This window comes from Anomaloglossus baeobatrachus, chromosome 6 (genome assembly GCF_048569485.1).
Source record: "Anomaloglossus baeobatrachus isolate aAnoBae1 chromosome 6, aAnoBae1.hap1, whole genome shotgun sequence".
Taxonomy (NCBI): Eukaryota; Metazoa; Chordata; class Amphibia; order Anura; family Aromobatidae; genus Anomaloglossus; species Anomaloglossus baeobatrachus.
This window is the reverse complement of record NC_134358.1, coordinates 198,977,925-199,266,282: the sequence shown is the minus strand read 5'-3', so window position 1 is coordinate 199,266,282 and position 288,358 is coordinate 198,977,925. Positions and strand designations below refer to the sequence as shown.

General features: G+C 43.9%; 2 protein-coding genes across 6 annotated transcripts; one reads left to right on the top strand and one right to left on the bottom strand.

The window, feature by feature from the left end:
- Positions 1-66,939: 66,939 nt before the first annotated feature.
- Positions 66,940-81,140, bottom strand: TIMM21 (translocase of inner mitochondrial membrane 21). The gene is made up of 6 exons (XM_075314619.1): positions 80,777-81,140; positions 73,562-73,624; positions 73,368-73,465; positions 70,300-70,373; positions 67,581-67,686; positions 66,940-67,489 (listed from the first exon to the last, which is right to left on the bottom strand). The coding sequence occupies exons 1-6, from the start codon at positions 81,021-81,023 to the stop codon at positions 67,388-67,390; spliced, it is 690 nt and encodes a 229-aa protein (XP_075170734.1). The 5' UTR covers positions 81,024-81,140; the 3' UTR covers positions 66,940-67,387.
- On the top strand, positions 81,076-203,649 carry FBXO15 (F-box protein 15). 5 transcript variants are annotated; one of them, XM_075314615.1, is made up of 12 exons: positions 81,076-81,158; positions 91,973-92,114; positions 129,949-130,059; positions 137,223-137,327; positions 139,102-139,338; positions 143,443-143,652; positions 144,566-144,695; positions 150,156-150,238; positions 159,499-159,644; positions 198,502-198,626; positions 199,628-199,897; positions 203,170-203,649. In XM_075314615.1, exons 2-12 carry the CDS (start codon positions 91,993-91,995, stop codon positions 203,182-203,184), a joined length of 1,554 nt encoding a protein of 517 aa, XP_075170730.1. In that variant the 5' UTR covers positions 81,076-81,158; positions 91,973-91,992; the 3' UTR covers positions 203,185-203,649. The 5 variants fall into 5 exon arrangements, with proteins under 5 accessions (XP_075170730.1, XP_075170731.1, XP_075170733.1 ...); XM_075314616.1 differs by lacking the exon at positions 81,076-81,158 and adding an exon at positions 81,226-81,506 and having other exon boundaries at positions 91,973-92,111; XM_075314618.1 differs by lacking the exon at positions 81,076-81,158 and adding an exon at positions 81,226-81,506 and having other exon boundaries at positions 199,628-199,831.
- Positions 203,650-288,358: the final 84,709 nt, after the last annotated feature.

Genomic DNA, 288,358 nt, shown 5'->3' with positions numbered 1-288,358 from the left:
AGTTTTCATGCCCTGGTCAGAAGGCCATCTAGGCCGGGATATTGTTTGTTAAAAATTGCTGGACAACAAGGTTCAACACGTGAGCCATACAAGGCACGTGTGTCACCCTGCCCATGCGAAGGGCCGCACCCAGGTTTGCAGCATTGTCGCACACGGCCTTACCAGGCTGCAGGTTGAGTGGAGACAACCATTTATTAAACTCAGTCTCCTGAGCTGCCCACAACTCAGTCGCTATGTGACTCCTATTTCCAAGACATGTCAAGCTAAAGACCGCCTGATGCCGTTGCGCTCTGCTGCCAGCATAGTAATGAGGGGTGCGTGATTCCTTCTGTGCAGTGAGAACGCTGGTGGCCTGACCAGGCAGGCTTGGGGTGGAGGTGGACGACCCAGATGAGGTGGAGGAGGCAGAAGCAGTGGCGGAACTTGGACAGACAGAGTAATTAACACACAAGTCGTGGGGACGGCAAGACTTGTGCAGCAGACCCTTCACCATCTATCACCATAGTTACCCAGTGTCCAGTCAGCGACATGTAACGTCCATGTCCATGCTTACTGGTCCAAGTATCGGTGGTGAAATGCACCCGTTCACACACAGAGTTTCTCAAGGAAGCGGTGATGTTTTGTGCGACATGCTGGTGTAGCGCGGGCACACCTTTATTAGAGAAGTAGTGGCGACTGGGCATCTGGTACTGGGGCACAGCGACAGACATAAGGTCTCTAAAATCCTGTGTGTCCACCAGGCGGAAAGGCAGCATTTCGGTAGCCAAGAGCTTACAAAGGGATAAAGTCAACCTCTTAGCTTTGTCATGGGTCGCAGGAAATGGCCTTTTATTTGTCCACATCTGAGGGACAGAGATCTGGCTGCTGTGTGTAGACGGTGTTGAGTAGGGTGTCCCTGGAAAAATGCAGCTTTGTGAGGAAAGTGCAGGCATAGACTTGATGTTGCCTTCATCCAACGTTGGTGCTATCGATGTCTGAGAGAGCTGTACACATGTACTTGTTTCCCCTTCCAAACCAACTGACGACTTACCAAGCAAACTGCCTGTTGCGGTTACAGTGGTGGAAGTTGTGCGTGGAAAACCAGGTGTGACAGCTGTCCCCACAGTCCTAGAAGATGAAGAGCGCGCGGATGCACTGGAAGGGGCAGGCGGTGGATGGTTCGCTCCGCTAGGCCGCATTGCAGCACGGTGAGCTTCCCACTGGGACATATGATATTTATTCATGTGACGATTCATGGAAGAAGTTGTCAAACTGCTGAGGTTTTGCCCTCTACTAACAGAATCATGACAAATTTTACAGATCACATAATTTGGCTGATCTTTTGCTATGTCAAAAAAGGACCAGGCTAGGCAAGGCTTAGAGGGCATGCGACCTGCTGAGCCCCCCCGACTAGTGCTCAGAGGCAGAGTGGTGGCTGAGAATGCAGTTGTAGACGTGCTACCAGTGCTCCGACTCTGTCCAGGAAGGCGCAAGGTAACTTCGTCGTCGGTTGCATCCTCCTCCACCGCCTCTAGAACTTCCTCATCAATTGTTGTGTTTGCACTCCCCTCACCCTCAGACCGAGCCTCTTCTTGCCCTGACCGAATATTTAAGTTATCATCCCAATCTGGTATCTGCGTCTCATCGTCATCAGTATGTTCCTCATTGTCTATAACAACAGGTGTTACAGTTTGTGAAAAAGGGTCAACATTATGCTCAGAAACTTGGTCCTCACGGCCTGAATCAGAGTCACAAAGGTTCTGGGCATCACTGCAGACCATTTCCTGGTCTGTACTCACTGTAGCTTGGGATCAGACTTCTGATTCCCAGGCTATAGTGTGACTGAACAGCTCTGCAGACTCAGCCATCTCAGTTCCACCATACTGTGCAGGGCCGATGGAGACTTCAGAGCTGGAAGAATGCAAGTGTGATTGGGCTGACAACTCAGAGGACTGGTGTTTTTTGGATGCGGTAGTTGAGGTGGCGGAGAGGGCACTTGTTGAACCACTTGAGATCCATTCAAGCATTTTCCTTTTTTGGCCATCATCTACCTTTGTTCCAGTTGTTCGTGTCCGTAAAAAAGGGAGCACATCGGATAGTCCACGGTAAGTAGTAGACATCTTACTTTTGCTGGAAGATGGTCTATCTTCAGCAGATGTTAATGGAGCTTTGCCACCTTCCCCACGGACAAACCCTTTTTTTCCTTTTCCAACACGCCTCTTCCCCTTTCCACCAGCATCTGTCATTTTGCCACTCATTTTGATTGCGACAAGATTGTGCACTTAAAATGGGGTAGTAAAAATTGAGAGGTGGTGTAGATTTCAGCGGTGGTCTAGCTTTATTAACAGCAGAATAAACAACAATAATTATCCCTGACAATGCAACTACGACCCTTAAACTGGCAGCATAGTTTGCTAGTATAATGGCTTAGTAACAATGAGTTTGAGTGTGCAATGCAGGCAGACGTGCTGCAAATATCTTTGCACTAGTGGGACAATACAAAAGTCCAACAGCCACGTTTAGGATGCCACTAAGTTTCCTCTGTGTTTGCTAGTATAATGGCTTAGTAACAATGAGTTTGAGTGTGCAATGCAGGCAGACGTGCTGCAAATATCTTTGCACTAGTGGGACAATACAGAAGTCCAACAGCCACGTTTCGGATGCCACTAAGTTTCCTCAGTGTTTGCTAGTATAATGGCTTAGTAACAATGAGTTTGAGTGTGCAATGCAGGCAGACGTGCTGCAAATATCTTTGCACTAGTGGGACAATACAGAAGTCCAACAGCCACGTTTAGGATGCCACTAAGTTTCCTCAGTGTTTGCTAGTATAATGGCTTAGTAACAATGAGTTTGAGTGTGCAATGCAGGCAGACGTGCTGCAAATATCTTTGCACTAGTGGGACAATACAGAAGTCCAACAGCCACGTTTAGGATGCCACTAAATTTCCTCAGTGTTTGCTAGTATAATGGCTTAGTAACAATGAGTTTGAGTGTGCAATGCAGGCAGACGTGCTGCAAATATCTTTGCACTAGTGGGACAATACAGAAGTCCAACAGCCACGTTTAGGATGCCACTAAGTTTCCTCAGTGTTTGCTAGTATAATGGCTTAGTAACAATGAGTTTGAGTGTGCAATGCAGGCAGACGTGCTGCAATTATCTTTGCACTAGTGGGACAATACAGAAGTCCAACAGCCACTTTTAGGATGCCACTAAGTTTCCTCAGTGTTTGCTAGTATAATGGCTTAGTAACAATGAGTTTGAGTGTGCAAAGGGCAGGAGGGTACAGTGGCAGGGTTGTGGGTCTGGGTAGAGGAAAGGAAGCCTCCCTTTCTATCCCTCCTAATGGGGAAATGCAGCGAGGAAATCCCTGACCTTAGCTACACAGACGCTGTCATCTTGTGTAGCTGTTAAAATCTGTTTTCACGGCCCTGACTGTCACCTATGGCTCTGACCCTGCCGGTATTAGCCCTTAAAAGGACTAATAGAAACTTCTATCCCTATTCTGTATAGCGCTGTGTATAGAGCGTACACAGCAGTATCGGAGACAGGAGCTACGCCAGCGGTGACTGACACCAAGACGCAGAAGGCAGATAATGGCATGCTGGAGGAAAATGTCCGTTTTTATAATGCATGGACATGTGACATGGACATCCTATCACACATGCCGTTGCTTCTCTGGTTAAAAGTCCACTTAGCTGTGTGTGTGTCTGGGATTGGCTGACATTCTGGCCCGCCCCACTACACGCGCGCGCTTAGGGAAGGAAGACAAGGGAAAAAAAACAATGGCGATCGCCATTATCCAAACAGCAGTGATCTGAATGCGCTGTTCCCGCACACTATGCGCTGAAATTTCATAATAGTGTGAGTCACAGAGTGACTTACACTATTACAGCGGAAAGCCAGCTAGTAATTAGCTTGTCTTTTTGCTGCTAGAACCGTTCTCGAGCGTATCTAGAAATATCGAGCTTTAGCAAAAAGCTCGAGTTCTAGTTCGATCTAGAACAGCCCCCAAAATCACTCGAGCCGCGAACTGGAGAACCTCAAACCGCGAACCCGCATCAAATAACATGATATATCAGGGGCACATTTATAATATTATCTAGCACAGAACGCTTTTTTAATACATCCAATTGTGGAACTTATTTCCAAGATCTATTGATAAAAATATACTTTTGAGCAACCCCTTTAACAACTGAAGATATTATCTGTTGTAAAAAAAAATTGTACTTGCATTTACAAAGCTATGGTTATCACATGGACATTGTTTGTAGTCATCTGGTAGTTCTAAAGATGGCTACCACAAAAAGGCTTGATGTTAGCTACTCTGTTTCCCAGATCCCAGGGGTTTCTTACTTTTTAGGTTGAAGGTAGACAGAAATCCATCAAGTTCAAGCAATAGCCTAACATACTGATCCAGAGGAAGACAAACCCCCATAAAGCAGATGCTAATAGTACAAAAATAGGGGCAAAATTCCTTCCCAACTAGAGATAGAGGAAAAATTCCTTCTCAATTTCCCTGGCCTTCATCCTTTTCCTTGCTCCCAATCACTGACAGTAAATTAATGTCGGTGCTTGCTGGGCTTTGGGCAGTTTCTTTATGGTCGATGGTCTTGCTGGCCAATGTTGCTAGTTCTGATCAGTGACATCATCAGTACCTGATTGGCTCAGGTCCTGATTGCTTTATAATTGTGCTATCTTCTAGATGCTGTGATCAATTCCAATTGTGACATTTAGAAGTTTGTGAGAGGGAGTGGATGCCTTATCTCATCCCTCTGGCACTCCTGTGACATGATAACGGGGAGAGGAGGGGTCTCACACCAGCCGGAAGTCAAATGATGACCTCAGGGTCTGATAAATATGGTGGCCTGCTAGAGCCAACAAGAAGTAGGGTCTAACAGCAGATCTGTCAGTGTCACACTGACAGGTGTAATGGTTTTCCAATGTTTGTGCATTCCATTATACCAGTGATCAGAGTAATAAAAGCTAATGTCCCATATAGGGACTAAGTAAAAAAAAAAAAAATAAAAAAGGATAAATATTTAAAACAAAGTTGAAAAATAAAGAACAAACACAATTAAAAAAATTATCCTAATAAATATGTATATTTATGAAAAAACAAAAAGAAACAAAACAGTACACATTTTGCCGCATCCCAAATGGCCCGATCTATAAAACCCTCTTCAGTGAACAGCGTAAAAAAAATAATGTGGCAAAAAACTATGCTTGCTCATACTGCAGAAAAAAGTGGTATAAAAAGGATCAAAAAGTCAAATGTAAATAAAAATGGTATAGCTGATAACATCATCTAAAACACAAGCCACCTGACAGCTCCATCAGCAAAAAAAAATAAAAATATAGCTCTCAGAACATGATGATATAAAACAATCCTTTTATATAAAATTGTTTTTATAGTGTAAAAGCAGCAAAACATTAAAACGTTTTATAATATGTTATCACTGTAATCATACCGTCCAAATAAACAAAGCTATCTTATTACTTTTACCACAAAATGAATAACGTAAAAAAACAAAAAAAAAAAACAACACTTCCTGAATTGCTGGTGTTTGGTCATTCTCCAAAAATCGGAATAGAAAGCGATTAAAAAAAATTATATATGCCTGAAAATAGTACAAATAAATACTTTTGCACATCCCGCAAAAATAAAATCCCTCAGATGACTATCACAACAAAAATGTAAAATTACAAAGCTCATAATATGGAAATGCAAAAACTTTTTTAAAGTGTTTCTAGTGTGTGATACCGGTAGTAGCCAAACATAAGAATCCAATATAAACCTGGACTCGCTGAAATCACACTGACTCGAAGAATAAAGCCGTCAAATCACTTATACCAATGTTGGCATGCTCGCTGTCGCCTCATCCAGCTGCTTTGAACTGCTGGCGTAATTGTGCTAGCAGGTCATAGTTGTATCGCAGCAGAGGAGACACACTCGGCCTAGGAGCGCCAATAAGCTTGACACCATCACATAACATTATGCAGTGGCACTGGCATCATGATGTCTTCTAGTTGAGCGGGACGAGCTGTGAGCAGCGGTGGAGTGGGCAAAGATGTACTAGGGTGAAGATGAGTATGATTTTTATTTTTTTACTGTGTGCGGTGAAGGGGGCTCATATGTACCAGGATACAGCCAGGATGAGGGATATTTACCAGGATGGGGGACAATTTACCAGGATGTGGGAAAATTTACCAGGATGAGGGGTATTTACCAGGATGAGTGACATATACCAGGATTGGGGAGATATACCATGATGGGGATAATTTACCAGAATTGGGGACATTTTACCAGGATGGGGGACATTTTCCAGGATGAGGGAAATTTTACCAGGATGAGGGACAATTTACCAGGATGAAGGACATATACCAGGATGGGGGACATATTACCAGCGCAGTCTGCCACATTTTTTTGTACTTCTGAAAAGACAGACACCACCGAACATAGGCCTGAGTCCAAATTATCTCTGCTGCCTCATTATAGCTAATGGATCACATCATTTGAAGATTTAGATGGAAACCATGATATACAGATGTGCTCAAATGTTTACATACCCCAACAGATTTTTTGCTTTCTTGGCCATTTTTCAGAAAATATGAATAATAACACAAAAACATTTTTCCAATCATGGTCAGTGGTTGGTTGAAGTCAACTATTGTCAAACTACTGTGTTTTCTCTTTTTTAAATCATGACAACCAAACACATCCAAATTACCCTGATCAAAAGTTCACATACCCTGGTGATTTTGACCTGATAAAATGCACAAAAGTTGACACAAAAGGCTTTGAATAGCTAATAAAGGCAACATCCTCACTTTTGACCTGTTTGCTTGTAATCAGTGTGTGTGCATAAAAGCTGAGTGAGTTTCTGGGATCCAGACAAACTCTTGCATCTTTCATCAAGCCACTGACATTTCTGGATTATGAATCATGGGGAAAGCAAAAGAATTGTTAATGTATCTATGGGAAAAGATAGTTGAACGGTATAAAACAGTAGAGGGATACAAAAAGATAATCAAGGAATTGATAATCCCTGTCAGCAGTGTCCAATCTGTGATTAACAAATGGAAAATCAGGGGTTCTGTAAAATCAAATCACAATCAGGTAGATCTGCTGGGATATGTTAACTTTTGAGCACAATTGTAAGTGCTCAGTGTAAAGCACAGGATAATTGTGATAAAAAATGAAATATAAAATGTTCCCAATTAAAGCTTCAACTCATTCAACAAAAATAAAATAAGTCACCGGTCTGTCATATGTCATATGTTAATGGAAATAAACAGATTTCCATGGTACTGGTAGGACAAAGGTTCTGGAAGAGCGCCATGGCTCCTCTTCTGCTTCAAATTAAATACAGCCAAATCTGTGTTCCCAAATCCAAAGTATCCCCCTGCCTTCTGAGCCCCACAATGTGCCTAAAACCAAGTTAGCGTCAGCACGTTTCTCAGTACAGTAGTGAGTAGACACAACTTAATTAATTGGGCCTTTGTCTTTAGAGTTACAAAAAAAAAGGGGGAATTCAGCTCACCCATTCCAAGTCCATTAATAGTGGTCAGTGCATGGGTAAAACAAACAGGCTGGCTCCTGAGTAGAAGTTCCAATAGAATTCAATAGGGTTGTCCAGCACCATCCAAATTGACTTTTTATTCCACGTCGGACATCTTAATTTCATAGGAAATAACTTTTATTGTGCATATTTAAAATCAAGCTTAAAACCACATGTTTTACGCGTTTTCGAGCTCCTAGAGGCTCTTACTCATAGCATGAGTAGGAGCTCGAAACGCGTAAGACGTGGTTTAAAGCATGATTTTAAATATGCACAATAAAAGTTATTTCTTATGAAATTAAGAAGTCTGACGTGGATTAAAAAGTCAATTTGGATGGTGCTGGACAACCCTATTGATTTCCTTTGTCTTTAGAAGCAGAAGCTGAGCCCAATGTACAGCCACTACAATGTAAGGGCACTACAATTAAATATTTGTAATTTTCAGTTTGCAATATCACCTGCTTGTTTCTGGAGATCACTCACGGAGTCAAAATCATCACTACACCAAAAGAGGTAATAACAGGGTGGTGTAGTTTCTTAAATGGGGGTCACTTGAGGGGTATTTTTCTCTTCTGGCACTGAGAGACTCTGCAAATGCAGTCTGCAAACTATTCAGGGAAAAATCTGCACAACTAAAGTCAAATAGCGCTCCTTCCCTCCCGAGCCTTGTTGTTGAGCCAAACAGTATTTTAGAGTCATATATGAGGTATTACCACCTTCAGCAGAAATTGTCTAGCAAATTTTTGTGCCATTTTTACCTATGCCATCTTATGAATATGTATAATCTGGGGCTAAAATTTCATTTTAGTAGTAAAAATGTAATTACTATGTTTTCTTTACCCCCCAATGGTATAAAATTTTGTGAAGCACCTGTGATGTCAATATAGTATAAAATTATTTTCTCGCTGCACCCCAAGATGAATTCATTGAGTGGTGTTGTTTGTAAAATGGCATGACTTATGGGAATCTGCTGGTCTGACACCTCAGAGGCTCTGCCATTATGGCATGGCATCTGCTAACCATTCCAGCAAAATCTGCACTCCAATGTGTAGTTATAGAACAAAAATAGGGTATTGGTGTACTCAAGAGAAACTGATGACAAATTGTACAATTTATTTTCTTCTATCACCCCTTTTGCAAATTGAAAACTTGGTGCCAAAGCAACATTTTATTGGAAAGTCTAATAATCTTTCCTTTACTCAGCTCAATGTTATACAATTCTGTGAATCACCTGACGATTAAAAATACTTACTACACCCCAAGGTGTAGTTTTCAAAATGGGGCCCCTTGTGTGGGTTTCTGCTGTTTTAGTATGCCAGGAGCTTTTTAAATGTGAAATGGTGTTTGCTATTTATTCTAGCAAAAATGGCGCTCCAAAATTCAAATAGTGCTCCTTTCTTCCAAGCCCTGCTGTGTGCCCAAACACTAGTTTTCCCACACATATGGGGCATTGTCATACGTACAACAAATTTGTATGGTCCATTTTCTCCGATTACCCTTGCAAAAATGAAAGATTTGTGCCAAAAGCTCTTTTTTGGGGGAAAAATTCATTTTAGAATTTTCATGGTTCTACATTATAAAATTTTGTGAAGCACCATCTGTTCAAGGTGCTCATCACACCTTTAGATATTTTCTTTTCGGAGTGTAGTTTGCAAATCAGGGTCACTTGTGATTGTTTCTATTGTTTAGGCTCTCCAGGGGCTCTGTATATGCAACATAGCTATTCCAGCCAATTTTGCGCAAATGGTGCTACTTCCCATCTAAGCCCTGCTGTGCTCCCAAATAGAAGTTTTCCACTGTATATAGGGTATCAGTGTACTCAGGAAACATTTCCTATCAACTTGAATTGTCCATTTTCAACTGTTATCCTTGTGAAAATTAAAAATTTGGGGCTAAAGCAACATTTTTGTGGGATTTGTTCCCCATTATAGATTGCTTTAATTCCTGTGAAACACCTAAAGGGTTAATTTCTTGAATGTGGTTTTAAGCACTTTGAGGGCAGGGCACGTCACTGGTGGGGACACCTATCTGTAAGTGACAGCAGTCTGGACATGCACTAGTGATGTGCCATGCTCAATTGGTCCGATTCCAATCTCCAGACCACTAGGATCAAAGTTAAATATCAACATAGGAATGAATGCACATGCAGCAGAGAGATCAGCTTACAGGAGCAGAGTAGGATGCAGAAGGATAATAAGAAAGTGTTAGTTAGGACTAATTAGGACAAATGAAAGTGGGTACAATTAGTAGTGGGAAACCTTTTTAAACCAAATAGTTAAACTTTACATGTGGTTTGTCTTGAGGAAGGAGTCTGTTTGACATTAAACCACCCTTCATCTATCAGCTTTTGGATATCCCTTTTTTCGGCAGCACAGATTTATCTATTCCCATGGAAATGCTTTCACTTAAGTTTAGATGCTGCAGCACCCTGTAACAACACACTATATTTGTTGTGTTACACACGTCACCAGGTAAGCATACTCCCAGCTCTCCCTGCCACTGTTTTACCCTAATAAGACCCTATCTGCGCTTTACATATTTTTTTATTTACCACATAAAGTGATGCTGGTCAGAGTTGTCAAATGTGGTCAGGTCAGGAAGGTGAAAACAGCCTCTGGTGCGAAAGGGTCAGCCCCTGTACAGTGACCTGGACTTAAAGGGGTTGTCCGGTACTCAGACAACCCATTGACAAACAGAGTGTTTTTCCGAATTAAAATAAAAACACTTATAATCGTCTCCAGTGCCGTTCAAGTGGTGTCAGCCCTCGTTTTCCTGTGGCTCACGTGATGTTCTTACATAATGTGAGCCTTGCACCCATTCAGCACTGGTTTCCCTACCCAAATCTTTGGAAGTATCAAACATCAATAGGATGTGACAGGAAAGCCACAGCTCTGACTTCCTCTTGATGTTCAACTTGTCTAAAGGTGGTAAGAGGGAAACCAGCACTGATTGGGCACAGGACTAACATGACGTAACAATGTTACATGAGACCCGGGAAAAAGAGTGCCGACATTGCTGGATTGGCACCAGTACCAGGGAGGGACACTCTGAGAAGGGGTTGAGTAGTGGACAACGCCCTTACCAAGGACCTCTAGATTGGAGCAACAGAGTCACCTGCAGTAATATGGTGCAAACTGGCAAGAGGAACAGTCAGGTAGAATGGGTGAGAACCAGGTGGAACAGTATATACAAAATTATCAAGCAGATCAGGACTATCCACTAAGGTACAGGAAATGATGCACACAACAGAAGAGCTAGCTAGGTTATAACTAGCAGTGGGAACTGATCCTCAGGGATATAAATAATGAGCATTGACACCCATTGCTGAAGATGGAGATGTTGGACCCTCACAATCTCATATTGATGACACATACTGGATAGGTAATTTGTTAAGTACTAGATACCCCTTTAATATCTACGTTTTTCCTGATATCAAAAGTCATAAAGTTTGACCTGCATGAGACTTGGCAAGAAGTCAGGATGGTATTCTGTGTAATAAATGCCAGGCCACTTTGAGACTTGGGATTCTGAATCCATGACATATATAATTGGTTAAAGCAAGCAGAAGATTAGGCCCTGTGCACACACTGCGTTTTTACCCGTGGTTTTTTTTTGCGTTTTGCTGCAGAAATTTCTTGAGAAAATGGTTGTAACCTTTCTGCAGACATTCCCCAGCAAAAGCTGTGGAAAAAAAAATAGCTGTGCGCACACAATTCTGCAGAATTTCTTGAGAAAAAGAATGTGCATGTCACTTCTTTTCTGCAGGTACCTACGTTTTTTGCCATATATAATGGTAAAAAAACGCAGGGACCAACCTGCGGAAAGAAAACTGATAAAAAACACGGTAAAACTGCGGTAAAAACGCATGCGTTAATGGTGCGTTTTTTTTAACGCAACTGCGCTAATTTTTCAGGCTCTCAAGAAATTTCTTGAGAAAAATCCTTTTTCTAGTGCGCACAGACCTAAGGGCTATCTCATCTATGAGTAAATACTTAAGTGAGTGTTAAGGCCGCTTTACACGCTGCGACATCGCTCAAGCGATCTCGTTGGGGTCACGGAATTTGTGACGCACATCCGGTCGCTTTAGCGATGCCGTTGCATGTCACACCTTTGAGCGATTTTGCATTGTTGCAAAAACGTGCAAAATCGCTCATCGGTGACATGGGGGTCCATTCTCGAATATCGTTGCTGCAGCAGTAACGATGTTGTTCCTCGTTCCTGCGGCAGCACACATCGGTACGTGTGACACTGCAGGAACGAGGAACCTCTCCTTACCTGCCTCCCGCCCGCAATGCGGAAGGAAGGAGGTGGGCGGGATGTTCATCCCGCTCATCTCCGCCCCTCCGCTTCTATTGGGCGGCGGTTTAGTGACGCAGCTGTGACGTCGCTGTGACACTGAACTAACTGCCCCCTTAGAAAGGAGGCGGTTCGCCGGTCACAGCGACGTCACAGGGCAGGTAAGTAGTGTGACGGGTCTGGGCGATGTTGTGCACCACGGGCAGCGATTTGCCCATGTCGCACAACCGATGGGGGCAGGTACCCACGCTAGCGATATCGGTCACGATATCGCAGCATGTAAAGCGGCCTTAACAGTGTATAATAAGATTGTTGGTGAGGTTGGATATGTGTCAATCAATTCTCTCTACATTTCAGAAAGGGCAATATTTCCTCTTCAACTTTATTGTTAGGTTTTTCCATCCTCTTTTGGGGATGGGAGCGAGAAGGCATATTTCTGCATTTTGATGTAGAGCTATTCAGCAGCATTACACAGTTAGGTGTCCGACAGCATCGGATGCGATATGCTAATGACTCTCGGCTCAGGCCCTTAGGGTATGCTCACATGAGCGAGAAAATCGGACTAGTGCAATGCGAAAAAATCTCACATTGCACTCGGACCTATGTTAGTCAATGAGGGAGGATAGTTAGTCAGCTTTTCTCGCATCCAGATTCTGGATGCGAGAAAAGCGGCAGCATGCTGCGATTTTCTGCTATAGCCGTATCCTTCACACCCATTCAAGTGAATGGGTACGAGAGATACATCAAATAAAAAAAAATCAAATCAAATCTTTATTTTTATATAGCGCTAACATATTCCGCAGCGCGTTACATACATCAGGAACACTGTCCCCATTGGGGCTCACAATCTAGAGTCCCTATCTGTATGTCTTTGGAGTGTGGGAGGAAACCGGAGAACCCGGAGGAAACCCACGCAAACACGGGGAGAACATACAAACTCCTTGGAGATGGTGTCCTTGGTGGGATTTGAACCCAGGACTCCAGCGCTGCAAGACTGCAGTGCTAACCACTGAGCCACCGTGTCGCCCGGTTATCCCGCTGCAGTGCGATATACGCACAGGCTGACAATGGAGGAGATGGGGGGGATTAACCCCTACCTCTCCTCCGCAGCGCCCATCCTCGGCTTCACAGCTGTGACCTGATTGCAGGATCGGGTCACAGTCGCATGACACTCAGCTCACGCTCGCAGCAGAGCCTGAGCCGGGAGTCATTAGCATATCACATCCGATGCTGTCGCATCGGATGCCATATGCTCGTCTGAGTCCAGCCTTAAAGAGAAGGTGACACAATTTTTATTTACTCTTTTTTTATTCTATTTTTATTTAAACACTTGGGACTTCCATTTTGCATTTGCAGGAGTGTAACGACACGTACATACCGCAAATACAACAGACCCTGTACATATGAGATAATCATCGGCGTCCGACCCCATCTCCTACACTATAGCTGCTTCCTGCTGTGACCTGGGCTCGGCCCCATTGGCTGTCCAGATCACAGCTCTGGAAGAGATTGGCGCCATTTTTGTGAATCTTGCAGCTACTCTGCAAGTTTCACTTTTCCCCTCTAACAACACATAGTGTCCAGTGGGTCCGGTGATAGGTGGAGCCAGGAGTCCAGTGTGACAGGAAAAAGTGGCAGTGACAAGGCTCATAGGAGGAGATGTGAGTCGCCCACCACAGCGCTGCAGCGGTCGCCTGTGGGACACTGCGGGGGCTTCTCTGTAGGGACCCTTCTGGCAACAGGTAGGTCAGGTTCACTTTTATAGGAGTCGTGACGCCACTCTCGGTTTTGTGGTCAGGGTGATGGGGGAACGCCACTGCAGTTTAACGGGCGTCTGGGGCTGGTGGTGTCTGCAGTCAGGTGGTATGGCTTCCCAAGATTGAGGCTGGCCCCAGGGGCACGGATATATTTGTGTGGAACCACAGGTCGCAGAATAACTCAGTCGCAGCCCAGAAAGTCTTTCAACTTGTTTACTCACTATTAGTTGGTTGGTGAGTTACCCGGGCGATACTGAGATTATACCAGTTGGAACCAGGAATTCCTGCAGGCCGTTCTGAGGGTAGCTATTAACTCGCCTTCCTTGCACTTGTTTTGTTTCAGAAAATCCCTGACTTGCAGTATCGTGGGATTTCTGGCCCGGTTGCCGGCAGCATGGACTAGGTGAGATGGTGTCACACTTCCCGATTCCCTGGTCCCGTCCTCCGGTTTCCGTGGCCCGCTCCCCGCTCCCCGGCGGCGTCCCCTGCTTACCACTCCGGTCCCGGCCTCCTCTTCCCCGCCTGCGGCCTCCATGCGTCCAGCTCCCCGCTCCCGGCGCTCCTCTGCGACGTGGGACTCCCAGCCGGGCGCTCCTGCTTCCTCCTCACCGCTTCCTGGACTGGCTTCTGGCACACGGGCCTCGCGCATGCGCATTAGGGCGCGCGCGCGGTCATTGACCCTTTATTAAAGGGCCAACACCCAGAAACAGGATATTGCATAGACAGGTACAGGGTATATAAGGTTTCTCTTTCCTGGTGGGCGGGGCCTGTTCTACGTGTTTAGCAAGCTAGTGTTCAGGTCCCCGTATTGCTTTGCCCTGTGCTTTGCCTTGTATTAACCCTGTCCTGTCTCGTAGAGCCTATCCTGCCACGCCAGTCGCTCCGAACCAAGTCCATCCCTGGACCCTGACGGTGACTTCGGCGGATGTCCCACCACCTCTGCAGCTCCGCCAGTCTCCAGTCTCTGGCTCCGTTCGGTGACCCGTTCCATCGCTCAGCAGGTTCCGGATCCCGCCTGACCCTATAACCCGGCCTCGGACCCTGAGCCTCGTCACCCGGACTACCGTCCAGAACTCCGTGGGTTCAGCATCATCCACCTTTCCTGCTTCTCTACGGACTGTCCAGCTACCTATAGTGCTCCGGCTGCCGTGCATCAGGACCCTCTGGCGGGGTGACCAGCCTGGCTGCCTCCTCAGGGGAAATCGGTGTACGGTCCAGTGCTTCCACCACCCAGACGTAACAGATGGCTTCTGGCCCTATCTCCTTATGGGTCCCCCTATTGCTGCTGAGGCTTAAGCTCTGTATCTTTGGTGAGGGACCTCTAGTCCCCTCACCGGCAGGTTTAGCAGATCAGTAAAACGATGTCTGGCTCTAGGGACCTGTTCCCTGTGTGTGCTTAGTCACCAGCAATCCCCGTACTCTACTGCCTCTCTTCAGCTGTCTTTCAGGCTGACTTCCTGGTCACTGTACTCCCCGCTAACAGCTACCACACCTGCAGGGTCTGACTAGCGTGGCTGTACGTCTGCTTCCTTCAGCAACTCCTGTACACTCTGCTCTCAGACTGGCTTGCTACTCCTCTTTCCTGTCTGCCACTGCAATCTAGCTTCCAGCCCCTCCACTCCACCTCTTGACAAGAAATGAAAGCTAACCTCTTCAGAGGCTACCAAAGGGTCCCCGCTAAAGGTGTGGGAGACCTGGTTGCTATGTGTCTGTGTGTACACACCTTATTCTGGCCTTTTGGAATTACCTGGAAGCACTGTCCCAGCATGGGTGCAGTACTCTGTGGTGCCTGACCAGGTCAGGGGCGCCACAGATCCAGGCAGCAAAGGTCCAGGATGATCCTGGGATCAGTAGCGCAGTACTGGGCTGCTGATCACGACTCACCACTGCTATGTGGCGCATTACATTATATGGAGCACACTATGGAGCTCATTATACTATACTAGAAGGTGGCCCGATTCTACGCATCGGGTATTCTAGAATTTACGTATTGTGTAGTTAATGTATGATTTTTGTTATATATATATATAGATGTTGTTGTCTGTAGTTACCAAGTGTTTGTGTAGGGGCTGTACATGTTCTGGGTGTTGTCTGGGTGTGGCGGGGGATGAGAGCGGTGTTGTTTGTGTGTTGCATTGTGTGTCGTTATTTGTGGAGCCCTGTGTGTCTGTATCGTTGTGTATGTGTGTTGCGCGATTTGTGTGGGTGTGGGGTGTGTGTGTGTGTTTTGGGGGGAGGTATGTTTTGTGCAATGTGTGTGTTGTGCGGTATGTGCGTATATTTGTGTGTGCCGCGGTGTTTGTGTGTTGGGTGTTGTGTGTGTGCGGCGTTGTCTGTGTGTGTGGGTGTCTGTGTAGGGCAGTGTTTGTGGTTCCCAGTGTGTGTGGTGTGTTGTGCAGTGCGTGTGTGGCAGTGTGTGTGTGTGTGTGTTTTGGGGGGAGGTGTGCACCCCCATCGTGCTCCATCCCCCATGCTGCGCACCCCCCATCGTGCTCCATCTCCCATGCTGCGCACCCCCCATCGTGCTCCATCCCCACTCCCCATTGTGCTCCATCCCCCATGCTGCGTACTCCCCATCGTGCTCCATCCCCCATGCTGCGCATTCCCCATCGTGCTCCATCCCCCATGCGGTGCACTCCCCATCGTGCTCCATCCCCCATGCTGCGCACTCCCCATCGTGCTCCATCCCCCATGCTGCGCACCCCCCCATCGTGCTCCATCCCACATGCTGCGCACCCCCATCGTGCTCCACAGTCACACATCAGACAGTAAACACGCACACATCTGATCGCATACACTCACACACACACCCCACTTCTCCCTGTGCCCACCGGTGGGCGGTCCCAGCAGCTGTGCTGCACGCCGTGCTCCTCTGCCGACACTCACAGATCCGATCGCATACACTCACACACACTCACACATCAGAACACACTCACACACATCCGATCGCATACACTCACACACACACACTGACGATATCGCACATACGCGCTGACACAATCACAAGATCCGGAGATACCACATGCTTCCGGCCATGTGATCCTCCGGCAGGTCCTGGAAGGTCACTGCACGCACAGGATCACCGCCGAGAAGCAAGCGATATCACGGGATGTTGTGAGTATGTGGATGCGATCTGATGTGTGTGTGAGGTGTGTGTGAGAGTGAGTGTGATCTGATGTGTGTGTGTCTGTTCTTATGTGAGTGCGTGTGTGTGTTCCGCCGCTGCAGGACCTTGATGCGCTCACCTCGGGGCGAGAGGCCATTCTGTGTGGGGGCGGAGCCTGGGTGAGCGGCCAATCCGTGCGGGGGGGGAGCCGAGGCGAGCGGCCAATCCGTGAGGCCGAGCGGCCAATCCGTGCATGGGGGCGGGGCCATGGCGAATCCGTGAAGCCGAGCGGCCAATCCATGCGGGGGGCGGGGCCATGGCGAGCCCAGCGGCCAATCCGCTGTTTGTCACCGTAAGGACATGGCCAATCCGTGCGGGGGGGGGCGGACCCGAGGCGAGGCGAGCGGCCAATCCATGCGGGGGGAGGAGCCGAGGCGAGGCGAGCGGCCAATCCGTGCGGGGGGGCGGGGCCATGGCGAGCCCAGCGGCCAATCCGCTGTTTGTCACCGTAAGGACATGTCACGGTAAGGACACAATTTTGGAGCAAGACAGACAGACAGACAGACAGACAGAATAAGGCAATTATATATATAGATGGGCTATTATAAGGCGGCGCATTATACTATATTGAGAACACTATGGGGTACATTATACTATATGAAGCATTAAATGGGGCCATTATACCGTATGGAGTACTATATGGGGCACATTATACTGTATGGAGCACACTATGGGCCGCATTATACTATATAGAGTGTACTAGGGGGTACATTATACCATATGGAGCACAGTATGAGGTGCATTTTACTATATGGAGCATTAAATGGTCCATATTACACTGTATGGAGCACACTATGGGGCACATTATACTGTGTGGTGCACACTATGGGGCTCATTATACTGCATAGATATAGAGCACTATGGGGCCCACTGTACTATATTGAAGGCAAAGTAGGGGTTTAATAGAATGAAAAAAGGGCTATGAAGTTATGAGATATGCTCTTCTGTGACCCTGCTGATTTTTTTTTTTTGGGGGGGAGAATTTAGAACTTCTGCAATGGGGCCCCATGAGTTCTATAGTGTAATGTGTGAACTTTACACTCTCCGCGCTCTGTCCACTTCTGTGGGAGCATTAGTGAAATGTATGACCTTGCTCAGTCCACTTCTATGTAAGTAGTGTAAAGTGATACATCGTTACGTCCACTTCTATGGAAGCAGTAAGTGTAATGTGTGACCCCGCTGTGTCCACATCTTTGGGAAAACTACTGCAATGTATGGCCCCGCTCCGTTAACTTTTATGGAAGCAGTATGGTAGTGTGTGACCTCACTCTGCCCACTTCTATGTAAGCAGTAGTGTAATATGTGACAGCGCTCCGCCCACTTCTATGGAAGCAGTAAAGTGCATCCGTACTCCATCTACTTCTATGGACACAGTAGTGTAATGTGTAACCCCACTCTGTCCACTTCTATGGGGGTAGCAAAGTAGTGGATGGGGTCATACATTACATACATTAAATATTGCGTATCTAATCCCATCCTGTGTGATACACTTCTCTGTGCCCTATATCTAATCCCATCATGTGATGCACTACACTGAGCCCTGTATCTAATTCCAGCATATTACTCTAAAGGGGGCTTTACACGCTATGACATCGTTAATGTTTGGTCGTCGGGGTCAAGTTGTTAGTGACGCACATCCGGCGTCATTAACGATATCGCAGCGTGTGACACTGACCAGCGACCTTAAGCGACCTCAAAAATGGTGAAAATCGTTCACCATGGAGAGGTCGTCCCAAACTCAAAAATCGGTAAGGGTTGTTTATCCAGGTGGTTCATCGCTCATGCGGCAGCACACATCGCTATGTGTGACACCGCAGGAGCGAGGAACGTCTCCTTACCTGCCGCTGGCCACAATGCGGAAGGAAGGAGGTGGGCGGGATGTTACGTCCTGCTCATCTCCGCCCCTCCGCTTTGATTGGCCGGCCGCTTAGTGACGTTGCGGTGACGTCGCTGTGATGCCGAACGTCCCTCCCCCTTGAAGGAGGGATTGTTCGGCAGTCACAGCGACGCCGCCGACCAGGTATGTGTGACGCTGCCGTAGCGATAATGTTCGCTACGGCAGCGATCACAAACAATCGCATGCGCGACGGGGGCGGGTACTTACACGCTCGCTATCGCTACAAATTGCTAGCGATATCGCTACCGTGTAAAGCCCCCTTTAGTGTATCTACATGTCAGTATCACTTTGCAGTCCCCAAAAAAATGCCTCTACAGTGTGATCCTAAACTTCATCCTCTCTTGTCCTTTTGCAAATGCCTAAAAGGGAGGGGTAAGATCACACATGTGAGCAGATTCCGCACACATTTACTGCAATTGTAATGCAGGTAAGTTGTATAAGAGCTTTTGATGCCAAATTTCTGTAGCTGCTCCCCCTAGTGTTTAAAAGTGGAAATTATTTTTCATATTTTCCTCTAAAAATATTTAAAAAAAAACCCAAAAAAACCCATTAATACTTAATTGTTGAAAAAAATATTATTTTGATGGCACCTTCCCTTTAAGGCAGAAATATTTAGTTTTTATTTCCATACTGAGATGCAATTTTCTAACCCTATCTGAAGAGCAATGCTGTTTCCATTGAGGTTATCCGCAATTACACCAGAAGTTTCACATTTTTCATTTGCTATGGGTGTTTAATAAATGGACCCTGTGTGTGGCCTCTTTTATACTGAATACATCTGATTTTTTTTTTGTATATTCTTTCTTTAACTTCTTCCAAACTGGTCAATTGTCGGTTTTTGTGCTTTCATTTTTCCCTCCTCTTCTTCCAAGAGACAGCACTTTTTAATTCTTCCATCAATATAAGAGAAAATTCCAAGTGCAGTGAAATTGTGAAAGAAAACGTCTGTGATTGTTTTTTTTGTTTTCTTACAGCGTTCCTTATGTGGTAGAAATGACTTGGCAATACAATTCTCCTGATCAGCCTGATTACAGCAATACCAAACATGTAGTGCTTTTCTTCGTTTTATATGAAACTAGCTGTAGTACTCGGCGTTGCCCGGGATAGTAACTGTCTCTCTACTCTCACTCTCTGTCTGTCTCTCTGCTTCTCTCTGTCTGTCTCTCTGTTTTTTTCTGTATTTCTCTCTCTCTCTCCCTGTCTGCCTCTCTCTCTATCAGTCTCCCTTCCTGTCGGCCTCTCACTCTCTTTCTCTCTCTCTCTCCCTGTCTGCCTCTCTCTCTCTGCCTGTCTCTGTCGGTCTCTCTCTATCCGTCTCTCTATGTGTCTCTCTCTCTGTCACTCTTTCTATCCATCTCTCTCTATTTTTCTGTCTGTCTAATCCATCTCTGTCTGATTCTCTCTCTGTTTTTCTATTCATCTCTGTCTCTCTATCCATCTCTCTAACTCTATCGCTCTGTCTGACTATCACCCTGAAGGTACCTTCAGCTGCACCACAAGTAATGTGGTGTACTTAATGATATGTACCAAATGTCCAACTGGGGGGTCTGTATGTAGGGGAGACAGGACAACCACTGAGGACTCTCAGTTCTTTTAAACAATTGTTTTTTATTTTCTGGCTAACACGGTACAAAGATATATTTTACCTGTATCACCTCTCTGTATCTCTCTCTTTCCATCTCTCTCTGTCTCTGTCTTTCTCTCTCTCCCTGTCTGCCTCTCTCTCTGTCTATCTCTGGGTCTCTCTTTGTCTATCTCTCTCCCTGTCTGCTTCTCTCTGTCTCTCTCTATCCGTGTCTCCACTATAATCATATTATCTCACATGTAAGCTGTCTTATACTAAGAATGTCCTTTGTTGCCTATTGCAACCAATCACAGCTCCTATTAATGACCTGTAGCTCATGGCTCCATTAACTTTAATGTAAGCAGGTTTGTGGCGAATAACTAAAGTGCGAGGTTAAATTTTCCCCTCAAAACATAGTCTATGACTTTCCCTGAATCAAATTGGGTGGCTGTGCAAAATTTTATGATTGGAAATGTGACAGTGTGGATTTTTTTAGCGGACATACACAGATACACACACTTAGCTTTATATAATAGATTTTTTTTAAAAAAAAAATGTAAAGAAAAACTTTTATCACCCCGCTTTCTTTTACAGACCCAGACGTTTCTAACACAAAAGCCTGGTTTCTTGCAGAACTCACTGCATAAGATTTACACCGCATCCAATTAACTTCAAAATAAACTGATATTCAGTAAGTATTTATTAAAGTGCCGAGTGTATTAAAGTAATATCTTTACCTAGTAATTTGGTTTTAGTGAGTAATGTTAGAACTTTTGAGAACTGCAAGGAACATTTATTTTTGGGTTCTGGTACAAATACAGTTATTAAATGAGCACTTGCTCTGCTCTGTGTAATTTAAAATTCAAAGGAAATCAGATTTCCTATTTCTGGTCTCCTCGACATGATCATATATATACATACAATATGTATTTTTGACTTGGCACTGATTATTGACTTTGTTACCGGATTGCTTGTCACTTTATATCTTGCTTTTTAATATAATTTTTGTGGTCACTCTAATTATGTTTTTTGTATATGTTTATTCCTTTTATGTTGAAGGTTCCGTATGTTGTATAGGGACGGAATGAAGTTAGAACAGCATGAGAAGGTTTCCGTGGATTATGAAAATTATACTTTGAGGATGTATACATCTAGAAGCGGAAATCATTACCTCATTACATTTATATTGTGAATGTTTTTATATATGTCAATGCGGTGGGTGAATACCTACTAATATATGGGTTTTGGTATTTGTGCATCAAAACCCCCCTTTTACTTATCACTGGAAACATTTTTTGATGTTGTTTGGGGGTCTGCCCACTAGAGGTCAGATGTTTATAAACATGCCTGATTAAGCTTTTCCAAATAACTCATATTGAATTTGTAATGGTTTTTAAGCTTCTCCTTCTAACATGCGTTTAGATTGTATGTTATATACAATTGGTAATCAAAACCGCCGCCCTGAGAGTTACTACATACATGTGGATTTGGTTTGACTGTTGCCAGTACTTGTGCCCCCATCTAATATGGCCACTCGGCCACACTGACGTCAGAGCGCGCTCTGCGCATCGGAGACTGCCTCGCCCCCTCTGCCGGCGCCCAATTGTGGGTTGCTCTCTGCACATGCGCAGAGCACCTTCCGGGACGCCGGCGGAAGTGGGCGATGCGATCTCCGCTGTGCGGCGTGCGCCGCATTAAGACATCAGGTGGGCTTCTATTATATAAGAGTGACCCCACGGCTACCCCAGCACCTCCTGACGAAGCGAGAGGCGAAACGCGCGTCGAGGTGCTGGGCGTTGTGGTCCGTCACCTGGGTATATGAATATGGCTCTTTGAATTGTACCAAATCTCAATGGAGGTGTTTTTTCCTTTAAACTTAAGATCTTGTGGGAAATCTCCGGAGGTGTTTTCACCTATTTACAATTGTATCTAGCAACTCACAATTATATATGTGATATGGGAAGCACTATCATCGTGGTTGTTTCTTTATGTACCAGTGTACATTGAGGTGCTGGTTGTTGTGACTCACCTGCCGGGGATATCAACCTTGGCCCTCTGAATTATTTTCAACTCTGATGGGGGTAACTCATTTACAATCCAAGGCAAATATCTGATAAAATATGCAATATGTTTAAATGTTGGGAGATACTCTATGCAATAACACAATTTTGTCAACATTTGAAAAGGTCTTTTTCCCTTTAATAGGAGGGATTGCATCATATATATATATATTGGTTTTGAATGATGTCCCCTATAGATGATGTATATATCAACTCTGTCAACTAGGAAATAGCCTTATTTCACCCACATAGTTATAGATTTGGTCGCAATATGGAATGCAAATTGCAGGTTTAAGATCTAAAATATTTTGAGCCCCTTTTTTGGCACTTTAACACAGTAGTGGGCAATCACTGGATGTGCCCGTGCCCATTTATACCCAGGAACTCATATGTGTGCATGATGCATGAATTTTTTGATATTATGTCCTGTTCCTCAATGCACCAGTTGTTTTCATTGGTTGTTTTTATGGGGTAGGGTTTTTTAACTCTGTGTATACCAGCAATTAATAAAGTAATATAATGTTATACTTCAATTATGATGGAATAAAATTTGATATTTTTTCTAAAAACATGATGGTTATTGGATGAAATTTTTGTGTGCAGAAACACCCTTTTTGGTTTCATATATGAGTTACATGGTGGAATCTGCGTTGTTTAATGTGTAAACAGATATGGATCTTTGGTCCTTCTTTTTGGTTAATACACAGATACACACACTTAGCTTTATATAATAGATTTTTTTTAAAAAAAAAATGTAAAGAAAAACTTTTATCACCCCGCTTTCTTTTACAGACCCAGACGTTTCTAACACAAAAGCCTGGTTTCTTGCAGAACTCACTGCATAAGATTTACACCGCATCCAATTAACTTCAAAATAAACTGATATTCAGTAAGTATTTATTAAAGTGCCGAGTGTATTAAAGTAATATCTTTACCTAGTAATTTGGTTTTAGTGAGTAATGTTAGAACTTTTGAGAACTGCAAGGAACATTTATTTTTGGGTTCTGGTACAAATACAGTTATTAAATGAGCACTCGCTCTGCTCTGTGTAATTTAAAATTCAAAGGAAATCAGATTTCCTATTTCTGGCCAATGAAACGCCATATTAAATCTAAATTAGAAACAGCTTCTTGATGATAAAGAGAATTATATTTACAGTCTTCTAAGCATCCAACGTAATGTTCAACCTGTTTTTTACAAGAAATGACTTCACATTGGGCATTTGTTTAGTGCTAATAGTATCACAACAGGGAGGATACATATAAAGCATTTTATTTGTATACCACAGAGCAAGCAGAGTGGGAGCTTGTCATTATAGTATGGCAAACATAATTAGCTTTTTACTCCCTATTTTGTTAAGCATATATAGAATAGAAAAGGCCGATGAACTGTTAGTGGCGTTTGTCAAGATGTGTAAATGGAGAAGACTAAGTAATAGAAGAAAAATGATGAAAGAGGAAAAAAAAATGTTAAAACAGACAAAGTTGAGTTCTCAAAGCAAGAGCGACCCATAGCTGATGCGCAAGGTTAATTGACTAAAATGTAATTACATGGTTATACAAAATAATGCTCGATGAGCAGGAAATCATTAAAACACTGTGGTAAGAGGTCTAAACAAGCTCATGCTGACCTGAGTAAATTAAATTGCAATTAAATCATTATGATGTACTGGAGGTATATAATAAATTCATTTTTCACTTACTATTTCTTGACTCAGCCTTGTGCTGACCACGAGCTAGTTTAGGGAGTCCAACAAAACAGTTAATATGGGGAAAAAGATGCGCAAGATTAGAGTTGAGCGCGGTTCGCGGTTCTCCAGTTCGCGGTTCGAGTGATTTTGGGGGGTATTCTAGATCGAACTAGAACTCGAGCTTTTTGCTAAAGTTCGATAGTTCTAGTTACATTCGAGAACGGTTCTAGCAGCAAAAAGCAGGGCTTTTTACAGCTACAGTGTGCAGGAGCCATCGCTGGCAGCCTGCCAGAAGCTGGTAACCAAGATAAACATCGGGTATCCAAGCAAAGCGCTTTGGTTAGTAACCCGATATTTATCCTAGTTACGTGTGCAGGAAGCCGACACTTCCCCGCTCAGCTCGCTCCGCCCCCTCCTGCACGCGGCATGTACACATACAGTTAGGTCCAGAAATATTTGGACAGTGACACAAGTTTTGTTATTTTAGCTGTTTACAAAAACATGTTCAGAAATACAATTATATATAATATGGGCTGAAAGTACACACTCCCAGCTGCAATATGAGAGTTTTCACATCCAAATCGGAGAAAGGGTTTAGGAATCATAGCTCTGTAATGCATAGCCTCCTCTTTTTCAAGGGACCAAAAGTAATTGGACAAGGGACTCTAAGGGCTGCAATTAACTCTGAAGGCGTCTCCCTCTTTAACCTGTAATTAATGAAGTAGTTAAAAGGTCTGGGGTTGATTACAGGTGTGTGGTTTTGCATTTGGAAGCTGTTGCTGTGACCAGACAACATGCGGTCTAAGGAACTCTCAATTGAGGTGAAGCAGAACATCCTGAGGCTGAAAAAAAAGAAAAAATCCATCAGAGAGATAGCAGACATGCTTGGAGTAGCAAAATCAACAGTTGGGTACATTCTGAGAAAAAAGGAATTGACTGGTGAGCTTGGGAACTCAAAAAGGCCTGGGCGTCCACGGATGACAACAGTGGTGGATGATCGCCGCATACTTTCTTTGGTGAAGAAGAACCCGTTCACAACATCAACTGAAGTCCAGAACACTCTCAGTGAAGTAGGTGTATCTGTCTCTAAGTCAACAGTAAAGAGAAGACTCCATGAAAGTAAATACAAAGGGTTCACATCTAGATGCAAACCATTCATCAATTCCAAAAATAGGCAGGCCAGAGTTAAATTTGCTGAAAAACACCTCATGAAGCCAGCTCAGTTCTGGAAAAGTATTCTATGGACAGATGAGACCAAGATCAACCTGTACCAGAATGATGGGAAGAAAAAAGTTTGGAGAAGAAAGGGAACGGCACATGATCCAAGGCACACCACATCCTCTGTAAAACATGGTGGAGGCAACGTGATGGCATGGGCATGCATGGCTTTCAATGGCACTGGGTCACTTGTGTTTATTGATGACATAACAGCAGACAAGAGTAGCCGGATGAATTCTGAAGTGTACCGGGATATACTTTCAGCCAGATTCAGCCAAATGCCGCAAAGTTGATCGGACGGCGCTTCACAGTACAGATGGACAATGACCCCAAGCATACAGCCAAAGCTACCCAGGAGTTCATGAGTGCAAAAAAGTGAAACATTCTGCAATGGCCAAGTCAATCACCAGATCTTAACCCAATTGAACATGCATTTCACTTGCTCAAATCCAGACTTAAGACGGAAAGACCCACAAACAAGCAAGACCTGAAGGCTGCGGCTGTAAAGGCCTGGCAAAGCATTAAGAAGGAGGAAACCCAGCGTTTGGTGATGTCCATGGGTTCCAGACTTAAGGCAGTGATTGCCTCCAAAGGATTCGCAACAAAATATTGAAAATAAAAATTTTTTTTTGGGTTTGGTTTATTTGTCCAATTACATTTGACCTCCTAAAATGTGGAGTGTTTGTAAAGAAATGTGTACAATTCCTACAATTTCTATCAGATATTTTTGTTCAAACCTTCAAATGAAACGTTACAATCTGCACTTGAATTCTGTTGTAGAGGTTTCATTTCAAATCCAATGTGGTGGCATGCAGAGCCCAACTCGCGAAAATTGTGTCACTGTCCAAATTTTTCTGGACCTATCTGTACATACACACACACACACACTCACATTAACCTGTCCCCAGCCATGCAGTCCACGACACTGACGTCCTCAGCGCCACATGACCCCGATAGGCTCCACCCACTTCGCACTCCGCCAGCACACATGGCTCCGCCCACCTGGCACTCTGCACACATGGTCCCGCTAGGCTCCGCCCACCTGACACTCTGCACACATGGTCCCGCTAGGCTCCGCCCACCTGGAACTCTGCACACATTACCCCGCTAGGCTCCGCCCACCTGGCACTCTGCACACATGGCGCTGCTAGGCTCCGCCCACCTGGCACTCTGCACACATCGTCCCACTAGGCTCCACCCACCTTACACTCTGCACACATTACCCCGCTAGGCTCCGCCCACCTGTCACTCCGCACACATGGTCCCGCTAGGCTCCGCCCACCTGGCACTCTGCACACATTGCCCCGCTAGGCTCCGCCCACCTGGAACTCTGCACACATGGTCCCGCTAGGCTCCGCCCACCTGGAACTCTGCACACATTACCCCGCTAGGCTCCGCCCACCTGGCACTCTGCAGACATGGTCCCACTAGGCTCTGCCCACCTGGCACTCTGCACACATGGTCCCGCTAGGCTCCGCCCACCTGGCACTCTGCACACATTACCCCGCTAGGCTCTGCCCACCTGGCACTCTGCACACATTACCCCGCTAGGCTCCGCCCACCTGGCACTCTGCACACATGGTCCCGCTTGGCTTACCTGCGGTGATGAAGTCCCGACCTCAGCACTGTCACTGTCCTCCATGGCCGCCACTTGTCACATCACCTTCTCTCGCTTCCGACCCGAGACTGACTAGCGGTGACATCACGGGCCTCTCGCGATACTTGGCTGTGAAGGTCATTGAACTCAGTGACAGGTGCTGTCAGCAGTGCAGGAGATCAGCGCAGGTAATGTACCTCGCTGACAGCAGCACTTGTCATCCCCTGCAGTGACCTGGGCTGACCCACTGATGTTAGCTCAGGTCACTGCACTGCTCTCCCAGCCAATGGGGAACATCCTGCTCTTCATTGACTGGGACAGTGTGGATCGTCATGGGAGCCCCTTGGATTACACCAGACCTGGATTTGTTTTTCTTTCTAATAAATTGGTTAAAGAGGGAATGTTTTGGGGAGTGTTTTTTCAAATAAAAATGTGTTTGTCGTCTATTTTTTTTTATTACTGACTGGGTTGGTGATGTCGGGTATCTGATAGACGCCTGACCTCACCAACCCCAGGGCTTGGTGCCAGGTGACATTACACATCTGGTATTAACCCCATATATTACCCCGTTTGCCACCGCACCAGGGCACGGGATGAGCTGGGGTAAAGCACCAGGATTGGCGCATCTAATGGATGCGCCACTTCTGGGGCGGCTGCGGCCTGCTATTTTTAGGCTGGGGAGAGTCCAATAACCATGGACCTCCCTAGTCTGAGAATATCAGACCCCAGCTGTCTGCTTTACCTTGGCTGGTGATCCAATTTTGGAGGGACGCCTATGTGTTTTGTTTTTTTTTAATTATTTATTTAATTTAAAATAACAGCGTGGGGTGCCTCAGTTTTGGATTACCAGCCAAGGTGAAGCTGCCAGCTGTGGTCTGCAGGCTGCAGCCGTCTGCTTTACCCTAGCTTGCTACAAAAATAGGGGGAACCCTACGTCATTTTTTTTTTTTCATTTTTTTGGCTAAATACAAAGCTAAGCACCCCTTAGTGCCACATGAAAGGCACCAAAGGGTGCAAAATTACAAAATGCAGGAGAGTGGAACATTATGTGTCTTTCTGCCATTATAATGACAGTATGGAAACTAGAAAAGAGAAGCGCTGATAGGGTTTTACCAGATTACACATACGGTTTAGCATATATCAAAATACACTCACCGATTCAGGTTGTGAGAGGTCACAACCACCATAGATAGCATCAGATAATGGCGGCTGCAGCGGCCCCACGTGTTTGCAGATCAAAGTGGAGAAGGAGAAGGGGTTAAACCCGCGCAATCCGCCAGATAAATTCAGAGGAGATGTTGATAATTCAGAACATTCTTTTATTCCATGGTTCTACGCGTTTCAAGGTCTCTGACCTCTTCTTCAGGACCAGTAAATCAACACTACATGTACATACAAATGAAGCTCTTTTATACCTGTGGTAACCGCAAAGTACCGCCTCCCGGCACTTTGAAAAAAGTCAGAAGGGAAAGGAAAAAAAAAAAAAATCTGCATGCATGATACAGCGTTTTTCACAGATATCATATACTTTGTAGAATGCTATTATACTGGTCATAAAAACAATTTATATGAGAAATACACATTCATAAATTGGAAAATTATAAAATAAAAAGAAAAGGAAAGAAAAAAAGTCAAAAATCAGGACACGAACTCCAAGAAAGTTGCCCATAAAGTAGCCTTCGATTTTTGTGGTGTACGCCACCAGTAGTTCTCAAAAATCTGTGTATCCCTAAAGTTATGTTCACAAGGTTGTGATATATGCGTACAATTAAATAAAACATATGTTTAATAAATATATTAAAAACATTTCAATATAGAAAAAATGATAAAGGAAAGAGATGAAATAAAATGATAATAAAAATGCATAATTTTCTGTGAACTTTTTATACAGAATAAAAATTCTTTCACCCAGGAGTACAAAGCGATGTGTATATAAATATATGTGAATAAAAATTTATAATATAATGTGTGCTATATTCTTTGTTTGTGTGTTAAAGAGGATGTGATATTTACTTTTTCTTTTTCAAAGAGGATCATAGTATCAACGAGCTTAAGGTTATTAGCGGGCATAAGCGTGGGAAAAAATATATATATGTGTGCGCATGCTCTTGACCCTACCATGAGAACACATAGTACAGCGGTACGGAGTAGATGCCAGAACTGGGACCGTGGGAATAAAAGCTAAGGCGCCTGGGCCAGGGATATAGCTGGTTCAAGGTGGCTGTGTATGCAGTTATTTAAATTCTGAAGAGCAACATATAAATTAATAGATATAAAAACATAATATAAACAGTTGTTTCTCTAAAAAATATATATATACATAGAGCCTATAAAAAGGGGACAATAATAAAAGGAGTCAGACTGAATAAAAACTCCCAAATGGCACAACAGATCAGTAAAACAGGTCAGTTACTTCATTAAGTCCAGTTGGTTTCAATGTATCCAATCTATAAATCCAAAAAGTCTCTTTTTTATTTAAAACCTCTATTCTATTAGGAGTATCAATAGGGATTTGTTCAATTGGTGTTATAATGATGTCTGCCTTTTTTCCATGTACCAAAGTGCAATGTCGGGACAATCCATGTAAGAGGAACCCTTTCTTGATGTTATGTCTATGGGAATTTAATCTGTTATGTAGGGGCTGTCTAGTCCTTCCTACATATTTTTTACCGCATGCACAATCAATGAGATACACCACAAAATCAGAATGGCATGTGAGATGTCCCTTGATCGTATATTTATCTGGTTCCTCAGCTGTACCAAAAGTCTTTCTTTTGTGTGCAATGGATGTACAGCATAGACAATTTTTGCTGTAGCATTTTGAGACCCCAATAGAGCGTTCCTCTTCTTTAGAATTAATAGGAACTCTCAACCTACTGGGTGCCACAATATTCCTAATAGTCGGGGCTCTCCTGTAAGTGATGCCTGGATGGGATGGAAGAATCTTCTTAAGCACAGGATCACCCAAAAGGATCTCCCAGTGTTTATTAAGGGTCTTCTTAATTAATGCATTATCATGACTAAAAGTGGTAATAAAATTATAACTAAAATCAGAGGGTCCATCACGAGGAGACATTTTATTGGAGGTTATAATCAAATCCTCCTGTCTCAGGTTCTTGGTTTCTTTAAAAGCACGGGTTAAAAGTTTTTTGGGGTAGATCTTTTCATTAAAACGGTCATATAAAACTCCAGCTTGTATCTTAAAATCATCATCTAGTGTACAATTTTTCCTAATTCTCCGATACTGATTAATGGGAATGTTTAGCAGCCATTTATTATAGTGGCCGCTATTAAAATGTATGTACCCGTTTGTGTCTACTTTTTTAAAAAAGGTCTTAGTAAAAATCTTATTTTCCTTGTGTGCAATTGTGAGGTCAAGAAAATCTATTGTATCCTTATTAATAGTAGAGGAGAAAGATAAACCCCAATTATTCTTTTTTATATGAGAAATAAAATTAGACACGTTATCCTCCTTATTGTCCCAAATTATAAATAAGTCATCTATGTATCTTTTATAGAGTATAATGTTGTTCTGATATTCAGATTGTTCAATAAAAACAGATTCAAAAATTCCCATAAATAGATTTGCATAAGTTGGTGCGACTTTACTGCCCATCGCGGTCCCAAGGATCTGATGGTACAGTACATCTAGGAAGGTGAAATAGTTGTTTTTCAGTATAAAACTCATCCCTTCACGGACAAAATTTTTTTGCAAGGGGTGCAGCCTGGTATCTTTTTCCACAAAATGTGAGAAGCAAAGTAACCCCAGATCATGGTCTATATTTGAATAGAGAGCAGACACATCCATTGTAATAAAGTGATATGTATCTTTCCAAACAATATCCTTTAACATGGTTATTAAATTAGAAGAATCTCTCAGATAGCTATTTAGTTCTAATACATGAACATGCATAATTTCATCAATATATGCAGCCAAATTTGATGTCAAAGAATCAATTCCTGAAATAATCGGTCGTCCCGGGGGGTTTTCAAGATTCTTATGGATCTTGGGGAGGTGGTATAAAAAGGCCATTTTAGGATCCTTAATCATAAGAAATTTCTTTTCAGTGCTATTAAGAATATTATTTACAGTTGCTCTGGTAATTAGATCATTATATGCTATAACCGCAGTGTCATAATTCATTTTACTTGTCTTACAATATTGTGCAGCATTCGATAGGATATTGTGGGCTTCTTTTATATAATCCACCCTGTCCTGTATGACCACACCACCTCCTTTATCAGCTGATCTTATAACTATGTTCATGTTCATTTTTAGGGATTTTAGAGCTATTTTTTCACCCTTACTAAGATTAGATGCAATCCTGGTATTACCCGAATCAAGATGTTTAAAATCTTCTAAAACCATATCGCAAAAGGTTTTTATATGGTGCCCCTTGCTGGCTATAGGGTAAAATTTTGATTTCGCTTTTACATTTGTGTGCAAAAAAACATCTGTATGTATAGTAGTATTATTATCTTTCGAAAGTATATTATTAGGGAGACCGTCAGCAAGTAGGTTGTTCTCAGTTGTTTTGAGATCCTTTTTCTCTATAGCAAAATGTCTCTTTAGTGTCAATTTTCTTACAAAGTTTTGAAAGTCCAGGTATAAGTCAAAATCTTTAGAATGAAAGGTCGGACAAAAGGATAAACCCTTATTTAGGACTGCTGTTTCTTCCTTTGTGAGTATGTGTTTAGAGAGGTTAAAGATATTATTAGTATCCTTTTTTATGTTTTCTTTCCTTTTTTGTTTAGATTTGATTCCTGCCCGGGTTCCTCTAGTACATTTTTTCTTTTTGTTGCTTTTGGCGTTAAAAAATCCATTAAAGCCGTTCGGTTTGAATTTAGGGCTGGCGGTAAAAAAGGGACCAGGGAAGTACTTTTATTGGTGTTATCTATAATAACTGTGTTCATTTCTTGTGTGGTTTTATTTTTTGGGCTGGTTTCATTTTTGGCCACACTATCCATATCTAATTGGGAAGGGGGGAGTTGTAAGAAACTTCCCTCATGTGTAGTTAAATTGAGCAGATCTATGAAATCTCTATCATCCTCAGGTTCATCAAATACTGAAGGTGATTCAAGGTTAGATGGGGCAATCATTGATCTTTTCTTGCGGATCTTATCAATTTGGCTCTTGATCTGAGCAAGTTGCCTTTTGGTCTCTTCTATGTTAATTTTTGGTCTCTGTTTATCAGTGTTATTATTAACATTAACACTTCTGTCATTTTTCTCAGTGTTTTTATCATTTTTGTCACACAACACTCCTCTAGAGTCTAAAATAGGTGTTTTAGTAATGTTAATTGTTTCAGTAATAGTGGAGGGTGCAGAGCCATTTTCTTTGTTAAAGCCCTCACTAGTGCTTCTCCTAGGTTTGTTAAAACCAATATTAGTTTTGTGATACCTACTATTAAAAAAGTTTCTACTCGTACTATTTTTCCTCTTATATTTTTGCCTTTCTGGTGTTCTTGTCTCTCTCTCAGTGTTACAAATACCATTTTTTTCGTTTATTTTATCCTTACGGTCCCTTTGTAATTTTTTGGACTTTCTTATAACCGTATCATGTTCAAGTTGCAATAGTTTCGTATTAATATCTGAATTGATACGCCTATATTCAGGATGTGAATCATAACAGGAGAGATTATTATAAGCCTCTGAAATAGAGGCTGTAGCCTCCTGTGCAATTGTTGATCTTTTTTTATATAAACATTGAAGCATACCTTGCATGCATGTATGTAGGACACCTTCCCATTCCTGTGTGAAGTCCAGATCTTTTGGGAAAGGGGAAAGATGTTTTATCCTAAGTCCTCGGGGGCAAAGCTTCTCATCCATATAAATGGACAAAAATCTTGCATCAAGTCCATAATGTAACTCTTCTTTAAGCAGTTCCTCAAGGTGTAGAAAAAGTTTCTTCATATTGTCTGTCTCTTCCTCAGTAAAAGGAATGGAAATATCCAGATCGTGGTTCACATGGTCTTTTGCTCCAACAGTTTGGAGTATAAGTCTTTCCCTTGTAGTAAGTCTTTGGTTGAAATATTCCATCCTGGTAAAATATCCTCCGCAGCTCCAATAATCCCAGGGAGATGATCAATGTCAAATCCGTAAAATCAATATGGAAACTAGAAAAGAGAAGCGCTGATAGGGTTTTACCAGATTACACATACGGTTTAGCATATATCAAAATACACTCACCGATTCAGGTTGTGAGAGGTCACAACCACCATAGATAGCATCAGATAATGGCGGCTGCAGCGGCCCCACGTGTTTGCAGATCAAAGTGGAGAAGGAGAAGGGGTTAAACCCGCGCAATCCGCCAGATAAATTCAGAGGAGATGTTGATAATTCAGAACATTCTTTTATTCCATGGGTCTACGCGTTTCAAGGTCTGTGACCTCTTCTTCAGGACCAGTAAATCAACACTACATGTACATACAAATGAAGCTCTTTTATACCTGTGGTAACCACAAAGTACCGCCTCCCGGCACTTTGAAAAAAGTCAGAAGGGAAAGAAAAAAAAAAAAAAATCTGCATGCATGATACAGCATTTTTCACAGATATCATATACTTTGTAGAATGCTATTATACTGGTCATAAAAACAATTTATATGAGAAATACACATTCATAAATTGGAAAATTATAAAATAAAAAGAAAAGGAAAGAAAAAAAGTCAAAAATCAGGACACGAACTCCAAGAAAGTTGCCCATAAAGTAGCCTTTTTTCCCACGCTTATGCCCGCTAATAACCTTAAGCTCGTTGATGCTATGATCCTCTTTGAAAAAGAAAAAGTAAATATCACATCCTCTTTAACACACAAACAAAGAATATAGCACACATTATATTATAAATTTTTATTCACATATATTTATATACACATCACTTTGTACTCCTGGGTGAAAGAATTTTTATTCTGTATAAAAAGTTCACAGAAAATTATGCATTTTTATTATCATTTTATTTCATCTCTTTCCTTTATCATTTTTTCTATATTGAAATGTTTTTAATATATTTATTAAACATATGTTTTATTTAATTGTACGCATATATCACAACCTTGTGAACATAACTTTAGGGATACACAGATTTTTGAGAACTACTGGTGGCGTACACCACAAAAATCGAAGGCTACTTTATGGGCAACTTTCTTGGAGTTCGTGTCCTGATTTTTGACTTTTTTTCTTTCCTTTTCTTTTTATTTTATAATTTTCCAATTTATGAATGTGTATTTCTCATATAAATTGTTTTTATGACCAGTATAATAGCATTCTACAAAGTATATGATATCTGTGAAAAACGCTGTATCATGCATGCAGATTTTTTTTTTTTTTTTTTCTTTCCCTTCTGACTTTTTTCAAAGTGCCGGGAGGCGGTACTTTGTGGTTACCACAGGTATAAAAGAGCTTCATTTGTATGTACATGTAGTGTTGATTTACTGGTCCTGAAGAAGAGGTCACAGACCTTGAAACGCGTAGACCCATGGAATAAAAGAATGTTCTGAATTATCAACATCTCCTCTGAATTTATCTGGCGGATTGCGCGGGTTTAACCCCTTCTCCTTCTCCACTTTGATCTGCAAACACGTGGGGCCGCTGCAGCCGCCATTATCTGATGCTATCTATGGTGGTTGTGACCTCTCACAACCTGAATCGGTGAGTGTATTTTGATATATGCTAAACCGTATGTGTAATCTGGTAAAACCCTATCAGCGCTTCTCTTTTCTAGTTTCCATATTGATTTTACGGATTTGACATTGATCATCTCCCTGGGATTATTGGAGCTGCGGAGGATATTTTACCAGGATGGAATATTTCAACCAAAGACTTACTACAAGGGAAAGACTTATACTCCAAACTGTTGGAGCAAAAGACCATGTGAACCACGATCTGGATATTTCCATTCCTTTTACTGAGGAAGAGACAGACAATATGAAGAAACTTTTTCTACACCTTGAGGAACTGCTTAAAGAAGAGTTACATTATGGACTTGATGCAAGATTTTTGTCCATTTATATGGATGAGAAGCTTTGCCCCCGAGGACTTAGGATAAAACATCTTTCCCCTTTCCCAAAAGATCTGGACTTCACACAGGAATGGGAAGGTGTCCTACATACATGCATGCAAGGTATGCTTCAATGTTTATATAAAAAAAGATCAACAATTGCACAGGAGGCTACAGCCTCTATTTCAGAGGCTTATAATAATCTCTCCTGTTATGATTCACATCCTGAATATAGGCGTATCAATTCAGATATTAATACGAAACTATTGCAACTTGAACATGATACGGTTATAAGAAAGTCCAAAAAATTACAAAGGGACCGTAAGGATAAAATAAACGAAAAAAATGGTATTTGTAACACTGAGAGAGAGACAAGAACACCAGAAAGGCAAAAATATAAGAGGAAAAATAGTACGAGTAGAAACTTTTTTAATAGTAGGTATCACAAAACTAATATTGGTTTTAACAAACCTAGGAGAAGCACTAGTGAGGGCTTTAACAAAGAAAATGGCTCTGCACCCTCCACTATTACTGAAACAATTAACATTACTAAAACACCTATTTTAGACTCTAGAGGAGTGTTGTGTGACAAAAATGATAAAAACACTGAGAAAAATGACAGAAGTGTTAATGTTAATAATAACACTGATAAACAGAGACCAAAAATTAACATAGAAGAGACCAAAAGGCAACTTGCTCAGATCAAGAGCCAAATTGATAAGATCCGCAAGAAAAGATCAATGATTGCCCCATCTAACCTTGAATCACCTTCAGTATTTGATGAACCTGAGGATGATAGAGATTTCATAGATCTGCTCAATTTAACTACACATGAGGGAAGTTTCTTACAACTCCCCCCTTCCCAATTAGATATGGATAGTGTGGCCAAAAATGAAACCAGCCCAAAAAATAAAACCACACAAGAAATGAACACAGTTATTATAGATAACACCAATAAAAGTACTTCCCTGGTCCCTTTTTTACCGCCAGCCCTAAATTCAAACCGAACGGCTTTAATGGATTTTTTAACGCCAAAAGCAACAAAAAGAAAAAATGTACTAGAGGAACCCGGGCAGGAATCAAATCTAAACAAAAAAGGAAAGAAAACATAAAAAAGGATACTAATAATATCTTTAATCTCTCTAAACACATACTCACAAAGGAAGAAACAGCAGTCCTAAATAAGGGTTTATCCTTTTGTCCGACCTTTCATTCTAAAGATTTTGACTTATACCTGGACTTTCAAAACTTTGTAAGAAAATTGACACTAAAGAGACATTTTGCTATAGAGAAAAAGGATCTCAAAACAACTGAGAACAACCTACTTGCTGACGGTCTCCCTAATAATATACTTTCGAAAGATAATAATACTACTATACATACAGATGTTTTTTTGCACACAAATGTAAAAGCGAAATCAAAATTTTACCCTATAGCCAGCAAGGGGCACCATATAAAAACCTTTTGCGATATGGTTTTAGAAGATTTTAAACATCTTGATTCGGGTAATACCAGGATTGCATCTAATCTTAGTAAGGGTGAAAAAATAGCTCTAAAATCCCTAAAAATGAACATGAACATAGTTATAAGATCAGCTGATAAAGGAGGTGGTGTGGTCATACAGGACAGGGTGGATTATATAAAAGAAGCCCACAATATCCTATCGAATGCTGCACAATATTGTAAGACAAGTAAAATGAATTATGACACTGCGGTTATAGCATATAATGATCTAATTACCAGAGCAACTGTAAATAATATTCTTAATAGCACTGAAAAGAAATTTCTTATGATTAAGGATCCTAAAATGGCCTTTTTATACCACCTCCCCAAGATCCATAAGAATCTTGAAAACCCCCCGGGACGACCGATTATTTCAGGAATTGATTCTTTGACATCAAATTTGGCTGCATATATTGATGAAATTATGCATGTTCATGTATTAGAACTAAATAGCTATCTGAGAGATTCTTCTAATTTAATAACCATGTTAAAGGATATTGTTTGGAAAGATACATATCACTTTATTACAATGGATGTGTCTGCTCTCTATTCAAATATAGACCATGATCTGGGGTTACTTTGCTTCTCACATTTTGTGGAAAAAGATACCAGGCTGCACCCCTTACAAAAAAATTTTGTCCGTGAAGGGATGAGTTTTATACTGAAAAACAACTATTTCACCTTCCTAGATGTACTGTACCATCAGATCCTTGGGACCGCGATGGGCAGTAAAGTCGCACCAACTTATGCAAATCTATTTATGGGAATTTTTGAATCTGTTTTTATTGAACAATCTGAATATCAGAACAACATTATACTCTATAAAAGATACATAGATGACTTATTTATAATTTGGGACAATAAGGAGGATAACGTGTCTAATTTTATTTCTCATATAAAAAAGAATAATTGGGGTTTATCTTTCTCCTCTACTATTAATAAGGATACAATAGATTTTCTTGACCTCACAATTGCACACAAGGAAAATAAGATTTTTACTAAGACCTTTTTTAAAAAAGTAGACACAAACGGGTACATACATTTTAATAGCGGCCACTATAATAAATGGCTGCTAAACATTCCCATTAATCAGTATCGGAGAATTAGGAAAAATTGTACACTAGATGATGATTTTAAGATACAAGCTGGAGTTTTATATGACCGTTTTAATGAAAAGATCTACCCCAAAAAACTTTTAACCCGTGCTTTTAAAGAAACCAAGAACCTGAGACAGGAGGATTTGATTATAACCTCCAATAAAATGTCTCCTCGTGATGGACCCTCTGATTTTAGTTATAATTTTATTACCACTTTTAGTCATGATAATGCATTAATTAAGAAGACCCTTAATAAACACTGGGAGATCCTTTTGGGTGATCCTGTGCTTAAGAAGATTCTTCCATCCCATCCAGGCATCACTTACAGGAGAGCCCCGACTATTAGGAATATTGTGGCACCCAGTAGGTTGAGAGTTCCTATTAATTCTAAAGAAGAGGAACGCTCTATTGGGGTCTCAAAATGCTACAGCAAAAATTGTCTATGCTGTACATCCATTGCACACAAAAGAAAGACTTTTGGTACAGCTGAGGAACCAGATAAATATACGATCAAGGGACATCTCACATGCCATTCTGATTTCGTGGTGTATCTCATTGATTGTGCATGCGGTAAAAAATATGTAGGAAGGACTAGACAGCCCCTACATAACAGATTAAATTCCCATAGACATAACATCAAGAAAGGGTTCCTCTTACATGGATTGTCCCGACATTGCACTTTGGTACATGGAAAAAAGGCAGACATCATTATAACACCAATTGAACAAATCCCTATTGATACTCCTAATAGAATAGAGGTTTTAAATAAAAAAGAGACTTTTTGGATTTATAGATTGGATACATTGAAACCAACTGGACTTAATGAAGTAACTGACCTGTTTTACTGATCTGTTGTGCCATTTGGGAGTTTTTATTCAGTCTGACTCCTTTTATTATTGTCCCCTTTTTATAGGCTCTATGTATATATATATTTTTTAGAGAAACAACTGTTTATATTATGTTTTTATATCTATTAATTTATATGTTGCTCTTCAGAATTTAAATAACTGCATACACAGCCACCTTGAACCAGCTATATCCCTGGCCCAGGCGCCTTAGCTTTTATTCCCACGGTCCCAGTTCTGGCATCTACTCCGTACCGCTGTACTATGTGTTCTCATGGTAGGGTCAAGAGCATGCGCACACATATATATATTTTTTCCCACGCTTATGCCCGCTAATAACCTTAAGCTCGTTGATACTATGATCCTCTTTGAAAAAGAAAAAGTAAATATCACATCCTCTTTAACACACAAACAAAGAATATAGCACACATTATATTATAAATTTTTATTCACATATATTTATATACACATCACTTTGTACTCCTGGGTGAAAGAATTTTTATTCTGTATAAAAAGTTCACAGAAAATTATGCATTTTTATTATCATTTTATTTCATCTCTTTCCTTTATCATTTTTTCTATATTGAAATGTTTTTAATATATTTATTAAACATATGTTTTATTTAATTGTACGCATATATCACAACCTTGTGAACATAACTTTAGGGATACACAGATTTTTGAGAACTACTGGTGGCGTACACCACAAAAATCAAAGGCTACTTTATGGGCAACTTTCTTGGAGTTCGTGTCCTGATTTTTGACTTTTTTTCTTTCCTTTTCTTTTTATTTTATAATTTTCCAATTTATGAATGTGTATTTCTCATATAAATTGTTTTTATGACCAGTATAATAGCATTCTACAAAGTATATGATATCTGTGAAAAACGCTGTATCATGCATGCAGATTTTTTTTTTTTTTTTTTTTTTCTTTCCCTTCTGACTTTTTTCAAAGTGCCGGGAGGCGGTACTTTGTGGTTACCACAGGTATAAAAGAGCTTCATTTGTATGTACATGTAGTGTTGATTTACTGGTCCTGAAGAAGAGGTCACAGACCTTGAAACGCGTAGACCCATGGAATAAAAGAATGTTCTGAATTATCAACATCTCCTCTGAATTTATCTGGCGGATTGCGCGGGTTTAACCCCTTCTCCTTCTCCACTTTGATCATTATAATGACAGAAAAGACTGATATGAAGTGTACAAGCACTGTAAAATCACCAGAGTGCTCTACGCTGTGAAAAGCAGTAGAAAATGGCACTGGAGTGAACATGTGACCGCCTCATGTAGGATGAAGCTATGGATCCTGGGTAAATTTATGTATTTTCCCTCCTTCAGTTTTTTTGCAGTACGCAAAAAAAACAGAAGGCACATGGATGACAAACAGATGACATACGGACCGTCTACGGAACGGAAACGGATGCCACACGGATGCACCCGTGAAAAAAAACGGACTGTTTTTTGCAGACCGCAAAAATGGATCGGTCGTGTTAATGTAGCCTTATTCTGATCTGCTGTTTATAAACAGCAGGCAGAAATAAGTGAATAACGCCCCCCAGCATCAGAAAATCTCCGGGGTTTCAGGCGTAGCTGAGACCCTGGAGATCCTGATTCAGGACGGTTTTTCCGGTCCCCGCTCACGTGATCACAGGTATACACCGTACACCGATGATCACGTTACAGTAAATGACAGCGCCGGTAAAAAATTATTTATCTCCCATCTGGCATGAACAAACATGATAAATCTCCTACCTGGTCCCCTCCGGTCCCCCGGTGTCGCCAAAGTGCCCCCCCTGATGCCCTCCAAGAAATCCAAGATGGCCGCGCGCACAGCAGCGCGCCGGCCGCATTCACCCTACTCCTCTGATTTCTGTCGCATGTGCCATGACACATGCGACAGAAAACTCCTCCCCAGGCCCTGCCAGGTCACCCCCTATAACCCCACCGGTGTTCCCCGGTGTCCCACGGTACCTGTGCAGCGTTGATCCCCCGCGGCCCTCTCCTTCACAATAGACGCTGCCGCATGCACAGAGCGGCTGTCAGCTAAAGTTCCTGTGTTCAGACACAGTGAGTGGTGGTTATGCATCTGTAAGCTAAATGGGTGGCACGGTGGCTCAGTGGTTAGCACTGCAGTCTTGCAGTGCTGAAGTCCTGGGTTCAATTCCCACCAAGGACACCATCTGTAAGGAGTTTGTATGTTCTCCCCGTGTTTGCATGGGTTTCCTCCCACACTCCAAAGACATACAGATAGGGAAGTTAGATTGTGAGCCCCAATGGGGGCAGTGTTCGCAATCTATGCAAAGCGCTATGGAATTAATAGCGCTAAATAAATGAATAAATTATTATTATTACTGCAATGCCCTGCTCATGAGGTAAGGAACATAGTTGATCAGGAGAGCTATATACTACATTTACAAATGAAGGGATTTGCTTTTATAGTTTCCCTGCTGAACGACTACCAAACATGAGAGTCCGTTATACGCCACAAGAAAACACATCTAAATAGCAAGCTCTGTTGTTAAGTATTCATTCAGCTGGATAACTGGACTTAAAGGGGTATTCCATCTCCAAGATCCTATCCCCAATATATAGTAGGTGGAATAGCAATAATATCAGCAAATACCAATATTTGGAAATGTAGAATAGTTCTCCTGATTAGGCATGCCCTTACCTCATGAGCAGGGCATTGCAGCTTTGGTAGCAACCGTTACGACATGGACTCTGCTGCTGTGGACCCGGGGAGAGTGGATGCAGATTCATTGCACCCACACTCCTCACATGGAGGGTCTGCACTCCTAGAAAATGGGGGATACGTTCCCGTTTTTTCCTTACAATAAATTTGTGAAAGAGGGAATGTTTTGGGGAGTTTTCTTTCAAATAAATTTTTTTTGTCGATTTTTTTTGTTAGTACTTACAGTTTGTGATGTCGGGTATCTGATAGACACCATGACATCACAAACTGCTGGGCTTGATGTCAGGTGACTTTACAACTAGTATCAACCCCATTTATTACCCCGTTTGCCACTGCACCAGGGCACGGGATGAGCTGGGGTGAAGCGCCAGGATTGGCGCATCTAGTGGATGCGCCACGTCTGGGGTGCCTGCGGCCTGCTATTTTTAGGCTGTGAAGGCCCAATAACTATGGACCTTCCCACCCTGAGAATACCAGACCACAGCTGTCCGCTTTACCTTGGCTGGTGATCAAATTTGGAGGGGACCCTACTTTTTTTGTGTAATTATTATTATTTATAAAATAATTATAAAAAAGAGCCTGGGGTGACCTCCCCATTGGATCCCCAACCACGGTAAAGCTGCCAGCTGTGGTTTTCAGGCTACAGCCGTCTGCTTTACCCTAGCTGGCTATCAAAAATGGGGGGACCCAACATCATTTTTTTTTAACTATTTTTTAAATAAAAAAAAATTAATGGGCTTCCCTGTATTTTGATTGCCAGCCAAGGTAACGCCAGGCAGATGGGGGTGGTAACCCATAGCTGTCTGCTTTATCTGCACTGAGAATCAAGAATACCGCAGAGCGCTACGTCATTTTTTTTAAAGATTTATTTTTACAGCACTTTCATGTCAGGCAATCAAAATACAGGGAAGCCCTTTTTGTTTTTAGTTATTTAAATAAATAATTAAAAAAAATATATATGGGCTCCCGCTGCATTTTTTGTATTGCTAGCTAAGGGTAATCCAAGCAGCTACTGGCTGCTAACCCTCACTGCTTGGTGTTACCTTCACTGGCAATGGAAAATCCAGGGAAGCATTTTTTATTTTTTTTGCCAAAAAACTACAAAAAAAAATGACGTACGCTTCACCATATTTTTGTATGCTAGCCAGGTACAGCAGGCAGGTACGGGCTGCCCGTAACACCCAGCTGCCTATTTGTACCCGGCTGGGAACTAAAAATATAGGGAAGCCCTTTTTTTAATTAATTCATGAATTTTATGAAATAATTAAAAAAAAAAAAAAACGACGTAGGCTTCGCCCCACTTTTGTGTCCAGCCGGGTACAACTAGGCAGCTGGGGATTGGAATCCACAGCACAGGTTAGCCCGAGGTTTATGGGCCCCTCTGCTGCGAATTGCAGTCCGCAGCCGCCCCAGAAAATGGCGCTCTCATAGAAGCGCCATCATCTGGCGCTGTATCCAACTCTTCCAACAGGCCTGGAGCCGGGTGGCTTGTTGGGTAATCATGAGTTAATACTGGCTTTGTTTTACTAGCCAGTATTAAGCCAGAGATTCTTAATGTCAGGCACGTTTGACCCGGCCATTAAGAATCTCCAATAAAGGGTTAAAAAAAAACACCGCACAGAGAAAAAATACTTTAATAGAAATAAATACACAGACACATTAGAGACTCCATCTTTATTACCCCTTGTCAGCCCTCCACGATCCTGCTCTTCTGTCTTCTTTCCCCTTCAACACATGCAGCTCTGTCTGCTCCATCAGACAGCACAGCTGCATGGGGGAAGACGCTGTGCTCCATGCAGAAATCACTCTGTGACAGTGACCACAGGCTCCCGGCTGTAAGCGGTGGCACGGTTTGCCATAGCAATGCTGCTCCGATCACGTGATTCCGGTGCCGCTGCGTGCTGGTAGCGGGACGTCCCCGTCACCGCTACCAAGCGCGTTGCTATGGCAACGGTGATCTCCGTGATTGACCGGCTGTATCAGCCGGTCTGGAGCCGGCTTCTGCGGATGCTGGTAACTACGGTAAACATCGGGTAACCCAGAAGCCCTTTCCTTGGTTACCCGATGTTTACCTTAGTTACCAGCGTCCGCCGCTCTCACGCTGCCAGTGCCAGCCCCCTGCACACATAGCCAGACTACACATCGGGTTAAATTAACCCAATGTGTACTCTGGCTAGGAGTGCAGGGAGCCAGCGCTAAGCGGTGTGCACTGGTAACCAAGGTAAATATCGGGTTGGTTACCCGATATTTACCTTAGTTACCAAGCGCAGCATCGGTTCCACGCGTGCTGCTGGCTGGGGGCTGTGGTCACTGGTTGCTGGTGAGATCTGCCTGTGTGACAGCTCACCAGCAACCCGTGTAGCGACGCTCCAGCGATCCCTGCCAGGTCAGGTTGCTGGTGGGATCGCTGGAGCGTCGCTTAGTGTGACGGTACCTTATGGGAACGGGGAAGCAGAGCGGGGAGTCGAGCTAGAGCATGTCACCGGTACACAAACGTGCACCGTGTAACAGAGAGATGCAATGACAGGTCCTACATGACGCGTCATAGTCATGTGACCAGTCTGTAGCCAATGAGATAACAGGCACGTGACTGGTCACATGGCTATTTTTCACGTCACGATAGGTCCTGCATCACTTCTGGCAGTGCTGGTTACCAGGAGGATTCAGCGATCATCGGATGGAATAGCGTCAGGAGACAGAGTGCAGGAGGGATTGCGGGGACCGGTAAGTGTTATGGCAATGTTTATTAACTGTATGTGTACATTTATAATGTGTTTTTATGTGTTTGTGATTACCTCCTATTGTTTCCTATGCGGTTCGAGTGGTTTGCCAAACCGGTTCGCCGAACCGAACTCGAACGAGACCTCCGTTCGGCGAACCGAACTCGAGCCGAACCATGGCCGGTTCGCTCATCTCTACGCAAGATCCTTAGTTCTCCTTCAGAAAAAAACTTATCTATAATGTCAGCTACAGATAACTATCCTGTAAGTCAGTGACAGCACTCTCTGGTCTCTAAGATCCCTATGGTAGCTGATAGTGATGGGAAGACTCGCAGATTCCTGGGATTGGCGGGTCCAAGCTGGTTAAACATAAAACTCGGTTTGGGAATGATCCAAGATATCTGGCTGGATACCGGTCCCTATATAATTCTATGGGGACCCAAATCAGACACTTAAAAATGGTGGTAGAAAGAATAAGGGGAATGGAGCAAGCACCTTATACTTACCGGTCTCCGCATGGCTGTACACTGCTTCCAGGCTGCTGACTCTTTTTCTGAGGCCATTCATTATCCTTAATGCATATACACTATTTCACTCGCCCACCGGCAGTCCCGGCATCTCTGATTGGTTACAGTAAAACAGTGAACCCAGCCTGTGTCACAGTGTATCTGACTGCAACCAATCAGAGGTGCTATGTGTGTCTAGAATGATATAAAAATAAAAAATTTGAAATAAAAAATTGGCATGTTTTCCCCCCATATTATCAGACCCAGCACAGATAAAGCATGCAGCTACAGGCTGCAGCCCCCAGCTGTGTGCTTATCTTGGCTGTTTGTATAAATAAGAGAAACCGCATGCGGCTTTCTTTTAATTATTGCAATAGATAATTTAAAAAAAAAACAAAAAAAAACCCGCTGTGTGGATCCCCTCCCAATTTTGATACTCAGCCATGATAAAGCCAACACCAGAGAGCTGGTATTCTCAGGCTGAAGAGGCCCATGGTTATTGGGGCCCCACAGCCTAAAAACAGCAGCCTGCAGCCACCCAGGATTGTTGCATCCATTAGATGCAACACTCCCGGAACTTTACCTGCCTCATCCTGATTGCCCTGGTACGGTGGCAATCAGGGTAATAAGGGATTAATACCAGCTCACAGCTGCCACTAAGCCCTAAATTAGTAATGAGAGACATCTATGAGACCCGCCATCATTAATCTATAAGTGAAAACAAATAAATACAAACACCGAAAAAAATCCTTTATTTGAAAAAAAAAAATAAACACTCTCACCCCTTTATTAACCCCCAGTTCCAACGTAATCAACACGAAGTCCCACAACGATTCCAGCACTTCTATATCTGAAGTGACAGTGTGCGGGCATAGAACAGATGAAGGTTCCCAGGGTCCTCCATCTGTGACCGCAAATACCCTGAGTGATATCACCGCTCATCGCTGTGGCTCATTCTCTGCCTGAAGCTCACAGTGGGCGGTCATGTTCTCTAACTGCTAGAACAGGTTCTTGCTATTGTAACTGACAAATGTTTCAAACATGATAAGTAGCATTAAACTGATGAATGAGTATAATGAAGGTAAACAGCAGCTAGAAGAAAACTTCACATTCCGTATGTTTGAGATGGAAGGCCACAGTCCTGTTCCTGTAACTGAGGAACAAAGAGATATTAATACAGAAGAACAGCAAAATGGTACTTTAGAATTTAGTGGTTACCACTGCAGTCTTGCAGCGCTAGGGTTGTGGGTTCAAATTCTAACAAGGACAACATCTGCAAGGAGTTTGTATGTTGTCCCCGTGTTTGCATTGGTTTCCTCTGGATTCTCTAGATTGTGAGCCCCAATGGGGACAGTGATGATCACATTTATAAAGCGCTGTGGAATTACGAGTGCTATGTAAGTGAGTAAAATAGAATAAAATTAGATGATCTTGTTGAAGCTGCTTCAAATCTCTCTCCTTTTCATCACATGCACTGCGTTGTGCAAATGCAACATCTAGTAATAAGGGATAGTCTGCAAGAGGGACATGCTAGAACTCTGATTGGCAAAGCGAGGAAATTGATTATTGCTGTCAGAACCCCTAAACTTGATTCCATCTTGAAAATATGTGCTGGTTGAAAAGGGGCAATTGTCAATCAAGCCACTCAGCAGGGCAGCACTTATTTAATGATAGAGTGATTGCTTAAGCTGAAACTCAATCTTGTAGACATGGCCAACTATCTGGTAACACTAAATGAAGGTCAACGGACACAGGTGGCTAAATTGAAGGTTGTTTCATCACCCATTTACAGTGACTAAAATATTACAAGAGGAAAATTTAACTTCATAATGGAGTGAAAGAACTTGCTGTTTTGCCTGCCCAAGAGGAGGTTTAATTGCAGATGACATTTCTGATTCAATGAAATGGAGAGACACTGCTATTTGAAAATAAAATTCTTCTGCCAGCTGTTTATGTGGACCCAAGTTATCGTAAATTGCTGGATGATTAACAGCTTACAAAAGAAAAGAAGCTCTGACAGTGGTAGTAGTGAGGATGAGTGGGCTACAGGACGGTCAAGAGCAAGAGGAGTTGTGTCATCCAGTGCTACTGCTGCCATATCTTCAGCCTCATTAGCTGAGAAGTTTGATTTTAAAACGTATTTGGATGACATGGAGTAGCAAAACGCTGTAGTAGGGAAAAAGATTCCACCACCATAACAAACTGACCACATTTCCGTAAAATTTTGAGTTTGTTCTCAAAGTAGAAGAGTTCAACTATTCATCAAAATTGACTGTGCATGAGGCAATTCCTTTATACCCTGAGATTGTTACAAATGCTGCCCATGTGGTTACTGCTTTGCTACCAACCCAAGTTAGTGTAAAGAGGTTGTTGATTTGAGGTAATCTAATCTATTAATGATTATCTGATGGAGGTGATACTATTTCTCAGAACAAATTCATAGACTGCTCAAATATTTAGTAAGTTTTTGTGGAAAATGTTTTTTTTCCACTAACGGCATAATGTATTGCATATTTACAATTTATGAAAGTTTTTTGTTTTCTAAAGTTGTATTCCAATAAATATATTTTCTGTTCTCTCTAAATAGCTTGATTATTGTATCATAATAATGATTAAAAGTCTGATGTTACCATTTTACTACAGTAAATTTAATCACTTAAACATGAGCCATGTATGAAGGAGTCGGAGTTGGAGTCAGTGAAATTAAGGAGCTGGAGGTTTAGCTTACCAATTCCACAGCCCTGCTGGAAAGTCCCATGGTTCTTTGGCCCTTCCCAGCCTAAAAATAGCAGCCCGTAGCCACCCTAGAAGTGGCGCATCTACTAGATGCTCTGGAAAATTTTAGTGGCAAAAAATGTAATTATTTTTTTTTTCACCACCCAATGGTATAAAGTCTTGTGAAACATCTTTGGTATCAATATGCTAACTGCACCCCTAGATTATTTCATTGAGGCATGTAATTTGTAAAACAGGGTCACTTACACTATTCTACAGCCTAATTGTTTTACATACTAAAACAGCTGAACCCAACTAATTTTGTGGTGCTGAAAATGAATATAATGCTTAAATTTGTTGATTGGCTCTAATTTTCAAGATTCAGAGGAGGTTTCTTCCGACAACTTTCATGTAAGTTTAGAGAATAATTGCAATTTTATTATTTCTTCACTATTAGTAGCTACTCTAGACATCATCTAGACATCATCTATTTAGTCTATTCAGATTTCAGTATTTGATCATCTAAGGCTACTTTCACACTTCAGTCTTTTTGCATCAGTCACAATCCGTTACCTTGAGAAAATACGGTATCCTGTATAATATTTTGCAGGATTCAGTTTTTTCCCCATAGACTTGTATTAATGACGGATTGCGACTGATGGCCTTGCATTGCATCTGCCGCGCGACGGATCAGTCATGGAATGTTTTGGAGTGTGACAATCCGTCAAGAGGTATAATGGTTGTCTATGGTGCTGGATTCTGCTATAATCCGTCGCACGATGGAATCCAGTGCTGGATTTCGTTATTTGCTACTGAGCCTGCCCAGTATGTACACAATCACATTGCAAGGCTCCAGAAAGGCTTGATAGGATAATCCACACACAATTATAGCTATAACAACATTTAATCTGCCCCGTTCTCAACAAACTGTCACAGATGGCCTATGAAAACACAATAATAAGTCAGCAAAATGTCTGGCACTTCCATTGGGCTATCCCAAAAACAAACGGATCATAACGGATCTGTTGTAAAACGGACGCACAACGGATGTAATGGATGCAACGGATCAGTTATTTCAAAGGATTCCTGTGAACAGAATCCTGTGAAATAACACATCCGTTGCATCCGTTGACAGCTAAAAAATGACGGATCCGTCGTTCCGTCGCAACGACAGACGTGACGGATTTGAAACGACTGAAGTGTGAAAGTAGCCTTAGAGTCACCAATCAAAAAACACCAACTAAGCTCCCATTACATTATCCTAATTACAATTGTATTGTTTACTTTTAGAAATGCTCTCTGTATAAGGTATAGAGTTTTAGGATTTCTTTGCTTAGTTTCTTAGCATATTGACATGTTTCTATAAAAAAATTTTCAGATACGCCTTGTTCTTTTATTAAAGCAGATAGTTTTTGCTACATATGTGAATAAGTCACTTTTGTGTCACAAAGGTAAAACTTGCCTACCATTATAAGGAAAGCCTACCATCTGTATTTTGGCTGCAGAATAGGAGATCAGTACAAGAGTTGGTCTCCACACATATGCTGCAATAGATGTGTGTATCACCTCTTACCCGGTGGTTGCATGGGAAGAGGCTATCTATGCCTTTTTCAGTCCCAATGATCTGGAGAGATTTATACTAAAAGACTACCACTTCAACCATCTTTTAGTCAAACATGGCGACCTTCACTCTTTGGTGGCTGCTTCGATCGGATGCCTCTATTTTTATGACCACACGCTGATAACCTTAACACTTGCCCTTCGCAGCCCAACTGATAGGCAGAGTCAGTGGATTTTGAACAACTCGCTTTTGGGAGATCCGACGGTGATGGAAGAGGTTCGTGCAGATTTGGAAGAGTATCTATAGGACAATGCATCGGGGGAGGTGTCCCCTAACATAGTTTGGGAGGCACATAAGTGCGTTGTCCAGGGGCTATTCATTAAGCATGGCTTGTGCCTGAAGAGAGAGAATGCGGCCGAGACTGCTGCTCTTCTATCTGAAATATACCGATTGGAAATCCTGCATAAGGGGTCTCACAATTTGTCGGTAGGCCCTCTTCTGATGAGGAATTGTGAACTTTATTGGATCACAAAGCAAAGGGCGCCCTGGTAAAGTGCACGCGGCATTTCTATGAGTTCAGAAATAAGAGCAGCAGAACTTTGGCGAGACTGCTACGTGTACACGGGGCTATGTGCCACGGGTCCGGTCACCAGGAGGTAAAATGGCAGTGAGGCCGAGAAACATTGCCTCTGCTTTTAGGGACTTCTATGCCTCTCTTTACTCTATTGACAGCATTCGCCTTGGACAGGACACAACGGACCTCTACATCCGAATACAGAACTATATTCGCAGTTCGGGCATGAGGCAATTCAGGGCTGAGGATGTGGTGGTATTGGTGAGACCAATTACTGAAACGGAACTCCTTGAGGCCATTAAAAAGTCTCCGACCGGGAAAGCCCCGGACCCGGATGGACTTCCTTTAGTCCAGGGGTGGAGAACCTTTTTTCTGTCGGGGGCCATTTGGAAATTTCTACCAACCTTCGGGGGCCGCACAAAATTATCAATGTTTAAATGACCCTGCTATATTGGGTGAACTAATTAATTAACTGGGGGCATGGGGCTGGGGGCACAGACACCACACGCGGGGCTGGGGGCACAGACACCACACGCGGGGCTGGGGGCACAGACACCACACGCGGGGCTGGGGGCACAGACACCACACGCGGGGCTGGGGGCACAGACACCACACGCGGGGCTGGGGGCACAGACACCACACGCTGGGCTGGGGGCACAGACACCACACGCGGGGCTGGGGGCACAGACACCACACGCTGGGCTGGGGGCACAGACACCACTGGAGGGGCTGGAGGCACAGACACCACTGGAGGGGCTGGAGGCACAGACACCACTGGAGGGGCTGGGGGCACAGACATCACTGTGGGGAGGCACAGACATCACTGTGGGGAGGCGCAGACATCACTGGGGGAAGGCACAGACATCACTGGGGGGAGGCACAGACATCACTAGGGGGAGGCACAGACATCACTGGGGGGGGAGGCACAGACATCACTGGGGGGGAGGCACAGACATCACTGAGGGGGAAGCACAGAAATCACTGGGGGGGAGGCACAGACATCACTGGGGGGGGCTGCACACAGGACTGGGGGGGGCTGCACACAGGACTGGGGGGGCTGCACACAGGACTGGGGGGCTGCACACAGGACTGGGGGGGGCTGCACACAAGACTGGGGGGGCTGCACACAGGACTGGGGGGGCTGCACACAGGACTGGGGGGGCTGCACACAGGACTGGGGGGGGCTTCACACAGGACTGGGGGGGGCTGCACACAGGACTGGAGGGGGCTGCACACAGGACTGGGGGGGCTGCACACAGGACTGGGGGGGCTGCACACAGGACTGGGGGGGCTGCACACAGGACTGGGGGGTGCACACAGGACTATGGGGGTGCACACAGGACTGGGGGGGCGCACACAGGACTGGGGGGCGCACACAGGACTGGGGGGGTGCACACAGGACTGGGGGGGCGCACACAGGACTGGGAGGCGCACACAGGACTGGGGGGTGCACACAGGACTGGGGGGTGCACACAGGACTGGGGGGCGCACACAGGACTGGGGGGGCGCACACAGGACTGGGGGGGTGCACACAGGACTGGGGGGTGCACACAGGACTGGGGGGTGCACACAGGACTGGGGGGTGCACACAGGACTGGGTGATGGGCTGCACATAGGATTGTGTGGGGGTGCACACAGGACTGGGTGATGGGCTGCACATAGGATTGTGTGGGGGTGCACACAGGACATTGGGGGGCTGCACACAGGACTGGGGGAGGGGTGCACACAGGATTGGGGGGGTGCAAACAGGACTACTGGGTGATGGGCTGCACACAGGACTGGGGGAGGGGTGCACACAGGACATTGGGGAGCTGCACACAGGACTGGGGGAGGGGTGCACACAGGATTCGGGGGGTGCAAACAGGACTACTGGGTGATGGGCTGCACACAGTTCTGGGGGAGGGGTGCACACAGGACATTGGGGGGCACACTGCGCTGAGAGTTTCATGCAACTCTGGGGGAGAAGGTTTACAGAACTGGTGTGGGGAGGCACAAAGCATTGGGCAGGGCACATAGCAGCAGAGGGTCGGCGCTGGACTCACAGCAGCATTGCATTCACATCACCGGAGTGCAGGAGCCGGACACACTGCATCAGAAGGAGAAGGCAGGCACTGATCTCCGGAGGGCAGGGGGCGGACACACAAAACTGGAAGCTGTGAGGCTGCTGTGGACCCGCCCACAATTGGCACTGGCCGACGGGAGAACACATTGCAGCACAAACAGCAATGTGTGGATTTAAAGGGCCGGCGGCAGCAAGACCGCGGTGACAGCACCAGCACTGCCTCCCTCGGGAATCTGCCCGGGGGCCACATAAAAGGTCATGGGGGGCCGCATGCGGCCTGCGGGCCGGAGGTTCCCCACCCCTGCTTTAGTCTATTATAAAAAGAAGGGCTCTCTACTACTTGCCTCCTTCTTGCGGGCTTTTAACAATCTTGCCTTTTCTTCTATGTCCCAGATGCCTCGTGATTCGTTGGCGGCAAATACAGTGGTAATTCCCAAGGAGGGCAGGGACTTAACCCAGTGTGAAGAAGAAAATGAAGAATGGCAGCACTCTGCGGTGTAAGTTGATTTTTAATAATGCTTCATGCAGACAGGTGAGACAAACACAGGGATGCAGAGGGTGGAAAGCACGAGTCCTCGTGCTCTCCTCCCTCTGCAGCTCTGTGTTTGTCTCACTTGTCTGCATGAAGCATAATTAAAAATCAACTTACACCGCAGAATGCTGCCATTCTTCTTTTTCTTCTGATGGACTTTCTGCGCTATGGCATAAGCACCGCGGGTAAATTATCAGCTGTCTTCCTCTAACCGCATGGACCTGGTAAAGATTCAGAAGGCGCACAGCGCTCTGCTACATGCTGACTGACTGCAGGTGGCAGTTTAACATTGAACGGACCCGCTGAGAAAAGCATTGCCAGGATTTTTTTCATATGGTAAGCAGTGCTATGCACATTTCTCCTTCTACTTGCGCGACTTAACCCAGTGTGCTAGTTACCGCCCTATTTCTCTCCTCAATACAGACCTGAAACTTTTTACAAAAATTCTGGCAGATAGGTTGCCCCCATTATTGGGGGACATTATTCACCCTGACCAAGTTGGGTTTATGGGGGGCAGAGAAGCGATGGACAACATGACCAAGGCCCTGAATCTTATGCATAAGGCCCACCTGGAGAAGATGCCTATGATGCTCCTCTCCACAGATGCCAAAAAGGCCTTTGATAGGGTCAATTGGATGTACCTCACTACCTAACCATATTGCGGGAATTTGAAAAATATTCTGTCCTGTCTCATTTTAAAATAAATATGTCTAAATCTGAGGCCCTGAACGTGACCCTCCTCCCCGATATAGTCTCCTCACTCCAGTCTTCGGTCTTCCTTTAGTTTTAAAAGGGCCATGCAGTCTCTGAGGTACCTCGGGATTGACTTGGTGGTTGATGCCAATCTTCTCTATAAGCTGAATTTCCTCCCCCTTCTCCAGAACATTCGCGAGAATTGCGCAAGGTGGGCCAAAGGTCTGTTTACGTGGATTGGCAGATGTGACATCTTCAGGATGAGTGTCCTCCCTCACATTCTATATTTTCACTAGGCTCTTCCTATAAAGATTCCTAACTCCTTTTTAAGGACCTGGCATCTCTCCAAACCAAATTCATATGAGCCAACGTCCGGCTCGGCTCTCCCGGTCCTTACTGGGTAGGTCTAAGATGAGGAGAGGCTTGGGAATGCCAGATTTGAAGATTTACTACTGGTTTTCTCACATGGTTAGAGTTATTGATTGGTGTTGACATTCCCTTGTGAAGCCCTGGGTATTTCTGGAGCAAAGTTTCACTGAGGTCCCTCTCCAGGCCGTCCCTTGGATTTTGCATTTGCCCTTTCTAGTTTGAGGCACCAACAAACCCTAGGGGCTACACTGAAGAGCTGTTCCGTGTGCCTGGTCCGACAGCTGCAGCTTCCTTTGCTCTCTCCTGTCTCGCCTGTGATTGGTTCCTTGGACTTCCACCCTGGTCTGTCAGATCCAGCCTTTCAGCAGTGGATACAGGGGGGAGGGATTCTGTGCTTGGCATCTGGGTGTGAACAGAGGCTGGCCTTCTTTGAGGACCATAGAGGAAAGCTTGGTGCCGAGCCCTCTGGGAGGTGGGAGGTCAAGACAACTTAAGCACTTCTTTAGCTCCCTTCCTGACTATGCTCAAGTTATTGGCCGCTCCACTGAGTTTGAAAACCTGTGCTTGGGGGATGGGGTGCTGCGGCACTCCCTATCTCCGGTGCACTACAGTTCAAATGTTTGGGGTCACCCAGACAATTTTGTCTTTTCCATGAAAAATCATACTTTTATTTATCATATGAGTTGCATAATGAATAGAAAATATAGTCCAAACATTGACTAGTTTAGAAATAATGATTTTTACTTGAAATAATAATTTTCTCCTTCTAACTTTGCTCTCGTCAAAGAATACTCCCTTTGCAGCAATTACAGCTTTGCAGACCTTTGGCATTCTAGCTATTAATTTGATGAGGTAATCTGGAGATATTTCACCCCTTGCTTCCAGAAAGCCCTCCCACAAGTTGGATTGGCTTGATGGGCACTTTTTGCGTACCATACGGTCAAGCTGCTCCCACAACAGCTCAATAGGGTTCAGATCTTGTGACTGGGCTGGCCACTCCATTACAGATAGAATACCAGCTGCCTGCTTCTTCCCTAAATATTTCATGCATAATTTGGAGGTGTGCTTTGCGTCATTGTCCTGTTTTGGGATGAAATTGGCTTCAATCAAGCACTGTCCACAGGGAATGGCATGGCGTTACAAAATGGAGTGATAGCCTTCCTTATTCAAAATCTCTTTTACCTTTTACAAATCTCCCACTTTACCAGCACTAAAACAACCCCAGACCATCACATTACCTCCACCGTGCTTGACAGATGGCGTCAGGCACTCTTCCAGCATCTCTTCCGTTGTTCTGCGTCTCACAAATGTTATTCTGTGTGATCCAAACACCTCAAACTTTGATTCGTCTGACCAGAACACTTTTTTCCAATCTTCCTTTGTCCAATGTCTGTGTTCTTTTGTCCATATTAAAGGAAGCCAATCACCAGGATTTTCGTATATAAAGTAAAGCCAGTGCAGTACTGGCACTATCAGGAAGATCTACATACCATTAGTGGTCAGCTCAGATTTTTAGCCATTCAAATCCAAGAAAGTGAAGTTTAAAAATTCGGCATCTTTTTAACTGTACGGAGCAGATAATATCCGGGCGGGTAATGCACATTATTATTATAATTTTTCTTTTCAGTAAGATGGAGCTTATCTGCTTATCTGCGGCGCCATCTTTCTGAAGCCTGCCTTACCCCCTGCTATTCTATTCTTCCAACTGAGAGGTCGGCGCATGCACCCTTGCATCCTTTGCTCTCTTGTAACTGCGGGAGCGCGTGCGGTCACAACAGAAGAGAACAGCTGATCGGAGGAAACCATGCAGCCCCAAGAAACCATGCCAGCGCCAGGTTGAAGAAGATAGAAGACCAGGATCGTGGAGGGGTGAGAGGGAGTAATAAACATGGAGTATCTAAGTGTGTCGGTGTATTTATTTCTAATAAAGTATTTTTCCTCTGTGTGGTGTCTTTTATTAACCCTTTATTGGCGATTCTTAATAGCCGGGTCAAACTTGGCCTGACATTAAGAATCTCGGGCTTTATATCAGCTGGTAAGACAAAGCTGGTATTAACCCCTTATTACCCTGAGTGTCACCTGCGACCAGGGCCGCTGGAGGCGTTGGATACAGCGACAGAAGATGACGCTTCTATGAAAGTGCCATTTTCTGGGGTGGCTGCGGACTGCAATTCACAGTGGGGGGAGCCAGAAAGCTTGGGCCACCCTGCGCTGCGGTTTGCAGTCCCCAGCTGCCTAGTTGTACCTGGCTGGATACAAAAATTGTGCGAAGCCCACGTCATATTTTTTTTAATTATTTCATGAAATTCATGAAATAATTAAAATTGAGCTTCCCTATATTTTTGGTTCCCAGCTGGGTACAAATAGGCAGCTGGGGGTTAGGGGCAGACAGTACCTGTCTGCTGTACCTGGCTAACATACAAAAATATGGCGAAGCCCATGTCATTTTTTTTTTTAGTTTTTGGGCAAAAAAATAAAAAAAAGGGCTTCCCTGGATTTTCCATTGCTAGTGAAGGTAACACCAAGCAGTGGGGGTTAGCAGCCAGTAGCTGCTTGGGTTACCCTTAGCCAGCAATGGAAAACGCAGCAGGAGCCCACGCATTTTTTTAATGAATTTAAAAAAACAAAAAAATGACGTGGGCTTTGCCATATTTTTGTATGCTAGCCAGGTACATCAGGCAGGTATGTGCTGCCCCCAACCCCCAGCTGCCTATTTGTACTCGGCTGGGAACCAAAAATATAGGAATGCCCTTTAATTATTTCAAGAAATTAAAAAAAAAAATGACGTGGGCTTCGCCATATTTTGAATGCTATTCAGGTACAGCAGGCAGGTATGGGCTGCCCCCAACCCCCAGCTGCCTATTTGTACCCGTCTGGGAACCAAAAATATAAGGAAGTCCTTTTTTATTTTATGAATGTCATGAAATAGTTAAAAAAAAAAGAAAGAAAAAAAAAAAAAGACGTGGGCTTCGCCAAATTTTTGTATCCAGCCATGTACAACTAGGCAGCTGGGGACTGGAATCCGCAGCGCAGGGTGGCACAAACTTTCTGCCCCCCCCCCCACTGTGAATTGCAGTCTGCAGCCACCCCAGAAAATGGCACTTTCATAGAAGCACCATCTTCTGGAACTGTATCCAACTCTTTCAGTGGCCCCGGTGGTGGGTGGCACGCTGGGTACTAAGGGGTTAATACCAGCTTTGTTTTACCAGCTGATATAAAGCCCGAGATTCTTAATGTCATGCCAAATTTGACCCGGCCATTAAGAATCTCCAATAAAGGGTTAAAAAATAGACCCACACAGAGAAAAGATACTTTATTATATACAATAAATACAATAAATATACAGACACTTTATTAGAAATAAATACACCGACACACTTAGGTATTCCATGTTTATTACTCCCTCTCACCCCTCCACGATCCTGGTCTTCTGTCTTCTTTAACCTGGAGCTGGCATGGTCTCTTGGGGCTGCACAGTTTCCTCCGATCAGCTGTTCTCCTCTTCTGTTGTGACCGTGCGTGCTCCTGCGGTCACAAGAGAGCAGAGGATGTGAGGGCGCATGCGCCGCCCTCTCAATAGAAGAATAGAACAGCAGGGGGTAAGGCGGGCTTCAGAAAGAAGGCATCAGAGACAAGCGGTATGTGCAGGCGCCGACTCCATCTTACTGAAAAGAAAAATTAGCATACAGCCAGAAAGAGTGAGGAACAGGCGGTGGGAGGGGGCATCATGTGCATAACCTGTCCGGATATTATCTGTTCTGTGGAACTGTCAGTCAAAAAGCTGCCGAATTTTTAAACTTCACTTTCATGGATTTGTATGGCTAAATATCCGAGCTGACCACTAATGGTATTTAGATATTCTGCCTGATAGTGCCAGTATAGCACAGGCTTTACCTTATATACGAAAATCCTGATGATTGGTTCCCTTTAATCTCTTCCTTTTATTGGCCTGTCTCAACCTGGAGACGCTATTTCTCAACCTAGAGACACCAATGTACTTGTCTTGTTGCTCAGTTGTGCAGCGGGGCATCCCACTTCTCTTTCTACTCTATTTAGAGCCCGTTTGTGCTCTCCTCTGAATGGAGTAGTAAACAATGTTGTAGGAAATCTTCAATTTCTTGGCAATTTCTCATATGGAATATCCTTCATTTCTAAGAAAAAGAAAAGACTGTCGAGTTTCACATGAAAGTTCTCTATTTCTGGCCATTTTGAGAGTTTAATGGAACTAACAAATGTAATGCTCCAGATTCTCAACTAGCTCAAAGGAAGATCAGTTTTATAGCTTCTCTAATCAGCAAAACTGTTTTCAGCTGTGCTAACATACTTGCACAAGGGTTTTAAAGAGATTTCTAAACATCCATTAGCCTTCTAACACAATTAGCAAACACAATTTACCATTAAAACACTGGAGTGGTGGTTGTTGAACATGGGCCTCTACACCTATGTAGATATTGCATTAAAAACCAGACGTTTGCAGCTGCAATAGTCATTTACCACATTAACAATGTATGGAGTGTATTTCAGTTTAATTTTGTTAGGTTCATTGAAAAAAAAATGTGCTTTTCTTTCAAAAATAAGGAAATATCTTAGTAACCCTAAACTTTTGAACTGTAGTGTATATTGGATGCTGGCCAACCCGGCAGGTGCCCCCCATTCGGGATATCTTTTGCAGTTGGAAGGCGACTTGGGGCTCTTGCTATCGGATGCGCAGAGGAATTATGTCCTTATGCTGGTACACAAAACGTCGATAAGCTCTAGACTCCAGGAGTCTAACTTAACTTTTGGTGAGGTGGTATAAAGTTTCTTCCAGACTGCACAGGATGTTTCCTGGAGCGGAACCCACCTGCTGGAGATGTGGAGCGGAGGTGGGGGGACTGTGTACATATCTTCTGGGCCTGTCCGGCTTTGAGACGGTTTCTGGGACAAAATGGGTGTGGTGATCAGACATGTGAGTGGAACTAACCAGGTCATGGGCCTGAAGTTGTTCCTGCTACAGTTGTCGGGGACCCCGGCATTTTTGTACAAGATATCGTTGCTGCGTTTCTTGGTGATGGCGGCTAGATCGTGCATCCCCTTAAAATGGAAGTCGGACGCTCCCTCCAGTCTGGCCCTTTGGGCTTCAAGGGTTAATGATCTTTTACACATGGAGGATCTGACTGCCTCACTCTATGATAGATATGAGCTCTTCTACAGGACCTGGTTCCCTTTACTGGACTTTAAGTTTTCCAGCGAATATGCCCGGCTGTTGGATGACTCCTTGTGATCTTCTGGTACTGGATGGGTATCTTCCCCTGGAGGGGCTGGCCTTTCCCCCCCTCTATTTCCTCTCTGGCAAACTCCCCCCCCTTTCTTTTCCATCTTCCATTTGCTCTCCCTTAACCCCTCATTTTCTTTCTTGCACCTACCTTCTAGACTCCCCTCAGGGGTTTTCGCTCTCGGGGGTTGGGGGGGCTGTTTCTTTGGTGGTGTGCTCACCATCCTTCTTTAATCTCCTTACTAATATTAGAAAATGTACAGACCCACATGCTAGGGGGGAAAGGTTACTTGAATTTGTATCTGCACATGGAGTTTGTTAGCCTCCATAGTTATGTATAATGGGGTCAAGTTTTACATGTTTTTGTACTGTCTAGGTCTGTTTATAAATAAAGAATAAAAAAAAAAATCCAGAGGAAGTCTGTTCATCAATTTGACCAAAACAAGCCTAAAAAAAACGTCTTGCTGCATAATGGCAATGCGTTATCTTCATTTGAAGTTGGATATGCAGTCCACAATAACATAAAATTGACAACATAAAAGAGCTGTTGAGGTGCCTGAACTATGACCAACATTTGTGGACCTCTATGGTGACAAAGGTAGTTTGTTGTGAATGTCATCCGAGTGGGTGCTGGTGTGGAGCTCCCTCTGGTGGCCAGGAATGGTAATGAAGCAGAGTCTGAATCTGTGACTCAAAAAGGTGATAGAATTAATTAGGAATTCAGGAAGTCTTATTGCATATCATCCTGGTGTATATAGGAGAGCAGTTTTTGCCTGGCGGCCGCCAGTGATGAAGGTTTCCTGCTGCTTCTGAAGATGGCTGGGAGTTTTCCCTTCAGTTTCTCCCATTGATTCTGTACCTGAATCTACTCCAGATACGTTTATTAGTTTCTGTGCTTAATTGCTGCAATTGCACTTAAGGGTGTTTCTACTTATTCCATTTTGTTTTGGTTTCTTGTTTGTGAGGATCTGTCTCTCTGCTTTTTGTGAGAAGGGCAGTTCCTCTAGCAAGAAAAGGAGCTTGCTCCTTGTTTATGTTTGGATTATTTGCACTTTAAAATAATTATCTATTCTGTTATTTTGTTTCTTTCCATTATATCTGCAGTTCTGTTTAAAGTGTCTGGCAGAAGAGCACCTGATATAGTGGGGGAGAAATTGTGTGGTCTTAGGATTTTTATTTATTTGGTATTTTTTGCTGAGTTTTTTGCTGGCCGCAATCAGTTATCTTTCCTGTCCTGTTGGATCCAGTAAGTCAGGCCTGACCTTTGCTAATCTATATTTTCTGTGTATTGTGTTTTCTTTCATCACTGTCGTTGCATGTTGGGGCTTGCTATTTCTTTGGAGACTGCTCCGAGGAAAGTTAGGATTCCTTATTTCTATCTTTGAGGTGTAGCAAGTTTCTCCAGCAGTGACGAGATGTCTAGGTGTGTTAGCAGTGGGATGTTCCTACTTCTAGTGTTGTCCGATAGATAGGGGATTGTGGTCAGTACTGCCGCTTTCTGTGTGAGTGGTATAGTCGTGTAAGAGATTATCACTACAATAAGAGACTGGCCTCTCAAACATTCACTTCAGCAAGGGAATAAAAATGTCCTGCATCCAGCACTTGTTTACCCACATAAGATTTTGATACCATCATTGCATATCAATATGAAAGAAAAAAGATGTATATCCAGCGCCAGGAGGGAAAATTAAAAGTCCATTTTATTAGAGTAAATTAATCATTAAAAATCCAGCAAGAAGAGGCATAAGTCGGATGACCAACAGAACAACGCGTTTCGACGTTATGTCTTACTCATGTTCTAACATGAGTAAGACATAACGTCGAAACGCGTTGTTCTGTTGGTCATCCAACTTAGCCTCTTCTTGCTGGATTTTTTATGATTACATTATTCTAATAAAATGGACTTTTAATTTTCCCTCCTGGCGCTGGATATACATCTTTTTTCTTTCATATTGATTGGTTGTCAAACCATTTCCTTGCACAGGAGTTGGATTATCTCAGCAAGGCAGCACGGTGAGCTGGACTCTCTCTTTCTATTTGATCATTGCATATCAAGTTGGTTCTAATGAACGTTGCCAAAGGAATGGATAAAAATGCTAACGCATTCAAGTATCTCATTGATAAATTTAAAAGATTGATTGAAGAAAAGTTCAATTAAGGAGTTTTTATTTGACTTCAGATTTGTAAACTTCTTCAAAATCAGAAGTTTCTTTGTTTGTTGCTTGGGAATAAAAAGGCTGCATGGATAACATTTGCATTAGTGGTAACTATTTTTTTTGATAAATTCAAGAGCAGAAAATTATGAAGAGTTGATGGAAAATATCCTCAAAACATAAGGATTGTTGCTGTAACATGTCCTTAACAACTAAGGACGTACTGGTAAGCCTTGGTCACCTCCCTCTGGTTACTGCAGGCTCCGGTGGGAAGCCTGCGGTATTCCTTGCACATGTTAACAGAAATAAACACTTGACATACTTCACTGTTTGTAATGACTTTATATAATATATGCATTTCTTTTGTATTGAAATTACTGAAATAAATTTACTTTTTGATGATATTCAATTTATTGAGATGCACTTGTAAACAAGATCCTAGTGCCAGCTAAAAATTTTAATTGTCAGATTTTAAATTCATGGCTCATTTCATAACTGAACATGACAACTTTTGAAAATATGTAGACTGCTCAGTACACCCCTAGATAAATACATTTTTACCTTTGGTGCCATTTTCCAAGAACCGTAAAGTTTTTAATTTTTGAGATGTAGACCTAAGTGATGGTATATTTTTTGCGCCCTAAGCTGACGTTTTTACTTATGTAATTTTTGGGTACATGTGAAGTTTTAAACATCTCTTATTGCAATGCTACAACGGCCCAAAAAATACGTAACTCTGGAGTTTTTTTTCCCCATTACGCTGTTTACTCATCAGATTAGTTTGTTTTATATTTTGATAGTTAGGACATTTTTTATCTCATCGATACCAAATAGGTGTAATTTTTTTTAATTTTCTATGGGGCAAAAAGGAGGGAGATAATTTTTTTTTTTTTTTGCAAAAACTTATTGTATTTACTAGTCTACTTAGGGGACTTGAAGCTGCGATCATTTGATCGCTTTTGCTGTACAGAGCAAGGCATCAGCATTGCTCTGTGCAGCAGAAATAATGACTTCTTATGAAAGCTGGCTTGCAGCCGCTGTTCACAGGAAGTTCACCATGACAGACACAGGGGTCATCAGCTGACCCCTGGCTCCTATAACAATCCATTGGCGCTCCGCAAACATCCCGCTGTCAGAGATTGAAAGCGGGTTGTAATTGGTTAACAGCCGCGACTGGATCTCTGACCCCCCCGTGACTATTAAAGGCACATGTGAGCTGATCAGATCAAACCAAGGCACACAACCTATGTGCAAATATACAGTACATCATAGGTCATCAAGGAGTTAATAATCGCAAGTTATATGGATTTAAAGAAGGGAATTTTGTTTACTTACCGTAAATTCCTTTTCTTCTAGCTCCTATTGGGAGACCCAGACAATTGGGTGTATAGCTTCTGCCTCCGGAGGCCACACAAAGTATTACACTTTAAAAAGTGTAACCCCTCCCCTCTGCCTATACACCCTCCCGTGGCTCACGGGCTCCTCAGTTTTGGTGCAAAAGCAGGAAGGAGGAAACTTATAAATGGTCTAAGGTAAATTCAATCCGAAGGATGTTCGGAGAACTGAAACCATGAACCAAAGGAACAAATCAACATGAACAACATGTGTACACAAAAGAACAAACAGCCCGAAGGGAACAGGGGCGGGTGCTGGGTCTCCCAATAGGAGCTAGAAGAAAAGGAATTTACGGTAAACAAAATTCCCTTCTTTGTCGCTCCATTGGGAGACCCAGACAATTGGGACGTCCAAAAGCAGTCCCTGGGTGGGTAAAGAATACCCCGATAAAAAGAGCCGAAAATGGCCCCCTCTTACAGGTGGGCAACCGCCGCCTGAAGGACTCGCCTACCTAGACTGGCATCTGCCGAAGCATAGGTATGCACCGGATAGTGTTTTGTGAAAGTGTGCAGACTAGACCAGGTAGCCGCCTGACACACCTGCTGAGCCGTAGCCCGGTGCCGCAATGCCCAGGACGCACCCACGGCTCTAGTAGAATGGGCTTTCAGCCCTGAAGGAATCGGAAGCCCCGACGAACGGTAGGCTTCAAAAATCGGTTCCTTGATCCACCGAGCCAAGGTTGACCTGGAAGCCTGCGACCCCTTACGCTGGCCAGCGACAAGGACAAAGAGCGCATCAGAACGGCGCAGTGGCGCCGTGCGAGACACGTAGAGCCGGAGTGCTCTCACTAGATCTAACAAGTGCAAATCCTTTTCACATTGGTGAACTGGATGAGGGCAAAATGAAGGCAAGGAGATATCCTGATTGAGATGAAAAGGGGATACCACCTTAGGGAGGAATTCCGGGACCGGACGCAGAACCACCTTATCCTGGTGAAAAAACCAGGAAGGGGGCTTTGCATGACAGCGCTGCAAGCTCCGACACTCTACGGAGCGATGTAACTGCCACTAGAAAAGCCACCTTCTGCGAAAGACGTGATAGAGAGACATCCCGCAGCGGCTCGAAAGGTGGTTTCTGAAGAGCCCTTAGAACCCTGTTAAGATCCCAGGGTTCCAGCGGCCGCTTGTAAGGTGGGACTATGTGGCAAACTCCCTGCAGGAACGTGCGGACCTGCGGAAGCCTGGCTAGACGTTTTTGAAAAAACACGGAAAGCGCCGATACTTGTCCCTTGAGAGAGCCGAGAGACAAACCCTTGTCCATTTCAGATTGAAGGAAGGAAAGAAAAGTGGGTAAGGCAAACGGCCAGGGGGTAAAACCCTTATCAGAGCACCAGGATAAGAAGATCCTCCAAGCCCTGTGATAGATCTTGGCGGACGTTGGTTTCCTGGCCTGTCTCATAGTGGCAATGACATCTTGAGATAACCCTGAGGACGCTAGGAGCCAGGACTCAATGGCCACACAGTCAGGTTGAGGGCCGCAGAATTCAGATGGAAAAATGGCCCTTGAGACAGCAAGTCTGGTCGATCTGGGAGTGCCCACGGTTGACCCACCGTGAGGTGCCACAGATCCGGGTACCACGACCTCCTCGGCCAGTCTGGAGCGACGAGGATGGCGCGGCGGCAGTCGGACCTGATCTTGCGTAACACTCTGGGCAGCATTGCCAGAGGAGGAAATATATAAGGCAGTCGAAACTGCGACCAATCCTGAACTAATGCGTCCGCCGCCAGAGCTCTGTGATCCTGAGACCGTGCCATGAATGCCGGGACTTTGTTGTTGTGCCGAGACGCCATGAGATCGACGTCCGGCGTTCCCCAGCGGCAACAGATCTCTTGAAACACGTCCGGGTGAAGAGACCATTCCCCTGCGTCCATGCCCTGGCGACTGAGAAAGTCTGCTTCCCAGTTTTCTACGCCCGGGATGTGAACTGCGGAGATGGTGGAGGCTGTGGTCTCCGCCCACAGCAGAATCCGCCGAACTTCTTGGAAGGCTTGACGGCTGCGCGTGCCGCCCTGGTGGTTGATGTACGCGACCGCCGTGGCGTTGTCCGACTGTATGTGGATCTGCCTGCCCTCCAGCCACCGATGGAACGCCTTTAGGGCTAGATACACTGCCCTTATCTCCAGAACATTGATCTGAAGGGAGGACTCTGTCGGAGTCCAGGTTCCCTGAGCCCTGTGGTGGAGAAAAACCGCTCCCCACCCTGACAGACTCGCGTCCGTCGTGACCACAGCCCAGGATGGGGGCAGGAAGGATTTTCCCTTCGACAGAGAAGTGGGAAGAAGCCACCACTGAAGAGAGGTTTTGGCTGCCAGAGAAAGAGAGACGTTCCTGTCTAGGGACGTCGACCTCCTGTCCCATATGCGGAGAATGTCCCATTGGAGTGGACGCAGATGAAACTGCGCAAAAAGGACTGCCTCCATTGCTGCCACCATCTTCCCCAGGAAGTGCATAAGGCGTCTCAAAGGGTGTGACTGGGCCCGAAGAAGAGAGTGCACCCCTGTCTGCAGTGAACGCTGTTTGTCCAGCGGTAGCTTGACTATCGCTGAGAGAGTATGAAACTCCATCCCGAGGTAAGTCAGTGATTGGGTCGGAGTCAATTTTGACTTTGGGAAATTGATGATCCACCCGAACCTCTGGAGAGTCTCCAGAGCAACGGTCAGGCTGTGTTGACATGCCACCCGGGAGGGTGCCTTGACTAGGAGATCGTCTAAGTAAGGGATCACCGAGTGGCCCTGAGAGTTTAGGACTGCCACAACGGATGCCATGACCTTGGTGAAGACCCGTGGGGCTGTCGCCAGGCCGAAAGGCAGTGCCACAAACTGAAGGTGTTCGTCCCCGATGGCGAAACGCAGGAAGCGTTGATGCTCTGGTGCGATCGGCACATGGAGATAAGCATCCCTGATGTCGATTGATGCTAGGAAGTCTCCTTGGGACATCGAAGCGATGACAGAGCGGAGAGATTCCATGCGAAACCGTCTGGTTCTCACATGTCTGTTGAGTAGTTTGAGGTCCAAAACGGGACGGAATGATCCGTCCTTTTTTGGCACCACGAACAAGTTGGAGTAAAAACCGCGACCACGTTCCTGAAGGGGAACGGGGATCACTACTCCTTCTGTCTTCAGAGTGTTCACCGCCTGAAAAAGTGCATCGGTTTGTCTTGGCACCCTTGCTCCTTGTGAACGACATGCTGTTGTCTCCTAGGAGAGTGATCACTGAGGGTATATAGCCAAAAGCAAAACAATGCGGCCGAACAGAGAAAATGTATACAAATATATCTATATATATACACTTCGGCACCCTAGGGGGACCAGCACCGGGTGACCGGTGTGGCTTACCGACCGCCCAAAGTGGTGTGTGTCCACCAGATTCCCTGCCTTGGGTCTCCCAGAGCTGCAGCCAGAAGTCCTCCACCGGCAGAATGTGTTTAAAACATTCAAAGCAAGAAGGCCTGCGGAGACACCATCACATGTTTCTCAACGCTGGCAGGAAACTAGCCAGGTCTTTCACCGGGAAGGAACAACCACGGGAAGGGCAGTCTCCAGTCAAAGAGACCACCTATGCCAAACATGGTATCCATCCACAGACAGCCGTTTCGGGGTATTTGCCCCTCATCAGTGTGGCGTAGGAATCTGGCTAGTGGGACATTGCCTAGTAAAAGACTATGTGAGCAAGGATGGTTGACCTTAGGGAGATCAACATCCACCACTGCGGAGACACCATCACGTGTTTCTCAACGCAGTGATTCTAGAGCAATGCCCCCTGGGAAATATTCAAAGCAAGAAGGCCTGCGGAGACACCATCACATGTTTCTCAACGCTGGCAGGAAACTAGCCAGGTCTTTCACCGGGAAGGAACAACCACGGGAAGGGCAGTCTCCAGTCAAGGAGACCACCTATGCCAAACATGGTATCCATCCACAGACAGCCGTTTCGGGGTATTTGCCCCTCATCAGTGTGGAGTAGGATTCCTACTCCACACTGATGAGGGGCAAATACCCCGAAACGGCTGTCTGTGGATGGATACCATGTTTGGCATAGGTGGTCTCCTTGACAGGAGACTGCCCTTCCCGTGGTTGTTCCTTCCCGGTGAAAGACCTGGCTAGTTTCCTGCCAGCGTTGAGAAACATGTGATGGTGTCTCCGCAGGCCTTCTTGCTTTGAATATTTCCCAGGGGGCATTGCTCTAGAATCACTGCGTTGAGAAACACGTGATGGTGTCTCCGCAGTGGTGGATGTTGATCTCCCTAAGGTCAACCATCCTTGCTCACATGTGTTTAAAACATGGCTGCCGGAGCTCTCAGGGGAGGAGGGAGCCGTGGGCGGCGACTAATAAAGTGCGGGAATCTGGTGCCCCACAGTGATTAGTGAGGGGGGAGGAGGACACCTAAAGTGTGCTCCAGCCCTCACTGTCGACGTCAGGTCGACCGCCCCGCCCTTACCCCTGACTGGCAGGCCCGGGGGCGGGAGTTATGGCACTAGGCCGCATGAAGCCGGGGACTAAATTTAATACCGCGGCCGGCAAACAGGCGCGGTCGACGCGGTAGTCCCGGTCGTCATAAAAATACAGCAGCCGCTGCAGCGTCTGAGACCAAAGCGCTCCATGCACCGTCCCCAAGAGGACACAGAGTACCTTTAGATGCAGGGCCCTGTCCCTGATGATACCAAGTCTCCTGTCCGTCAGATTCCCACAGGGGCTGCGGAGGGAGCCCGGTCCCAGTGAATGGATGACCGGTTAGGATCCCACTTCTCCCAGAGCCTCTAAGGGATAGGGAAGGAAAACGGCATGTGGCTCCAGCCTTTGTACCTGCAATGGGTACCTCAACCTTAACAGCACCGCCGACTCAGTGGGGTGAGAAGGGAGCATGCCGGGAGCCCTGTGGGGGCCCTCTTTTCTTCCATCCGATACAATCAGCAGCTGCTGCTGACTAAAATGGGAGCTCGAGTGAATGTGTGCCTCCTTCAACACAAAGCATAAAAACTGAGGAGCCCGTGAGCCACGGGAGGGTGTATAGGCAGAGGGGAGGGGTTACACTTTTTAAAGTGTAATACTTTGTGTGGCCTCCGGAGGCAGAAGCTATACACCCAATTGTCTGGGTCTCCCAATGGAGCGACAAAGAAATTACCACTAACATGAAGTATATGGTCACAAAAAAAATCTCAACATTAGGATTTGTTAAACCATTTCAGAGTTATTAGCTCATAAAGGGACTCTGGTCAGAATTGAAAAATTTGGCCTGGTCAGGAAGGTGAAAACAGGCTTCAGTGGTGAGTTGTTAATGGTTATTCCTAAGCAACCAGCCATTTTCATTTCTTATATATAAATTAAAAAAGTACACATTATAATCTAGTTAGAAAAAATATTTTGCTATAAAAAACTGCTTTAAACAAAAATTTTAAATGCTGCTATACAACATGTTCAATAAAATCGTCCTCTAAAAAGGTATATTATTTCTAACAAGACAGTTAAACGCGAAAAGAATAATATGCAGAAATTAACAAAACCTTGTTTTTTCTTTATTCTTCAAATGTGTCATTGTGTCATTAACAATATAAGCGGTTATTAAAAGTACAATGAATTTCAGTGTATGCTGGAATTATTTGAATGCCCTGACATCAATAAAAGCACAAAAGGACATATTCATGTTAAGAAATAACATGGTATGGACAATGTTTTTATTTGGCATATGATGATTTTCTGTTGAAGGCAGAAATCCACGTATCACTTATAAAGGGTCAAGGAATCTTCATATGCCTTTAGAATAAAATACCGGCATGATTCATTCGAGTTCCTGTATCCAAACAGCAAGTCACGATTCATTTATAGCTCATACTGGGCACAGGATTTCTTGGCAGAATATTCTTTACTGGCTGAACACCCAAGAAAATCTTTTTCACAATAAAAAAAATAAAAAAAAAATTGTTCGACATAACAGTATTTTTCTAATTCATATACCGATTATCCTCCACAACAATAGACCTGCGAGGAATAGTGTCCAATTCAACAATTATATACTGAAATTCATACTTCTTGCTTTCTGGATTCTGAAAAGTGAAAGAGAGACAAGGTCTGTACTGAAAGAAAAAGCATTGACCTTATGGTGCTGGACATAAAGAACACAGAAATATACTATACCTCTTTCAAATCCACATGCACGACCCCTTGTATTCTTGGCTCTGAACCCGAAATGTAAAACTTCAATCGCATACACTTTACGCCATCTCTAAAGTACTCCGTGGAGCTTTAAAAGAAGAACAAAAAAAAAATAATTTTTTTTATAATGTTATATATTTATATAACCTTTCCCGTTTTAGGTCAATTAAGATTACCAAAATGATTTATATTTGCCAAATGCCAGAATAATGAGAGAGAGAATGTTTTAAGGCATTTTTAATACTTTCCACACAGTCAAAGGTTTATATACACAAAGCGTTCTATGCCTTTAAACAATATGGGACAGCCTATGTGATGATATCATGTCTTTGGAAGCTTCTGATAGGTTTATTGGCAGCATCTGAGTTAATTAGAAAGACACATATACAATTTGTATATATACGTCAGCAGTTTGATGTTGGATTCTATAGGCTATATGATGACACCAAATAGAGCGATATGAAGATTTGATTTTGATTGAATGGATTTTTGGCCACAAGTCACACTGAACATTTCTCTCACATACTTCAAAGCATGTAAAGAAGGACTTGTCACACAAATCCTTGTCAGAAGGACTGTGTAATCTTGAAATAAAAAAAATAAGCATTTTATGAGTCCAAAAAATGATCATATACTTAATAGGCGGCAGAATTTTCAAAAAGGATTATACATCCATTCCGACATAATTATATAGTTTTTCCCAACATAATGTAGACAAAACAATATAAGGCTATGTGCGCACTAGAAAAGTGATTTTTCTCAAGAACATTTCTTGAGAAACTTCTGGGAGTTGAAGATTACCGCACCTGCGGTAAAAACTGCATCGAAACTGCGGGACAAACACATGCTGTTTTGCCGCGATTTTTCTGCAGGTTGGTCCCTGCGTTTTTTTTATGCTGTAACTGCCATAATATATAAATAAAGCATGTTGAGGAAAAAAAAAAAAAAAAAAAAGAAAAAGGTCATTTCCTTCTGATATAGATAGATAGAGAGAGAAATAGATAGATAATGGATAGATATATAGATAGATAGAAGGATAGATAGATAGAGGGATAGATAGATAATAGACAATGGATAGATAGATAATAGATAAATAGATAATAGATAGATAGAAGGATAGATAGATATAAGGATAGATAGATATAAGGATAGATAGAGGACAGATCAATCAATAGATAGAGTCCCTGTGAGGACACACTGCATTTCTCACGAGCGATAATGTGTTCACATTACCGACCGTTAGAAATGACCTGTAATTACCTCTCTGTAGTCTCGTTACGAAGCTGCATTCAGTACAGTGTCAGTCGCGGCTGGATGCAAGCATCATGGGACCTGCATGGATTACGCCGCAACTGTGTGTTGGGGGGGTTAATAAAGGGGTGAAAGAGGGGGCTTTTTGTCTTTTATTTAAAATAAAGGATTTTTCGGTGTGTGTTTATTCACTTTACTTATGGGTTAATCATGTCAGCGGTCTCATAGACGCTGCCATGATTAAGCCTGGACTTAAATGGCAGCGATCCGCTGCCATTTAACTCGTTATTACCTGGATTGCCACCGCATCACGGCAATCTGGAAGAGCCGGGCACACTCCGTGACTGCCGCATAATGGATGCGACAGTCCCACGGCAGCTGCGGGCTGATATTCTTGGCTGCGGGAGGGGGAGGGCATTAACCCTGTCCCTCGCCCTCCCCAGCATGAGAATACCGGGCCGCCGCTGTGTGTTTACCTCGGCTGGACGGTAAAAATACGGCGGAGCACACGCTTTTTTTTTTATTTTTATATGTACGTTTGATTTGTATGTGTATTCTATATGTCTGTGTGTGAGTGTGATGTGTGTGTATTCTATGTCTGTGACGTGTGTGTGTGTTTACTCTCTGCTCCGCTTACTCTTCTTGGCATAATGACATCACTTCCCTGCAAAACGCAGGCAGTGATGAACATTACCGCAGGTAAACCGAGGTTATACCGCACATCATTTGCTACCTGTGGTATACCCGCGGTATTTTGCGATTACATTACAGTGAATGGAGTGAAATACTGCAGGTACCTGCGGAATAGAAGTGACATGCACATTTTCTCAAGAAATTTTCTCAAGAAATTCTGCAGAAAGAATTTTCTTGAGAAAAAAAACGCAGTGTGCGCACAGCTATATTTTTTCCCCATAGGTTTTGCTGGGACAGGTCTGCAGAAAGGTTAAACATTTCTAAAGAAATTTCTGCAGCAAAACCGTAAATAAAACCGCGGGTAAAAACGCAGTGTGCGCACAAGGCCTTACAGTACCATTTTGATGCTATAATTGGGGATGAGGTGAGCAGAAAAAACCCCTCAAAACAATTTAGTAGACTGTAAAGTAAATATGAAAAAATATGAAAAATATCAGACTTTAGAATGAAACTAAAATACAATCGATTAGCCTTGAACTTGAAAGAGTTACAATAACCAGAGTGAAATCCTTGAAATTTTGTCAGACGGCTCCGATAGATATTTCTAGGTATCCTTGTTTAGTAAAGTATGCAGAGTATTTTTCCAATTTTTTGTAAACCTTTATTTTGTAATCTAGCAATGCAGCTCGCAGTCTTGTTCTGCAGCTCCCCTTTTAATGGGCCATATGTTCGTCTATTTCAAGGGTTCAATCTCGTACTTTTGATTATCAATGTAAAGCGTAACATTATACATAATCCAATTGCCTCTAATACTTACGCAACATGTTGTCTTCTTCCACGCTTTGTGGTCTCTCCAAATGCCTTAATAGGCTCACCAAATGCTCCAATAACCTTTATGTGGAAAAATACAAAATTAAAAAAAAACCAACAAAATCATTAACAAACAAAATAAATGTAGAGTATTGTAATAAAAAAAAAAAAAAAAAAAAAAAAAAAAGTTACAGCACGGTAGCCTCACAGCGCTGAGGTCCAGAGTTAAAGGGAGGCGTCACCCACATCAATCATGAAAGAAAGACAGTGAACAGCGGCAGAGGGAGGGACAGGAGCCGTAGAAAAGGACACCCATCCGACCAGAACGGTTAATTTACATACATGGCGGCAGATTTTATAACAGTATTTCTGGGGTCTGCAAGGGGAGTCAGGGAACAAAGTGCACCTTCGTAGAATGCAGCCCAGGAGCTGCAGAAGATGATACTTTAGGTTCAATTCTGAAAAAAATGGTGACAGGTTCCCTTTAAAATCCCACCAATGACAACATCTGCGAGGAGTTTGCTTCTCCCCATGTTTGCGTGCGTTTCCACCCACACTCCAAGGACTTCGTGATAGGCTGCGCTCACAAGTAACTGATGTTTTATCAGATAAGTAGTTCAAGGTAAATTTATGAGGCTGTGCCGATCAGCAAAATTCTTCTCATGCCAATTTGGCATGAGAAAAAAATTGCAGCATGCTGCAAGTGGCAGAGCAAATCGGAGGGCATGCACCTATTCAACTCTATAGCTGGGTGGAAATCATCTGAGTGCACTTGGAAGATACAAGAGTGCAGTCAGATTTTGGGGACTTGTAGAATGGAGAAATTTTGTTCTCCATCTTCTCGTCACCTGTGCCACGATGCGAGAGAATCGGATCACACTAAGCTGACACTCTGACCAAACTGTAATCACAGCTTAATCAGTGCGATTGGCATAATAGGCCTAATTCTCTAGCATGAGAGAATCTACGGCCATCTGACTGCAGTCAATGGGAATTTAGATTGTAAAGGCCGCTTTACACGCTGCGACATCGCTCAAGCGATCTCGTTGGGGTCACGGAATTTCTGACGCACATCCAGTCGCTTTAGCGATGCCGTTGCGTGCGACACCTATGAGCGATTTTGCATCGTCGCAAAAACGTGCAAAATCGCTCATCGGTGACATGGGGGTCCATTCTCTAATATCGTTGCTGCTGCAGTAACGATGTAGTTTGTCGTTCCTGCGGCAGCACACATCGCTCCGTGTGACACCGCAGGAACGAGGAACCTCTCCTTACCTGCCTCCCGCCTGCAATGCGGAAGGAAGGAGGTGGGCGGGATGTTCGTCCCACTAATCTCCGCCCCTCCGCTTCTATTGGGCAGCGGTTCAGTGGCGCTGTTGTGACGTCGCTGTGACGCTGAACGAACCGCCCCCCTAGAAAGGAGGCGGTTCGCCGGTCACAGCGACGTTGCAGGGCAGGTAAGTAGTGTGACGGGTCCGCGCGATGTTCTGCGCCACGGGCAGCGATTTGCCAGTGTCGCAACAAACGATGGGGGCGGGTACCCACGCTAGCGATATCGGTCATAATATCGCAGCGTGTAAAGCGGCCTTAAGCCCTAACTGGGACTGTGACAATGATGTCTGTAAAACACTGCGGTATTTTATGGTGCTATACAAGTAACTTACAAATAAAAAAGGAATCTGTGGCCCTGACACTAGAAAATGCTAGCTCGGAAATACACTGAACAAAAATATAAAACACAACACTTGTTTTTGCTCTCAGTTTTCATGAGCCGAACTCAAAGATCTAAGACGTTTTCTATGTCCACAAAGGCCTTTTCCTCTCAAATATTGTTCACAAATTTGTCTAAATCTATGTTAGTGAGTTCTTCTTTACCAAGATAATTCGTCCACCTCACAGGTGTGGCATCTCAAGATGCTGATTAGACGGGTTCGGAGACGGCTTATGGTAGAGAAATGAATATTCAATTCATGGGCAACAGCTCTGGTGGACACTACTGCAGCCAGCCTGACAATTGTACGCTCCCGCCAAACCTGTGACATCTGTGACATTGTGCTGTGTGATAAAACTTGTATGAACATTAACCCTCAATTTGACCTACGAGGTGGATGGATTGTTATCTTGGCAAAGAAGAAGTGCTCACTAACACAGAATTAAAGGTAAGCAATCCCCAGATTTTTATACGAAATAAAGGCAGTGCCATAGTGAAAGTCTACCAGTTGAAGTGAATGGAAATGTCCAAGAACATGTTTGAGGACCGTTTTCAGTTAATCAAATGTAACCCCAAGAGTGTTCACTGAGGGGGGAGAATGTAAAGTGAACCATACGTGTTCCGTCATGTGTACCCAAAAATGGTACAGAAGAAAATAACTAACCCTGCTTAAAAAAAAAAAAAAAAAAAAAAAAAAAGCACTATACAGCTCCATACCAGTAAAAAAATCATGGCAACACAAACAATGGTGAACAGTGCAAAACTTTAAATAATGCAGGAGTTAGGTCTTTCCAAATGTGTCATTAAAAAAAATAAAATCAAAGTAAAAAATAAATGCTGGCTGCGCCACTACACAACTGAGGCCAGTGAGTGGCTGCAGCGGTCACGTAGGTAGTTCTGGAACATTATCGCTGCAGTACAGACTGGCAGTAGACTCAGAGTGGAGGTGGATTTATCAGGAAATTCATGTGGCTCAATATGTTTTGGTTCCTTGGTCAAATATTTAATAAGTCAGAAACCCCCCCAAAAGAAAACCTGTCAGCTGATACATGCTGCTCACGGTTTGGGTAGCATGTATCAGAGACTGTCTGTACAATCACTTCTCCCAGCATGCCGACAGGTGTGTACGGGCAGATAACGGTCAGCGGGTTGGGAGAGGCTGCCAGAGACCCATTTGTAGGTCTAGTCACATACGCAGCTCAGTCCCTCACAGCTATAAAAACTATGTTTTTCTATGAAACGCCACAGGTTTCCAATATTAAACATGCCTGGCTGTGAGGATACAGCCAGTGGCTGATACACGCTGCCTACTGTGTGGACAGCATGTAACAGCTGACGGGTTCCCTTTAAGGCAGTGTGCTTACCTCAGGGTGTATTCGGCATTTCTCAAAAGCATTTCCATATATTTTACTTGGACTTGAAGAAGAAAACAGTTCTGTGAACACCACATATAAAAGTCCTCCTGCAGAGTGAAAAGTAATGTTAATGAAAATACACACAGTTATTGCAACAGAGAGGAAGAAGAGAGGGGAAGAAAAAAAAAAAAGGGTCTTCTTACCTGTAATCCCAGCTCCGATAAGTGCCACAATCAAGTAGGTAAAGTCTGCTCCAGCCCGTTTCACTGTAAGAAATAACAGGACAGTAACCTTCAGAATCTCTCTATGTCAGAGCTAGGTAACGTGCGGCCCACGGACCACATCCGCCTCTATACTGTTCCGGTCTGGCCTGCACCATGCCCTCCCCTGCATTACGATATCCCAGCTATTTGCATCCTCAGGATGCAGATATCGGTGAATACATTGGTGAAGAAGGTGCCACTGGCTATGTTTTTCACCAATCAGCGTGTGGGATAGCAGACTATGTCATCACATCATCGCATGTGCTGTGTGGATTGTCCGTGCACCTAAACGGGATCAGAGCGCCAAGGGAGAGAGTATGTGGTGTTTTTTTTTTCATATGTGTATGGAAGTTTGCTTGTATTTAGGAGGCTATGTATAGGCTCATACTCTATGTAAGGGTTCATACTCTATGTAGGAGGCTATGTGGGGTCTCGCGCTGTATATAGGAGGGGGCACGTGGGGGCTCCCGCTGTATATAGGAGGGGGCACGTGGGGTCTCCCGCTGTATATAGGAGGGGGCACGTGGGGTCTCCCGCTGTATATAGGAGGAGGCTATGTGGGGTCTCCCGCTGTATATAGGAGGAGGCTATGTGGGGTCTCCCGCTGTATATAGGAGGAGGCTATGTGGGGGCTCCCGCTGTATATAGGAGGGGGCACGTGGGGTCTCCCGCTGTATATAGGAGGGGGCACGTGGGGTCTCCCGCTGTATATAGGAGGGGGCACGTGGGGTCTCCCGCTGTATATAGGAGGGGGCACGTGGGGTCTCCCGCTGTATATAGGAGGGGGCACGTGGGGTCTCCCGCTGTATATAGGAGGGGGCATGTGGGGTCTCCCGCTGTATATAGGAGGGGGCACGTGGGGTCTCCCGCTGTATATAGGAGGGGGCACGTGGGGTCTCCCGCTGTATATAGGAGGGGGCACGTGGGGTCTCCCGCTGTATATAGGAGGGGGCACGTGGGGTCTCCCGCTGTATATAGGAGGGGGCACGTGGGGTCTCCCGCTGTATATAGGAGGAGGCTATGTGGGGTCTCCCGCTGTATATAGGAGGGGGCACGTGGGGGCTCCCGCTGTATATAGGAGGAGGCACATGGGGGCTCCCGCTGTATATAGGAGGGGGCACGTGGGGGCTCCCGCTGTATATAGGAGGGGGCACGTGGGGGCTCCCGCTGTATATAGGAGGGGGCACGTGGGGGCTCCCGCTGTATATAGAGAGGACATGTGGGGGCTCCCGCAGTATATAGAGGGTACATGTGGGGGCTCACGCTGTATATAGAGGGGACATGTGGGGGCTCACGCAGTATATAGAGGGGACAGATGGGGGCTCCCGCTGTATATAGAGGGGACATGTGGGGGCTCACGCTGTATATAGAGGGGACATGTGGGGGCTCACGCTGTATATAGGGAGCTATGCAAGATATCATGCTGGATATAGGGGGGCTGCTTGTGGGCTCATACTGTATATAATGGGATATCAGCATACTTAAAAGGAATTTTACCACAAGCAAAGTTAATTTTAATCAATAGATCTTGGAATAAAAACAACATAGCAGGGACACATATATAAGATTATTTCAACACAGGAACTTTTTTTTTTTTTAAACATCCAATTGTGGAACTTATTATTATTCCAAGATCTATTAATTTTAACCCCTTAGTGACGGAGCTAATTTTCACCTTAATGACCAGAACAAATTTTGCAATTCTGACCAGTGTCACTTCATGAGGTTATAACTCTGGAACGCTTCAACCGATCCCAGTGATTCTGAGACTGTTTTTTTCATCACATATTGGACTTCATGTTAGTACCAAATTTAGGACAATATTTTTTGTGTTTATGAAAAAAAAAATAATTTTGGCAAAAATTTTGAAAATTTAGCAATTTTCAACTTTTGAATTTTTATACCGTTAAACCAGAGAGTTAGGTCACACAAAATAGTTAATAAATAACATTTCCCACTTGTCTACTTTACATCAGCGCGATTTTGGAACCAAATTTTTTTTTTGTTAGGAAGTTAGAAGAGTTTAAAGTTTATCAGCGATTTCTCATTTTTACATCAAAATTTACAAAACCATTTTTTAGGGACCACATCACATTTGAAGTGACTTTGAGAGGCCTAGATGAGAGAAAATACCCAAAAGTGACCCATTCTAAAAACTGCACCCCCCAAAGTACTCAAAATCACATTCAAGAAGTTTATTAACCCTTCAGGTGCTTCACATGAACAAAAGCAATGTGGAATGAAAAAAAGCAAAAATTAAATTTTACCTAAAAATGTTGCTCTAACCCAAATGTATTCACTTTTAGAAGAAATAACACAACAAAATGGACCCTAAAACTTGTCACCCACTTTCTTATGAACGTGCCGATACCCCACGTGGTCAAAAACCTCTGTTTGGATAAATGGGAGGGCTCAGAACAGAAGGAGCAATATTTGAATTTTGGAAACAAATTTGGCTGAAATAGATTTCGGGCACCATGTTGCATTTACAGGTCCGCTAAGGTACCTAAACAGAAGAAACTCCTCACAAGTGACGCCATTTTGGAAACTAGACCCCTCAAGGCCTCTATGTAGGGGTATAGTGAGCATTTTGGACCCACAAGCATTTCACAGATTTTGTTACCGTTACGTTGTCATATTGAAAATTAATAATTTTCTCAAAAATGTTGCTTTAGCATCAATTTTCTCACTTTTTCAAGAGGTAATTCCAAAAATTTGACCTCAACATTTGTTACCCACTTTCTTATGAGCGCGGTGATACCTCACATGTGGTCTGAAACTTTTGTTTGGACAAATGGGAGGGCTTGGAATGGAAGAAGCAGTATTTGAGTTTTCAAAAGGATTTTTGGCTGAAAAAGATTGCGGGCACCATGTCGCATTTGAAGGTCCCCTAAGGTACCTAAACAGCAGAAACCCCCGCACAAGTGACCCCATTTTGGAAACTAGGCCCCTCAAGGAATGTATCTAGATGTTTGGTGACTACCCTGAGCCCCCAGGTGCTTCACAGAATTTTGTAACGTTGAGCCATGAAAATAAAAAAATAACATTTTACCACAAAATCGTTACTTCAACCAGGTACCTTTTTTGTTTTTACAAGAATAAAAGGAAAAAATTCAGCATACAATTGTGCAATTTCTCCTGAGTTTGGAAATACCTTAAATATGGTGGAAATCAACTGTTTGGGCACATGGCAGGGCTCGGAAGGGAAGGAGTGCTATTTGACTGCAAAATTGGCTGGAATGAATAGCGGACGCCATGTTGCCTTTAGAGAGCCCCTGAGGTGCCTATACAGTGAAAGCTCCCCAACATGTGGCCCCATTTTTGAAAATAGACCCCTCAAGGAATTTATCTAGATGTTTAGTGAGTACCCTGAACACCCAGGTGCTTCACAGAATTTTATAATGTTAAGCCTTGAAAATAAAAAAAAAAACATTTTTACCACAAAGTTGTTATTTTAACCATTAACCAGGTAGCTTTTTTTCCACAAAGGTAACAGGAAAAAAAATGCACCATAAAATGTATTGTGCAATTTCTCCTGAGTTCGCTGATACATCATATGTGGTGGAAATCAACTGTTTGGGTGCACGGCAAGGCTCGGAAGGAAACGAGCACCATTTGACTGCAAAATTGGCAGGAATTATTAGCGAACGCCATGTTGCGTTTGGTGACCCCCTGAGGTGCCTAAACAGTGGAGCTCCCCCACAAGTGACCCCATTCTGGAAACTAGACCCCTCAAGGATTTTATCTAGGGGTATAGTGCATTTGAACCCACAGATACTTCATAGAATTTCATAACCTTAGGTAGTCATATTGAAAATCTTGATTTTTTTTTCAGAAAAATGTTGCTTTAGCACAAAATTCCTCCCTTTTTCAAGAGGAAATACCAAAAAATGGAGCACACAGTTTGTTATCCAATTTCTTATGAGCGCAGTGATACCCCATATGTGGTGAAAAAAGCTCTCTTTGGACAAACAGTAGGGCTCAGAACGGAAGGAGCATGATTTGAATTTTGTAAAAGTTGAAACAAATTGTGGGCACCATGTCGCATTTGCAGGGCCCCTAGGTCACCTTCCACAGAAACCCCCACAAGTGACCCCATTTTGGAAACTAGACCCTTCAAGCACTTTATTCAGGGGTAAAGTGAGAATTATAAATCTACAGGTACTTCACAAAAATGTTGCTGTTGCGCCAAATTTCTCACTTTTAGGCTATGTGTCCACAATCTGGCGACACGGTCTAGGATGCAGTGCCAGCCCTCCTGCAGAGATGTGAGTGTTGTCCACGGGAGAACGCAGCTACCTGTGTATACACTCCGGGTTCAAACCGCTGCAGACTTTATTCTTCCTCCGAAGAACACTTTATTCTCTGCAGCATAAATTGACATCCTGCTGCACAGGAAGCCGCACCGCAGGTCAGTTTATGCTGTAGAGAAAAGAAGTGATGTGGGCAGGAGATTTCTAAAAATCCTTCCACTGTGCTTGTACTGCACAACGCAGCGTTATGCCTCCAAAATGCTGCAAATCCTGTTTGTGGCACATAGCCTAAAGAGCTAGGATGGATGGATGGATAGATGTCTAACACATATATGAAGTGATCCAATTTGGAGGTCACCCCAAGCTGTTTTTATATAATTATTTATAAATGATTAAAAAAAAAAAAAAAAAAAGTGGGATCCCCCTCAAATTGGATTACCAGCCAAGGTAAAGCAGACAGCTGTGGCCTGGTATTATCAGGGTGGGAAGGGCCATAGTTATTTGGCCTTTCCCAACCTAATAGCAGGCCGCAGCCGCCCCAGAAGTGGCGCATCCATTAGATGCGCCAATTCTGGCGCTTCACCCCAGCTCATCCTGTTGCCCTGAAGCGGTGGCAAACGGGGTAATAAATGGGGTTGATGCTAGATGTGTAATGTCACATGGCAGCAAGCCCAGAGGTTAGAGATGTCACAGCATCTAAACAGATACCCAACATCACTAACCCAGTCAGTAATAGAAAAAAAATAAAGACAAAAAAAATTTGAAAAAAAACACTCCCCAAAACATTCCCTCTTTCACCAATTTATTAAAAATAAAAAAAATTCCGGTCTGCTGTAATCCATTTTGTAGGTTCTGGACCTTCTAGAATATGGGGGGGCACGCTCAGGGAACGTATCCCCCATTTTCTGGAAGAGCAAGCTCTTCCTGTGAGCAGTGTGGGTGCAGTAATTTGAGAATACTGCACTAACACTGCCCCGGTCCAACCTAGGGCAGAGTGACCTGCAGTAACCTCATTCCAGAATATGAGGGGCACGCTGAGAGAACGTATCCCCCATTTTCTGGAACAGCAGGCCCTCCATTTGAGGAGTGTGGCTGCAGATTACTGCACTCACGCTCCCCCAGTCCACAGTCCAGCAGTTTCAGCGGTAGTGAGCTCAGCGTCCCTCCTTGCAAGGAGCCAACTGACAAGCGCTGTCTGCGCATGCGCCCCCAGCTTTTCAGAGGGAGGCGGAGTGATCGCGAGGACAGGACTAGCAGCCAGGTACCGTGTAAGACCGGGGGCTGACCTGGCAGGACGACTTTTATGTCACATGTGACATGTCACATGCGACAGAAATGAGGGAAGGAGGATGAATGCGGCCAAGCGCTACTGTGCGCGTCGCCATCTTGCATGCTCCGGAGGGGAGGGGGGATTGCTCTGGAGAACCGGAGGGGGCTCTGGGGGACCAGAGGGCTCCGGTGTCCCGGAGGAGGGCTCAGGGGGAGGACATTTTCCTCCGATCTGAAATGTTTCATCATTTCAGATCAGAGGGAAATGACTGCAGAGCCGGCGGCGGCTGCAGTTTTCGGCGCGAGTCGGCGTCATTTTGGATGTTCCAGTGGTGGGGGGTTGATTTCTCCGGTACCGGGGGCTTTGGGGGCACTAGGGGCTTATATTTCTTTATCATCTGACATGTTTGATCATGTCAGATGAGAAAGAAATCAGTATTATTTGCCATTTTTTTTTTCATGTGATTGGCGGTATACGGTGTATACCGGCGAACACATTATCGGAGTCCAAAAAAAACACCCCGATTCATAATCTTAGGGGTCTCAGCTACCTCCGGTAGCTGAAACCCCTGAGATTTTCCGTCACTGGGGGGCGCTACAGGCTTTTTCCGGCCTGACGTCTCAAAGCGTCGGAACAGAATAAGTACCCTGTTTGTCCGACGTCTTGAGACGTTAGGCCGTCGCTATGGGGTTAAAATGAACTTTGTTTACTCCTTCATGATGTGGCCAATTTGCATTCTAATTTTTTCCTGTCATTCTTCCCAGAGCCATAACTTTTTTGTCCACATAGACATTTAAGGGCTTGTTTTTTGAAGGACAGGTTGTACTTTTGAATGACACTATTTTATCATATTGTGTACTGAAAACAGGGAAGAAATTATTTTAAAAAAACCAACAATTCTGGCATATTCTTTCGGGAATTGTTTATAGAGTGTACATTTTATGGTAAAAATTACCTTGGAGTAATATTCTCCTCAGCAGTACAATTACCATGATAAATATATATATATATATATATATATATACGGTAATTTAGTGGTGATAAAAAAAATAAATGTGACGTTTTCGATGCGCACTTAAAATAGATGTGCCCCCATAGCGGTGCGTGTTGAATACCGCTATCAGATTCTGACAGTGGGATTTCACAAGTTACAAATCATGGGCGAAGTTTCGCTTTACTCAGAATTGTTAGAGGTAGATCCTGTCTGATACTAGAGGAGCCGTGCAATGCAGGCCGCTAGGTGACCCCCCCTAGAGGAGCCGTGCAGTGCAGGCCGCCAGGTGACCCCCCCTAGAGGAGCCGTGCAGTGCAGGCCGCCAGGTGACACCCCCTAGAGGGGCCGTGCAGTGCAGGCCGCCAGGTGACACCCCCTAGAGGGGCCGTGCAGTGCAGGCCGCCAGGTGACACCCCCTAGAGGGGCCGTGCAGTGCAGGCCGCCAGGTGACACCCCCTAGAGGAGCCGTGCAGTGCAGGCCGCCAGGTGACACCCCCTAGAGGAGCCGTGCAGTGCAGGCCGCCAGGTGACACCCCCTAGAGGAGCCGTGCAGTGCAGGCCGCCAGGTGACACCCCCTAGAGGAGCCGTGCAGTGCAGGCCGCCAGGTGACTCCCCCCCCACAGAAGCCTGCAGGTACCTTTCTGGGCGGCGGTCAGTGGCTGGTTCTCGTCAGTCTTGGACTGCAGGGACGTGCGCTTCTGCTCCCGCACCTGGAACAAGCCGCTGCCTGTGAACAGGGGCTGCACCCAGCAGCTGCCAGTGGAGGGCGCTGTCCCGCGGTGGGGCAGTAAGAGGCTGACATGGGCGGCACTGTAACCGGGTGAGTAATAGAGGAGCGGCCGCCTCCTGACCGCAGTCCTCCACAGAATCTGGCACACGCTCATGACTGCCCGCCGTTACCGGAGCCGCATGCCTGTCACTGCATGAACTTCATGTGTCCTGTCTGCTGCTTCTGCAGGCCTCTCGGCGACCTCTGCACAGACTTCTGGGAGGTGTAGTTCTTAGAGGCTTGTCTCTGGGTTCGTATACTGAGAACTGGACTACATTTCCCGGCGTACACCGTATTGGGCGCGTGTTGCGAATCACAGGTCTACTTCTGTAGACAGCCAGTGTGCCATGTCCCCTGATGCCACCTCGATGCCAGCCTCACAGTAGTGTCACAGTAATGCTCCATAATAAGATACATTAATCGTTATTGGCTCATAAGAAATTATGGAAACTGCGCACAGCGAGATAGGAAAGTGCCACTAGCGGTCTATACCAGGCACGGTCTCCAGGGGCGCCGGAGAGCCCGCACATAAGCTCCTCCCACAGGAGTGTTTGCAGGTCGCCAGTGGTTACCGGCACACGGAAGAGAACACATCGAGGTGAGGGGACCGGCGTCCCGTGTGCTGCTCGGGATGTTCTAACAGTTCGTTCCCGTTGCAGTAATCATCTGATCTGGAAACAACACTTTTCAAAAGTGTAATCTAATGGGCCAATAACTGGCAAGAGATACTAGAAACGCATCCAAGTGTGAATGCAGCCTGAACGCTTCTTTCCTTTGGGCTACGTTACTTAAGGGCACCTTTTTTTATACATTCACCCTTGTCTGTTACCTTTTTCTGAAATGTACTTTACATTATGATTGTGTATCTTCTACTGGTCATGTCTATCTGCTGGATGAAATATGGCTGTGTGTCATTACAAACACCTGCAGCTGTTATCTCACAGCAGTCAGTGTGGAGGGCCGCAGATATGTGTGCCATTATATCACACATATATATATGTGGGGGGGGGGGGGGGGGGTCATTACAAACACCTGAAGCTCATCTCACAGCAGTCAGTGTGGGGGGAGGGGAGCAGAGCTGTGTGTAATTACAAACTGCAGCTCTCATCTCACAGCAGTCAGTGTGGGGGAAGGGGAGCAGAGGTATATCATTAAAAAAAAAGCAACTCTCCTCTCACAGCAGTTACTTGGGGGGGGGATGAGAAGAGCTGTGTCATTACAAATACATGCAGCTCTCATCTAGAGCAGTCAGTGTTTTGGAAGGGAGGCAGAACTGTGTCGTGTCTCATTACAAACATCTGCAGCTCTCATATCACAAAAGTATTTGGGAAGGAGAGCAGAGCTATGTCTTATTTCAAACACCTGCAGCTCTCATCTCCCAGCACTCAGTGAGGTGGAAGGGGAGCAGAGCTGTGTGTTATTACAAATAGCTACAGCTCTCATCTCCCAGTAGTCAGTATGGGGGGGAGGGGCATAGAGCAAAGCTGTGTGTCATTTCAAGCACCTTCAATGTTCTCATCTCAGTAGTTTTGGGAGAGAGTAGTAGAGCAGAGCTGTGTGTCATTACAAACACCTGGAACTCATATCATCATTGTAAATGGAGGGTAGCAGAGCTGCATGTCAATAAAAACATGCCCTGTGATCTCTTTTCACAGCAGTCAGTGTTGGGGAGTAGTGTTGAGAACAGAAAGCTGTAGGTGGTGTTTGTAATGAAACATAGCTCAGTCCCCCCCCTGCTTGTATTCACAATAAATTTGGGCAGTGAGATCAGTGAAGAGAGCAGAATCATATGTAATGCACATCTCACACGTTGACGACTGCCAAGTATCTCTGAGCGCTTGTTCTTATTTTTCCTTATGCACGGTGCTGCCTGCTTATGATTGGTCAACGACATGCAGGGGAAAAGTACCCCCCACCCTCCCCCGAGAAGAATCTCTGCTAACGCTGTATTAGTTGTTGTGAAAATCTCTCCCCTCCAATTTTTGCCCCGCGACGTCATCCCAAGGGTCTGATTGTTGCCATGGTGACCCGAGGTCGTCTTAACGACCTCCAGGTCACCCAGCTACGGAAAGCCTCTGGAATCATGGCAGGAGCATGGTCTCAGAAGCGTCTGTCAGTGCAGCACTGACAGCTATAATGTATTGCAATAAAGCCAATTCTTCAACTGCTGTTTCTACCTCAAAGATCGCAGTTAGGCTCGGCTCACATTTATCATGCGCTCTATGATGAGCATAACAGAAACGGCAAAAAGGGGGTTATATCAGTTCACCACTATGTATCTGAGTTGGAAGCTGGCAAATTCATCAGACCGATGCACGGATCCAGGTGGCCGTCATCCACAAGTTTTCTGGAGAAAAATAAATATATGGTCCCGCACCGTTTAAGATCCTTATTGTCTTGCTTCTTTATTTCATAATTTTATAAAAGTTGACACCATCTCAGCATACAAATGGTAACACCAGCTGGGTTTCGAGCAAACAATAAGGATTGTAAATGGTGCTGTACCATATATTTCTTTTTTCCACTCTATGCTGAGCGCTTAAGCGGGCTTTACACGCTACGATATCGTACGCAAAAGCACCCGCCCCCGTCGTGCATGCGATATCGTGTGATCGCTGCCGCAGTGAACATTATCGCTACGGCAGCGTCACACGCACTTACCTGGTCGTCGTCGTCGCTGTGACTGCCAAACAATCCCTCCTTCAAGGGGGAGGGACGTTCGGCATCACAGCGACGTCACCGCAACGTCACTAAGCGGCCCGGCCAATCAAAGCGGAGGGGCGGAGATGAGCGGGACGTAACATCCCGCCCACCTCCTTCCTTCCGCATTGCGGCCGGCGGCAGGTAAGGAGACGTTCCTCACTCCTGCGGTGTCACACACAGCGATGTGTGCTGCTGCAGGAGCAACGAACAACATCGATAATCAACCATTACCGATTTTTGGTTTTGGGACGACCTCTCCACGGTGAACGATTTTCACCATTTTTGAGGTCGCTTAAGGTCGCTGGTAAGTGTCACACGCTGCAATATCGTTAATGACGCCGGATGTGCGTCACTAACAACGTGACCCCGACAATAAAACATTAACTATATCGTAGGATGTAAAGTCCCCTTTACACTGGGTACTATGTGTAGATCTTTGAAAAACTTGAATCAGGTAAAATTCCCAACAGAAAATGTCACTATTTGGGCACCTCAGGGGCTCTCCAAATGTGACATGGCATTCTCCATCTCTTCCACACAATTTTGCGTTCCAAATGTCATATAGTGCTCCTTCCCTTCCAAGCTCTGCCGTGTGCCCAAACAGTAGTTTTCCACCACACATTGGGTATCCGTGCATTTCCCTTGCGACCCTTGTGAAGGTGCAAAATTTGGGGCTAAAGTAACCTTTTTTGTGGGAAAAAGTAAAAGTTTAACTATTTCATTCGACATTGCTTTAGTTCCTGTGAAGCACCTAAGGGTTAATAAACGTCTTAGCTATGGTTTTGAGCAGTTTGAGTGTGCAATTTTTAGAATGGTGTCACTTTTGGGTATTTTTTTGTCACTTAGACCTCTCAAAGTCACTTCAAATGTGATGTGATCGCTAAAAAAAAGATTTTGTATATTTTATTGGAAAACTGAGAAATTGGTGATTAAACATTTAACCCTTCTAACTTCCTATCTAGTGATGGGCAAATAGTAACTATTTATGTTCGGATAATTCATAATGAATCTCAAAGTACTATTCCGGTATCCGTCACGCATAACGAACTTAATGCAAGTCAATGTGGAACCTGAGCATTTTTTTTTGTAAAATCTTCAAGAAAAATGCTCGGATTTCCCATTGACTTGTATTAGGTTCATTATTCACGATAAATACTGGAATAGTACTTGGTATTTGGTAAAAATAATCCAAATATTTCACTATTCGCCCATCACTATTCCTAAGGCCTAAAACACACTTCTGCAAAAAAAACGTGCGTGTGACACGGTACGTCTTTCGAGTCCGTGTTCCGTTTTTTTGGGGCGTTTCTCCAGTACGTATGGCATCCGTGTGATGGTGTATGCGAGCCGTGTGTACGTGTAAAATGTCCTTGTTTGTGTGTAAAATGCCCGTGTACGTGGAATGTCCGTGTGGAATGTCAGTTTGTGTGTTGCACAATGTCGTTGATACTTGTCGGCTGACAGCAGACAGAGTTGCGCGATGAGAATGAACTCGGGTAAACTTCACCCGACTTCATTGTCATGCCGCGGCTCTGTCTGTGTGCCGCGTACTGATTAGCGGTCACCTGTGAAGGATTCACCAGTGACCGCTAATCCCCCCGAGTGACTGAAGTTAGCAGCCCTCTCTCATACTTACCGCTCCCCGATCACCAGCGCGGCGAGGAACAGCTGTGCAGAGAATACGCGGCAACAATTACTTTAAATATGCCGGCCGCTCATTAATCAATCTCGTATTCCCTGCTTTCCCCACCCACAGACGCCTGTGATTGGTTGCAGTCAGACACGCCCCCCACGCTGAGTGACAGCTGTCTCACTGCACCCAATCACAGCAGCCGGTGGGCGTGTCTATACTGTGCAGTAAAATAAATAAATAATTAAAGAAACCGGCGTGCGGTCCCCCCCATTTTAATACCAGCCAGATAAAGCCATACGGCTGAAGGCTGGTATTCTCAGGATGGGGAGCCCCATGTTATGGGGAGCCCCCCAGCCTAACAATATCAGTCAGCAGCCGAGCAGAATTGCCGCATACATTATATGCGACAGTTCTGGGACTGTACCCGGCTCTTCCTGATTTGCCCTGGTGCGTTGGCAAATCGGGGTAATAAGGAGTTATTTGCAGCCCATAGCTGACAATAAGTCCTAGATTAATCATGTCAGGCGTCTCCCCGAGATACCTTCCATGATTAATCTGTAAGTGACAGTAAATAAACACACACACACCCGAAAAAATCCTTTATTAGAAATAAAAAACACAAACATATACCCTGGTTCACCACTTTAATAAGCCCGAAAAAGCCCTCCATGTCCGGCGTAATCCAGGATGCTCCAGCGTCCCATCCAGCTCTGCTGCATGGAGGTGACCGGAGCTGCAGAAGACACCGCCGCTCCTGTCACTTCCATGCAGCTAATGAAGGCAATAGCGAGATCAGCTGTATTCAGCGTTGGCCGCGAGTAACCTCAGTAACAGCTCAGCTGATCGCGCTATTGCCTTCATTAGCTGCGTGGAGGTGACAGGAGCGGCGGTGTCTTCTGCAGCTCCGGTCACCTCCATGCAGCAGAGCTGGATGGGACGCTGGAGCATCCTGGATTACGCCGGACATGGAGGGCTTTTTCGGGCTTATTAAAGTGGTGAACCAGGGTATATGTTTGTGTTTTTTATTTCTAATAAAGGATTTTTTCGGGTGTGTGTGTGTTTATTTACTGTCACTTACAGATTAATCATGGAAGGTATCTCGGGGAGACGCCTGACATGATTAATCTAGGACTTATTGTCAGCTATGGGCTGCCAATAACTCCTTATTACCCTGATTTGCCAACGCACCAGGGCAAATCGGGAAGAGCCGGGTACAGTCCCAGAACTGTCGCATATAATGTATGCGGCAATTCTGGGCGGCTGCTGACTGATATTGTTAGGCTGGGGGGCTCCCCATAACGTGGGGCTCCCTATCCTGAGAATACCAGCCTTCAGCCGTATGGCTTTATCTGGCTGGTATTAAAATGGGGGGGGACCGCACGCCGTTTTTTTTTTAATTATTTATTTATTTATTTATTTTACTGCACAGTATAGACACGCCCACCGGCTGCTGTGATTGGGTGCAGTGAGACAGCTGTCACTCAGCGTGGGGGGCGTGTCTGACTGCAACCAATCACAGGCATCTGTGGGTGGGGAAAGCAGGGAATACGAGATTGTTTAATGAGCGGCCGGCATATTCAAAGTAATTGTTGCCGCTTATTCTCTGCACAGCTGTTCCTCGCCGCGCTGGTGATCGGGGAGCAGTATGAGCCGGGGGAAGAAAAAAACCGAGCGCCAATGTAAGTATGACTGAGAACAGCAGAAAAAAAGGTAAGTATACTGAATTTAATTAAAAAAAAAATAAAAATAAGATCGCTAGTGTAAAAACGCACACGCACGAAACGCGCTAAACACGGACATACTCCATGTGCGGTACGTGCAGACACGGACCCATAGACTAAAGCAGGTTCGTGCCTGCGTGCTGCCGGCCAAAAACGGACATGTCGTCCATGTAGAAAAGCGCACACACGTACTTACCACACGGTCACACGTTCCGTGTGATTTTACGTGTGTGTGCCATCTACCATAGAACAACATGGGTCTCCGTGTGTACGTGTCTCCGGTACGTGCAAATACGTACCGCACACGTACAAATTAAACGGATGTGTGTTGCGGGTCTAACAAACATATTTTTCAAAAATAATGCTGATGTAAAGCAGACATGTGGGAAATTAATTATTTTGTGTGACATAATTTTCTGGTTTAAGGGCATAAACATTCAAAATGTGAAAATTGCAAAATTTTAAAAAAAAATTGTCACATTTCTTATGTTTTCACAAATAAAGACAAAAAATGTACCACTATCATGAAGTTTAATATGTCACCATAAATAAAAGTCTCAGAATCACTGGGATCCATTAAAGCATTCCAGAGTTATAACCTCATAAAGTGACAGTAGTGAGAATTAAAAGAAACGGCCTGGTCATGAAGGTGAAAACATGCTTGGGAGTAATTGAGTTAGGCTGCTTTCACGTCTCCGGTTTCTGCAATGCGGCACACTCCGGCACTTTGCAGGAAAATCGCAACCGGTTTTTTTTGCTGCCGGTTGCGACTTTCCTGCATAGACTTTAATTAGTGCCGCATTGTGCCGCATGGCCTTGCGTTCCATCTGGTTTTTTTAGATATAGCCGATGCGGCGGCCGGATGGAACGTTGCCTGGCACGTTTTTTCGTGCGGCAAAAAAAACCGCATCGCGCCGCATTCGGCCGATGCGGCGCATTTTTCAATGCATGCCTATGGCGGCCGGATGCGGCAATAACCGCATCCGGCCGCCGCATGCGGTTTTTGCCACTGCGCATGCTCAGTAGCATGCCGCAAGTGGCAAAAACCGGACTGGCCGCAAAGGAAAAACTTATGCAAAGGATGCGGTGTTTTCACCGCATCCGTTGCATAGCTTGCACAGCCGGATTGAGCCGCAGAGCTCAAGCCGGATGTGTGAAAGCAGCCTTAAAGGAATTGTTCTGTCTTCAGGAGCACACTACTTGCTAGCCAGCTGACTTATTGATTGCTGGGAAACGTTTGCTTGTTGGACAGTTCAGACCCACAGCTTTGCTGCAGCGCTGGCCCGATCTGTGCTCTCCAGATGCTGCTGTATGACACAGGTTTTCCTCGGCAGCATTGGAGGCGGAGAAGCACTGCAGCGGTCCAGGATCGAAGCTAACATTGTGCTCCAGCAATCCCGGTTAGTTTCAGTGCATTTCTTACATGTTCAATACAGAAGAGCTTGAAAGCAATGTTCATGTTGTGGAACAGCTGCTGGACCACTGTGGTGGCCTGTCCCCTAGGCAATGAGAAGTAAACAGAAGTATTAGGGGTACTTTGCACACTGCGACATCGCTAGCCGATGCTAGCGATGCCGAGCGCGATAGTACCCGCCCCCGTCGTACATACGATATGTGGTGATTGCTGCCGTAGCGAACATTATCGCTACGGCAGCTTCACACGCACTTACCTGCCCTGCGATGTCGCTCTGGCCGGCGACCTGCCTCCTTCCTAAGGGTGCGGGTCGTGCAGCGTCACAGCGACGTCACACGGCAGGCGGCCAATAGAAGCGGAGGGGCGGAGAAGAGCGGGCCGTAAACTTCCCGCCCACATCCTTCCTTCCGCATTGGCAGGGGACTTGAGAGAATCTGTAGTCGGGAAAGAAAGGCGCAATAGGGTCTTACCCGGTATTTGGGTTTGAAGGGTAGAGAGAATGTATGCACTCACCTGGTCAGGTTGTGCCAGTCACAACCCCTGTACAGACGTATGGGAGTGCTAGGATGGTTCAGCAGCGGCCCCGTCAAAGTGAGGTTACTGCATAAAATCGGAAAAAAACGGAAAAAGAAAGACGGGTTTTTTGCCGCGCTATGAACCACAAAGCTGAAGATTTCTTAAAAGTATTCTTCTTCTTCTTCAGGGAAAAAGAAACATCAAATCAGATGTTTCTTTTTCCCTGAAGAAGAAGGCGGATATGCCTTTGAAACGCGTTGGAATGGCTCAATAAAAGAATACTTTTAAGAAATCTTCAGCTTTGTGGTTCATAGCGCGGCAAAAAACCCGTCTTTCTTTTTCCGGTTTTATGCATTGGCAGTGGAGGCAGGTAAGGAGATGTTCCTCGCTCCTGCGGCTTCACACACAGTGATGTGTGCTGCCGCAGGAACGAGGAACAACATCGTATCTCCTATTGGTGCGACATTATGAAAATGTCCAACGCTACACAGATCGCCGATTTACGACGCTTTTGCGATCGATTATCGGCGCATCTAGGCTTTACACGTTGCGACGTCGTTACCGGCGCCGGATGTGCATCACTTTCGATTTGACCCTGACGATATCGCAGTAGCGATGTTGCAACGTGCAAAGTACCCCTTAGGGATATCAGGAAAATCTTGTCAAGTTTTAATAGTAAATAGTGGTGGGCGGACCCGGACTGTAAAAGTCCGGATCTATGCGGTTTCATACGTGCCCAGGAGCCAGGCCCATGCCCGGGATTACAGATATTGATCCTGATCCGGCACTGGGGGAATTAAAAAAAAAATAATAATAAAGGGAAAAATAAAGAAAATAAGAATGAAGTGAGCGCTTCATACTTGCGAAGACTAATGCGCGGCTGTACACTGCTCCTGCGGCCTCTCCTTCACTTCCTGGGCAGCTTGTCATTGCTCATCCGTATGCACTGCTTTCCCCACCCACCGGCCATCCTGGTGTCTGTGATGGCTTACTGTCAGACACGTCCCAGCCTGTGTGACAGCATCTGACTGCAACCAATCACAGGCGCTGTCTGCGGGTCAGTATCATGGTGCAAAAATAAAGAAATAAATAAAACAATTAGGGCGTAAGGCCCCCCAACATTGATACCCAGCTCAGATAAAGCCCATGGCTACAGGCTGCAGCCTCCAGCCGCGCACTTATCTTGACTGTTTATCAAAATAAGAAAAAAAAGCATGCGGCTTTTTTAAAATTTTAATTAGTTAAATAAATAATTTTAAAAAACGGCGTGCGGTCCCACCCAATTTTGATGCCCAACAGCTGGGGGCTGGTATTCTCAGCCTAGGGCGTCCCATGATTATTGAGATAATCCCTCAGACTAAGAATAGCAGCCTGCAGCCTCCCCAAAATTGTTGCATGCATTAGATGCAACAAACCCAGCGCTTTACCAGACTCTTGCCGATCGCTCTGGTGTGGTGATAGGGGTTAATGACAGTGCACAGCTATCATCAAGCCCAGAATTAATGATGGATAGGTAGTCTATGAGACCCCCAATCATTAATCCAATAAGTAAAAAGAAATAAACACATAAACAGAAAAAAATCCTTTATTTAAAATAAAATAGAGCACCCTCTTTATTAACCCCGAAAAGACACTTGAAGTTCCGCCGTAATCCATACGACGTCCCATGACAGTCCTGGCTCTGTTACATCCAAGCCCAGAGAGATCAAAAACATGTCCGATCTCTCCAGGCTCCAGAAAACACTCACAAGCGGCACCCGGCTGCAAGCAGTGACATCACTCAGTTCACCGAAGGTCAAAACTGGGTTCCCATGGTATGACCTCTGGTGACTTGAAGTACTCTGGCTTAAAGTGCAGGTCCATGCCCCCCATCCCACCAGCCCTTTGTCACTGACAGTGCCGACCGACGGTCAGGGAGTGTGGGGGATGCCTCTCATGCCTTTGTCTCTGGCCAGCACGGTCACTGTTAAAGTGCGGGGCCGTGCCCCATACCTTGCCAGCTCTTTAACACTGACAGTGTCGGTTGGGGAAGCGTAGTGCGGTCACATGTGGAGGACTCTAGCTCCTACTGTGACTAACTTGAGTGACGTTTCACCGCTGATCGCTGCAGCTCATTCATTCTTTGGAGCTCACAGCGGGCAGTCATGTTCCATGATCGCATGCTGTGACGTTCAGATGTAGCAGAGTGAATCGTCGTGGGACCTCATGTGGACTACGTCTGACCTGCAGGGTTGTTTTTGTGGTTGATAAAGTTGTGGTCAGCCATGATGTCACCGCTGCAACCTGCCAACTCGGAGTGGGGCCTCTGCAGAATGCCATCCTGTGGACTTGGGGAAGGTGAGTATAACAGTTAACTTTTCACCTCTGCAAGCCTTCAAAGAAACCAAGTTTTAATTGCAGACAACCCCTTCAATTTGAAGGGTTTGTCTGGGGCTTTAACAATTATGACCTATCCTTAGCACATCAATGTCCTTAGTCATCAATGTCTGATTGGCGGTGGTGCCAGGTGTTGCCCCCACACCGATCAGCTGTTCCCAGGGACGCTGCTGGCTGGAACTACTCAGTTTCGGAGCTGCAAAGCAAAATTCAGTGGACAGAATAGTGTCTGCTGCTGAGTACTGCCCATCCGACCTCTGTTGATTCGAGTAGGAGGCGGATATACAGTACCCAGCTTTGGCCACTGGGCAGCTGACAGAGCTGGACTGTGCGGCTCTGCAACCAAGTAGTTCCATACGGCAGCAGCACTGGGAACAGCTGATTGTGGTGGAGCCAGGAGGTGTCCCCCCACCGATCAGAAAATGGCTTATCTTAAGGATAGATCATCAATGTTAAAGCCCTGGACAAGCCCTTTAAATGATCAGGCTCGCTTTACACTGGAGAAACTACATTTATATCGTTTTTTTTAAGACTTTCACTTAGTAAATGGCTATTGAGGCACCGCTCTTTTCCCAAAAACGATTGAAACTTAGTGTATAGCACAATAATAGCCTATTGTTTTAGTCTCTGCTGAATGTGATGTCAAGTACCATGCATGTGACTCTTACCATGTGGATGAATTACCTCCTTTTTTTTTGCAGGTGAGCGTTCAAATTTTACAATGGCAACAGGGCGTGGTTGGATTAAGCAACAGCACATTAATACGGTTCAGAAACCTGGACTAAGTGCACCGGCTCCATCACAACCTTCTGCAGGTCCAAGTTTAGTAGGACAACAAAGGTGGTAAGCATTTCCATAACATTGTTCAGTTTGAGTCCTTACCTCTATATAATTAGATGACGTAAGCAAACCTTAAAGGGAACCTGTCAGGTGCAATATGTACCCAGAACCATGAGCAGTTCTGGATGCATATTGCTAATCCCTGTCTAACCGTCCCTGTATACACTAGCATAGATAAGGAGATCTATAGAAAAAGTATTTCTAAAGATCTTTTACCGTATGCTAATGAGCGAGGGCACTAGTCCCCTGGGCGTTAGTTCCCCTGGCCAGTCGCCCCCATTAGCATGTTAGTACGCCCCTGTGGGCATGCTAACATGCTAAGGAATGCGCAGCATCAGAGGATGATCTCACTCACCTCTCGCTTTATATCTCTTTATATATGCTAGTGTATACAGGGACAGTTAGACAGGTATTAGCACTATGCACTCAGAAATGCTCATGGTTCTGGGTACATATTGGACCTGACAGGTTCCCTTTAAGATTTACCTGTTTTATCTTTCCTTGTGTTTTTTTTTTTTTAATTTTAGATCATTATCTGCAGTGTTTATATTTCAATTTTATGATATCTCTTGACTTAACTGGTTGAATTTCTGACATGTGGACATGAGCGAGATGCTATATCAAAATTTCATTGCAACAAAATGTATGACATACCACAGCTTTTTCTGCCTGGTCCACTGGAATTTTTAACGCCTTTTCACTAATTGTCTGGTCAACTTCAATTTAAAGAAATGTTTTCAAGATGGGAAGACCTCTTTAAAGAGCATTTTCAGACATCCTAAGCACTGAAGATATAAAAAGAGAAGATGTAGGCTCCGATTCATCTTTTTTATCCCACTTTTCTGTCGTAGTTTTCTTCTTTTTATTAGCTTAATTTTTTGCACCTTATTCTGTGTATGTTTAGTGCAATAATATAGGGCACAAGAGCCTGATTTCAGAGATGTGTCACTTATTAGTCTATGCGATGTAGTTTCAATACAATCGGTTTTATCAGCAGGAGATTCACTGCCGGACTACAGCTCACATGGACAGCAGTCAGGCTTATGTGTGTAAAGGGTGCTTTACACGCTTAGACATCGCTAGCGATTGCTAGTGATGTTGCTAGCGTTAGCACCCGCCCCTGTCGTTTGAGCGATATGTGGTGATCGCTACTGTAGCGAACATTATCGCTACGGCAGCGTCACACGCACATACCTGTCCAGTGACGTCGCTGTGACCGCCGAACAATCCCTCCCTCAAGGGGGAGGTGTGCTTGGCGTCATAGCGACGTCACTGCGGTGTCACTAAGCGGCCGGCCAATAGAAGCGGAGGGGCGGGACGTAACATCCCGCCCACCTCCTTCCTTCCTCATTGCCGGTGGACGCAGGTAAGGAGATGTTTGTCGTTCCTGCAGTGTCACACATAGCGATGTGTGGTGCCACAGGAACGACGAACAACATCGCTACTCACCAGACAATGATTTTTGGTTTTTGGACGACCTCTCCAAAACCAACGATTTTTGTCTCTCTTGCATTTGTTGTAGGTCGCTCATACGTGTCACACGCTGCAATGTTACTAACGACGCCGGATGTGCGTCACAAACACCGTGACCCCGACGATAAATCATTAGCGATATCGCAGCGTGTAAAGTACCCTTAACCCCCCACCACTGATTGGCAGCTTGCTGACAGTACATAGTATACTAAGTAAGCTGCCAGTCAGTAGTGTGGGCAGATATATACACATAGCTGAAAACTTTGCTCTGCTACATTTACATCAGACAAAATCGTAATTCTATCAAAACTGCACCAAACAGTCTAGTAAGTGACACATCCCTGGAATCAGGCTTTCTTGCCCTATATTATGCTGCTCTCAGATTATATAGCAAAAAACAGTTCATAGATTTATTTTTCCCTAGACAACTTTGCTTATTAGATGTTTTAGACATATTCATGAAATGGGACTTTTCTTAAATTTCACACTTTTTTGGTGCATTTAACCCCAATTCCTCCCTGGATTAAGAGTTTTCTGATTGGCATCTTTTTGGGACTCTTTAAAGGGAACATGTCACCAGATTTGGCGCCTATAAGCTGCGGCCACCACCAGTGACCCCTTATATGCAGCATTACAGAATACTGTATATAAGAGCCCAGGCTATGCTATAGAACGTAAAATTCACTTTTATAATACCCACATAGGGGCGGCCGGGCCGATAGGTGTCGCTGTTCTCCAGCCTGGCTCCTCCTCTCTGCGGCAATTGCCATCCGCCTTCTACCCAGCCGTGTATGGATGACGTGTCCTATCTCATCCACACACACATCCTACTCAGGGCAGATCAAAGTACTGTAATGCGCAGGCGCAAGGAAAGGTTAAAGACCGCCGGCGCATGCACACTACAATACTGTACTCTAATGTGACCTATGAATTGTGAGAAAAAAATGGCAGCCAAAATAACAAATAATGCACAAAAGTGTGTCAATACGGCAATACAAATCGGGTCAGAAATGCCCAGTTCTAGATCAGTTCTGCAGAACAGAACTCACGTACTAGTATAAGTTGGCAGTACTGGCTCATGTGCCAAGTATAATGCTTACTGCAAGATGCCAGCACAATTATGCCCAGCCCAGTGGCGCTCCAAGCAGCGGTACCGTCCCGCCCAATGTCCTTGGCCCAGCCCATTATGTAGTCCTATATACACATCCCAGGCCTTTGTGCTTCACCCACTACCTCTGTGCAGTGACTGGGATGGGAGGCAATGTATGACAAATCAAGTGGAGTCCACCTTCACGGGGTCTAAATTTGTTTAGGTCTCTTGTCAGGTGAATTAGGTGTCTGGTGTAAGGTCTACGTACATTTTGGGGTCTGAATTAATTTTGGAAATAAAAGAATCCAGAATTAATTTTCTGTTTGGCCCGTGGCCTTTGCGGCATGTCGGCCTCCGTTTTGTATTTACACCTCTGCTGTCTCGGTCTTAGTCTCAATTATATTAAGAAAAACCTACCAAGACTTGATGAAGAATTACTGCTGGTGCAGAAAGTACAAAATTATGTGTTTATTTATATAAGTTGGGATTAAAAAACCTCAGACACAAGTAAACACGATTCCCTGCTAGTATGTGCCTGCAGGCAGAGATCCAGTTATATGTACTGTATATTACATTCCTTGATTGTATGTAAAAGGGAAAAAATCTTGTCCTGTGTGGATCTCAGTTGAAACATTACTGTGTGCATGACTGACTCCAGACACCTGTGTAGAAATTATAAAGGGAACCTGTCTGAAACTGTAGCCCTGCAAATCATTTATATGACTGTGTAGCCCTTTAACCACTTACCGACATATACTGGTTCCCTGACTTTGAGGCGGGCTCACAATCTAAAGCCTGCTTTACACCTTACAATTAAGCATCCGATATCATATGCGATGTGACACGCCCCCATCGTATGTGCGGCACGTTCAATTTGTTGACCGTGTCGCACAAACGATTAATTGGCGTCACACGTACTTACCTACCATACAACCTCGATGTGGGCGGCGAACATCCACTTCCTGGAGTGGGAGGGACGTTTGGCGTCACAGCGACGTCACACGGCAGCCGGCCAATAGAAGCGGAGGGGCGGAGATGAGCGGTACATAAACATTCTGCCCACCTCCTTCCTTCGGCATAGCAGACGGGAGCCGCGGGACGCAGGTAAGCTGCAGTTAATCATTCCCGGGGTGTCACATACTGCGATATGTGCTGCCTCGGGAACATTGAACAACCCGACGTTCAATTTTTATGCGATCAACGTTTATTCGTTCAATCGCACGTAGGTTTTACACACTACAATATCACTAACGATGCCGGATGTGCGTCACTTACGACGTGACCCCGCCGACACATCATTAGATATATTGTAGCGTGTAAAACCCGCTTTAGCCCTCTTCTTACTTGCCGCCAGCAGATGATGGCTGTGATTGATTTATTTTTCTTTTTTTGTGTGCACGGCTGCATCTGATCACGCTGATTTTATTCCAAATGTGAGCTGTTCAAACACTGTAAGTGGCTTGCACAGGAATGAGCATCACTCATACCCAAGCACAGCGCTGCTCGCTTGAGTGGTTTGCAGTCGTAACTCACTCGAACTTCGAACCTGAACTTTATTGTTTTGGAATCTGTTTCCAAACCTCGAACATTGAACCTTAAGCCCACTTTACACGTTGCAATTAGTTGTACAATCGCATTTGCGATGTGACACGCCCAGGTTGCATACGGGATCTATGAGATTTCACGTTGGTCGTTCATTTGCTGTCACACGAGCGTTAGTAGTCTATGTTAAATTGGTCAATTTTGTGTGCGATCCTTTAGATCATGTGTTTTGTGACGTATGCATTGAGCACCTTTTTTTTTTTTTTATTTATTGACTTGCCAAGCGTGTGTAATGTGGGATGCGTTTTTACTATGTCATCTGCCATTCAGCTCTGCTACATGGCCGCTAACAGCAGACACAGACAGCCATGTAGCAGAGCTGAATGGCAGATGACAGCAGACACAGACAGAGCCGCACTGTCAGAATGAACTCGGGTGAACTTCACCCGACTTCATTGTGATGCTGCGGCTCTGTCTGTGTCGCGTCCTGATTAGCGGTCACCAGTGAAGACTCACCGGTGACCACTAATCCCCTGAGTAACTGAAGTTAGCAGCCCTCTCTCATATACTCACCGATCCCCGGCGCCGCGTTGCACGGCATTCACACTGCTCCGGCGGCTTTTACTGTTTTGAAAAAGCCGGCCGCCCATTAAACAATTTCGTATTCCCTGCTTTCCCCGCCCACCAGCGCCTATGATTGGTTACAGTGAGACACGCCCCCACTCTGAGTGACAGGTGTCACACTGCACCCAATCACAGCAGCCGGTGGGCGTGTCTATACTGTGTAGTGAAATAAATAATTAAATAATTAAAAAAAACGGCGTGCGGTTCCCCCCATTTTTAAAACCAGCCAGATAAAGCCATACGGCTGAAGGCTGGTATTCTCAGGATGGGGAGCTCCACGTTATGGGGAGCCCCCCACCCTAACAATATCAGCCAACAGCCGCCCAGAATTGCCGCATACATTAGATGCGACAGTTCTGGGACTGTACCCGGCTCTTCCCGATTTACCCTGGTGCGTTGGCAAATCGGGGTAATAAGGAGTTATTGGCAGCCCATAGCTGCCAATAAGTCCTAGATTAATCATGTCAGGCGTCTATGAGACACCCTCCATGATTAATCTGTAAGTTACAGTAAATAAACACACACACCAGAAAAAAATCCTTTATTAGAAATAAAAACACACACATATACCCTGGTTCACCACTTTAATCAGCCCCAAAAAGCCCTCCATGTCCGGCGTAATCCAGGATGATCCAGCGTCGCATCCAGCGCAGCTGCATGGAGGTGACCGGAGCCGCAGCAGACACAGCCGCTCCGGTCACCTCCACACAGCAAATGAACACAGCCGCGCGATCAGCTGCTGTCACTGAGGTTACCCGCGGCCACCGCTGCATCCACCGGTGGCCGCGGGTAACCTCAGTGACAGCAGCTGATCGCACGGCTGTCTTCATTTGCTGCATGGAGGTGACCGGAGCGGCTGTGTCTGCTGCGGCTCCGGTCACCTCCATGCAGCTGCGTTTGATGCGACGCTGGATCATCCTGGATTACGCCGGACAAGGAGGGCTTTTTGGGGCTGATTAAAGTGGTGAACCAGGGTATATGTGTGTGTTTTTATTTCTAATAAAGGATTTTTTCGGGTGTGTGTTTATTTACTGTAACTTACAGATTAATCATGGAGGGTGTCTCATAGACGCCTGACATGATTAATCTAGGACTTATTGGCAGCTATGGGCTGCCAATAACTCCTTATTACCCCGATTTGCCAACGCACCAGGGTAAATCGGGAAGAGCTGGGGACAGTCCCAGAACTGTCGCATCTAATGTATGCGGCAATTCTGGGCGGCTGTTGGCTGATATTGTTAGGGTGGGGGGCTCCCCATAACGTGGAGCTCCCCATCCTGAGAATACCAGCCTTCAGCCGTATGGCTTTATCTGGCTGGTTTTAAAAATGGGGGGAACCGCACGCCGTTTTTTTTAATTATTTAATTATTTATTTCACTACACAGTATAGACACGCCCACCGGCTGCTGTGATTGGGTGCAGTGTGACACCTGTCACTCAGAGTGGGGGCGTGTCTCACTGTAACCAATCATAGGCGCCGGTGGGCGGGGAAAGCAGGGAATACGAAATTGTTTAATGGGCGGCCGGCTTTTTCAAAACAGTAAAAGCCGCCGGAGCAGTGTGAATGCCGTGCAGCGCCAGGGATCGGGGATCGGTGAGTATATGAGAGAGGGGGATAGACTGACATGGACTGAGAGTGAGGGACAGAGATAGTGACGGACTGACAGAGATTAGTGCATGACAGACATTGTGAGGCGCTTCAGAACGCAGCTTTTTAGCTGCGCTCTGAAGCGGACCTTTTTTAAGCTGCGGTGCAGAGCGCACACCTGCGCACATAGCATCAGACAACAAAATCGTATGAGGGATGTCACACGTTACAATTGACTAGGTTCGTGCAACAAAACGCTCAATTCTAGAGAATGATACGATGTGTTTGCGATCAACGGTTTTGCGTTCAATCCTGATCGCATGTAGCTGTCACACGCAGATACCTCACAAACGATGCCGGATGTGCGTCACTTACAACTTGACCCCAACGACGGATTGTGAGATATATTGAAGCGTGTGTAGCGGGCTTTAGGCTCGCATATATCTAGTAAGGAGCTGAAAGGAATGGAAAGGGAGGTGAGCTAATGTGTAGAAATTACTAAGCTGAAGAGAGCAGACTGGTAAGTTAGGAGTTGACTCCTCTCCTGGAACGTAAGTACTGCAAGCTCTCCATGGAAACCAGCTGTACAATATGAAAAATAACTGATCATCGCAGGAGAATGACCAGAGATAGAAAAAGCAAGTCAATTTCAAACTTGCTTGATTTCATGCTGTCTGACTGATCAGAGCAATTTAATAACTTGAGAATATCCCATTAATAAAACATACAACTCGTACATGTTACAGCATGACATAGAGACAGACATTAATTGCTACAAAGTAAAAACCTTACTGTGAAAACTAATACATGAAGCATAATTTACCGTACCTCTTAAAAACAGCCTGTTTTACAAGAACATGAAAAAAGAAAAGTCCCGAGTTCTCCTTGCAGTGTGTAGAAACTCATTTAAGTTGCTGCATCGGTAAAGTAACCTTTTGTCCTTAGAAATTCAATTAATGTAATTGTTTGTATAAGTGCCTGTGTTTATGATCGCTTCAGGGTTTAGTACACACATGCCAAGACTGGAAGTGTCAGCATCCAATTTCAGTAATGGTCCTGTTTTTTCAGTGGTCAATGGGCCAATTCTGCAACTGTTTTATCCGCAGGTAGCACCTTTCTTTACTCTTCTTTCACAATTTTCAGTATTCCCTTCAGTTGTATTATCCACTGAGATACACTGTACATTTTTTACTTTGTTAGGTAATAAATTAAAAAAAAATGATGGTGACAGCAATGATCTCGTCTGTAAAGTGCAGTGGATTTAATAGTGCTATATAAGTGAGTAAAATCTAATATATAAAGCTGAATATGTGTGTGTGTGTGTGTGTGTGTATGTATGTATGTATGTATGTATGTATGTCCGGGATTGGCATCTGCACCGTCGCAGCTACAGCCACAAATATTTGCACACTCACACTTCTGGACCCCGAGAGCGTCATAGGCTATGTTGTGAGGCGAAATTTTAACCCCGCGCGTTCCAATTTACCAATCAATTTTGCCCCTATCTACATAATGGGGAAAAAGTGAAACGAAAAGTGTATCCGCACCGTCGCATTTACAATTACGAAATTTTTGCACAGACACCTCATGTGACCCAGGGAACGTCGTAGACTATGTTTTGACAGGAAAATGTAACCCCGCGCTTTACAGTTACTCTCCAAAAAACATGCCTCCATTAAAGTAAATAGAGCCTGGAACTACAGGTTATTAGTAGGAGCTGTGATTGGTTGCTATAGGAACAAAGACGGTGAAAGAGTCAGGCGGTGACAGAGTCAGGCGGTGACAGAGTCAGGCGGTGACAGAGTCAGGCGGTGACAGAGTCAGGCGGTGACAGAGTCAGGCGGTGACAGAGTCAGGCGGTGACAGAGTCAGGCGGTGACAGAGTCAGGCGGTGACAGAGTCAGGCGGTGACAGAGTCAGGCGGTGACAGAGTCAGACCTGGAAAGAGACAGGCAGACATGCAGACATGCAGACAGGGACAGAGACAGGCAGACATGCAGACATGCAGACAGGGACAGAGACAGGCAGACATGCAGACATGCAGACAGGGACAGAGACAGGCAGACATGCAGACATGCAGACAGGGACAGAGACAGGCAGACATGCAGACATGCAGACAGGGACAGAGACAGGCAGACATGCAGACAGGGACAGAGACAGGCAGACATGCAGACAGGGACAGAGACAGGCAGACATGCAGACAGGGACAGAGACAGGCAGACATGCAGACAGGGACAGAGACAGGCAGACATGCAGACAGGGACAGAGACAGGCAGACATGCAGACAGGGACAGAGACAGGCAGACATGCAGACAGGGACAGAGACAGGCAGACATGCAGACAGGGACAGAGACAGGCAGACATGCAGACAGGGACAGAGACAGGCAGACATGCAGACAGGGACAGAGACAGGCAGACATGCAGACAGGGACAGAGACAGGCAGACATGCAGACAGGGACAGAGACAGGCAGACATGCAGACAGGGACAGAGACAGGCAGACAGGGAAGGAGGAAACAGCCAGAGAGACAGACAAAGATAGATGGGGAAAGACAGAGACCTTGATAGAGACAGATGGGGAAAGAGACAGAGAAATAGAGACAGAGAAGGAAAAGGAATAGAAAGAGACAGGCAGACAGGGAAAGACACAGACAAAGAGACGGGGAGACAGACGGGGATAGAGACAGACCTGGGAAAGAGACAGACCTAGAAAGAGACAGATGGGGAAAGAAACAGAGATAGAGACAGACAAAAAAAGACACAGACAGAGACAGGCAGACTGGGAAAGAGACAGACGGAGCACATTACTTGGCCAATTTAGTTAAATCTGTGTGGAATATCTGTGGTGTTGAAATATATGTTGTGAAATGTTTCTATTAGCTTAGTTTTTGCCTTTTAATAATTACATTTCTCTCTATTTGTTTTGTGGTTTTTGTGTGCAGAATAATTTTTTGTTACTACATTCTATTTTGTTAACAACAGTTATTAACCCGGACGAAGCCGGGTAGTACAGCTAGTAAATAAATAAACCCCTTCACAACTTTTGACGTATATTTACATCCTATGTTGTGTCCCTGCCTTTGATGTGGGCTCACAGGCCGAGTCCACATCTTTCCCTGCACATGACAGCTGACTTAATCAGCTATCATGTGTCTCTAACAGCCACAGGTGGATCAGAGATTTGCCCGCTGCTGTTACCCAGTTAAATCTCTAACAACGGGATTTAACACGCAATGGCAGGGGGTGCATCATTCCCTGCTCCCATCAGCGCACCCAGAATGTGATTGCGGGGCGCCAATGGGTTGTCATGACATGCGAGGGTCAGCTGATGACCTCTGTGTGAATGCCGGTTGTGAGCAGAGCAGATGGTGCACTGCTCTGTATAGTACAAGCAAGCTCCTCCCAGTGATTCCTCTGCTTCATGTCAACAACGCAGCTCTTCTTCTTCCGGGCTTCGCTGTCAACAGGGTGTGATTGCTGACGTCATGCTGATTGACAGCCGGTTCTCCACAGTTAAGTAGCGGGGAGCTGACTATCAATCAGTATGATATCGGAAGTATCACCCAGTCCACAGAGGAGAGGAGAAAACGAGCTTCTGATCTGTCACCGTGACATCACCAGAATCCGCAGACTTGCCGCCAGGAAAGGTCGGTGACCGCTGTGTGCCAGCAGAGGTCAGTGCTGGCCAGAGTAGGCAGGTAGTTAGCAGCTTCCTGCATATTTGTTTTTAGACATGTAGTAAAAAAAATTGAAATAAAACAGTCCCGGCCAACCCCTTTAACAGTTTGTGCCTGTAGCAGGGGTGAGCTGTTGACCCAAACTGTACACTCTCTGATGCTGATAGTAGAGGCGGTGTTGGTTCTGCAGCCTCAGGAGAGCGCACTCACACTGCAGTTGATTGCGGCCAGCTTCATGCAAGTTCTATAGCCAAGAGCTGGCAAGTGCGCACTTCTTGCCTAGGAAACCAGCAACTCCTGACAGACTGTAGAGGTTCTGGGTAACCTTGACAATGAGCTGTAAACTATAAAACGAACAATACCTCTTATGAACAAAGAGGATTTTTAATAAGCTGGAAATTTCTAAATTGTTTATTTTTACAAGCACTTTACAATTTTACCCATTTATGAAGAAGAGCCCCCCCCCCCTTAAACATAGCACTACATAACATAGCTTGAGATGAGAATAACTGGATATGCATCCATTACGTCTCACTGTAAGATAAAATAACAGTCACATTGATGACAGTGGAGGGCAAAAGAATGAGAAGAGCTGACGGAGCAGATCCTTAGTTCCTAGAACAAAAGCGCCGTCAGCTATTGTGATATTATTCCATAATGAAGATTAATTAATGTTTTGGCTTCATTCCCCATTTCCTTTCCATAATTATGCAGGAGTGGTGTTATACTGTGTGTATGTAGAGTATATCACAAAAGTGAGTACACCCCTCACATTTCTGTGAATATTTTATTATATCTTTTCATTGGACAGCACTGACGATATGACACTTTGACACAATGCAGAGTAGTCAGTGTATAGCTTGTATAACAGTGTACATTTGGTGTGCCCTCTAAATAACTCAACACACAGCCATTAATGTCTAAAGCTCTGGAAATAAGTGAATACAAAATGGCCAAATTGTCATTATTTTGTCAATGTGGTGCCCAAAGTGTCATAATTGTCAATGTGGTGCCCAAAGTGTCAATAGCTTCACAGGAGCCACTGGAATGCTCTTCACTCCTCCATGACGACATCACGGAGCTGGTGGATATTAGAAACCTTGCACACCTCCTCCGTCAGTTTGAGGATTTCACACAGATGCTCAATATGGTTTAGGTCTGGAGACAAGCTTGGCCAGTCCAGCACCTTTACCCTTAATACCCTGTCACACACAGAGATAAATCTGCAGCAGATCTGTGGTTGCAGTGAAATTGTGGACAATCAGTGCCAGGTTTGTGGCTGTGTACAAATGGAACAATATGTCCTTGATTTCACTGCAACCACAGATCTGCCAAAGATTTATCTCTGTGTGTGACGGGGCCTTTAGTTTCTTTAGCAAGTCAGTGGTCATCTTGGAGGTGTTTGGGGTTGTAATTATGTTGGAATACTGCACCTATCACGCCCTGTTCATGTACAGACTAGAGGTCACAGCTCCGCACTCCCTAAAGGCCCCAGCGCAAACTGGAAGAACCGTAACTGGATGACTCAAATAACCACTCAGACCTTCGCTTCCTAAGCTGCTATTGAGGTTTTTGCGTACCTCCTTAAGAATTCGGAGGAAGGTGCAGAGAAAATAAGGTAAACTAAAAGTTATAATCTGCCAGGATAAACGCAAGAAAAACAGGCTGTAGTTGAAAGCAGGGTCCACTTCAGCAATATCACCAGTAGGAAATGGAAGCCTGGGGGGGACTTTAAATAGGTACACCCGTCATGTGATAGGGCAGACTATTTTTTTGCGACTTGTTGGCAAAAAGGCAATGAACACAACTAGCTACTAAGTGTTCAGAACCAGGACTCTGCACCAAGCTAACTGTGGCTCAGTGGAGAGAGAAATGGACCACAGCACAGGAGGCAGCTGGATCTAATCCAAGGGACAGTGGCGTATGGTCTGAGCACTGACAGGCGTACCTCCTCACCCCTTTAATCTCTGCAGTAATGTTGGCAGCACTCATACACCTATTTTGACAGTTGACACACACTCTCATATTGGTCACTGGAAGTTCAACATGGCACCTAATGGCAAAGAATTCTCTGAGGATCTAAAAAAGAAGGTTGTGTGAGACAACTTTTGGATATGACGCTGAGCACGTTCACTCAACTTCTTTGGTCGACCATGACAGGCCTGTTCTGAGTGGAACGTGTCTTGCTAAACCGCTGTATGGTTTTGGCCACTGTGCTGCAGCTTAGTTTCAGGGTTCTGGCAATCTTCTTATATTGGATTATCTTTATGTAGAGCAACAATTATTTTTTTCAGATCCTCAGAGAATTCTTTGCCTTTAGGTGCCATGTTGAACTTCCAGTGACCAATATGAGAGAGTGTGTGAGATATAACACCAAATTTACCACACCTGCTCCCCATTCACACCTGAGACCTTGTAACACTAATGAGTCACATGACATCGGGGAGGTAAAATTGCTATTTGGGCACAATTTGGCCATTTTCACTTAGGGGCGTACTTACCTTTGTTGCCAATGGTTTAGACATTACTGGCTGTGTGTTGATTTATTTAGAGGGCACACCAAATTTACACTGTTATACAAGCTGTACACTGACTACTTTACATTGTATCAAAGTTTCATATCTTCAATGTTGAAAGATATAACAAAATATTTTCAAAAATTTGAGGGGGGGGAAACTCAATTTTGTGATATACGGTGTGATGAATGTCTGTAGTTCAAAAGTCATCTGGGAGCTACATAAGAGTTGAACAAGTCCTGTTATTGACATTGGGGAGGGGAAGAATCGGTGATAGTTAAAATGCCCTTTATATGGGGAAAAATACAACTTTTACACTTCAGATGAACCGTAATGAAATATGTAGCAATCTTGGTATATTGTCTGGTCGCACTGTGTTGGTTTTCTGTATACGGTATTTTCCATTGTTTAGATAGCTCTGGGATTTTCCTACAGTATATGGCTTACAACCAGAAGTTTACATACACTATCTAAAAGACACATATGCATGTTTTTCTCACTATCCGACATGAAATTAGAATAAACCTTTCCCATTTTAGGTCAATTAGGAACCAAAATTATTTATATTTGCCAAATGACAGAATAATAAGGGAGAGAATGTTTTAAGGCATTTTTATTACTTGCATATGTGGAAACATGCATATGTGTCTTTTTAGATTGTATGTGTATATATACGGTACTCCTGGTTTCAACTGTACATGTATGATCAGTGCTAAGAGAGCACAGGGCTAAGGTCCGCTGTTCGAATAGAGCGGGAGTTCTCATGCACATGTGTCGCCCCCATGTCAGCAACCGGGCTGCTCGGATCCGGACCCGCTGTGGCTCGAGAGGCGTCCGGACCCGGGAGTCGTGCGGCCACTCAAATAAAGTGGGTATTTACAGGGGATTGTAGATTTAAAGTTCGTGACACCACCCGTGGTGTGTGGTAAGGTGGAGTACCACCGCTACCGTTGGGGAGTACCCCGGGTGATGACGGGGGCAGCCGGGTGTTGTGACCCTCCACGGGCAGGGGGTATGCCCCGGAACTTGGTGATGGAGTTGGAAAGTGCTGTTGGAGGTGAAAGGGTCAATTGCGTACTCACTTAGTCCATAAGGCTGACACCGACCACTTGGTAAACCAAAATTCTGGACACCGCTGCCTCCGAGGGGAGCTAGTTTGGGTCCCGTTCTCACTGGTGTTGCCTGATGATCTGTGACCTTTCCCTTGGCACTGAGTTCTCTTGCTAGTTGGCCCCTGTAGGGTAAAACTAGTCGGGTCCCACTCCCCAGTGTGGCTAACTGTGGGAGCTTGCTCTCAGGGTTCCAGCTTGGGATTTTCTGGACCGTTTTTGTGGAAAGTCTTATCCCCCTTGTTGCGCTAGTACCCCGATTTATGGAGTGGGTGGAGAGCGGATCTTGAAGGCTCCATTCTTGTTGGGTGAATTGTCAGGTTGCCTGAAGCTACTCCCTGACCTAGGGTCCACGTACCCCGTCGTGCCCTGGTCCTGGCCCGGTGATGGTACAAGGCCGCCGGCTATCCTCCTTGATAGTTCTGTACCCCTTGTCATGATCCCCTGCGACCGGGGGGCCAGCTCCTGCTAGGCCCAGACCACCATCTGCCACCTAGTTACTTCCAAGGAGCCCGGCTCCTGACCTTCTCTCTCCTTCAGTTCTCACGCTTCACTGACCTACTCCTGACACTCCTGACCTCCCCTTACCAACCCCCCCAAGTGGGCGACCCTATTCCACTCAGGCTGTCCACTGGTGTGTCTGGTGGGTGTGGTGCAGAGTGTTCCTAGGATTTTGATTGGCTGGTATTGGCAACACCATAAGTTGGGGACCCATAATCAAGAAGGAGGTCGATATTGCACAGAAGGGCAGATTGCACAATACCCTGTGACAATCTGATAGGCCAGGGCATCATACACTATCACCACTTCTATAGATACTGTATGTTTGCTCTGAGGAAGTAATTCCTAGCTTGCACTACACTGCAACTTTTTCATAGCACAGTATTTTCATATAGCATTTGGCGACCAATATTGCATAATAATGTCAATTAAAACCAGGAGGCAGACACCCAGACGTAGTCTACGACATCTGGGTGTCCACTTCCAGTAGGTGTATACGCCCTAAACTGGGACACGACAGGGCACATGGTGACTGTGTCTGCACCATTATGGTTAATGCCCCCTTCGGCGCACATGCTCAAATCCCGTTTTGCGGTGGGTTCGGACATAAGCCCCAATGGGACCACTGAACATGGAGACGAATGCAGTGTGTAAAGGCCCTTAACCCCTTCACCCCTCAGCCATTTTTCACCTTCCCAGGCCAATTTTTCAACTCTGCAACTCTTCAACGGATTCCAGTAATTTTAAGACTGTTTTTGTGACATATTGTACTTCATGCTAGTGATAAATTAAATTTAGGGCAACATTTTTTGCAGTTATTTTTGAAAATATCTTAAATTTGGTGAAAAGTTTTTTAAAATTTGTCAATTGTCAAACTTTGAATTTTTATGCCAATAAACCAGAGAGTTAAGTCACAGAAAATAGTCAATAAATAACATTTACCACATGTCCACTGAACATTCGCATCATTTTTGAAACATAATTTTTTTTTCCGGCAGTTAGAAGGGTTAAAACTTTATCAGCAATTTCTCATTTTTCCAACACTTGCAAAAGCAATTTTTAAAGGACCACATCATCATCTTTATTATTATTATTATTATTATTATTATTATTATTATTATTATTATTATTATACCATTTATTGCATGGCATTTTACATGTGAAAAGGGGTATACATAATATGGACAAGTACAATAATCAAACAATACAAGGCACAGATGGGTACAGGAGGAGAGAGGACCTGCCCACAATTTGAAGTGACTTTGAGAGGTTGTATTCCAATAAATATATTTTATGTCCTATCTAAACAGCTTGATTATTGCAGCATAATAATGATTAAAAGCCTGATGTTATCATATTATGACAGTAAATTTATCATAAACAGGAGTCTCGTATGAGGGAGTCGACGTCATGGATTCAGAGTTGGAGTCGGAGGTTTGGCTTACTGACTCCACAGACCTTGGTCTAAGTGACAGAAAATACCCAAAAGTGACACCATTGTAAAAACCGCACCCCCTAAACTGCTCAAAGCCAAATCCAAGAAATGTATTAACCCGTTAGATGATTCACAGGAACTAAAGCAATGTGGAAATAAAAAGTTAAAGTTTCACTTTTTCCCACAAAAATGTTCCTTTAGCCCCAAAAGTTACATTTTCACAAGGGTAACAGTAGAAAATACACCATACAGTTTCTCCTGAGTACACTGATACTCCATATGTGGTGGAAAACTACTGTTTTGGCTCATGGCAGGGCTCAGAAGGATGGAGCGCCATTTGACATTTGGAGCGTAAATTGGCTGGAATAATTAACAAACACAATTTCACATTTGCAGAGCCCCTGATGTGCTTAAATAGTAGAAACTCTCCAATAGTTATCCCATTTTGGAAGCTACACCCCTCAAGGAATTTATTTAGATGTAGGTGAGGGGGTGGAGCCATAGCGATTTCTTTATCGTTCCTTTGGGAGACCCAGACCTTGGGTGTTTAGCTTCTGCCTCCGGAGGACACACAAAGTACTACACCTAAAAGTGTAGCTCCTCCCTCTGAGCTTATACACCCCCTGGTGAGCCAGTCCCACCCAGTTTATCGCTTTGTGTTCAGGAGGCATACATCCACACATACATTCTCATATGATTTTTTGCTTTTTGGAAAGAGATTGAAGAAGTGCGGGTCCACGTCTGGACCCCCGGCATGTCCCTTCTCACCCCACTGTGTCGGTGGTGTTGTAAGCTTGATTTCCAAGGCTGGAGCCTTACATGCCGTGCTCCTTCACCATCCCTCCTGGGCTCTGGCTTGAAGTGGGAGCCAGCGCGGTCTCCATGCCTGGCAGGAGACCGGTCTCCGTCCACAGCCCTTTAGGACTCTGCTGGGCCGGAGCACTCATCCCCAGGGACCTGGCCCTGCGTCTCAGCAGCTAAGTACCTGAGACGTTCATATGTTGGGGGTCTATGTCCTTTATTGTATGGGGAGAGTGTGTTTGCTGTATTTATTTTGGCATTTCCGGCGGGTTCTCTGGATTTCGCCCGAGAACCGCGCCGATGGTGCCTGCGCGTCGGCCTCGCTGCTCAAATTTAGGCCCCGGCTTCGCCGGAGGCCTAGTTTCTGTTGCCGGCCCTCGCATGTCACTCATGACTCCTCCCCTGCAGGTCTCTATGGCCCTCCAGATCCCGCTTTCCTACAGGGACGCCCCCGTCCCGCCCCCTCTCTTCGCTCCGGCTGCCATTTTCTTGGACAGGGTTCACTCTGCGCTGGGCCATCCTGCACTCTGCATCCTTGCTGAGGTGCTGTGCATTGGGGGTCCGGGCTTCGGGATCTGGAGGGCACACAACACCGCTTCCAGCGGTCTGGTAAGCCACAGCCGGTCTCTGGTTGTGGACCTCTGTATATACTCCCTGGGGTTCATTCTCTTTGTAGAATCTGTCCCCACTCCAGCAGCATGTCTCACACGGTGAGCAAGGCTCCAAAGCTTTATACTGTATGCTCTACATGTAAGCTCCTGCTGCCTGAACCGAGCACCTATCCACATTGTGATGTCTGCTCTAACTTGGAGGTGCCACAGCCTGGAGCCTCACCCCCAGTGGTCTCTCAGGCTGCTTCTGCACCCCCGGCCTGGGTAGAGTCCTTCTCTAGGTCTATCTCCCAGTCCTTTGCTGAGTCCATGGGACTTCTGTCCAGGACTTTGATGAATATGCATCAGCCCCCTTCACAGGGTGCCTCTAATGTTCTTGCTAAGGGTCCTTTAGGATCCCTATCATCTGACCTCCGTCCACCGGAGCTCACAGAGGATTCATCATCAGGGCACAAACCCCGTCCTCCTAAGAGGAGCCACAGGGTTTCCTCTCCCTCCTCATCCCGCGGCTCTGATTCAAGAGCTGACTCGCAAGATGAGGAGGATGCCTTTACAGGGGGCTCGGAGGCTAACTCCATGTGCCCCATTGATCTTTCCGAGGGTGACTCAGATCTTAGTGACTTGATTGCTTCCATTAATTCTGTACTGGATCTCAATCCGCCAGTATCAGAGGAGCAACCCTCTCTGGCAGAAAAGCACCAGTTTACCTTGCCTAAGAGAGTAAAGAGTGTGTTCTTTAACCACTCCAGTTTTCAGACCGCTGTGACCAAACCCAGGGCCTGTCCTGACAAACGCTTCCCAAAGCGTGGTTCTGATGACCGTTTTCCCTTTCCACCTGAGGTGGTCAATGAGTGGGCTCACTCCCCAAAGGTAGACCCTCCGGTGTCTAGGCTCTCAGCCCGGACGGTTGTGTCGGTGGCTGATGGCACTTCCCTTAGGGATTCCACTGACCGTCAGATTGACCTTCTGGCCAAATCCGTGTATGAAGCGGCGGGGGCCGCGTTTTCCCCAACTTTTGCAGCAGTGTGGGCTCTCAAAGCCATCTCTGCTTCTCTAGAGGAGATGCATTCCCTCACCAGGGAATCTATGCCCGAGATGGTTGCCTTAACTTCTCAAGCTTCAGCTTTTTCATCTTATGCCATGTCTGCCATGCTAGAGGCTTCTCACCGCACTGCGGTGGCTTCGGCTAATTCCCTCGTTATCCGCAGGATCTTGTGGCTTCGAAAGTGGAAGGCAGATGCTTCTTCAAAGAAGTACCTTGCTGAGCTCCCTTTTGCTGGTTCCCGGCTGTTTGGTGAACAGCTGGATGAAATTATTAAAGAAGCTACTGGCGGGAACACTACTTCCATGCCACAAACCAAGACCAGGAAACCTGCCCAGGGTAGGAATCAGTCGAGGTTTCGCTCATTTCGTTCCTCCAACTGGTCGTCCTCTAAGCCCTCCGCCTCGTCCGCTAACTCAGCTAAGGACCAGAAATCCAACTGGCGCCCAAAAGCGCGTCCACAGAAGACCGCAGGAGGTCCTGCCACTAAGGCAGCCTCCTTGTGACTCTCTGCCCACTCCAGCAACGTCCTTAGTCGGTGGCAGGCTCTCCCACTTTGGCGACGCTTGGTTTCAACAAGTCTCCGATCAGTGGGTGAGAGATATCATCTCTCACGGCTACAGGATAGAATTCTCTTCCAGCCCGCCAACCAGATTTTTTTCTCTCAACTCCCCCCTGCTCCAAGGCCGCCGCCTTCTCACAGGCCGTGGCAGCCTTGCAGGCCAACGGAGTACTTGTACCAGTTCCCGCTCGGGAACGGTTCAGAGGTTTTTACTCAAACCTCTTCCTAGTTCCCAAAAAGGATGGTACCTTCCGGCCCATCCTGGATCTCAAGCTTCTCAACAAGCATGTTTGGGTGCGGCACTTTCGCATGGAGTCTCTGCGATCAGTCATTGCCTCAATGACCCAAGGGGATTTCCTGGCGTCCATCGACATCAGAGATGCCTATCTACATGTGCCAATTGCAGTTTCACACCAGCGTTGGCTACGCTTTGCAATAGGAGGAGATCATTTCCAATTCGTGGCTCTTCCCTTCAGGTTAGCCACGGCCCCTCGGGTATTCACCAAGGTCATGGCAGCAGTGATTGCGGTTCTGCACCTCCAGGGGTTGGCAGTGCTCCCTTACCTGGACGACCTTCTAGTCAAGGCTCCATCCAGCGCAGACTGTCAGCGGAGTGTCTCGCTCACTCGAGCCACTCGAGCCCAATTCGGGTGGCTTGTCAATCTTCCCAAATCCACTCTGACTCCGACCCAGAGTCTCACGTACCTACTCCAGTTGGCGGTGCGCTCTCTCCTGAGGCCCCGCCGTTATACCCTCAGGCGTCTGATGCAGGTGCTGGGTCAAATGGTGGCGTCCATGGAGGCTGTTCCCTTTGCCCAGTTCCATCTGCGCCCCCTGCAGCTGGACATTCTCCGCTGTTGGGACAAGCGGCCTTCCTCCTTACACAAGTTAGTGGCTCTGTCGCCACGGACCAGGAGCTCTCTTCAGTGGTGGCTTCGGCCCCTCTCCCTGTCCCAAGGGCGCTCCTTCCTGGCCCCGTCCTGGGTGATCTCACCACGGATGCCAGTCTATCCGGCTGGGGAGCGGTATGTCTCCACCACAGAGCACAGGGCACTTGGACTCCGTCCGAGTCAGCCCTTTCAATCAATGTGCTGGAAACCAGAGCCGTGTTTCTGGATCTCCTAGCATTTCACCACCTGCTGGCGGGCAGGCACATTCGAGTCCAGTCAGACAACGCAACAGCGGTTGCCTACATCAATCATCAAGGCGGGACACGCAGCCGCCTGGCAATGATGGAGGTACAACGCATTCTTCAATGGGCAGAAGACTCCAGGTCCACCATATCCGCAGTCCACATTCCAGGCGTGGACAACTGGGAGGCAGATTATCTCAGCCGTCAAAGTGTGGACGGTGGCAAGTGGTCCCTGCACCTGGCAGTATTTCAGTCGATCTGCCGCAAATGGGGCACTCCGGACGTGGACCTGATGGCATCCCGTCACAACAACAAAGTTCCTGTTTACGTGGCTCGCTCCCACGATCCTCAGGCCTTCGCCGCAGACGCTCTGGTTCAGGACTGGTCCCAGTTTCGTCTGTCCTACGTGTTTCCTCCTCTAGCTCTCTTGCCCAGAGTCCTGCGCAAGATCAGAATGGAGGGTCGTCGAGTCATCCTCATTGCGCCGGACTGGCCCAGGCGAGCTTGGTATCCGGACCTGCTCCAACTGTCCGTAGAGATGTCGTGGCATCTCCCGGACCGTCCAGATCTACTCTCGCAAGGTCCGTTTTCCACCCGAATTCTGCGGCCCTCAAATTGACGGCGTGACTCTTGAGTCCTGGATTTTGACGGCTTCTGGTATCCCCCCTGAAGTCATCTCCACTATGACTCGGGCGCGCAAGTCTTCCTCCGCTAAGATCTATCACAGGACTTTGAAAATTTTTCCTGTCCTGGTGTCGCTCTACCGGCCATCCTCCTTGGCCATTTTCCTTGCCGACTCTTCTGTCTTTTCTACAGTCCGTTCTGCAGCTAGGACTGTCCCTCAACTCTCTCAAGGGACAAGTTTCGGCTCTGTCAGTTCTGTTCCAGCGGCATCTCGCTCGGCTGGCTCAGGTCCGCACCTTCATGCACGGCGCGTCTCACATCATTCCGCCTTACCGGCGGCCCTTGGACCCCTGGGACCTTAACTTGGTTCTCACGGTCTTGCAGAAACCCCCCTTTGAGCCTCTTAGGGAGGTTTCTTTGTATCGTCTTTCACAGAAAGTGGCCTTTCTGGTTGCCATAACTTCTCTCAGGAGAGTCTCTGATTTGGCTGCGCTCTCCTCGGAGTCACCTTTTTTAGTCTTTCATCAAGACAAGGTGGTTCTCCGTCCGACTCCGGACTTTCTTCCTAAGGTGGTCTCTCCCTTCCACCTTAACCAGGACATTACCTTACCTTCCTTCTGTCCGGCCACTGTTCATCGCTTTGAAAAAGCTCTACATACTCTAGATCTGGTGCGTGCTCTCCGGATCTATGTGTCTCGCACCGCTGCGCTTAGGCGGTGCACCTCTCTTTTTGTGCTAACCACAGGTCGGCGCAAGGGCCTCCCCGCTTCTAAGCCGACCTTAGCCCGTTGGATTAGGTCGACCATTTCGGACGCCTACCAGAGAACGCAGGCGCCTCCCCCGCCGGGGATCAAAGCACACTCGACCAGAGCTGTCGGTGCCTCTTGGGCTTTTAGGCACAAGGCTACGGCTCAACAAGTCTGTCAGGCTGCCACTTGGGCTAGCCTGCATACCTTCTCGAAGCACTACCAAGTGCATGCTCATGCTTCGGCAGATGCGAGCTTGGGCAGACGCATCCTTCAGGCGGCGGTCGCCCATTTGTGAAGTTAGGTTCTGCCTACTTCTTAGTTTTTCTGTTTATTTCCCACCCAGGGACTGTTTTGGAACGTTCCAAGGTCTGGGTCTCCCAAAGGATCGATAAGGAAAAAGAGAATTTTGTTTACTTACCGTAAATTCTTTTTCTTATAGTTCCATCTTGGGAGACCCAGCACCCTCCCTGTTGCCTGTTGGCAATTTCCTTGTTCCGCGTGTTTTCACCGGCTGTTGTCGTGGACAGAGTCTCCGGTTGTTCCGGCTCTTGCTCTGTTCTACTTGTGGGTGGCTATTCTCCTTCAGCTTTTGCACTAAACTGGCTGGGACTGGCTCACCAGGGGGTGTATAAGCTCAGAGGGAGGAGCTACACTTTTAGATGTAGTACTTTGTGTGTCCTCCGGAGGCAGAAGCTAAACACCCAAGGTCTGGGTCTCCCAAGATGGAACTATAAGATAAAGAATTTACGGTAAGTAAACAAAATTCTCTTTTTTTCAGAGCCTTTGTGCTACCAGTATCATGGAAGCCCCCTATATTTCCATTAACAGATGACGGACCTTAGTGGGGACTTGTGTTTTAGTGGGTTGAGTTGAATGCTATTTTGTGGCAATTTGGGTACAGAATATGCTCAGCGTCTACATCAGGGTTTACATCTACATCTCAGAAATACATGAGTCAGGTGAAACCCTCGGACCCTTTCACTATAACGAGGCAGCAAAGTTAGGAGTACTTTGCACACTACGACATCGCAAGCCGATTGTAGCGATGCCGAGCGCGATAGTCCCCGCCCCCGTCACACATGCAATATCTTGTGATAGCTGCCGTAGCGAACATTATCGCTACGGCAGCTTCACATGCACTTACCTGCCCTGCGACATCGCTCTGGCTGGCGAACCGCCTCCTTCCTAAGGGGGCGGGTCGTGCGGCGTCACAGCGAAGTCACACGGCAGGCGGCCAATAGAAGCGGAGGGGCGGAGAAGAGCAGGACGTAAACATCCCGCCCACCTCCTTCCTTCCTCATTGCAGCTGGGACGCAGGTAAGGAGATGTTCCTCGCTCCTGCGGCTTCATACACAGCGATGTGTGCTGCCGCAGGAACGAGGAACAACATCGTACCGTCGCTGCAGCGAAATTATGGAAATACCCGACACTACACCGATCATACAATTTCAACACTTTTTTGCGCTCGTTAATCGTGGTAAAAACGATTCACATACTCCAATGTCGACAACGACGCCGGATGTGCGTCACTTTCGATTTGACCCTACTGACATAGCAGCTGCGATGTCGTAGTGTGCAAAGTACCCCTTACTCCAGACTCTGTTTGGCCTCTATTCAGTGGTGTCCGTCTTTTCAAAGGTGAAAAAAACTGTTGTGGACCACACTTTTGTGCACACATAAAAAGATGGACACCGCCGGACCACAGGCCAGATGGAAGTTCAAAGTGACTGCCTCGGCCTCTTTGCGGTGAAGTTTCCTTGGGGACATTTGTCTGAATCAGTTATTTCAGAGATTTACATGTTACTCCCGTTGTAAGTGCTCAGCGTAGAGCGCAGGATAAATTAATGTGAGCTCAAATCAACAGAAGTTGACTTTATTACTATTTTTTATGCTGGTCTCCTTGCGTTATAAGTGATACGGTAGGGTGGAGTTATTTCTCAGGTCATTGCAATTACAGCAATACAAGATTTATTTAGGCTTTTTTAGATGTGGCTACTATCGCACCTAAATATAAACGCCTTAACTAAATAAAGGTTGTGTGCATCACCTAATTTTGAAGGCTATAGTTTTTTATTTGTTTTTGCCAACAGTCACTTGAGGCTTGAGGGCTTGTTTATTGTGGTATATATTCAAGGTTTTTATTGGTACCATTTTGGGCCACATAATATTTTTTGATTGCTTTCTACGTTTTTTTTTTTTTTTGAGACAGCATCAAGAAGACACAGCAATTCAGTTTTGTTTTGTTTTTTTTACACCAGTCACCGTGTCATAAAAGTGATAGGACAGCTAATTCTTCTGGTCAGTACGATTTACAGTGATATCACATTTATGTTAATTTTTTTGTTTGGCTTTTTTACACTATATAATCAATTTTATAGAAAAAAGAAATAGTTTTTGCATTGCTGTATTCTGAGAGCTATGACTTTTTTGGTAACATTTTAATCTACTTTTTTGTCAGCTGGATAATGAAAAGACATAGTTAAAAAAACAACCAAAAAACCTGTGTTCTCTGAAGGAGTTAACTAGTGTGACCGTTTTATAGATCAGGTTTTTCCAGACGCGGCGATACCAATGTATGTGTGGTTTGTATTTTTTTTTTTTTTTTTATTGTTTCGGCTTTTACATAAATGTACAGATTTATGTGTATATTATAATTTTGTTTTATTTTGTTCTTTATTTTCCGTTTTTGTTTTTTTTTATTTGGTCCCTATGGGATGGAAACTTTTATTAGTCTGATCGCTGGTATAATGTTTTGCAATGCACCTGAACGACTGATAGAAGCTTCCTAAACCCTGCTCCTGGCATGGTCTAATAGGCAGCACAGTAGCTGGCTGACCCGGATGTTGACATCACGGTTGGCAACGATTGGGCCCTTGTGAAGACATCGCGGAGGCGTCGACTGGACGGGAGAGGGCGCTCCCTCCCTCTTCTTGCCTCCTAAATGTTGCGATCGATATTGATCGATGGGTCCGTGACAAAATTGGACACCAATGTTATGCAATTTGCGTGCCGTTTTTTACTGCTTGATAGATATAAGGTGGAGAAACTTTTTTTCTTATCAGTGAAAAAAAACAATTAAATTGTTTTTTCATAAGTCAAAAAACTGACATCTGAATGAGGCTTTACATGAAGTACAAAAGAAAAAAAAATGGGGAAAAAACCCATGCAGATTTCACTACATGTTGAAGATTTTTAATGTACCATGTTAAAAATGTCATTATACAGTTGATAGTTTTTTCTGCAGCTATTAAGGTAATTGCGCTTCTGACCAGAATTCACAAGCAGCAGTTTTTCCTAACCCAATAAATGCACTAATCCCTAATCCTGTAAAGGTTGCGCTTTGTCATTCAGAAGCTAATGATGTCTGGATGCTGGAGGCTGCGCTTGTAGAATACCCGTATCTCTGCTATCTTTAAAATGTATGATAAGCATGCATGGAAAACCTTTTACAAGTGCATCTATGAAGAATTGTTCATAATGTCACTATCAAATTCCCCAGCTCAGTGATTCAATAAACTTTTTACATCAAGTGATAAAGCCTGGAAATCGTCTTGATCTTGTCTTGATCTCCAGACTCAATTGTTCATATTACATTTTTGCAGCAGTGACAAGAGTGCATAGCCTGTAAGCCCTGCTGAATTAATGCACAAAAGTAAGAGTATGTGTAGAAAACTCGTAGATATAATGTATGAGTGCAGTACTACGGTTGGGAGGTGATGTGTACATTCAGTTTTGTCTCCTCCTAGTTTAATTATGTCTGCGGCATATTTATTAAAGGGATGGTACAAAGGCTAAACAAATTTTCAACCAAATCCCTATTTATTTAAATGGGTAATTTCAAACTAATTTCTAATAATTTTGCATTAAAAATTCCCTACTGTTCCCTATTTACACGAACTGCCATGTTTTTTCTTTCTACTATGTGACTAATAACTTTGCCTGCAGGGTGGCGCAGATCTCTGAACATCACTAGGTAGTCTGACACAGTGGCTTACTGTCTGCTCTGTTGCTGGCTCATTACATCTGATCTGAGCTAGCAACGCAGTGCACGTCATCATGCACATTGCACAAAGATCGATTGCAGGGATCAGCCCCTGAAACGAGCGTCACTGATGACTCTTCATTTCAGGGAGGAAGCAGGAGCTGTTGCAGTGACCTCAGCCTCTGTCCCCTAATGACACTTCATTTGATTATCCCAGCATGGACTGGTATTCTAAAACAAAGCATCATCAGACAGGAAGTAGAAAAAAATCGATAGCATATAGATAGTGTAGTTAGGGAACAGTAGGGAATTATTTATGCAACTATATTAAAAATTAGTTTAAAGATTTGGTTGAAAATTTGTTTAGTCTTCGGACCACCCCTTTAAGGCGTTGCAACTTTCATGGATGGTTTAAAGCATAAAGTTAATCTAAAGGTTTCTGCAGCTTTCCAATATAGTTCTAATACATGCCAGCTTTGCGGTGCATATTTCTCACTGTAAATCTGCTGCAGATTACAGAACATGAGGACGGAGTTTTGAATGCCCCATACACATGTAGCGGACAAGAGTTTCAATCTACATCGTGCATGTTATGTTGGGTAAAGGCCTCCAGGTACATTCTACAGTGAATTTGCAGAACAATCCAATGAACTGCACTGACTAACAGCTGCTCATCATTAGATCCTGGCTTTCAGTGCGGGGGTGGCTACAGGTGCTGCTCTCCATACACAGAGAGGTGACTGAAACCGCGCCGGAGCCTCCCCATGACTGAAACCAGAACTCTGCCGGAAGGATTTAAGTTCATTTCCTTCCGGCAGCAGAATTTAATGTGCAGGCACCAGGCATGTTCAGAATGCTATTAACCTGCAGATTAACCCCATAGCTGCAGGTTAATAGCATTTTTCCACGTGACAGGTTCCCTTGAAATGTAAGTCCCCTGCCCCTGTTCTTTTACTCACTTGCTGTCATCTTCTTTTCCAGCGTTGGTCTTGCTGGTTTCTGGTTTCATAGAGCACGCCAGAGTTCACAGATCAATGTAACTCTATGAGCCTTGTTCTGGCTCTCATAGAGTTACATGGAGAGCTTGTGACTAGTGATGAGTGTGCACTACCATGGTTGGGTGCTCTGCACTCGAAACGAGCAGGTTGGACGCTTAGACGGGCTCAACGCAAGTACCGAGTATAATGGCAAACACAAGCATTCTTCTGGAAGACCTTCTGGAAAAATGCTTGTTTTCCACATTAACTTCCATTATATTCTGCACACGATTCGAGCCTTTTCAAGCGTTCAACTTGCTCATTTCAACTATCAAGCACCTGAGCATGGTAGTGCTCGCTCATCACTATATGTAACATAACTTCTGATTTCTGGTCAGTCAGAAGTTATCAGCACAAGATGGTGCTGCGGTATCGGAGCAGCACCGAAAGAAGATGAAACCACTGACGGGTAAATATAATGCAGGGGGCTTAATGCTGCTTTACATGCTTCAATTAATTGTGCGATCGCACCCGCCCCCATAGTTTGTGCCCACGGGCAATTTTTTGCCCGTGTCGCACAATGCTGTAACCCCCCGTCACACGTACTTACCTTCCAAACGACCTCGCTATGGGCGGCGAACATCCACTTCTTGAAGGGGGAGGGACGTTCGGCGTCACAGCGACGTCACACAGCGGCCGGCCAATAGAAGCGTAGGGGTGGAGATGAGCGAGACTTAAACATCCCGCCCACCTCCTTCCTTCCGCATTGCCAGTGGGACGCAGGTAAGCTGGAGTTCATCGTTCCCGGGGTGTCACACGGAGCGATGTGTGCTGCCCCGGGAACAATGAACAACCGGACGTTCGATTTTAGAAAATGAGCGACGTGTCAACGATGAACGAGAAGGTGAGTATTTCTGCTCGTTCATAGCTGTCACACGCTACGATATCACTAACGATGCCGGATGTGCGTCACTTACGACTTGACCCCGCCAACATCTCGTTAGATGTATCGTAGCGTGTAAAGCCCGCTTTAGATATAAAGCACCACTCCAGCGCTGAAAAAAAAGATGGAGTGGTGTATTAAAAACACTTATTTCACAATTATCTTGCAGTGTAAACAGGCTGCCGATCAACAGAAAAAGTAAGCAAACTCGTGTGAAATGATCTTTTGTGCAGCAAATAAAGTGTTACTGATCGGTGGTCCTATCATGAAGCCGCTTGGTCCATACAGATGTTTATTCTGAGATTGCATTTTTTGTGTGTAATTGAGGATTGCTTCAGTGGCTTCCAAGATCCGTGCCTTTAACCAATTGTTCATCCATTCATTTATCTATCCTACTGTAGCTAATCTGAGTGGTACAAGTAGCTAACACACTTTTTAATTACCAACCTCAAAGCTTATTAAGGAAATGTGCTTTAATATATCAAAACAAAAGGGATAACAACACCAGGAGATAAAACACCTGACAAGGCTTTCTGTTTGTGGATTTTATTTGCAAATCAAACCTAATTAAGATCTCCAATGCAATGAAAATGGCATCATGCATCTTGCCAGAAAGAAGGGTAATTAGACGGAGCAGTCCAATAAAGAGCTGATGTCTATAATGTTACTCCATGGTTCCCAGGGAGGGGAAAGAGCCTTCACCTGGGGAGCCATGAATCAACATTATTTCACTTTAGCACTTTATTCCGCTGATCTCACTAATGAGCTCTCCTCCTAGAAAGATGCATGAGGCTGCGTTTGCCGTGCTTCAATGTGTCTACAAAGAAACTGAAATCAGCACCTGAATTTTGAAACTGTTTTGAAGTGTGGAAGTTGAGTTTTATTACACGTGAAGGACTGTTTGTGTTGTAAATGTGCTGAGCGATGGCCAGAATATATATTAGGCATTCTTCCCATGTACCGAACACTGTGAAGTTTGAGTTGTTTTCTTTCTATTGTTTTCCATTTAAATGTGTTTCATTTTTAGCCTTATATAAATTAATGATCAGTGATTGATCTCCTTGAAAATAACTCTCAGCCATGACTTACCTCCCGCAGGCGCTCTAGTGCTGCCTCGCTGCAGCTCCTGGCCAGTTTTCGGTCACATAGCTGCAGCATGAACCAGTCACTGCATTATACCAAGGTACTGTAGCTAGCACAAAGCCACTGAGCTCAGTGACTGGCAGAGGTCACTAATAATGTATGAGCTTGATATAGTATATAAGTTTTATGTTCGAACCACATGACAAGTCGCACAACCAAACACATCTGTGAAACTTGTCTGCAGCTTGAGGTTGCGCCACTATATTAGAGCTGTAATTTTGCTGCAACTATAGGGCCAAATTGCACATATGTTACATGGAAGTCTCAGTCACAAGTTACCTGCATGCAACTTGTAGCTGAAAAAACATCTCATTTGGAAGCATTTGCGACTGTGTCGCAGAAGTCACAATGTGATACCATAGGAAATCATTGGGGCGATGTCACAAGGTTACACTACTTGCCATATAACCGTAGCCTTAAGGCCGGGGCCACACGGGGCACTAGTGCGATCCTCGCTTGACAGTTGGCTCACGATGGCAGCACAGCAGAGCCGAGTGTCATGCGAGTGTCCCTGTGACTGAGATCCGATCATGCGATCAGACCTCAGCTGTGGAAGGGAGGGCCGGCTCTGAGGAGGGGCGGGCCAGCGCTGCGGAGGGGAGGGCCAGCGCTGAGAAGGAGAGGGAGGGATTAATCTCCCTCTCTCCTCCGTAGCTGGCTATTGACATTCTCGCACTGCACTCGCGGTACACTGGTGTACTGTGAGTGCAGTGCGATTTTCTCTCTCACCTTTATAGACTTGAATGGGTGCGAGAGAAAGAGTCTCGCATTACAGTCGCAGCATGCTGTGATTGTTTTCTCAGTCCGATAAGGGCTGAGAAAATAATCGCTTTTGGGCGCTGGGACATAGACTCATATTGGTCCGAGTGGAATGCAATGTTTTATCGCACTCCACTCGGTCGAATTTTCATGCCGTGTGGCTTAGGCCTTAATGGATGTTACTTTGCCACATAACACATAAACATTGGTACAGGCCAAGTACGATAGTCTTAGCAGAATAATGTCTCCTTCCAAAGTGCAAAAATTGTTTAGGATGAAGGCACTAGCGGACGCAGACAGAAACGGCCCTTGAGCAAGAACAATATATGGGCCCTTTGCAGCCCAAAAATTCATCTAAATGTACTATTTCACCTACTGTGTAGGTGTTAAGGGGTCCCCTGAGCTCTTGGGCCCCTGTGCGGCTGCACAGATTGCACCAATGATATGTCCTCCTCTGGATGAAGGTTTGCAGACTCTATAGGGTGCTTTACATGCTGCGATAGCTAGTGATGTCGTGCGCGATAGCACCCACCCACGTCGCTGTTTCGTCATGGGGGTGATCGCTGCCGTAGTGAACAATATCGCTACGGCAGCGTCACACGCACATACCTTAATAGCGACGTGGCTGGAGACACCGAACAATCTCTCCTTTAAGAGGGCGGGTCGTTTGGCGTCACAGCGACGTCACTAAGCGGCCGCCCAATAGCAGAGGAGGGGCGGAGATAAGCGACCGGAACATCCCGCTCACCTCCTTCCTTCCTCATTGCCGATGGACGCAGGTAAGGAGATGTTCGTCGTTCCTGCGGTATCACACGTAGCGATGTGTGATGCTACAGGAACGACGAACAACCAGCAGCATGCACCACCAACGATATTATGAAAAGGAGCGACGTGTCAACGATCAACGATTTTTGACGTTTTTCCGATCGTTGATCCTCGCTCCTTTTAGTCACACACAACGATATCGCTAATGGCGCTGGATGTGCATCACGAACACCGTGACCCCAACGATATATCGTTAGCGATGTCGTTGTGTGTAAAGTACCCTTTTGTGACTGCAGACTTTTGAATCCTCATAAGTGTGCACCGATTTGCATACATGTGGTCATGTGTCGACAAAGATGTGCTCGGCATCGCGCAATTCCTTATATTGACTGAAGTGGAATATGTCTAGTCAGAATGTGGCTGGAAGAGTAAGCAAATCACATACTTGCAGTGACTCAACCACCAGTACCAGAGAATCCCTTCAGCGTGCGGTGCACATGCGTGAGGATTCGGGAGTCTGCAGTCCTAGTTGCTGCAGATTTTCATTCCAAACCTGGAAAAGCCGTTTAAAGCACCGCTCAAGTATATATATATGTATATATGTGTGTATATATATATATATATATATATATATATATAAATATATATTTTTTACTTCACTTCTGGAGTGGAGCTTTAAATCTAAGTATCGTCATCTGTTTTCAGTTGGTCTCCAGTGTTTCATGGAGCGTGCTGGAGGTCACAACTCAATACAAGTCTTGTTCTGGCCTCATTCTGCCTCTTATAGACTTAGGCGGGCTTTGCACGTTGCGACATCGCAAGCCGATGCTGCGATGTCGCACGCGATAGTCCCCGCCCCCGTCGCAGGTGCGATATCGTGTGATAGTTGGCGTAGTGAAAATTATCGCTACGCCAGCTTCACATGCACTCACCCGCCCTGCGACCGTCGCTCTGGCCGGCGACCCGCCTCCTTCCTAAGGGGGCGGGTCGTGCGGCGTCATAGCGATGTTACACGGCAGGCGGCCAATAGCGGCGGAGGGGCGGAGATGAGCAGGATGTAAACATCCCGCCCACCTCCTTCCTTCTGCATATCATACGGAAGCCGCAGTGACGCCGGTAGGAGATGTTCCTCGCTCCTGCGGCTTCACACACAGCGATGTGTGCTGCCGCAAGAACGAGGAACAACATCGGACCGTCGCGTCAGCATAATTATGGATTACGCCGACGCTGCACCGATGATATGATTACGACGATTTTGCGCTCGTTAATCGTATCATCTAGGCTTTACACAGTACGATGTCGCATGCGATGCCGGATGTGCGTCATTTTCAATTTGACCCCACCGACATCGCACCTGCGATGTCGTAGTGTGCAAAGCCCGCCTTACTGTATGTTGAGAGCTAATGAAGTTAGTTCTGGCTTCTAGCCAGTCAGAAGTTACGATCACAAGATTGCGCCGGGGGCGGGAGGAACGACACCGAAAAAAAGATTGAAACCAAACCCCAGAGTGTGAGAATAAGAGTAGGGGCAGGGGATTTAGGTGTAAAGCACCACTCTAGTGGAGAAAAAAAAACATTAGAGTGGTGCTTGGAAAGGCTTGTCCAGGTTTGGAATGAAAATCTGCAGAGACTGCAGACTCCTGAATCCTCACAACATGTATACCGCATGCTGTTGGGGTTCTCTGGTGCCTGAAAGTGAGAGCGGGTGACTGCAAGTACAGGGAAGAAAGACAAAAAAACCAACCAACAGAGGTCAGACATTACAGCGTGGAGAGGAACTACAGTTACATGAATAGGATGTAATAGTTAACACCGCTCTATCTGCTGTCTACTCAATACAGTCCCACCACATAAGCCTGCAGCTGTTGTATACTACAACACCTCAGAGGTCGAGTCAGAGCAGCTTGGTTGCACACACACAATATTAGCCAGGTTGTTTTAATGTTATGGCTGGTTGGCATAGAGTCTCATACAGCGTAATTGTCTCCATTGCACTTTACTTACTGCTTTTTTATTTCTTTAGGTCACGTCGTTAGATCCCGTCATACCACTATTCTTTGTCTACTACAAAGCAGACAGAATAAATGGCTCTTACAGTTGAATATGTTCCTTTTCTCTGCCCTTACACTCTATCTTTATACTTCCTGGGAGACTGAGGTAGAAAGGTTAATCTAATTGCCTTCTCTGCCATAGTCACTAACATATGGTATTATCCTGCATTGTTAGGCTCAGACATGATGGCAGTGCCTTATTTGTAGATTTGTGAGAACAAATGCTCCTCACACGGTTCACGTGTATAGTCTGCCTCTATACAAATTAGAGGACTAAACATTTTGTGTGTATATACATATTGTACATGGGGTGTGTATGTTATGTATGTATTCGGGTATATACAGTATTATATATAATGTACAATAAGAATGTCCTTAAGACCAATGCTGCCAAATGTTATCTTTTCCTATTGCTCACCCTGGGAGATGTTATGTATATAAATTAGATATAGCTTATCCTATTAGTAAAGATCAGGGATTAGTGTGTGTAACGCCCATCGCTGACACCAAGCAACTCAAAGGATATAAGCATTTCAGGAGGAATCAGAGTTAGGCTATGTGCCCACGTAGCGTATTTTCATGCAGTTACGCTGCGTTCTGCTCCACAGCGTAACTGCATGCATCCTGCGTCCCCTGCACAATCTATGAAGATTGTGCATTATCCATGCTCACATGGCGTATTAGAACGCAGTGCTTCGACTGCTGCCGAAGCGCTGCATTCTAAAAAGCAACATGTCACTTCTTTCATGTGCTTTGGATGCAGGTTCCGCTCTGTCTATGGTGAGGCATCCAGAGTGCATAAAATCGGCTTTTCATTACGGACTGTTTCTGCAGCGATTTGAAGCGCACGTGTTCTGTTCAAATCGCTGCAGAAATTTCTGTGGGACAGAACACAACGTGGGCACATAGCCTTATTGCTTGAAAATTTTTTTTGTTTAATTACAAACATACATGAACGTGGCAAGTGCTAGCATCAAAACATCACATGCAACACGGCAGAGGAGAGGAATGGAGTAAAAGGTGTCAATTCGCTGGGGGACGCCTGGGATTGAAAATCACAACAATCATACGTGACAAATAAGATAAACCTCAGCATTGAAAAGTAACAACATTAAATCCACAGTGGCTTTGTCCACAACATCACTATACAAACTGCAGGAAGGAAAGTGCAAGCGAATAGAATGACTATGCAAACTTCAGGTGAGGGAGCGTGGACAATAGTGTCAATTATACACATTCTGACACATACCAATAAATAGAAGAAAATGCCCAGGGGTCCCGCAGGGAAAACTGTCCACAAAAGAGGGGGCCCCGACGTATGTTTCGCGAGCATGCACAAACCAGTCACCTGCTTCTTCAGGGTGGAATAGAGAGACCCTGTGTGGCTGGTTTTCCCTACGGGACTCCTGGGCATTTTCTTTTGTTTACTAGTATGTAACTCATTTATTTGTACACCCCCACCCCACACATTATGTCTAATTGACTCTTTTGTCCATGGTCTCTCACCTGCAGTTTGCATAGTCATTCTATTCGCTTGGACTTTGCTTCCTGCAGTTTGTGTAGTGATGTTGTGCTTTTAATGTTACTTCTCAAAGCTGGGTTTCTCTTATTTGTCACATACTGTATGATTGTTATGATATTCAATCCCAGGCGTCCCCCAGGGAATTGACACCTTTTACTCCATTCCTCTCCTCTGTCGTGTTGCATGTGATGTTTTGATGTTAGCACTTGGCACTTTCAAGTATGTTTGTAATTAATAAAAAAAAAAAATTTCAAGCAATAACTCTGATTCCTCCTGAAATGCATATGTATGTAAATTGGTGGCACTACAGAAACACCTCTCCCAAGACTTCCGCTCTTATTTCCTACTGTGCTTCTGTCCATCAATAACATTTTTGCCTGTGAGTGAGGTTTTGTACTAAAAGTTTAATGGATGTTGCAGTGATTGATACTGGGATGTCTGTTTTTAAAGGTGTTATCCAGAATTGTGATAACATGAAAACAGCCATGTTTCTGGACAGTCCCTTTAATAATATTTTATGTATATATTTATCATGAGCACAGGTCACTTTGTGCTCCATGGAGGGTAGTGTCGCACAGTGTAGTTTCCGTACCAATGTGATCGGCTGCAGAAGCACTACTGATGTGCTGGTGGTCTCCTGCTATAACTGTTGGTATCCATGTTTTTACCGATCTCAGCAGTTTAGCGCTTGATATACCACTTTCAATAGTGGCAGCGGTACATGAGGCGCTTGAGAGACGGAGAACGCTCTCTATCAGCCTACCGGCACCCCTACAGCATGGTCATGAGGTACTGATGGATGGCTGACAACGGACAACCTGTTTTTTTCATTATGTACTGATGCATTTTAATTAATGATGAGCAAGCACTACAATGTTCGGGTGTCGGTACTGGAAATTAGCAGTTGGATGCTCTGACCGGATCGACTCATGTACTGAGTATCATGAAAGTCAATGGGGGAACGTAAGCATTTTTCCAGACCTTTCAAAAAAATGCTAGCGTCCCTCATTGACTTCTATTATACTTTGTACACTAGTCAAGCCTATCAGTGTCCAACTGCTCATTTCCAGTACTGACACCTGAACATTGTAGTGCTCTCTCATCACTAATTTTAATATATTTTCAATAAACCATTGTTCCTCACTACAGATGTTGGCCGAGTCTTGGAACAACCTTTGGCCCCATGCGCACACTGCAGTTTTTGATGCTTTTTTGTGGTGATGTTTTAGCCACTCTTTTCCTTCCCCAGCAAAGTCTATGAGATTTCCTGTGCGCATGTTGCTTTTTTGGGGGGGCTGCATTTCGGCTGCATGCTGCGGTTACCACAAAGATGCAGCATGTTAATTATTTTTGCCTTTTACGCTGCTTTTTTTCACCTATTGATGCTAAAAAAAATCAAAAATGCATTGGTAAAAAAAACCATCAAAAACACAGGTGTTTTTGATGCGTTTTTTTTTTGTCACAGGGTGTGTTTTTTTTATTTGACCATAGGGTGCATTTTTGGTGCATTTTTGTGATCACCACAAGAAACGCAGCATGCGAACATTAATGTTGCGGCAAAAGGTCACCCTGCACCAAATAATCATAAGAATCCTCACGGATGCCTATTGGTAAAAAAAAACGTTTGTAGGGCTCTGGACTACCGATGTGGTCACTGGAGCAGGAGCCTGCCAATATTTTTGCCGAATTCCGCCATATTAACAGTGACTTGTGAACGTATTCAGCCCCCTTGCATTTTTCAACCTTTTCCCATATTTCAGGCTTCAAACATAAAGATTAAAAATTTAAATTTTATGATGAAGAATCAACAAGTGGGACACAATTGTGAAGGTGAACGATCTTTATTGCTTATTTTAAATTTTTGTAAAAAATAAAAAATTGAACAGTGGGGCATGCAATATTATTCGGCCCTATTACTTTCAGTGCAGCAAACTCACTCCAGAAGTTCATTGAGGATCTCTGAATGATCCAATGTTGTCCTAAATGACTGATGATGATAACTATAATCCACCTGTGTGTAATGAAGTCTCCGTATAAATGCACCTGCTCTGTGATAGTCTCAGTGTTCTGTTTAAATCACAGAGAGTATCATGAAGACCAAGGAACACAACAGGCAGGTCCGTGATACTGTTGTGGAGAAGTTTAAAGCCAGATTTGGTTGCAAAAAGATTTCCAAAACTTTAAACATCCCAAGGAGCTCTGTGCAGGCGATGATATTGAAATGGATCACTCTGGGAGGAACTGCAGAGATCTACAGCTGAGGTGGGAGAGTCTGTCCATAGGACAACAATCAGTCGTACACTGCACAAATCTGGCCTTTATGGAAGGGTGGCAAGGAGAAAGCCATTTCTCAAAGATATCCACAAAAAGTGGTGTTTAAAGTTTGCCACAAGCCACCTGGAGACACACCAAACATGTGGAAGAAGGTGCTCTGGTCAGAGGAAACTAAAATCGAACTATTTGGGCACAATGCCAAATGATATGTTTGGCGTAAAAGCAACACAGCTCATCACCCTGAACACACCATCCCCACTGTCAAACATGGTGGTGGCAGCATTATGGTTTGGGCCTGCTTTTCTTCAACAGGGAGAGGGAAGGTGGTTAAAATTGATGGGAAGATGGATGAAGCCAAATACAGAACTATTCTTGAAGAAAACCTGTTGGAGTCTGCAAAAGACCTGAGACTGGGACAGAGATTTGTCTTCCAACAAGACAATGATCCTAAACATAAAGCAAAATCTACAATGGAATGGTTCACAAATAAACGTATCCAGGTGTTAGAATGGCCAAGTCAAAGTCCAGCCCTGAACCCAATCGAGAATCTGTGGAAGGAGCTGAAAACTGCTGTTCACAAACGCTCTCCATCCAACCTCACTCAGCTCGAACTATTTGCAAAGGAAGAATGGGCAAGAATCTCAGTCTCTCGATGTGCAAAACTGATAGACACATAGTGTCTGATAGTGACTTGTGCTGTAATTGGAGCAAAAGGTGGCGCTACAAAGTATTAACTGAAAGGGGCCGAATAATATTGCACGCCCCAATTTTCAGTTGTTTATTTTTTACAAAAATTTAAAATAAGCAATAAATTTCGTTCAACTTCACAATTGTGTCCCACTTGTTGTTGATTCTTCACCAGAACATTAACATTTTTATCTTTATGTTTGAAGCCTGAAATGTGGGAAAGGTTGAAAAATTCATGGGGGCCGAATACTTTCGCAAGGCACTGTATAATTCTACATTTTACATCCACGAAATGTTATTCTGTGAATGCGTTGGAGCTATTTCAGGTATGATGACTAAAGCTATTGCCACATTATTGATATAAAATAGATTCCTGATCACAAATAAATGACTAATGTTGATTTTTCTTTCCATGATCATTAGCTTCAAAGATTCTGAATGAATAACGCACAATCCGATAGAGAACCGGTAGCTCTTTATCCTAATGCCTATGTCATAGTTACATAGTTACTTAGGTTGAAAAAAGACCTAGGTCCATCTAGTTCAACTTTCCTCCACCGGTTCCACATTTAGTCACTAAGTCATTTATAACCAACAATGTTGTGTGTACTGAGGAAATCATCCAGCCCTTTTTTAAAAGCTGTTATAGTATCTGCCATTACTACCTCTTGTGGTAGTGTATTCCACAGTCTGACCGCTCTAACTGTAAAGAACCCTTTCCTATTTAGCTGTCGGAATCGCTTTTCTTCCACTCACAGTGAATGCCCCCTGGTCCTTAGTACTGTCTTTGGAAGAAATAAGTCATGTGTCAGTCCTTTATATTGACCACACATGTATTTATACATATAAATGAGATCTCCTCTGAGACGTCTTTTTTCTAAGCTAAAAATATCTAACTTTTTCAACCTGTCATCATATGGGCAGCCTCCATTCCTTGTAATAGTCTAGTTGCCCGCCTTTGAACTGACTCTAACTTCTGAATGTCCTTTTTAAAATGTGGAGCCCAAAACTGGATCCTGTATTCCAGATGTGGCCTTACAAGTGATTTATAGAGGGGTAACAATACGTTGGGATCACGGGATCTAATCTCTCTTTTTATACACCCTAAAATCTTGTTTGCTTTAGCAGCTGCTGCTTGACATTGAGTGCTGCTGCTCAGCTTATTTGTAATGAGAATACCCAAGTCCTTCTCCTGTTCTGTAGTCCCGAGTTTACTTCCATTTAATGTATACGCAGCTATAGGATTACTCCGTCCTAGGTGCATTACTTTACATTTATAAACATTAAATCTCATTTGCCAAGTATCTGCCCATTCTGACATCTTATCCAGATCTTTTTGTAATATTGTAGTATCCAGGTCAGTTTTTAATATCCTACATAGTTTGGTGTCATCGGCAAAGACTGACACTGTACTATCAATCCCATCCACAAGGTCATTAATAAAGAGAGTAAAAAGAATCGGTCCAAGCACAGATCCCTGCGGCACCCCACTGCTGACTATGGCCCATTTAGAGAATGTACCATTTATGACTACTCTTTGTTTCCTATCTTTTAGCCAATTCCTTACCCAGTTGCATATTGTGTCCCCTAGTCCTTGCTTCTGGAGCTTTAGTATAAGTCACGACATAATTTTTCTCATGTTTTTTGTTTTATATTGTAGCACGTTTTCACAGGCAGCACAAGAAAATAAAGGTTCATGTGTAAGAAAACCCACGAAGAACAAACAGCTACTCAAGATTACCTGTCCCAGCAAAGCCTTTCACATAGAGAGGTACAGTATGTGATAATCTATGATAATACTGTGTGCCAGGCGTGCAGCCATCAGGCACGGCTATGATCATTATTTGCAAGGTAGCCCAAGAGTAGACGCTGCATCAAATTTGAGATGAATTAAATCCCGCAAACCATTTTGTGAGTCGTGAATGAACGCACCGCTAGGAATCTGCTCCTCTCTGATATACTTTAGGAGCCTAAGCGACGTGCTGGTTTATCAGAATGTGACTTTCGGTTTGTAAATGGATCATGTGGCGCCTTTCTTGCGTGGAAATCGAATAGCTTTTATTTTATTATGTAACCTTTAAAGGAACAGATTTAATTTCATGGTAATTCTTATCTTTTTGTATTTGTTTTTTTTACAATTGATTGTAAAAATGTAATAAGCCTTTTTAATAGATAATAATATTCTGAAACACTAAACCATTCAGTTCATGATGTGAATACCAGTATCACATTACTGTTCCCATGAAACTTCACTGGGGTCCAACAAGTTGTAACCAAGCTGAGATATGCCGGGTTCTCTGACCTAATGGGTGTGTGGATTGGGATGCACAAGAGTGATGGATGTCACTCCTCCGCTTGGGACTCTATTAGCCAGAGCAGAAGTCATTAACCAAGTCGTTCTTGCTCTGATCACTTGTTGTATGCCACAACCGCCCCCTAACCTAATTAGTAAGCAATTTGACTTTATACTTAGTGGTTGCTTACCCAGGGAATAACCGCTAGGAGCCTTGTAACTTCTTTAAGAAGAAAACTAATTATGCATAGTGAAAAGACCATTCCTAAGAGTGAGTATGTGCTGAAGACTGACTGCTATTAAAAGGAACGGAAAAAAAAAAAAAAAAAGTAAAGCCATTGCTATACTGGTGCTAGGATGCTGAATGTAAGCATACCTTTTGTACAGAGATTTGATGTTTTATTTCAGAACTATGTGCAAGTAAAGTTCCAGCAATGCACTGCTATTTGATTGACAGGTGCAACAGGAAGGGAGAGTGCGAGGTACTGAAGTAAAGGGAGGCGACTGAAGATAAGTGTGGCATAGTTTTAACACAATCTCATAGTGGTGATAACTGTAACTGTTTAATTTCATTAGGGATTTGTTGTCTGTGTTTGTCTGGGGTACTGTGAAAAAGCAAAAGAAAAAAAAAAAAAAAAAAGTGTGTCTAGTGATTTAGTCAGTAGTATTAGCCACACCTGTTTCTAGAAGCTTCTAGCAGCTTCTAGTAGTCCTTGTAGAACTATATAAACCAGCCAGAGCTAGCGAGGTGCTGAGAGTGCGAGGTACTGAAGTAAAGGTCCAGTCACACTAAGCAACTTACCAGCGATCCCAACAACGATAGGGATCGCTGGTAAGTTGCTAGGAGGTTGCTGGTGAGCTGTCACACTGCGACGCTCCAGCGATCCCACCAGCAACCTGACCTGGCAGGGATCGCTGGAGCGTGGCTACACGAGTTGCTGGTGAGCTCACCAGCAACCAGTGACCAGCCCCCAGTCTCCTAGTTACAGCACACATCAGGTTAATTAACCCGATGTGTGCTGCAGCTAAATGTGCACAGAGCAGGGAGCAGCGCACAATGCTTAGTGCTGGCTCCTTGCTCTCCTAGTTACAGCACACATCGGGTTAATTACCTGATGTGTCCTGCAGCTACATGTGCACAGAGCAGGAGCCGGCACTGACAGTGAGAGCGGCGGAGGCTGGTATCAAAGGTAAATATCGGGTAACCAAGGACAGGGCTTCTTGGTTACCCGATGTTTACATTGGTTACCAGCCTCTGCAGAAGCTGGCTCCCTGCTCACTGCACATTAGTTGTTGCTGTCTCGCTGTCACACACAGCGATCTGTGCTTCACAGCAGGACAGCAACAACTAAAAAATGGCCCAGGACATTCAGCAACAACCAACGACCTCACAGCAGGGGCCAGGTTGTTGCTGGATGTCACACACAGCAACATCGCTAGCAACGTCACAAAAGTTGATCGTTACCAGCGATGTTGCTAGCGATGTTGCTTAGTGTGACGGGGCCTTAAAGGGAGGCGACTGAAGATAAGTGTGGCATAGTTTTAACACAATCTCATAGTGGTGATAACTGTAGCTGTTTAAGAAGAGAAGAGTCGCCGTAAGCTGATCGATTGCTGGGACTTGCCGGGTCTCGCTGTTTGAGGACATCGCAAAACCGCGCGCCTGACGGCGCGCGACTTTCGCCTGTCATACTCTACATCAGCATTATGGAAGAGAAGAAAATCCACATGGTCACCTGCAACACATGCTACATGTTTACGGATCTGCCGCACAAAAAATTCAACTTCACCTGTCAAAAGTGCAAACTTGTTGCCCTCTTAGAGGAAAAGGTGCGGGGACTGGAAGAAAGAATAGCAACTTTGAAGCTAATTAAAGAACATGAGGACTTCTTGGACGAGGCAGAAGCAACAATTCAGGATATGGAAAGTGAGAAAAGCTTCAGAACACATACAGAGGCTGAAAAGTGGACACATGTGACCAAAAGAAGCCAGCGGATCAAGTGGTCGGCACCACCCACACAGCTTAGCAACCAATATGAAGCCCTCATGCTGGAGAACGAAAATGGCACAGTTCAGGATGATACCGTCTCTACAGGAGAAGACACAGTATCATCAAAAGAAGTTACTTTGTCAACAAAAGCAGAAACAAAAGACACTCAAAAGCACTCAGGAGCAACAAGCAGTGCGTCCAGAAAGAAAAGAAGAGTGGTAGTTATGGGCGACTCACTACTAAGAGGCACGGAGGCAACTATCTGCAGGCCGGACATAACCGCACGAGAAGTATGCTGCCTCCCTGGAGCAAAAATCAAGGATGTGGCCAACAGGATACCAACTATCCTCGGATCCAAGGACGAATACCCGTTCCTATTGATACATGTAGGAACAAACGACACGGCAAGAAATGATCTACCAACTATTTGTGAAGACTTTGAAATTCTGGGGAAGAAAATAAAGGAACGGAACGTACAGGTTATTTTCTCATCAATCCTCCCAGTCGATGGCCATGGTGTCAGAAGATGGAATAGGATACTAGATTTGAACAACTGGCTACGACGGTGGTGCAGGCAGCAAGGATTTGGATTCTTAGACCATGGAGTGAATTACCTCTACGATGGACTTCTCGCAAGAGACGGGATACACCTCACAAAACCTGGGAAACACACGTTCGCCAGAAGGCTTGCCACACTCATCAGGAGGGCTTTAAACTAGAAGAAGAGGGGATGGGAGAAAAAACAGCAGACAAGAACATGCAGCAGAAGGACAAACTAATCAAGGATACTAGATGCCGTAAAGAGGACCCAAGACAGGGTACTAAGAAGGAAGCTGAGAAAAGGGGAGCAAAACTTCTTTCCTGCATGCTGACCAATGCAAGAAGCCTGACCAATAAGATGGAGGAACTGGAGCTGGTAATGTATGAGGAGAAATACGACATAGTAGGAATAACTGAGACATGGTTAGATGATAGTTATGACTGGGCGGCTAACCTGCAAGGATATGAATTGTTTAGGAGGGATCGTAAAAAAAGGAAAGGGGGTGGAGTCTGTCTATATATAAAGTCCAGTTTAAAGCCCAGACTAAGAGAAGATATTCAAGAGGGAAATGAAGAGGTGGAGTCTCTATGGGTGGAGATACAAGGAGGGAAAACTAATAAAATCCTCATAGGGGTTTGTTATAAGCCACCAAATATAACAGAAACCACTGAAAATGTATTATTGAAACAAATAGACAAAGCAGCAAATCACAATGAGGTGATTATTATGGGGGACTTCAATTACCCCGATATAGACTGGGAAACTGAAACCTGCGTATCTCAGAAAGGAAACCGGTTTCTGTCAGTAACTAAGGATAATTATCTGTCCCAACTTGTGCCGGGCCCAACTAGAGGGGCAGCCCTTCTGGACTTAATTTTAAGCAACAGGCCAGATAGAATAACAGACGTACGAGTGGATGGGCACCTAGGGAATAGTGACCACAATATAATACAATTCCACTTGTCCTTTAGTAAGGTGCCTTGGAGGGGGGTTACAAAAACGCTGAATTTCAGGAAAGCAAAGTTTGATCAACCTAGAGAAGACCTTCGCCAAATTGATTGGGACAATGTCCTCAAAAATGGGAGCACAGAAAATAAGTGGGAAATTTTTAAATCGGTATTAAACACCCACTGCGAGCTAGCCATACCATACAGAAATAAAAGGGCTAGGAACAGGAGAAAACCAATGTGGCTAAATAAGGATGTAAAAGGGGCAATGAATAATAAGAAAAAGGCATTTAAAAAGCTAAAACAAGAAGGCAGCGAGGAAGCATTAAAAATATATAGAGAAAAAAATAAAATGTGTAAAAAACAAATATATTTAGCAAAAGTAGAAACTGAGAGACTCATTGCTAAGGAAAGCAAAACAAATCCCAAACTATTCTTTAATTATATAAACAGAAAAAAGATTAAAATTGATGGTGTTGGCCCTTTAAAGAATAATGAGGGTAAAATCATAGAAAGTGATGTGGGAAAAGCAAATGTTTTAAATACTTTTTTCTCAACTGTGTTCACACAGGAAAAGCATATGCCAGGGGAAATGCAGAGTGATCATGTAAATGCCCCATTAAGTATGACCTGCCTAACCCAGGAAGAAGTGCAGAACCGACTTAGTAACATTAAAATTGACAAATCACCAGGCCCTGATGGCATTCACCCTCGGGTATTAAGGGAGTTAAGTAATGTGATAGACAGGCCTCTATTCCTTTTATTTAAAGACTCTATAGAAACTGGGTCTGTTCCACTGGATTGGCGGCTAGCAAATGTGGTACCAATATTCAAAAAAGGGTGCAAAAGGGAACCTGGAAACTATAGGCCGGTAAGCTTAACATCTGTTGTGGGTAAAATGTTTGAAGGGTTTTTAAGGGATACTATTATGGAATGTCTCAATGTTAATAACTGTTTAACTCCATATCAACATGGATTTATGAAGGATCGCTCCTGTCAAACTAACCTGATCAGCTTCTATGAGGATGTAAGCTCTCACATGGACCGAGGAGAATCATTGGATGTCATTTATCTCGACTTCGGTAAAGCATTTGACACTGTCCCACATAAAAGACTGCTAAGTAAAATGAGAAAGCTTGGGCTAGGGGAAAATGTGTGTAGATGGGTAGGTAGCTGGCTTAGTGGTAGAAAACAAAGAGTGGTTATTAATGGTGCATACTCAGATTGGGCCAGGGTTACTAGTGGGGTGCCACAGGGGTCTGTATTGGGCCCCCTACTATTTAATATATTTATTAATGATCTGGTGGATGGTTTACAGAGTAAAATATCAGTATTTGCAGATGATACAAAACTATGTAAGGTAGTTAACACAAAGGAGGACAGTTTGCAACTACAGATGGACTTGAGTAAATTGGAGAATTGGGCTGAAAAATGGCAAATGAGGTTTAACACAGATAAGTGTAAGGTTATGCACATGGGAAGGAGAAACAGATGTTACGATTACTTACTAAATGGGAAACTGCTGGGGAAATCAGACATGGAAAAAGACTTAGGCATCTTAGTGAATAAGAATCTAAATTGGAGTGCCCAGTGTCAGGCAGCAGCCACCAAAGCAAATAGGGTGATGGGATGCATTAGAAGAGGTCTGGGGGCACGAGATGAAAACATCATTCTCCCTCTGTACAAATCACTAGTCAGACCACACTTGGAGTATTGTGTGCAATTTTGGGCGCCGGTGCTGAAGAAAGACATTACTGAACTTGAAAGGGTTCAGAGGCGGACTACTAAAATAATAAATGGAATGGGTGCATTACAATACACGGAAAGGTTATCAAAATTAGGTCTATTTACTCTAGAAAAGAGAAGACTTAGGGGAGACCTAATAAATATGTACAAATATATCAGAGGGCCATATAGAGATCTCTCCCATGATCTGTTTGTACCAAGGACTATGACAAGAACAAGGGGGCATTCTTTTCGATTGGAGGAAAGAAAATTCCTACATCAGCATAGAAGAGGGTTCTTCACGGTAAGAGCAGTGAGGCTCTGGAACTCTCTTCCTGAGGAAGTGGTGATGGGCAACTCACTGAATGAATTTAAGAGAGGAATGGATGCATTTCTTGTTAGCAAAAGTATAGAAGGTTATCAATAGCATAATCTTACAGGTAGATAGAAGAGCGACCAAGATTATTAGAGGAATGGGTGGGCTGCAATACCAAGACAGGTTATTAAACTTGGGGTTAGTTAGGAAAAACAAAGGCTTAGGGGGATCTAATCACAATGTATAAATATATGAGGGGACAGTACAGAGACCTTTCCAAAGATCTCTTTACACCTAGGCCTGCGACTGGAACACGGGGGCATCCGCTACGTCTTGAGGAAAGAATGTTTAATCATAATCACAGATGAGGATTCTTTACTGTACGAGCAGTGAGACTATGGAGCTCTCTGCCGTATGATGTTGTATTGAGGGATTCACAAGTAAAATTTAAGCAGAGCCTGATCGCATTAATTGAAAAATATAATATTACCAGTTATGTATATTGGATTTTATGACAGGGTGTTGATCCAGGGAACTAGTCTGATTGCCGTATGTGGAGTCAGGAAGGAATTTTTTTCCCCATTGGAGCTTATTTGACACATTGGGGTTTTTTTGCCTTCCTCTGGATCAACATGTTAGGCTACGGGTTGAACTAGATGGACTTAGAGTCTCCCTTCAACCTTAAAAACTATGAAACTATAAAACTATGAAACTATGAATAATATGTGGATTGGGTCTTGGTGTCTATTCCTGCTCCTTTTTGTCTGCCTGCACCAGAATTAACCTCTATGATGGCGACAGGGGGAGGAAGGACAGGCAGGCAGACAGGGGTGGGAATGGTAGCAAGACCCGACCCACATATTCTCTTCCTGTTGCACCTGTCAATCAAATAGCAGTGAATTGCTGGAATTTTACTTGTACATATTCTTGAAATAAAACATCCACTCTCTGAACAAAAGGTATGCTTACGTTCCGCATCCGATCGCCAGTATAGCACAGACTTTACTTTATATATGAAAATCCTGCTGGATGGTTCCCTTTAAGAGCAGCCAGGCTACATTGACATGTTTGCATTCATCGTTTTGCAGCAGTCTGGTAAATTGTTATTCTTGTGTTTTGCAGTTTGCCGTGTGAGAGCCTTCTGAAGATCTTTTCATATTTAGACCCGATATCGCTGATTATGCTTGGTAATGTGAATAAGAGGTTCTATGACCTATCCATGGACAAGTAAGTGTAGCAGAGTAGCTGCTCCAGCAAAGCTTTGTTTCTTCAAGGTGAAATCTATTTTAGGTATTTAATGATTCAGACACTCTTACTGTACAATCTGATATTGTTGCTGGTATTAAAGTGAGGTATAATGTTGCTCATCAGATAGACAGTTAGGAAAAAGAAGTAGACTTGGTGTAAATTTGTATTTTGGGCCTTGTTTCTGATGCATCACTGCTGATAGGTAGGATTCAAACACAGCGGATTTGCTACGCAGGTCCACACATCCATGCTAAATCCCTGCAGAATACAGCTGATAATAAAAACTGTGAAACCCCCCTATATACGAGGTCTAACCTGGTATTCCCATGGAAACATTAGACTTCTTCACGATTGAGCTCTATGCATATGGCCCCCAGCGATGACGGGTGATCACATGTAACCTTGTCAACCTGTGATTGGCTGTTGGCTGTAGTGGGTACTTTTGACAACATGTAACCACGGGAAGCTGAATATGCAGTGGCCAAGGGATATGAGTATAGTGGGGCATTGTTTTGCTAATTTAGCCTTTGTAGATCTTCCTGTGTATTTATGAATAATACACAACAAAGTCCGTATGGATGTGTTGTGAATTTAGGCTGCTCCCAACACTGTGGAGCTCATTGGGGTTAAAATGGTTGGACAACCCCTTATGATTGTCTCCAAGTTGCTGATAAGATATTTTTTTCTGACACGGTGCCATTTCTACACTCTAAAGGTCCAGTCACACACAACGACTTACCAGCGATCCCGAAAACGATACGACCTGATAAGGGTCGCTGGGAGGTCGCTGGTGAGATGTCACACAGTCAGACCTTACCAACGACGCAGTAACGATCAGTGACCTGTATAACGATCTCGGCAGGTGTTGGGACCGTGTTAGGAGGTCGTTGGTAGGTGTCAAACACAACGATGCGTCCTGCCCAGCAGGACATCGCCTTTGAAGAAAATGGTCCGGACCATTTGGGAACGACTAGCGATCTCACAGCAGGGAACTGATCGCTGGTAGGTGTCACACATAGCGAGATCGTTGCTGAGTCACAGAAACTGTGACTCCGCAACAATCTCGTTAGCTATCTTGCTGTGTGTGACGGGGCCTTAATTCGCACTAAGCTTCATGTTATGCGGTGATCTCGTGATAGTCTGCAGCAGTCCCATAGCACTATCGGTATTGATAACGCCAGGGAATGCAGGGTTCAGAGTGGAGGAGCAGTGCTATTTTCATACTTTGTGTTTCTTTTGGGGGTACTACTTTTTCCTTCCTAAAAATAGCATCTTATAAAAAAATAGCATTAAATGTTTTTTCCATTTATAATTTTAATATAGCAATTGGCTTGTTTATATTAAAAATAATTAATTTGCTGTTACTCACCTATCATTGTGGCTATGACGCCGCCCTCTGCTGTTCCTGGTCTGTGACAGGTTGTAGCCAATAACATCACGATCACAGTGCAGGTGATTGCTGCAGCCGTTTGCTGTGCTCCGCAGCTCTGCCATTGTAGATGTTAGAACCTTTGGATGATGTATGCCTGTCAGCGGCATCTGTTGCCCATTGGCTATAAAAAAAAAGCTCATGAGGACTTATCCGTTAAAAGAATACCATTGTTAGACATCCATCAGAGCTTACAAATTAGTGTATACATAGTAGAGTCAAAGAAGTGATGTGAACAGGGCCCAAGAGAACAGTTTGATTAGAACCTTATTGGCATAATAGCAGCCGTGCTATATTTGACCGAACCCTTTCATTTCTTCTCAGCGTAACATGGTATAAAATCTACCTTTCACGTCGGAACGTTAATCAGTGCTGGAAATGTAACTCACTGGAGAAGAAATTAAGTGAAACTACTCTTTCAGATGTAGATCCTGGTTACTGGAAGAAGACCTACATTCGGGAATTGCTAATGAGCAGAGAGAAGAAAATTACTCAGATAATAAAGTCTGTAAAGCCCTTCACTTGCAGTGAAAAACGAGTTAATATGGAAAAGGCAGTAAAGTAAGTAGCTTCAGCCGCCATGTGTAATGACTGTACAAGTAATAATTTAATATGCCTTTCATTGGGCCAGGGATATCCTGATTTCATCCTCCATGAATTAAGGAGGACCTTATTACTGTATACTGGGAGGAGAGTACCTCTGGTACCCTCAGTAATGCCGAAAAGCACAGCGGATTATGGTGTTCCGGGCGTCACTTAGTGCAGGGAAGGCCTCTCCATCCAAGTGTACAGCAACTGACTAGTATCATCGTTGTTCATAGAAAACTATTAGGGAAAATTCATGATAGACAACAGAAACTCTGTGGATTTTTCTGCAGATTGATGTATGAAAAATGTGCACACGGCAAGCAGATGATCATATCCAAATTTTGACCAAATTTTATGCATGGAAATTGACCTGGGAGGTAGAGTTTTAGATCTAGGGCTTGTCAATTTGTGTGAACAGATTACACTAGTCAACAGCAAAATTGGTTCAGACATGAAAACAGTTGGACTTAACTAATTTTGAGGTGCTGAAAACGAAAATGATGCTTACATTTTGAAATTGGCTCTAGTTTTTATAATACAGGGGTGCGTCAATATTTCTCACAGCCTTTGATACAACGCTAGGCAAGGAATACATCATCAGCCTTGCGTCATCAGTTTTGCACCATCCAATTGACTAAAGGATTGCTTAATCAATATTGCATCATCTCCAAATGACTAATGAATTGAGTCATCAGTATTTCATAATCTCTAAATGACTAATGATAGATGCCGAAGAAAGAAAGATGTTGCAATCCTAATTAAACTTGCATCACACAACTCTATAAAAGGCGCATGTTCTCCCTCTATCAGTCACACAGCATTTTCAGCGGTCATCTGATATCATTGTTCAGGTATTCAGTGATGCCTCAGACTTGCATTAATAAAGCAGATAATTTCTGCTATATCTGTGGTGAGGTGACTTTTGAGTCACAAAGACGAAACTTGACTCACATGGTTAAGAAAGCCTGCAACCTGTATTTTGGTTGCAAAATAGGAGAACAAGACAAGGATCAGAATCCGTGCCTCTGTGGTGACTTAAAGGTGGTTGCCTGTTTGGTAACCGTGGAAGATTACAAAAAAACGCCAAGAAAACAAGAGTAGTTAGAACCTGGGCTGACCGAAATCCCCTAACTATCAGACCACACTAGAAGTAGCCGTGGAGCGTTCCTAAAAACCTAGATGCCTCGTCACAGCCCGAGAAGCTATCTACGCCTCACAGAAAGAAAGGAGAATATATACCCTGCCTCAGAGAAGTCCCCAAAGGAGTAGATAGCCCCCCCACATACAAAGATTACGGTGATGTAGGAAAACACAATACATAGGAAAAATAGATTTGGCTAAGGCGAGGACCAACTAACTTGATACAAAGAAAAGGAAAGGAAACTGATTGTGGTCAGTACAAAATCCCTGAAGAAAAATACCAAACTCCTGATAGTAAAAATGTCCCTGGAGGTCGAACAACCTCACCCCCACTATATCAGGTACTTCTGTAAATAATTGGATAACAAAATACCAAAAAGAACACAAAATACAGAAGAGCAAATAATCAAATTAGACAGGGAAAAATCCCTTTTCCTGCAGGAGAGCTAGCAAAGGGGGAACCCCCATGCTCACAACAACAGAAACCAAAATTCACCTGCAAGGAAACAGATACAAAGCAAAACAAGGAAAAACAAAAACCCTAAGGTGTAAACCAGGAAGCAAGGAAAAAACTGAGAACTTATCTGCAGAAGTCTTGCTCAGGGAAACAGAGAAGGGCAAAACTCCAAGCCAGGAACAGAGACTGAGGAATATACAATTATAACCGGTGCCAGCATGGCTAAAAGTGCTCTCCTATAGACCAGACTTATCTGCAATAGGACTTCCCTAATTCCCAATTAACGCCGACACCTCTCTGAGTCACAGGCTCAGATTCAGCTCCACTACCATTCCTGGCCACTAGAGGGAGCTTCAAAACAGCACCCACACAGACGACATTCACAACAGTTGTCCTCGTGCTTGGTCTCCAGGTTGGTTACACAAAGTACTGTTGTTTCCTATGTGAATGGGACAGTCAAGCAAGGCAAGAATACTACAAGAAAAGAGACTGGCGCCTCAGAAATGCACTGCCGTAGGGAACTAAAAATGTTCTTCATCCAGCACTTGTCGAACCACAGAAAATTCTGTTACCTCCATTGCATATCAAGTTAGGTCTCATGAAGAACTTCGTAAAGGGAATGGACAAATATGCAGAAGCATTCAAGTATTTCATTTGTAAATTTCCAAGGTTGAGTAAAGCAAAGATAAAGGAAGGAGTGTTCATTGGTCCTCAGATTCGTGTGCTTCTACAAGATGAGGAGTTTCACCATTTACTATGTGGCAAGGAAAAGGCTGCATGGGTAGCATTACGGTTAGTGGTAACAAATTTCCTTAGAAACACCAAGTCAGGCAAGTATAAACAGCTGGTGGAAAATCTTCAGGCATATCATAATCTTGGCTGCAACATGTCATTAAAGATTCATCTTTTCCATTCGCATCTAGTCTTCTTTGCACCAAACTGCGAAGCAGTGAGTGATGAGCACGGTGAGCGATTTCACCCGGAAATTGCGACTATGGAAAAAAGATATCAGGGTAATTGGAACCCTTCGATGCTTGCAGACTAATGTTGGACAATCACCAGAGATATAATCCAATGCTTCAATACAAGAAAGAAGTAAAAAGGAGCCGAGTATCCAGTGACTAAGGACATATTTTGTACTATGCAATAACGTATATTAATAGTTAAAATTATAATTGTTCAAAGTGCTTAGACATGTGAATTAATTACCGCATTTTCCGGCGTATAAGACAACTTTTTAACCCCTGAAAATCTTCTCAAAAGTCGGGGGTCATCTTATACGCTGGATGCCATCTTATACGGCGATTTACGTAGCTGCTGTCTGCCATCATGGCTTGCATGCAGTTGAATGCTTTACGGCGGCGGTGGCGCAAAGCATTCAACTGCAGTAAATCGCTGACCGCAGCAGCGGCCCTGTATATTGGACGCGATCATGGAGGGGTCTATGTACCTGTCGTCCGCAAGAAGCACTCCTTCATGATTGCATCACAGGGCCACCACCGCTGCTGTCAGCGCTTTATGGTGCCGCAAAGCATTCAACTGCATTAAAGCCATGACGGCAGCCTGCAGCGTCTGCTCCGTGCACCGGACAAGATCACCAAGGAGCTCTATGTGCCTGCGGACTACAAGAAGCAGCTGAGGACACCGCAAGAACGGAGGAGAGGTGAGAATATTTTTTATTGTGTGTAAACAATGGCGTAATAGTGAACAAGAAGGGGACCAGTAGGAGGGCATTACTAAACAATAGGGATATTACTGCAGGGGACATTACTAAACAATGGGCACATTACTTGGGTCGGCTTATACTTGAGCATATACAATATATCCCAAACTCTATATTTTAACTGGAAAAGTTGGAGGTCGTCTTATACGCCCAGTTGTCTTATACACCGGAAAATATGGTAATTATATAGTAGATTTAAATACACTTAAGTTTCCTCTAAATACATCTAATAAAATTTGTTTGACAATACATGTGCAGTTTTATATTTGTAGAAGTAATAACTACATGTTATTATTTAGTAATTTACGTTACAGTAAAACGCAAACTCTTCAATTCCATGGAACTAGAGCCAAATAGCAGTTTTCTTGTCATATTTGAATTCAGCACTTCAAAATGATTAAAAAATGGCTAATTTGATTTCTGAACCAGACAACTTTTGAAACTTTGTTGCCTAGTGTTATCTGGGGATTTTTATTCCCGGTTGACTTCAATAAGAAAGTAAAATTCCATCCACAATGATATTTGTTGCTGAATTTGCTGCGGATTACCCAAATATCAACATCAACAATCTCAGATGCTAATTGTACAAAATATATGTAAATCTTAAGAAAAATGGTGACACACCCCCTATAAATGTATTATTTGAGGATTGAGTTGAATTTAGACTTGATTAGTCTGCATGACTGTGGAATTTATCCTTCCATGATATCCAGCAGTGCCGCACACCCATTCACTGTATTCTTTGCTCATTTTACAGGACGTCTGGACTGATTTGGACACTTACCTTTCTGGACAACCATAGGACGGCAGCTGTGATAGAACAGACCGATTTGCTTTTCAGGGATAGCTCGCTAACTGTGACATGGAATAGTTATCTTTGGCCGGCGTTTCACTCCCTGACGAAGCTTCAGCTCCACGGGATCACACCAGTGCTAACAGATAAATGTTTGCAGTCTATCAGGAATCGGTGTGTATGATACCAGCAGAAATCACTATAGCTTTCGTGAAGTTTAATTCAAATGTCATTAGTTTTATCACCTTGCGGGTTTATTTCTGTTCAAATATGGTATAATTTGTCACTCACTTCATTTTGTTTTTTTTTTAAAAAAAAAAACCAAATCGGTTGTACTCCCCTTCTCTGGGTTCACCAGCGAGTCTCTGCCACTGATCCTGGTATGTGGCATTCATTGGCTGTGGTGCTGATGTCAATTTGTCAGCACAGCAGCCAATTGGTGAGATCAGTGGCTCCAAGCAGGACATTTCAGTGTAGGCCGAAAACCCAGCTACGAGCTGTTCAGCTCATTGGTTGCCACACTGAAGCTAATGTAATACACCAAGAGCAGCATCGGAGACTCGGCGGTCAACCCGGGAAAGGTGAGTACAGTGTGGGTTTTTTTTTTGTTTTGTTTTTTATTTATTTATATATACACTATGTATCAAGGGATGAATATATTTTTGAAGGAGAACAACCCATTTCATATGCAATAAATAGTTGTGGGCCAACAGCTATCTCTCCTGTCTTCTCCTTACACGGGAACGCTCAGTTCAGCTGAGCGTTCTCTATAAGCGAGCTGCTCAGAGTTTCTTCTGGCAGCAGCTTATCTCCTGGGGAAAAAAAAAGCATCGAAAATCGAAAACTTTCTCTTTCTCAATATCATGCAACAGGGGAGGGTCAGGAGATCTCCATACACATTACACTGGCTGAACTTGCCACTAATGGTGGGATAGCCTGACAGCCTAGACTGGGGATCTGAGGTAATGGCTATGCATCGCTATCTACAATAACTTGTACAGTTTTTAGTGCATATTAGTATTATTTACAATGAAATTATTTACAATGAAACGTAGTATTTCATTTTTTTATGTGTCATTTTACGAAGGCTTCAAAGGCGTTCCCTCATTGCGGAATATGACTTGAGCAACAAAAAGAATTTCGGCAGATACATTGGCCAAGACATGCACATTAAACTCTTCCATCTTCATCCTGGTCTTATCATTGGATTGTGGAAGGTAAGCTTTTCTTCTGATGGAAAGTGATTGACTTAATACCAACTTGCTACAATGCATGTCAAATCATTATACATTTCATCCTATACATAAATGCCTTATAATACCAGCATTCTGGAGGAGACAATCAATTTACTATTTTTGTTGTTACTGTAAATCAATAGATTTGATATAAATGTCTGATTTGCAAATAACATTTTCAGAAGGAAGAGGACTTTATCTCTGGCACCACCTATTGGATTTAGCAAACCTAAAAATCAACATTGATCCTTCAACAAGGCTTGCCACATGACTAAAGCTGGGTTTACACACTGCAACATCGCAAACGACATCGCTGTAACGTCACCGGTTTTGTGACGTTACAGCGACCTCCCCAGCGACATTGCAGTGTGTGAAACCTATCAGCGACCTGGCCCCTGCTGTGAAGTTGTAATCGTTACAAATCGTTCAGGACCATTCCTAGGTCCTTTGTTTCCCGCTGTGCAGCATGCATCGCTAGAAAGTTTCAGTGTGTGAAAGACTTTGTAGCGACTTTGTTAGCAACTTCCCTTTCAAAAAGCTGCTTATCAACGTCCCCAACAACCAGCTAGGTCGCTCTGCAGGTCCGGATCGCTGTTGCGTTGTTGGCCAGGTTTGCCTGTTTGACAGCTCACCAGAGACTCAGCAGAGACTTAGGGAGGTCGCTGTTACGTCACAAAACCGGTGACGTTACAGCGATGTCCTTTGCGATGTTGCAGTGTGTAAACCCAGCTTTAGAATAAGAAGCCAAACCAGAAATTCCATTTCTAGACCCATGTTTCAGGATGTTGCCCCTCCTCAGAGCGAAGCAGCAGATCTGATTTGCCTGGGTGAGAGGCCTCTGACTGAAGGTCTTTTTTTTCCCAGTAAAATGGAAGATACTAGGAAGAAATCCCACGGAACCTCATTTTAGTCAATAGGATTGTTTAGATGCTGTGCTTTCAAAAAGTATTCATACACCTTGTACTCTTCCACATTTTGTTCACATTACACCCAGAATCTTAATTGTATTTTATTGGGATTTTTTGTGATATATCAACACTAAGTAGCAAGTATTTGTGACATGTAAAGGAAACAATATGTAGTTTTCTAAGTATTTTAATAATATAAATCCAAAATTTGTGCGTTTGTATTCAGCTCCCCTGAGTCAATACTCTATAAGGCCACCTTTCACCGCAACTACTGCTACAAGTCTTTTGGAGTATGTCTCTCCCAGCTTTGCACATCTAGAGGCTAAAGTTTTTCCCCATTCTTCACTTCACATGAATATGCTTTGATCTAAACCATTCCATTGTAGCTCTGGCAGTATGTTTAAGGTTGTTGTGCTGCTTGGAGGTGAACCTATGCCCCAGTCTCAAGTCTTTTGGAGTTTGTAACAGATTTACAAGGATTGCCCTGTATTTAGCTCCATAAATTTTCCCATCAACTCTGACCAGCTACCCTGTCCCTGGTGAAGAAAAGCATGCCCACAGCATTATGTTGCCACCAGCATGTTTGATGGTGGGGATGATGTTATCAGGGTGATGTGCCGTGTTAATTTTCTGCCTCATATAGCATTTGGCATTTAGCTGAAAATGTTCTACTTTGGTCTCATCTGACCAGAGCACCTTCTTCCACATAATAGCTGTGTCCCCTACATGGCTTTTTACAAACTGCCAACCGGACTTCCTATGCTTGCTTTAAAAAATGGCTTACTTCTTGCCACTCTTCTGTAAAGCCCAGAGTTGTGGAATATATGACTAATTGTTCTGTGGACCGATTGTCCCACCTGAGGACCTCTGCTTTTCCTCCAGAGTGACCATGGGCCTCTTGACTGCTTTTCTCATTAGTACTCTCCAAGCTTGGGATGTTTAGGAAGAACATATGCCTTTTGTAGTTTCGTAATTGTGCAATACTCCTTTCATTTTTGAATGATGGATTGAACAGTGCTCCGTGACATGTTCATATCTTGGGCTATTTTTTTCCACAACTTTATGCCTGACCTTTCTGGTGTGTTCCATGCTTTCATGATGATGTCTGATCCCTAAAATTTTCAAACAAACTTCTGAGGCCTTCACAGAACAGCTTTACTTGTACTGAGAAAACATTTACACACAAGTGACTTCTGGAGACAATTTGTCACTCAGCATTTTATTTACGGCTATCAGACTACAGGGGGCTGAATAAAAATGCATGTCACAATTTTCAGATTTATAGTTTAAAAATATTTGGAAAGCTATGTATAATTTCCTTTACATGCCACAAATAATTGACACTTTGTGTTGGTATATCACATAAATGGCCAATAAAATACATTTAAGTTTCTGGGTGTCGTGAAACAAAATTGTGGAAAAGTTCATGGGACATGAATACATTCTCAAGTCACTGTATGTGACAGATCACACTGTTATTTTCACATAATGGAACAATATGGCAATTCCATTGCATATGTAAACCCAGCCTTAAGGTGGTGCCACACACAGCGACGGTGACAACGACGTCGCTGCAAAGTCGCCATTTTCTGTGACATAGCAGCGACCTCAACAGCAACGTCGCTGTGTGTGACACATAACAACGATCAGACCCCTGCTGCGAGATCGCTGCTCGTTCTTGAATATCCCAGTTCATTTTTTGATCGCTGCCATCCCGCTGCGCCACATGCATCCTTGTGTTTGACACCGTAGCAGCGACGGTCGCGACGACGCTGAAGGCAGTGACATGGGACTGAAGGCAGGACAAGGGCGTGTTTTTGCGGTGTTTTTTACTATGCCCCCACGACTCCGATTGGTGGTCACAGCAACGTTCCGATTGGGTAACTTGCCGAAGGTGTTAGGCTATGTGCGCACGCGCTGAAAAGCTGCGTTCTGAAGCGCATGGTGCCGACAGAGAACGTGCGCTCTGCATGCTGCCTCTCCCTATAGACAGCATGCAAACCGCACGAAAGAAGTGACATGTCACTTCTTAGAACGCAGCGATTCGGGCAGCAGCCGAATCGCTGCGTTCTAATAGGCCACGTGCGCACGGCTCCTGCACAATCTCCATAGATTGTGCAGGGGACGCAGGACGCATGCAGTTACGCTGCGGTGCAGAACGCAGCGTAACTGCATGCAATACGCCCATGTGCGCACATCCCCTTACAGTGATTTCATTCTTAAAGTTCCATTCTTTGTTCCACGTAGTAGAGTCTCTGTCTGGTGTCGCTAGTGCGTTGTTCTTTGTGGATCTTTCATCAGACCTTGTGATTTAAAAGGTAGGTATGCTTTGTGTTCTCAAATTGTTGTATATAGGATAGTAGTCTTGTATATAGGAGTAGTATTATGGTAGTTGTATTCTTCCACCAATTGGAACAGAGGGGCGTGAAAAAGGCAACACAAAGTGGTAAACAACACGCCTCTATCAAGGTCTGAGCCGTCGCACAGCGACGCGTGTGACACGTCCCAATGACCGTCTAGGTCGTTATGATCGCTGCTCCGTCGTTGTTTAAAACTACATGTTTGACAGCTAAATAGCGATCATGTAACGACTTTCAGGGTCGCTGTTACGTCACAGAAAATGGTGACGTAACAGCGACGTCGTTGTCGCTGTCGTTGTGTGTGACTCCAGCTTTAGAAGTAACTGTTAGGAAGACAAACACTGATAGTCTGTGGTCAATGCAAGGAGAGTGGGAGCACATTGGCAGATCAAAGGGAGGCGTGTAGCCTGTGAAAAAAGGGAACGTCTTCTTAAGCCGGGCTATCCACAATCCCTAGGCACATGTCATCAAATTTGTTGGTACCCTTCTGTTAACGTAAGAAATCACACATTGGAAACTGAAATAACTTGTAACTGACCAAAGTAATTTTCAATTTAAATTTACTGAATATTATCTAATTAAGGCCCTGTGCACACACAACAGTTATGTTCCCTCAGCAAAAAACGCACCATCTAGCCGAAAAATACATCTAAAAAATGCATGCAGATTTACCGCGGTTTGGTGCATTTTTGGTGCGGTTTTTCCCTGCGTTATGTCCTGTGTTTTTTTAACATTGTCAATGGCAAAACAGGGAATATGTATTGTATTGTATTAACAAAATGTAACCTGTAAGGAAAATATGAAGCAACGTGTGCACAGCATTTTGGATTTCTTATAGACTTTGTTGGGTAAGAACTGCATGAAGCTTATGTACAAAAACTGCACCAATTCTGCAGTAAAACCCGCAGCAAAACCGCAGTGTGCGCACAGGGCCTAAAAGATATTGGTTTTGAATTGTGGCTCAATGGAAAAATAAAAAATAAAATCAACTAATGAAAATTGCCTAGACTACAACATCCTCCCAGATATTTCGCCTGCTTTCCCAGACTCCTAAGTAATGGCAAATCTGTAGTATTAGGCAACAAAGTGGAAACAGATTATATGTGTCACCCTAGAACTAGGCAGGTTTTCATTTCTCCTGTTTGCTTGAAGCTTCGCACAATTTAAAAGCTTTATTGGAAGGAGGTTGTTTAATTTTAGGTATTTAAAGCTATGGTTCCTCGGGTCGTCATCTGTCTACTTTCCTTAGTAGGGCATAATAACATGGTTATAGGTGGGTTACCCCGCTGCAGTCCATGCTCTGAGAATAGCAATTTTTATTCTGGAGAACTTGGTATATCCATGTATTACACAAGTGTTTCTCAGTTTCAGTCCTCAAGACCCACCAACAGATCATCATGTTTCCAGGATTTCCTTAGTATTGTATGCATGATAATTCCATACTCAGTGCAATAGTAAAGAAATCCTGGAAACATGTTCTGTTGGTAGGCCTTGAGGACTGGAGTTGAGGAACACTCTGTTACATAGATTCTACCCCAGCAAAATCACTTCCCTAGGGATTCCAGGGGTCATGGTGGAACCAGTGATACAAGATATTTAAATTCTTTTTCTTTATTTATCAACTATCCACAGTAGGGCTTTTCCGCTGGGACTCCTACCAATGACCAAAAACCCAGGGTGTTGATACCTAGTCATCCTTACTGTGATCAAAATTGAAGGGAGCATATTGGTTGTGCATAACCACTGCTGCTCCATCGTCAGTGGGACAAAGTTCAGCATATAAGCATCAGTCTTATAGACCTGAATGGAGAAGCAGTTTTTATACAACACCATAGAATTCTATTCAGCGCCTACGCGGTGAGGAGAAATGGGAGCTCAGGACCCTCATTGTCATGATAGGTCGTGGATTCTCCAACTCTGACACTTATCACTTGTCGAGTGAATGGGTCATAAGTCCCTTTTGAGGAAATACCCCTTTGAATATAGTGCGGACATGCAGGAAAAATACACTAATGTACATTTGCTAATTTGACGTCATAATGTTTGCTAAAAAGTGTTGATGGAGGGGTTAAAATATTTTCCTGTTATGACAGGGCAGTGTTCTTTCTGCTGCTCAGGTTTGCGTCCCATTTTGTCTGCCGTTTTTTGACATACCTCTTTTTTTTTTATTGTAGAAGAGTCCTGAAATAGCGTTTGTAATGGGCACACTACATTATCATCAGTTGCTTGAGAAGAGTTTGTTGGGCTCTGCTGGCAGGTAAGAGAATCTAAGGAGGAAGAAACTTTCTCCTGCAGGATCTGATTATTGTATTTTGTTAATACAATACAATACATTAAAGGGGTTGCTTCTACCCTATAATGAGTTTCCAACTTAGAACCACATTAGCCAGAGCACATGGTCCTAGGAAAAGTGAGTATGTTCTCCCCGTGTCTGCGTGGGTTTCCTCCGAGTGCTCCAGTTTCCTCCCACACTCAAAAAACATACTGATAGGGAATTTAGATTGTGAACCCCAATGGGGACAGTGATGATCATGTCTATAAAGCACTGTGGAATTAATTGTGCTATGCAAGTGAGTAAAACAAATAAATATATTTGTCTACTTTCAGCCCCGATACATGCTTGATAGCTGTAAACCGACAGCTAACTGTCCAAGCTCTGCTATGCACAGGATCACTCCTTTAAGCAGAGTGCTCCTGTGTTTTCTGAGAGAGCCACTGCCAGAATCGGCTGGCAGAGGCTCATCTACCGGAGGACTAAAGGATTGGCTACTAAAATTCAAGAGGGCCGATCCTTCTCTTAACCTGGCGTCATCTGTCGGAAGAGTCAGTAGGCCCGCATACACATTGTCTGATTTCCTTGAGTGGTGACGATGAGCTATTAATAAAACCAGAGGATGGTGCAGGTGGGAAAACAACCTTAGTAGGCAGTGGCTTTTTAACTGCTATGTGACACCCACAGCACTTAAAGGGTTATTCCCATCTCCCAGACACTTTCCCAATGTGGACTAAAAGTAATGGATTCCTAACCTGCAATGCCCTGCACATGAGGTCAGAGACATGGCTAAATCAGGTGAACTTTACTACATTTCTAATTGGAAGTATTTGATATTATTATTACACCTACTACATATTGGTATAGGATCTTGGAGCTGGAAATACCCCTTTAATGTCTCTTTTGAATACCGTGAATGAAAATACAAATTTCTCAGGAATGCAGATATAAAGGTGTCAACAAATTTACATTTTAAAGACCTGTATGCCCATTAATGACTTTTTAAGAAATGATTGGAAGACAGAGAAGCGCAAAATAGAGTCTTATCCGAGTGGGAAACCAAGGGTGATATAATAAGAAGGCTCACCTTGTCGGGTTGTGAGAGTCACAACTCCTTAGAAGCGCACATATTCAACGACTGCTGCAGCCCAACGAGGTGTAGCCCATAATGCAGAAAAAAAGCATTTAATGCTGTGCTCCCGTGAAAGGAGAGAAAAGTCTGATGTGTCTTAAAGGTGATTTATTGGGCAATGCGTTTATGAGAAAAAATCTCCTTCATCAGGTGTCAATCACAACTGATTGTGATTGTGATCTGATGAAGGAGATGGTTTCTCCGAAACGCATTGTCCAATAAATCACCTTTTAAGACACACCGGACTTGTCTCTCCTTTCACGGCAGCACGGCATTAACCCCTTTTCTTTCTGCATTATTGTCATTAATGACTTCTTTTAAAAATCGCCCTTGACCTGCTGTGTATAAGAGCCTATTTGGAACACTGACGGACAATTCTCAAATAGAAGCTAGTGGAAGCCAAGCAGGAAAAAAGGGGCACTTCGATTATATAGGCCCTTCTTCCCCTCATTTTAGCAATTATTGAAGGTCTCCATACCCTAACCTCCAGCTTTGCCAGTGAGAAGTGTAATTTTTAATTAAGGGCTAAATAAAACTTTTCTATATCTGACAGAGGACAACTCAAAGACATATTTAATATATTTTGTATTTATTTTTCAGAGGATGGGGGGGTTTTGCTTAATTTTATTAGCATGGCTGATAGTTTCTGAGGCTTCCTATCTTTCCCGTCAGGCTTTGTATGTTCATTATCTTCTTCCCACTTATTGTTTTTTTTTAAGGGATATAAAATATTGTTTTGGCGTTTCTCAAATATTTAACAAAGAGGCTCTAAGCCGGGATGTGTAAAATCCCAATACCCAATCTTAATTAGTGGTACATAATCTCCCTTATATCCCTAATTAGCACATTTTCATTCTATTTTGGAAAAAAATATATAGTAAATCACAAATGAACCGTAAAAAGAAAAGTAATCCTAGTAATATCTGCATCGCTCAGTAATTACAAATTTACTTGAAGATGAAAGGCGCCATAGACTAGATAGAAACAAGCGGATTGAAGTGCATCCATTTGGTGTTATTTATGATTATCTAAAGTTCAAGGTAACAATGAAATTTCATATTAAATGATGGCAAGCAGAGTGTTGCGAAACTGGGAATTATTGATACAGAGAATAATTGGAAAAATAAAATAAAATATATCCTGTGAAACAAACCTCCATCCTTGCTCATACCTGTTAAAATGTTAGTGAAATAGTGTCTGGAAAATCACAGGTTGTCATGTGCAGTATTCAAAGGGATTATTCAAGGTTAGCATTTACAGGGAGCCCGTGAGAATTGGATTTTTGAAGTGTAGCTGGATCCCCAGCCGCCTTCTGTACAATAGTACAATTGTACAGCCGCCTTCTGCCTTCTGTGCAATAGCATTTCTGACAATAAATTGCAGTTAGAATTGGGTGTCAAGCAGTGGCCTTGAGAACTTGTTATATTCGACTGTCTGAAGCGTTTCTCCACACGTAACATCTGATGGAACAAAGGAGAGCTGCACAAGGCTTTCAAAAATTGGATGACGCCAAGAGGATCTATTAAATTATCTACTAACAAGCTATCCCCTAAAAAATGAATGTTTATTGTTATTTAATTAAAACCCAAAACAAACAAAATAGGTCATCTATACACATGTAATTTCTTTGTACACTGACGAGCAAAAGGGTAACAATGTTTTGAACTTTTTTAACTTTCAGGCTCCATATCTCTCCATCCACTACAGCTTTGAACGTGAGACAAGATGATTGTCTATAAAATGAAGGTAGTCTCACACATAAATTTGACTTGCAACCTTTTAGCATATGAGTTAGATATGCAGATTCTTGTCATGTCATTGCATTGTTACCGTTTTGCTCCCAAAAACAACTAAATTTTAGTTATTTTCTAAATCCACCTATTCATATATAGCTCAGCATTGATTAATCCTGGTCAAGTATTTAATGCCTCTGGCTGTGAAACAACCCCATGTCATCTGACTTCCTCCACTGAACTTTCAATATTTCGATTCATTAGCCCTATTTTACCTTGATTATTTTTAGACCCGTATGCACCCATCAGAGCCTAGTCTATTGACTCTCCTCTCATCACTCCCAATCACCCATTTCTAATCTTCTACTGTTCATGTTTCTTTCTTTTTTTCTAACACAAGCCAACGCTGCTTATGACGATATTGAAGTTGAGACATCTTCACTTTTTCAGGCCACCATTCTAGATTTGTGTAATGTGCATCACATAGTGCTTGCATGGACGTCTGTGATCTCACTATTCCGAAACAGACAAGCCACCTCCATTGCTGTGTTTGTTCCACCGTAACTGATAGTGATGAGCCCACTTGTTAACTCTAATATCTTGTCTGGATGTCCACCTGTCACGCACGTGACTAGTGGGGTTTACCTAGTACCTGGTAAACCCCCAAAAGATGTTACAACACACAAGGGGACACAGGGGTCACGATACAATGGAGGTCCCTGCTGCTACGGAGAGGGGTGAGGGGGCACCTCCTGAACTCACCTCAAGCTGACTCCTGAGCTCCCTAGTGTCCCCATACAGATTCTTTTCAACCTGTCTTGAGGAGGATATCTTATTCCCTCCGCTGGCTTTAAACTCACCCTGCATTGTGAGTAGGCCGACAAGTTCACTAGACTCGCCGCTACAATACGGAAACACAAGGGAAGGAAAACAAACAGAGGAAATAGACATGCAAGGAAAAGACACTCCGGGCGGCTTCATTGCACTACTACACTACACCACTACTGCACACAACACGACAGACTTCTTCCAGAGCAGGCTCCTTCCAAAATGGACCACATAGAAATGAGGATTCAGTTTCTATCCCAGGCATCATGTGTGGTGAGATCACATGACTTAAATAGAGAAGGGGAGTGATCTCAAAGATCAACACCTGAGATTGACAGCTAACGCTCGCAGCCAGGCAGGAAAGAGTACTTAACCCTTACAGCACCACAAGGAAGAAGATATTATTAAATAACAGCAGTAGACCTACCAGCAGGAAGGCGCTGTGATCGTCTGACACCAGATTGACCTGGGGTCTCCCCCGAGCAAGATACACTCATGACACCACCTCTTAGCTTTTGAGAGGATGTACATATTTCATTTTGTATTCTTCCAACTGTCTTGGCACTCACTGGATGCAGTTTGGCAATTTTCTTGGCTGAGAGACCGCTATCGATGAGCTGAATGATACGGTTTCTCTTTTCTTGGGAAATCTGCTTCATGTCTTCTCTTCGATTTGAACCAATGACCTTTCACTTGGGAATCAACCTAATTACACACTGCTCTATTAGGGAATGTGTAAATAGGCTGTAATTTGTAGTAGAACAACAGAAAAAGATTTTTCCACCACCAGGAACATAACAATTACAATGCAGTGATAAGACAAGAATCTGCATAACTAATCATGTGCTAAATATTTGCAAGTCAGATGTATGTGTGAGATAACCAAGATCTAATATGAAGGTAGATTCAAGCTCAAAGATGTAGTGGATGGTGAGATATGGAGCCTGAAAGTCAAAGCAACTTGGATGGATCGTAAGATCTGTGGATCATTTAAATGTGGTTTCTGCATATGACAGATTTAGCAAATTGCAAAACTGTTGGCTTGGTTGATATAGCTACATGTACTTGTCTATTAAATCATGTAAGAAAACTAAATGTGAACTCAGAAAATTAATTAGTAAATATCTGGAACATATTCGATTTTAAGGGAATATGTCACCACATTTGACCTATCTAACCTATTAACATGGGCATGTTCTAGAATGCTGAAAAAAGTCATACCTGTATACCTCGTATCAGAAGCTTTGTTGTGGATAAATTCTCTTTCATCACTTGCTCTTCCAGGCTATGGGAGCGGACATTGCCTGGACGATAACTCCGCCTCCAGAACTTATTTATATAGAATTCGGCATTACCAGTGTGATGTGTGATGGCCACTCTCTGCTCTCATTGCAGAACTGTGTGTGATTTATAACTGACACATCCGTATGTTCCTCTCAGCTTCAGCCTCCAGCTCACAGACAGACAGTGTGGCAATATTGTTACAATACAGCCCAGCTCAGGGAGCTGCAAAAAATGTGTTTGTAAGAAGAAAATTTTCAATTCTTCTGTTCTGTATTAGTTACTTGTCTCACACTGGTAACAACGACTTTTATATAAATTAAGCCGTGAAGGCCAAGATATTTCCCAGGCAGCATCCGCCCTGTAGCCTTCAAGAGCTCATTTACATACAAGACAAAGTTGGATTTCTCTGGAACAAGACATCGGATCATGGATATCAAAAAATACCATATTTTTCAGTTGAGAACACGGACCAGATTATAAGATGCACCCCATATTGAGAGAATAAAAAGTGGAAAAAAATGGGGTCCCTCATTTTATCAGGTGGTGTCTTACCGTGTGGGGGGGAAGCGGCAGCAGTGGTGGAGTGGGGTCACAGGAGGCAGGTGCGGTGGGGGACCAGGGTGATGCTGTGGGCAGTGCAATGGGTGCCACAGATGCTGTCCTAGAAACTGTCGGCAGTGCATGCTTCAAAGAAATGACACTGGAGTCGGCGCGTGCGCAGATTGAGCTATCTACTGAATTACAATCCGAGATGTCATCTGACCACGCGCCACCTCCGGTGGCTATTTTCCGTCTGTCCGCTGCCTGTAGATTAATGGGCCAAAGGCGTCACGTGCATAGATGAGATCTTGAGCCAAGAGCTCCATTTGCGCACACGCTGACACCAGGCACCATTGATTTAAGCCTCCCTCTCACTTCCCGCTGCACAGTAGCCTCAGCACAGCACATATATATATATATATATATATATATATATATATATATATATATATATATATATATATATATATATATATATATATGCATAAAACCCTTGTGTAAATGATAACCTTTTAGGACCTAAGACTACTGAGGTTGTGTATATAATAAATAAAGTATTTGTCTGATTGGGATTATTGTCTGGTAGTATTTTTGTATTTCTTTTGCATTTCTATTTGATAGGAGAAAATATAAAGGGACCATAGGTCTGCTGGAAACATATGAAACATCCTAGTCTGGCCCAGTGAGCCGCTAGAAGAGAATGAAGTGTAGTGCCGGATAGGGTAGCATTGAACCCAGTGCACAGGTGATCGGTGAGACAGATGACATTTTTGTGCCCTGGCTGCTCTGACAAGCACATGCGCACCTGTTAGAAAGAGGTCATTGGACCACTAGTGTCTGAACCTCTGCATGCATGTGCCGTGGCAATGTGTGAGACAGTAACGTAAACTAAACAACCATGATTTGCAGAGTGGGTTAATCCCCTGTTTATTGGAAATGGTCGATGTCCTCAACATGCACCCTCTATAAGTACAGGTGTACACTCAACATCCGGCATCTATTGACATCTGATATATAGACAGAGACACTTTATTCTCTTCAGACACTTTATTTACCTGCAGCTCAACTAAACTTGACTTTTTCCTGTTCTTGGTTGCCAAACTTCACAGTCAGAGCTGGCACCGCCTGGCCTCACTGTCCGGCCCCGCCGTCTGCACACTCATTGGCTGTCAGTAGTCTGCCCAGCACAGACCTCTAGTAGAGGACATGGGCAGATATAATGTAATAATGTGCCCCATCCTTGTGCCCATCTTGCAATAAATTTGCCCATCCTATAGTATTGTGCCCCATCCTTTTGCTCATCCTATAGTAATATCCCCTTGGAGTCCTCTTGCAGTAATGCTCCATCCTGTAGTAGTGTCCCATATTGTGCCATTCTTCACACACGCAAAAAAAATAAAGTCAAATCCTTCTCACCTGTTCCCTCGGTGGCCTGTTTGCTCCTTGCGGCCACAGCCCCATTGATGAACACTGCCGGTGCTGCAGCTGACAGCGCTTTATATCAGAGGACAGATTCCCGGGCTCTACACAGGGACGCGCTCTCTATGCAGCTTCTCCAGAGATCCGCTGCTGGCCTCTGATTGGCCGGTGGCTGATCATTGCAGTAACTGTATAAAGAGCTTGGTCCTGCACAGGGCCCGAAAATCTGTTCTCTGATATAAAGCACTGACTGCGCGGCCCCAGCACAAGCAGCGATCAGCAAGGGGGCCACGAGCTTGCGTGCTGCAAGCAGCATCAGGGGTCGCATGCAGCCTACCAGCAGCGTCTTTGACACCACTGCACTTTGAAGCCACGCACGGTAATCGCTCAGCAGGGCGGCAACATGTTGTTAGCTGTGATGCCTGTCAACAAGCTCCTGCCCTTGTCGACATGACGTTAGAGTAGGCAGAAAAACTCTTGGCATGAGCGGTCACATGACAGCTCTGAGCCGTTAGAGAGGGGCTGAGAGCAGGGCAGGTAAGTAGTCGCTATCTACTTACCTGCCCCAATGTAGCCCTATAGTGAAATGACAAACAAAGGCAAAATAAGCCGGATAACCCCTTTAAGGATATTTGGGTATATTATCATACTTAGTTGTCTTATACCCCTACTGTTCATAACTATATATCAGATTTATTCCAGAACTTGAGTGATATTGTTATATATAGAGTATTATATTATGTACAGTTGAAACCAGAAGTTTACATACACTATCTAAAAAGACACATGTCTTTCTCACTCTCTGACATGAAATCAGAATAAACCTTTCCCATTTTAGGTCAATTAGGATTATCAAAATTATTTATATTTGCCAAATGCCAGAATAATGAGGGAGAGAATGTTTTAAGGCATTTTTATTACTTTCTGCAAAGTCAAAGGTTTACATACACTTATGCGAGTGTCACACGAGACGATCTATCTTGCGATATGTCGGCGGGGTCACGGTTTTCATGACGCACATCCAGCATCGTTTACAACGTTGTCCCGTGTGACACCTACAAGCGACGTAGAACGTTCAGAAATCGTGTATCGTTGACATGCTCATTTTTAAAAAGTCGTTTATTTTTCTTTGCGCCGATTGTTCATCGTACCCGGGGCAGCACACATCGCTCCGTGTGACACCCCGGGAAAGATGAACACAACTTACCTGCGTCCCGCGGCTCCCGCCGGCTATGCGGAAGGATGTTTACGTCCCGCTCATCTCCGCCCCTCCGCTTCTATCAGCCGGCCGCTGTGTGACGTCGCTGTGACGCCGAACGTCCCACCCCCTTCAGGTAGTCGATGTTCGCCGCCCACAGCAACGTCGCTCAGCAGGTTTAAAGACATTGTGCACCACGGGCAAAGATCGTATCGTGTGACGCCCGCATTAGGCTGTGTGCGTATGTTGCGTTTTTTCATGCGTTTATGCAGCGTTTTAAACTGCAGTGTAAGCGCATGCATTGTGTGTCCCCAGGAAAGTCTATGACAATTAAGCAAATTCATGTTGCGTTTTGAAACTCAGCGTTTTGGATGCCAAATTTTTTACAAATCAATGCGTTCTAAAAAGCAACATGTCACTTGTTTTGTGCGTTTTGGATGCTTTTCCCTCTCTGTCTGTGGGAGAGCAAGTATCCAGAGCGCATCCATTCTGCATTCAAAATGCATCCAAAACGCAGTGTTTTGCATGCATTTTGAAACGCACATGCAGTGACAAAGTGCTGCTTTTTATTTGTCACGCCAGAACGCAACGTGCGCACAAACCCTAGTAGTACTATGCCTTTAAACAATATGGGACAGGCCAAATGATGATGTCATGTCTTTAGAAGCTTCTGATAGGTTTATTGGCAACATCTAAGTTAATTAGAGAGACACATCTGTGGATGTATTTTAATGCATACCTGAAACACACTGCTTCTTTGTTTAGCATTATGGGAAAGTCAAAAGAAATCAGCCAAGATCACAAGAAGAGAATTTTGGACTTGCACAAGTCTCGTTCATCCTTGGGTGAAATTTCCAGATACCTGAAGGTGCCTCGTTCATCTGTACAAACAATTATATGCAAGTACAAACATGCATATGTGTCTTTTTAGATAGTGTGTGTAAACCTCTGATTTGAACTGTATGTAGATGAATTGTTTTGTTTTGTTTTGTTTGGGGTTTGTTTTTTAGGTGATGTTTTGTTAGCTGATTAAGAGCTGCACAACCCGTTTTTAAGGCTTATTCTTCACATTAATATTGTCTTTTCCTACATCTGATCTGCTGTTTTACAGCCCTTACATATTTCCTGCACATGTTCCCATTCTGGATGACATTGACCCTAATTATGGACTTCATGGATACCAGCTTCATATCGACATGTATAGCGGACCAAGGACATACCTATGCAGAACATTCCGTGGCTTGTTTTGCCGAAAAGGTATATTGTTCCAAATTGTGTTATAATGTCCTAAAACTGCTTTTATGGTACCTATTGAAAATACAATGCCTTGCCACAGATTGATGTGCATTTATCCCTCGGATTCTCTCATCTGCAGCTGGTAAAGGGGTTGTCCAGGTTTGGACCAAATTAAAGCAAAGGCAGGTAATGCGATGGGATTGAAAATAAGCATAAGTTGCCTGTAGGATCCCCTACTGCTCCAGTACTCCATGTTGTCTTGGAAAGAAAAGACTAGCAAATTTGTAATGAGGTTCATTTTGTGCTTTACTTTCCCTTATAATATCTGAAACAGAGATATTCTTATCTAATACATATCTAGAAGACTATTTTGTCTAATGTCACAGAAAAAAACATATTCAGTATTACGGTAGTAGGAATTGTGTTTATGAAATTAGTATGTTACAGGTGTTTCCCAGTACTGAGACACTGATAAACTAAGATAGTAATGTAGGAAAAGAGACCCCGATTTCAACAATATATCACTTATTTTGATTGGTGCGGCAGTTGTGAAACAGTTCTAAGATGTGGCAGAGCTCACTAAGCTAACCTCACGCACACTACAGCTTTCTATGTATTTTAAGGCCCTGTCACACACCGAGACAAATCTGCGGCAGATCTGTGGTTGCAGTGAAATTGTGGACAATCAGTGCCAGGTTTGTGGCTGTGTACAAATGGAACAATATGTCCATGATTTCACTGCAACCACAGATCTGCCAAAGATTTATCTCTGTGTGTGACGGGGCCTTTATCTATTGACAGTAAGCTGCTCAACCCATCAGAAGAGCGGTTTTGGTCGATAGCAGTTAGCTGAGCTGTAGTCCAGGCAGTAATAATCACCAAATGCTAAAACAATCATAGTGAGTAAACAAAAGCAGACAGCCTGATAAGTGACACATTGCTAAATTCAGTGTTTTGACCCATACATCATGCTCATCATGCTTTCCTCTGATAACATAGCAAAAAGCTGCTGACAGATTCCCTTTAAAATCAGATCAATTGAGGTTTGGCACCTGACACCCCCAATCATCAGCCTTGTGCAGGTCCCCAAGTGGTTGGAATTAAACAGTGTATTTAGCCAGGGCACAACAGCTCCTTCACACTGCGTAGTGAAGTGTATGGGAGCTGAGCAGCAGTGCCCAGGGACAGCCATTACTCTGCGCTCTCGTTCTGCACACTGTGTACATCCATTCACTGCAGGGTCTACAGATGACTGATGGGGGTGTCAGGTTTCAGACCCTTATTTATCCGATATTTAACCAGTCATCCACAGGATAGGTTATCAATATCTAATTCCTGGACAAATCACAATGACCCGTATCACATTCTGGAAAATTAGTTTTCCAGTCTAAGAAGACAAGTCTGCAGTCACATAGATGGAAGTGTAAAAGTGTGTAATGTCAAGATTTCTCTGTATTTATCTAGTGAGTGGGTGGTCACAGGTCCCCATATATGTGATTTGCATACTTGTAGTCACCTGCTTACTAAACCCCTGCACTCCTCTCTATTCTCTTCTATTGGGAGAAGCTGGATGAGACTATTCAGCATGTGACCACTGATATGCAAATCACGTACTTGCGGTCACATGACTGCCCCCTCTCTGGCTATAGAGTACTACCATCGCACAGTGTCTTAATTTGGCAGTCTGCAGTCATATAGAGGGACTGTAGACATTACTTCTGAGACTGGAGTACTTCTTTAATCCCTTCGTAACCTTGGACATATCTGTACGACCAAAACCATGTTTGTCCCTTCACTGTGGGCTCATGCGGCGAGTTTGCCTCCCCCCCTCCCCCCATGATGGCTGATCTGATCAGCCGACATGTGCAGCTAACATGCGCATATAGATCAGAGATCCACCCGCACCTGTTAAGTCTCTGACAGCGGGATTTAACACGCACCGGCGAGGAGCGCATCTTTCTTCACCCCTATTGGCGGCATGGTGACACGATCATTGGGTACAGATGGGTTGTCATGACAGCTGGGGGTCTACTCTTTTTGCTATCATGATATAGTTCCTGTTAATGCCGGCTGAGCCATGCTAAAGAACCGCTCTGAACAGCAGAAACGATCGGACAGTGTCAGTTTCAAGTCCTCTAAGGGGACTAGTAAAATAAAAAGAAAAATGGTTTTTAAAATACGAAAAAATAAAACAAAACAGAAGTTCAAATCACTCCCCTTTTCCCCCATTAAAAATAAAATAAAAAATACACATATTTGGTATCACAGAGTTCAGAAATGCCCTATCTATTACAATATATAATAAAGTAATCTGATCAGTAAAGGGCGTAATGAGAAAAAGAAAACGCCAGAATTATGGTTTTTTTTGTTCGCCACAACATTGCAATAACAGGTGATCAAAACATCACATCTACCCAAAAATAGTGTAGCTAAAAATGACAACTTGACACAAAAATAAGCCATCACTATGCCCCAGACCCCGAGAAATGAGAACGTTGCGAGTCTTGGAAAATTGCAGCAAAGACGTAATTTTTTTTTTTGACAAATGTTTGAATTTTTTTTCATCACTTAAATAAAACTATATATGTTCGGTATCTACAAACGTGTACTGACCTGGGGAATCCTATTGTGAGGTCAGATTTACCAGATAGTGAACATGGTAAGTAACAACTCAAAAAACAGTTGTGGAATTGCACTTTTTTTGCAATTTCACCACACTTGTCATTTTTTTCCCATTTTCCAGTACAATACAGAATGAATGGTGTTATTCAAAAGTATAACTTAGCCTGCAAAAAACAAACCCCATGTGGCTATATTGATGGAAAAATGAAAAAAAAAAAAGGCTCTTTGAAGAAACGGAGGAAAAAATTAAATACTCAGAACAGAAAATTACCCAGGGATGAAGGGGTTATAGAAGTTCTCCATAGAGTTGATAGCACATTTATTCATAAAAAGGAGGTGGGAGAAGAGCGAGTGACCTCTTAAAAAGAATATCTCTTCAGTATCAGGGCACATTAGTTGTTCTATAGATGCCCCAGACCTTGTCTCCATTACAAACGAGAAAATTAAATAACAAACTCTGCTGATAGAGCAATATAGGTAAATGAATAGAATGAAGCTACGAGCCGCATAGTATATTAACCATGGAATATATGCATTGTGTGGTACACCACTCTCTGGAGTCACAGCTTTGACAGCGTGCTATATCACTGTTTGCCAACAGATGGTGCTAGCGTTGGTTTCAGTTTATTTCTCCCATCCTTAGGAGAAGGCCGTCAGTTTCTAGACACAGAATGTGCCCTTTTCAGCTTTCCACAGTATAGAAAACCATCCAGTGACTTAAATGCAGTGAACACTTTTATCGCGCACATCGTAGAATCCGTTCTCACTGCTGCTGCTATTATAGGAATGTGGAACATGCTGGTTGTATTGTAGGTTTTGCCTTTTTTTTAACAAAATTATTCCAGAAATATCTTTCTGTTTTGCCTTGTATCAAAAATTACAATTCCAGAGGGAAAACTACCAATATTTTGTTTTACGTTTACTGAATGCAGTCAGTAGCAATAAAGTTGTAAATACACAGTGAAATGTAGTATAAAGCACATGGGATGCGTAATGCAGCATTGTGTGACCAAGCTTCTTTTATTCCTCATTCACTGCCATGTATCAGGTGCCTTCTGCAGCGAGTTACTGCAGAGACCCATCTCCAGTCAGAGGATCTGTGTACCCTGAACCGAAAGGCCCCATTACACACAACGCCGGATCTAACGATATATCGCCGGGGTCACGGATTCCGTGACGCACATCCAGCTTCGTTAGCGACGTTGTTGCGTGTGACAGCAAGGAACGACCGTTAACGATGGAAAATACTCACCTTATCGTCCATCGTTGACACGTCCTTCCTTTTTAAAAAAATCTTTGATTGTTGAGGTCGCAGGTTGTTCATCGTTCCTGAGGCAGCACACATCGCTACGTGTGACACCTCGGGAAAGACTAACTACAGCTTATCTGCGGCCGCCGGCAATGAGGAAGGAAGGAGATGGGTGGGATGTTACTTCCCGCTCATCTCCGCCCCTCCGCTTCTATTTGGCAGCCTCTTAGTGACGCCGCTGTGACGCCGCACGAACTGCTCCTTTAGAAAGGAGGCGGTTCGCCGGCAAAAGCGACGTCGCTAGGCAGGTAAGTCTGTGTGACTCTGCTCTAAACGATTTTGTGCACCACGGGCAGTGATTTGTCCGTGACGCACAAACGACAGGGGCGGGTGCTTTCACCAGCGATATCGCTGCATGTAACACCCCCTTTAATCTTCACGGAGCCGACCTCTCTGTGACTAGTCAGGCTTCAGGCATAATATGGCATGAGTCCAAGAAAATCTTGTTGCCATGCTGCATCTGCAGAGAGAGATTACCTCTGTACATTACCTCTGTACCAGTGCAGCCCGTGTAGTAGCACACGGCGGCCATAGGGCTCTGATGTAGGCTGCCGCAGTGTTTGTGTGCTATATACTCCTGGTAAGCTCTAGGCATAAAGTGTATTTTAAAAATATAAACTGTATGTTAAAATATAAGCCCATCATTTTCCTTTTGGGCTGCTATGTATCGGCATAGCTTTTTTTTTAAGAAGTGGCACAATCTGTGGCTCTGTTTCACTCAAATGCATGCAGTAAAGCAAAGTATACAACACAATATACATAATGCTAATTTTTCTATCCAATCTATAGAATGGGATGGCTTATAGGTCCCTATGTATTCAGTCAGTACCCAACCTGACTGACAGATGTAGCTTGCACTGAGCAGTGTGAGATCTCAGCAGGGAGGGTGGACACTGAGGAGCTGTCAGTAAAACTGGGTGGGCTGAGATTGAATTCAATTTTCTTAAAGCAACACTCCAGCATTTTTTTTTTTATTTCACCACTGGAGTAGTGCTTTAAATGTAAGTTCCCTGCACAGTGTCTTAAACTCAACGCTGTCTTCATCTGTTTCTAGCTTTGCTCCAGTTGGTCTCAGGCACTTTGTGACTTGTCGGCTGCTCCAGTGTTTCATGTAACACGCCAGAGGTCACAGATCAATGTAACGCTATGAAAGCCTTGTTCTGGCTCTCATAGAGTTGTATTAAGTGTTTGTGACAAAACTTGTGACTTCTAGCTTGTCAGAGGGTGCAGGCACAAGATGGCGCCGCAAGACTGGATCAGTGCTAAAAGGATGAATCCCCGGAGGATGAGTATAAGAATAGGAAAAGGGGATTTAGAAGATTTAAAGCACCTATCCAGCGATGAGGGTCCTTTAAAGGTTTCTAAAGCCAGTCTTACATGTATTTTTACAGTAAATACATCACTCTCATCAGGTCTGCGAGATCTGTTTAGTAATGAATACGATTTGTATTGTGAAATCTGGTGACATGTCCGTAGTAAAATTTAATATAAATCCGGAATTAAGTTCTTACAATTCTAGTCTTTCGGAAAGACTTAAGGAGTACTTTGCACACTACGACATCGCAAGCCAATGGTAGAGATGCCGAGTGCAATAGTCCCCGCCCCCGTCGCAGCTGCGATATCTTGTGATAGCTGCCGTAGCGAAAATTATCCCTGCGGCAGCTTCATATGCACTTACCTGCCTTGCGACGTCGCTCTGGCCGGTGACCCGCCTCCTTCCTAAGGGGGCGGGTCGTGTCGCGTCACAGAGATGTCACATGGCAGGCGGCAAATAGAAGCAGGGGGGCGGAGATGAGTGGGACGTAAACATCACGCCCACCTCCTTCCTTCCTCATTGCAGCCGCGACGCAGGTAAGGTGATGTTCCTCGCTCCTGCGGCTTCATACACAGCGATGTGTGCTGCTGCAGGAACGAGGAACAACATCGTAACATTAGTCCTTCCGAAATTATGGAAATGACCGACGCTACACCGATCATACGATTTCGACGCTTTTGCGCTCGTTAATCGTAGTAAAAAGGATTCACATATTCTGATGTCGACAGCGACGCCGGATGTGCGTCACTTTCGATTTGACCCCATCGACATCGCACCTGCGATCTCATAGTGTGCAAAGTACCCCTAACACAATGATCATTCCACAGTAAACTACAAGTGTGTTATAGTGGGTTCTTTAGCGGTTCCCCAGCTGGTAGCGCACACATCCTCTCTTACCCTTCGTTTCCGCATGCTTTTAATCCCAAAAGATTACGAATTTGAAAGTAATGATGATTTCTATTAAGGTATACACAAAAATCAAGTCACATATTCACCAAATTAGCAACAGAAACTTCTACTGAAAGTTAAAGTGATTTTCCTCCATGTTTTCAGGCATATCCCCTGTATGTGCCATTAGATCCATTTTATTATAATGCAGAAAAATGGTTTTTGAATGTTTTTTTGTAACCTTGCAACTGGTATTGAATAAAGGATAAGTACACAGCTGCTGCCGTACTATAGACTGTAGTCAAGCCTAGCACAGATTACTATGCAGCTGTATAATTACATTTTGAAAGGTCTTACTTCAGCACCATCGCTTCTCTGCCGCAATCACCTTACAGCGGCTTCCCCATTGTGTTGCTAAGTATTTGATCTGCAGAAGGCAGCAGCTCCTTAATCACTGCCTCATATGCTGCATGTTGGGATTCGCTGTCACTAGAAATCCGTATGTGCAGGATATGGTCTATACGTACTATATGCATGGTCATGCAGCACAACCCCATGAAAAAGCGCTTGTTATTTTATTATTTTCAGTATATTACAATTATATGGGCATGGTATATTGTATATAATACTCAAGCTTTGGTAATGATTGTTTTGTCTGAACTGGGGAAATTTAGAATTGAGTCCTTAATTTGGCCAACATTGTTAATATTGTTAAGGATATTTTTTTTAGAGAAACATGTATTATATAAAGGGAATTTGTCACCAGGTTTTTGCTAACCCATCTAAGAGCAGCAAAATGTAGGGGCAGAGACTCTGACTCCAGGGATTTATCACTTACTAGGCTACTTGCTTTAGTTTTGATAAAATCCCTGTTTTTTTTGTTGCAGATTATCTAAATGCTGAGCATTGTACAACCCCTTACACAACACTGATTGGCAGTATTCCATTTACACTGTGCATAGACAGAAAGCTACAAATAAGTGGTGTGGTGGGGTTATACAGAGCTAATGAATATGGAGGACTACTTGAAAGCAGATTTTCTAGTACTGTTGAGGATAGCAATTGGATCAAATACCTAATTAACCTCTGGACATAGAGGACTGTGGGAAGTGTTTTCAATTAAATCGATTCTCTATGCATAAGCCAGTCTTCAGAGATATCCAAGATGGCCCCGATGACATCATTGACCTGCCCATCAGCATCACCATAGATCCGCCCAGATAACATCATAGACCTGCACATCAGCATCACCGCAGATCCACCAAGATGACATCATAAACCTGCCCATCAGCATCACCATAGATCCGCCCAGATAACATCATAAACCTGCCCATCAGCATCACCATAGATCCGCCCAGATAACATCATAGACCTGCACATCAGCATCACCGCAGATCCACCAAGATGACATCATAGACCCGCCCATCTACATCACAACGGATCTGCCCATTGGCTAACCCATGAACTGTCCCACTAAATGGACATATCCGAACATGTCTACGCCCCTAGCCTATATACGATGCGCTAATAAAGCTCTCTGGCTCTCTTGGGCCAATTTGCTCTGATCAAGAAGAGAGTTCACATCTGACCCTTTTGTCCGGTGTAAATTATTTTGAACATGCACTTGATTCACACTAATAAAGTAGGCAGTAGGCAACACGTGAACTCTGTTTAAGAGTTCACCTTAACAGTTCGCTAGTGATAATCTCTTGCTGATAAAACAGTGATTGTAGCAAAACTGCAGCAAGCAGCCCGGTAAATTGTTGGAATTGGAGTCTTGGTCTCTACATTACTCTGCACACATATTAGGTGGCAGAAACCTGGTGAGAGATTCCCTTTAATGAGGCAAGCCATGATTTTTAGACGCTATATGAATTTGGAGCTATAATATTGCTGTGGGAATAAACTCCATCCATTCATCGGCACTACTTACACTTTAAGGATGGGTTCACACGAGCATTTAGGGAGAGAATCGGATGAGATACGCTAATGATACTCGGCTCACACTCTGCTTGGAGTGTGAGCCGAGTGTCATTTACTGGCCTCCGATTCTCTCCTATGTGAGATCGAAGCACGATGGAGGAGATGATAGAGAGATTAATTTCTCCATCTTCTCCATTGCCTGCCTCTGGGTATATCGCACTGCGCTGGAATGGCTTCAGTACAGTCCGATGTTTCACACTCAGACATAGACGCTAATGGGTGCACGTGAGCAGAGGTAACTGCCACACGCAGCATGTTGCAATTTTTTCCTCAGCTGATTTGACCTGAGAAAAAAATTGCAGATCAGAGCTGCCTCATAGAATAACATTGGCCCAAGTTCAATGTACAATGCAATTCTTTTCTTTTTCTTTAATTTTATTCTTGAATTGCTCTGGTCCGATTTGTCCGGTCGTGTGCACGAGCCCTAAGGAGGATAATGAGCTCACACCCATAGACATGTCGAGGCCTAGATCTCCATCATCATTAAGTGTTTCCAGAACATAAAATGTATAAAATTGTTAGAAGGTTAGAGGTTTTTCCAAATCAGATAATTTTTTTTTCACCTATGATCCAGAGTACCAATCTCTGTTTACTTCCCAGCATCAATCAAATAGCACCTATCATTTCACTGCTGCAGCTAATCCTTTGTCTTCAGTTTTGTGCTTGCTCCTCAACATTGCTGCTGAGGTAAATGACTACCTGCAGTGTTCACAGGGGTGGATGGCACTTGATGTCTGTACATGAGAAACTGGAGGCTTTTAGGGGCCAGCGATGCTGAATAGGTCAAACATTTATCAGGTTAGTATAAGCTCTTTTTTGTTTTCCTCTTTCAGCCATTTTTTCAGATATCAAAATGGAAATTTAATCAAGAGAATATGAAGCATCGTGAATCTCCTTCTTTGTCTTTGAAATTTTAGTAAAAAGACAAGATGTGAAGAGGTTTCAGCTTTGTCTGCTAGACTTTTTCTTAAGCAGTGGAGGTTTTTTTTGACTCTCCACTAGGGGGCAGCGTCACAGCCCGGATCTGATGATATGACAATAATAGATCGGGCTGGTGATGTGAGAACAGACTGCTTCATTAGTGACCAGTTTATATCCTCCTGCAGCATTGGGATAAGAGCTGCTACGTCCTTACATCTTTACATACTGCTTATTATACTATGCACAGACAATTCTAGGTATATAGGGTATTAGTTTGCACATACTTTGTGTTACTATTGTTTCTTTTTGATTATCGATAGTACTGACATATGCAGCACTTGGCAAGAGAAGCTGTGGAGAAATAAGGCGCAAAATAGGGTCTTACCAGGTATGACACACGGGGGGTGAATGTTGGCTAGAACACTCACCTGGTAGGGTTGTGCAAGTCACAACCCCTATGTAGGCATGTAGTAAACGTGGGAGGCAGCGGTCCCGCAGCGTTGAGGTAATTAAAGAGGTAGAGGAAAAAGCAGGTTAAATGCCGCGCCAAACCACAGAAGTCCAAATGTTGTTAGTAAATCCCTTTTTCTTTATTTTCACAGGTCTACGCGTTTCGAGGATATGTCAGTCCTCGTCCTCAGGACAATGTACTGAGAAAAACTAACTTGATTTTCTCTGTACATTGTCCTGAGGACGAGGACTGACATGTCCTCGAAACGCGTAGACCTGTGAAAATAAAGAAAAAGGGATTTACTAACAACATCTGGACTTCTGTGGTTTGGCGTGGCATTTAACCTGCTTTTTTCCTCTACCTCTTTAATATGCAGCACTTGAGAAGCCTTATCACTGCTCCTCGTTATATACCAGTGCGGCGTTACTGGTAAGAGTACCACAGATATCAACTACAGTCAGGGCCAGAAATATTTGGACAGTGACACAAGTTTTGTTATTTTAGCTGTTTACAAAAACATGTTCAGAAATACAATTATATATATAATATGGGCTGAAAGTGCAGACTCCCAGCTGCAATATGAGAGTTTTCACATCCAATTCGGAGAAAGGGTTTAGGAATCATAGCTCTGTAATGCATAGCCTCCTCTTTTTCAAGGGACCAAAAGTAATTGGACAAGGGACTCTAAGGGCTGCAATTAACTCTGAAGGCATCTCCCTCGTTAACCTGTAATCAATGAAGTAGTTAAAAGGTCTGGGGTTGATTACAGGTGTGTGGTTTTGCATTTGGAAGCTGTTGCTGTGACCAGACAACATGCGGTCTAAGGAACTCTCAATTGAGGTGAAGCAGAACATCCTGAGGCTGAAAAAAAAGAAAAAATCCATCAGAGAGATAGCAGACATGCTTGGAGTAGCAAAATCAACAGTCGGGTACATTCTGAGAAAAAAGGAATTGACTGGTGAGCTTGGGAACTCAAAAAGGCCTGGGCGTCCACGGATGACAACAGTGGTGGATGATCGCCGCATACTTTCTTTGGTGAAGAAGAACCCGTTCACAACATCAACTGAAGTCCAGAACACTCTCAGTGAAGTAGGTGTATCTGTCTCTAAGTCAACAGTAAAGAGAAGACTCCATGAAAGTAAATACAAAGGGTTCACATCTAGATGCAAACCATTCATCAATTCCAAAAATAGACAGGCCAGAGTTAAATTTGCTGAAAAACACCTCATGAAGCCAGCTCAGTTCTGGAAAAGTATTCTATGGACAGATGAGACAAAGATCAACCTGTACCAGAATGATGGGAAGAAAAAAGTTTGGAGAAGAAAGGGAACGGCACATGATCCAAGGCACACCACATCCTCTGTAAAACATGGTGGAGGCAACGTGATGGCATGGGCATGCATGGCTTTCAATGGCACTGGGTCACTTGTGTTTATTGATGACATAACAGCAGACAAGAGTAGCCAGATGAATTCTGAAGTGTACCGGGATATACTTTCAGCCCAGATTCAGCCAAATGCCGCAAAGTTGATCGGACGGCGCTTCATAGTACAGATGGACAATGACCCCAAGCATACAGCCAAAGCTACCCAGGAGTTCATGAGTGCTGAAAAGTGGAACATTCTGCAATGGCCAAGTCAATCACCAGATCTTAACCCAATTGAGCATGCATTTCACTTGCTCAAATCCAGACTTAAGACGGAAAGACCCACAAACAAGCAAGACCTGAAGGCTGCTGCTGTAAAGGCCTGGCAAAGCATTAAGAAGGAGGAAACCCAGCATTTGGTGATGTCCATGGGTTCCAGACTTAAGGCAGCGATTGCCTCCAAAGGATTCGCAACAAAATATTGAAAATAAAAATATTTTGTTTGGGTTTGGTTTATTTGTCCAATTACTTTTGACCTCCTAAAATGTGGAGTGTTTGTAAAGAAATGTGTACAATTCCTACAATTTCTATCAGATATTTTTGTTCAAACCTTCAAATTAAACGTTACAATCTGCACTTGAATTCTGTTGTAAAGGTTTCATTTCAAATCCAATGTGGTGGCATGCAGAGCCCAACTCGCGAAAATTGTGTCACTGTCCAAATATTTCTGGACCTAACTGTACATATTACATTTACTCCTGAGAATTTCCTACAATCCTACGAGAAGCCGGCTCTCAGGGCTGCCGCTCTTTATGATCACTGTTGTATCTCCTCAGATGTTCTGCCCACCTGAGAAACTCATTTAAAGATCCCCAAGCATGATATATTTTTTTCTCGCTGCCTGTTATATTACTGATCAGTGTATTTTACAATAGTTCTTTTAATGTTGGGGACAGTAGGAAAGAGCTGTTACTTTGTCTCCGCTACATTACGTTTATTTGCCCTTGCTGACAATTGTTCTTAGTTGTCGGAGTTATAGAGGACCTGTCACTTCAGTGCAATACAAGATGTGATTAGTTTGCAGCGCTAATAAAGAAGAAAAATTGAAAGATGCTCTGCGTGTAAACAGCAATGGTACAATACATATTACTAAATTCAGTTATTGAGATATGTAAAATCATCTGAAAAATATGGTGGCCATAAATTATCTAGAGACATCACTGTATCACCTTGTTCCTCCAATTTTATACAGATGCCCAAAAAAATATGCTTTGAAAATACCATATATCCTAAGGAAGGATATTTAGAGGGATAAGCAGAGCTTTATCACCCATCCATAGGATAGATGATAATTGTGTGATTGCTGGGGTTTCTACTGCTGAGAACACCAGCACTATTAAGAAAAGGATGTCTAAAGCCCCCTTTTCAAATGAAGCAGTAGGGAACATATGTGACCATCACTTTTATTAAAGCAGCATTGGCTTTAAATGCTTTTTATGGCTCCATAGGGGTTTTGGGGACACAGCCATAATACATTAACCATTTATCACAAATGGCTACACAATGTTTGGTAACAGTATGAGCAATTGCATTACAAATATTTTTATTTCATTACATTCTTGAATAAAAACACAAAAAAGGAGGAAACCTAAAAGCACAAATTAATGGGAGCAACACATGCGATGGCAGTATGTAAAATGTAGATTGCGGCTAAAATATATCATGTGGTAATAGTACAAGAATAGAACTGATCCATATCATATTATATAACATACACAATATTGCAAAACCTAGTGAAAATCAATAGCAGATATAAAGTAGTGGTATAAATAAATAGAGATAACAGAGAATGGAGAAAAAGTACCTTTATAATAGAATAAGTAGAAAAATAAGAACTCCCAGAGAAGGTGTGCTGCACCTCAATGCCTGTTTTGCGTGTAGCGTTAATGAGGGAAAAGCCATAGGCGAAACGCACGTTGAGGTGAAGCATAACTGCCCTGGGGTGTCGTATTTTTCTACATATACTATTATAAGTGTACTTTTTCTCTATTATACCGATCATCACACACTATATTTATGTACACTCTTAATACCACTATTTTATATTTACTATTGATTTTCACTGTGTTTTACAATATTGTGTATGTCACATAACGTGATAATGATCAGTTCTATTCTTTTACCATTACCTCATGATATATATTTTTTCCCATTCTACATTTAGACATACCCCCATTCATTGCTGCCTACTGATTTGTGCCGTTGTTTCCCTCTTTTTTTTTTACTAGTATTTTTTTTGTTAACTTAAGATTCATTTAATTTTATTCAAACTTTGCGCACCCATTGTGTCTATGTATACTATAGGTTTTCTAGGTGCAGAACTATTTATATATTTTGATTTATTGACTGTTAAAATAATTGAACAGGGTATAACAAGCCTTAAGCGGGCTTTACACACAGCGTCATCGCTAGCGATGTCGTTGGTGAAAGCACCCGCCCCCATCAGTTGTGCGTCACGGGCAAATGGCTGCCCGTGACGCACAACATCGCTAGGACCCGTAACACATACCTGCCTAGCAACGTCGCTGTGGCTGGCAAACCGCCTCCTTTCTAAGGGGGCGGTTCGTTCGGCATCACAGCGGTCACAAACATCCCGCCCACCTCCTTCCTTCCTCATTGCGGGTGGCCGCAAGTACGGTGATGAGTCACGTTCCTGCGGTGTCACACATAGCGATGTGTGCTGCCGCAGGAGCGACAAACAACCTGCATCCTGCAACAGCAACGATAATCGGTAAAGGAAAGACGTGTCAACGATCAACGATTAGGTAAGTAATTTTGATCGTTAACGGTCGTTCCTGCGTTTCACACGCAACGACATCACTAAACGAGGCCGGATGTGCGTCACGAATTCCGTGACCCCAGCGACATCTCGTTAGCGATGTTGTTGCGTGTAAAGCCCGCCTTAGGCTGCCCTAACGTCACTTAGTCAATTCTAAGGCGATAGGTTCAATTTAACTTAAAATTGCCCAATAGATTATTTAAAATGTAACTATCATCACATAAATGTTTCTATTTATGACAGGCACTGCACAGATCAGCTGATCAGTGGGCAATCTGGGTACTGAGAACCCACCGATCAGTCAAAATACCCCTCTGAAGTGCGCAGCTCTTGCACGAGCTGTGTGTATAGAGCTGTCTCTATAATAAGTGACTCAATAATAAGTCTATGGGTGTGTAGAAATCTCTATTAGGCCCCCTTCACATGCACATAAAAAACACGTGCGTGTCATACGTTCCGTTTTTCGGGTCCGTGTTCCGTATTTTATGTCCGTTTCTCCGGTACTTGTGAAATCCGTGTGATGGCGTATGCTAGCCGTGTGTGCGTGTGATACATACGTGTAATGTCCGTGTGAAATGTTCCGTGTGTGATGCACAATGATGTTGCTCCATACCCGCTGACGGCAGACAGCGACGCGCGATGAGAATGAACTCGAGTGAACTATACCCGACTTCATTGTCATACCGCGGCTCTGTCTGTGTCGCGTCCTGATTAGCGATCACCCGTGAAGGACTCACCGGTGACCGCTAATCCCCTGAGTGACTGAAGTGAGCAGCGCGATTTGCTCTGCCGTCACTCAGGTTACCCACGGCTAGCTGGAGTCCTCCACCCGAGACTGCAACTCACCTGTGACTTAATCGCTGATTGCGCAGCGCACTTCAGTCACTCGGGAGACTTGCTATCACAGTTGGAGGATCCAGCGGGGGACGCGAGTGACCTGAGTGTCATCATTGCTGATCGCGCTTCTCACCTCAGTTGCTGCGTGGAGCTGACAGGAGTGGCGGTGTTCTACTGCAGCTGCTGTCACCTTCATGTAGCAGAGCTGAGAGCATCGCGGAACCTCCATGGATTACGCCGGAGCTGGAGGCATTTTCGGGGCTTAATAAAGTGGTGAGCGAGGGTGTTTTTTTTTTTTTTGATTATTTCAAATAAAGGATTTTTCGTTTAACTCCTTCTTTTCATTAACTCCTTCTAACCCCGTTTGCCACCTCACCAGGACAATTCGGGATGAGCCAGGTACAGTCCCGGGACTGTCACATCTAATGGATGCGGCAATTCCGGGCGGCTGCTGGCTTATATTGTTAGGCTGGGGGGCGCCCCATGATGTGGAGCTCCCCATCCTGAGAATACCAGCCTTCAGCCGTGTGACTTTATCCTGGCTGGTATCAAAATTGGGGGGACCGCACGCCGTTTTTTCTTAATTATTTATTTATTTTTTTTACTGCTCAATATTGACACGCCCACCAGCAGCTGTGATTGGTTGCAGTGAGACAGCTGTCACAAAGCGTGGGGGCGTGTCTCACTGCAACCAATCATAGGCACCGGTGGGCGGGGAAAGCAGAGAATACGAGATTGAATAATGAGCAGACGGCTTTTTCAAAATAGTAAAAGCCGCCGGAGGTTTTTTTAACAGCTGTGCAGCGCCGCGCCGGTGATCGGGGAACGGTGAGTATAAGAGAGGGGGGAGACTGACTGACCAACAGACAAGAGAGAGAGACCGACCGACGGACTGAGGAGATTTGACTGACATACACAGAAAAAGAAGATTGACCGACATCGCTTCAAAAAAGCACAAAACGTACTCTGACCATACGGAGATGCATCCGTGTCACGTACGTGTGCTCACGGACCCATAGACTTTCATTGGGTGCGTGTGTGCGTGTTCCGTGCAGAAAACGGACATGCATCCGTGTAATACGGATACACATACGTATCACGCACACGGACCGTACGGAAAAACGCACGTGTAACTCCAAACATTGAATAACATTGGATTACGTGTGTCCGTGTCTCCGGTACATACGGAAACGGACCAAACATGTACCGGAGACATGTGCGTGTGGAGGGGGCCTAAGAGTGAATGTGTGGACCCATAGACTTACTATTGAGCCCGTACAATGCTCTGTGAGAGTGAATGTATGGACAAATAAATTTACTATTGAGCTTGTACAGCGCTCTGTGAGAGTGAATATATGACCCCATAGACTTAATATTGAGCCTGTACACCTCTCTGTTGAGTGAATGTGTGGACCTGTAGACTTACTGTTTAGCCCGGATAGGGCTCTGTGAGAGTGAATGTACCGACCCATAGACTTATGCGGGCGTCACACGATACGATCTATCGTGCGATCGTACCCGCCCCCGTCGTTTGTGCGTCATGGGCAATTTCTTGCCCGTGTCAAACAAAGTCGTTAACCCCCTGTCACACGCACTTACCTGCTGAGCGACGTCGCTGTGGGCAGCGAAAATCCTCTTCCTGAAGGGGGAGGGACGTTCGGTGTCACAGCGACATCACACAGCGGCCGGCCAATAGAAGCGGATGGGCGGAGATGAGCGGGACGTAAACATCCCGCCAACCTCCTTCCTTCCGCATTGCTGGCGGGACGCTGGTAAGCTGCAGTTAATCGTTCCCGGGGTGTCACACGGAGCGACGTGTGCTGCCCCGGGAACGATGAACAACCGGCACACAGAAGAAGAAACGACTTTTTGAAAACGAGTGACGTGTCAACAAGCAATGATAAGGTGAGTATTTTTGCTCTTCACCGTCGCTCGTAGCTGTCACACGCTAGGATATATATCAAACGATGCCGGCTGTGTGTCACGACCTGACCCCGACGGCATATCGCCCAATATATCGTACGGTGTGACGCCCGCATAACTATTGAAGCCATACAGCGCTCTGTGAGAGTGAATGTACCGACCCATAGACTTACTATTGAGCCCGTATAGTGCTCTCTGAGAGTGAATGTACCGACCTATAGACTTAAGGGGGCTTTACACGGTAGCGATATCGCTAGCAATTTGTAGCGATAGCGAGCGTGTAAGTACCCGCCCCCATCGTGCATGCGATTGTTTGTGATCGCTGCCGTAGCGAACATTATCGCTACGGCAGCGTCACACATACTTACCTGGTCGGCGGCATCGCTGTGACTGCCGAACAATCCCTCCTTCAAGGGGGAGGGACGTTCAGCATCACAGCGACGTCACCGCAACGTCACTAAGCAACCGGCCAATTAAAGCGGAGGGGCGGAGATGAGCAGGACGTAACATCCCGCCCACCTCCTTCCTTCCGCATTGTGGCCGGCGGCAGGTAAGGAGACGTTCCTCGCTCCTGAGGTGTCACACATAGCAATGTGTGCTGCCGCATGAGCGATGAACCACCTGGATAAACAACCCTTACCGATTTTTGAGTTTGGGACGACCTCTCCATGGTGAACGATTTTCACCATTTTTGAGGTCGCTTAAGGTCGCTGGTCAGTGTCACACGCTGCAATATCGTTAATGACGCCGGATGTGCGTCACTAACAACTTGACCCCGACGACCAAACATTAACGATATCGTAGCGTGTAAAGCCCCATTTACTATTGAGCCCGTACAGCGCTCTGTTGGAGTGAATGTACCGACCCATAGACTTACTATTGAGCCCGTACAGCGCTCTGTGAGAGTGAATGTACCGATCCTTAGACTTACTATTGAGCCCATTCACCATTCTGTGAAAGTGAATGTATGGACACACAGACTTACTATTGTACCCGTACACTATTCTGTGTGTACTTTGATCGTTCGGAGACTCAGGACATGTAATATAGAAACAGTCACACTTTTAAAAGTTTTTATATTTATTATTTTTTAATACAAAATGAAATGGTTATTAACCTACGTGCAGAATTTATAAAATATGATTAGAAATGTAAAAAAGGCCCATGTGGGTTAACCACCGATAAGCTAGCAGAGTAGTCTTTTAACTGGATCTATTTTTTATTGACCTTTTTAGTTAATAACAACACTAATGGGGTTACTAATTAATGATCAGGGTAGAATCAAACACAGAAGACAATGAGTTTTGTTTGGTTGAGTAATGCGAAGAAACCAGAAGATTTCTGCACAAAATTATAATACAGGGTAAAAATGCAAACATATTTAGTATAAGTGCTTTAATATGAGAAGGGTAAAATATGTTTAAGGTCTTACATTCAATTTCATAAAGTGCAATGTAATTTGTTTATAGCCAAAACAGACCAAGCAAGAACATGGAATTAATCTTACTCTATAGATCCATTGTTACGTGGGAATTTAGTTGAGTGTATGCCACTAAATAAGCCCGTGAGATTTTCCAGCTGGCATTGCAGGCTAGATTTTCACCAATTCCATGCTGCTTATAATTGCACTTATTACCTGTGTGACAGTGTATTACACAGGAAGACCTGAGGTTTGTTATCAGTGAAGAACAGAGGTAATGGTTGAAAGCTAATTAATAAATGTTGTTGTCAGTTACACAGGTTGGTGTATCAATAGGTCTTTAGAGGTCTGACTAAAAGATAGTATCTAATTCTTAAAGGGAACCAACCAGCATGATTTTCCCGTATAAAGTAAAGACCGTTTCATACTGGTACTATCATGCTGAATAAATTAATTCCTTCAGTTTTTAGATTGGTTCTTTAATTGCAGAGAAAAACGTTCATAAAGGTCTAGAAATTGATTGACGTGTGCAGCGGGACGGGCCTTTGTGGATCGGGTCCGTTGTGTATATTCCTCCTCCTGGATTCTCCACTTTTCTTTATTTAAATTTTGCATTGCACCACCATTACTGCAGTTAGTGGCGTGTGCGCATTACTAGTGTATTGATGTCTTCATTAAAATGGTGCTGGAGTCAGCACATGGGTGTACCGCGATCTCTGGCGCCACTTTATTGAAGACACTGTGTAGAGTGCTATGAACAGCATCGGCGCATGCACAGATTTATATTTTTTCATCTGTGCATTCCTCACTTGGAATTTTTTTTCCCGTTTTCCAGTAGAATATGGCATAGAATGAACGTTGGCATTCAAAAGTACAACTTGTTCCGAAAAAAAGAAGCCCTCAAATGACTATATTGGCGGAATAAATAAATAAAAATGTTTTGGAAGAAAAGGAGCAGAAAACAAAAAATAGAAAATCTCCAGGGGATAAAGGGGTTAAAGACAAGTCTAGTAATACCATTACATGGCCAGCCCATTCCTCTGTTACTGAGAAATCAGTGTTCAAATTGAGATGCAAAGGAGGCTTAATACCTATGTGCAGATCTAAAGCCTCTGTCACTCCAGCTCTATTCCCCTTCCAGTGCTGCTGCCTCCTTCTTAACACCTTCTATGCTGTGTGACTTTAGAAAAAGGAGTCAGTCAAGCAGCAGGAGGAGGAGGCAGCGGTGTTCTGGGGAGAATAGAGCTGGAGTGTCAGAGGCGTCAGCTCTACATATGGTTATTCAGCCTCATTAGCTGTCATTTCACACTGTGATTTCTCAGTTACAGAGGGACGGACTGGCCATGTAAGAGAATTGCTGGACTTGTCTTTTGAAAGAGCTACATTCACAGATAAATAGTTTGGGGTGTGAAATCTGCTGACAAATTCCCTTTAAGCTTCTATAAAGATATAAAGTATTATCAAATGAATCAACACCGCAATATGCACTAAAAACAGAAAGGTGTGTGAAGGTTGACATGCCTTTTAAATCAAAATCTGCAAATTAAATTTCCTCGCAAATGGCTTCACTAGTGCAATGAAATTGGGCATTAATGTATTTTCTATTTAGACTTTCTAGAAAAATACTTTTGTAAGCTGTGCAGATTTACCCTTGCAGCCATTTCATAATATTCAATATGTGACTTTATTGCTGAGGCTTGCTGCCAACAAAGCTTGGACTGAATATCAAGCAAAAGATTGTATTTCTCTTTCATAGATTGCTGGTGTCTGCTTTTTGGTTAACCTTGACAGCTGCCCTACAAATCCTCCAACTCTCTCATCCTTGAGATGTACACATTTCAAGCTCTAAGCTATGAAAAATATTTGGAATGTAAAATCGGAATTTAGGTGGGAGTAATGCATTAAACTTTTCCCCCGTTGGTTAGCAGTCTTATGTTTGTCGCTAAACACTTTTGCCGACATATGGTATTATATATTTTCTAACCTTAGCTATTAAAGGGAATCTGTCTGGTTTTTGCTGTGTGCTCTGAGAGCAGCATGATGTAGGGCCTGAGACCCTGCTTCCTGGTATGTGTCACTTACTGGGCTGTGTTTTATCAGCAGGAGACCACTACAAGACAAGGTGTCTCCTGCCTCCTAGTCAACTGCTCTATTTAACCCCATCCCCACCACTGATTGACAGAAAGATGTTAATGTATAGTTTACACAGAAAACTGTCAATCATTGATGTGGGCGGGGTTATGCACAGCTCAGCATTCTGAGCTCTGCTAGATCTGCAACATCGAACACTGTGATTTGTATCAAAATTACATCATACAGCTCAGTAAGTGATACATCACTGGAATCAGGGACTCGGCACCTATATCTTTCTGCTCTCAGATTAAATAGGACAAACTAGGTGACAGATTACCTTTTAAGGCTTTGAAAAATCAAGCACAAAACCCTTTCTTTACTCGCACATTTTTAACATAAAAATAACATAATAAAACATGGTAGTATAGTACAGGTTTAACTCTTCTTTCAGTATAACTTCAGAAACTCAGGTAGGAAATGATAGTGTTGTGACATTCACATCCTTGGTAAATGTTTGTTGTGTAGTCCACTTTCCTGACTTTGATGACACACGCTCCAGTTGGCAGTCCATAATAAGAGATACCAGCAGAATACCTTTAAAGGCACTGTCTGAACCAAATGTTGAAAGCAGGGCCTGAGGGGGTGGTTCATGAAATGGGATTCAAAGATCACTGAAGAAAGAATCCTTTTGCCATTCACCACCCTCTCAGATGTGGCCCTAGGCATAACAAAGTCTGTCGGTGTTACTTTGAATGGTTTTCTAAATGTATAATCTGCTGGTCTGAATTTTTTACAGTACCTTGCAAAACTTTTTTAACCTACTAAACAGTTGCACACATTGATAAACATATTGGTACAAGCAAAATTAATAAAAATGCAACTTCTGGGTATCCTGATGAACACTACTGGTTTAGTTAACTTCATCATACCACCTTAAAACTGCCCAAGGAAACTTATGAAATAAACAACTATCACTGAAGAAGCTACAGAATGGAGTGGCTGAGATTAGTGATTGGCGGACCTGCAGATATCCGGGATCCAGCCAGTCCAACCGGGTTTAAAAAAGAAAAACCCCAGTTCCGGCCTGGAATTATTCTCGTATATCTGGTCCCCATATAAGTCTATCAGGACCAGATGCTGCACCGCCACAAGGGCAATCGGGATGAGCTGAGTAAGTTTCTGGGTTTGTCACAACTAATGGATGTGACAATCCTGGGTGGCTGCAGGCTGGTATTTTTAGGCTGGGTGGGATCCAATTACCATGGGTCTGCCCAACCTGAGAATACAAGCTCCCAGCTGTTTGCTTTATCATGGCTGGGTATCAAAATGTGCATTTTCCTATGGCGATTAAAGCCATGTTATTACAGGCACCGCTCCAATTATGCATTTTTAGCAACAATCCCTCTGTCTATTTCTGATGAAAGTCTGAGAGACTGAAACGTCAATATTTGGAATTACACAGACGTGTTGTTTAATAAAATCTACTATCAACATTGAGTGCTGGATTATTGACTTCATTTGAATGAATGGGGTTGGACCCTATCCGTTCACCATCTCAATTTAACTTGGAGTGCCGTTCTACTATGATCAGCTGCGATTCTTCTTTTTTTGATACACAGCCAAGATAAGCACACGGCTGGGATCTGCAGCATGTAGTCGTATGCTTTATCTGTGCTAGGTATCATAATATTGGAGGACCCTATGCCAATGTTTTAAATTTATTTATTTATTTCTCACCAAGAGACGACCACAGCGCCTGTAATTGGTTGTAGTCAGGCACGCTGTCACACTAGGTGGGGGTGCAGGGACGGCTGGTGGGCGGTGGAAGCAGTACATATGCATGAAGGATAATGAGTCGCCCCGGAAGTAATGTGAATGGCCAGGAAGCAGTATTACAGCCACATGGGAGACTTGGTAAATATAACGTGCCTGCTTTCCCTTTTTCTTTTCTTTTTTTTAAATTACCAGAGTTTTTAGATCATTACCCGGAGGAGGTTCCTGAGACCAGGTTCGATGCTCGGGTACTTTTAAACCCGCGTGGATCAAGATTTTACAATCCGGCTTCGCCAATCTTTAGCTGAGACGAGTAAAGGTGCACCAGTCAACCATTTCAAGAGCTCCACATAAAATTGAAATGTATGAGTGATGTCCACTCAAGATTAACCACTCTCTCAGAAGTGACAACTGCCTTTAACATTAGCCTAGTGGAGTAAATCTACTGGATAAACATTGGGTAATTGGTAGAGATGAGTGGACATGTGGAAGTTTGGGTTCTGTGGGTTCAGTCCGACTTTAGATAAAGATCTGTTCTGGACTTAGACTTGACCTGATCCCCATAGGAGCTTTCTGATTGGGCATTTCAGCTCTCTGCCCACATACAGCCAGACATAAACTGAGTACTTCTGGGGAGGAAAGGTGGGGTGTTTTTTTTGTTTTTGTTATTTTGGAGACACACCATCCAAAAACTTACAAGGCATTCAGACACTGCAAGCAGCTCACAATGGGTTGAGCACCTAGTATACCCAAGTACACCGATGCTTCGCATACGTACAGCACCCAAACTCTGACACAGAGTTATTTAAAATGTCCGTGTTCAGTACAAACACCAAACTTTACAGTTCGGGTTCCCTTATCTCTAGTAATTGTTTTTTTTGTTTTTTTTTTTTAGTGAATATAAGACATTGCATACAATTTCTCCAGATAGATAGGTTCATGTTTTATAACTCACAGCTCTCGCTGTCTCCTGTTATTGTTTTCCTTCGTGTATAGATAAGGGTTTTTTTTGTTTTTTTTTTTGATTACTTGAAATTAGCTTGTTTTAATGCAGTATGTTCGGAGATGTGATTAACTACACAATGTGAGCGGCATCTTGTTTAAATGAATCAGACAACTCTGTTGTGAAGAAATGCTAGACCTCCGACTGCTTTTATGCTGTTTATTAGATAATGAAAAGTGACTTGCGGGCTTAGTCATTCATTGTATCACAGCAAAATTTAATGTCTTTATGCTTTAATTATTTTCAGTAAATGTTGGATAATTCCAAAAAATAATTACCGTTATCATAGGAAAAGTGAATGCGTAGAATATTATAATACTGATCTAGTCACGATGAATATTTAACTTTTATATATTCAATATGCATTAAACATTTCTAAGAAAGTAAGTTTTACTAATCTGCGAGGTAATGTGCTTTTTATTACCTGTCTAATGAATCATGGTAAGACAAGTAATGTTTGCCTTGTCTTTGCCTGAAAATATTCAGCTGAATCGGGCATGTTCAAAATCATTGCTCATGAAGACAACTCATTTCCAAATACTCTTTTTGGACATAGTATTATGGATTGGGTCACATTTCCTTTGTTAGCCAGTGCAGAAAATGGGTCCCAAAAGTTTTTTTTTTTTTTGGTTTGGCCACGAAAGGTGAAATACATGGCCATCTACAACATCTCCTGACAATAAGGCCTCATTTCAATGTACAAAACAATGGATTGCGTTTTGTCACCTTTTTTTTCCACTAAAGAGAAAAAAAACTAACTTCTCCACCTTCTCCCATCAGTCAGTGAAAAATGAACTACACATGGATGGCATTGTTGCACGATGTTTTTCACGGACTCATAGACTTAATCTTCAGAGTTCGATCCGGCCCTCTGATAAATGTAGGACAAGTCTCCGCGATGGTGCCCGGACTACTCTGTCCAAGGAAACAATTGGACTGGTGACCAACTCTACAGACTGTCATGGGTACAAGAGCTAGCCATAAATAAATGGATGACACTCGTATGTAAAAAACTGATGTGTGAATGAGCACTAACAGTTGAGTGTTGTGGATTTCTGAAGCTCGGACTGCGGTAATCTGTTGATCATCAGACATGCTCCAAGAAGGGTTGCTGCAATGGTCAATGGATTTCAAAACCTCCTTTTTATCCTTATTACAATATTTGTAAGTTGTCATTTATAATAAAAAAAATAAAAAATAGACAGATAATTGTAAGTTGTTGCTAATTAAAAAGTGCAAGAAATCGAGTTTTTTCCAAGACCATATATTCTGAAAAACTATGAGCACTGTCCTACGCCTGCCACTGGCCAGCCCATCATCAATGTTCTTTTCTTATTTTTGTTGCTGTCTTGCATTAGTTAAAAATCAACTCAGCAGTTACTCACCATTCACCACTCCAGTACAATACTCCCTCTTCACCGCTGCTCCGGTCTTCTGTGTTGATGTCATGAGTACAGCACACATGATCACTGCAGCCAGTCATTGGGCTCAGCAACACCGGCATACCCCTGAACCCAGTGATTGTCTTAAATGTCTTAAGTGTCTTAAGTGATTGTCTTAAGTGTCTTAAACCTTAGTTGTGATGTCAGCCCTGCAGCTTGTTAAATGCTGGAATTACAGTGGACAAGCATCAATGGCATGGGGGAGGATGAGTAATTGCTGATTTGGTTATTTCTAACTAGCACAAGCCAAGTGACAAACATTTTTTTGTTGAACCCTTTTAAGAAGGGCAGCTGAGCTGATCCCAAGCTTAAAGGGACTTTATCAGCACAGGATTACTGGTGACACCAAGTACAGGTGCTCATGCATCATGGCGGGGCTAATCATTTAAATACATCTTCCCATCTGCTTCTTTTCCATCTATCTCCTCCATTTTCTGGCTCTATGAAGCCAAAGCTGTCAATCACAGAAGAGGGGAGGGTAGAGATTGATGGAAAACAAGCAGGTGTGAAGGTGTATTTAAATGAGTAGCCTGCCATGATGCAACGAGCGCCTGTACTTGGTGAGAACAGTCATCCTCTGCTAACAGAATCCCTGTAAGGTATAGAAGAATGACGCTGAGTTTCCTCTACCAGAAAAGGAGCTGATAGAGAACTTGCAGGCTGACTCATAGTTGCTCTCTTTTGTACATTTTGTGGATTAGCATTTTTTACTCTTTTACATTGCAATATTTTAGTTTTTACATTTTGTTTAACATCAACATCAGTTTCTTTTAACCCCTTCACGACCCATGGCGGATCTATCCGTCATGGATCGTGTGAGGTTATTCCCCACCCCGTGCTGTGCGCAAGTCGCGGAGATCCGCGCCCATATAAGCGGTTTCTAACAGCTGACATGTGCGCCTCCAAGTTACAAGTGGAATCGCTTCCACCTGCAACTTTTAACCCCTTACATCTCGCTGCCAAAGTCTGGCAGCGAGATGTATATGCGCATGGTCATTACTTTTACTTACCGCGGCCCCCACCGGAAGTCACGTGCGTGATCACGTGACTTTCGGTAGTTGCCATGGTAGCACAGGGTCATGTGATGACTCCTGTAGCTGACCTGAATTACTTTCGGTTTCACTCGGCCCGGAGCCCAGTGAAGCAGAAAGTGAACATATCTGCTTTTTACAGCTGTATAGCTGTGATCAGCAGATAGGGCAGAGCGATCGGATTGTTGATCCATATAGCCCCCTAGGGGGACTAGTAAAATAAAAAAAAAGTAAAAAAAAAAGATTTAAAAAATAAAAAACATAAAAAAACCCCTAAAAGTTCAAATCATCCCCCATTCACCCCATTGAAAATTAAAGGGTTAAAAAAATAAAAAATATACACATATTTGGTATCGCCGTGTTCAGAATTGCCCGATCTATCAAAATGTAAAATTAATCAATCTGATTGGAAATTTTTGCCGCTACGCCATTTAGCAAACACCAAAATTACGTTTTTTGGTCACCGCAAGTTTTGCACAAAATGCAATAACAGGCGATCAAAACGTAGCATCTGCGCAAAAATGATACCATTAAAAATGTCAGCTCGAGACGCAAAAAATAAGCTGTCACTGAGCCATAGATCCCAAAAAGTGAGAATGCTACGGGTTTCGGAAAATGGCGCAAAAAGTACGTTACTTTTATTGGACAAGCTTGTGAATTTTTTAACCCCTTATATACCAGTAAACCTCTACATGTTTGGTGTCTACAAACTCGCACCAACCTCAGGCACCACAACAACACATCAGTTTTACCATATTGTGAACATGGTGAATATAATATCCCAAAAACTAGTGTGCGATCACACTTTTTTTGCTGTTTTTCCACACTTGGAATTTTTTTTGCTATTTTCCAGTACACTATATGGTAAAAATAGGGTTTCATTTAAAAGTACAACTCGTCCCGCAAAAAACAAGCTCTCATATGGCAAGATTGACGAAAAAATTAAAAAGTTATGGCTCTTGGAAAAAGGGGAGCAAAAACAAAAACCGGAAAGCGCCCAGGGGCTGAAGGGGTTAATTGACGATACTAAACTACATCATTGGCCTTAACTCATTTTCTTTTCCCCAGTTTTCTCTTAGGGTAAGTTCACACAGTGCGTTTTTCGCAGCGTTTTTGTATGTTTTTTTGGGGTGTGTTTTTGCTCAGAAAACTGCAAAACTGCATGACTTTGCTTCCCCATCAAAGTCTATGAGTTTTCATTTTTGCTGTCTGCATACAGCGTTTTTTTTAGCAGCGTTTTTGTGTTGCACACAAAAACGCAGCATGTCAATTATTTTTGCGTTTTTCACTGCGTTTTCCACCTATTGAGTTCAATGAGATGTTCAAAAATGCAATGAAAAATGCAAATTGCAAATATAGCTGCGTTTTAGTGCGTGTCTATGACTAAAAACGCAGCTATAAATGCAAGGGGTGGGTAGTAAAGTGACATATACAGGAAGAGGATTCCTTCTGTCAGTAAACACAGAAGCGTGAATCCTCCCGATACCGCCACCGCTGCTTCAATCTTCCGGTCGGCGCCATGTCAGCTCCTGTGCGGCGCCATGTCCAGGCGGAAGGTGGAAGCAGCTGCGAAAACAAAAGTGAACAGTAGAAAAAAAAATGTCATGCTCACCTGTCTGCAGACTCCCGGTGCCATGTCCGCTCCCACCTCCTCTCCCGGTACTGCCGCTCCGGCTGTGTGCAGTCTCCTAGGGCACGTCTGATGGCTGCAGGACCTGGCGGTGGATCACCTGATGCGGTCACCTGACGCATCAGCTGATCGTAAGACTTGCGGTGACGCCGGCGCCCGGCCGGTTTCACATTTCAGCTGATTCTGCCGTCAGAAGACTTCATCAGCTGATTACCGGCAGCTCCTGCTCCTGAGTCTGATCCTGTCCGATCGCTCCAGGAGCTGCCGGTAATCAGCACATAAGTGAGTATTTTTATTTTTTTTTGCACTGATGCATCAGCTGATTGTATAAAAGCCATTTATACAATCAGCTGATGTGTGATGGGATTCACGTCCTTTAACCTGACATCAGCTGATTGGTATGCCTTCCAGCAAACCGATCAGATGATATTGGATCCGGATTGGACGGCGCGGGACCCTTGACCCAGGATTACTGCGGAGGGGGGTTCTTTATTTCAATAAAGATGGAGTCACTAATTGTGTTTTGTGTTTTATTTCTAATAAAAATATTTTTCTGTGTGTTGTGTTTTTTTTATCTTTACTAGAAATTCATGGTGGCTATGCCTAATATTGGCGTGACACCATGAATTTCAGGCTTAGGGCCAGCTGATAATATACAGCTAGCCCTAACCCCATTATTACCCAGCGAGCCACCCGTCACCAGGGCAGCTGGAAGAGTTGGATACAGCGCCAGAAGATGGCGCTTCTATGAAAGCGCCATTTTCTGGGGTGGCTGCGGACTGCAATTCGCAGCAGGGGGGCCCAGAAAGCATGGGCACCCTGCACTGCGGATTCCAATCCACAGCTGCCTAGTTGTACCTGGCTGGACTCAAAAATTGGGCGAAGCCCACGTCATTTTTTTTTTAATTATTTCATGAAATTCATGAAATAAAAAAAAAAGGGCTTCCCTATATTTTTGGTTCCCAGCTGGGTACAAATAGGCAGCTGGGGGTTGGGGGCAGCCCGTAGCTGCCTGCTGTACCTGGCTAGCATACAAAATATGGCGAAGCCCACGTCATTTTTTTGGGGGGCGAAAAACTCCTGCATACAGTCCTGGATGGAGGATGCTGAGCCTTGTAGTTCTGCAGCTGTCTGCTCTCCTGCATACACTATTGGATGTAGGATGCTGAGCCTTGTAGTTCTGCAGCTGCTGTCTGCTCTCCTGCATACACTATTGGATGGAGTATGCTGAGCCTTGTAGTTCTGCTCCCCCTGCCTCTCCCTCCAGCATACAGTCCTGGATGGAGCATGCTGAGCCTTGTAGTTCTGCAGCTGTCTGCTCTCCTGCATACACTAGTGGAGAATGAAGAACATATTGAAGAAAAAAATGACATCAGACTTTTTTTTTTGTTTTGTTTTTTTCAACAATCTTTTATGGCATTGTTCACTGATTAAAAACGCATAAAAACGCAGTGAGCAAAAACGCAGCAAAAAAACGCACCAAACCGTTTTTTGCCGCGGGTGCGTTTTTGTGTGTTTTTTGCCGCAAAAAACACACATAAACGCAGCGTAAAAAAAAAAAAAGCTGTGTGTGAACCTAGCCTTAAGGCCCCGTCACACACAGAGATAAATCTTTGGCAGATCTGTGGTTGCAGTGAAATTATGACATATTGTTCCATTTGTACACAGCCACAAACCTGACACTGATTGTTCACAATTTCACTGCAACCACAGATCTGCCGCAGATTTATCTCTGTGTGTGACAGGGCCTTTAGTCTATCTTTTTTTTGTGCATGTACAGCAACTCCTTTGTCTTTGCACAATACAATTCACAAATCTGCCCTTTTCATTTGTATTTAATTTGCAAAGACCATTTTCTGCTGACAAACTCCATACAATGCCCTATACTTCTATAGCTAGGAATGTTACTTCTTCAAGTTGTTTGTGATGGTCTAAAACACATTTCATGCCATTTCTTGCATTGGTCTAAATTATGGCAGTAACGAACGGAGAGAAGTCCAGCAATTAAAAATCTTAAATTACTCATATCACGATATATGGTACGTTCGATTTCCTGTGGCATGTTCATCACTTATGGGCAAACTTTTAATGATCGCCCGTGTGATTGATGTATTTTATACTCCACTGCCATTACATCTGCAGAGATTTTTGTGGCATTTTGTAGTCAGTTCAAGCAGAGATGAGCTCTTAGGTAACCAATACACTTGAGTAACATTTTTATTTATTTAATTATTTATTAATACTATTTCATTCAGCTTTTTATATTTGTACCTGTTAAAAGTTTGGACATGCGTGTTAAACTTGCACATCAGGGGTACCCTAATGGGAGCAGGGAATGACTCCCTTCTCCTGTGGCAACGCGTGTTAGGGTATGTTCACATGCGGCATCTTTTTTTTTTTTTTTTTTTTTTTACCACAAAGATGCAGCGATTTTGTCCCAAAAAAGCACCAAAACCACACCGCGGCAAAAAACGCATCAATAACGTAATGTGTCTTTACCGTGTTTTGCCCAATGCATTTTTAAGTCAAATCTATTGACTGGAAAGGCTCAAAAACACTGAAAAAACGCAAAAAGAATTGACATGTTGCATTTGGCTGCATCTTTAAAAACGCAGCCAACAAAAGATGCCTAGTGTAGACAGCTAAATAGAAATCTCATAGACTTTGCTGGGAGAAGTAAATGCATGCGCTTTGGTGCACTTTTGTGACCTCGAAAACGCACCAAAAATTCAGCAAAAGATGCCCTGTGTGAACTTAGCCTGAAATCTCACTGTCAGAGATTAACAGTGAGATATAACTGGTTAACAGCCACAGGCAGGCGGCTGTTAGAGGCACATGACAACTGATAAAATCAGCTTACAAGCCCTCATTGAAGGCAGGGACACGTAAATATGACATCACCTCTCCCCTCGCTATTCCCCAGCCTCGCCACTCTGCCAATCCCTTCACTGACTTCCCATCGCCCAATGACTCCAGTTCAAAACATTAACCATGATATACAAAGCCATCCACAACCTCTCTCCTCCTTACATCTGTGACCTAGTCTCCCAGTACCTTCCTGCAGGCAACCTCAGATCCTCACAAGATCTCCTTCCCTACTCCTCTCTTACCTCCTCTTCCCACAATTGCGTACAAGATTTCTCCTGTGCCTTCCCCATACTCTGGAACGCTCTACCTCAGCATATCAGACTCTCCCCTACCGAGGAAAGCTTCAAGAGGAACCTCAAGACCCATCTCTTCCAACAAGCCTACATCCTACAATAGCCCTCAGTCCAGTGCACCACTGCGCATCCAGCTCTGTCCTCACCTATTGTACCATCACCCATTCCCTATAGACTGTGAGCCCTCGCGGGCAGGGTCCTCTCTCCTCCTATACCAGTCTGTATTGTACTGTTAATGATTGTTGTACGTATACCCTCTTTCACTTGTAAAGCACCATGGAATAAATGGCGCTATAATAATAGATAATATAAATAATAATAATAATATGTTGTGAAGGGGTTAATGCTATTTTTTGTGTTCTTATTGGAATGTGCAGATTGCAAATTCAAAAATTAAGGCAGCGAAACCACAAAGACACTCATGGAAAAAGGTGTAAAAAAACACATCTGAAGCAAACCAGAATTAGAGTAAAAAAGGGGTACTTTGAGGAATTTAATGTTCAACGCATATTCTGATTTACTTATTATGGTGTTTCTTTACTCCTCCTTGCTATATGTTTTCTTTCTTGGATTTGCTACCTTCAGACTAAATCTACAATGTGTATACTTCAAAAAGAATAAGCAAACAATTCCTGAAAAGGTGCGTCCAAACTTTTGACTGGTACTGTATTTACAAAGTTAAGTGCTACGTGTATTTAAATAAAATCCTGATCTTGTCTAAATGACATTGCTCAGGGAATATTGTGTTGAACCTGATATTAATTGAGTGTTAATAGCAGATGGTCAGGGCATTGCTGCCACTATAGTAATTTTGGCAGGAGGCCATGAAGTAAATTGAAAGTACATAATGAAATATTTCCACATTGTAGATATTTCTTTGCAGGTATTGCTGCCACTCGAGATATGAAACTAGAGAAATCTTTTGTGATTGTAGAACATCTTATAAGGATGCTGAAATATATTGGTTCCTTTTTCCTGTACGATGGTCGTGAACTTCTAACTTACTGTGTTCTTTATTTTTCTGATCATTAGTTGGAAGTAAAGAGCTGATCCAGGAGATTGTAGTTCTAGATGAAGTGCTAATCTCATGCTTTATTACAGACAACAATCGATTTAGCCATTCAAATTAACTTTTTCAGTGTTCTTCCACTATTCGCACACTTCACTATCTACAAATCTACGAAGGATCTTCATATAACACTGTTAGTCTTGTTCTTTTTTGGTAAATATATTCCAACAGTTAGAGCTGCTCAAAATACTATGTTTGCAAATTATTATAGTGTTTGTCCACAATCCTTACTCAGCAACTGGTTTTACCATAAATGCCTATGAATACTGCCCCTAAAGATCACCCATGTACCTTTTATACCAGTTTCATGCCAGTGCTCACCTGGTGGGGGTTGTGCACCCACAACCATCGGAATTTGCTCATAGATATGGCTGGTGAGGCCCTTCTGATTGCAGACATAGAAAACAGGACACAAAGGGTTAAAATCTGCACTGCTGATGGACGAGATGCACAAGATGTGAAGTATATTCCAAGTAGTTCATTAGGTCTATGCTTTAGTTTCTGTCCTGAAGAAGGTTAGACTTCGAAATGCGTAGACCTAATAAACTGCTTGGAATATACTACCTGGCTTATCCTTTATCACATCTTGTACATCTCGTCCATTGGCAGTGCAGATTTAAACCCTTCATCTCCAGTTTTCTACCAGCTCTGCTTTCACAGTCATCACTCTTGAGAATCTTCTGCTTTCTGACTGTTTTCCATCAGACTTTGTGCTTGGCTGCAAGCCAGCAGTGAGCACACCCCATGTTACTCTGCCTACACCCCTCTCACTTCTCTGCAAGCATCACACACAGACCCATTTCGATGTCATGTTTTTAAAGTGAATCTGTCAGGTGCAATAGGCACCCAGAGCCACGAGCAGTTCTGGGTGCTTATCTATATATATAATTGCCTTATTCTGTCTGTCTGTCTATCTGTCTGTCTGTCTTGCTCCAAAATTGTGTCCTTACGGTGACACAAAGCTGATTGGCCTCTGGGCTCGCCATGGCCCGCCCCCCGCACAGACTGGCCGCTCGCCCAGGCTGTGCCCCCACACGGATTGGCCGGCCGCTCGCCCAGGCTCCGTCCCCCCACAGATTGGCTTCTCGCCCCGGCACCCTGCAGGCATTGGCAACTCGGCCACGCCCCGCCCCCCTCTCGCAATGCACGCTAGCTCTGGCCCCGCCCCCCCACGTATTCCCCGAACCGACACGGTCAGGGAGCCACGACTACCAGGTGAGTACTGTACCCCTGGGAGCCCACATCAGCGTACGCCGCCAAACCAGCCGACACATACCCTCGCATTGCTGGGGCTGGCCGGCGTATGCTGGTGTGGGCTCCCGTGCGAGCGGGGGACGAGATACGCTGGTAACCATGGTAGCATAGTTACCAGCGCATCAAGGTCCTGCAGCGGCGGAAAATACACACACGCACACACATAACAGCACACACACACACACACACACACACACACATCAGATCACACTCGCTCACACACACACCTCACACACACACACTTCATACACACATCACATCGCATCCACATACTCACAACATCCTGGGATATCGCTTGCTTCTCGGCGGCGATACTGTGCTGTGAGCTTCCAGGACCTGCCGGAGGATCACATGGCCAGAAGCATGTGGTATCTCCGGATGTTGTGAGTATAAGCGCGTATGTGCGATATCGTCAATGTGTGTGTGCGTGAGTGTATGCGATCGGGTGTGTGTCAGTGTATGCGATCGGGTGTGTGTCAGTGTATGCGATCGGGTGTGTGTGAGTGTATGCGATCGGGTGTGTGTGAGTGTATGCGATCGGATCTGTGAATGTCGGCAGAGGAGCACGGCATGCTGGAGGAGGCTGGGAGGAGAGAGGCTGATCCTGGGGAAGGCTGGGATGGGGAGGCTGAGAGAAGAGAGGCTGATGCTGGGGGAGGCTGGGGTAGGCTGGGAGGAGAGAGGCTGATGCTGGGGACCGAAAAGGCTGATGCTGGGAGGAGAGAGGCTGAGGCTGGGGTAGGCTGGGAGGAGAGAGGCTGATGCTGGGAGGAGAGAGGCTGAGGCTGGGGGAGGCTGAGGCTGGGGTAGACTGGGAGGAGAGAGGCTGATGCTGGGGACAGAAAAGGCTGATGCTGGGAGGAGAGAGGCTGATGCTGGGAGGAGAGAGGCTGATGCTGGGGGAGGCTGAGGCTGGGGTAGGCTGGGAGGAGAGAGGCTGATGCTGGGAGGAGAGAGGCTGATGCTGGGGTAGGCTGGGAGGAGAGAGGCTGATGCTGGGAGGAGAGAGGCTGATGCTGGGGACAGAAAAGGCTGATGCTGGGAGGAGAGAGGCTGATGCTGGGATGAGAGAGGCTGGTGCTGGGGACAGAGAGGCTGATGCTGCGGGTAGAGAGGCTGATGCTGCGGGTAGAGAGGCTGATGCTGCGGGTAGAGAGGCTGATGCTGCGGGTAGAGAGAGGCTGATGCTGGGGACAGAGAGGCTGATGCTGGGGACAGAGAGACTGATGCTGGGAGGAGAGAGGCTGAGCTGGGAGGAGAGAGGCTGATGCTGGGAGGAGAGAGGCTGATGTTGCGGGCAGAGAGGCTGATGCTGCGGGTAGAGAGGCTGATGCTGGTGCAGCATGGGGGATGGAGCACGTTTGGGGGTGCGCAGCATGGCGGATGGAGCACGTTTGGGAGTGCGCAGCATGGCGGATGGAGCACGTTTGGGAGTGCGCAGCATGGCGGATGGAGCACGTTTGGGAGTGCGCAGCATGGCGGATGGAGCACGTTTGGGAGTGCGCAGCATGGCGGATGGAGCACGTTTGGGAGTGCGCAGCATGGCGGATGGAGCACGTTTGGGAGTGCGCAGCATGGTGGATGGAGCACGTTTGGGAGTGCGCAGCATGGCGGATGGAGCACGTTTGGGAGTGCGCAGCATGGGGGATGCAGCACGATGGGGAGTGCGGAGCATGGCGGATGGACCACGTTTGGGAGTGCGCAGCATGGCGGATGGACCACGTTTGGGAGTGCGCAGCATGGCGGATGGAGCACGTTTGGGAGTGCACAGCATGGCGGATGGAGCACGTTTGGGAGTGCGCAGCATGGCGGATGGAGCACGTTTGGGAGTGCGCAGCATGGGAGATGGAGCACGATGGGGGGTGCGCAGCATAGGGGATGGAGCACGATGGGGAGTGCACTGCATGGGGGATGGAGCACGATGGGGAGTGCGGAGTATGGCGGATGGAGCACGTTTGGGAGTGCGCAGCATGGCGGATGGAGCACGTTTGGGAGTGCGCAGCATGGCGGATGGAGCACGTTTGGGAGTGCACAGCATGGGAGATGGAGCACAATGGGGGGTGCGCAGCATAGGGGATGGAGCACGATAGGGAGTGCGCTGCATGGGGGATGGAGCACGATGGGGAGTGCGCTGCATGGGGGATGGAGCACGATGGGAAGTGCACACCTCCCCCCAACACACACACGCGCGCGCACTGCACAACACACCACACACACACACTGGGAACCACAAACAACTGCCCTACACAGACACCCACACACACAGACAACGCTGCACACACACAACACCCAACACACAAACACCGCGGCACACACAAATATACGCACATACCGCACAACACACACATTGCACAAAACATACCTCCCCAAAACACACCACACACACACAAACCGCGCAACACACACACACACAACGCTACAGACACACAGCGCTCCACAAACAACGCAACACACATACAACACCGCTCTCACCCCCCGTCACACCCAGACAACACCCAGAACATGTACAGCCCCTACACAAACACTTGGTAACTACACACAACAACATCTATATATGTGTATATATATATATATATAACAAAAATCATACATGAACTACACAATACGTAAATTCTAGAATACCCGATGCGTAGAATCGGGCCACCTTCTAGTTGCTAATAACTGCCTAACTGTCCCTGTATCTAGTAGCATAGATAAAGAGATCTTTAAAAAAAGTATCTCTAAAAATCTTTTATCATATGCTAATGAGCACAGGGACTAGTCCCGAGGGCATTGCTTCCCTTGCTAGTTGGCCCCATTAATATGTTATCACGCCCCTGTTTGTGTGCTAACATGGTAATGAATGCGCAGCGTCAGGATGATCTCACTCACCTCTCCGCCGCCATCGCCGCCTGACGCTGGATTTCGGCTTAGTGCACATGATCCCGGACTTTTGGTCACACGCACTATGAAGCCGGGCATACGCATCCCGGCTTCAAACTGAAGTAGTGCGCATGACCAAAAGTCTGGGATCATGCGCACTGAGCCGATATCCAGCGTCGGTGGCGATGGCAGCAGAGAGGTGAGTGAGATTATCCTCTGACGCTGCACATTCATTAGCATGTTAGCACGCCCACAGAGACGTGCTAACATGCTAATGGGGCCGACTAGCAAGGGTAGGAAAGCAACGCCCTTGGGACTATTCTCCGCGCTCATTAGCATACGATAAAAGATCTTTATAAATATTTTTTATGAAGATCTGTAAATCTAGTCTGCTAGGTACATGTATGGTTAGGCAGGTTTGAGCAACATACACCCAGAACTGCTGATGTTTTTGGGTGCATATTGGACCTGACAGGTTCCATTTAAGGGGTACTTTGCACGCTGCGACATCGCAAGCCGATGCTGCGATGCCGAGCGCGATAGTCCCCGCCCCCGTCGCAACTGCGATATCCTTGTGATAGCTGCCGTAGCGAACATTATCGCTACGGCAGCTTCACATGGACTCGCCTGTCCTTGGACGTCGCTCTGGCCGGCGACCCGCCTCCTTATTAAGGGGGCGGGTCGTGCGGCGTCACAGCGACGTCACACGGCAGGCGGCCAATAGGAGTTCAGGGGCGGATATGAGCGGGATGTAAACATCCCGCCCACCTCCTTCCGCATATCCTACGGAAGCCGCGGTGACGCCGGTAGGAGATGTTCCTCGCTCCTGCGACTTCACACACAGCGATGTGTGCTGCCGCATTAGCGAGGAACAACATCGGACCGTCGCGTCAGCGTAATTATGGATTACGCCGACGCTGCACCGATGATACGATTACGACGCTTTTGCGCTCGTTAATCGTATCATCAAACCTTTACACACTACGATGTCGCATGCGATGCCGGAAGTACGTCATTTTCAATTTGACCCCACCGACATCGCACCTGCGATGTCGTAGTGTGCAAAGCCCGCCTAAAGGGAATCCCTCAGCAGGTTTTTGCTATGTAATCTGAAAACAGCAGGAGATTGTGTTTCAGCCCCCTTTTCAGTGATGTAAGCTGTGTGCTATTTTTATTTATTTATTTTTATTTATTTTTTTTACTTACAATGAAGATTTTATTTCTAAGACATTCTCATTTCTGGAACTAAATGCCTCATGCAAAGTTGTCTGATCATGCCCCCTTCTCTAAAAAGCAGCTTCCTGTCAATAGAGAATGTTTGCAGAGAGCTGTTGGGTAGGCAAAATTAGTTTTCTGAGCTCTGCTATATGCTACATCTAACGCTAATTGTGTCTTGGGCTGCTGCGCCCAGTATACTAAGTGATACATAGGTGGAATCAGGCTCTCTCTATATATTGTTGCTCTTAGATGAGGTAGACAAAAAAACTTGGTGACAGATTTTCTTTAACATTGGTACAGGGAATGAAAGAAATGCACAAAGGACAAGAATAACAACCCTAGCAATGAAGATTATCCCCCACTCACCCTCACTGACTAATGGATGGGGCATAGCTTAGGAGAGATATACACACACATACATTGATATATGTATATATATCCCAATTAAAAAGATGAGAGAGGCCTGTAATTGACAACATGGGTAGACAACAACTATGCGAGACAAAATTAGAAAACAAGTCCAGAAAATCACATTGTTTGATTTGGCAAGATTTAGATTTTTTTTTTACAAATTATGGTGGAGAATAAGTATTTAGTCATCTGAAAACATGCAAACATGCAAGATTTCTGGCTCTCACAGATCTGTAACTTCTTCTTTAAGAGGCTCCTCTGTCCTCCACTCATTACCTGTTGTAATGGCACCTGTTTGAACTTGATATCAGTATAAACGTCACCTGTCCACAACCTCAAACAGTCACACTTCAGACTCCACTATGGTGAAGACCAAAGAGCTGTCGAAGGACAACAGAAATACAATTAAATTGTAGCCCTGCACCAGGTTGGGAAGACTGAATCTGCAATAGGCAAGCAGCTTGGTATGATGAAATCAACTTTGGGATCACAAGAACGGTGAGCAAAAATCCCAGAACCACATGTGGGGACTAAGTGAGTGACCTCCATAGAGCTGGGACCACGGTAACAAAGGCTACCATCAGGAACACACTACACCGCCAGGGACTCAGATCCTGCAGTGCCAGATGTGTTCCCCTGCTTAAGCCAGTACATGTCCATGCCCGTCTGAAGTTTGCTAGAGAGCATTTGGATTATCCAGAAGAGTATTGGGAGAATGTCATATGGTCTGATGAAACCAAAGTAGAACTGTTTGGTAGAAGCACAACTCGTCATGTTTGGACGAGGCAGAATGCTGAGTTGCATCCAAAGAACACCATACCTACTGTGAAGCATGGGGGTGACAACATCATGCTTTGGGGCTGTTTCTCTGCAAAGGGACCAGTACAACTGATCCGTGTACATGAAATAATGAATGGGGCCATATATTGTGAGATTTTGAGTGGAAGGGCATTGAAGATAAAACGTTGCTGGGTCTTTCAGCATGATAATGATCCCAAGCACACCGCCATGGCAACGAAGGAGTGGCTTTGTAAGAAGCATGTGAATGTCCTGGAGTGGCCTAGCTAGTCTCCAGATCTCAACCCCATAGCAAACCTTTGGAGGGAGTTGAAAGTCCATGCTGCCCAGCGAAAGGCCCAAAAAAAATCACTGCTCTAGAGGAGATCTGCATGGAGGAATGGGCCAACATACCACCAACAGCGTGTGCCAACCTTATGAAGACTTACAGAAAGCGTTTGACCTCTGTCATTGCCAACAAAGGATATATAACAAAATATTGAGAATAACTCTTTTTATTGACCCAATACTTATTTTCCACCATAATTTAAAAAAAAAAAAAAATCTTGCCAAATCAAACAAGGTGAATTTCTGGATTTTTCTCTTTTTTCTCATAGTTGTGGTCTACCTATGATGTCAATTACAGGCCTCTCTTATCTTTTTAAATGGGATAACTTGCACAATTGGTGGCTGACTAAATACTTTTTTTCCCCACTATATATTATAATATAATTAGTTGCACAGGTACAGAGTAGTGTGGGTGTATAAAGATACAAGAGCGAGCAGTGTTAGCGGGGATAGTTGTCTTTGCAGCACCATGCAGAGGTGCAGTGTAACAGAGACATTTTTACATGTCATCACAGGACATCAGAGGATTCTCTGCCACAAATAATGTGACCATTAGAGCAGCTCAGATTACAGGAGGATTTGGGAAAGAAAGATAGTTAGTAAATGGCAGTTCACCTGAAAGGGCCAACCCCTTTAAGTAGGGGCAAGATGTATATGTCATTCCATAAAGGTATTTCATTTTTACTACCAAAAAATGTATTCTCACTATAATAAGGTTACATGAGTTTCTAATATACTGGTATATTGTCTTGTAATTCCTAAAGAGTTCTTCAGACCTTTAAGATATATTCTTGCTATATAATGGACACTACTGCTTGTTTCCTGAGGATTAAAATCTATCTTGATCGGAAGATTAGAAAAAAGGAACAAGGTGTACCTTATGTAATAAATGTTAAATTTATGTGGTTACCTGTAAAGTCAGCTGTATCGTGTATACATTTCTGTTTTGCAGAATATATAAAAAATGGCAGTCTACGAATTTCAGTCATAGGACTATCGACCAGCAAAACACATACCCCTGTTGCGGGTAGAGTTGACTTTTTGTGGAAGACTTTGATATTAAAAGGAAGCATACAGGTAAGCAGACTTTCAACAGAAATACATATTAATAAAAAATATATAGCAAATATAGTTAAAATTTTATCTACATTCAGTTGGTTTTGCTAACCCCAAGTGGATAGGCTTGTGGATAGAAATCCTCAGAAATTTTTCATCATATGCAACCATTGGTGTCTCGTCTCGTTTGTTGCACAGTGGAGTTAATTACCGTATTTACATCTCAAGATCTTGTAGACACACACTGATGTGAACTGAGATCCTAATCAGCCTTTGTAAGCCAGATAGAAGCATCACTTAGAGGTTGTCCACTACTTTTACATTGATGGACTATTCGCTCCAGGTGTGCAGCTGGAAATGCTCAGTTCCAGAGGTGCCCCGTCAAGCTATTAGCACCCGGGTATATCCGCATCCCATTAAAATCAATAGGAAGCAGATGTGCAGCACACAGCCGTGGCCGCTATTAGAAGTTGGGGCAGCCCCGTAACTGAGCATTTCCAGCTGCTGCCGTTGGCACCGAAGACAGCTAATCAGCGGGGGTGCAGGATGTGGACCCCTGCCGATCAGACACTGATGACTTATCCTAAGGATAGACCATCGACGTAAAATTAGTGGGCAACCTCTCAAAAGCAAAATGCTACCAAATATGAGAACGACCACGAGGAACTAATCTGTTTGTGGGGGTTTTTTTTGCAAATAATGCTTTGGACTTGTCTCAGATTTCACCCATGATTCATGGCATAAGTGGACATGCTGCAGTGAGTAGTTATGTGCAGACTTTTCATCTTCACTACAGGTCAAGTTCCAATGCAATATTTTGATATTCCATAAAATCTTTCCTTTTGCCAGGAAAATCCATAGTGATAAATATTCTGCTATCATGGCTTATAAAGATCATGGCAATTTAGTAATTTAAGCTTCCAATTCCTACTGAGCGGGTCCATGGTAGGGAAGAACCTTGCAATGTTTCTGCGATCTATGAAGTTTTGGCTACTAATGACATGTACTTTTATCTTTTATAGAACTGCTTCTTAATGGATGTAACCGTTCTAAGTGAATCAGAAGCCCCATATTGGTGTTTTAGTGCCCCAGTTCAGCTTTGTGAACGGCAATCCCCAGACACCCTCTATGACTTTATTGGGCAGAGCTTTCACCTAAACTACAGCGATGACATTGGAAGGGTTCATGCTGAACTCATTTGGATGAAAGAAACCGAAGAACATTTTGTAATAAATTTGGTCTTGTTCTTAAATACAGAGAAAGTCAACAGTTACTTTGGAACAGATTATGCAGTGTGTAACCTATCTCTACATACAGTACATATATTTCTCCTTTTGTTGTGATATATACTATCATAAAGATTTTTTTGTTAAAAATGTTTAACATCTCTAACTAAATAATAAACATCAGTAGCCAAATAATGATAAATAAGATCTATAACTAAAATTACGCTGCGCAGGTAGTCCACTGAGCCTTTCACACTTATATCAGGTTCTTGAAATTATTTTGATTTAAGAATGGTCAAAATTAAGATTATGGGTTTGAAACAGGTAAGGTATGTTCAGACATTAAAGAGGTGGATCATTATATTCTGCAATAATGGCCATATCTCTGTAAAACTGATAGGGAAGGCTTTTTCTAAATACCTTGTTCAGCCAGTTCTGCCTCTGTGAGGCGCTATTGCGGTCCACTCATCCCCATGAAGTGACACCCCCCCTCGGGCTCCGTGACTTATGAGCGCCGGTGATGTCAGGTCAACTTCCAGATGGCCTGCCCCAGTTTCCCTGAGTGACTGGGCTGTGGGTGGAGTTTCACCGCTCGTCACAGCCCAGCATCGCTCCTGCTTGCGGCGCTCTGCATTGAAGGATAGTGCACGCGCAACATGCTGCGCTATGACTTTGGTCTGTGATGAGCAGGGAAATGCCACTTATAGGCTGGGGCGGCCTCGGTGATGTCACGTCAACTGGAACGTGACTGGACACAGAGCACCCCCTCTAGCAGCAGTTTGCAGTGGCAGTAGAGATCGGATGTAAACCATCAATAGAACAGCACACAGCACTCTGTTATACTGTTTAAATAATTAAAGTTGATTTGCAGTACCCAGCAGCGGCCAATAGACAGTGGGATGGAGCACGGAAAGCAATGCTAAAACTGCAGCCATAACGTGGCTCCTCCATCTGAGGAGGAAACCCAGAGTCCAGGGAGGGGAAAGAGGGAGGTTCAGTAGAGGGTATGTTATCTTTTTTTATTATTTTGAAGGACCCTGCGGCCCTTGATAAAGTGCTTAAAAGTATTAGACAGCCTCTTTATTGTCCCATTTAATGTTCGAAGGACAAATGACTCTTTAAAGAGCACAGGACTAAAGGTCCAGTCACACTAAGCAACTTACAAGCGATCCCAACAACGATAGGGATCGCTGGTAAGTTGCTAGGAGGTTGCTGGTGAGATGTCACACTGCGACGCTCCAGCGATCCCACCAGCAACCTGACCTGGCAGGGATCGCTGGAGCGTCGCTACACGAGTTGCTGGTGAGCTCACCAGCAACCAGTGACCAGCCCCCAGCGCCGCGTGGAAGATGCTGCGCTTGGTAACTAAGGTAAATATCGGGTAACCAACCCGATATTTACCTTGGTTACCAGCGCACGGAGCTACACGTGCAGAGAGCAGGGAGCAGCGCACACTGAGCGCTGGCTCCCTGCTCTCCTAGTTACAGCATACATCGGGTTAATTACCCGATGTGTGCTGCAGCTACATGTGCACAGAGCAGGAGCCGGCACTAACAGTGAGAGCGGCGGAGGCTGGTAACAAAGGTAAATATCGGGTAACCAAGGACAGGGCTTCTTGGTTACCCGATGTTTACTGTGGTTACCAGCCTCCGCAGAAGCCGGCTCCTGCTGCCTGCACATTTAGTTGTTGCTGTCTCGCTGTCACACACAGCGATCTGCGCTTCACAGCGGGACAGCAACAACTAAAAAATGACCCAGGACATTCAGCAACAACCAACGACCTCACAGCAGGGGCCAGGTTGTTGCTGGATGTCACACACAGCAACATCGCTAGCAACGTCACAAAAGTTGTTCGTTAGCAGCGATGTTGCTAGCGATGTTGCTTAGTGTGACGGGGCCTTAATTGACTAATTATTTGATATGCAAATAAAATACAGATTGTACTTAAATTTAACAGTCATATTGGTAGAAAGGGTACTCTGTAGAGGTAGTGGGAGGTTATAGGACCTGGCAAGCTCTTCTGATCATTTCCACCAAAAAATCCAGTTGACTGTAATCCTTTCTTCCTACTTATGGGTATATTTTTTGAGTTCAGTGAGAGCATTAAGAATCTAGAACCAGAAGGCTTTTTTCCCTTTAAATTAAATCTATCATTACCTTATTGCTGCTCCATCTGGAAGAAGCATGATGTAGGAGCAGAGTCCCGCTATGTATCACTTACTGTTCTGCTTGCTGTAGTTTTGGTAGAATTATTTTTATTTTCTGCAGGTCTACCACTTTTCTGAATGCTGAGCTCTGTATGACTCCACCCACAGCACTGATCTGTGTACACTGCTTAGACAGAAAGCTGCTAATCAGTGGTGGGGCGGGGTTATACAGAGATCATGAATATGGAGGAAACAGGTGACGAGACCACTAGTGATTATTTCCTGCTGATAAATCAATGATTTCATGAAGACTATAGAAGCAGCTCAGTAAATGACACATCTCTGGAAACCAGATCTATATCTTTACATTATGATACTCTCAGATTAGGTGGCAAAAATCTAGTGAAAAAATGCTAAACCTTAATTAAAAATTTAAACCTATTCAATTTAAGGCTACAAGAGAAAATTCAATACATTATTTTAAACTCTAAGGGGTACTTTGCATGTTGCGATATCGCTACTGCGATATCGTCGGGGTCAAATCGAATGTGACGCACATCCGGCGTTGGTAACGATGTCGCAACGTGTAAAGCCTAGATGCGCCGATAAACGATCGCAAAAGCGTCGTAAATCGGTGATCTGTGTAGTGTCGGACATTTTCATAATGTCGCACCAATAGGAGATACGATGTTGTTCCTCGTTCCTGCGGCAGCACACATCGCTGTGTGTGAAGCCGCAGGAGCGAGGAACATCTCCTTACCTGCCTCCAGTGGCTATGCGAAAGGAAAGAGGTGGGCGGGATGTTTACGTCCCGCTAATCTCCGCCCCTTCGCTTCTATTGGACGGCTGCTGTGTGACATCTCTGTGACACCGCACGACACGCCCCCTTAGGAAGGAGGCGGGTCACCGGCCAGAGCGACGTCGCAGTGCAGGTAAGTGCGTGTGAAGCTGCCCCAGCGATAATGTTCGCTACGGCAGCTATCACAAGATATCGCATGTGCGACAGGGGCGGGTACTATCGCGCTCGGCATTGCAAGCATCGGCTAGCGATGTTGCAACGTGCAAAGTACCCCTAAAGGTGTATGTGTCGGTCGAAGCTTATTATGTACTCTATTCTTTAATGTACATGTAATGAAATTGTCTAAAAGTTCATCACTTCATTGCATTTACTTAAAATTCCTTTTGTTTTAGGATTCCCCTTGTTGATTTAGATATTCACATTGGCCCTCAAAGTATTTCCTTCTGGCCTGACTGTTGAAGATCAAGACTAGGAAATCTGCTGGCTCTGTTACTATCTTTCTAAAGAAAACTGCCTTTCATTTTATTACTAGCTGCCGTTGCAGGTGTATGTTCTATAATTTATGTTTGGAAGTTCTTGTTTAATATCTCTGTATTTTAAATGATAGGGAAACTAAAAAGTATTTATGTTCTAAAGCTACCATAAAACTGTTACATTCTTTGAGGCCTCTTTCGTAAAGTTATTTGGTGCCCTTCAATAACCAGCCGAAGCATGCAAAAAGAAGCAGCCAAGAAACGTTTCTAAACCTTCCCTAGATGATTTTCTGTCCTAGCATAGAGTTGCTGTAACTTATGTCAAAGTTATTTCTAATTTGTTGTATTCTTTTTTGATTTTTTTTTTTTGCTTTGTTCATTTCTAAAGTCTTTCTTTATATAGCTAAGTACATTGTTTAATGAGTAAAGGAATTTAAAAAATCACTTGCGTAATAGCTATTCTTTAAATTTCATCATATTTGTTAGTTGCATAAAGTGTACTCCTTCTGCACGAAAGGATGTGATGCTGTAATTATTGCTTTATTTCATCTTTCACATAATGTCAAACAATTGAGTATGTTTGCAAATTGTTTACAATGCACATACCTGATCTATATATCAGTAACCTGAACGTAAATGTTAGGACTACAGGTATGTGTCTGTGTTCAAACAACATTTAACTTTTTAAAATGAGCATTGGGATATACTGTATATATACAATACAATGTAAGTTTGTGGCATATATTGAATAAATGCTGCAAAATTAGGAATGCTTTAAAAAATAGAAGTCTTAATAATGAACAATAGAGAGGCCTAAATCAAATCAATATTTGGTGGGACCACCCTTTGCCTTCAAAATATCATCACAGCATCTATTCTTGGTACGCTTGCACACAGTTTTCAAGGAACTAAGCGGAGACTTTGTTCCAAACATTCCTGAGAACTGCCGCAGATCTTCTATGAATGAAGGCTGGCGCAAAACCTTCTGTGTCTTCATGTAATCCCAGAAAGACTCGTTGTTGAGGTCCGGGCTTTGTGGGAGCCATATCATCACATCAAGGACTCATTATTTTTCTTCACCCTGAACTATAGTTCTTAATGACATTAGGTGTATGTTTGGTATTATTGTCCTGCTGCAGAATAGATTTGGATTTAGTCAAATGCCTCCCGGATGGCATTGCATGGTGTTTAAGTGTCTGGGTAGATTACGCTGCATTGAGGAAACCATTAGTCCTGATCAAATCCCCAACTTTATTTGCCGAATTGCTGCCTCAAACTTGCAAAGAACCTCCACCATGCTTCACGGTTGCCAATAGACCTGATTATCGTACCACTCTCTTGACTTTGGCGAGCAAACTGCCTTTTGTTACAGCCAGATATTTTCAAAGTCTGACTCATCGGTCCAGAACACATGCTGCCATTTATCTCCACTTCAGTTCTTTTATTTTTATGCATAGTTGAATCACTTGGCCTTTTTTCCATGTTGACAGTATGGCTTTTTTTGTTGCAATTCTTCCATAGAGAACACTTCTGGACAGATTTTTCCAGTCAGTAGATGGGTGTAGAAGGATCCCACTGGTTGCTGCAAGTTCTGATCTTATGGAAGTGATATAGATCATCAAATTTCAAAAGGAAATACGTATTATGGCCACAATTTTGTCAAAAATCACTTTGTAAGGTTGCGAAACTTTTGCACAGTGCAGAATTGTGCAATAATTGTGGCTTTTGACATTTTCATGCTGATTTCACCCAACTCTGCTAAAATGGATGGAGATAGGGCCGGATGGGATCACTTGTGTATCTTAATGAAGCAGTTGACTGCAACATGCTCCCCCCCCTCATACACCCTTATCAAGAATGATATGAATAACGCCGATCTTGATGTATGTGGTGCACTAAGTTTTTTTGATTCCCCACTTTGTCAACGATCATCAATATTGCCCATTTCTTGATGCTTCTTCAAGAACTTAAGCAACACGTATTAAAATTGCAGCCTGCCTTGAAGTCTTTGCCTGGGTGAGACCTTGCTAATGCAATATCACTACCTTTTGTTTTTTTCCTGTGCTCATTTCTGCTATCGTGTATGACCTGTGACATAAAACATTAAAATCTCCTACAATCCCACCTTTATTGGAAAGTTTGCCTGTTCCTGACCTAGTTTTAAGCCTCCTAATCAGCTGTGTCTGTTTCATTTATTGACAATGTGTTTCACATGAAAATAATGCTCATTATCACGTACTACACTTGATTATAATCTTACAAAATCCTTGACTTTGTCCAGTTGTACCTATAAGAATTGATACAGTTTTGAAGGTGAAGGGTGATGGCACCAAATATTGATTTTGATTTTAGATTTCTCTTTTGATCAATCAGTTTTTTATTAATTGCTGAAATACAAACTATCAGTACTTCTACTTTTGAAAGCAATTTTACTTTGCACTAATACTTGCACACCTGCCTATATATTATGTATATCTACTGAGCCCATAGACTATATTCACTTCTATAGGATCTACGGAAACCGTGTTGACTGCCTGGGCTGGTTCCATAACTCCAATTACAATGCTTGGAGTCTGGTCTGAGTTACACTGTGTGCAGAATTATTAGGCAAATGAGTATTTTGATCACATGATACTTTTTATACATGTTGTACTACTCTAAGCTGTATAGGCTTGAGAGCCAACTACCAATTAAGCAAATCAGGTGATGTGCATCTCTGTAATGAGGACGGGTGTGGTGTAATGACATCAACACCCTATAAAACGTGTGCTTAATTATTAGGGAACTTCCTTTCCTTTTTCAAAATGGGTCAGAAGAGAGATTTGACGGGCTCTGAAAAGTCCAAAACTGGGAGATGTCTTGCAGAGGGATCCAGCAGTCTTGAAATTGCCAAACTTTTGAAGCGTGATCAGCGAACAATCAAGTGTTTCATGGCAAATAGCCAACAGGGTCGCAAGAAGCGTGTTGGGCAAAAAAGGCGCAAAATAACTGCCCATGAATTGAGGAACATCAAGCGTGAAGCTGCCAAGATGCTATTTGCCACCAGTTTGGCCAAATTTCAGAGCTGCAACATTACTGAAGTATCAAAAAGACACCAGCAAGGTGGAGGTGGGGTACTGGTATGGGCTGGTATCATCAAAGATGAACTTGTGGGAACTTTTCGGGTTGAGGATGGAGTGAAGCTCAACTCTTAGACCTACTGCCAGTTTTTGGAAGACAGCTTCTTCAAGCAGTAGTACAGGAAGAAGTCGGTATCGTTCAAGAACAACATGATTTTCATGCCGGACAATGCTCCATCACATGCATCCAACTACTCCACAGCGTGGCTGTCCAGTAAAGGTCTAAAAGATGAAAAAATAATGACATGGCCCCCTTGTTCACCTGATCTGAACCCCATAGAGAACCTGTGGTCCCTCATAAAATATGAGATCTACAGGGAGAGAAAACAGTGCACCTCTCGGAACAGTGTCTGGGAAGCTGTGGTGGCTGCTGCACATTGCAATGTTGATCGTAAACAGATCAATCAACTAACAGAATCTTTGGATGGTAGGCTGTTGAGTGTCATCATAAACAAAGGTGGCTATATTGGTCACTAATTCTTGGGGGGTTTGTTTTTGCATGTCAGAAATGTTTATTTTTCAAATTTTGTGCAGTTATATTGGTTTACCTGGTGAAAATAAACAAGTGAGATGGGAATATATTTGGTTTTTATTAAGCTGCCTAATAATTCTGCCCAGTAATAGTTACCTGCACAAACAGATATCCTCCTAAGATAGCCAAATCTAAAAAAAAAACAAAACACCCCAACTTCCAAAAATATTAAGCTTTGATATTTATGTGTCTTTTGGGTTGATTGAGAACATAGTTGTTGATCAATAATAAAAAAAATCCCCTAAAATACAACTTGCCTAATAATTCTGCACACAGTGTATTATAATTTTCCTTTCGTCACGACAGCACCCACGAGAGAGGAATCCGCCCCCTTCAGGACAGGAAACCTACAGATAAAAAGGGGCGGTCCCCCTCCCTCATCAGTTGGTTTCCTGTCCTGCTGGGATCGGAACCTACAGTGCCTGGGTCCTGTTGAGTCCGTGCGGTCTCCTAGGGAACGGCGGAGCTCTGGATCTGGAAGCACGGTCGGTGGAGCTCCCTTCGTGGACTCCGTCCTCCGATGCACCTCGTCCTTTCTCCTGGTCCGGCTTTGCTTCCAGGGATATAGCGCCTGCAGCAGGGTGTGCTTCTACCGGATCGTGTGCGCGGCGGGGGGGGGCCCTGCCGCGTCGACAGTGCACGCTTCCCTGCTGCAGTGACCCGGAAGTGTGCAGGAGCGCTTCCGGGGGAGCGGCCGGGAAGGTTCCTAGTGAAGTCCGTGGTCCCCTCCATCCTGGCCGGACGCTGCGGTGCTGGTGAGTCTATGGCGGTCGGGCCGGAGCCTCTCCCTGACGCGTGCCTGCGTCTTCGCCGCTGCACGGCGTGTGCACGTGGGGGGGTGTCCTGGGTTTGCCGCGTCCGCGGTCTGTCTCCGCGTCAGTGACCCGAAAGCTGTGCTCCTGCTTCTGCGGTTCAGGGGGGGGCTCGGCTGTCGATCTCTGCCAGCCCTTCCCCCTGCCCTTCTGTCCGGGGTTGCTCCCCTTCTAGGTCAGTCCCTCTGCCATCGGCGTCCCCCCTGCTGTGCTGTGGCCGGCGTCCTGGTGGTGTCTGCCCTGGGGTGTGAGCCGGGGTGCCCTCTTGGTCTGTACTCGGTGGCCTCTGTGCCTCCTGCCTCTGAGCTCCTGGGCCCCTGTGGCCTCCTGGCCCCTATGTCCTCCTGGCCTCGGTGGAACCTGGCCCCTGTGGCCTCCTGGCCCCTGTGGCCGCCTGGCCTCTGTGGCCTCCTGGCCCCTGTATCCTCCTGGCCTCTGTGTCCTCCTGGCCTCTGTGTCCTCCTGGCCTCTGTGGTCGCCTGACCCCGGTGGCCTCCTGGCCTCTGTGGCCTCCGGGCCTCTGTGGCCTCCAGGCCTCTTGCCTTCTGTGGCTCCGGGCCTCTTGGCTTCTGTGTCCTCTGGGCTTCTGTGGCCTCGGGCCTCCTGGCTTCTGTGGCCTCCTGGCCTCCTGGCTTCTGTGGCCTCCTGGCTTCTGTGGCCTCCTGGCTTTTGTGGCCTCGGGGCCTCCTGGCTTCTGTGGCCCTTATGCCTGTTTGCCTCGGTGCCTGTTTGCCTCGGTGCCTGTTTGCCTCGGTGCCTGTTTGGCCTCTGTGCCGGTTTGGCCTCTGTGCCGGTTTGGCCTCTGTGCCTGTTTGGCCTCTGTGCCTGTTTGGCCTCTGTGCCTGTTTGGCCTCTGTGCCTGTTTGGCCTCTGTGCCTGTTTGGCCTCTGTGCCGTTTGGCTTCTGTGCCTGTTTGGCCTCTGTGCCTGTTTGGCCTCTGTGCCTGTTGGCCTCTGTGCCTGTTGGCCTCTGCGCCTGTGTGGCCGCTGCGCCTGTGTGGCCGCTGCGCCTGTGTGGCCGCTGCGCCTGTGTGGCCTCTGCGCCTGTGTGGCCTCTGCGCCTGTGTGGCCTCTGCGCCTGTGTGGCCTCTGCGCCTGTGTGGCCTCTGGGCCTCTTGGCCTCTGTGCCTCTTGGCCTCTGTGCCTCTTGGCCTCTGTGCCTCCGGGCTTCTGTGCTTCGGGGCCTCGGTCCTCGGTGCCTCCTGGTCTCGTGCTCCTTGGCTTCGTGCTTCCTGGCCTCATGCTCCGGGCCTCGTGATTCTTGGCCTCGTGCTTCATGTCCTCGTGCCTCTGTCCCTCGGTGCCTCTTGGCTTTGGGCCTCTGTGCCTCCTGGCCTCGGGCCTCTGTACCTCCTGGCTTCAGGCTTCTCTGCCTCCTGGCCTCGGTGCCTCCTGGCCTCGGTGCCTCCTGGCCTCGGTGCCTCCTGCCCTCGGTGCCTCCTGGCCTCGGGCCTCTGTGCCTTGTGCTTCCTGGCCGCCTGCCTCTGTTGCCTCCTGGCCTCTGTGCTTCCTTGCCTCCTGGCCTCCGGCCTTCCCGGTCTCTGGGCCTCCTGGCCTTTATGGCCTTTATGGCCTTTGTGGCTTCTGGGCCTCTGTGGCTTCCTGGCCTCTGGCCCTCCCGGCCTTGGGCCTCGGGGCCCCGTGCCTCTGTGCCTCCTGGCCTCCTGCTTCTGGGCCTCCTGGCCTCGGGCCTCTGTGTCTCCTGCCCTCTGTGTCTCCTGGCCTCCTGCCCTCTGTGCCTCTTGGCCTCTGTGCCTCTTGGCCTCTGTGTCTCTTGACCTCTGTGCCTCTGGGCCTCTGTGTCTCCTGCCTCGGGGCCTCTTGGCCTCTGGCTGTCTGTGCCTCTGGCCGTCTGTGCCTCTGGCCGTCTGGGCCTCTGGGCTTCTGTGCCTCTGGGTTTCTGTGCCTCTGGGCTTCTGTGCCTCTGGGCTTCTGTGCCTCTGGGCTTCTGTGCTTCTGGGCTTCTGTGCCTCTGGGCTTATGTGCCTCTGGGCTTATGTGCCTCTGGGCTTATGTGCCTCTGGGCTTCTGTGCCTCTGGGCTTGTGTGCCTCTGGCCCTCTGGGTCTCTGGCCCTCTGTTTCTCTGGGCCTCTGTGTCTCTGGCCCTCTGTGCATCTGCCCTCTGTGCCTCTTGGCCTCTGTGCCTCTTGGCATCTGTGCCTCTTGGCCTCTGTCCCTCTTGGCCTCGGGGTCTCTTGGCCTCTGGGCCTCCGGGCCTCGGTGGCCTTTGGACCGCCGGGGCCTGTGTTCTGGCTTCCGCCTCTGCCGCCTTGCGCCTCCCTGGCCTTGCGCCGGCCCTGACGCCTCGGGCTTCGTGCTGCGCTTCTGGTGTTCCTTTCTGCTCCCTTCCTGCCCTGCCGTCCCTGGTTCTCCCTCCTGGTGGCGTGCTTGTTCCGGGCCCCTGGGTTCTTCCGTCCCGGCCAGCCCTCCTGTCGCGGAGTCCCTTCCCCCCCCCCGCGTCGCAGGCCTTCCCTTGCTGGTGTGTTTTTTGTCGGGGCGTTGCTGATGCTGCGTTGTGGGACGCCTGTCCGCACTCAACCTTGTGGTCGGCTGTGGTTGCTCTTCCTGGCCTCTCTTCCTACCTCCTCGTCTGCTGTGTTCAGTTGTCCTCTGTTCTGCCGTTCTCCTGTCGGGTGGGGTTTTGGGTCTCTCGGTCGGTCCCCTCCGGGTGACCGTTTCTGCCCTGGGCGCCCTGATTACGTCCTGTCTTGCGGGTTCTGTGGGGTTGTGCGCTTCCTTCCGACTGGGGGCCACTGCCAGCCAGTCCGTCTACCGGCTCTCCTCCCGGGGGTCTTGCTCTGGGGTGGGACGCCCTCCCGTTTGCGCCCTTCTTGCCTCTCTCTGTCATGTGCTCTTTCTCCCTTCCTTTCGTGTCCTTGCTTGGGGGGGCGCTGTCCCCCCCCCCCCCCCAGGTCGCTCGGCGGCCCCTTGGCGGCTGGATGGGTCTTTTGTTTTTTGTCTTTCAGGGTTCCGGCTGTGCTCCTCTGGTGTCGTGCCGTCCTTTGCCCCGATGGCTGTGGGCTTCGGTTTCCATCGCGTCGGTGGTGCAGCCTGTTCTCCTGTCCTCCCCGGTGACGGATCGTTCTCCTGCGAGGTGGCCTCCTACTTGGTGGCTGTGGCGGATGTCTCCTCCATGGTTTGGTGGGACTGTGACCTGGTCTTCTCCTTCCACTTTCCGGGCTCTGCCGGCTGACCTTTGGTTCTTCCACTGACCTTCTGTTTGGCAGCTTGGCTCTTCCCGTGGCTGTCCCGCCCTCAGTGTGTCTTCTCTCTCTAAGTCTCTCGTGGGTGCTGTCGTGACGAAAGGAAAAGACTATATTACGTACCGGTAATGGGATTTTCCTGAGTCGACGACAGCACCCTTTACACCCCTGCCCTTTCTTTGTTTGTTTTTTCTCACGCTTCGGTGTCCTGGGATTGGTCTGTGTTATTTACTAATTCTTTGGCGGTTCCTCTCCCGGTCTCTGCAACCAACTGATGAGGGAGGGGGACCGCCCCTTTTTATCTGTAGGTTTCCTGTCCTGAAGGGGGCGGATCCCTCTCTCGTGGGTGCTGTCGTGGACTCAGGAAAATCCCATTACCGGTACGTAATATAGTCTATTGGCCACTAAGGGCTAAGATGGGAGTAACCCTTTCTATTTTCTTGCCTTCTGAAATATGCACATGTGCTGTCAGCTATGAGTCAGTAGAATTATTTTTGCAGTGTGTGCTCAGAATATGGATGTATGGCTCTATATAACATACCTGAAATCAGTGAAGAAACTTTTAAAAGATAATGATAACAATGTAATCACTATATCTCACTTCAGACTTTGTCTATTCCAACAAGAAAATAGTTTTCAAATAATCCCATGTTTTATCTTCTTCTGAAGTCTGATAGCGATTATTGTGTGCTATTGTAAAATCCCTGGAGTTAGTACTTGACACCTTCTTAAAATTGTATCTGATATTTTGGCATCAAAGCTGTCCCACGTTTCGGCTTATCTGTCTGCACAGACCTGCTACTTAATACCTGACTTGTTGAGAAATTTTCATTTCACCTGACATCATCCACAAATCCAGGTACGAATCATTACCAGCCATTTCTGACAAAAAGCTCTTTTCCAATCATATTCATGACAGAACTTTCACTGCTACTCTTACAAGTTTATCCCAGAGATGAGATATGGAAAGGGTCAGCCAAAATAAGAAAACACACTTTAGATCTTGTAAATGTAAACCTTTGTATGACTGTATGCTCATTCCTTCCACAAGCAGATGAAAAAGTGTTTGAAATTTTGCATCTTTTGGTGTTTTTAAGATAAGGCAAACTCCACTAACTTTTAGAAATTAACCAGAAGTAGGTCTGGATGACTGCGGCTGACAAATTCATCAGAACTTATGGCAAATTATTGGTGTACCTTATCACAGAAATGTACTGCAGTCAGTGACAGTAACTCGCGGCAGATGTGCCAAACTCATGATGATACACACTGCACAGCATGTGTTTGTTGTAGCTGGTCACAGAGCTGAGCGGTTCATGCCATGTTTATCAGCAGACCGCTGAGCTTAGTGATTGGCTGCAGTGGTGATGTGTGCTGTAATTGTGATGTTATTACTGCAGCCTGTAAACTAAGAAAAGCAGACCCAGAGAGGGTGATAACCACTGTTTTTTATTATTTTACCCTAATGAAAGCTGGTATTATCGGAAAACCTGCTATAAAGGGAATCTGTTTTTGCTCCCCATCTGAGAGCAGCATAATGTGGAGATAGAGACCCTGATTTCAGCGATGTGTCACTTACTGAACTGGTTGCTGTCATTTTCATAAGATCAATGTTTTCTCTGCTGCAAATCTATCAGTTATACAGAGCTCATGAATATGCTGGACTATCTGGCAGCACACCAAGTAGTCCTGTAAGGATAATCTTCTGCTGATTAATCAGTGATTTTATCAAAACTACACTAAGGAGCTCAGTAAATGACACATCGCTGAAATCCGGATCTCTGTCCGTACATTATGCGCTCTCAGATTAGGTGGCAAAAATCTGGTGACCGATTCCCTTTAACTGCAACTGTATATACCTTGCTGTACATCCTGAATATATCTTATTTTACAAAATTAAAGAGATGTGAAGAGAGCATTCTGGATTACCACTAGAATATGCCATAAATGTCTTCAGATAAGTGGATACTTTTTGCTATCTGCTATGAATATCTTTGGTTGCCCAGTTAACTTTTTCTGCAGTATTTTTGTGAAAATATCAAGAAGATATTTGTATCCTTAAGCTTGAAAATCAATTTCACTGTAAACTCAGCGACTCCTCTAAAACTTTCAGCTAGGTGTGGACTTGCCAGGTGTAGACTGGCAGATAGTATTTAGGGATTATTTAGACATTCATTTTATTCCACATAAGAAAAAGGATTCATTTTCATCAGTTTCATCCATGTATTATCCAGTTGTCATCAGTTTTTCTTGTATGTTAAAAATGAAGTTTCTCCACCTTCTTTTATCAAACAGTCCATGAAAAACAGACAGCACATGTATTTTTTCATAGATTCACAGGCGTGCATTGCTGAGTTTGATCTCACATACAGATCAATTATGCATAGGTAAGGATGGTTGACCTCTGGGAGATCAACATCCAACACCGCGGAGACACGATCATGTGTTTCTCAACGCAGTGACACTAGAACAAGGCCCCCTGGGAAAATATGCAAAACAAGAATGCCACGGAGACACCATCACATGTTTCTCAACGCTGGCAGGAAACTAGCCAGGTCTTTAACCAGGAAGGAACAGCCACGGAAAGGGCAGTCTCCAGTCAAGGAAATCGCCTATACCAAAACATGGTATCCATCCACAGACAGCTGTTTCGGGGTATTTGCCCCTCATCAGTGTGGATTAGGAAACTGGCTAGTAGGAGCAATGCCTAGTAGAAGACTACATAGATAAGGATGGTTGACCTCGGGGAGATCAACATCCAACACCGTGGAGACACCATCACGTGTTTCTCAACGCAGTGACACTAGAACAAGGCCCCCTAGGAAAATATGCGCAAAACAAGAATGCCGCGGAGACACCATCACATGTTTCTCAACGCTAGCAGGAAACTAGCCAGGTCTTTCACCGGGAAGGAACAACCACGGGAAGGGCAGTCTCCAATCAAGGAAACCAGCTATACCAAAACATGGTATCCATCCACAGACAGCTGTTTCGGGGTATTTGCCCCTCATCAGTGTGGAGTAGGAAACTACTACTCTGATACTCCACAGTAGGATACTCCACACTGATGAGGGGCAAATACCCCGAAACAGCTGTCTGTGGATGGATACCATGTTTTGGTATAGGCGGTTTCCTTGACTGGAGACTGCCCTTCCCGTGGTTGTTCCTTCCCGGTGAAAGACCTGGCTAGTTTCCTGCCAGCGTTGAGAAACTTGTGATGGTGTCTCCGTGGCATTCTTGTTTTACAGATCAATATTGGACATGTTTTGGCAATTTTGCATGGACCACTCATTCCGTAAAAATCGCGAACATGTGAATAGCCCCACAGCCTACCAAAGCTACGAGTCATATCTGTGAAAAACACTGATGGGACTCGTACCCAAAAAACTGCTGTATGAATGAGTCCTTACACGCACAGGAATAACTGTAAGGCTATGTGTGCATGTTGCAGATTTCGTGCAGAAATTTTCTGCATCAAATCTGCATCTTTTGGCAGAAAAATGCATCAAAAAATGCATGTGATTTTTTTTTTTTGTGCCATGAGTTTTTCTTATTTAAGTCAATGTGTGGAAGGGCTAAAAAGCGCACCAACAATTGACATGCTTCAGATTATTTTCTGCACCAAATTTGCAAGGACAAAAATAAGCAAATGATGCACAGCACTTCAGAATTCTCATAAACTGTGCTGGCATAGCTGGAAAAAAGATAGACATGCAGATTTAGGCAAATCTGCATAAAAAAACCCACTGTGCGCACAAAGCCTTAAGGCCCAGTCACACTAAACAACTTTCCAGCGATCCCAACAATGATACAACCTGATAGGGATCGCTGGTAGGTTGCTAGAAGGTCGCTGGTGAGATGTCACACTGCGACGCTCCAGTGATCCCACCAGCAACCTGACCTGGCAGGGATCGCTGGAGCGTCGCTACACGTGGAAGCATGCTGCGCTTGGTAACTAACTAAAGTGAATATTGGGTAACCAACCCGATATTTACCTTAGTTACCAGCGCACACCGCTTAGCGCTGACTCCCTGCACTCCTAGCCACAGTACACATCGAGTTAATTACCTGATGTGTACTCTGCTACGTGTGCAGGGAGCCGGCTTCTGCGGATGCTGGTAACCACGGTAAACATCAGGTAACCAAGAAACCCTTCCCTTGGTTACCCGATATTTACCTTCGTTACCAGCGTCCGCCCTCACACTGCCAGTGCCGGCTCCCTGTTCCCTGCACTCCTAGCCACAGTACACATTAGGTTAATTACCCGATGTGTACTCCAGCTACGTGTGCAGGGAGCCGGCACTGACAGCTGAGAGCGGCGGACGCTGGTAACGAAGGTAAATATCGGGTAACCAAGGTAAGGGCTTCTTGGTTACCCGATATTTACATTGGTTACCAGCATCCGCAGGAGCCGGCTCCCTGCTCACTGCACATTTTGTTGTTGCTCTGTCGCTGTCACACACAGCGATGTGTGCTTCACAGCGGGAGAGCAACAACTAAAAAATGGTCCAGGACATTCAGCAACAACCAACGACCTCACAGCAGGGGCCAGGTTGTTGCTGGATGTCACACACAGCAACATCGCTAGCGATGTTGCTAGCGATGTTGCTTAGTGTGATGGTACCTTTACTTGCCAAATTCTGTAAAAAAATAAATAAATAAAAATTACAAGATAGTGACCAGATAGAATAGAATTCCTGTGACTCTACATAGATTCTACTCAAACTTTCATTTGGAAAGTATGAATATGACCAACACAGTCCAAAAGCTGGATAATAATAGGTTATTTATTAGATAATGCAAGTAAAATGTAAGGAAATAAAAAGCATATCATAGTTGGTACATTATGGATCCCTTTATGATGACACTTGAATAAGAATCAATGGCAATATTACAACCATGAAGGACACATATACCTATATACTCGTGTATATATGTCCTTCATGTGTGTTTTGTATATGTGTCCTTCATACTTTATGTATTTGTGCCCTTCATGCGTTTGTTTTTTACTGCGTCCTTCATACTTTTAGTATTACAGTTGATTTTTATTTAAGTATTCTCAATGGGATCCATGATTTTCCACCTTTTGAGGGTTCATTTATTCTTTTTAATTGTCTTTTATTTTTATCTGCATTTTCTAATATGTATTACATTTTTATATGAATTTTGGAGTGCCTTAGTTGTATTCATCAGGCTATGGAGCTTCCTATTTAGTCCTTTATATTGAGAAAATTGAAAAAGTGACCTTGTGTGATTTGGCAGGCCATAAATACGGTCACGTACACCTGAGCGATGCTGGAAACTGCAGAAGACATTACTATTTACTAATAGAGGGGAAAATAAAAACCATCAGAAGGTTTCTTTAAGAGTTGGATATTGATGGCTTGCTCATACAATGGGCAAAACACGTTCGATCAACCATAGTCCTTCCTATACTTTTCTTATACCAGTGTAGCAGACCTCCATCTTTGTATAGTCATACTCGTATACAGTTGTGCTCAAAAGTTTACATACCCCGGCAGATTTTTGGCTTTCTTGGCCTTTTTAAATCTTTGTTTCCCACTCATGGTTAGTGGTTTGGCAAATACATTGATTGTCAACTACTGTGTTTTCTCTTTTTAAATGACAACCAAAAACAAACAATTGACCCTGATCAAAACTTCATATACCCTGGTGATTTTGGCCTGATAACATGCACAGAAGTTGACACAAATGGGTTTCAATGGCTAATAAAGGTAACATTCTCACCAGTGACCTGTTTGATATCAGTGTGTGTGCATAAGAGCTGAGTGAGTTTCTGGGATCCAGACAGACTCTTGCATCTTTCATCCAGCCACTGACGTTTCTGGATTGTGAGTGATGGGCAAAGCAAAAGAATTGTCAACGAATCTACGGGAAAAAAATAGTTGAACTGTATAAAACAGGAAAGAGATACAAAACGATATCCAAGGATTTGATAATGCCAATCATCAGTGTTCAAACTGTGATTAACAAATGGTAAATCAGGGACTCTGTAAAAACCAAACCACAAACAGGTAGACCAACAACAATTTCGGCTACGACTGCCAGGAAAATTGTTCGGGATGAAAAGAAAAATCCACAAAAAACATCAGCTGAAATACAAGACTCACTGAAAACTAGCGGTGTGGCTGTTTCAAGATGTACAATAAGGCACTTGAAGAAAAATTGGCTGTATGGTGAAGTCGCCAGAAGAAGGCCATTACTGCGCAAATGCCACAAAGTATCTTGCGTACAATACGCTAAACAGCACAAACAAGCCTCCAAACTTCTGGAACAAGGTAATTTGGAGTGATGAGGCAAAAATCAAACTTTTTAGTCACAACCATAAATGTTACATTTGGAGAGGTGTCAATAAGGCCTATGATGAAAAGAACACCATTCATACTGTAAAGCATGGAAGTGGATGTGGGGATGTGTCAGCTAGAAAGGCACAGGAAACTTGGTCAAAGTTGAAGGAAAGATGAATGCATCAAGTTATCAGGAAATACTGGAGGCAAATTGTCTCTCATCAGCCCAGAAGCTGCGCATGGGATGTACTTGGACGTTCAAACTTGACAACGATCCAAAACACAAGGCAAAGTCAACCTGTCATTGGCTAATGCAGAACAAAGTGAAGGTTCTGGAGTGGCCATCTCAGTCTCCTGATTTCAATATTATTGAGCCACTCTGGTGAGAACGTACGTAAGTATGCAGTTGATGCAAGAACGCCCAGGAATTTACAGGAACTGGAGGCTTTTTGCAAGAAGATTGGGTAGCTTGACCATTTGAGAAAATAAAGACCCTCTCCACAACTACCATAAAAGACTTCAAGCTGTCTGATGTTAGAGGGGCCAATACATAGTATTAAGAACTGGGGCAAAAAGAGATTTTTTTCAGCTCACCCGAATCAATGTCCTTGATTCCACAGCTCGAGACGGTGCTGGTAGGCTCCGTGTTCAGGAGGGAGTAGCAACAGTGTGGAGGGAATAGAATCCAGCACGTCCGAGGTACAGTGCCTACAAGTAGTATTCAACCCCCTGCAGATTTAGCAGGTTTGATAAGATGCAAATAAGTTAGAGCCTGCAAACTTCAAACAAGAGCAGGATTTATTAACAGATGCATAAATCTTACAAACCAACAAGTTATGTTGCTCAGTTAAATTTTAATAAATTTTCAACATAAAAGTGTGGGTCAATTATTATTCAACCCCTAGGTTTAATATTTTGTGGAATAACCCTTGTTTGCAATTGCAGCTAATAATCGTCTTTTATAAGACCTGATCAGGCCGGCACAGGTCTCTGGAGTTATCTTGGCCCACTCCTCCATGCAGATCTTCTCCAAGTTATCTAGGTTCTTTGGGTGTCTCATGTGGACTTTAATCTTGAGCTCCTTCCACAAGTTTTCAATTGGGTTAAGGTCAGGAGACTGACTAGGCCACTGCAACACCTTGATTTTTTCCCTCTTGAACCAGGCCTTGGTTTTCTTGGCTGTGTGCTTTGGGTCGTTGTCTTGTTGGAAGATGAAATGACGACCCATCTTAAGATCCTTGATGGAGGAGCGGAGGTTCTTGGCCAAAATCTCCAGGTAGGCCGTGCTATCCATCTTCCCATGGATGCGGACCAGATGGCCAGGCCCCTTGGCTGAGAAACAGCCCCACAGCATGATGCTGCCACCACCATGCTTGACTGTAGGAATGGTATTCTTGGGGTCGTATGCAGTGCCATCCAGTCTCCAAACGTCACGTGTGTGGTTGGCACCAAAGATCTCGATCTTGGTCTCATCAGACCAGAGAACCTTGAACCAGTCTGTCTCAGAGTCCTCCAAGTGATCATGAGCAAACTGTAGATGAGCCTTGACATGACTCTTTGAAAGTAAAGGTACCTTACGGGCTCGTCTGGAACGGAGACCATTGCGGTGGAGTACGTTACTTATGGTATTGACTGAAACCAATGTCCCCACTGCCATGAGATCTTCCCGGAGCTCCTTCCTTGTTGTCCTTGGGTTAGCCTTGACTCTTCGGACAAGCCTGGCCTCGGCACGGGTGGAAACTTTCAAAGGCTGTCCAGGCCGTGGAAGGCTAACAGTAGTTCCATAAGCCTTCCACTTCCGGATGATGCTCCCAACAGTGGAGACAGGTAGGCCCAACTCCTTGGAAAGGGTTTTGTACCCCTTGCCAGCCTTGTGACCCTCCACGATCTTGTCTCTGATGGCCTTGGAATGCTCCTTTGTCTTTCCCATGTTGACCAAGTATGAGTGCTGTTCACAAGTTTGGGGAGGGTCTTAATTAGTCAGAAAAGGCTGGAAAAAGAGATAATTAATCCAAACATGTGAAGCTCATTGTTCTTTGTGCCTGAAATACTTCTTAATACTTTAGGGGAACCAAACAGAATTCTGGTGGTTTGAGGGGTTGAATAATAAATGACCCTCTGAATCAACTTTTCACAATTTAAAAAAAAAAAGAAATAACATTCTTTTTTGCTGCAGTGCATTTCACAGTTCCAGGCTAATCTACAGTCCAAATGTCACAATGCCAAGTTAATTCCGAATATGTAAATCTGCAGGGGGTTGAATACTACATGTAGGCACTGTAAATAATTAAAATTCCACTTTTATTTCAGAAAAAAACTAAAAACCACATAGGTTAGATGAACATGCAGGGGGTAATAAAAAAACGTGTTACACATTTCCGGTCTTGACGGCCCTTAGACTAAGGGCCGTCAAGGCCAGAAAACGCGTAAGACTTTTTTTTTTTTATTACAACCTGGATGTTCATCCCACCTATGTGGTTTTTAGTTTTTTTTTCTGAAATAAAAGTGGAATTTTAATTATTTACCTCGGACGTGCTGGATTCTATTCCCTCCACCCTATTAAGAACTGGGGTATGTGAACTTTTGATCACGGTCATTTGGATGTTTTTGGTTGTCATTATGATTTAAAAAGAGAAAACAACTTAGTTTGACAATAAATGGCTTCACCCAACCACTAAGCATGAGTGTCAAAAAATATTTGCGTTATCATTCATATTCTCTGAAAAAAGGCCAAGAAAGCAAACAATCTACATGGGTATGTAAACTTTTGAGCACAACTGTAGTTTATCCCATGTTTGGTCCAGCTGTGGACTGACACAAAACACACACTGGTTTTACCTTTTGTATCATGTTTAGTCCCATTCTCTTAACCCGTGGTTGCATTCTATTTCTTAACTTGGCTTTAGAAAAAAACAGTACTAGGGAAGTAAAGTCTTTACAAAGTTACTGAACTTTTAAAGTAGATTTTAATAGTGAAGTCTTGTTCAAAGTGATATTTTTCTTTCAAATTCTTTGTAAAAGATCAGCTTTCTTTTGAAGGTAACAAAACTAATTTTAAGGTAGAATGGCCGCTTCTTTCTGATAAAGGCCGCGCACGCTATTCACTGTGTGAGCATCATGACTGTACTGGGAGCCAGTCATTCTGTAAGGCCGAATCATATATTGCCTGAATTTATGGTTTGATTGATCTCACATAAAAATATTTATAGAACAGTGACAAGAAAAACTTTATACCAAAATTGCTTTTTGGCAAATTGCCTACCAAAAATCACTTGAAAACTGCTGAATTGGGAAGCTCCGTGGGTTTGTGCTGTGAGGACTTTACATCCTATGGATGTGAACGATGAAAATAATCATACTTGCTTTATGGGTCAGTGATCTAACTTCCAATTTGTTTTTCCAGACTCCGAATATGATTGAATATCCCTTCCTGTCTGGGAGACAGCGAGAATTACTGTGTTAGAATGACAGACGTGACTGATTTGTTTTTATGTTACATATCCCTTTATCTGGGTTAGTTTCTCTTAGTGTGAACTATATTTAGAAAAACAATGGTGGAGAATGTGTTAGAAGCAAGAAAAATATATTCATAAATTGTGTAATTATATGGAAATAGTAAATACTTATCCGCGATGCTGCATAGTAAGGAGCAATGCTTGATAAACACATACACTATAATTCTTAAAGGTATTTTCCAGGAGTACAATATTGATTGCCTATCCTTTGCATAGATCATCAATATTGGATAAGTACCTTCTGGCAATCTACTCATTTGATCAGAACACTGCTTTTAGGTTGTGTTCACACTTAGATTTTATGCTTACGTTTAGTAGCATAAACTCCAAAAACCACAAGGAGTTCAAAACCACAAGTTTTGAATGGAGAGTTTCTGCTCTGAATATTCAGCAAAAAGCTCAGTGTGAAAACCACTATACTGCGCACATTACAGATGTCTACTGTTTCTCCTCTCTTGTGCCTGGTATTCCGTTTTAATCGGACTGAGCTGCTATACAAGCCTCACATGGCCTGGTTAACAATGGAGGAATGACTTCTTCAGTCTTTTAAGGAATTATTCCACAACTGATCTATACAAATACTGTTAATCAGCACATTATTTTCTAAATTATGCAGTGGAGAATCTGGTCACCCCCTGCACCCGAATGACATCTGAATGAAGTCCAATGTTTTGCAGCCACCCAGTAACTTGAATAGGTGAGCTCCGTCCGATATATACTGCCAAGTGCTTTATGCAGCAATTTTATTATTCTCAAACTGACTTGGCACTTCTTAATAGTATAACATTGGAGCGAGTGTTGATGAAACATTAGACAGCACTCGTCCAAGTTATACACGAATGTGAGCGAACTCTAATGCCTGTAGTCCTTTAATGCACTGTAAGCCGGGTACATTTAACCCCTTTCCCCTTAAGGCATTCTGGCCTTAATGACCAATAAAATCTAATATTTTGCGTGTACTGGTCAAATGGCTATAAGTTGTTTTTTTTTTTGTCCTGACTAATGGGAATAGAATATTTTTTTTTACTACTTTTAAAAAAATTCTTTTAGCCATTTGGACTTAATGTTAAAACTATTTATTAAAGTATCAAAAAGCCCCCAAAGTATATATTTTCAAGATCTTACATGTATTTGGTTATACGTCATGCCCTAGTTGAGATGAAAATTCTTTTTTTTTTTCTTTTTTTTTTTCCCTCCCAAGTATTGTTTTTCCTCATAAGTGGAGATATCATAGCAATCCCAGTTATATTGTAAATCCACTATTATAGGGCATGGTCATGTGACCTGATATGCAATGATCACACGGTTGTTGGCTCAGTTATAGCACATTGTATATATTTTTATATTTTATACACTGTGCTCAAATGAGCTCTGTTTGTGGAGAACTCAAGATGGTTGATAAGATGAAGTACCATTTTGGCCTTTCCTGTGTAAACGAGACGCTCTAGGATACTACTTATTAATGATTGCCAAAAAAAAGCGTATTGGAGGTCACTAAGCGGTTAACTAATATCAGGAGATTAATTGGTATTGCATGTTTATATGGAGGTTTAACTTCCAATTCGTTTTCCACTTATCTCAAAACCGGAGAAGATACAGCAGTAGTGTGAGAACTTTAGATTCCACTGTGGAAGGGTTGAGAGGGGGGCGGTGAAATGATGTGGCAGGAGGCAGTAGAAGGGTTGCCGGAAGCTGGTGGCGGCAGGAGCAGTGAATATTCCTTCCTCCAGTTAAAGGGAAATGAATATTCACTGGTCCCCACACCCATAATTCCACCCACCTCTCAGTGCCAATGTCAGTGATAGTGAAATCTTCACAGTCATTTGAGATCACTGGCGCTGAGAGGTGGACGTGATGATGGGCGTGGGGAGCTGTGAATATTAATTACCTTTTTAATGGGGAAATGAATGTTGACTGTTGTGGCTGACTTCCTACTACGGCAACCATACTCCTGCATTTGATGCACTTGTGACTAGGGCACATGGAAGCTAAGTTTATGCACACGACAAAGTCAGCTACCGGCATCAGAAGAGGACACCATGTGCTGGGGAAGCTGAGGGAAGGCGAGTAAAATTATTTTTATGTGTGCAGCATAACAGGAGGCATCTATACCAGGATGGGCCCAGGATGGGGAACATATATATCAGGATGGGGAACATATCAAGATGGAGGACAAATATAACAGGCAGAGGCCCAGGATGGTCAATATTAGTACAGAATTGGCGGACATTACCCCTATAATATTGTCAGCCACAAATCCCCCCCATAACCGTGCCAGTAGCAGATCCTCCCCCCTAAACAGTGCATTATGACTCAACCACATTTTTTGCTTTAATTTTTCTTCCCTATTTTCCTCCTTTAAAACCGAAGTTCGCGAAGTTCGTCTTATGGTCCAATGCGTCTTCTAGTCCAAAAAATGTGGTATACAGTATATTACTCTTTGATAAAATGGTGAGTCAAGTGAGCATAGGTATAAACAGAAGCCATACAGACTGTACTACAGGGAAATATGAAAAATTACACAGCCAAGGAATATCAGGGTTTTATTAGTAGTCAGAGCATGAAAGGTGACTCAGATAAGCTGAGTACTTTAAAATGAAACTTCATATAGTTGAAATTAAACAGAAGTCCAGGGAGTTGTGACTAATTTAATCACTTGCTGTTCGACATGACCTCAGATTACTGACATTTGTCTCCGTATAGTTCTACCATGCTGGGAAGTGTATCAGGAGAGTTTAATAGTTACTTTTTAGCAATAATTTTGATGTTATTAATGTGTTAATTGTGTTAAAATAATCAATGCTAAAGTATAGACTTGTGTTTACCAGAAGTAGCTATTATACTGTTAATGGGGCAGGCATATTAATTATGACCAGTATTAAAAAGCTCATAGGCACAGAACCAGGTTTAAAGCTGCTAATTTGGAAGTAGGTTTTACTGCTATTGATTTAAAATAAAATTAATGTTAACACCATACATTAAGTGCTTGGACTCTTCCTTTTTGATGCCACCCTAAGCAATTTATGGACTTGCAATAAGTTCTTAAATTCTCTAAGCTTTTAAGGAATATATTGAAGCCAGCGTAGCATGGTCTTAGTAAACTTGCATTTAAAGGCGTTGCCTACTAGTGGACAACCCCAGCTTAATCAATACAGGACCCCAATTAAAATAAAAACAAATTATACTTATCTCCCACAACGGCAATATTCCTGCAATGTTGGCGCCACTATTTCCACCCGGTGACGTGGCACTATGGTGTCACAAGCTCACTGCAGTCAATTTTCCTTTATTTCTGCAAGACATACTTTTATACATATATTTACCGTATTTTTCGCTTTATAAGACGCACTTTTCTTCCCCCAAATTTTGGGGGAAAGTAGGGGGTGCGTCTTATAATCCGAATATACGGGGGGGGTATATATATATATATATATATATATATATATATATATATATATATATATATATATATATATATATATATATATATATATATACATATATACACAGAGTCCAGTGGAGGTGCAGGCAGCTCTGGAGCGGTGCTGGGGACTGCTTGGAGCTGGGGGCGGCAGCCTTTGATCTCCTGCTCTCCCGCTCATATAATATGCACAGCCGCTGTCCATCAGAAGCGTGGTGCTGACACTGCATCGCGCTGATGGGCTGAGGGAGCTGTGCATATTATCTGCCTGTGCTAACCTTTGATTGCACAGGATTCCCCCTCCCCCTGTGTTAGATATGGCCTCCCGTGCTGCTGCTGTAGTAAAATAATAAACTGTTTACTCACCTCCTCCAGCGTCTGCCCGGTCTGCCCGGTCTCCCTCCTGCTGGCTGTGATTAGACATGCAGAGATATCTCTCTCTGCCATGCCGATCACATGACCAGCACTAGAACTAGGAAGTAGTAAGTGCAGGAGACAGGGGGAGTTCAACCCCGAGGAGGGAGACAGAGACAGGACTGTGCTGCAGAAGGTAAGGAAAGAGTTTATTTTACTAAAAGCAGCAACATGGGGGCGATATGCCACAGAGGCTGATGTGGCCCTGTCTGCCTGCCACAGAGGCTGATGTGGCCCTGCCTGCCTGCCAAAGAGGCTGATGTGGCCCTGCCTGCCTGCCACAGAGGCTGATGTGGCCCTGCCTGCCTGTCACAGAGGCTGATGTGGCCCTGCCTGCCACAGAGGCTGATGTGGCCCTGCCTGCCTGCCACAGAGGCTGATGTGGCCCTGCCTGCCTGCCACAGAGGCTGATGTGGCCCTGCCTGCCTGCCACAGAGGCTGATGTGGCCCTGCCTGCCTGCCACAGAGGCTGATGTGGCCCTGCCTGCCACAGAGGCTGATGTGGCCCTGCCTGCCACAGAGGCTGATGTGGCCCTGCCTGCCTGCCACAGAGGCTGATGTGGCCCTGCCTGCCTGCCACAGAGGCTGATGTGGCCCTGCCTGCCTGCCACAGAGGCTGATGTGGCCCTGTCTGCCTGCCACAGAGGCTGATGTGGCCCTGTCTGCCTGCCACAGAGGCTGATGTGGCCCTGTCTGCCTGCCACAGAGGCTGATGTGGCCCTGTCTGCCTGCCACAGAGGCTGATGTGGCCCTGTCTGCCTGCCACAGAGGCTGATGTGGCCCGGTCTGCCTGCCACAGAGGCTGATGTGGCCCTGCCTGCCTGCCACAGAGGCTGATGTGGCCCTGCCTGCCACAGAGGCTGATGTGGCCCTGCCTGCCTGCCACAGAGGCTGATGTGGCCCTGCCTGCCACAGAGGCTGATGTGGCCCTGCCTGCCTGCCACAGAGGCTGATGTGGCCCTGCCTGCCTGCCACAGAGGCTGATGTGGCCCTGCCTGCCTGCCACAGAGGCTGATGTGGCCCTGTCTGCCTGCCACAGAGGCTGATGTGGCCCTGTCTGCCTGCCACAGAGGCTGATGTGGCCCTGTCTGCCTGCCACAGAGGCTGATGTGGCCCTGTCTGCCTGCCACAGAGGCTGATGTGGCCCTGTCTGCCTGCCACAGAGGCTGATGTGGCCCTGTCTGCCTGCCACAGAGGCTGATGTGGCCCTGTCTACCTGCCACAGAGGCTGATGTGGCCCGGTCTGCCTGCCACAGAGGCTGATGTGGCCCTGTCTGCCTGCCACAGAGGCTGATGTGGCCCTGTCTGCCTGCCACAGTGGCCCTGTCTGCCTGCCACAGTGGCCCTGTCTGCCTGCCATAGAGGATGTGTGCCAGCCATAGGGGAAATGTGGCATCACTGGGGGACGTGTTCAATATAAGGTGGCCATATCCAGATTAAGGGGGCTAATTTTAGGATGAGGGGGCTATGAGGGACATATACCCTATATTATTTGTTAGACGGACACTGGCATTATAAGACGGACCCCATTTATTAAAAAATTCTCTATTCCTTCACCAAATTTGGGGGTGCGTCTTATAATCAGGTGCGTCTTATAAAGCGAAAAATACGGTAGATATATCTTAGTTTTCAAAGGGGTGTACTTATTAATGCAGAGCTATGTACACTGAACAAAATTATAAATGCAACACTTTTTCATGAGCTGAACTCATAATAATAATTTTTATTTCTATAGCGCCATACATATTCCGCAGCACTTTACAATTCAGAGGGGACATGTACAGACAATGTGGGACATTACAGAGTAACAAAATTCAACATAACAAGAGTAGCGAGGGTCCTGCTCACAAGCTTACACTCTATGAGGAAATAGGGGAGGCACAAAAGGTAAATGGAAAAAAAAATAAAATAAAAAATGCTTGTCATATATGGTCCAGCCATCAATATAATAGGGGATTCAAATACAGCAGCATGAACTAGTCACCAGCCAGAATGTCTACAAGTACAGATGAAGAGTGTAAGAAAGTACAGAGAGGGTATGCAACCAGAAATGAAAGAAAATTATGTAAACGGCAGAATGGGAATAGTTAGATGAGTAAGGTGATAGGCCAGTCTAAAGAAATGCATTTTTAGGGCCTGCTGAAAAGTGTACATGTAGGGAATTCATTCAATTGTTCTTGGTAGTACGCACCAGGGAGTTGGTGTAACTCGCGAAAAATCTTGGAGACGGGAGTGGGAGATTCGGATTATTGAAAATGTCAGTCTTAGGTCTTAAGCAGAATGGAGGGCACAGATAGGGTGATAGACAGAAATTAGGGAGGAGATGTAGGGCAGTGCAGATCTGTGGAGCGCTTTATTTGTGAGAATGATAAGCTTATATTGGAGTCTGTAGTGGGTGGGCAACCAGTGCAGTGGCTGGCACAGAAGTACTTGGAGAGGAAAATGATCCTGGCTGCAGCATTCAGGATAGATTGGAGAGGGGAGCATTTAGTAATAGGGAGACCAATTAGTAGAGAATTGCAGTAATCCAGGCAAGAATAAATAAGAGTCAACAGAATGTAAGAAAAAGTTCAATTCTAGAGATGTTTGTGAGGGGGAGGTGACATGAGTGATCGGATGTGGGAAGCGAAGGAGAGATGTAAGCCAAATATAACCCCCAATACAGCAGGCGTGCTGCTGAGGACTAATGGTACAACCACACACAGAAATGTCAATATTGGGTTTAGAAAGGTTAGGAGAGAGAGGAAACATGGGAGTTCTGTTTTTGACAGACTCAGTTTTAGCTAGAGGGAGGACATGATGTTTGGAGACAGCAGACAGATAATCACTGGTATTTTGTAGTAATGCAGGGTTGTTGTCAGGAGACAAGATGTATAATTGGGTATCATCAGCATATAAATTGTACTGGAAACATAATCTGCTGGTGGTTTGTCCAATAGGGACAGTGTATAGAGAGGAGAGCAGGGAGCCTAGGACTGAACCTTGAATAACCCTGACAGTAAGGGGAAAAGGAGAGGACTCGAAGGACTGTTTCTATGTACACATAATGTCTTTTTCTCTCAAATATTGTTCACAAATTTGTTAAAATAAATCTTAGTGAGCACTATGCCGAGATAATCTATCCAGCTCACAGGTGTGGCATATCAAGGTGCTGATTCAACAGGATGATTATTACACTGGTGATTATTGCCTTTCATGGCTCAACATTATAAAATTCTGTGAAGCACCTGGAGGTTCAAGGTGCTCCCCAAACATCTAGATAAATTCCTTGAGGGGTCTAATTTAAAAAATGGCGTCACTTGTGGGGGAGCTCTGTTGTTTAGGCAAATCAGGGGCTCTCCAAATATGACATGGCGTCCGCTAATGATTCCAGCCAAATTTGTTTCAAAAAGTCAAATGGCGCTCGATCCCTTCCAATCCCTGTCATGCACCCAAACAGTTGATTTCCACCACATACGAGGTATCAACATACTCAGGAGAAATTGCACAACAAATTGTATGGTGAATTTTATCTTGTTACCCTTGTGAACCTAAAAGATTAATAGATTTGGGGTTAAAGCAGCATTTTTGTGTTAAAGTTTTGTTTTGTTTTTTATTTTCATGGCTCAATGTTATGAAATTCTGTGACATACCTGGTCTAAATTCCTTGTGGGGTCTAGTTTCCAAAAGGGGGTCACTTGTGGGGGAACTCCTCTGTTTAGGCACATCAGGGGCTGTCCAAACACAACATGACATCCTCTATCAATTCCAGACAATTATGTGCTCTAAAATTCAAATGGTGCTTCTTCCCATCCAAGCATTGCCATGCACCCAAACAGTAGATTTCCACCACATATGAGGTATCTGTGTACTCTTGTTACCCTTGTGAAAATGCTAAATTTACGTCTAAAGTAACATTTTTGTGGGAAAAAGTAACATGTTCATTTTTTCCTTCCACATTGATTTAGTTGCTGTGAAGCACCTAAAGGGTTAATAACTTTCTTGGGTGTGATTTTGAGTACTTCAACGGATGCAGTTTTTAGAATGGTGTCACTTTTGGGTATTTTCTGTCACATAGGCCTCTGAAAGTCACTTCATATGTGATGTGTTCCCTAAAAAAATGGTTTTGTAAATTTTATTGGAAAAATGAAAAATTGCTGATAAACTTTCAACCCTTTTAACATCCTAACAAATAAAAATTGTTTCAAAAATTGTGCTGATGTAAAGTAGATGTGTGGGAAATGTTATTTATTTACTTGTTTGTGCTCACAAATAAATGCATTTGTTTTCACAAATAAGCGCAAAAAATAAATTTACCACTAACCTGAAATCCAATATGTTATGAAAAAACAGTCTCAGAATCACTGGGATCGGTTGCAGTGTTCCAGAGTTATAATCTCATAAAGTGACACTGCTCAGAATTACAAAAATGTACCTGGTCTTGAAGGTAAAAACAGGCTGTGTGGTGAAGGGGTTAAGTTACACCCTCTTATGGTCAGCTGTCTGCTGGACACCTATTTATTGAATACTTACGTGTGATTGAAACCTTGTTAAGTAGAATCTAGTAGCCTAAAGGTTCACACCTAAACTTTCAGTAGAGTGTATTCATATTGCAACATGGTCTTAAATGAATTTGTTAGGAAAATTATTTTTTCGGGTATGCAAAACAATAAATCTTTATATATATATATATGTCTTTGTTGCTTCACAAGTAATGCTAAATTTACACAGTAATGCTGAAGCTTTAGTGTTGCTAGACAGCAGGGCACTGTTTCATATTTGCTCCTATCATTTTGCTCAGGTGTCACAGGTTTGAGAATGAGCAGTAAATAATGGGAAGCAGAAAATATTGAAATAAGCTTCAGATATGAATGGTCAGTATGGAATATGCTTGAAGGAAACCTGTCGGGATAATTTCACCACTGAAACTAGACCAGATTAGTCGACTAAACTGGTCCTCCTGAATCTCTTATTGTCTTAACCTGTGCCTGCTGTGTGACAGAGTTTTGGTTTTCTCTTGTCTGTCTTATCTTTGGGTTTCATCACACTCCTGTGCTGTCCCTGCCTGGGGGAAGTGGGAGGGGGAATCGGATCAGGACTGGTCAGGAGCAGAGCAAGGAAGGAGACTGATGCCTCTCAACCATCAGGAGTATCCCAAAGGTTAGGGATAGCATAAGGCCCACTAGCTTGAGGGACAGCTTAGGAGCCATGGTTCCCCGCTACCCCATAGTCATCGTGACATCATGGTACAGTTTGCAAAATAGTATAAATATGATTTGCCCTCAAAATAATTCAACACTCAGCCATTAATGTCTAAACCATTTACTACTAAAGTAGGTACATCCCTAAGTGAAAGTAAACAAATTATGCCCAAAGCGTCAATATTTTGTGTGTCCACCGTTATTTTCAAGCACTGCCTTATCTAGTGGATGTTAGAGACCTTTTGCTTCTCAACCTTCCATTTAAGGATACCGCACAGATGCTCAATAGGTTTAGGTCTAGCATCTTTACCCCCAGTTTTTGTTTAGCAAGGCTGTGGTTGTCTTGGAGGTTTGTTTGGGGTCGTTATGATCAGGGCTGTGGAGTCGGTAACGGTAAGCCAAAACTCCAACTCCTCAATTTCCCTGATTCTGATTCCACGACTCTGACTCCCTCATACAGTTGAAGCCAGAAAGTGAGTGGAAGGAGATCCAGCACTCGTCCAGATAAAATAAATTTTCTTTATTTCAAAATTTCATTAATGAATGAAATTTTGAAATAAAGAAAATTGATTTTATCTGGACGAGTACTGGATCTCCTTCCACTCACTAGTATCCTGGACTGCCCGGCGTCTTGTTTCCCTGCACCGCCCAGTATCAAGTGGACTCACAGCCAGTAATATGGACACTGAATAGGTGAGCTGAAAGAATACCACCCTTTTTTTCTGGAGTTGAAGCCAGAAGTTTATATCCACTCTCTATAAAGATACATATGCATGATTTTCTCACTATCTGACATGAAATCAGAATAAACCTTTCCTGTTTTAGGTTAATTAGGAACCAAAATTATGTAAATTTGCCAAATGCCAGAGTAATGAGAGAGAGAGAGAGAATGTTTCAAGGAATTTTTATTACTTTCTGCAAATTCAAAAATTTCCATCCATCTCATTAGTATTTGGTACCATTGCCCTTAAACTATATGACATGGGTCAAACATTTTGGATATCCTTCCATAAGCTTCTGACCATAGCTGGTAGGAATTTGGGCCCATTGCTCCTGACAGAACTGGTGTAACTGAGTCATGTTTGTAGGTCGCCTTGCTCACACCGGCCTTTTCAGCTTTGCACATAAATTTTCAATTGAATTGAGATAATAATATATATCTATTCACTTATTTAGTGCTATTAATTCCATAGCGCTTTACATACATCAGCAATCAGAGCTTTGTGATGGCCGCTTCAAAACATTGACTTTGTTATCCTTAAAGGGAACCTGTAGGGTGCAATATGCACCCAGAACGATGAGCAGTTCTGGGTGAATATTTCTAATCCCTGCCTAACTGTCCCAGGTTATAGTAGCATAGATAAAGAGATCTTTAGAAAAAGTATTTCTGCGGCGCTCTGTAAGTGCGAAGACACATGCAAACAAAGAATATATGAAATTTAAACTGCATTAATGCTATATAAAATATAGTTTTTAAAATGAAGGTTCTTTCCTCAAAAATTGGCCAATTCTTGTATAGCCATCAACCGTGGCTAGATGGCCTTTCTCTGTTGGGGCACTATACCAGTGCCATTTCTCTCCTGGACTAAAAGTTTACAAATATATGTACAAATGGGATCTAGCATTACTTAAAACCATCCTATAGCCATAGGAGGCATTCTACACCTCCAATATATACTGGAAAAAAAACTGCATCTCCAAATAAAGCAACTGTGAACAGGTGCTAACTACTAAAATGATATGAAACACAAACAAAGAATGTAGGAGCACTCTGTATGTGCCAATACTTTAACAAAATTAAAGTGCTTTGCTTACAAATTGGTAATATCTGGTATGCCCATCGACCTCGGCAAGGTGACCTTTCTCCGATGGGACTCTATACTAGTGTCATGCCTCTCCTGGACTAAACGTGGTTAGTTGTTCCTGTCCTCATTATTCCTGTTCTCGTGCAGCCTCATCTCATCTTCTCAGTGTGGATTGGGTGATAATGAGAATCAGGAACAGGAGATGGTTACCTGCAATACAGAGGATACTACTAACACCAGCTGCATCCATTCTGTTCAGCATGGATGAACTGAAGAGGAGGAGGAGATGAAGAGTCATCCTCCATGTGGGGATAGGGAATTCTTGCCTGTCGAGAGTCTGACACACATGGGTGATTTTATGTTCTGTTGCCTTTCTCCATAACCGTCGTGTTATAGGCATTTTGGCCAACACTGATTACTGGTTGTTCACTTTTGTAGACCCACACTACAAGGAGAATTTTCCATCACTCCTTACTGCAACAGAGAGAACTAGTAAAATGGGGCAATTCCAGAAGGCCCTATTCAAACAATTAATACAATAATTCCCATCTGACAACAGTGGTAGCAGAGGTCATAGTTCCTTGGGCAACCAAAGAGGAGAGATGAGGGAGACACACAACAGGTCCAACAAAAGCAGATGAACACTAGCAAAGGTCTAGGACAGATTCATTAGACCCTCCTAGTACCCAGGTCCTGATGCGCATGATAGTCTAGCAAGGAGGAAAAAGTTTTAGAAGATAGGGAAGGAGTACGTTGCCAACTATATCAGCATCCTCTGTGATTCCTCTGTACTGTACAACTATTGGGTATCCCAGCTGCACTTGTGGCATGAATTGTCCCTCTTTAACATCGAGAGTCTGGCCTGCCCTGTTGCTAGCATTTTATCAGAGCTGGTTTTTAGTACCGCCAGGGGCATAACAACTGATCGGCACATCCGACTGTCAACTGAAAATGCTGACAGGCTGACTCATCAAAATGAACAAGGCCTGGGTTGGTCCAGAGTTCTCAACCTCAACGGATGACAACTGCAGAACATAAAGCCAATTCTAATGTTTTTTCTTTTTTTCTGGTGTACTCCCATTCACACCTTCCTACCCAAAAAAGGATATATGGTTTTTGTTTTCTTTTCTTTTTTCTCCTCCTCCTCCACCATATGAACAGGGTCATGATATGACCCTCGCTCTTAATTTTTCTAGGGTATGTATGATGCCTGCCCATATAATTTTTGACAGAATGTGTACGTGGCCTACCTCTACAATTATCATTATATACATATATATATATATATATATATATATATTTTTATATATGTACATATACACGCATGGTCAAGACAGTTGGTATCCCTCGTTTAATGAAAGAAAAACCACAATGGTCATAGAAATAACTTGAATCTGCATAAACTAATGATAAATAAAAAAATCTTTGAAAATAAACAAATGAAAGTCAGACATTGCTTTTCAACCATGATTCCACATAATTTTTAAAAAAATAAAACTTATGAAATAGGCCTGGATAGAAATGATGGTATCCTTAACTTAATATTTGCCTCAAAAGGTTGTGCAACCAATCATTGCAAATGATTCCTGTAACTGTCAATGAGACTTTTACACCTTTCGACAGGTATTTTGGCCCACTCCTCAAGAGCAAACTGCTCCAGTTGTCTCGTGAAGGTTGCCTTTTCCAGACGGCATGTTTCAGCTCTTTCCAAGGATGCTCAATAGGATTGAGGTCAGGGATCATATAAGGCCCCTTCAGAATAGTCAATTGTTTTCCTCTTCTATTCTTGGGTGTTTTTAGCTGGGTGTTTTGGGCCATTATCCTGTTGCAAGACCCATGACCTGCGACTGAGACCTGGGCAGCATATTTCTCTCTAGAATCCCTTGATAGTCTTGAGATTTCTTTGTACCCTGCACAGATTCAAGACACTGTGCCAGATGCAGCAAAGCAGCCCAGAACATAACAGAGCCTCCTCCATGTTTCACAGTAGGGACAGTGTTCTTTTCTTGATATGCTCCATTTTTCTGGGCTGTTTTGTTACCATTCGTATTATCCATCGCTAAGATTTTTCATCAATTTTCTTCCTTCTGCCATGCCCAGGGAGGTTTGCTACAGTCCCATTGATCTTAAATTTCTGAATAATATCTGCAGCTGTAGTCACAGGAACATCTAGCTGCTTGGAGATGGTCTTATAACCTTTACCTTTTAACATGCTTGTCTACAATTTTCTTTCTCATCTCCTGAGACAACTCTTTCCTTTGCTTCCTCTGGTCCATGTTTAATGTGGTACACATCATGTCACCAAACAGCACATTGAGTATCTGTAGTCCTATGTACAGGCACATTGACTGATTACAAGATTGTAGACACCTGTGATGCTAATTAGTGGATACACCTTGATTTAACATATCCCTTTTGTCACATTTTTTTCAGTGGTACCATCATTTCTGTCCAGGCCTATTTAATGAGTTTTATTTTTTTTAACAATTCAGTGTAAGCATGGTTGAAAAGCAATATCAGACTTTCATTTGTTCATTTTCATAGATTTTTAATTTACTATTACTTTTGTCAGATTCAAGTTATTGTGACCATTGTGGGTTTTTCTTTCATTAAATGAGGGGTACCAACAATTTTGACCATGTGTGGTGGTCCAAAAGTAGGTGGACAGTATGTGTAATAGGGTTATGAAGGGGGAGATTTATTAATCATGGTGTAAAGTGAAACTGACTCAGTTGCCCTTAGCTACCAGTGAGATTTCACTTTTCTTTCTTCACAGACTCTTTGGAAAATGAAAGGTGGAATCTGATTGGTTGCTAAGGGCAATGGAGTCAGTTTCACAGATCCAGTTTTCACAGATAAATCTCCCCCAAATATGTTTTCTTTTCAGATAATTCAGATTACCCATAATGGCAAATAATTTAAATACAGATCAAAGAAAATGGATTTTAAAAGAGTATTGGATATCTCAAAATGCTGAAACCGTTATAGCAAATTGGGTTGAAACATTTGGTACTCAAGCCCCAAAGAGACAACCATTTACCACATTCGTGACAAATTCGATGCCACTGGCTCAATCCTTAATGCTCCAAAAACTGGTCGACCCAAAACAGCCTGTACAGAAAATAATAACTTGTTGCTGAAACATTTGTCAAAAAAGTCCACCAGAAGAGTCTCTGCAGAATTGGAATTTTGTGAGCTTCTATCATGCGAATCCTGAAATCTATTGGGTGGAAAGCTTATCGTCCACATCTAATTCATGGTTTATTGGAGGATGATCCAGACAGGTAGCTGCAATTTAGTGAGATTATGCTTAACGAAATTGAAGAAAATCCAGTAATTTTAGATAACATTATGTGGAGTGATGAAGCTTCTTTCAAATTATCTGGCCATATTAACAGACATAATTGTATTTACTGGTATAATGAGAACATGCATTTAACATTAGAGCAACAACTAAATGAGCCTGGTGTCAATGTTTGGGGTGGTATTTCAAGTTTTGGTGTTTTAGGACCAATATTTTTTGATGTAATAGTCACAGAAGATGAGTATCTCGAAATTCTAATGAATCAAGTTGTTCCCCAGTTACAGCAACAGCATAATTCAAATGACCTTTATTTCCAACAAGATGGGAACCCTCCACATTATTCAAGAGTAGCCACAAGTATCTTGATGAAACATTTCCTAATATGTGGATTGGCCGAAGAGGCCCACTTGATTGACCAGCAGGTTCACCAGACTTGTCCTCAATGGATTTTTTCTTTTGGGGAGTACTCAAGGACAAAGTTTATAGTCGAAAACCAAAAGTGTCAGTGATTTGAAAAATTACATAAGAAATGCATTTCAAGAAATTAATACCCAAAGAGACTTGTGCAAAAATGTTTATCGAAGCGTAAGAGGCAGACTTCAAAGCTGTGCAAATTGTAATGGAAAACAGTTTGAGCACCTACATTGATAAAATTTAAGGGCTTTTGTATTATTGTTCAAAATAAAATTTAACTGTGAATGTTATACTTGTGTTAGTAAATATATTTTTATATATAAATCAAAATAAATGTTATTATTTTCTGTCCTCCTACTTTTGGACCACCCTGTATGTATATATACATATATACACCCGGGAGTAAATGTTTTTCAACCCTAGCACATGGTCACATTGTGCATAGGCTTTACTAAACTAGGAGTCCCTCTCCTAATCAGACAAAATTGCATTCTGAGACCCTCCTCTACGTATATTCCAGAGTGTATTGTAGCCCCTCCTAATTTTTGGCAGCCCTTGCACATATTCTGTAGGCTTTTCTAGTCTTGGAGTCTCACTCCTGTATTCTGAGACTCTCCTTCATGTGACTTCCAGGGTGTATTGCAGTCCCACCTTCAAATTTTTGGCAGCCATTGCACATAGTGCATAGGCTATACTAGTCTAGGAATCCAATGCCTTATTAATGAGGGAAAAAATTCTGAGGCCCTCGTCTACATGTCTTCAAGGGTGTATTGCAGTCCCTTCTTTGAATTGTTTGGTAGCCCTTGTACTTAGGTAGTTGGACTCCTAAACCCTATTAACTAACAAATTTAACAGAATGTTTGAGACCCTGGTGTATTGGAATATTTTTCCGGAAGATTTCCTAGAAAAATGCTCAAGTCCCCCTTTGACTTCCATTATACTCTGATGCTCGAGTCGCACCTATCTGAGCAACCAACTGCTTTTAACGAGTACTGAGCACCAGGGCATGGTAGTGCTTGCTCATCACTAGTAAGGAGTTATTGTATAGGTTTACTGTAATATATCTGGTTGGATTTTGCATGTACTACAAAAGGCACTCCGCCTTTTGTGATCAAGTATTGCCCACTAATTTGTTAATTTCCTACATTTATATTAGCTAGATCTGATGAAATTTCCAAATATGGCTTTCCTTTCTCAGGAAATGTGATGAAACCTAAAACTAAATGACAGGAGTACAAATAAATATATTTCAATAACATTTGGAGAATTTTAGGAAGTAACATGGAGCTTGATCCTTGTTAACCATTTTCAAAATAAATTCAAGATGTTTTTTCTTTCCGTTTCTCTTGCCTTTTCTGTTGATTTACAACCTTTGCTATCCTTAGAGATTACAAAGCTTAAATAAATTAGATTTCAGAACTCTAGCCATTTGCTTCACCTTGACATGCTATCCCAGTCAAGTCATGATAAAGCACCATTGCAGCTCTAGAGAAAGAAATACTGAACAAATAGATCTTTTTTTTCCACAGCAGACCTGTCTTTGAAGCAATCAGAAAAAAATATTACCATGGATGTTTAGGTCGTAGTATCTGCCCTTCAATGTAAAAATACATTTATTATAGTTATTTGAATGCAATAATTTCACAAATATTACCAACTATTTCCATGTGGAATGATCAACAGTGTGCGCTCCTCTGTCCGATATGAAAATTGTCCCCGATTAGGTTTGCCTCAATGGGAAGTCCACCATAAATAGTTCTATTTTGGACAATAAACTGAAATGTTTAAAGGTTTGGAAAAAGTATTATGGAGAAGATCTTCTAAAATAAAGATGTATCATCTGTATCTACTGTAGTAAAAAAATATTTTTTGACTGTACTAACTTCAAAAATGTCTATGATATGGTAGTGTGAGGTTGGAGAGTTATGACCCAGCAATTACAAGTTTAGACATCTAAAGTATGCCATGTGTAAAGACAATGTCTTCCTGGATCAAAACATTAAGTCAGATATAGACTAACCTCTTATGGGATTTTAGAATCTGCTCACTTGCTATATTTTTTTTGTCCATTCATGCTTCTGTAACATCATATAGTAAAACAAAACAAGTGAAATCACATTTAACCAATGTTCTATACCATCTGTGAGTGGCTGGAAGAGTCAGCCAATCATCAGGTGCATTTCACTGCCAAACCCCCAGTGACTGGCCACAGTGAGCAGTGGTAGGGGACCCAAAACGGCACCAAAGCAAAATTTACTATGGACTCGACCCTCAATGTGACAATGTTTTTTTTTGTTTAGTAATGGTCAATAAAATATTTAAAAATAAAAATAATTATTTAAAAAATAATTAATCTTACAAAACCAACCCAAACAAAATATCTGATTACAACAGTTTGGAAAGAACCTAGAACACTGAACAATAATCTACTCACCCCCAAATACTTATAAATGAATAATTAAAATATATCTTTATCAATCATCAATAAATATAGACAAAGCAACAAAAGAAATCTTTTTGCAGACAGAAGGGCCCCAAAAAACACGAGCGGTAATTATTACATGGCTTACGTACAAGTTGGAAAACTGATATATGCATAATCACATCAAGTGCCAGCATCAGTCTAAGGGCTTGCTCACACTACCGTAGATTCTTTCATGCAAAAGAATCCGGCCGATTATGCTAATGACACTTGGCTCAAACTGGACCAAGTGCCATTTTACTGTGACCTGATTCTCTTGCATGAGAGAATCGTATCACAAATCCAGAGAACATAGGGGACTTAATTTGTCCATCTTCTCTATTGTCTGTGTCCGCATAAATTGGAGTGCAGTCCAATGTTTTATATACAACCAAAGACATTGTGCATGATCCAAATTGCGAAGCCACTGGCAGCATGCAGCAAAATTTTTTCTAAATATTTAATTTATATGTGTACTAAAAAATCTGGTATAACCATGTTGAAAGAAGAGTCAAAATAATCTATACAGATTGCTAATGCCTGTAGTGCTTCATATCACAAAGTGGGATGTAGCCAAAAAATGAATGAAAGCTAGAGGGTGTTGGGGGGACGGGGACAAACAATGTTTGTGATGGTAGAAAATTATACACAAATGAATACAGTGATGAGCAAAAGGGTATCAATGTTTTGAACTTTTGACTTTGAGGCTCTATATCTTAACATCAACTACAGCTTTGAACATGAGACTACCAGTATTTTAAAGACAATCATATTGAATATCTCATACATGAATTTGACTTCCAACTGTTTAGCATATGATTATTTATTTAGATTGTTGTCATGTCATTGTTATTGATTTTCTCCTGATGGGGAATAATATTTTTCTTTCTGTATACTACAAATTATGACCTGCTCTCACAATTGCAAATACCTCAGTGTGTTATTAGGTTGATTCCCAAGTGAAAGGCCACTGGGTCGAATCGAGGAGCGGTCATGAAGAAGATTTCCCAAGAAAAGAGAAACAGCATCATCCAGCTCATTGATAGCGGTCTCTCGGCCAAGAAAGTTGCCAAACTTTATCAAGTAAGGCCGGTTTCACATTTGCGTCGTTTTGACAGAAATGGAATCCAGCACAGATGCAGTACAGTTAATTTATTTACAGTGGAAGTGTGACAACATGTGGTTGTGTGCTTCATACACAACCGCATGTGTCCACATGGTGTCTCGCTTCCACTGTAAATAAATGACCTGAACTGCATCTGTGCTGGATTCCGTTTCCGTCAAAACGACGCAAATGTGAAAACGGCCAAGTGTCCTGACAGTTGGAAGAATATGAAATTAAATCCATCCATCCAAAAGCCAAGAGGTGGCTGTCCAGCCAAAATATCAGTCAACAAGTCGGCTCATGACAAGGTCTATCAGTTCTGTTGTGACAAATACAGCAGTGCAGGTGGCTTGTAAACTTCATAATAATGAGATCACAGACGTTCATACAAGCACCATGTGACACACGTTACACAAGTTTGGAATAGTGGCCCGAAAAAATGTGAAGAAGCCTTGGCTTCAATGTCATCATAAGAAGTGTCAGCTCGAGTTAGCAAAAAAAAAGGAAAAATTTACAGTGGAAGATTGGAATCAGGTGATTTGGAGTGATGAGGCGAAAGCCAATAGACTAGGCTCTGATAAGTGCAAATGGATCTGGAAAAACAAGGGAAAAATCGGCTAACGGATCGAGAAATGAAAGGAATTGTCAAGTTCAGTGGAGAGAGCTGGATAATATGGGGTCGTTTCACTTGACTAGGGTAGATGGGGGGCTCATTGCTGAACTATATGTCAGTATTACATACGTACTACAGTATGAGTTACCTAGTGTTCTAATTGTGAGACAAAATGTGCATATGCTATAATGATTAATTATGAAATTGCTAATGATAGATAAATAGCATTATATTATTGCACCAAAGCAATTGAATAAGATGAGGCTATATATAGAATGAAAACAATCACCTATTCACAGAAAATATGTAGCCAGAAAATAATCTAGGAATAAATATAAAAGAGTGTGTGAACTCACCACATCAACCAAAAGTCCATAGAGTTTCCTTATTTGATCCATGGATCCTGCTTCAACTGTTGTCCAGCAGTGCAATAGAAGACCATCCCAAGAGACGGTCATTTTTGTTCACAATTTTGTCTGAAAAAAATAAAAAATAAATATTGCATTCTATTTGAGTTTGCAGTGATTCTCTTTGACTTGGACTTGGTCTTGTTGACCCATTCACTAGCACCTCAACTCTCCCACTTGTGTGTACGCCATTCAAAGAATTTACCTGTTGAAGCCAGAACAGTGCGGGCAGGTGGTGGGTTGCATGGCAGATAAAGCCTCCAGTCTGTTTGCTAGCACCACCCTGTCTTCCACACAGTCTAGTCTTACTAACCAAGAGTCTGAACCACATGATCCTGACCTTGATCCTCCTTCCTCCCACCATGTCGTGTACCAGGAGACAAGTGAAAATACACAAATACATGCTTTACCTCTCCTTTTATGGCTTCTTCTGGCCTCTCACCATGCACGTTTCAAAAGGGACATGAGGAGATTGTATGCGGTGGTGCCCAAATATTTGAGCAGCCACTGTCAGAAGAAGCCAATTGTGGGAAAGGCTGTCACTGTCTCAAGAGGTGGATGATGATGAGATTCAGTTGTCAACAAACCTTTCCCCAGAGCACTCACGAGGCAAATTCCCCTACCAATAATTAGATGTTTTGCAGTCTGGCACATTTTTCAAGAAAGTGTGGACAATAAAGAACAGTCATTTGCTACATATGCTGTATCAAAATCAGCAAGAACTTGACCACTACCAGCCTGACAACCAGCAGCAGGCTCTAACACATGTCATCAAAGCACCTGACTTGATGGACCGACCGCCTGGGTCCATATTCAGTATCTTTGGGTGAAACCACTGTCTCTTCCCATGTATTAGGTGCTTGCAAATCCCCTGTCCAGGACACAGACATGGATATCTTTCACCCTGCACCTGTTACTGCATATTCGCCAACACACAGCTGCCACTAAGCCCTAGATTAGTAATGAGGAGGGTCTATGAGACCCCCATTACTAATCTGTAAGTGAAAAGAAATGAAACACAAGCACTGAAAAAAATCCTTTTTATAGGGTAGCTCTACACGAATTTATTTATTTATATTTACACCAATATAGGCAAACATAGTGTCTGTGTGATTACAAGCAGTCAGACATGCTTTTACACAGGGTGGGGGCGCATCTGACTGCAACCAATCAGAGGAGTAGGACTCCTGGTGGGTGGTGGAAAAAATGCATATGTACGAAGGATAACAAGAGGCTCCGGAAGAAGTATGAGCAACCCTGGAAGTAGTGTTACAGCCGTGCAGCAGACTGGTAAGTATAATGTGCCTGCTTTTCCCTTTTTTTCTTTATTTTTCATTTATATTTTTAACTACCTGAGTTGCCAGATTTAGATAGTTACCTGGAGTTCGCATAAAACTCTGGGGTTAATACAGGGGTACTTTTGAACCCGTGCGGATCCAGACTTTTACAGTCCGGGTCTACCCATCACTACTGCAGAGATACATTTCAGGGTGATCAAAAGGCTGAGACTTATGGAATAAGCCCTACCAGTCAAGAAGGAGTATTGGAGAATACAACAAATGTAGGCGCATACAGCTGAGGGGCATCAGATGGCACTGTGTGAACTCTGACAGTTAGTTGATACGTCTATCTGTATTGTGGGACTTTTTAGTGGTTTTCTGTTCAGTTCCTTCCTTCATTTATTCCTCCATTTTGTGACGCAGTTAATGTTTTCTATATTTCCCAAGTAAACAAGTCCATAATCCCACAATACCTTAGTACTGCTGAATGTACTGAAGACTGAAATATGCATAACACATTTTGTGGTGGGTTGTATTAAATTTTACTATTTTGCAGTCTAATAGAGGATTCTGCCTTTGTCAAATGCCCAGAGAATGATTTGTATTGGAATATCTAGTATACACTGTAAAATTTGTGATGGATGGATAATAGTATGGACTTGTTCTCAGTAAGGGGTAATGTTAAAAAGAATCTGTCAGCAGCTTTTTGCTATGTGATTTGAGGACAGCATGAAGTAGGGGCTGAACCATTGATCTTAGGGATGAGTCACTTATTAGGCTGTTGGCTATTATTTTAATATACTAAGTGTTTTAACATCAGTAGATTATTGATCACTACCTGATTAGCTGCCTTGTGCAGCTTGGTCCACCCACACCCCCAGCATTAATTATCAGCTTACTGTCAATATACAATGTACACAGGAGGCTGTGATGTGGGTGGGGTTATTTATCTGAGCTCTGCTACATTCTACATCTACAAACTCTGATTGTATCACAACTGCTGCATCCAGTAAACTAAGTGACATATCATTGGAATCAGGGTCTCTTTTCCTACATTAAGCCACTCTCAGATGAGGTAGCAAAAACCTGATGTTTTAACATTGCAGCATGCATTGATGTTTTGACAGCTGTATTCTTCTAGCTTTGAGAAAACAGTTTAGGGAAACCGCTTTCCTACTCCTGCACACCCATCGAGAGCCACCATTTTGAACATTGATTTTGAGTTAGACTTTCCCAGGCAACATCAGTGCCTGACCTCATTAGTGCATTTTTGACAGAATGGGCACAAATGTCCTGAGACACAATACGACATTTTGTTCCAAGTCTGCCCAGAGGAATAGGGACTGTTATAGTAGCAAACAATAGGTAATCCAAAAACGAAAAAAAGAAGATGTTCTGGGCACTGCACCAATCCAACAGACACTACAGTGAGGAGTTTAACCCTTTATTGCACAACGCGTATCAAGGACAGTCCGTCCCCTTCATCAGGTGCTTAACAAACAATGTTACATCTATTCTATATATATTATCTAAACAATTACATCATTAAACCACTGACAGATACCCTAACTAAAAAAGTGTTAAAATTATCATGATTTAGTCAGTAGTAAAACTTTTTTTCTCCTTTTCTCTTCCCTTTCTTCAATAAATTTTTTATATATATATATACATACTTATATATACTGTGTGTATATATATACAGTTAGGTCCAGAAATATTAGGACAGTGACACAAGTTTTGTTATTTTAGCTGTTTACAAAAACATGTTCAGAAATACAATTTTATATATAATATGGGCTGAAAGTGCACACTCCCAGCTGAAATATGAGAATTTTCACATCCAAATCGGAGAAAGGGTTTAGGAATCATAGCTCTGTAATGCATAGCCTCCTCTTTTTAAAGGGACCAAAAGTAATTGGACAAGGGACTCTAAGGGCTGCAATTAACTCTGAAGGCGTCTCCCTCGTTAACCTGTAATCAATGAAGTAGTTAAAAGGTCTGGGGTTGATTACAGGTGTGTGGTTTTGCATTTGGAAGCTGTTGCTGTGACCAGACAACATGCGGTCTAAGGTACTCTCAATTGAGGTGAAGCAGAACATCCTGAGGCTGAAAAAAAAGAAAAAATCCATCAGAGAGATAGCAGACATGCTTAGAGTAGCAAAATCAACAGTCGGGTACATTCTGAGAAAAAAGGAATTGACTGGTGAGCTTGGGAACTCAAAAAGGTCTGGGTGTCCACGGATGACAACAGTGGTGGATGATCGCCGCATACTTTCTTTGGTGAAGAAGAACCCGTTCACAACATCAACTGAAGTCCAGAACACTCTCAGTGAAGTAGGTGTATCTGTCTCTAAGTCAACAGTAAAGAGAAGACTCCATGAAAGTAAATACAAAGGGTTCACATCTAGATGCAAACCATTCATCAATTCCAAAAATAGACAGGCCAGAGTTATATTTGCTGAAAAACACCTCATGAAGCCAGCTCAGTTCTGGAACAGTATTCTATGGACAGATGAGACAAAGATCAACCTGTACCAGAATGATGGGAAGAAAAAAGTTTGGAGAAGAAAGGGAACGGCACATGATCCAAGGCACACCACATCCTCTGTAAAACATGGTGGAGGCAACGTGATGGCATGGGCATGCATGGCTTTCAATGGCACTGGGTCACTTGTGTTTATTGATGACATAACAGCAGACAAGAGTAGCCGGATGAATTCTGAAGTGTACCGGGATATACTTTCAGCCCAGATTCAGCCAAATGCCGCAAAGTTGATTGGACGGCGCTTCATAGTACAGATGGACAATGACCCCAAACATACAGCCAAAGCTACCCAGGAGTTCATGAGTGCAAAAAAGTGGAACATTCTGCAATGGCCAAGTCAATCACCAGATCTTAACCCAATTGAGCATGCATTTCACTTGCTCAAATCCAGACTTAAGACGGAAAGACCCACAAACAAGCAAGACCTGAAGGCTGCGGCTGTAAAGGCCTGGCAAAGCATAAGAAGGAGGAAACCCAGCGTTTGGTGATGTCCATGGGTTCCAGACTTAAGGTAGTGATTGCCTCCAAAGGATTCGCAACAAAATATTGAAAATAAAAATATTTTGTTTGGGTTTGGTTTATTTGTCCAATTACTTTTGACCTCCTAAAATGTGGAGTGTTTGTAAAGAAATGTGTACAATTCCTACAATTTCTATCAGATATTTTTGTTCAAACCTTCAAATTAAACGTTACAATCTGCACTTGAATTCTGTTGTAGAGTAGAGATGAGCGAACCGGTCCCGGTTCGGCTCGAGGCCGGTTCGCCGAACGGGGGTCCCGTTCGAGTTCGGTTCGTCGAACGTTCGACGAACCGAACTCGAACCTATAGGCTATAATGGGAGGCAATCACAAACACATAAAAATGCATTATAAATGTACACAAACAGTTAATAAACATTGCCATAACACTTACCGGTCCTCGCGATCCCTTCTGCACTCTGTCTCCTGCCGCTATTCCATCCGATGATCGCTGAATCCTCCCGGTGACCTGCACTGCCAGCAGAGAAGCAGGACCTATCGTGACGTCAAAATAGCCATGTGACCAGTCACGTGGCTATTATCTCATTGGCTACAGACTGGTCACATGACTATGACACGTCATGTAGGACCTGCGAGTGCATCTCTCCGGTACACGGTGCACATATGTGTATCGCCGTGTACCGGCGACATGCTCTAGCACACGGTCGACTCCCCGTTCCGTTAGGGACCGGCTGACACAGCCGGTCATTAACGGAGATCACCGTTGCCATAGCAACGCAGTTAGCGGTGACGTCACCGCTAACCGCGGCTCCGAGAGCACCGTTGCTATGGTAACGCGTCTGTCAGCGTTACCGCTAGCAGCCAGCACTGATCACTCACAGAGTGAAGGCTGCACGCTGCTTCCCGATTGTAGTGAGCATTGTAGTGAGGATGGAGGTTCCCCAGCCCCAAGTGATGCCCCTCACTACAATCGTCACTACTACTACACTAGAAAGAAAGCAGACAGAAGAGCAGGATCGTGGAGGGCTGACAGGGGTAATAAAGATGGAGTCTCTAATGTGTCTGTGTATTTATTTCTATTAAAGTATTTTTTCTCTGTGTGGTGTTTTTTTTAACCCTTTATTGGAGATTCTTAATGGCCGGGTCAAACGTGCCTGACATTAAGAATCTCTGGCTTAATACTGGCTGGTAAAACAAAGCCAGTATTAACTCATGATTACCCAACAAGCCACCCGGCTCCAGGGCTGTTGGAAGAGTTGGATACAGCGCCAGATGATGGCGCTTCTATGAGAGCGCCATTTTCTGGGACGGCTGCGGACTGAAATCCGCAGCAGAGGCGCCCACAAACCTCGGGCTAACCTGTGCTGCGGATTCCAATCCCCAGCTGCCTAGTTGTACCCGGCTGGACACAAAAATAGGGCGAAGCCCACGTCATTTGTTTTTTAATTATTTCATGAAATAAGTGAAATAATTAAAAAAAACGGGCTTCCCTATATTTTTGGTTCCCAGCCGGGTACAAATAGGCAACTGGGGGTTGGAGGCAGCCCGTGGCTGCCTGCTGTACCTGGCTAGCATACAAAAATATGGCGAAGCCCACGTCATTTTTTTGGTGGGCAAAAAACTTCTGCATACAGTCCTGGATGGAGTATGCTGAGCCTTGTAGTTCTGCAGCTGCTGTCTGCTCTTCTCCATACAGACAGACAGCAGCTGCAGAACTACAAGGCTCAGCATACTCCATCCAGGACTGTATGCAGAAGTTTTTTGCCCCCTGAAAAAATTATGTGGGCTTCGCCATATTTTTGTATGCTAGCCAGGTACAGCAGGCAGGTACGGCTGCCCCCAACCCCCAGTTGCCTATTTGTACCCGGCTGGGAACCAAAAATAAAGGGAAGCCCTTTTTATATTATTTCATGAATTTCATGAAATAATTAGAAAACAAATGACGTAGGCTTTGCCCCATTTTTGTGTCCAGCCAGGTGCAACTAGGCAGCTGGGGATTGGAATCCGCACCACCGGTTGGCCTGAGCTTTCTGGGCCCCACTGCTGCGAATTGCAGTCTGCAGCCACCTCAGAAAATGGCATTTTCATAGAAGCGCCATCTTCTGGCGCTGTATCCAACTCTTCCAGCACCTGCCTGCTATACCTGGCTAGCATACAAAAATATGGCGAAGCTCACGTCCTTTTTTGTAGTTTTTTGGCAAAAAAAATAAAAAATGCTTCCCTGGATTTTCTATTGCCAGTGAAGGTAACACCAAGCAGTGGGGGTTAGCAGCCAGTAGCTGCTTGGATTACCCTTAGCTAGCAATACAAAAAATGCAGCGGGAGCCCATATATATTTTTTTTAATTATTTATTTAAATAACTAAAAATAAAATGGGCTTTCCTGTATTTTGATTGCTGGACATCACAGTGCTGTAAAAATAAATCTTTAAAAAAATGATGTAGCGCTCCGCGGTATTTTTGATTCTCAGCGCAGATAAAGCAGACAGCTATGGGTTGCCACCCCCATCTGCCTGCCGTTACCTTGGTTGGCAATCAAAATACAGGGAAGCCCATTAATTTTTTCTATTTAAAAAATAGTTAAAAAAAAAAAATTACGTTGGGTCCCCCCATTTTTGATAGCCAGCTAGGGTAAAGCAGACGGCTGTAGCCTGAAAACCACAGCTGGCAGCTTTACCGTGGTTGGGGATCCAATGTGGAGGTCCCCTCAGGCTCTTTTTTATAATTATTTTATAAATATTAATAATTACACAATAAAAGTAGGGTCCCCCCCAAATTGGATCACCAGCCAAGGTAAAGCGGACAACTGTGGTCTGGTATTCTCAGGGTGGGAAGGTCCATAGTTATTGGGCCTTCACAGCCTAAAAATAGCAGGCCGCAGGCACCCCAGACGTGGCGCATCCACTAGATGCGCCAATCCTGGCGCTTCACCCCAGCTCATCCCGTGCCCTGGTGCAGTGGCAAACGGGGTAATAAATCGGGTTGATACTAGCTGTAAAGTCACCTGAGATCAAGCCCAGCAGTTTGTGATGTCATGGCGTCTATTAGATACCCAACATCATAAACTGTCAGTACTAACAAAAACAAAAAATCGACAAAAGAAATTTATTTGAAAAAACAGTCCCCAAAACATTTCCTCTTTCACCAATTTATTGTAAGAAAAAAAATAAAGGGGTCCCACGACGACTCTGGACCGTCTAGAATATGGGGGGGAGACACTCAGGTTACGTATCCCCCATTTTCTAGGAGTGCGGACCCTTCATGTGAGGAGTGTGGGTGCAATGAATCTGCACTCACTCTCCCCGGGTCCACAGCAGCAGAGTCCATGTCGTAATGGTTGCTACCAAAGCTGCAATGCCCTGCTCATGAGGTAAGGGCATGCCTAATCAGGAGAACTACTGTAGAGGAAGCTCTGCTCACTGGTATATAGGTGCTCAGAGGTAATAATAGATAAAATTAGTGAGTAACCTCGGCACTCTATATCTCCCAGACTAAGTCAGTAAGTCACAACGGATAGTAATGCAAAATCACTCTTTATTGGTCCGTATTAAGAAATTTTTTTTTTCATAAGCATATATGTTTTTGTCCAAAACAAGTTACAAATGACGTTTCGGCCTGAGCCTTCGTCAGATTGGACTTATCTGCATGTAATCATGAAAAATGACAATAATCAGTATCACATAAGAGTGAGAGAACAATAACATAAACTCGAACAATGTAGAGGTACAATTGGGATGCAGCAAAAAAATTGCAACACAGCAAGAAATGAAACACATGATACAAATGTCATAATACAGTACAAGGACAATATAGTAATGACAAATATGGGGTCAGAGTAGACTTAGACAGCTCTGGTACGAAAGAGATGTCAATCATAAAGTAACATGTGCAGTAGGTGTAGAGCTACACTATGCATGGCAGAGCTAATGGGTAGACCGACCATAGAAAAAGTAGAGAAAAAGTGGAGAATAAGTGGAACATAAGAGGAGAAAAAGTGGAGAAAAAAGTGGAGAAAAAGTGGAGAAAAAGTGGAGAAAAAGTGGAGAAAAAGTGGAGATTAAGAGGAGAAAAAGTGGAGAAAAAAGTGGAGAAAAAGTGGAGAAAAAGTGGAGCATAAGTGGAGAAAAAGTGGAGAATAAGTGGAGAAAAAGTGGAGCATAAGAGGAGAAAAAGTGGAGAAAAAAGTGGAGAAAAAGTGGAGAAAAAGTGGAGCATAAGAGGAGAAAAAGTGGAGAAAAAGTGGAGAAAAAGTGGAGCATAAGAGGAGAAAAAGTGGAGAAAAAGTGGAGCATAAGAGGAGAAAAAGTGGAGATTAAGAGGAGAAAAAGTGGAGAAAAAGTGGAGCATAAGAGGAGAAAAAGTGGAGAAAAAGTGGAGAAAAAGTGGAGAAAAAGTGGAGCATAAGAGGAGAAAAAGTGGAGATTAAGAGGAGAAAAAGTGGAGAAAAAGTGGAGAAAAAGTGGAGAAAAAGTGGAGCATAAGAGGAGAAAAAGTGGAGAAAAAAGTGGAGAAAAAGTGGAGAAAAAGTGGAGATTAAAAGGAGAAAAAGTGGAGCATAAGAGGAGAAAAAGTGGAGAAAAAAGTGGAGAAAAAGTGGAGAAAGTGGAGAAAAAAATGGAGAAAAAGTGGAGAAAAAGTGGAGAAAAAGTGGAGAATAAGAGGAGAAAAAGTGGAGAAAAAGTGGAGAAAAAGTGGAGAATAAGAGGAGAAAAAGTGGAGAATAAGTGGAGAAAAAAATGGAGAAAAAGTGGAGAAAAAGTGGAGAAAAAGTGGAGCATAAGAGGAGAAAAAGTGGAGAAAAAGTGGTGAAAAAGTGGAGAAAAAGTGGAGCATAAGAGGAGAAAAAGTGGAGAAAAAAGTGGAGAAAAAGTGGAGCATAAGAGGAGAAAAAGTGGAGAAAAAGTGGAGCATAAGAGGAGAAAAAGTGGAGAAAAAGTGGAGAAAAAGTGGAGCATAAGAGGAGAAAAAGTGGAGAAAAAGTGGAGAAAAAAGTGGAGAAAAAGTGGAGAAAAAGTGGAGAAAAAGTGGAGAAAAAGTGGAGAAAAAGTGGAGATTAAGAGGAGAAAAAGTGGAGAAAAAGTGGAGCATAAGAGGAGAAAAAGTGGAGAAAAAAGTGGAGAAAACGTGGAGAAAACGTAGAGAAAAAGTGGAGAAAAAGTGGAGAAAAAGTGGAGAAAAAGTGGAGCATAAGAGGAGAAAAAGTGGAGAAAAAAGTGGAGAAAACGTGGAGAAAAAGTGGAGAAAAAGTGGAGAAAAAGTGGAGCATAAGAGGAGAAAAAGTGGAGATTAAGAGGAGAAAAAGTGGAGAAAAAGTGGAGAAAAAGTGGAGAAAAAGTGGAGAAAAAGTGGAGAAAAAGTGGAGAAAAAGTGGAGCATAAGAGGAGAAAAAGTGGAGAAAAAAGTGGAGAAAAAGTGGAGAAAAAGTGGAGAAAAAGTGGAGATTAAGAGGAGAAAAAGTGGAGCATAAGAGGAGAAAAAGTGGAGAAAAAAGTGGAGAAAAAGTGGAGAAAGTGGAGAAAAAAATGGAGAAAAAGTGGAGAAAAAGTGGAGAAAAAGTGGAGAAAAAGTGGAGAAAAAGTGGAGAATAAGAGGAGAAAAAGTGGAGAATAAGTGGAGAAAAAAATGGAGAAAAAGTGGAGAAAAAGTGGAGAGAAAGTGGAGAAAAAAATGGAGAAAAAGTGGAACACCCTTTGGTACCTTTCATGTGGCACTAAGGGGTGCTTAGCTTTGTATTTAGCCAAAAAAATGAAAAAAAAAATGACATTTGGTTCCCCCTAGTTTTGTAGCCAGCTAGGGTAAAGCAGATGGCTGCAGCCTGCAGACCACAGCTGGCAACCTCACCTTGGCTGGTAATCCAAAACTGAGGGCACTCCACGCTGTTATTTTAAATTAAATAAATAATTAAAAAAAAAAACACGTAGGGGTCCCCCAAAATTGGATCACCAGCCAAGGTAAAGCAGACAGCTGGGGCCTGATATTCTCAGACTAGGGAGGTCCATGGTTATTGGAATCTCCCCAGCCTAAAAATAGCAGGCCGCAGCCGCCCCAGAAGTGGCGCATCCATTAGATGCGCCAATCCTGGTGCTTCGCCCCAGCTCATCCCGCGCCCTGGTGCGGTGGCAAACGGGGTAATATTTGGGGTTAATACCAGATGTGTAATGTCACCTGGCATCAAGCCCTGGGGTTGGTGAGGTCAGGCGTCTATCAGATACCCGACATCACCAACCCAGTCAGTAATAAAAAAAAATACACGACAAACACATTTTTATTTGAAAAAACACTCCCCAAAACATTCCCTCTTTAACCAATTTATTAGATTGAAAAACAAATCCAGGTCTGGTGTAATCCAAGGGGTTGCCATGACGATGCACACTGTCCCAGTCAATGAAGAGCAGGATGTTCCCCATTGGCTGGGAGAGCAGTGCAGTGACCTGAGCTAACATCAATGGGTCAGCCCAGGTCACTGCAGGGGGGTGACAAGTGCTGCTGTCAGTGAGGTACATTACCTGCGCTGATCTCCAGCACACTGACAGCCCCTGTCACTGAGGTCAATGACCGGCGCCTTCACATCAAGTATCGTGAGAGGTCCGTGACGTCACCGCCAGTGTCAGTCTCGGGTCGGAAGCGATAGGTGATGTGACAAGCGGCGGCCATGGAGGACAGTGACAGCGCTGAGGTCGGGATGGCGGGACTTCATCACCGCAGGTAAGCCGAGCGAGCGAGCGAGCGAGCGGGCGGGCGGGCGGGCGGGGAAGGGGGGGTGCCGGTGGATGTGTGTGTGTGTGTGTTTGTGTATGTGTATGTATGTGTACATGCCGCGGGCAGGAGGGGGTGGAGCGAGCTGAGCGGGGAAGTGTGGGCTTCCTGCACGTAACTAAGATAAACATCGGGTTACTAACCAAAGCGCTTTGCTTGGATACCCGATGTTTATCTTGGTTACCAGCTTGTGGCAGGCTGCCAGCGATGGCTCCTGCTCACTGTAGCTGTAAAAAGCCCTGCTTTTTGCTGCTAGAACCGTTCTCGAACGTATCTAGAACTATCGAGCTTTTAGCAAAAAGCTCGAGTTCTAGTTCGATCTCGAACAGCCCAAAAATCACTCGAGCCTAGAACTGGAGAACCACGAACCACGAACCGCGCTCAACTCTATTGTAGAGGTTTCATTTCAAATCCAATGTGGTGGCATGCAGAGCCCAACTCGCGAAAATTGTGTCACTGTCCAAATATTTCTGGACCTAACTGTATATATATATATATATATATATATACATATATATATATATGTATATGCATATATATATATATATATATATATATATCATGGTGTAATGCATATATATAATTGCATCTGTATAATTGTTCACATACATATGGAAATATAAATAATTAACCACAAACATGCAAATATGAGCAGTGCGATCATGAATTGCTCCTAATAGATCTTACTATGGAAGTAGTGAACCAAACAACATTCAAATCACAACATCAGACAAGGATTGCTGCAACACAGCGTCTCTAAACACTATTTATTGAATCACCAAAAAAATCCTGGAGGGTTGCAGCTAACCATAATAGAACAAATTCCGGCTGCTACATTTGATTGTTATAGGAGACTGATCAGTAGGGAAGCCTATTGGATTTTCAAACTGACCATGTTGATTCCTGAAGGCCTAAATATTAGAATTGAGCATACTCATTAACGAGCAAGGAGGAATTAAATAAATAAATATTAAATAAATAACCAGAAAATAGGAACTAGTAAATAACTATAATGCATAACAATTAATAGAATACAATTCACTTTGAAATTTTATATATAGGAAGAATAGGCAGTAATAACATATCATTATTGATTTATTAGATATAGAGAAATTATAAAAATTATAGAATTTGAATGTTGTTTGGTTAGGAGCAATTCATGATTTCACTGCCCATATTTATATGTTTGTGGTTAATTATTTATAGTTACATATATATGTGAACAATTATACACTTGCAATTATATACACACATTTCATTATGTGCGGTATTGTTTTACTACGTTCTTATTATATATATAGAGAGGGGAGAGAAAAGGAACAAGAAGGAAAATAAATAAATACATAAATAAATAAAACTTGATTCAGCTCCTGGTGACAGGGAGCGGGCGGCTGGTGCGGCAGCCCAATCCAGAGTCTGCAGACTAGTTTGAGGTCCTCACGCTGTGCTACTTGGTGGACAGTGGCGGTGAATGTGATCGATCCCTGGGAACCTTGCTCCATTGAACTGACTTTGCAGGAGGACAGAGGTAAAAGAACCAATGACTACCCTATACTCCAGTGTTGTGCCTGCCAGCGCAATGGGAAGAGGTGAGTGAAACTACCACTGCGCCTTATGCTTAATGGTGCAGATTGACACAGGAGCGCTCTTATTTCTTTTTGTTTTACATAGTCGCAAACGATGGCCCAACTCCACATTAACTCCTGTGGTTTTGAAATGGGACGTCCACAAAGTCTTTATAGGCATACACATATGCTTGGTTATTTAGTGTACATTATTACTTAGACTTTAGTTTTAGTACTGTAGTTATAAGTATATTGCAATGTAAAACATTAAAGTCTATATAATAATTATATAGACTATTATAGTCTAATAATAGATATCTCTAGATTTTCTTTTGTTGCTTTACTGTACTATTAATTTTACGAGCTGTCAATCACATAAAACAGATGATCATGACAAAGTCATAGGCACTACGTGAAGCCCAGAGATTTAGTGTATAATATCAGAATGACTAGGCTGGGGAGAAACATTATTTTTCTAGCTTCATGTTTTATCTGGTCTCTTTAGCAGGTGTGATTTTCCAATTGTTGGAATAATAACAGTAGAGAAATACCATTCACAAAGATTAAGTGCTGACTCTTGCAGAGCCTGTTTAATCCATGCGCATCTGCAGGTGTTTTGCTTACTTGTCCTGTTAACAAGTGACAACATCTCATTTGGATATTGCGTGACAATTTCTTGCAGAGAATGTGTGTCAAGGCGCACTGTTAACGCTATAAAAGTATATTGCGTATGCTACCTGTAGTACAATTAACAATAATACTAAAAGGAGAAGCATTTCTCACAGTAGTAATGAAATGTATTCTTATAAAATAACAATACTCGGACATAGACGGAACATCTGATTTATTAGAGTTGCAATTTACACAAGAGTGACAGATTTGCAGAGGAAGGGGGTCACAATTGTCTCCCTGCATGTTGAGGGCAGTGAAAGCCTTTGGACTGGAGCCTCTCATCTGACTCTTTTCATTTAAATGGTTTCATTTCTTTTGGCACTGCAGTGGTTAAGTGCCAGTTTTGCTACTGCAGCTTTTCCAAGCAGTTCCTTGCAGAGAAATCAGCTGCACTTACTCAGTTGGCACGCCCTTCAGCATCAAACAGTGGTGTATCCCAGTATTCCTTGCTGAAGATAAAAACTCCTGTGTGTCCTGCCCGCCTCTGAGAAAGGTTCTACTAGTCTGGTTCCTGTGCTCAGGCATTATCCTTTTGTTATCTTTAACCTGTTTGTCTTTGTTTCCCTGGTGTGTTGTTAGTACAACGGTGAGGGCTAGTGAATCCCACCTGCCCCTTACTAGTCAGGGTTACTATATAGCCCTGTTCAGCGACAGTTGCGGAGACTGTTTAGGGACTGGTGAGGAGAGAAGGGAAAGTTGCAAGAGAGGTTAGGAGGTGCTCACCTACCCCTCTCACTAGTTCCAGGGCCTCCCGTTGTTTGTGTGTCCCCAATGATCCCCCTTTTCTGGTGTTATTTGTTGTGCTAAATTATCATTAAACCCTATTAAAACTTAACATTTATTGTTTAGATAAAAGGTAAAATCCCACAATTCATATAAATAAATAACGTGACTCGGTGCACGGAGGATAGAGGGAAAATGCAGTCCCTACAATATCCACTCCCTCCTGCACCCTGCCTAGCCGTGGAGGTTGGCACCCTAAAGATACGTAGTGGCGCCCCCACTCCTCGACGGCTGTCCCTACTATATCCCTGCAAACCCTTACATGAAAGGATAAAGTGCAGTGCGCAAATTTAAAGTGCAGTGCAAATACAAAAAGTGATAATATGCATGACAGGGTTCACAGTCAACCTCAAAGATCAGGAGGCTGTAATTGTTCACATAGGAACACATAAATAGCAGGGATATAGAAAAGGATAAACTTAGCTAATGTTGCCTCATGCCTCTGCCTCAACGCGTTTCCCCATTACATGGTTCATCAGGAGGCCGATATCCATCTGTTGTGGCTCAATATACCTAGAGCAGCAAGTGTGCTGCTAGATTTTCATGATGCTAAGGGGGCCAACAGGTGCATCAATCCACCCTATAACCCCTCAAGTGTCCTCAGACCTCAAATCCGCCCAATCAGCGTGGCGGCTACTAGTTACCTTGATTGCTTTCACACTATTCAAATCCTCCATAGGTCATACCATGATGACCGCGTCCACTTCCGCGTTCCACAGTGGAACGCACGGAAGTCCCGCCTCCGGAGGTATAGGATCGTGCCACAGCACAAGCTCAGGGGGGTGTATCCCCGGCTCCGCCCCAAACATGGAACGCCTCCCCTATGCATCCGGCATCCTGCCCCCCCATACATGGGCGCCGCGTCACTAGCTCCACCCACCAAACGAAGGCGCTGCGTCACCAGCTCCACCCAGATGTAAGGTGGGTCTGGGGCGCAGCATCAGTGGGCCGGATAATGTCATAGCCACGTTACTTCCGCATTACACAGTGGAACGCAAGCTACACCGCTTCGCTTCCGGATTTAGACATTACAATAATAGGATTAACCGGATTATGCAAGGCGTCCCACAGAGCAAAAGTGACAATGCGATATAGTTAACTAAGACAATAGAAATGGAGCTATATTGAGACGGATCCCAGATACAGGGGAACCGTAGGGCCGGATTTAGTGTGTGGAGGGGGCCCTATAACAAAAACACGCACGTAGGTCTGAACACATCCCGCCACTCTTGCTACACTTGGCAAGCATGACAAAGGGAAGGTATTCTTATAGCTGAAGGCTAATAATAATGTGTTTTCTGTCCTGTGACTGGTGTCCCACTTACTGAGCAATGGAGGTAGTGTATACCATATCAAAACATCATTATCTGGGCTAAATATAAATACATTTTAGCTATGCCATGGAACACCACAAAAACAACAATGACATTACCTAGAGCCTGATGTCCTTCAAATATTGATGAAATGACAAGTAGAAAATTGGTCCAACAAAGCTGCCAAGAGACCTATAGTAAAATTAAAGGAGCTGCAGTAATTTCTTACAAGTACTGGTTGTGTACTGCATGTGACAACAAAAGCAACATTGCACATCATCAAAAGAACGCCATATCCACAGTAAAGCATGATGGAGGCTGCATTATATTTTGGGGCTATTTTTCAGCAGCTCTAACTGGGGTTTTATTCATGGCTTCTACCCCAAAAAAGTGAATGCTGTCATAAATTCAAAGGGTACTTCAACAAAGTATTCCTTTCAGGACTCATTTAGACGTCTGGGTTTCTCATGTGTGAGAAAAATGTATTGATTATTTTGATCAGATTTTGTTTTGATCAGAGTGTTTTTCAAATGTCATAAAACGCAAAGAAAAAAAAACGTTTCTCTACCTTCTCCCTTCTAACAGTCAATGAAAGGATTTTTTTTCTGGATAGATAGACTTGCATTTGCTGATTTTGATCTGACCTTTAGATCAAAATCAGACATGTATGCAATTTTCCGAAAAATCCCGAACATGTGAATGGCACCAAAGACTATCACAGATACGAGTGCTATCCATAAAAACCATTTACAGAATTCATACAAAAATATTAGCCATCTGAATGAGGACTAAAGGCCGCTTTACACGCAACAACATCGCTAACGCGATGTCATTGGGGTCACGGAATTCTTGATGCACATCCGGGCTCGTTAGCGACGTCGTTGTGTGTGAAACGTACAAGCGACTGCTAACGAGCAAAAATACTCACCTTTTCGTTGCTCGTTGATACGCTGTCCAGTTCCCAAATATCATTGCTGTAGCAGGACGCAAGTTGTTCATCGTTCCTGCGGCAGCACACATCTCTATGTGTGACACCGCAGGAATGAGGAACCTCACCGTACCTGCAGCCACCGGCAATGCGGAAGGAAGGAGGTGGGTGGGATGTTCGTCCCGCTCATCTCCGTCCCTCCGCTTCGATTGGGCGGCCACTTAGTGACGTCTCTGTGACGACGAACGAACCGCCCCCTTAGAAAGGAGGCGGTTCGCCGGTCACAGCGATGTCGCTAGGCAGGTAAGTAGTGTGACAGGTGTTAGCGATGTTGTGCGCCACAGGCAGCGATTTCCCCTTATGCACCACCGACGGGGGCGGGTACGCACTCTAGCGATCTCGCTAGCGAGATCACAGCGTGTAAAGTGGCCTTAAGGGTGTGCATATTTATGCAAATACATTATTTTTGTTCTTTGTTTTTATTTTTCCACCTGAAAAGTTTTCGTTTATTTTTTTCAGTTAAATTTTAGAGATTGTGGGTTACAAGGTGGAAAAAGTAACAAACTGATTGTTTTTGGTATGATATTTTTAATGGACAAAAATCTAGCAATTTAACAGGGGTGTGTAGACCTTTGATATCTAGCATATAAAGTATGGTATTGAGCACTGTGTATGACTTTTGCACGATAGTCATAAAATGCCCATATGTGATCTATATAAAAGTATCTAACATGTTCATTAAATACTTTATATTAATTTAAATATTGAACATGTGTAGCCAAGAACATGAGACATATTTTCGGGTAATAGAAACACTCTGCTAGATTAGATCTACAGTTTTTAATAATTGTTTTTATGGGGCATGCTTAGAATCCACTGAAGAAGTTTTATTTAAGGAAGCAAACTATTTGCACTTATTTTATTATGTGCACCAGAAATGAACAAATAGGGAAGGGACCAGATAGGGATTAGCCGTCGGCGAACGGGGGCGTCATTGAGGATAGGACGCCGACCCCTGTATGGTAGGAAGGGAAAGGGTAGGGGATGAAAACCTGTCATCTTCCTATCCTTTTTTCACACTGAGCTTATTTTAATGTCATATTTGTTTATATGTACTTTGTTGTAGTATATGTGTTTAATAAAGAAAGACATTTTAAATCAGGTATCTTTAAATTGGTTTGTTGGTTGATATCTACCTGCGATATCAGATATTAGTATACAACATATGGTACATGTGTAGCCAAGAACATGAGAAATATTTTCGGGTAATAGAAACACTCTGCTAGATTAGATCTACATTTTTTAATAATTGTTTTTATGGGACAGGCTCAGAATCCACTGAAGACGTTTTATTTAAGGAAACAAACTATTTGCACTTACTTTATTATGTGCACCAGAAATTAACTCTCCAGTTGTCTGATTGTCAAGAAATTTTGGAATGTCCCCTTTTTTTTTAAATTTATCCACTTGTGCCATTTATAATACATTTGGGAAGCACTTTGGGTACTCACTGGCAACAGGGCCCAAGTGTTTCTGCTACTTCGGCAACCTCTAATGCTATCCACTTCCCTAAATTTTGTATACAAGATAATCAGTACCAAATTTACACATAGGAATCGTAAGCCTGTGAAAAACAGTAGGTAGTGGGAAAAAACGGTTACAAAATGAGCACAAGAACATATATTACTGCTTGGACAATCCTGGACCAGAATGCTCTTTCCTAAGAATGGATCATATGTCAATCCAGGGGGTTAAGGTTTAGAATTGCGTGTAGGTTAATAGCCAAAAAGTTTAAAGCAACAAAGTTTCCATCTTTGAAATATAAACAATCATGGAGAAGCACCATCATGGAGAAGCACCACAGGATAACTATTCAAATATTAATTTATTGACTTATGAAATTTAAAGGGATTCTCCATATTAAAAATTAAAGCGGTGGTCAAGTACAAAGCAAAGTGGCCACAGTGGATTTAAAGCTAAGACAGAAGGCTTTTTCAAAATAACTTCTCTTGTCAATTCTGCCTGTGAGCGGCGCTATCGCTTTCCATTCATTCCCATCACGTGACCCGGGCTGCTGTGACCTCTGATGTCCGGGAATGTCACATCAACTTCCAGAATTCGAAGTTGACCCGGCATCACCGAGGTGGGACCCAGGTTTAGTGAGTGACTGGGCTGTGGGCAGAGTTTCATCACACGTCACAGCGCATCATCTCGCACATTATCTCCTTCACCACAGAGTGCCACAAGCACGAGCAATGCTGGGCTAGGATGTGCGGTGAAACTCCACTTGCAGAACAGTCACTCATGGAGACTGGGTCCCACCTCGTGAAGCCAGGTCAACTTCCAATTCTGGAAGTTGATGTGACATCACCGGATATCAGAGGTCACTGCAGCCCTAGTCATGTGTGCTGCCCCCGTGCCAGCCGCCGAGCTGCTCGGATCCGGATCCACGGTGGCTTGAGGGGTCTCCGGACCCAGGGGTCGTGCGGCCACTCAAATGAAAGGGGTATTTACTAGGGATTGTAAAGTTTGTGACGCCACCCATGGTATGTGGTAATTAGGAGTGCCACCGCTGCATTTGGGAGTACCCGGGGATGATGGAACGGGGCAGCCAGGTGTTGTGACCCTCCACGGGTAGGGGGGATACCCTAGGGACTCGGTGACTGTGAGGGGGAGTGCCGTAGGGTGCGAAGGGGTCACTTGCGTACTCACTCAGTCCATTAAGCTGACACCGACAACTGGATAAACCAATGTTCTGAATACCGCTGCCGCTGAGGGGAGCTAGTTCGGGTCCTGTCCCCAATGGTGCTGCCTGGTGATCTGTAACCTGCCTCCTGGCACTAAGATTACTTCTCTGTTGATCCCGGTAGTATGGAACTTGCCGAGTCCCGCTCCCCACTATGGCTAAGTGTGGGAGCTTGCTCTCAGGGTTCACACTTGGGATTTTCTGGACCATTTGAGTGGAAAGTCCTATCTTGAAGGCTCTTGTCGGGTAAATTGTCAGGTTGCCTGAAGCTACTCCCTGACCTAGGGTCCACATACCCCGTCGTGCCCTTGTCCCAGCCTCGGTGATGGTGCAAGGCCGCTGGTTGTCCTCCTCGACAGATCCGTGCTCCTTGCCACGATCCCCTGCGACCGGGGGTCCAGCTCCTCTAGACCCAGACCACCATCTGCCACCTAGATAGCTTCCTAGGAGCCCTGCTCCTGACCTCCTCTCTCCTTCACTTCCAACACAACACTCTCCTCTCCTGACACTCCTGACCTCCCCTCTCCAACCCCCCAGGTGGGCGACCCTACTCCACTCAGGCCATCCACTGGTGTGTTTGGTGGGTGTGGTGTAGAGTGTACCTAGGATTTTGATTAGCTGATGTAGGCAACACCATGTAGTTGGGGACCCATAACCAAGAAGGAGGTGGATACTGCATGGGAGGGCAGATTGTGCAATACCCTGTGACGACCTGATAGTCCAGGGGCGTCACACATGTGCTGGGGATAAGCAGACAGTGATAGCGCCGCTCAAAGGCAGAATTGACAACCGAAGGTATTTAGAAAAACCCTTCGGTCACAGCTTTACATTAATGTGGCCACTCTGCTTTTTAGTGGCCACCCATTTAAAAGAAAAGTCTTAGAGTGAGTTAGTAAAAAATAGAAGCAATGCTTCAACAATACCCTGGTACCTCTACTCCAATATTGCTTGGTCTACCGCCGTTCTTTGGTGCTGCAGCAATGATGTCCTGCAGCCAGTTATTGAATGACATGGGTCACTAATGTGCCCAGTAATTGGCTGTGCAGTGAGGTATGTATGACACTTTTTTTTACTATGATATTTTGCCCCTTAAAAAATATTGCAAGAGTTAACTATCCCATTTAAATAAGTATAGGTATATAAACACCGTAGACTGCAACTAACACTGCTCCACATTAATTTTGCTGACTACAAGATAAAGGTATCAGTATGAATTTTGGTGTGCTGAATCTAAAAATCACATCCGTTTCCTCCAGTCACATCCACATTTTCCGAAAAATGCTGTTTACTAAGGAACTTTTACAGTAATAACATAATATTATATATAATGTTAATTATTTATATATGTTGAATGCACAAAAAGAAATGTTGAATATGCAATTGATATAACTAATAGAAAAACTGCTTAATAAACTGTTATAAACTGCTGACGCTGGAAATTTATGGCTTTATAAGCAGTGTGAAAACAAACAGTAACAGACAGTCATTCAAGAGGCTTGAAAGACAGCAAATTTAATGCTGTTAAAAAGATTTTTGTTGATTGTCATCCAAAGCTCGAACATTTGGTGGATGGTACAAGAATAATGTCATATATATTCGGTTATATTTGTGGTTGTTTTTCAACACCCAAAGGACAAATATATGTGACTGAGCTTAAAGCTTATACTTCATATTTCGGGATTAAACTGCGTGACCAAGAAAAATCTTCGGCCCCACGTAAATTGTGCAGGACAACCCTGATCATAACTATTCCAGAACATCCAAAAAGTGAAAGCTTCTCTAAAAATTAAAATTTACACAACACATTGCTCTCATGGCTAGACAATAGACTTATTTTTTGCATGAAACAAACATATTATTTGCTATCTCTTCTTCAGAATTTCTTATTATCGCTGATATTCAACTTTTAAAATCTTTAATCAAACATTTCTCATTTGTGAAAAAATTTGACGTATTATTTACTGAATTGTTTCATTCATGTCAGGGATCAGCACCTTTGATTTGGGTAAAACATGCAAAACTAGGTTAACAGAATTTGTTTTTTCAAATGTAGACCAGTGTAATATGCCCAACCTTCAGTTTCGCCAATTTGTCATCCTTTTGCGCATACTATCCTTATTTTCTAAGACCAAACAAACATTTTACATACATACATAATTTAAGGCATTGCATGCTAACTGAGCGGATTTAAGACACAAGACAATCTGTGCCTATATTCTCTTGAGATATAAACCTGGTGTTGAAAATAAAATAACACAAGTGGGCAAGGGTAAATTGTTGAATTGTAAGAGGTAATTTTTTTATATACTTTCATTAGCTGAACTCAGTAAATATATCAAAAAAATCCATCACTCACAGTTTAGGGTACTTTACACGCTGCAATATCGCTATCGATATTGCTAGCGAGCGTACCCGCCCCCGTTGGTTGTGCGTCACTGGAAAATTGCTGCCCGTGGCGCACAACATTGCTAACACCCGTCACAAGGACTTACCTTCCCTGCGACGTCGCTCTGGCCAACGATCCGCCTCCTTTCTATGGGGCGGTTCGTGCAGCGTCACAGCGACGTCACATGGCAGCTATCCAATAGCAGAGGAGGGGCGGAGATGAGTGGCCGGAACATACCGCCAACCTCCTTCCTTCCTCATTGCCGGTGGACGCAGGTAAGGAGATATTCGTCGTTCCTGCGATGTCACACATAGCGATGTGTGCTGTCGCAGGAACGACGAACAACATCGTACCTGCAGCAGCAATGATATTTGGAAAAGGAGTGATGTGTCAACGAGCAACGATTTTTCACGTTTGTGCACTCGTTGATCGTCGCTCCTTGGTGTCACACGCTGCGATGTCACTAACGGCGCCAGATGTGCGTCACTAACGACGTGACCCCAACGATATACCGTTAGCAATGTCGCAGCGTGTTAAGCACCCTTTTTTCCACAAACACTGACTCCATAGACTTCCTAAGGAATAGAATTCCATAGACTTCCAAAAGTAATTGCTTCCATACTTTTCTCAAGACGGTGCTGAAGTATATTGCAGTGTTGTTCCTTGGCTGATGGGAAAAATTTAAAATGGAGTACAATGTGAGAATAGACTTCTTATTGATTTATCAAAAAAATGTCTGAAAGCTGTGCTGTTGCACAATGTCAGCAAGTATGCTCCAGTGCTTCTAGGATATTATGTGCATTTGAAGGAAAGCTATGAACATTTAGACTTTAGTGTCAAGAATCTTAACTAGGAGGATCAAGGATGATCAATATATGGTGATTTGAAGATTCTCTCTAAGCTCCTTGGTCATCAAGGAGAATACAAAGTACTCATGCTTTCTGTGTGAATGGGACAGCTGGGATAGGACTCATCACTGGAACCAAAAAACTTGGCCAACGAGAACATCTTTGCAATCTACACTGAAGAATATACTTGCAGAAAATGTAGTTGATCCCACTAAAATTCTATGGCTACTACGTCACAATAAGCTTTGTGAAAGCTCTACCTGAAGAAGGAGACTTTTAAGTACCAAGTTTCAAAGAATGTCCTCGGCAAAACTCAAGGAAGGCATTTTTGTTAGTCTGTATATGCAGAAACTCAAGAATAACGACGTGTTCAAAACAAATATGAAAGCTTTTGAGAACAGGGTTTGGGATTCTTTTAAAGAAGTCATGAGGAAATTTCTAGGGAAGAACAAACATCCAAAATTTAAGTTCATCGTGGTCAATAGCTTGAAACGTTTCAAAGCCTTGGGTTGTCTTATGAATTTAAAGTTACTGCAAACCTTGGTGTTGTTACTGAAGAGTAAGGAGAAAGATTTCATTAGCATATCAAGGAGACAGAACAACGATACCAAGGTAAATGGAATGTTAACATGATGGGGGACTACTGCTGGATGCTTAATGATGTAATGGTTAAAATAGAAGTGTTTATTTAAATTGGGTCATAAAAAAACATAAGAATCAGCCAATGGATTTGAAAAAAATTTCATTATCCCAAATTTTGCATGCCTGTGTTGGTCTAAACAACATTGAGCTGTTCCTTTCTTCCTGATAATTCATAATTATGCTCAAAATTTGTTATAAATGCCATCTGCAGTTATGATTAGTATTTGCTTCAGTGACGTGCTATGAAAAGTATTTGCACCTTTCCAGATGTTTCCTATTTGTCACACTGAATGGTTTCTGAACTTTAAATAATATGTTATATCAAACAAAGAGAACCTCAACACAAAAGACAGTTTCTGAATGATCACTATATTTGTTTACTGCACAATGTTATCCAGGACAATATCACTTGTATGAAAAAAATAACTATATAAAATTCATGCCAATTTGTACAGAAATCAAAAATCTAAAATTGATAGTTTTGAGGTCTATGTGAATCATTTTTTTGCCATTCTCTGTGAAAAAGATGGCTTGACACGGTTGACCATAAAATGTTGCAGGTGATGATAAATTACCAGTTGATAATACAGAAGGCTCCATATGTGTCCCTTTGTCATTTTAACCACTTGAGAAAAGTCAAGTCATTTAAAATCCGATGACTGTGCCAAGCTTCTATCAATGTTAGCAATCTTCTTTTTTTTTCCTGGCTGGAGCCAGTACACTTAGAAATTAATTAACTTCTGGATAAAAGAGACATTTTTTTCCCCTAAAAATAAGAATGAGGAGATTCATAGCTTAAATATAAATATCTATGTTGCAATTTAAATTTCAGCAGAAAGCATATCCTTCTCCCTCGGTTATAAATAATCCAGAAGAACAGTGAATGAGATTGATTAGCATTTCAATGGTGTGCTAGACTTTCAGTTCCTCTTTATGTTGATGTTTCTTGGCAAAATATATGACAGTCATATTGCAAGAGTAAAGTGATCTTCTAAAACATACCCTGCCTGTTATACAGAAGGTGCAATATGTTACACAACATAAATGATACTACCCTTATATAGCCATGACAGCTGATTTTTAATTGAATGTAAGTATTACATGGTAATTATAGACTATATTAGGATACATATGTGGAAACAATATGAGACAGGAGTATCAGAATTGAAATGACATTGCAAGATTAAACTCGGGAAACACCATAAAAACATAGCAGTTACCACATAGATGAACCACAAATATATTGGCTAAAGGTAGCAAGATACCAAAATATGATTTAATTAAATAAATACTGATGTCTGAACATATTGTTATACAGAGCCGCAGACCAAAAAGTTATATACTGTAAACACAAACGTGTATACCATGCTTTTCCAAAATAAGACCTCCCCCAAAAATAAGCCCTAGGAGGGATTCAGTATTTTCGGAGCAAGGCTTAAATATAAGCCCTCCCCCGAAAGTAAGCCCTACTCGCGGTTCAATAATGAAGTGTCCGTGCAGCTAAAAATTTAAAGATACTGCAGGACACTTCATTATAGACAGTGGACACCCAGCAATCATACTCACCAGATGCCAAGCAGAGGACCGGCAGTGATCGCACCCCCACACACATCTGATCTCACACACACACAATCAGATCACACACACAAACATCGAATTACACACACATCGGATCGCACACATACTCACCACATCCAACGATACTGATTTGTTCTCGCCAGCAGAAGCGTGAGAGGCAGTGCAGTGGAGGAAAAGGACCTGACGCAATGCTAGCTTACAGAACCTGCGGACACGTGACTTCCTCCCATCATTCCTTGTGGCCAGAAGCATTCTTTAACGCTGGATGTGATAAGTGAGTGAGTCTGTATTTCTGTGATCTGATGTGTGTGTGATCTGCTGTGTGTGAGTGTGTCGGCTAGAAGCAGGGGAGGATGGCGTGCAGCACCCACCGGAGATGATAGGGAGGATCTGAGAGCCACGCAGACGTCCGGGTCTGGTAAGTATGAGTCTCCTGGGAAATGAGGAGGTCTGCTTTTTTGGAGGGTAAACTTATCCAAATAGCTGAATCCAGGTAGAAAAATAGGTGCTTTAGAAAGGGAGACCTAAAATATAACTTTTATTTCACGTGCTTAATAAAAAGTGAACCTAGGCTCACTGTAAGTGAGTAAAAACAAACCACAGACATACATACATCCTGTTATACACAGGGACAGAAAAAACAGACCAATTAATTCTTGGCCCTTGATGATAGGGTACGACAATTGTTGGCCTCAAGGTTGAGTTGAGGATGCTACCAAAGAGAAGACCCCCACCACGGAAAAGTTAACAATTGCACTGAAACACAGCCCTACTCATTCATAAAACTGAATATGATAACAAACTCAGGGCATGTGTCACAGATATCAAAGGTATATGTTAACAATTACACTGGAACATAGCCCTCCTCATTCATAGAGCTGAATTTAATGTCAGCATAAGGGCATGTGTCACAGGTATCAAACATGGACCACAGGGAGTCATATTCAGTTGTCCCATAAGGGAACGATCTTACCCGGTCCAGCTGATATACAGGAAGGGCGACAGAAGGGAGGACCAACAAAGACGGCTTATCCAGGGGGGGCTGTGTTTGATACCTGTGACACATGCCCTTATGCTGACATTAAATTCAGCTCTATGAATGAGGAGGGCTATGTTCCAGTGTAATTGTTAACATATACCTTTGATATCTGTGACACATGCCCTGAGTTTGTTATCATATTCAGTTTTATGAATGAGTAGGGCTGTGTTTCAGTGCAATTGTTAACTTTTCCGTGGTGGGGGTCTTCTCTTTGGTAGCATCCTCAACTCAACCTTGAGGCCAACAATTGTCGTACCCTATCACCAAGGGCCAAGAATTAATTGGTCTGTTTTTTCTGTCCCTGTGTATAACAGGATGTATGTATGTCTGTGGTTTGTTTTTACTCACAGTGAGCCTAGGTTCACTTTTTATTAAGCACGTGAAATAAAAGTTATATTTTAGGTCTCCCTTTCTAAAGCACCTATTTTTCTACCTGGATTCAGCTATTTGCCTAGGTTGATACTGTGGATCCTTTGGGTATTTTGCTATTGCTGTTAGGGTAAACTTATCCCCCAAACATGTTTCTCCAAGAATAAGACCTCCTCCAAAAATAAGCCCTAGTGCTTTTTTGGGGGGCAAAAAAGTATAAGACAGTGTCTTATTTTTGGAAAAACACAGTATATGTAGGAGATCTTAAAACAGGGATGTCAGAGGGCTCTCATCCATTAACTGTAAAGTTTGTCAGAGGCTCTCTCTGCTCAAAAATGAAACCTCGGATAGACATTCCTAGCAGATCCTGGAGGAACCCCATCTCCACCTTTTAATTCTTATATAGTGAACTTAGAATGGGGCCACCTGGATTGTGTCCATAAAGGAGTTGCTGGGTGGAGGAACGAGACTGAGGCAAGAGTAGTAAAACTAGCTGGGTCACTAGCTGGAGAAAATAATGCAATAATCAGTGAAATAGTTGAGGTCAGGTACCAGAAGGTCAGTTGTTAAACGGGATCAAAACTGTAGAATACAAGGTCAGGAAGCAAGCTGCTTAAGACTCATGGTATCAGCAAATTTAACATTAGATACTGTATGTCTGAGGTCACCAAACACAATATTTGGCAACTCACAACACTATAATGGATATAAGTAGTGTGTGGTTCTTCCTTATTGGCCATGACAGGGAAATGCCTGCACCATGCAGTGATATTTGCAATGCTTCATCTATCACTAGCGCTGCCCGCAGAGTGAATACAGTTATGCCTGGTGATCATGGCTTGGACAATGTATATTGGTGCCCTAGAAAGATAAGGCCAATGGTGCCTCTTCCACATCCAAAGCAAAGGAATGGGTCAGAGACTGAGGTAGAAGGACCACTAACGCATACCCATTCGCTCCTGGATGGGTCAGGAAATAAGCACTGATGACTAGTAAATACACTAAAAAATACCATCAAAAGTACCAAAAAAGGTGTACTTTAGATATGTGATGCAATTTTTCAAGGAATTACTCATTGTTTGCAAACTGTTTATATAATACCAAAGTCAAGTAGCGATATGAATCCATGACATCCTATATTTTAAATGTCAAACCAAAGGATAGTCATGCAAACTAACATAGTTTGAATACAATGGCTGCTCTTTGGATGCAATTTAGGTATCCAGCATTTTAAAATACACTGACGAGCAAAAGTTTAACAATATTTTGAACTTTTGACTTTCAGGCTTCATATCTCACCATTCACTACAGCTTCAAACTTGAGACTACTATCTTTTTTATAAACAATCATCTTGGCTGTCTCATACATATATTTGATTTGCAATGATTTAGCATATGATTAGTTATGCAAATTCTTGTCATGTCAGTGCATTGTTAATGCTTTGCTTCTAAAATTCCAAATTTAAATTTTTAGTATTTTGTACATCCACTTTTGAATTTCAACACAGAATTAATAAAAAATCTCATGCTAATATAGTCATTTCAACACTCAATTTAATTCAAAACACTTCCTATAGGACAAAATAATCCAGAAGAAAAAAATGACTTAAAAAACAAATCACTTATGTTAGAAAATAATTTCTTTATTTTTAAAAATTTTTTTTTTATTAACAATAGATTAAAAACAATATAAAATAATATAGAATGCAAAAAAACACACAAAAAGGCTACTCACCCATTCCTGAGGAAGTCACATGTACGAAACGCGCGTTGGGCTTTAGAGGCGTGCTGAGAGAGCATAATAACAACTAGATACTTGCAAGTATGCAGTTTATATTAACCTATGATTTATGGCACTATTGTTATTAGTATTGCAGGAATTTGGACTATTAGCAGGCAGTGTCTCTGGTGGGTTAATTTGGTGTATGAAATGTTTTCCTTCACTGTACTAAGGGTGTATTGACACCCTGGTTACCCATATAATACCTGGGAATACTAGCAGCTAATTTTGTTTTTTTGTGTTTTTGTGGTATTGCTTAATCCAGGAGTGCTTTAGGGTGACTATCCTGCATACCTAGTAGCCTTGTTGTGTAGGTTTTTTTGCATTGGAGGTGCCATTATTTTATATTATTTTTAATCTATTGTTAATAAAAATGACTTTCAACACAGCCTGAATTTTTCTGGCATACTCTTGATACATACTCTTGATAATAATGAAGCATGTCTTGAATTAAATCTGATTCCTGGTATCTTCTACATGTTCCCATTGTTGGTGCAGACTGGTTGAGTCACTTGGGTAGGAATACAGCCTTTTCTTCAACTCTATCCACAAGATTAAAAAAATGAAGTTAGTCTCCAGGGTATTGGAAGATTAGCAATACCATTTATTTTAGCAATTGAAAATGGGAAAAATGTATGTCAAAATCCCTGTATCAAAGGCAATAACATAACATACAGCCCTCACATTTTTAAATTTTGTTTATTATATCTATTCATGGGACAACATTGAAGATATGAAACTTTGATACAATGTAAAGTAGTCAGTGTACAGCTTGTATAACATTGTCAATTTGGTATGCCCTCTTAACACACAGCCATTAATGTCAAAACTGCTGGTAACAAAACTGAGCACACTCCTAACTGAAAATGGGGAAATTGTACCTAAAGTTTCAAAATTTTGTGCGCCCACCATTTTTTTTTTTTTTCAATCACTGACTTAACTTTCTTGAACATGCAAGTCACTATAGCTTCACAGGCTGACACTGGAATCCTCTTCCACTCTTTCATAACTTTCAAAAGGACATCCCTGAGCTGGTGGATGTTAGAGACCTTGCACTCCTCCACCTCCCACTTGAGGAAGCGCCACAGATGCTCAATAGGGTTTAGGTCTGGAGATATACTTGGCCAGTCCAGCACTTTTACCCTTAGTTTCTTTAGCAAGGCACTGGTCATCTTGGAGGTGTGTTTGCGGTTATTATCATGATGAATACTACCCTGCGATGTAGTTTCCGAAGTGAGGGGATCATGCTCTGCTTCAGTATGTCACAGTACATGTTCGCATTCGTAGTTCCCTTAATAATGAACAGTAGCTCTCCATAGGTGGTAGCATTCATGCAGCCCCCCCCAATAAAAACCTCGGTTTTCTGCCAGGAAATACAGATCTCATCCAACTCAATGAGTTCACCTCAGGTGAGGTTAATAAGTTCAATCAGTTCACCTGAGGTGAGTTTACCTCCGGTCACAGGTGGGTTATGTGGATCCACCAGCTGTGACTGCAGGCAAACTGAGACCTCACCGCTCACAGCTGCAGCTTAGTCAGTGTCTGTCTAAAGCTGCAGTAGGCTGTTATCTTCTCTAATGTGCCCACGCACTGCAACTTCAGAATGTAGCAGAACTGGGATCGTTGTGGTTTGCCGTGGTGTGGATTATGTGGGACCTCGGTGTTTTGGGAGTTAATAAATTAGAGAAAGAGGGTGTTTTTTAACTAAGGGTTTTTCTCTGTGTTTTGTGTTTATTTCTTTTGACTTACAGGGTTAGATTTTTGACAAATCACAGCTGTCATTAACCGCTTATGTTACCCCGATTTCCACCACCCGAGAGCAATCGGAATGAGCAAGGTAAAGCATCAAAATTGTCGCATCTAAAGGATGCGACAATTCCGGGGCAGCAGTGGGCTTCTATTTTTAGTCTGGGGGACCCAATAACCATATGCTTCCCTAGGCTGGGAATACCAGCCCCCAGCTGTGTCAACTTTATCTTGGCTGGGTATCAAAATTGTAGGGGACTGCATGTCCTTTTTTTAATTATTATTTAAATAATTTTAAAAAAAGCTGCATGGGGTTCCTTGCATTTTGATACACAGCGAAGATAAGGTGCACAGCTGGGGGCCTGCAGCTTTTAGCCATCTGCTTTATCTGAGCTGGGTATCACAATATGGGAGAACCTAAGCCATTTTTTTAAATTTATTTTTACACCACTATAGGGACGCAGACAGAGTGTGTGATTCCAACTAATCACAGATGCTGTCACAGAGGGTTGGGACGCGGTCTCACTGCAACCAATCACAGACGCCGGAACAGACAGTGGGCGAGGGAAGCAGTGAATATGCATGAGAGCTAATGATTGGACCTGGAAGCAGTGCTACAGCCACGGGGAAGATTGGTAGTTATAACTGTCCTGCTTTATTCCTTATTTTCTTTCTGCTTCCTTGTTTTTAAATTTCTATCATCCGGGTGGCCGAACCCAAACATTAGCATAGACTTCACTGAGAAGTAAATTGGTAAATATGGGCTGTAGTAAGGGGGTGTTTTTTCAATTAAAATTATTTTTCTATTTCCAACTACTGGATTCGTAGAGGAGATGTCTGATAGACGCCCACCCTTTACTAATACCAGGGCTTGATGCCAGCTGAAAATTCACAGCTAGCATCAACCTATATATTACCCTGTTTGCCACCACACCAGGTCAACAGGAAGAGCCGAGTACAGCACCAGAATTGGTGCATCTCATCAATGCTCTACTTCTGGGGTGGCTGTGGGCTGCTAATTTTTAGGCTGGGAAGGGACAAATAACCATGGCTCTTCCCAACCAAACAATATCAGCACCCAGTTGTCTGCTTACCCTTGGCTAGTTTTGAAAAAATGGAGGCATCCTACGCCTTTTTTTTTACATTATTTTTTGAAATAATTAAACAAAATCAGTGTAGGGTCCCCTCTATTTTTCAAAACCAGCAAAGGTACAGCTTACAGCTAAGAGTTGCAGCCCACAACTTCTGCTGTACCTGTGCTGGTTATGAAAATTAGGGGAACCCCACTTCATTTTTTTTCTTACTTTATTAATTCTGCTAAGTAGCTGTACAAGATATCTACAGTATATATTATATCTAGCTATTTTATCTCTCTATACATATCATTTATCTATCATTTTTCTACCTTTGCACATTTTATACCAAGAAAACCATACATATTTGTTTCATAGTTTCATCTGTTTTTTTTTTTCAGATACGTATCCCACAGATATCACACGGATGCCATTCGTATGATGTCCGTACTTGGCCAGTGCTGCTGGAAAACAATGACTTATCTCCATCTCTTCTGTGATCGTTAGGTGGAATGACACCCCATCCAAACCCCTATTAGCTTGCTGTAAGCTGTTAGTTCTAAATTATCTCCTTCCCTGGTCTGCTGTTTAGTTTTGCTTGATTCTAGTATCTCTTAGTTATTTCTGCATGACCTTAGCTCATTTTTCTGACTAACTGACTGTCTCACAATTCTTTCCATGACCTTGAGTTACTGGTTTTGACCTGGCATCATGACTATTTACTGCCAGCTTACTCCACCAACCAGCAGTCACTACATGGATGTGTCGCGGGCGGTGGGGATGCGCTCACCACGCTCGGGTCCGGAGCTTCTGCTGCTGCTGCTCGGTGGCTCGAGCAGTGGACCGGACCCGGGGACTCGAGCAGCGCTCCTCGCCCGTGAGTGAAAAGGGGTGGTTTGGTTAGGGAGATTGTTCGTGACGCCACCCACGGGACGTGGTGATGATGGCACCACCACTGCTGGTAACGGGGATCCCGGGAGAGATGGTAGGGTACAGCTAGGATGTTGTCCCCTCCGTAGCTAGGGGGTTGGTGATCCCAGGGCCCGGTGGTGTAATGGGGAGGCTGGATGGCTGGGGTGCAGGGTTGCAGGGACAGCGCAGCGCAGTGCCGGACGGCACTGGTGTACTCACTCAGACAATCACTGACAGAGTCGTTGGTAAACCAAAACAGCTGGATGGACGGGTCCTGCAGCCGGCTGCAGTGTTGTTGTTGTGCTCTCTCCAGACGGCTAATGGTGGCTGTCTTTACCTGCACCTTTTAGAAATGTTCTAACTCCTGTGGTTGCCCACCGGTAGTCCGCTCCCCGGCGTATAGGTGCCGTAGGAGCCCATTTTGCCCGAAGGCGCTGGCCCTTGGATCTCTAGCCTGTGGCGGTGGCTGTATATTCTCTCTGGGTGGATGGTTACCTTCAATCTGGACTTGGTTGTTAGGAAACCCCTGGGGTTCCTGTCACACTCGGATTTGACTATTGACGGCGGCTCCAAGCTTGGTCGGGGTCCGATGGCCCTGCCTATGTGCTTAGCTTCACTCCGTTCCCCGGTCCGGTAACTGCAGGCCGACGCCCGACCCCGGTCCTTATGTCTCTGCGGAGTTCCACCAACTCCTGCAGATGGCCACCACCATCTGCCATCCTTGCTGTCAGTGCCTGGGCTCCCACCCAGACACCTTAAGTGTTTACTCCTCTCACTTTCACCTCCAAGACTGCACTAACACTTTTCCCGCCTCCAGGCCTGTGAACTTCTCGGTGGGTGGGGCCAACCGCCTGGCTCCACCCCACCTGGTGTGGACATCAGGCCCTGAAGGGAAGCAACAAGGGTTTTTGGTTGACTGTTGTAACTGCCTAGGGTGGGGGTGTGTATATTGGTATGTATGTGACTACCTGGCTAGTCCAGGGCATCACATTCCCCCTTGGTAAAATGCAGACCGTCCGCGGGCTGCCCGTCCATCACCGGTTTTATTTTTCAAACTGCAAAAGATAAATAACATTTAAACATTCAACATATGCATTTTTTTTTAAAATCTTCCCTTAAGGGAGGCACGGTACTTTAACGTTTCAACATTTTTATTAAAACGGACGGGTTCGTAGTCATCCGCTCTCCCACCCAAATAACCTAAACCTTGATGCTGCCCCTAAGAAACGGGCAGCACCCCTCTTCCCCAGTCCAGGCCCAGGTTACCCGAGCGGAAACGGGTACGGTGTCTCGCACCCGGCTGTCACTTCAGGGGACCCCACGTCCAGGGGGACCCCTGACCCCCGGAGGATGGCCACCGGTCCTGGTGGTGGCCGGGCCCCAGCCTCCTCTGCTGCGGGCCCTTCCTCCAATCTGCCTCTCCGGAGGCGGCACAGACGGAAAACGGCCCAACAAACTATTTACAAACCCACCAGTTCGTGGGTGGCCTGCCAGTTCTCGGCCATGTTCATGAGCAGTTCCTCATGCGGACGATAAAACACATAGGGTCCCTCCGGGGACAACTTGCCAGCAACGGCCGGGGTAATCATTGTAGACAATCAGATGAAAACTCGGTTTGATTTGCATTCATTCATTCAAGGTGCTGAGTAGAGTTGAGCGCGGTTCGTGGTTTGTGGTTCTCCAGTTCGCAGTTCGAGTGATTTTGGGGGCTGTTCTAGATCGAACTAGAACTCGAGCTTTTTGCTAAAGCTCGATAGTTCTAGTTACATTCGAGAACGGTTCTAGCAGCAAAAAGCCAAGCTAATTACTAGCTGGCTTTCCGCTGTAATAGTGTAAGTCACTCTGTCACTCTGTGACTCACACTATTATGAAATTTCAGCGTATAGTGTGCGGAAACAGCGCATTCAGATCACTGCTGCTGGGATAATGGCGATCACCATTTTTTTTTTTTTCCTTGTCTTCCTTCCCTAAGCGCGCGCGTGTAGTGGGGCAGGCCAGCATGTCAGCCAATCCCAGACACACACACAGCTAAGTGGACTTTTAGCCAGAGAAGAAACGGCATGTGTGATAGGATGTCCATGTCACATGTCCCTGCATTATAAAAACGGGTATCTGCCCGTCAGGACGCCATTATCTGCCTTCTGCGTCTGGGTGTCAGTCACCGCAGGTGCAGCTGCTGTCTCCGATACTTCTGTGTACGCTCTACACACAGCGCTATACAGAATAGGGATAGAAGTTTCTTTTAGCCCTTGTAAGGGCTAATAACAGCAGGCTCAGAGCCATAGGTGACAGTCAGGTCCGTGGAAACAGATTTTAACAGCTACAGATAAGAGCATCTGTGTAGCTAAGGTCAGGGACTTCCTCGCTGCATTTCACCATTAGGAGGGATATAAAGTGAGGCTTCCTTTCCTCTACACAGACCCACAACCCTGCCACTGTACCCTCCAGCCCTTTGCACACTCAAGCTCATTGTTACTAAGCCATTATACTAGCAAACACTGAGGAAACGTAGTGGCATCCTAAAAGTGGCTGTTGTACTCCATTTGTGCCCCACTGGTGCCAAGCTATTTGCAGCAACACTGCATTGCAGACTCAAACTCATTTTTACTAAGCCATTATACTAGCAAACACTGAGGAAACTTAGTGGCATCCTAAAAGAGGCTGTTGTACTCCATTTGTGCCCCACTGGTGCCAAGCTATTTGCAGCACCATTGCATTGCAGACTCAAACTCATTGTTATTAAGCCATTATACTAGCAAACACTGAGGAAACTTGGTGGCATCCTAAAAGTGGCTGTTGGACTTCCATTATTGTCCCACTGGTGCAAAGCTATTTGCAGCACCACTGCATTGCACACTCAAACTCATTGTTACTAAGCCATTATACTAGCAAACAGTGAGTAAACTTAGTGGCATCCTAAAAGTGGCTGTTGTACTCCATTTGTGTCCCACTGGTGCCAAGCTATTTGCAGCACTACTGCATTGCAGACTCAAACTCATTGTTACTAAGCCATTATACTAGCAAACACTGAGTAAACTTAGTGGCATCCTAAAAGTGGCTGTTGGACTTCCATTATTGTCCCACTGGTGCAAAGCTATTTGCAGCACCTCTGCATTGCACACACAAGCTCATTGTTACTAAGCCATTATACTAGCAAAGACTGAGGAAACTTAGTGGCATCCTAAAAGTGGCTGTTGGACTTCATTATTGTCCCACTGGTGCAAAGCTATTTGCAGCACCACTGCATTGCACACTCAAGTTCATTGTTACTAAGCCATTATACTAGCAAACACTGAGGAAACTTAGTGGCATCCTAAAAGTGGCTGTTGGACTTCCATTTGTGCCCCACTGGTGCCAAGCTATTTGCAGCACCACTGCATTGCAGACTCAAACTCATTGTTACTAAGCCATTATACTAGCAAACACTGAGTAAACTTAGTGGCATCCTAAAAGTGGCTGTTGGATTTCCATTATTGTCCCACTGGTGCAAAGCTATTTGCAGCACCTCTGCATTGCAGACTCAAACTCATTGTTACTAAGCCATTATACTAGCAAACACTGAGGAAACTTAGTGGCATCCGAAAAGTGGCTGTTAGACTTCATTATTGTCCCACTGGTGCAAATCTATTTACGGCACCTCTGCATTGCACACTGAAACTCATTGTTACTAAGCCATTCTAATAGCAAACTATGCTGCCAATTTAAGGGCCGTAGTTTCATTGTCAGGGATAGTTATTGTTGTTTATTCTGCTGTTAATAAAGCTAGACCACCGCTGCAATCTACACCACCTCTCAATTTTTTCTACCAGATTTTAAGTGCACAATCTTGTCGCAATAAAAATGAGTGGCAAAATGACAGATGCTGGTGGAAAGGGGAAGAGGCGTGTTGGAAAAGGAAAAAAAGGGTTTGTCCGTGGGGAAGGTGGCAAAGCTCCATTAACATCTGCTGAAGATAGACCATCTTCCAGCAAAAGTAAGATGTCTACTACTTACCATGGACAATCCGATGTGCTCCCTTTTTTACGGACACGAACAACTGGAACAAACGTAGATGATGGCCAAAAAAAGAAAATGCTTGAATGGATTTCAAGTGGTCCAACAAGTGCCCTCTCCGCCACCTCAACTACCGCATCCAAAAAACACCAGTCCTCTGAGTTGTTATCCAAATCAAACTTGCTTTCTCCCAGCTCTGAAGTCTCCATCCGCCCTGCACAGTATGGTGGAACTGAGATGGCTGAGTCTGCAGAGCTGTTCAGTCACACTATAGCCTGGGAATCAGAGGTCTGCTCCCAAGCTACAGTGAGTACAGACCAGGAAATGGTCTGTAGTGATGCCCAGAACCTTTGTGACTCTGATTCAGGCCGTGAGGACCACGTTTCTGAGCATAATGTTGACCCTTATTCACAAACTGTAACACCTGTTGTTATAGACAATGAGGAACATACTGATGATGATGAGACGCAGATACCAGATTGGGATGACAACTTAAATATTGGCTCACGTCAGGAAGAGGCTCAGTCTGAGGGTGAGGGGAGTGCAAACACAATGCTTGATGAGGAAGTTCTAGATTCCACTTACTGTCAACCCACAGTCAGGCACTCGAGGAGGTCAACAGAGGCGGTGGAGGAGGATGCTACTGACGACGAAGTTACCTTGCGCCTTCCTGGACAGAGGAGTAGTACTGGTAGCATGTCTACAATTGCATCCTCAGCCACCACTCTGCCTCTGAGCAATAGTCGGGGGGGGGGCTCAGCAGGTCGCATGCCCTCTAAGCCTTGCCTAGCCTGGACCTTTTTTAACATAGAAAAAGATCGCCCAAATCATGTGATATGTAAAATTTGTCGTGATTCTGTTAGTAGAGGGAAAAAGCTCAGGAGTTTGACAACTTCTTCCATGAATCGTCACATGAATAAATATCATATGTCCCAGTGGGAAGCTCACCGTGCTGCAATGCGGTCTAGCGGAGCGAACCATCCACCGCCTGCCCCTTCAAGTGCATCCGCGCGCTCTTCATCTTCTAGGATTGTGGGGACAGCTGTCACACCTGATTTTCCACGCACAATTCCCACCACTGTAACTGCAATAGGCAGTTTGCTTGGTAGGTCGTCATTTGGTTTGGAAGGAGAAACAAGTGCGTGTGTACAGCTCTCTCAGACATCGATAGCATCAACGTTGGAAGAAGGCAACATCATGTCTACGCCTGCACTTTCCTAACAAACCTGCATTTTTTCAGGGACACCCTACTCACCACCGTCTACACACAGCAGCCAGATCTCTGTCCCTCAGATGTGGACAAATAAAAGGCTATTTCCTGCGACCCATGACAAAGCTAAGAGGTTGACTTTATCCCTCTGTAAGCTCTTGGCTACCGAAATGCTGCCTTTCCGCCTGGTGGACACACAGGATTTTAGAGACCTTATGTCTGTCGCTGTGCTCCAGTACCAGATGCCCAGTCGCCACTACTTCTCTAAGAAAGGTGTGCCTGCGCTACACCAGCATTTCGCACACAACATCACCGCTTCCTTGAGAAACTCTGTGTGTGAACGGGTGCATTTCACTACCGATACTTGGACCATTAAGCATGGACAGGGACGTTACATGTCGCTGACTGGGCACTGGGTAACTATGGTGATAGATGGTGAAGGGTCTGCTGCACAAGTCTTGCCGTCCCCACGACTTGTGTGTCAATCCTCTGTCTGTCCAAGTTCTGCCACTGCTTCTGCCTCCTCCACCTCGTATGGGTCCTCCACCTCCACCCCAAGCCTGCCTGGTCAGGCCACCAGCGTTCTAACTGCGCAGAAGGAATCACGCACCCCTCATTACTATGCTGGCAGCAGAGCGCAATGGCATCAGGCGGTCTTTAGCTTGAAATGTCTTGGAAATAAGAGTCACACAGCGGCTGAGTTGTGAGCAGCTCTGGAGACTGAGTTTGGCAAATGGTTGTCTCCACTCAACCTGCAGCCTGGTAAGGCCGTGTGCGACAATGCTGCAAACCTGGGTGCGGCCCTTCGCCTGGACAAGGTGACACACATGCCTTGTATGGCTCACGTGTTGAACCTTGTTGTCCAGCAATTTTTAACACACTATCCCGGCCTAGATGGCCTTCTGAACAGGGCAAGAAAATTGTCTGCTCACTTCCACCATTCAACCACCGCTGCTGAGCGACTTGCATCGCTCCAGAAGTCTTTCGGCCTGCCAGTTAATCGCCTGAAATGTGATGTGCAGACACGCTGGAATTCAACTCTCCACATGTTACAGCGACTGTGGTAGCACCGTCGAGCCCTGGTGCAACACGTCATGATGTATAGCCTGGGCCAACGAGATGCAGAGGTGGGGCAGATCACCCTGATGGAGTGGTCTCAGATCAAGGACCTATGCACCCTTCTGCACAGTTTCGACATGGCGACGAATATGTTTAGCGCTGACAATGCCATTATCAGCATGACAATTCCAGTCATTTACATGCTGGAGCACACGCTAAACACTATTCGGAGTCAGGGGGTGGGACAACAGGAAGGGGAGGAACTACAGGAGGATTCATATGCGCAAGAGACAATAACATTACCAAGGTCCAGACGTTCATCATCACCAACGCGGCAGTCATGAGACCATGGGGGACAGGGATCAACAAGGGCGCATGGTAGCAGGCGAAATGTTGAGGAAGGTGCAGGAGAACATGAAGAAATGGAGGACGAACTGTCCATGGACATGGAAGACTCAGCGGATGAGGGAGACCTTGGTCAAATTTCAGTTGAAAGAAGTTGGGGGGAGATGTCAGAGGAAGAAAGAACAGTTAGCACCTCTATGCCACAAACACAGCGTGGACTTGGTCCGCATGGCTGCGCAAGACACATGAGCGCCTTCTTCCTGCACTACCTCCAACATGACCCTCGTATTGTCAAAATTAGAAGTGATGATGACTACTGGCTTGCCACACTATTAGATCCCTGGTACAAGTCCAAATTTTGTGACATAATTCCAGCCATAGAAAGGGACGCACGTATGCAGGATTATCAGCAAAAGCTGTTACTCGATCTTAGCTCGGCTTTTCCACCAAACAACCCTGGTGCAGGGAGTGAATCTCCCAGTTGTAACTTGACAAACATGGGACGGTCTCGTCATCTTCAACAGTCTACCCGTACCAGCAGCACCGTATCTGGTGCTGGTAACAGCAATTTTATTGAATCTTTTCATAATTTTTTTAGACCATCCTTTGCAAGGCCACCAGAGACAAGTCTGACACATAGTCAACGGCTGGAGAGGATTATACAGGAGTATCTCCAAATGAACATCGATGCCATGACTTTGCAAATGGAGCCTTGCTCATTTTGGGCTTCAAATCTTGAAAAATGGCCAGAGTTCTCCACTTACGTCTTGGAGATTTTGTCGTGTCCAGCTGCCAGCGTTGTCTCTAAACGTGTCTTCAGTGCTGCTGGGTGTGTGCCGACTGATAAGCGCACGCGTCTGTCCAGTGACAATGTGGACAGACTAACGTTCATCAAAATGAACAAGTCATGGATCGAAAAGGAATTTAATACCCCTGTGTCATCCTGGGAAGAGTAAATGCTTGTGGATTTGGAATGTTCTTGATGCAAATCTACCTGTACAACTAGGGCACAAGTGCTGCAACTGAAGGGGTGGGTGTGTGTGTGGCCCAATTTTTGGAAAAAAGGGAGACTCCGCTTGGAGTAACCTTGCGGTGTTTTACATGATTTTAGAAGGGCATGCCATGCCTATATCTGTGTCTCATCCTCTTTTCCTTGTAACGCTCTTTTGTTTTCGCATGAGTATATGTCCTTGTCACTTTCCCATGTGTTTGTGTTGTGTTGTGAGTTGTTTGTCACCTTTTGGACACCTTTGAGGGTGTTTTCTAGGTGTTTTTATGTGTTTGTGATTGCCTCCCATTGTTTCCTAAGCGGTTCAAGTGGTTCGCCGAACCGAACTCGAACGAGACCTCCGTTCGGCGAACCGAACTTGAGCCGAACCACGGCCAGTTCGCTCATCTCTAGTGCTGAGGGTCCCAATGGGGACAACTTGGTTGCAACGGAGGACCGCTTCCACTATTTGAGGTCACACTCATCAAGGACCTCCTCCAGCTCGATATCCGGACGGCACGGTGGAGGAGGGGGCTGGGGCCGCATCTGCACACTGCGGCTTTCCCTCTGTTTAACGTCCAGGGCAAACCAGCCCCTCTCCCCGCAGTGTCGGGTGTAGGTTACCAGGTCGCCTGGCAACAGATCGCGACCTGGGTGGCCCATTGGGAGGTGCGAGTTCACGTCGCGGCGAGCCACAAACACTTCGGCCTCCAGGCCCGGTTCATAAATAAAGCCGAACCCCCTTGGGCGGGTCAAACTGCCGGACTTGGCCTTCATACACCAGGCCCCGTACCCGAAAGGTGGCATTGCAGAGAGCATCTTTCTCCTTGATAACTCGCGCTATCACTTCGGCCCTCTGCTGCTCCCTGGTGGCAATTTCTCGGCCCAACTGGCTTGGCTCCCTGTCCCAGTAAGGGGTGTTGGCATACCCCTGCGCTCGGGTCGGGCCCCGCTGGACCGCGCCCACACTGGCCACAAACGGTAATCTCTTGTGGGGGTCCTGCGGTGATGTGGCCTGGACTGCTGCTTTGAAGTGGCGGCCCGGCGCAGCCTCAGCCGAGGCGTGGGATTCAGGGACAGCTGGCCTCACCGATTGGGCCTTCGGGCCCGCAGCGGCCGGTTCTTCCACGGCCAGGCGTACTGCCGGGGCGGGACGGTCTCGGGTGCGGTCACTTCCGGGACCAACGGCTTCTTGTCATGGACGGGCACCTCCCACGGAATCTTCCATGGCAGCGGGAGTGATGCGGGCCGTTCACAGACAATGCCCCCAGGTTGGTCCTCTAGGGCAGACGGGTTTGATTCCGCTACCGGTGTTGGGGGTAGCGGACCGAGCGGAGGGGCAACAGCAACTGGTACGGATGGCGGGGGAGGCAGGAGAGTGAGCGGACGCAGGCCGGGCCCCTCAGCCACAGCGGCCGGTCCTTCTCAGACACAGGGGCGTGGGTCGCTTACCCGCTCCTCCAACACTGCCTCCACCTCGCGTCTCCGCATGGCCGCCGCAACTTCCTCCATCTCGGCCACCCAGCGCTCCATCAAGAACCGGACCTGGGTTTGAAGGCGGCAGCACATTTGTGCGGTCCGGGCTTTCACCCACGCCGCCGTTCCTGGCGTGGGCTCGGGAATTTCGGCATCACCGGATGGGACAGACATGCTTGCTGGCAGACTTCCAGGAACCGGATATGTTACATTAGGTTGTCTTTCACCTACCCCCCTTTGGTTGTTTCTAGCACTTCCGCTTGTTGGGGGCGGGGCTTCGCTTATGCGCCTTCTCTGCTCGGGGGAGACGCTCGAGCGGGAGATCTTCGCGCCAAAGATGGCGGCGTTTCAAATTTTTCGGCCGGACGCCGCCGGCGGAGACTGCAAGGCGCACTTCTACCGGTAGGTAGATCGGTTCTATCCTGTTCGTGACGCCAAGTTGTTGAGGGCGGTGGGGACGCGCTCACCATGCTCGGGTCCGGAGCTTCTGTTGCTGCTGCTCGGTGGCTCGAGCGGTGGACCGGACCCGGGGACTCGAGCAGCGCTCCTAGCCCGTGAGTGAAAAGTGGTGGTTTGGTTAGGGAGATTGTTCGTGACGCCACCCACGGGACGTGGTATGATGGCACCACCGCTGCTGGTAACGGGGATCCCGGGAGAGATGGTAGGGTGCAGCTTGGATGTTGTCCCCTCCGTGGCTAGGGGGTTGGGGCCCGGTGGTATAACGGGGAGGCTGGATGGCTGGGGTGCAGGGTTGCAGGGACAGCGCGGCGCAGTGCCGGACGGCACTGATGTACTCACTCAGAGAATCACTGACAGAGTCGTTGGTAAACCAAAACGGCCGGATGGACGGGTCCCGCAGCCAACCGCTTGGCTCCGCCCCACCTGGTGTGGACATCAGGCTCTGGAGGGAGGCAACAAGGGTTTTTGGTTGACTGTTCTAACTGCCTAGGGTGGGGGTGTGTATGTTGGTATGTATGTGACTACCTGGCTAGTCCAGGGCGTCACAGATGCAAATCAGGGAACCGTGTGTAAGTCTAGATTCCTATATAGTAGTTAAGGCCAAGGTTCTTTGGGACGTGCTGAACAAAGTGGCTTACGTATAGTCTGTCCATGGAACCATGTTAAGAGCAGCCAGCCTTCTACACCATATGCTGCACCATTACAGTGCCTGACAGAAGTTCTGTTGCTTATCCATGTTATGTAAATAAAATCTTATAACCTGACTTTAAATTCATCCATTGGTTTTATAAATTTCTCTTTTGAAAGCTGAAACTCTCACAAATTTGGTGTAGGTTTGAAAATAAAGTTGCTGCAAAGCTGAAATATTGATCATTTAATGAACACAGAAAGGTCAGATTTTGGTAAGACAAAAGTTATGTCGCCCACAGAAAGTAATGTGAAATTCAAACAAATAACTTCTCATACAAAGATATGTTGCATAACATTGGTGAATGAAGTTGTGGTACTATTAGAGCCATATTTAATATTTTGTGTGACTTCCATGAGCTTGAAGGACTGCATCCATGCGATACAACAATGAATGCAGTCTTACATGCCTCCCAGAGTTCATCTAGATTCTTTGGGTTTGTCTTCCAAGCTTCCTCTATCATCCTACCCCAAACATGCTCAATTATTTTCATGTCTGGTGACTGGGCTGGCCAGTCCTTGAGCACCTTGATCTTCTTTGCCAGGAGGAACTTTGTTGTAGAGATGGATGTATGAGATGGAGCACCATCCTGCTACAGAATTTGACCCTTTTTATGATTGGGAATGTAAGAGGTAGCTAATACTTCTTGATATTTTAAGCTATTGATATTCCACTTTGCAAATGTTTCGCACACCTCCATACTGAATGTAAGTCCAGACTATGATCTTTCCACCACCAAACTTAACTGTTTTTTGGATCCATACGGGCTCCAGTAGGTCTCCTGCAGTGTTTGTGGTGGCTGTGGTGTAATTCAACTGAAGATTCATCAGAGAAATCCACCTTCTGCCACTTTTCCAGCGTCCATCTGTTTAGCAGGCTGTGGGACTTGGCAAATGCCACACAGTTTTTTAATTGCCATTTGTTTTGTGCTGGCTTCTGGGCACTGATTCGACCATGGAGGCAATTTCAAGACAGAATCCTACAAACTGATCTAGTTGACACAGGGACTTGATGTGACCAGGCCTTTTAGAGCTCTACTGCTGTGTATGAGGATCTGGCTTTGGATTTTCTAACCAATAAATGTTCCTCCTGAGCAGTTGTCTTGTGGGGTCTGCCGGATCTGGGCTTGTCAAAAACATCTCCAGTCTCTTCAAATCTTTTTCTAATTCTCTGTACTTGACGCTGAGACACATTAAAGGTGCCAGCCACCTCTGCAGTGGATCTGGTCTTCAGCCTCTTGATAATCAAGGCTTTGGTCGCATGGTGGATTTTTGGCATGTTGTCAGAGGTCAAGTTGCAGTTCAAGTGAAGGTCTGGGGTGCTGGGTTTCTTTTTATATACACCCACTAATTAACCAATCATTTACAGGTGAGGATGTAAACTAGGATAGGGTGCATTATATGACAAGGCGACAAAACTTTTGTCTTGCCAAAATCTGACCTTTCTGTGTTTATTAAATTATCAATATTTCAGCTTTGCAGCAACTTTATTTTCATAAACTAAACTAAATTTGGGAGGGTTTCAGCTTTCAAAAGAGTAATTTATGAAACCAATGGATGAATTTAAAGTCAGGTGATAAGCTTTTATTTACATAACATGGATAAGCGACAGAACCTCTGTCAGGGACTGTACACTATGACTCTAATATTACAGAGACATACATGATTTTTTCTGTTGTTTCAGTACGAATGTCACAGAAAAAAAATATGACAGGCTCCATTACTTTCAAGGGAGAGTATATCTCTGTCATATGACACCCCACAAAGCATGATACTTTGGCTTACTGTAATTATGCCTTTTTAATTAATGTTTGTATGAGGCATTAGGAAAGACTAAGCTTACACTTGCATTGAAAACTCCATTACCAGACTCAGTTGCAGCATACTGTACTATTTTTTCCTAACAAGTACCAATTAGACTTTGTGTTTGTCATGGGAAGGATATGTTTGCTTCATGAATTTTGTTATCTATTAGTATAAGGGAACGAAAAATAGAATGCTGAATCATGTAACCTACCTTACATTGTTATGAATTTATTACTGCTGTGTTTAGGTAAACAGTATTTGAGATACCATCATTATTTCATGTATTAAGTATCATATACAATAATATACATTTGTTTTCATGGCTTTTTTTCCGTAGATTGATTAGAGGGCAAGGTGTTCATTAAATAGTAATGTACTAAATGCACACAGACATGAAGGGAGGAAAAAAGGAGATCAGGCAACAATATGCATGTAAAAAAGTATTTTAGGAATTTTATTAGATAAAATCACATGAAGACAGTTGGTACAAAACACATAATGAGGATAAGTCAAACAAAATGTGGGAATATAGAAAAAGTGGTAGAAAATGTGGGCAACCAGTGCCGCACAACCTGCCCTTGTACAGTACAGGAGTAATTACATACAAAACTGTCACATTCCTAAATGATGCGGCATGAGGATACCGCGGCAAAGTGACACCCCCATGGAGAAAAAACACACATCTTGCAACAGTGTGCTATATATCACTGTCGAAATTTACAAGGACAAGTGTCAGGGTGTAAACTCTCCATGCGGGCACATCACAGCAACAGCAACATCATAGCGCAGGGGCACCCGGGCCGGGATAAAGTAAGAGACCGTGTCACAGCAAAAATAAGCATCAAGAATTCATCCCAGCATGGGTGGCCCAACGTGCAGGAGGACAGGGCTAGTGGAAAATACCTGGGTAGTGTGGCAGGGCAGGCTGTAGAGGCAGGGAGCGCTATGATGTTGCTGTTGCTGTGATGTGCCCGCATGGAGAGTTTACACCCTGACACTTGTCCTTGTAAATTTCGACACTGATATATAGCACACTGTTGCAAGATGTGTGGTTTTTCTCCATGGGGGTGTCACTTTGCCGCGGTATCCTCATGCCGCATCATTTAGGAATGTGACAGTTTTGTATGTAATTACTCCTGTACTGTACAAGGGCAGGTTGTGCGGCACTGGTTGCCCACATTTTCTACCACTTTTTCTATATTCCCACATTTTGTTTGACTTATCCTCATTATGTGTTTTGTACCAACTGTCTTCATGTGATTTTATCTAATAAAATTCCTAAAATACTTTTTTACATGCATATTGTTGCCTGATCTCCTTTTTTCCTCCCTTCATGCATGTTACCTGGAGTAGGCTCCTACCCTAGGGGGTCCCCACCAGTGGCCCCCTTGGGGTTATAAATATTATGGCGAAACTGTTATATTTAAATGCACACAGACCATAATTTAATGAAATACTGCTATCTCAAATTGCTTTAGAGAAATACACAGCATGTGCCAGCTCAACATTTTTGTATCTTCTGTTACGCTGACACTCTTAAGTAGCCATACACAATTATACTATGATGATGTCCATCTGTAGCTATTTTTTTGTTCCCGTCCTTTCAAAATCATTCCTCATATCAATCTGTTCCCATATCTGTCTCCTTCTATTTGCATTTTAGGTTGTATAATACTCCAACATTTGGAGATTTTCAATCTAGTTTGTTCAATTCTTTGCAAAACTTTATATTATAGATGAGCATAAAAACAAGTTGAAAATAAAGTAAAAACAAAACAATGGAAACTACAAATGCACATAATATATTTGTGTGTCTTAAACTAATGTAAATTGTCCTCACCAGGACGACCCCTGGAGCAATTAGCTGAATGTCATTAGGGTGGTGGTGGAGGTGGCTCCTGCCCAGTATCATACACCTCACTGTGTGCAGAATTATTAGGCAAATGAGTATTTTGATCACATGATAATTTTTATACATGTTGTCCTACTCCAAGCTGTATAGGCTTGAGAGCCAACTACCAATTAAGTAAATCAGGTGATGTGCATCTCTGTGATGAGGAGGGGTGTGGTATAATGACATCAACACCCTATATAAGGTGTGCTTAATTATTAGGCAACTTCCTTTCCTTTTGCAAAATGGGTCAGAAGAGAGATTTGACGGGCTCTGAAAAGTCCAAAATTGTGAGATGTCTTGCAGAGGGATGCAGCAGTCTTGAAATTGCCAAACTTTTGAAGCGTGATCACTGAACAATCAAGCGTTTCATGACAAATAGCCAACAGGGTCGCAAGAAGTGTATTGGGCAAAAAAGGGGCAAAATAACTGCCCATGAATTGCGGAAAATCAAGCGTGAAGCTGCCAAGATGCCATTTGCCACCAGTTTGGCCATATTTCAGAGCTGCAACATTACTGGAGTATCAAAAAGCACAAGGTGTGCCATACTCAGAGACATGGCCAAGGTAAGGAAGGCTGAAAAACGACCACCTTTGAACAAGAAACATAAGATAAAACGTCAAGACTGGGCCAAGAAATATCTTAAGACTCACTTTTCAAAGGTTTTATAGACTGATGAAATGAGAGTGACTCTTGATGGGCCAGATGGATGGGCCAGAGACAGCATTAGTAAAGGGCAGAGAGCTCCACTCCGACTCAGATACCAGCAAGGTGGAGGTGGGGTACTGGTATGGGCTGGTATCATCAAAGATGAACTTTTGGGACCTTTTTGGGTTGAGGATGGAGTGAAGCTCAACTCCCAGACCTACTGCCAGTTTCTGGAAGACAACTTCTTCAAGCAGTGGTACAGGAAGAAGTCGGTATTGTTCAAGAACAACATGATTTTCATGCAGGACAATGCATCACATGCATCCAACTACTCCACAGCATGGCTGGCCAGTAAAGGACTAAACGATGAAAAAATAATGACATGGCCCCCTTGTTCACCTGATCTGAACCCCATAGAGAACCTGTGGTCCCTCATAAAATGTGAGATCTACAAAGAGGGAAAACAGTACACCTCTCGGAACAGTGTCTGGGAGGCTGTGTTGACTGCTGCATGCAATGTTGATCATAAACAGATCAAGCAACTGACAGAATCTATGGATGGTAGGCTGTTGAGTGTCATCATAAAGAGAGGTGGCTATATTGGTCACTATTTTTTGGGGGTTTTATTTTTGCATGTATGAAATGTTTATTTCAAAATTTTTGTGCAGTTATATTGGTTTACCTGGTGAAAATAAACAAGTCAGATGGGAATATATTTGTTTTTTATTAAGTTGCCTAATAATCCTGCACAGTAATAGTTACCTGCACAAACAGATATCATCCTAAGATAGCCAAATCTAAAAGAAACTCACTCCAACTTCCAAAGAAATTAAGCTTTGATATTTATGAGTCTTTTGGGTTGATTGAGAACATAGTTGTTAATCAACAATAAAAATAAATCTTCTAAAATACAACTTGCCTAATAATTCTGCACATGGTGTATAAACTAGAGAATGAGTTTTTAAAAGTACATGGGAACACACTGTGTTGAATGAAATGTCAGATGATATGCCCCTTTTACCCCTCTATAACATAGTGATTACCTCCCTGAATATGCCCTGCACAAGTATAGTGTGTAATGTGTATGTGTGTATTATATTGTTGTAATTCATGTTTGTAATTCTGTACATTGAACTGCCATATCCTAAAGGTGTGTAATATGCACTCTGTTAGGATTTCATTTGCCGATTCAAGCAATCGTCAGGTAATCGCTCACATGCAACTTGAAAAGTGTGGTCATCTGCCGAATGATGCCTCTTCCTGTTTCTCTCAACTGAAAATTATACTAATGAGAAAAGCAGGAAGAGACATCATTCAGCAGATGAAACAGCAAGCAAAATGTCCAGGGATGTAGAAAAGCCTAAAAGCTCACATTTCTTGTAGAAAAAATAGTCCAACCAAATCAGAAAATATAATTAGGAGGGTTTTTTTTACCAAATAGCAATAGCCTAAATCATAAAAAAAGCTCCTTAAAAAGTATCATAAATAATATATATATTTATTTTAGTATACATGATAAAAACATTACAAAGAATTTGAGAAGAAAAAAACAGAAAAAAGTTCTATATGGTAGTGGTATTGTATATATAAAATACACAATTGAATTAATATACTGCATCATCTCTGCTTATAGTTTGCTTCAAAATTGTACATAAGATAAAAAATATAAACTATCACAAATATATAATATATAGTCAAAAAGACAGTAAACAGCAAAAGAGCGTGATTTCAAAAAATATATAAACACTTAAATATCAGAAAAATTAATGTCCAAAAATAGAGTAGTTTCCAAAAGAGAATAATTCCCAATGTGAGTTCACATTCAAAGGGTAAGCAGTAGGTGGCAACAGCTGTTTATCTGTTACTAAACCCTAGTATTGGAGCCTATGTAGACCAAAAAATAAAGACTGTCAATTGACCATAGTGTAAGAGCTTATGTTGACCCTGCAATGTAAAAAGAAATGAAACAAAGACAGAGATAAGGTGATAGCTACTGCAGGGACCCCCTGATCTGCAATTTGCCACTCCTTTTGAGAAAGCCAGGTGGCAAAATGAGCGTCAGGGAGTCCATACAGTAACTATCACTTTATCTCTCTGTTTGATGTCATGTTGTACAGGCCTCATGTTACACAGGCCTCTTGGTATTGTACTTAAGACATGGAAGAGCTCCCTGCCTCTTCACGGGACAGCATGAATACACCCTAAAAGGTCCCCAGCTGAGAGTCCCAGTGTATTTAATACATCTTCCCTTGTAGAGAGGTGCTTGAGCAATTAGGTTCCTAGTATGCCTATTGCTGTTAATACACCATTATGCTTTCTGCCTCCCGGTACGCACTTTGTCCGTGAATCTGATCCCATCCTGCCTGTCTTCAGTACTGATCCTGTCTTGTTTATCTCCAGTGGTACTCCATCTTGCTAGGCCCTGGACCCACTCCGTCTGCCTGCCCTTCTGTATCTGCAACCCTGACCATGGGGTCAGCTGCTGCAGTACCG

What these genes read in the sequence shown, in the direction of transcription:
- TIMM21 (XM_075314619.1), bottom strand. Translation starts at nt 81,023, where the DNA reads ATGAGCGTGTGCCAGATTCTGTGGAGGACTGCGGTCAGGAGGCGGCCG. An exon ending in AATGCCGAATACACCCTGAG is followed by an intron (nt 70,374 to 73,367) that starts GTAAGCACACTG and finishes TTCCACATAAAG; the next exon opens with GTTATTGGAGCATTTGGTGA. An exon ending in TGCATGTGGATTTGAAAGAG is followed by an intron (nt 67,490 to 67,580) that starts GTATAGTATATT and finishes TTCACTTTTCAG; the next exon opens with AATCCAGAAAGCAAGAAGTA.
- FBXO15 (XM_075314615.1), top strand. Translation starts at nt 91,993, where the DNA reads ATGGCAACAGGGCGTGGTTGGATTAAGCAACAGCACATTAATACGGTT. An exon ending in AAAGCCTTTCACATAGAGAG is followed by an intron (nt 130,060 to 137,222) that starts GTACAGTATGTG and finishes TGTGTTTTGCAG; the next exon opens with TTTGCCGTGTGAGAGCCTTC. An exon ending in TATGACCTATCCATGGACAA is followed by an intron (nt 137,328 to 139,101) that starts GTAAGTGTAGCA and finishes ATTTCTTCTCAG; the next exon opens with CGTAACATGGTATAAAATCT.